General features: G+C 29.7%; 1 protein-coding gene across 3 annotated transcripts; it reads left to right on the top strand.

The window, feature by feature from the left end:
• Positions 1 to 12929: 12929 nt before the first annotated feature.
• LOC122504785 (steroid hormone receptor ERR2) lies at positions 12930 to 196840 on the top strand. Of its 3 annotated transcripts, none has more exons than XM_043616029.1 (8): positions 12930 to 13116; positions 13756 to 13933; positions 63279 to 63392; positions 100931 to 101060; positions 159000 to 159206; positions 160829 to 160969; positions 161045 to 161247; positions 195528 to 196840. In XM_043616029.1, exons 3-8 carry the CDS (start codon positions 63294 to 63296, stop codon positions 195864 to 195866), a joined length of 1119 nt encoding a protein of 372 aa, XP_043471964.1. In that variant the 5' UTR covers positions 12930 to 13116; positions 13756 to 13933; positions 63279 to 63293; the 3' UTR covers positions 195867 to 196840. The 3 variants fall into 3 exon arrangements, with proteins under 3 accessions (XP_043471964.1, XP_043471966.1, XP_043471965.1); XM_043616030.1 differs by lacking the exon at positions 12930 to 13116 and adding an exon at positions 13268 to 13426; XM_043616031.1 differs by lacking the exon at positions 63279 to 63392.
• Positions 196841 to 209224: the final 12384 nt, after the last annotated feature.

Raw genomic sequence — 209224 nt, 5'->3', positions numbered from 1 at the left:
AAATTAATACACTGGGAATAATATTGACACATTCAGAAAAAATAAATTTTAATGGATAATTTTTTTTTTATTATTTATCAACTATAGTTTATTTCTAAAAAAAATTATACATTTCATAATTTTTTATTATTTACTCTTTTTTGTTTAGAAATTTTATTTGTTTAATAATTTTTTCATAAAAAATTTTCCTTTTATTGTTTTAATAATTGTCCATAATAATATTTTTAAAAAGTAAGTATAATAATAAATAATAATAGATATAATAACAATAATAAATAAATAAAAAATAATAAATATAATAGTAAACAATAACAGGGTTCCTACAGAATCTGGAAATCATGGAAATGGTATGGAATTTTTAAAAGGCTTCTGGAAATCAGGGAAATAATGGAAAAGGCCTGGAACTTTTAAAAGTTTCTAAATTTTTTCTGTTTTCTATTTTTTCTCTTGAATAGAAATTCAAATAATAACAAAGCTAAATGGCATAAAAGAGAAGAAAAAATATTGAATTTTAAGAAATTCGATTTTTCGGATTTTTGATAATTTTATATATAATTTTAGATTTTTTACCAAAGAGTCGAGACTATTAAATAAGTAAAGTATTTTCCAAGAGCCCAAAAATAATGAAGCTAAATCCCATAAAAGAGAGGAAAAAATGTTGAATTTTAAGAAATTTGGTTTTTTGATAATTTTAGATTTTTTACCAAAGAGTCGAGACTATTTAATAAGTAAAGTATTTTCCAAGAGCCCAAAAATAATGAAGCTAAATGCCATAAAAGAGGAGAAAAAATGTTAAAATTTAAGAAATTCGGATTTTTGATAATTTTCTATAATTTTAGATTTTTTACCAAAGAGTCGAGACTATTAAAAAAGTAAAGTATTTTCCAAAAGCAAAAAAATAATGAAGCTAAATCCCATAAAAGAGAAGAAAAAATGTTGAATTTTAAGAAATTTGGTTTTTTGATAATTTTAGATTTTTTACCAAAGAGTCGAGACTATTTAACAAGTAAAGTATTTTCCAAAAGCCCAAAAATAATGAAGCTAAATGCCATAAAAGAGAGGAAAAAATGTTGAATTTTAAGAAATTCGGATTTTTGAATTTTTGATAATTTTCGATAATTTTAGATTTTTTACCAAAGAGTCGAGACTATTATATAAGTAAAGTATTTTCCAAGAGCCCAAAAATACACGGAAAAAAAAAGTTCACGAATCTCTCGTGAACTAGTATATCACTTTTAGATGGGACACAAAATTCTTGAAATTCAACAAACACAGTTCGTCAAAATTTCATCAACTCCTTCACTAGAAACATAGTACTGTTTCCGAACTTTTCGTCATCGTTAACGAAAAATTCGTGAACTTTTAAAAAATGCTAAAAACAAGAAAAAATAATTTCCAGACACTACTTTTTTATAGTATTTCACTTTATTTGATAACTTGACGCCTATTACGCATCCAACTACACAGAATACACAATTTTATCGCCATTAAAATTCGTAATTCGCTTCACGGGATTCGAACCTAGTACCTATACCCTATAACATAATATTTCTAACAACTAACCGCCACGGCTAAATCTAGATACACTGTCCTTCGACAAACGAAACGATTAGCTTTGTCTGCTGTAAAACTCAGGACCGTGCAAAGTAGAAAAAGTCCCTTATCGTAACTTTTAATTCATTTTATGAATTATTTGTTTCACAAAGGAAATTAGCAAACAAAAATATTCACTAAGTAATAAAAAACACTGATTCTAAATAATAACTTTCATCAAAGAATTTTCCCGAATGTAAACACCGATGACACCGACTGAATGATGAATGCTTGATCAGCCATATTTGATGCGCATACTACTGACACTCGCGAGTTCACGATTTTTTCGTGAACTTGTACCTCTACTTTTGACGAACTACTCTTCATTAACAGTTCATCAAAAATTCATTAACTTTGTTTCAGTTTTTCGTTGACGTTCGCCATTTCTAATCAAAAGTGAATGAAAATTTTGAAATTTTGTGTCCCATCCAAAAGTGATATAGTTCACGAGAGATTCGTGAACTTTTTTTCCGTGTAATGAAGCTAAATGCCATAAAAGAGAGGAAAAAATGTTGAATTTTAAGAAATTCGGATTTTTGAATTTTTGATAATTTTCGATAATTTTAGATTTTTTACCAAAGAGTCGAGACTATTAAATAAGTAAAGTTTTTTCCAAGAGCCCAAAAATAATGAAGCTAGGCTTCGAAGTGACACACTTTTCCACTTTTTTTGGTCAAGCCTACTTTTTGCTACTTATTTTGTCAAAAAGCTACTAAATGCTACTTTTTCCAAAAAAAATTCTTGAAATTCAACAAACACAGTTCGTCAAAATTTCATCAACTCCTTCACTAGAAACATAGTACTGTTTCCGAACTTTTCGTCATCGTTAACGAAAAATTCGTGAACTTTTAAAAAATGCTAAAAACAAGAGAAAATAATTTCCAGACACTACTTTTTTATAGTATTTCACTTTATTTGATAACTTGACGCCTATTACGCATCCAACTACACAGAATACACAATTTTATCGCCATTAAAATTCGTAATTCGCTTCACGGGATTCGAACCTAGTACCTATACCCTATAACATAATATTTCTAACAACTAACCGCCACGGCTAAATCTAGATACACTGTCCTTCGACAAACGAAACGATTAGCTTTGTCTGCTGTAAAACTCAGGACCGTGCAAAGTAGAAAAAGTCCCTTATCGTAACTTTTAATTCATTTTATGAATTATTTGTTTCACAAAGGAAATTAGCAAACAAAAATATTCACTAAGTAATAAAAAACACTGATTCTAAATAATAACTTTCATCAAAGAATTTTCCCGAATGTAAACACCGATGACACCGACTGAATGATGAATGCTTGATCAGCCATATTTGATGCGCATACTACTGACACTCGCGAGTTCACGATTTTTTCGTGAACTTGTACCTCTACTTTTGACGAACTACTCTTCATTAACAGTTCATCAAAAATTCATTAACTTTGTTTCAGTTTTTCGTTGACGTTCGCCATTTCTAATCAAAAGTGAATGAAAATTTTGAAATTTTGTGTCCCATCCAAAAGTGATATAGTTCACGAGAGATTCGTGAACTTTTTTTCCGTGTAATGAAGCTAAATGCCATAAAAGAGAGGAAAAAATATTGAATTTTAAGAAATTCGGATTTTTGAATTTTTGATAATTTTCGATAATTTTAGATTTTTTACCAAAGAGTCGAGACTATTAAATAAGTAAAGTTTTTTCCAAGAGCCCAAAAATAATGAAGCTAGGCTTCGAAGTGACACACTTTTCCACTTTTTTTGGTCAAGCCTACTTTTTGCTACTTATTTTGTCAAAAAGCTACTAAATGCTACTTTTTCCAAAAAAGGTAAAAAAAATTTACAGAATTCAAGAATTTTAGTTTTTTTGGTGAATTTAGTAGATTTTAAAAAAACCCGCCAAGTGAATTAAATTTATTTTTGGACGCGTGATTATAATATATTATAATAATTACTAATAGTGGATGTTTATTAAATTACAACTTTTTAACGTTTTGAATTTTTCGTATCTAATTTTATTATTCTTTAAGCTTCTTAAAAAAATTAAAAACTAAATTTTTCACTATATAATTTAATAGTAATACCTTTTTTGACTTTATAAAAGTTCCATCAAGTATAGAAAAAATCAATTAAGAATGAAAACTTAATTCTTTTGGTTATATAAATTGTTTGATTAAAAATCCAAAATAATATTTGTTTAACGTGATTATTTATTATATTATGTTTACAAACTTTATGTCAAATTTAAAAATATTAATTGTATTTTCAATAATACAGTGTTTTAAGTCGGTTGTTCAATAATAAAAAAATCATTTATAAAGATTTAAGATCTATCTAGAAAAATAATTATAATTTTTTTTAATGGAATTAAATTGCTCATAATTTATTATTGTACAAAATTATGGCTATGTGGATTCTAAAATTAAAAAAATTTATATGACTAAAAACAATCCATTTTTTCCATTTTGATAGTTGTTATTAGTAAATTACTAAAAATGTTTACGTTTCATTTTTAAAAATTAGATGGCTGATAAAAAGTTATTGATAGTTTTTTAAAAAATAATAAGGAGAAAGAAGGTGTCAATTTAACTTCTCAAAATTATGAGCCTGTTATTAAAAAACAAATTCTTATGAAAGATCTCATTTAAATATTATTAACAATTACATTTCATTATGTAAATAAAACTTTCGAATGTAAAATATCGACAAAAAAGCTATTATATTTTCATGTTTTATGTTTATTTTTGAATTTTTGATAATTTTCGATAATTTTAGATTTTTTACCAAAGAGTCGAGACTATTAAATAAGTAAAGTATTTTCCAAGAGCCCAAAAATAATGAACCTAATGCCATAAAAGAGGAGAAAAAATGTTGAATTTTTTAGAAATTCGGATTTTTGAAATTTGATAATTTTTGATAATTTTAGGGAAGAGTCTCCAGTTGTGAGACACCTCCAGTTGTGAGACAGTCAATTTTTTTTAACATGCAATATTAAAAAGCCGATTGGTTTATATAAAAACATTTCTTTTTATAAAAGCCAACTTTTTCGTGTACACCGAAGCGGATATATAAACTGTTTTTGTTAAATACTAACACTGAGGGTGATAATCGACTAAAAAGCGTTTTTTCAATAAATGCAAAGTTTTTTTTCCGAGTTAATTAATTGGAAAAGGTAAATGTAATGCATTTTCTTTTAGGGTTTTCCTTATATTTTGTGATGCAATATTGCATTGTTCCAATCTGCGGTTGAAAATAATTTAATTTTCCTTTTTCAAAATAGCGCCAATTTCTGAGTGTGAGACACAGCATATCACCAGTTGTGAGACGGTGTCACCCATCTGGGCAGCATAAAAAATACGACTTTGCAGGCATACTATTTAAATGTTGTTTTGATTTTTTTTCTAGTATTTTTGGGCATGTCAAGTGGAAAAAAGTCAATTGATTCAGAGGAAATCAATTTTAATGCTCTTGTTGAAGCTATTAAATTGTGTTTATTTGATAGTCATATTTTGGCGAATAAATATTATTATTTAGTATATAATAATATATATTATTAATATATTTAATTATTTCTACTAAACATAACGTTTTATGTCAAACTTATTAAATTTTAGCAATTTTTAATGAGTGTCTCACAACTGGAGACATTTTTTTTTTGAAAAAAGCGATGTGCTCGGAAAATGTATCGTAAATTTTTTTGAGTTCAACGAAACACTATACTTTCTTTTAATAAAAGTTGCTTATTTCTGTTACCTTTCGAACAGTGTATTTTATTTACAATTTTGTTTACCCGTTTAAAATTTACGGGTCAAAAATAAAACCCGTCTCACAACTGGAGACTCTCCCCTATATTTTTTACCAAAGAGTCGAGACTATTAAATAAGTAAAGTATTTTCCAAGAGCCCAAAAATAATGAAGCTAAATTCCATAAAAGAGAGTAAAAAATGTTGAATTTTAAGAAATTCGGATTTTTGAATTTTTGATAATTTTAGATTTTTTACCAAAGATTCGAGACTATTTAATAAGTAAAGTGTTTTCCAAGAGCTAAAAAATAATGAAGCTAAATATTATCAAAGAGAAGAAATACTGTTGAATTTTAAAAAAATCGGTTTTTCGAATTTATGATAAATTTTGATAATTTTAGAATTTTTACCAAAGGGTGGAGACTATATGGAGACTATGTCAGGTTGCACCGTTTGCGTAGTACAGTAGGAATGAACGTGAGGAACAAAAATATTAAATGTCAATTACTCTTATTCAGGATTCCTACAGAAATCCGAATTTAAAATTCCATACCTTTTCCATGATTTCCAGGTCAAATTTTTACGAAATTCCAATAGAATTTTAAATCTAATTTCAATATTTTTGGGCTCTTTAAAAACACTTTACTTATTTAATGGTCTCCACCCTTTGGTAAAAATTCTAAAATTATCAAAATTTATCAAAAATTCGAAAACCAATTTTTTTAAAATTCAACAGTTTTTTTCTCTTTGATTTTATTTAGCTTCATTATTTTTGGGCTCTTTGAAAACACTTTACTTATTAAATAGTCTTGAATCTTTGGTAAAAAATCTAAAATTATCAAAAATTCAAAAAACCGAATTTTTTAAAATTCAACATTTTTTCCTCTCTTTTATGGGATTCAGCTTCATTATTTTTGGGCTCTTGGAAAATACTTTAGGGAAAAGTGCGGATAGATGCCCCCTTTCTCAGATCTCCAATATGAAAGAAACTATATTTATGGATTATTAGTTTTTTTTAATACCTATTGGCCATAACAATTTTACTGTAAAGTACCAGCTTGCTGGCACCCCGGGGTTATTAGTTATAATAATGTAAAAATTTCAGATTGCTGAAAATGTCCAAAAATTTTCAAACTGCTGGACGAAATTCCTCATTACAAAAATCGAGGATATTTAACATGTAAGAAAATATTTTCAATTATTTAATTGTTTCAATTTAATCAGAGAAACATATTAGATCGACGTTTTCCATTTTTTATAATAATAGTTGTAATAAATGATAATAACTTACCGTGGGGGGCGTCTTACCCACCCAGGTGGGATATATGGCCAAATACAGACCTTTTGAATTTTCGTTCTGATTAATTTATTATTTATTGTAGGTATTTGGTCCTTACATAAGTTAATGATAAATAGTAATAGTGTGTAAAAATCGAATAGTCAATTAAAAATATTAATAATTTAAATAATTTGTAGGCCAGTTTTTCCACAATTGTTTGTTTATTAACTTATGTTATTAAAACAACGTTTCGGTAGTAACCACTACCCTTATCAAGTTTAAATTAAAAGCAATAAAGCATTGTCAAGAAAATAATTAAGTTTTTGTAAAATAAAGTATTTTAAATATTATATCATTTTCGTTCAATTAATAAAATTTTTTTTTTTTTTTTGTGTTATATAATTAAAATTTAAAACTTTTAAATTTTAAATTTTTTTTTTAAAACTTTTAAATTTTAATTATATAACACAAAAAAAAAAAAAAAAATTTTATTAATTGAACGAAAATGATATAATATTTAAAATACTTTATTTTACAAAAACTTAATTATTTTCTTGACAATGCTTTATTGCTTTTAATTTAAACTTGATAAGGGTAGTGGTTACTACCGAAACGTTGTTTTAATAACATAAGTTAATAAACAAACAATTGTGGAAAAACTGGCCTACAAATTATTTAAATTAATATATTAAGAATCCACAAATAAAATTTCATCTAACTAAAAATATTAATATTTGTTGAATTTAGATGTAATTTTCGAATTGGGGGGCATCTATCCGCACTTTACCCTACTTATTACACGGAGAGAGATTTTGTATTAATATTTGTTAAAATTGGCAATAGAATTTAATATATTCTTTTTCAATTTAGGGAAATCGTGTTTTATATTAAAAATTAATATTGTGTATATTAGTAGGCAGCCCTTGATATATTTTACAAAAATTAATAAAATTGTAATACAATTTAATAAAAGAATTATAATTTTTAAAAATGACTATATTAAAATCGCAGTCCGTGAAAGTATCGAAAGAATAAGAAAAATTGAAATAGTTCTTTTAAATTTTAGAATAAAATACATATTTCAATCTTTAATATAGTCAATACTAAAAATTATGAGTGAGTCGAAAAGGACAGGAAATAAAAAGACGTAGGAAGGAGGAGGATAGAATTATCGTTTCGAAAGTATTTCGCACACACACCAATGAGCTAACGCAAGCATCATACTATACATCATACTATATAAACACAAACTATATACAATTTCGGAGATCTATGTTAAAACCTATAAACGCATACATATAAAGTTAACTTAAATACAAATAAACGCAATAACGCACGCACGCTATACATTGGGAGATACAGTTCTCAACTTCCTTATATACTAAACTCGAGAAATTTTCTGAACTTGTGAGAAAGTGATATTTTCTCCATATTTTGTTTAAAAAAGTTCTTAATTTATTTTACATTATAAATACATACTTTTGTGTGCTGGGTCAAAATTTTATTCAGAAATGTTTATCATAATACTGTTTTTAAAATTGTTTGTTTCTGGAAAATGATTTCTATTGAAATTATATCCAATTTTTCGTTATATAAAAAAACCCATCATTTAATTTATTGGCATAAGAAAATGCAGCATATCTTAAATCATTTTTTTTAAATACCTTCCAATGTCCTAATTCATTTTCGTACACGGAAAAAAATTAATATCTAAACTTGAAATAATATTAATTTGAAATCCAATGGAATGTAAGTATGTTAAATTCACATCTCTGATTTAGAGATTTGTTAATTTCACAACTTATCTGATGCGAATTACATTGCGTTTTAAGTTCATCATTGTCAAAGAATATTTAAACCATTTTAATTATTTAAGTATTAATTTTATATTTTAAATGCAGTTTCATTCCCAGTTTTCACTTTCCATATTTTACGAATGTTTTTCGCGTTATCACGGGTGGGACATATTTTTATTTATTAGTATTTTCAGGTTAAACTTTCGTTTGACACTTGAAAACCTAACCTATATTGAAAGTTGTACCAAACCATGTTTTTTTATTAAGAAATAGAAAAAGAATGTTTATATTGTGTGATGTTGAGATAATTTGATTCAAATAAAGAAATGAAATAATAAAAAATTCATATTATCTTCAAAAAATGTCCAATTTTTTATGATTGTCAATGGATTTGTTTATAAGTTCATACTAAAAGAAAAATATACATTCTTTGAATAATTCTCACTCTAAATTGTGATAAATCATAAAATTTGAGATTTCTAATATCATTTTCAGGCATAAAAATACGGATTCTTCACACTGATAATATATGCGGATTAGATATAACTCTAAATTTCAGTTTTAGAGATCTGTTCAAATCACACATCCGATTCCAGTGATAGTTTATGCCTAAATCTCATATTAAATCTCTAATTTAGAGATTAATTTTTTTCCGTGTAAATTTTGAATGCTCTCAAATGCTCATTTAAAAGACAATGGACTATGCCTTTTACTACAATTAGGAAATCTTCATTGTCGATTAAAATTATTGAATGAACAAAATAAAATTGTTCACCCAATTCCGACACATTTTGACACATCAAATTAAAATATTTTGGGGTAAACACAACCTGCACATGTTGCCACGAGGTTTGACTCGGATAATTTCGGAACTGCTCGACTGAAATATTCGGCTAATCTCGGACAGCTTCGTAACCGCTCTACGTCAGCCTGACGTCAGCCCATAGCCTGCTATGGCCTGCTACTAGGCTGGTCATAATTTTTATTATAGTCGATAATACTATTCGTAACTAAATTAACAACTTATGTAATTCTTCGATAGTATTTAGTATAATCATCTGGTAATACTTTTTACTATTGCATACTTTCTTACTTATAATATTACAACTTCTTATTGACTATTTCAATTTCTATTACTTCAGAATAATACAAAGTAATAATTTGATTATAAACTTTCTTAAAAATGGTAATATTAATTCATAAATGTACATGATTTCCCCAAATTGCAATCGGTTTTACTAAATACTAATATAATAATACGAAATATTAAAACAGAATCTCTCTCCGTGTAAATAGTCTCGACCCTTTGGTAAAAAATCGAAAATTATCAAAAATTTAGCTTCATTATTTTTGTGCTCTTGGAAAATACTTTACTTATTTAATAGTCTCGACTCTTTGGTAAAAAATCTAAAATTATCGAAAATTATCAAAAATCCAAAAATCCGAATTTCTTAAACTTTAACATTTTTTCCTCTCTTTTATGGCATTTAGCTTCATTATTTTTGGGCTCTTGGAAAATACTTTACTTATTTAATAGTCTCGACTCTTTGGTAAAAAATCTAAAATTATCAAAAAACCAAATTTCTTAAAATTCAACATTTTTTCCTCTCTTTTATGGGATTTAGCTTCATTATTTTTGGGCTCTTGGAAAATACTTTACTTATTTAATAGTCTCGACTCTTTGGTAAAAAATCTAAAATTATATATAAAATTATCAAAAATCCGAAAAATCGAATTTCTTAAAATTCAATATTTTTTCTTCTCTTTTATGCCATTTAGCTTTGTTATTATTTGAATTTCTATTCAAGAGAAAAAATAGAAAACAGAAAAAATTTAGAAACTTTTAAAAGTTCCAGGCCTTTTCCATTATTTCCCTGATTTCCAGAAGCCTTTTAAAAATTCCATACTATTTCCATGATTTCCAGATTCTGTAGGAACCCTGTTATTGTTTACTATTATATTTATTATTTTTTATTTATTTATTATTGTTATTATATCTATTATTATTTATTATTATACTTACTTTTTAAAAATATTATTATGGACAATTATTAAAACAATAAAAGGAAAATTTTTTATGAAAAAATTATTAAACAAATAAAATTTCTAAACAAAAAAGAGTAAATAATAAAAAATTATGAAATGTATAATTTTTTTTAGAAATAAACTACAGTTGATAAATAATAAAAAAAAAATTATCCATTAAAATTTATTTTTTCTGAATGTGTCAATATTATTCCCAGTGTATTAATTTTCAAATTGTCTATAAAAAAAGTTAATCTTGGTATTTGAAATAATTTTGTTTAAAAAAATTTGTATAACTAATATAATTTAAAAAATTATACATTTCATAATTTTTTATTATTTACTTTTTTTTGTTTAGTAATTTTATTTGTTTAATAATTTTTTCATAAAAAATTTCCCTTTATTGTTTTAATACTTTTCCATAATAATATTTTAAAAAAGTAAGTAAAATAATAAATAATAATAGATATAATAACAATAATAAATAAATAAACAAATAATAAATGTAATAGTAAACAATGAGAGTATAATTGACATTTAATATTTTTGTTCCTCACGTTCATTTCTACTGTACTACGCAAACGGTGCAACCTGATATAGTCGGCCATGGCTAACCTCCCATATTGAGCTGTCAGTTTGCTATGTTTTGGAAAACGCGGATTGATATTCACGCCCATAGAAACATCTAATCGTCATAAGAAAACTTGTTGAATATTCTCTATTAAATATTATTTTTCCCTAAATCGCCCTTTTTTCATTTTCAATCTGGATTTTTTTTAATTAATTATCAAAGTCAAAAAATTTCACCAAGAGGGACGAAAAGAGGGGAAAAGAGTTGAAGTTGAGGAGAAATCGCTCGCTACGCCTATGCGTACTTTTAAATATTTCCCACCGTGCAGCGTCCTTTTAAGGAATGAAAAAAGTGTAACCTTGAGTTGACTAATCCTAAAAAATTGTAAAAGTTATTCCAAACTCTTTAATGTATTTAATATTTCTGATATATTGAAACAAAATTTATGCATATGCAGCTTCAGACCATGTATATGTGTCGCAATGTTTACAAGTGAAACCATTTTTAATAATTTTGTCACATATCACATCAATATCACAAAAAAATTAATAAAGAACATAAATCATAGTTTCAAACTAATTTATTGTCAATTTATATCTAAAGAAATGTTAAACTGACATTAAAAATGGAAAAAACAGGCAGTCCACTCATGGTTATAAACAGTGGTCCACTCATAGTGAAATACAACTTTTTATGGCAGCCACCACAATTTTTTTTGAGTCAAAATCATCACTTAATTAAACTAAGACAATCAATTTCAATGTCCAAAGTAGTAGGAAAAAAATAAGTTACCTTTTAAAACTTAAATTTTACACTACTTTTACACTTCCAAATCACTTTACTCATTGAAAGAGCGACTTCTTTTTTGGTTTGTGTTCTCAAAAATGCGTTACATCAAACGGTAACGTATATGATTATCGCGGAACTTAATTTCTTACGGTTTCTAGGTGCGGTGCTGCTATTCGCACTATTTATTTCACGTTTTCGCTGTCAGATAACTTAAAAGCTCAGGCGGTCCACTCAAGGTGACATTACCCTATGGGAAATTCCACGTGAGATTTAAGTCGACAGTGGGATTTTTTTACAATTAACTTTTTAAAACTGCTACAGCGTAGATCCTTTAACTTAAAACAAAGAACACAAATAGATTAAAATTTATACGCTGCAGACAGTTCTAAAAAGTTAATTGTAAAAATATCCCATGTGATGCTTGCAAGTGATTTTTGAAAATGTTTTAAAACTCATTTAACACATCAGGGCCATTTCGGGACTTTTTGGAAACTTCCTCTATATTATAAGGTATAAATAAATTTAAAAAAAAATTTTTTAAATCCGGCCCAAAGTTAAAAACAATTAATTTGTTTATAAAAAAAAATTTTTGTTTACATTTCTTAAAACTCGAAAGAAAACTAAAACTTTCATTCTTTGACAACTTTTTCCTAAACTCAATATTTTCGGAATTATAAGCTACTGAATATAGGTCTTCAATTACAAGTCAAAAATTTCGAAAATTTATAACTCGAAAATTTGTACAATTAAACAAAAATAAAAAAATACGAATCTAATTTGTTTCGATACAGAATAGAAAAAAAAATTGTTGGCCGATTTTAAGAGGTGGACTTAAATCTCACGTGGAATTGCCCATATATATGTTTTTTTTCGAAAAAAGAATCAGCTACGACTACGATTTTCGGAAATAAAAATTTGGAACCTTGGGATGATTACAGATAAAACTGCGTTAGCACAATTTTGACTCATTTTAGGTAAACCTAAAAGTGCTTGAAGACCACCGTGAGGGGATATGCATGCGTCTCAAAAGCTGTTGTAGAAAGCCCCTGAGAGAAAAGAAGCGGTTCGGAGCTGTGATTGTACCTTAATACGCATCGACTGCAGCGCACCATCAGAAAACGAGAAGAACTAAACTCCAACAAACTGCATTCAATCTATTACTTATATATACACTTGCGAAAACACCTGTCTGTCTTTTTTTAATCAATACAATTAAAAGAGCAAATTTTTTATATAAAAAAAGTGTTTGTTTAATAGGCTCAAAAATATATCACCATAGAATAGAATAAACTGGTGTAGGATAGAAAATAAAGATTGTTATACACATATATAGGTATGTATACATATATACAAGTGTGTGTGTGTGTTTGTAGGATATGTAGTATTTGGCTTATATTTTATACATGTTTTATATGTATATATATATATATATATATATACATATATCAGAGAATAAAAAAGTAAATTTTTCTGGCTGCGAAGAAAGATTTAATATTGTCTATAACGTAGTGAATTAATAATAGGGTTTGTTGAAATATTTTTACAGCAAAAATGTGACCAACAATGTGAAAATATATGATATGTCATGAGATATAATCACAATTAATAATAATACTACGTGTTAAGTGAATTTAATTTTGAAAGTGAGAAACAAGTATTTTAATTTAAAACTTGCAACTTCATTCCGTAGAACCTTTAGTAATTTTTTTTTCTTTTTAATCTTATTGCAAAATAAATTTTCCTCAAGTCTATAGAGAGTTTCAACATTTGTGAATTAAAAGTCGGGCTCATTTTATCTAATCTTAAATTTGTTTTATAAGTCTTTATAATAATATATTGACAACATAGAGTTAATTAAATTTCATATTTTCTGTAAGTTGTCTATAATATCTTGTGATGATATAATGTCTATATTTACGTAAACATTAAAGATGTAAAATATGTTTTTTAACTTACACGGTGTAAATTTCAGGAATATTTTATGCTGGCAATTCGTAATCGAACGGATGACTATTCAATCAATCTTGATATGTGTTTATAGTTATATATTTTGATCGTAATTTTACAAAATATTAACTGCAAGGGAAATATCGAGTTAAATTTGAAAGAACGAGGTGGTCATAACAATAGTGTCAGATGAATGAAATGAGGTAAGTTATCCTGCTTTAAGGTTTGCATTTTAAATAATAATAAAAAGGTACTTATAATTTTCGATACCCGTAATTTTTAATATTAATGAAATAATTATTTTTTAAACAAATGTTAATAAATTATAATTTAGAACTTTGCTTTGTTCATTCAAGTGTGTGCATCTAAAGTTAATAAATAGTTTTAAATGCATTGAGATTAGCTTTTAAAAAATTTACAATCAATAAGAACGTAAGTGTCGGAAAGTGAGAGATATTAGTTTTATGAACACGATAAATGAACATTTAAATTGAGACAAATTTTGAATATTGGACACAGACGATTTATTAGAAGTTTTTTTTTAGTTATACAATGTTCTCTTTGTTCAATTTGATATTATGTCATATTTATTAATTTCCGGTATCAATATTTTTGCATGCTGGCTGTCACTTACATAATAAGTAAAATAATCATGTGCTTCTATCATTTTTGTACAAAATGAATTATGGCATAGTTTTTAGTTAAATTCAAATTCGTAATTTTAAATTAAACACGAAAATTCATTGCAGAATTTTTATATTTCTCAGTTTTTTTCTTAAAACCAAAATTTCTTTTGGTTGAAAAAAAGCAAAACTAAAATTTGTTTTTCAGAAATTTATCTTGTCTCTTGGGTTACATTTATTATTCAACTAAATATTTTTGTGAAAAATGAACGAAGTGATAGTGTCAATAACACTCATTTTTCACCATAGAATTTTTTTGAAAACAACATAACCTCAAAATATTTCACTGTAAAAAGATTTTTCTGTAGATTTATAGTTTTTTACAGAATTTTGTATAAACTTGTTAAATAACGTCTTTAAAAGTAGCGAATTTAAAATCCCTTTTGTAAAATTAATTCAATTAGTTTGACAATTTTTTGTAAATCTACTATACTCTGAAAGTAGGTAATATTTTTGTCTTTTTATTACCTACTTTCAGAGTAGTAAATTTTTCCATAAATTGTAAAATTGACACATTAAAATTAGGGTAAAGTGTGGATAGATGTCCCTCAATTCGAAAATTTCATCTAAATTCAATAAATATTAATATTTTATATAAATTGACTATTCGATTTTTCTCCACTATTACTATTTCTCATGAACATATGTAAAGATCAAATACCTACAATAAATAATAAATTAATCAGAACGAAAATATGAAAGGTCTGCATTTGGCCATATATCCCACCTGGGTGGGTTAGACACCCCCTGCGGTAAGTTATTATCATTTATTACAATAATTATTATAAAAAATGTAAAACGCCGATCTAATATGTTTCTCTGATTTATTTGAGACAATAAAGTAATTGCAAATATTTTCTTACGTGTTAAATATCCTTGATTCTTGTAATGAGGAACTTTATAGCAAAACTAGCTGTCGTACCCGTCTTCGACGGGTTGTAGTTTCTAATAATGCACTTAAAAGTGTATCTACCAACCTAGAAAACCGGAAAATAGCCGGGAATTTGATTTGATAGGGAAAAAATAATAATTAGTTACTATTGTCTATTTCATTAGGAAAATAATACCATTTGAAACAGTAACCGACTTTTTATTATCAAATTAGTTATTTTTAACAAATTCAAATGCAGAAAACAATATTTCTTAATTTGTAGTACTTCAATCAATATAATGTATTAAAATCAATCTAAAACTTCCTCCAGTTTTTTGAGTCATAGTACAGTCTAATTCGAACTAATTGTATAGCAAGTAAATCCAGTTTTTCTCGGTTACATTAAATTCCCAGATATTTTACGTCTTTCCTGGTTGGTAGACACCCTGTTAAATTGTTTTAAACCAAAATAAACACCGTTTTTAACTTTTGTCTTTACATTGATCAAAATATCTCTAAAAGTTAAATCAGAGAGCCCACAAATACTACTGAATTAAGTTTCATAACAATTGGTATAAATTATAATTTTTTCAATTTTTTGATATTCAAAACATTTTTATACTTACATCTTCGTTATAAGAAAGTAATTTTGAAAAATTATGCTAAAATGTGACTAAATAACATGTAATACTCAACTATAGAAAGTTTAGAAGCAATCCATAAAAAAATATAAAATTTAGAAATTTTCAATTTTTTTAATTTTTCGAAAGAATTGAATATCTCCCGTTCTAATTAATATTTTTTTTACTCTCGAGTAACTGTACTAATTATATAGTCAAATTTAATAAAATAATTATTTAGCCTAAATACTTCTTAGGACTCATATGCTTGGAAATATTAACATTAAATTCTTACAATTAAATTAAAATTTGAAACCTACGGGGATCAAAACCCAGTCACACTTATCTAGCCTAAGACCTATAACCGAAGACCCCTAACTCTACCGTACTAACTAAATAGGAAAAACAAACTACATCATCAACGGAACTAACTTATTTTATCTAAATGTTTTTTTATTTGTTTTTATTATCTACTTTATTTGCATTAAATAAATTATTATACTTAAAACATAAAATTAATTGTGCCAAATAATTTTTATTTATACCAAATATTCAATTAATTGGTTAAAATAAATAAATTCCTCCTTTTATATAAATTATTTATTTAAAATAATTTTTATTTATGTCAAATATCGAATTGACTGAGTGAAATAAATAATTTGTTTTAAAATAACTCATTATTTGTGTTAAATAAATTCATTTATTAGAGTCAAGTATTTATTTAATTAATCCAATTAAGATTTATTTGATTCAACTAAATAAAATTAATTAAACGAAATAAATTCTTATTAGATCGAAATAAAAACTTTTTAAATAAGATATTATTTTTCAAATAATTATAATTACTTGAATCATATAACTTTTTTTTAGTGTAGCTATAGTAAACTAAAAGCTATTAATGTGAACGAACATTATCTATATTAATAAAATCAGACTACTATCTGTACATTGCTCCAAACTTGAAAATTTTTATATATTTTTTCGTTTTGAGACATTATAATTCTAAAAATGTAAAAAAATTTCTGTCTGTCTGTCTGTATGCAAAACTTTGTTCGCGCATCAATTGAAAACGGTTTAACCAATTAAAGTGAAATTTGGCAGTCTATTAGGTATTAACTTAACTTACAATAATAGCCTTATCTGATTAAAAAATATTAACTTGAACGAAAGTTATGACATTTTTCCAAAAAGTTCGAAAAATCAGAAAAATGCAAATTTTTTGTCTTTTGTAAAATGAATGCAAAACAATCCTTAGCTAACTTTTTCAGATAAATACAACCCATTTCTACAATAAAATTTTTAAAAAAGACGTATTTTGAAATTTTTTTAGTTTCTTTAGATCAACTTTTTTCTAAGAAAATAGTGATTTTTAATCTTTAAGCAAGCTTTTCAGGAAAAGTTATTAAAGTTTATTATTTAAAGATCAGTATGTAAAGTAAGAAATTTGCCACATTAAACAAAAATAATAAAGCTAAATACCATAAAAAAGAAGGGAAAATGTTGAAATTTAAGAAATTCGGTTTTTTGAATTTTTGCTAATTTTCCATAATTTTAGATTTTTTACCGAAGGGTGGAGACTATTGAATGAGTAAAGTATTTTTGAAGAGCACAAAAATAATAAAGCTAAATGCCATAAAAAGAAGGAAAAATGTTGAATTTTAAGGAATTCAGTTTTTTGAATTTTTTGCTATTTTTCAATAATTTTAGATTTTTTACCAAAGGGTGGATATAACAAATTAGGTAAAGTATTTTTGAAGAGCCCAAAAATAATAAAGCTAAATGTCATAAAAGAGAAGAAGAAATGTTGAATTTTAAGAAATTCAGTTTTTCGAATTTTTACTAATTTTCCATAATTTTAGATTTTTTACCAAAGGGTGGAGATAACAAATTAGATAAAGTATTTTTGAAGAGCCCAAAAATAATGAAGCCAAAAACCATAAAAGAGAAGAAAAAATGTTGAATTTTAAGAAATTCGGTTTTTTGAATTTTTGCTAATTTTCCATAATTTTAGATATTTTACCAAAGGGTGGGGACTATTAAATAAGTAAGGTATTTTTGAAGAGCAAAAAATAATTCATTAAAAATAATGAAGCTTAATGATATAAAAGAGAAGAAAAAAATGTTAAATTTTAAGAAATTCGGTTTCTCGAATTTTTGATAATTTTTTTTTTTTTGCTAAAGGGTCCACCCTTTATAAACAAATAAAAGATGTTAGATTTAAATATTGAAAAATATACCCCTATTATTATTAGTATTATTATTATTATTTATTATTAATATAACCCCTATTCAAATAGTATAATTATACTACCGAAATAGCTAATGGTAACTAATTTTTAATTTTCCGGTGAAATTAAATTCCCGGCTATTTTTGATTTTCCAAATTGGTAGAAACATTGTTAAATGTATTGGAGGAAACTAAAACCCGTCGAAGACGGGTACGACAGCTAGTGCTATATATTTTCGAAATTTTTAAAATTCAAAATTAATGTTTTGAAATAATTATTGTCATCAATTTTACTTAAATTTGATACAGGGTTAATTTTAGTATTTTTTATTACAATTTAGTCATCAGAATGAAATTGAGTTTTTCATTTTTTGGTCATTAATTAATATAATATAATAGCAATTTTGAATTCTGTGCAATATACTGACAAAAGTCTCATATTAAGTATATGGATATTGTTAATATTCTGACCTAATAGAATTCTTTTAAGAGAGTAAACTTATGATTTCAACAACAAATTTTTATTGTTGACCTGAGAAATACAACCGTATAAAAATTAATTACAAAACAATTTCAATTTTTAAACTTTTAATTTTTTAATTTTTCAATATTTAAATCTAACATTTTTTATTTCTTATTCAAAATTTTATTATTCTGACGATTAAATCTTAATAAGAAACACTAAAATTAACCCTGTACCAAGTTTAAGTACAATTTACTAAAGTATATTAAAAAACTAAAAATTTCGAATTTTCGAATTTTTGAAAAAATGGCATAACTTTCGTCCATATTAATATTTTTTAATCTACTATCGCTAGGATTTTAAGTTAGGCTAATGCCTAAAAGACTGCCAAGTTTCACTTCAAACGATCGAACCGTTTTTCCGTGATACGCGGTCGAAAATTTGCGGACATACATACACACATACACACATACACACATATACACATACACACATAATTTTCTTAATAGTATTTTCGCATTCGTTAGAGTGTAAAAAAAAGGAATATAATAGAAATTTTGAATTTTATGCAATGTACAGACAAAAGTCTGATTTTATTAATAAGGATAATTGTTATGGCTAATAGGTATAAAAAGAACCAATAATAGGTACATAAATGTAGATAATGTTAGAATTTTTCGCTGATTGAGAATTTTAATTCGAAATCTTTTTTCGTAATTAAAATACATAAATATAGTTTCTTTCATATTGGAGATCTGAGAAAGGGGTCATCTATCCGCACTTTACCCTATTAATTTTACAAAAGGGATTTCAAATTCGCTACATTTAAGGACGTTATTTTACAAGTTTCTATAAAATTCCATAAAAAACTGTAAATCTACAGAAAATTTTTTTACAGTGCTGTTTAATCAGTAATATTTAAAGTGTATTTTCAACTTCTTTTAAATGCATTTTTCATATTACAACTATTTAAAGTTAATTCCCACGTCGAAAAATTTCATGGAAGTACCCCCTGAAAATTCCATTGAACTTCTCCACGGAATTTCCTTACAGATTCCATGGAAATTCTGCAAGTTTTTTATTTTAACAATATTTTAACATTTCTATTATTATTAGAGTCTAATAATAAGCCGAAAGACGGAGGTACTCAGAACTTTTTTTGGATTTTATTTCCGATTCAGAAAAATATAGTGTCTTGAAAAACGACGCTGGTCTTGATAATTTTTTTTTGAACAACTTCTTTAGAATTTTTTTTCGATTCAGATAAAATTTGTGTCTTGATAAACGACGCTGGTCGCCCAACGTCGAAAAATTCCATGGAAGTACCCCCTGGAAATTCCATGGAAATTCTACAAGTTTTTTATTTTAACAATATTTTAACATTTCTATTATGATAAGAGTATCTAATAATAAGCAGCTTTGTTCCAATTTATTTGCAAAACTTGATTAAAATACGCATTTTGAAAATAAATTTGAATATTATTAGACTCTAATCATAATAAAAATGTTAAAGAGTCATTCCATTATATTTCGACTAAAGTCGTTGCCGACTAATTTTAAAAAATTGTAATATTTTACAGGAATGATTTTAAAGACATTAGAATTACTAAACAAAAAGAATTTTTAAAATATTTTTTATATTTATTTTAAAATAAGCATCTAAAGTATACACGGAAAAAAAAGTTCACGAATCTCTCGTGAACTAGTATATCACTTTTGGATGGGACACAAAATTTCAAAATTTTCATTCATTTTTGATTAGAAATGGCGAACGTCAACGAAAAACTGAAACAAAGTTAATGAATTTTTGATGAACTGTGTTAAGGATGAGTAGTTCGTCAAAAGTAGAGGTACAAGTTCACGAAAAAATCGTGAACTCGCGAGTTTCAGTAGTATGCGCAGTTCGCAATGCGCATCAAATATGGCTGATCAAGCATTCATCATTCAGTCGGTGTCATCGGTGTTTACATTCGGGAAAATTCTTTGATGAAAGTTATTATTTAGAAACAGTGTTTTTTATTATTTAGTGAATATTTTTGTGTGGTTATTTCTTTTGTGAAACAAATAATTCATAAAATAAGTTAAAGGTTACGACAAGGGTCTTTTTCTACTTTGTACACCGAAAAAAATGCCTAGGACCCGTATACCAGGAATTGACTAGGTTTCCTAGTTACGAGAGGAGCCAACTATAGAATCCTGGTCAAAGTAATAAGATTCAAGCATAGTTAAAGTGACCAGGAAAATTAGTCGATGTAATCAGGAAAAAATAGTCAAATTGACTAGGAGAATAATATTAGATTTACACTGTGTATCATAATTATTTGAAATTGCTAATCAAATTCTTATTATCAAATAAAAGAGAAAAACTAATTAAAAGAAAAAAGAAAAAAATTAATTATTGTATTTGAACATATTTATATTTGACTTTGTATTTATATACCTTGGAATTAATTTAAACTTATGAAATAAATATTTGATGCAGGGGGGACGCGAACACCTGAACCTAACGAATACGCACTTTGAAACCCGGAACGATAACCACTACACTAAACACGACTTGGTATTTTAATTTTTTAATAGACACTAGATTTTCGAGTCAAAATACAATACTTAATCAGATAATGTTTTATACATTTCGAGTACACAATTTTATACACTTGTCAAAAACTATTTATTTTTAATTATTTATGACATTCAAATGAAAATAAATTTAAATACACAAATTATTGCAAAGGTAAATTTTCAAACACACTGCGCGATTAAAATAGTAAAAATGTTGTCACCACGTGCGTAAAAATTTCGACGATTTATATTGAAACCTAACCAAAAAAGTCTGAAAGAATTGACTAATATAATTAAATAGTTTACTTTCTAAAACATGGACTATCTATATTTCCAGAGGTTCCGAGAAACCAGCAATTTTGATGTATTTAAGAACTCCATTTTATGTACAAAAAATAGACGCGAGTAATGATAAAAAATCGTTTTACGAAATCACGATAAATGACGCGAAAGATATAGAGGTAAACACTGTCAGAACAGAAGCAGACGCGTGCGCATTATGGAAATAGGCAAAATTACTAAAATCCTAGTCAATTTGACTAGGATTTGCAGGGTTGTTTTTGCCAGGCTTGAATTTGTTGAATCAACCTAGCGATCCTAACCATAATGATTAGGAATCCTTATTACTTTTACTAGATTAAGATTAACTATAGAGTCATAGTTAATAATACCATCGAGATTTTTTTCAGTGTACGGTCCTGAGTTTTACAGCAGACAAAGCTATAATTGTGTCGTTTGCAGAAGTACTGTGTATATAGATTTAGCCGTGGCGGTTAGTTGTTAGAAATATTATGTTATAGGGTACTAGGTTCGAATCCCGTGAAGCGAATTACGAATTTTAATGGCGATAAAATTGTGTATTCTGTGTAGTTGGGTGCGTATAGGCGTCAAGTTATTAAATTAAGTGAAATACTATAAAAAAGTAGTGTCTGGAAATTATTTTTTCTTGTTTTTAGCATTTTTTAAAAGTTTACGAATTTTTCGTAAACTTTGACGAAAAGTTCGGAAACCGTACTATGTTTCTAGTGAAGGAGTTGATGAAATTTTGACGAACTGTGTTTGTTGATTTTCAAGAATTTTGTGTCCCATCCAAAAGTGATATACTAGTTCACGAGAGATTCGTGAACTTTTTTTTCCGTGTATGAAGTCGTAAAAATTGTCACTTTTCCATCTATTAGAAAATATTAAAGAAAACAAATAATTTACTATGAAAACGTAAAAAAATTATTAGAATTTATTAACAATGAATTAGTTTAGTATTATAAATTGATATATATATATATATATATATATATATATATATATATATATATATATATATAATTATTATTATTTGCAAGTAAATTTTTAGTAAATATTTAGGAAATTTTCGATGTTGTGTGGGTAAACTTAGAAAAAATACAAGAAAAAAACCCCCATTTTTTCAAAATTACAACTAGGGTTGCCCTTTTAATTATTGATGATTAATTTTATTCATAAATTTATGATAAAATGTATTTATAAATAGATATTTCCTTGAATTCAGATTTAGACTGTGGAATATTTTTATATTTTTTGCACAAAAAATAAAATTATGCGATGAAAAAAAATTATGCGTTTTGATGCGACGTTAAATTTATTTTATTTTATTCATAAACATGATAAAACGTAAAACTTTAAACTTTCTTTCAATTTTTGAAAATTATGCGATTATGCGCTTCGCACAAAGTGTAGGTCTCTATTCATAAACATGATAAAACGTAAAACTTTAAACTTTCTTTCAATTTTTGAAAATTATGCGATTATGCGCTTCGCTCAAAGTGTAGGTCTCTAGTGATTTGAAACGAAACTTGCGCCGCCATAAGTGAATACATGCACAAGTCCCGGCACGCCGCGCTGGACACTTTATTTTTTTTCTCGTAAAGTTATTGTTGTCCCATAAATAAATTTACAGGAAGTATTCTTTACTTTATTGACAATATTTACCAAAAAAAAATTTTCAAATCAAAGATATATTTTTTTCAAAATTTGAATTCAAAAAATTTAAAAAAATTTTTTTCGGTCAAAAAAAAAAGGTTTTTTTTTAATTTTTATTTTTTTCTTTAAAGTAGGGGAGACTGGGGCGAAAAGTGAAATTTTGCATAAATGATTTTTTTTGGCAATATAAGCCGCTTAGATGCAAATATTTGTATATCAATATTGTAGGGCAACTTGTCCTCTACAACTTTCAATAAAAAAGTTCCTGATATTTTCGCAAAAAATACATGTTTTGTCCTTTTTTGAAAATTTTGTTTTTTTTAACTTTTCGCCCCATGCTGGGGCGAAAAGTTAAATTCTATTTTTAGCCTACTAAAACTATTTTCTGATAGGTGATAAGTAGTAGATAAGTTAAAGTATACGTAAACAAGTAATTTAGTAAATAAAAGATCTTTGTTTATTTGACAAAAGCTTAAGAATAGTTGTAAAGTTAAAAAATTGAAATTTCAAAAAAAAAAATTTTTTTTTGGTTTATTTCACGTGAACGGTCTTATTTTTTGACAGAGTACTTGCCCAATGTCAAATAAATAATGTTTAAACAAATAAACCCAAAAAAACGAAAAATAAAAAAAAATTTTAACATGTAAAAATACATTTAACTTTTCGCCCCACCCATTATTTAACTTTTCGCCCCAGGGTGCGTTTTTGGCTTTAACAACAAATATAAAAAATTGGACTAAATATATTTAGCAAATACCTTTAGGTATCTCTTCAGGGGACCCAAATAAGGATCTAAAAAAATCGCGATGAGAATAAATTCAAAAAATATACTTAAAAGTTGATATTTTCTTTTTCGAAATAATTTTCAAAAGTAGGTTGAAAAAAAACTTTTAATATCGACACCACAAAAATAAGCAGAATTGCACACAACTCCGGACATTTATTTAGGGTGATAACACCCTTCTATAATTAAAATTGCAATGCTCTAACTATTTTCGTTCGAAAGTTAATTAATTTTAACGGTTTTGGCAGTTTAACTTTTCGCCCCAGTCTCCCCTACTTCTTATTATGAGTATTTTTCAAAAATAATTATCTTAATCGGTTAACAAGAAAAAAAGTTATGTCCTTTTTTTGAAAAACCGACCAAAATTTTAAGTAAGAGGTAACTCAAAAAATTTTGAAAATTTTGAATAAACTTTTATACACTTTTATTCCATGTATAGAAAGGAACAAATTCTGAAAGTATTTTTAATATTGCAAAAATCATCGAAAATTCTTATGATCACTTGGCGTGGAATTGCTCACGTAGAGACAATTAAACGGGACCTACGGTTCGAAAAAATCAATTTTTTATTGATTAGTGATTCTGATAGAGACAATTTCTTTCTATCAGAATCACTAAATAATAAAAAATTGATTTTTTCGAACCGTAGGTCCCTTTTAACTCTCCCTGTCACATATAATGGTTATGAATTAATTGTATAGAACAGAATGTGGAACAGATGGATTCTATTATGAAGACATTAAAACTATAAAACAATGTTCTTATCTGGATACATTATATGATTTTTACACATTATTAAAATTTCACTGATTTTTTAACTATTATTTTTTTTTAAACTTTTAAATTTTGTTAGAATTTTTAACACACTAAATGCATTGAGATGTGAGACGTTTGAACGTTTTGTAAATATTGAAGAAATTTTGACATTTCGGTTTTAAGTTAACATGTGTTTTTAATTTTTATGGCTTGTAAATATTGTAAATTGTAAATCTTGTAAAAGATTGTAAAAATTGTATATATTAATATTAATAATAATAATAATACCTAATAATATTGGGTCATTCCAGCGAAAATCGTCTAAAGCTGGTTGCTCGATGATTTTAAAAAATGCTGTAATTAATATATAATATTCTCCAATACAATTAGATTAATTAGATTAATTAGAATAATAAATATATATATTTTTGTTAACTACAGCTAAATAAATGAAAATTATTTAAAAATAACTCACCAGAACATTTAAATCAGTATTTTTTTGTACTTGCACAGTATAATAAACATCATTTTTTTTCTTATATCTTCTGTGGAGAAAAAGGAATCTTCACGAAACCTTTTAAACTGGATTTGTTTTAAAATTATAAATTTATTTTAATTGAAATTTCCTTGGGCACTCTACTCCTTAATTATTTAATAAATATGAAAAATTATATAAATTTAACCTGATTTTCATTGAATTTTAGTTTTAATGACCAGACTGAAGTTTATCACCTTATCGTTCGATTAAAGAAAACAAACTTCAGTCTGGTCATTAAAACTAAAATTCAATGAAAATCAGGTTAAATTTATATAATTTTTCATATTTATTAAATAATTAAGGAGTAGAGTGCCCAAGGAAATTTCAATTAAAATAAATTTATAATTTTAAAACAAATCCAGTTTAAAAGGTTTCGTGAAGATTCCTTTTTCTCCACAGAAGATATAAGAAAAAGAAAATGATGTTTATTATACTGTGCAAGTACAAAAAAATACTGATTTAAATGTTCTGGTGAGTTATTTTTAAATAATTTTCGTTTACTTAGCTGTATTTAACAAAAATATATATATTTAAAATAAAAAGCAGTATTTTTAATCTGTTTTTAGTTATTTATACTGAGTTTTCGAAAAATGGGTTATGTTAGACTTCATATCCAGTTAGAAATTAAAAAAAATTATTTAAAAGAATGTAAAATATATTTGGTGCTATAAACCACTAAAGGATAATCTAATTGTATTGAAGAATATTATATATTAATTACAGCATTTTTTTAAATCATCGAGCAACCAGCTCTAGACGATTTTCGCTGGAATGACCCAATAATAATAATAAAATCAAAACGCCATATTCGCATAAGTGGGAAAAAATTTCTTATTTTTCAAAGATCAAGTTATACTAGAAAAAAATTTTAAATTGAAAGTGTCCCTCTGTGAGAAAAAACAATGTTTAAGTTTAATTTCAATTTTTTAAGTATTTTCATTTTAAACACAACATCAAATTTCAATTACACAGGCCTGCAAATTTTGGCTTAGTTCTGTTACAGAAAAAGTGGTAGGTGATTCTTATAGCTTTTTTGACGTAGAATACGAATCCGATTTCCAAAATGGCCCATCACGTCAGGATTTCTTGTAATATTGCCTTAAATAGCCAAAAAATGGCTATTTTGGACACTTTTCGGAATTTTTTTTGGTTAACCAAAATTTTTTTGTTCAATTTGCACAATTGAATCGTATAGTACTATATCTAAGCTTTAAAACCCATTTTTCAAAATTGCTTTACGATTTTTTAAAAAAAAGTTATGTAGATTTGAAATTTTTTTATTTAGGAAAATGTATGTATAAAGAAGTTCAAAATGGCATTTAATTTCAAATCTACATAACTTTTTTTAAAAAAATCGTAAAGCAATTTTGAAAAATGGGTTTTAAAGCTTAGATATAGTACTATACGTTGCAATTGTGCAAATTGAACAAAAAAATTTTGGTTAACCAAAAAAAATTCCGAAAAGTGTCCAAAATAGCCATTTTTTGGCTATTTAAGGCAATATTACAAGAAATCCTGACGTGATGGGCCATTTTGGAAATCGGATTCGTATTCTACGTCAAAAAAGCTATAAGAATCACCTACCACTTTTTCTGTAACAGAACTAAGCCAAAATTTGCAGGCCTGTGTAATTCATAACTTCCGTTATTTTCATCAAATCTCGAAATAATAGAATACGTAATTGTTTTTCGATACATATTTAAAAAAATTATTTTGACCAAATAGGAAATATTTCTGAATGGAAACATTGTGAATAACGCTCCTTATATTGATTATTTTCGAAATATAGCTACACTAAAATTGTGCGGCGGAAATTGTGCGACCGCTAACATATCGAGCTATTAAAAAACACACCCGCACAAAAACAATGATAATACCGTCAAAAATGAAGCTAGATGCTTTTTCTAAATTGCATTGGAAAGCTTATTAAATTTTCAATGAAATGATACTATTTTCATTTGAATTGCATAAATAGGAAACAAGATAGCATGTTATAAACACAGATAAGTAATTCTATCTTTTTTTTAATTTCTTACCCTGACTTTGACTCCTGGAAAAATTTAGAAAAGTTGATGAAAAAAATTATTACTTTCACAGACTATTCCATGTAATCTATACTTTAAATAGAGACCAAGAACAGCAAAAAATATTAACGGGTTTCCGAGATATTACAATAAAAGTCGGTCCGTGCGAAGCAAAATTTTCAATCATCGATTTCTCTAATTCGCCGTTGAGTCTGTTTCGTGGCTGTGAAAAAATTGTCGAAAATGAATTTTAGCAATTACATTCTTACTGGGATCCACTTTTTAATTTAATTTATTATATAATTATATTTAAAAAGTGGATCCCAGTAAGCATGTACTTGGTAAAATTAATTTTCCTCCCTGTTTTTCACTGCCACGCAACTGACTCAACGGCGAATTAGAGAAATCGATAATTGAAAATTTTGCTTCGCACGGACTTACTTTTATTGTAATATCTCGAGAACCCGTTAATATTTTTTGCTGTTCTTGGTCTCTATTTAAAGTATAGATGACAAGGAATAGTCTGTGAAAGTAATAATTTTTTTCATCAACTTTTCTAAATTTTTCCAGGAGTCAAAGTCACACGGAAAAAAATTTCCTGTGAAAATTACAAGATTTCCTGTGCCATCTATGAACGGCGGTTGTAGTATCCACAAACGGCTGAGTTTGGGAAATACACAAACCAGAATGAGTCTTGTCACAAACTTCAGTTTATGATTCAACAGCTTAAACAGTCACGCAGCAGACGACAAGCAGACGTTCACTTGAATTTTCTTGCGCATGCGTGGATTTCTTGGTGTTATAACAGATTGGTTTGTGGTACACACAAACCAGCTTGTTGGAAACACAAAACTCGCCTGCATAAAGCACAACTTAACCTATTTGTATATTTTACGAAAAAGTTTGTGTTTTCTATAAGAAATTTTTTTCCGTGCAGGGTAAGAAATTAAAAAAAAGATAGAATTACTTTTCTGTGTTTATAACATGCTATCTTGTTTCCTATTTATGCAATTCAAATGAAAATAGTATCATTTCATTGAAAATTTAATAAGCTTTCCAATGCAATTTAGAAAAAGCATCTTGCTTCATTTTTGACGATGTTATCATTGTTTTTGTGCGGGTGTGTTTTTTAATAGCTCGATATGTTAGCGGTCGCATAATTTCCGCCGGTAGTATAGTTCTCTTCGTTGAGAAATTCTTCTTCATTGTGTCAATTTATGATTCTAATTGCTTAAAATTAACTATAATAATCGTGGTGATTTCGGATTTCCAGATCTCTGTCCACACCTGAAGTTAGTCGTAGGTGTATTCTTTTGTTTAATTTCTAGGTTTGACATTTCTTTTGTATACATTTATGCACAATATATTGTCGAGGTTAAAAAAGTAAAAAAATGAGTAGGACCGTTTGAAAACTTGACTTCTTAGCTACAAATTTGCTATGTATTATTTTGCTGTAACTCGATTCTGTTCCGAACTACAGCGATTTTACGAAAAAAAATTTTTTTGATGTCGAAAAAAACGAGGGGCGAAACTATTCTTGCAGCTATTAATGATATAATACTAAAAAAATATAAAAATTAATTTGTTAATTGGAGGAGTTTCTCTTCCAATTTCTTACCATTCTAACCTAAAAATACACTGTTTCGTAATTTTCGCTGTCATCAGTGGGCGAATAGTTTCGCCCTAACTGCACATTTTTTGAAAAAACACTTGTAAAATTTTTGAACAATAGAATATAAAAAATCCATTATGATATTCGTGTACAGCACTAAATTTGACTTTAGAAAACACTTACCCGATAATTTTTCCGACCGTTTATCACTATTTACAGTGGCAGACTAAATGAGTCAAAACCAGTAAGCGAGTATATCAAAATTATAATTATTACCTATCATTATATTAAAATAATAATTATTATTTTAAATAAATTCCTTAAAAGAAATTAATTTTTTTCAAAATAAAATTCTTCGTAAAAATTAAATTTTAAGAAACATTCAATTATTAAACTATTTATTTATTTTTGTAATTAAATAATTAAATTCTTGTAAAATTTTCTAATAAAAATTTATTTAAAAATAAATTTCGTTTAAAATTTTAGATAATAATAATTTAATATTTAAAGCATTATAGCATAAATTTATAGAAAGATTTGAATTTTGGAAATATTAGCAAATTAAAATCTTTGAAAATTGAAATTTTTCGTACTTTTAACTAATAATTATTTTAAAGAAGAACTTTAGTTAAACATTCTTGAAAATAATTCTAGAAAATCATAATTGAATTTAAATGATAAAAATAATTTTAAAAAAATTAGAGTAACAATATTCTTATATAAAATAATAATTTTATCCCTAGGTTATTTTTAAGGGGTTACATGGGTCAAAACGACCTGAAAACGTATGTTTTTTTAATAATTCTTTTTCATAAAATAAATAAATTTTTTTATTTGAACACTTTGGTAAAAGTACACTATTAAATGAGAAAGATATTAAATTTTTGATAAAAAATATTAAAAATCAGGCCCGTAGCAACAGTTCTTCAGGCCCCTTTAAAAAAAATTGCTTTTGCGGTGGTCAAGATATCTTTTGACTGCTTCATCTAAAATCAAAATACAAAAAATTCTCTGTTAGTGGGTGAATATATCTCGTGATTGAACGAAGGGTTTTCAAAGAAATTGAAATTTGGATGTTTGACAGTGTCTTTTATCAAAAGTTAAAATTTTTAGAACCATTAAGACCATGTAAAATCGGCTCTAATCAACAAAAAAAATATTCCTTCGTTCAATTACGAGCTATACTCATCCACTAACAGAAATATTTGGTTTTTTGATTTTCAATGAACCGGTCAGAAGATATCGTGACCACCGCTTTTTTGGAAGGGTTCTCAAAGATCCTGTAGGTACGGCCCTGATTTTAAATATTTTTAACGAAATTTTTACAAGTTACTCTTTTAATAGTGTACTTTAAGATATAAAAACACTCAAATAAAAAATCTATTTATTTTATGAAAAAAAAATAATTAAACAATCATACATTGTCTGGACGTTTTGACCCATGTAACCCCTCAATTATTAAAAAAAATAATAAATCGATCACTCCGAGTCAAAGACTTCTTCATATTTAAAATAATATTCTTATAAGTTTTTAAATTTCAATTTTTTTTTGAAATCATAATTCCTACAGAAAAATAATAATAAGTAAATATTTCTTTAAAAATGAAATTATTTGTATTTTTGAATAATTTTTTAATTAAGAAAATTCGTAAATAAAAGTATAGAAATTTTTTTGTGTGTACCTATCTAATAATTTTTAGAGTGAATCAGAATATTCTTTATGATCAGGAAAAAAGTCAAAATTCTTTCTAGAAATCAGAGAAAAACAAAATTAAATATTTGTGGCAACCCAGTTTTAGCAAGTATTGAAAAATTTAAAATTATTTAAAAATGAAAAATCTTATATTTTTATTCTCAAAAATTTTGAAATTTTATTAGAAATTTGTTTATACAATGCAACCAAAATAATATACCTATTAAGGTAGTATTCTGGTCTGTTTTTCCAAGTAAGATAAAAAAGAAAGTTTAACACTTTTAGTATTTACTTTTGTTACAAATTGTTTATTAATGTTTAAAAAATACAGAAAGAAATTAGGAAAAAAAATTAAATTTTTTTTAAAGTTATAAACTTATTATTACAGGCTTCGCTATGACCGGTATGAGCTTGGAAAAGAAAAAAAAAACATTTTTTTAGCAAAATGGCGTCGATTTAAAAAAAAGTTATGTTTTTTGACACTGTTTTTTGACATTTTTGAATTTTTTAAAAACAAAAAAATATATTTTTCAAAATCCAAGGCAAAAAAATTTCGGAATTCAAGGTTCCGATCATAAAAAGATATACAAAGAACATTTCTGCAAAATTTGAAGTAAATCGGTTAAGTAGATTTTGAGTTATCGTGTCAACCAGAATTTTTTTTAGTTATAAACTTAAACAGTTCATAAATAATAAAAAATAGTTTGTTTTACAAAAACTTAATAACAAGGGTGGACTATATAATCCATTAATATAAAATTGTTATATGTTTAAATTCAAATATCTTTTAAACTGTAGTGTCATTAATTATTAATTTTTACTTTATTAAAAAATACAGAATTTGTTCTTAATAAATAAATAACCATACGATATTTGAAGTTCTACATTTTTAAGAAAAATTTATGAATATTATTAGAAATTTTGTTGTACATGGGTAGAAAAATATCTTAAAGTTTTTAGAAAGATTGTAGTTTGAAACAAAATTAGAAAATTTTCTAAAACATTTTGCAATACTTCATAACTAGTAAAGAAAAAATTCGAAATCAGTAAGAAAAATTTCGAACTTTTTATGAAATTTACTTAATCTTACTCACTTTTCGAAAAATTTCGAAAAAGTTTCGAATTTATTCTATACTTTTGGAAAAATGTCGAACTTTGTATAGCAAAATCATTTTCTCAACGTTTTTCGAAATATTTCTAACTTTTCAGTAAGAAAAATTTCGAAAAATTTTTACAGTGTACTTATTTCAGAAGTATTCTTCACGGGCCATAAATTCAGATTATTGCGGACTAATTACGGACTGAATTCGTAGACATTCAGGATTACTCCGGAGTGTTTTCGGATTCAGGTTTTCGTTTGGATTGATATCAGACTAGCGCGGATCATTTTCGGACCTTATTCGTACAATTTTCGGACTAATCCGTACTAATCTATCTGTATTTAATCCGGAATTAGTCCGAAATTTTTACCAGGGATATTTTTATGACCGTTTCTTAACCCACTGTAGTACATTACGAAAACTTTAAACGAGTTTCCTGCAAAAATAGTATATTACATTATAAGGGCAGAAAGTTCGAAATTCCTGCACTGCGCGAAATGATGCCCTCGGCTTCGCCTTGGGCATCATTTCGCGCAGTTTAGGGCTTTGGAATTTCTGCCCGTGTAATGTATACTATTTTTCTTTATATACGGTCGAAAGTACGCTCGCAAATTTATTTTTTAAGAAAATTGCAATCCTGTTTCATTTGACAGCCGGCCATCTTTATTTACTTTTGCTCCTCGCTTCAACGCCTCTAGCGGACACTCGTGAAGCTCTGGTTTTTTCTCTGTCTCTCTCTTGCAAAAAACATTCGCTGGCCCCGACATTTGATGCACGAGCGAAGCGAGTACTTCTGGTCGGGGGCAGGCACGAAAAAGAATGTGAAAGATAAATTAATATTATATTTTCAAAAGAATTTTTCTGTTGGTAACAAATTAATTTTATGTTTCTAAAATTCTAAACGTTCTAATGAACTAAATTTCATCATTTCTTCAAATTATTAAAATTTTATTATAACATTGTGACACGTATTAAAAAAGAAATTACAAAAGTTTTAATTATTTTATTTTAATTTTTAATGTTTATTAAAATAATTTTTGAAAATATTTATATCAGCAAAAGATTTCGTTCATTTCAATATTCAGAGATTGTAGGTACACTGGAGCTTCACTTATTTTCACTAAGTCCAAACAAACTGAAAGGCAAAGTCGCACTTATTTTCACTCTGAAACGTAACATTCGAGTTGATTTGATTGGTGGATTCTTTAACATCAACCAATGAGAACGCACGGAGAACCATTTAACTGAAAATAAGTGAGACTGGAAATGGTGAAAATAAGTGAGACTGAAAATAAGTGAGACTGAAAATAAGTGAAGCTCCAGTGTAATAAATTTATAAAGTATATAAAGTTTTCTTGATAATTTTTTTTCTCATTTTATATTGCAACTAGCTGTCGGACCCGTCTTCGACGGGTTTTAGTTTCTGCTAATACATTTTATAGGGTGTCTACCAACCGGGAAATAGCCGGGAATTAAATTTTACTGGGAAAAACTAATAATTAGTTATACCATTAACTATTTCGTTAGGAAAATATCACCATTTGAATCAGTGACAGACTTTTTTCTATCAAATTTGTTATTCAGGAACAGAATTTGTCAACTTGTAGTACTTTATGCGTTTGTATAGTACTGTAATTAATGTATTAAAAATTAATCCTAAATTTACACCAGCTTTTGGAGTCAAAGTAGAGTCTAATTATAAATAATTGTGTCACAATTAGACTCTACATTACGATTGCTAAAACCTAAATAAAATCGATATGTTTAAGCTGAAAGTAGGGCTTAAATTTTGACTCGGGTCTGGCTTCGCGCGGCAGCGAATGAGAGAAAACAGGGACGAATTTTTGTTGGAGAATAATAAATAATTATGTTTCACGAGTAATATAAAGAAACTCAAAAGTTCATCGTTCCTCGCATGAATTCGTTCCTGTTTTCTCTCTCATTCGCTGCCGCGCGAAGCCACAATCGAGTCGTCACAGTTGAATTTCAATGCACCAATCGGTCGAAACACGGCTTCACATTTTTAATGATATATCAAAGACGGATTAACCTTTTTTAATTTTCGAAGGCTTATTTTAAAGCTGAAATTCTAACGAAGATTTCTGTGTTTTTAGAAAAATTTTATCTAAATTTTTCTAGATTTTTGAAAAAGTTGAAGTCAAGAGATAAAAATGAGAAAATTTGATAATTTTTTTTATTTCTTTCTCACTCTACAACTTAAAAAATAATTAACGAATGTAATCGTCCTGATACTTTTGGACGGTAGTGTAAGTCAAGTTTTGTAGACATCTGCAGATTTATTTATGGCTAAAACTTAAAATCAAGTAAATTTATATTTGTTTAAAAAAAATAAACAGGGTAAAATTTGGACAACGCTGGGAATTTTTTTAAACAACCATAGAGACCCTGCTTAACTTTTGTCTTTACATTGCTCAAAACATCTTTAGAAGTTTAATCTAAAAGTAAAGTAACGTAATTTTTTACCACCTAAGCATATCTCGCTTCCTATTTATGCAATATAAATGAAAATAGTATTATTTCATTGGAAATTTAATAAGTTTTCCAATTCAATTTAAGAAAAGTATCTAGCTTTATTTTTGACGGAATTATCCATCTTTCTGTGCGGGTGTGTTTTTTAATAGCTCCCCAATGGGAAATGCACCACGGGTGCAGTACTATACCAGCGTTGGCAGTATCGGGGCTATACTGAATTTCAGTACTGGTACAATACAGATATAACGTAGGCATGTAGACAATGTTTTGTACTGACAATCGGTACTAACTCAGTACTGGCTTCAATGCAGAATGTTAGTGTTACGGTAGTACAGGTGAATACATATTTTCAGTAACACGCCGATGTTACTTTTATTTTTATAAAAAAAATTTATAAATTAAAAAAAAAGAATTTCATGCTATTCTCATGTCATGTATGCTTGGAATGTTAATACCTGTCGAAGAAAATTTGTTTTGCTGTTTACAGTAAATATTTATAGTAAATATTATATTTGTATTATATTTGTAGTAAATATTTACCATCATTGAGGTCTCGAACGCAAGACGCTGCTAGGAGCAGATGCTCTACCATCAGGCCCGGTTAACTCTATTGAATGAAAACGTGTGGGATTTTGAATATATAATTAATTGTTGATAAATTAAATAATGATCAGAAGGCATCCCATCTGATTTGGCGTGTTACTAAATAAAATCTCAACTAAAAATGACGATTTTTAGGTTTATAAAAATGAATTTATTAGAGACGTGTAAAGTGCGTACTCTCAAGTAGTGGTCCCGTACATAACTGACAATTAGGCGCGAACACTCATTCTTTCCGCGCATATTCTCTCTCGCTTTACAAAAGAGCGAGAAGCCTTCAGAAACGTATGTCATTCCTTCTTACTTGCTACGATCCCCACAATACTCCCCCCTAAGTGTAAACGGTATCAGAATTCTGAAATTCAACACTCAGTTTGGTAATTTCAATTTGTGCGGTCGTAGATAAATTCATAAAAAGAAAAATTAAGAAAATAAAAAATGAATGATGTATAATGATATATAATGCGCATTATTTAAGATCGAGAATATTCACGTCGATCAATTAATCTACAAAGATAAGTATAAATTATCAAAATTAAAGAATTAGCATGTACATGTGTTAATAAATAAAACTTCGCAAAAACTACGTAAATACTTTAAAAGAGATATCGTAAAGGTATAATTACAGTCATATCAGTCTTTCTAATTATTTATTTTAAATGAGACCTTCTTTTTATTAACAAAGGTTCGTAGAACTGGTCTCACATTTAAATTTGTATCACAATGCGAAGTCGATGGCGCAACAGTATTCTGCATCATCGAATTGTCCTTAGGTAAAATATTTAGTTGATTACTAGAATTATTAACTCGTTTAACGTTAATTTGTACGTTAGTCGTATTTGTAACATCAAATTGTGCATCGCTCGAATTAAAATTATTATTAATTGTATCGTTAATTGTGAAAAAAGCTGGTTTTAAATTTTCTACAGAGATTTGTCTATTGTTACCATTAATCTCTATTTCAAAAACTCTGTCAGAAGTACGTTTAATCACTTTATGAGGGCCTGAATAAGGGCATTCAAGCGCCTTCTTAATAGTTCCAATTTTCACGAAAACATGCGAGCAACTAAACAAATCCTTATGGAAAAATATTTTCTTTTTATGCTTGTGCTCAACTGGCACTGGTTTAATCATCCGCATATGTTCCCTGAATTCCTCGAGAAAAATTTGTCGATCAGCCGAGAAATCCTCCGGCAGTACAAATTCACCAGGTATTCTAATGGTGGTTCCGAACAGATACTCGGCCGGCGATGCCCCCGAATCTAAGACATTGTTACGCAATCCCAACATTACCGTCGACAGCGAGTAAATCCATTTATTATTATTGTGGCACATAATAGCCGCCTTAAGCGTGCGGTGCCAACGTTCGATAAGCCCATTTGCCGCTGGGTGATAAGGAGTTGTCCTTATCCGATTACAACCGGTCAGATTCAGTAACGCTTTAAAAAGTCGCGATTCGAATTGACTGCCCTGATCCGTAGAAAGTGTTTCCGGACACCCAAATCGCGAAATCCAACCATCGAAAAATGCGCGACACACGGTAGAGGCTTCAATATCTTTTAATGGTATCGCCTCGGGCCAACGAGAAAACCTGTCTATCAACGTCAGACAGTATTTAAAACCATCGCAAACTGGCAGGGGACCTATCAAGTCCATATGGACGTGTCGGAACCGACTGTCAGGAGCGACAAAATGTGAGGGTAGCAACGCGGTGTGTCTCGTGACTTTTGCTCGCTGGCATCGAATACAAGACCTACACCAATTTTTAATATCGCGATTCATAAACGGCCAGACGTATTTCCTGCGAATAATCCTATCCGTTAATTTACCCCCAGGGTGTGCAGCATTGTGCGTCAATTCAAAAACTCGCCTACGATAAGAACTGGGAATATAGGGACGAAGGTTATCCCCCGAAATATCACACGTGATAGGTAAGTTATCCCAAACGAATTTCTTTAAATTTAACGACGAATTTGCATCATGCAGTATCGACTTCAGTTCCTCGTCCACAGTTTGAGCTTGAGAGAGCTCTGCTAAATTGATTTCCGATGGGAAGGTTATCGCGTCTACTCGCGATAACGCGTCGGCAACGATGTTATCTATCCCGGGTAGATACTCAATTTCCGATGTAAACTGTGAGAGGTAAGAGATCTGCCTCTGTTGTCTGGGCGATGCCTTTTCACTACTTTTTTGAAATACATATATTAGCGGCTTATGATCTGTAACAATCTTAAATGAATGACCTTCGAGAAAATACCGGAAGTATTTGACTGCTTCGTACATAGCCGTTAATTCGCGATCGTAAGTACTATATTTCGACTGGGCTGAATTAAATTTCTTCGAATAAAAGGCGAGCGGTTTCCATGACTTATTTAAAAATTGTTCTAATGTCGCGCCCATTCCCAAATCGGACGCGTCCGTCACGATTCGTGTAGGTGCGCTTTGAGACGGAAAAGCGAGCAAGGTAGCATTGGCCAACGCTTCTTTCACTGCGATAAAAGCTCGCTCGGCCTCTGCTGTCCAAACGATCTCGCGCTTATCGTTTTTTCGCGTATCGTGCAAATACTCGTTAAGCGGTTTCTGCAGTTGGGCAGCGTGTGGGACGTTTCGACGGTAAAAGTTCACGATTCCCAGGAAACGACGCAATTCCTGGATAGTGCGAGGCTTTCCAAATTCTGTAATGGCGCGAACCTTCTCCCGTGTTGGTCGAAAACCATTTTGGTCCAATAAATGACCCAAAAATTCGATTTCCTTTTTCCCTAAGATGCATTTTTTTACATTTAATTTTAACCCATAATCGTTCAATCTTTTAAAAACAATATTGAGGTGTCCCTCATGCTCCTTTCTGTCCTTGGATGCAATGAGGATATCATCCAGATAAACAAATGTAAAGTCCAGATCGCCTAAAGCCTGAAACATGTACCTCTGGAATGTCTGACCAGCATTTCTAAGTCCAAATGGCATGAATAGAAATTCAAACAGTCCAAAGGGAGTAGTCACGGCTGTCTTCGGCACATCGTCTGGAAATATCGGTATTTGATTATATGCCGCGTGCAAATCGAGTTTAGAAAAAAATTTTTTCCCGTATAAATTAATTGAGAAATCGTGGAGAAAAGGTATAGGAAATTTATCCGGAATTGTTGTTGTATTTACGAGCCTATAATCACCACAAACTCTCCACTGACCATCGCTTTTTAGGACCATGTGGATCGGAGAAGCATAACAGGAGTCAGACGGACGACATTTTCCTGCGTCGACAAGAGCTTTAAAGTGAGTTTTTGCTACTGCTAGTTTCTCTGGCGGAAGTCGACGAGGTCGTTGCGATACCGGCGGGCCTTTAGTAATGATATGATGAAAGACGCCATGTTTGACTTTAGATTCTTGTTTACTTAGGTCAACGATATCCGGATATTTTAAAATAATATCATAAAATGGTACTGAATAATCGATTACACTGATGTCCGTGACCTTGGCTTTTTTTAAAAAACATTTTGCGTATTCGCCCGTATTTAAATCTATTAATTTCCGGTTTTCCATATCCACCGATAAACCAAAATGTGTTAGGAAATCCGCACCGATAATTGGGTACGGCAACGAGGCTATGCAAAAATTCCATTGTAACTTGCGACCAAATCCACAATCAAGGCTCATTTTACTGTAACCATATGTATTTATCTGCGAGCTATTCGCAGCATAAATAACATCATGGGGAGCCTGTGATTCTGGATGGGAACTTACAGGAATAATTGATAGATCCGAACCGGTATCGATTAAAAATGATAAACCTGAATGTCGGTCACGAATGTGTAAACGTTTGGAAATTGGAAAACTCGTTAGGCAATTGATTTGACGCGGCTTTATCAGTTTCCCGAAGCGGTACCGTTTTGCCAACTGCACGGTGGCACACATTTCGCTGCTTTTACTCCAAATCTCGCGTGATAAAAACAAAAATCGCGATTATTTTCAGCGTCGCCATTCGAGTTACGCTAATGATAATTTGTATTTCTGTTCGAATTATTGTTATTATTACCATTATATTTTCTCCTATTTGCAGATTTACTTCTGTATTGTTTTTTGTAGTTCCCGGAACGTTGCGGTGAACGGAACCTATCCGACGTAGAAATCGCGTCAACCTTGGCGGTCAATTGCTCGATTAATTTTAACATTTTTTCCTGAGAATTTTCCGACGATACGGCGGCCACATGCTGTGAATTATTTGAGCCGGATGCTTCTACAAAACGATCGGCCATTTCGGCCAATTTGTCGATCTCAGTAGTTTCACTTAATGCGAGTGCTGCGCGACAATTTGCAGGTAAGTGATCTACAAAAACGGTTTTTAAAATTTCGTCGCTGCATTTACCCTGACTCAAGACTCTAATGCGATTCAAAATTAAGGAAGGTTTTCCTTCTTCGGACATTTCCCCTTTTAACATTTGCCGTAAACGCGTTTCCGGAGATACTGAAAAAGTTGATATTAAACGACGCTTGATTTGACTATAGATATCCTCTGGCTGGTTTTCCAACGTAATTATGTCACTCAACGTCATCACCGTGTCAAAATCCAACGCGGCCAACACTGCCCCAGCCTTGGCTTTTTCCCTTTTGACTCTCGAATAATCGAAAAGGAGTTCTACTTCCGCGAACCACACGCCTGGTTCTTTGTTGTAAAAACCGGGCAATTTTAATAAAGGTCGGAATCGATTGCGTGATCTGCGGGCATTGGCAACACCGGCCTCGTCCCGCTCGGACTCGTCATCAGTCACGAAATTGTCGCTCAGTGGACTCGACATTTCGACCGATTTCTCTCGATATTTAATTCAAAAAAATATTTATTTTGACCCCCCAGAATTTAACGTCACGCAAAAAAAAGAGGAAAAAAAAATAAAGGTATGCACCAAAATTCTAAACTATTTTGTGGTTGTAAAATTTGATAATTATGTGGACCAGTCAGTGTCCAAAGATATACTAAATACTTCTGACAGAAATTATTGTAATCATTTAATGTAAAATTTAAGTGAAACTATTAATTCTGAAAAAGAGCAATGCACATTTCATTTAACCCTGGTTCACTCTACTAAAACGTTCGCTGAATGTCAAATTAAATTAAAATTTCGCAACCTGCGATTTGACGCTGTCGTAAACAAAATAAAATAAACAGTTCCTATTTAAATAAAAATGACATGGGTAGCCGAAAAAAAAAAAAAATATAAAAATCCTTTCCTTTTTTAATTAAAAAGAAGAAAAAAAAATAAAATAAAATAAAAAAATGTATATAAAAAAAAAGAAATATAGAGAGAGTACAAAATTTGAATATTACAGTTAATATATATATAATGAAAATATTATCTGAAATTTTGAAAAAGAAAAATAAATAAAATCAAATATTATTTTCACAAGTCACTCTATCTTTCTCACGGTCGTTCCGAATACGGCCGGGACCACTGTTGTTACTTACAACTTTTCCCGACACAAAACAAATAGCGACGCTGTGTTTACCCTCTGCTCTCAGTGTTGATGAATAAAAATGGCTTCCATAAAACTGTAATTTTCATCCTTCCTTTCGAATTATAAAATTCAGCCTTCCTTTTGACCTAATAACTGCTTGACGTTGGCCTTGAATATAGCCTCTTCTTGGCAGTTGTCGTCAACGACTCAGGAGGCATGAAAAAAAGGTTGAAATCAAACGGAGGAAAACTGTTACTGCAAGGTAATGTAAAAAAAAACGAAACACACCTGTTGCATGGGCAGGAATGTTTTGCCCATGCGCCGTTTTCCAGAGCCTTTGTGTTTAAAGATTGCTGCTACCCTGATGTCAATTTGTTAAAAACCAAAGTCAGGAACTTCCTCTCGTCATCCGCCGGTTCTGGTAGCTTCGATGAAATATGACGAGGAAAAATAATATAAAAAAAAATAATCCTTTGAGGTTTGCTGGGGCGTCTTATGGCCTCCCCAGTGTGTCCTCGTAGGCCGGGACCACTGTTAAATTAATGTTCATGAATATACGCCCTAAATTGGCGATAATATAATAAAGGAAGTGCGAAAAAAAATTTTGCAAAAAAAAAATCAATAGCAAGAGGAATAATGATTATAATTATTTTCTCTTATCATGAAGCAAAAGCGAAGAGTGATGCCGTCTCCACTGTACAGCAATGGCGTGCCTTTCCCACGTGCTCGCACTGCTCCAAAAGTGATAAGTAAATTTCACAGTTCAATTGCACTTTTTTGCACGAAATATTTGCGGCACAATGTCCCGCGATTTTTTCGATTTTTAATAGTCACTTCCTTCATCTAAATAATTCGTGATCACTGAGATAAAACGCGATGATTAACCCCGCGTGCTTGACATCACGTCGGGGTCACCAATGTGGGATTTTGAATATATAATTAATTGTTGATAAATTAAATAATGATCAGAAGGCATCCCATCTGATTTGGCGTGTTACTAAATAAAATCTCAACTAAAAATGACGATTTTTAGGTTTATAAAAATGAATTTATTAGAGACGTGTAAAGTGCGTACTCTCAAGTAGTGGTCCCGTACATAACTGACAATTAGGCGCGAACACTCATTCTTTCCGCGCATATTCTCTCTCGCTTTACAAAAGAGCGAGAAGCCTTCAGAAACGTATGTCATTCCTTCTTACTTGCTACGATCCCCACAAACGGCAATTTTTAGTGCCACCTACCACCAACATAGTAACTAAATTTAACCCAGCTCGTATATATATATATATATATATATATATATATATATATATATATATATATATATATATATATATATAGTATATCTATATCTATTGTATGTATAGATATACAAGCTGGGTAAAATTTAGTTGATATATTGGTGGTAGGTGGCGCCAAAAAATGCCGTTTTCATTCAATAGAGTTAACCGGGCCTGCTCTACCATCAACTGGGCCACGGAGGCTCATGAATGGAAAGTTAGAATATACATACAATATAACAGAAGTATGAAAATATGCTCTGTAACTTGAAAGTGGAATATTATAATTGTAACAATAGTATATTATATACCTGAAGATAGGACTGTACAAAATATTACCAGAAGATAGGACTGTATTACACTGAAGTATCGACATATGACAGAAGTATGAAAATATGCTCTGTAACTTGAAAGTGGGATATTATAATTGTAACAATAGTATATTATAATATACATTATATTTAATATATATTACAGAAGAATATTAAAAACCGCTGCCAAGTTGTATATTTTTATAATTTTGGTGTTCATTTTATGAACACTTTGCTTCCTCATAGAAATAATAAAACCGCTGCCAAGTTGTACATTTTTATAATTTTGGTGTTCATTTCATGAACACTTTGCTTCCTCATAGAAATAATAATAATTGAAATACAAGAATTACTTTTTATAAAAGGGTTAAAAATCATTAAATCTTGGTCAAAAAAATGTGTTTTTATATATTCTATAAGATGGTAATAATAGTTTAATAATTACACATAAGATAATAAACAAGAATGTTGAAAAAATAATATTTTCCACAATTTTTTATTTTTCAAATACCAATAATTTCATAAGTTCTGCCCGAATCAGGTTAAAAAATAGGTCAATCGAAGCGTTTTTTAATGCTCTTCAAGTTGGTAATAATTTTTTGAAGTTACTTTTACATAACTTAAAAAAATTTTCAAAAAAGTCTTATTTTCTAAAATTTTAGATTTTTAAAAGTTTAATATCTCCGGTTAATATGGGCGAAAAATGTTCAATTAGGGCTCAAAAGATGCGTCTGAAAAAACTCTACAAAACTAAATACAAAACTAAACTTCTACATTTTTCAACAAAATTTTCAAAAAAGTCTTATTTTCTAAAATTTTTGATTTTTTAAAGTTTAATATTTCCGGTTAATATGAACGAAAAATATTCAATTAGGGCTCAAAAGATGCGTCTGAAAAAACTCTACAAAACTAAAGAAAAACATTTATTGTCCTAACATTTTTTTTAAGTTATGGCCAAAAAACGTTTTTTTACAAAAAGAAAAATGCAAAAAAAATGTAGTTAAACTTTATGAATCGGGCTGAAAATACTTTCATTTTATGTTCCCCGGGGAGACCTGCAATTTGAAAAAAAATTGAAGCCTTTAGCTCTTTCTCGTTCTGAGATATTGAGACAAATGTAATATTAGTACACACACATCGGGACAAATTTTTAAAATACGTTTTTTGGACATCGGAGGTCAAAATACGTCGAAATTTTTTTCTATTTATTTAGAACATTTATACGGGTAGTGCCCATTCGTACATTCGAATTACTTTTTATAAAAGAGTTAAAAATCATTAAATCTTGATCCAAAAAATGTGTTTTTATATATTCTATAAGATGTTTATAATAGTTTAATAGTTACACATAAGTTAATAAACAAGAATAAAAATGCTTCATGTCAATCATACTCAAAATTGAGATTTGCATATAATCTCAGGGAGAGGTGGGTCTTCGAATAGTGTATGTGAGAGGAGCGCCGTGTGTAGTTGCCCAGAAGAAACAAGTACCCCACTCCTCATAGGTAATACTCACTCACAGGGACACACACTAAACCCCTTAGCTGATTCATTCTGCCATTCTCGAAATGATCATAAGGGAAACAATTCGATCACTAACATTTCAATCTATTATCAAAATGTAAGAGGACTAAGGACTAAGCTTCATCATTTGCGTCAATCTATTCCTCTTTCAAATTATGACATAATTGCATTTAGTGAAACTTGGTTACATGATGGGATTAGTGATGCAGAGCTTGGCTTTATAAATTACGATATATATCGTTTTGACAGAAATACAAGTTCAAGTGTAAGTTTACGGGGCGGTGGTGTTCTAGTTGCTGTAAAACAAAATCTAAAGTGTTCTATCATTAACTCAAATATAACTTCTGTGGAGCACATTCTCATTAAGTTAACTTTAAGATCGAAAGTTTTTATTATTGGTTTATTTTACATTCCCCCACGGTCAGATCATAATTTTTACCTGTCAGTTTGCTCAATACTTGAGAACGTTTCTGTTGCACATCCAACAGCAACGTTGTGTGCTTTGGGAGACTTTAACTTGCCATTTGTCACATGGAGTGACAACGTCGATGATGTACGGTTGTGTGTCCCCTGTCAAGGCTCTTCACGTCAACAAACTCAGATTGCGTGCTCAATTTCAGAAACAATGCAATTTCTCAATTTAACTCAAATAAATTTAAATACTAATTTCAGTGGTTCGTTATTGGATTTATTTTTTTTGAATACAGTGAATTATGTATTGGAAATATCTAATGACCCAATACTTTCAGTTGATAATTATCATCCGCCATTAATTTTGAATATTTCTTTTATAAATAATTGCAACTTGTTTAATGTTTCCCCAGATTGTTTCTTTAAGTATGATTTCATAAATGCAAATGTATCAGGATTGTATAATTTCATATTGAACGTGGACTGGAGATTGCTTTTGGACACACCTGATATAAACGATGCTGTTAATATTTTTTATACACATATTTACACTGCTTTTGATTTTTTCGTTCCAATCAGGGTTGTCCGTAGGTCAGGTTTCCCTTCTTGCTTCAATTATGAACTGAAAAGGAAAACTTTTCTTAAGAAAATTGCTCATCTTCAGTATAAGCGTTCAAATAATTCTCGAGATTATGATAATTTTTCGCGATTAAGAGCAGAATGTAAACGACTTTCAAAATGTTGTTATAAGGATTATATTTCTAAAGTGGAGAATTCAATTGTTAATAATCCTAAGGATTTTTGGAATTATGTAAATTCTCTACGTAATGATAATCGAATTCCAAATACTATGAATTATAATAATCAATCAATGCAAAATGATCACGACATTGCTAACGCATTTGCCACTTTTTTAGAAATGTTTATACTTCTCCTACGGTGAATCCTGATGTTGTTCTAGATAGTAAATATGACTCATTTCATTTGAATACTTTTCACATAGAAAGGCAAAGCATTTTGAGGAAACTTAAGGAATTGAATGTAAGAAAGAGCACGGGACCAGATGACATTCCGCCGTCCCTCATGAAGTCGTGTCGCTTAGCATTCTTGGAGCCATTATACATCTTATTTAATAAATCCTTATCTTCTGGGGTTTTTCCAGATGAATGGAAAAAGGGAATTATTGTACCTATTTATAAGGATCATTCTAAAACTGAAGTAACTAATTATCGTCCAGTGACTATACTTAGCACAATTTCTAAAATTTTTGAAAGTTTAGTTTATGATGTTATTTATTTTCAAATATCAAATTATCTTATAGATGAGCAGCACGGCTTTATGAGAGGAAGATCTGTGGAGACGAATTTATCATTGTTCACCGATTTTATTTATCAAAATTTAGAACAAGGTTTACAAGTGGATGCTGTCTACACTGACTTTTCGAAAGCTTTTGATAGGGTAGACCACGGTATCCTTGTGGCAAAGTTGGAGGGAATGGGATTTGCATCGGATTTAATTTCTTGGTTTAAATCTTACTTAGAAAACCGTAATTTACATATAAGAATAAGACATGAATTTTCTTTTGGTTTCACTCCCACTTCAGGTGTACCCCAGGGTTCGAACTTAGGTCCACTGTTATTTATATTATTTGTCAATGATATAAACTCAGTGTTTCAATACAGTTTTTTTTTATTGTATGCAGATGACATGAAGATTTTTAAAGTAGTGGTATCATTAGAAGACTCTCTCGATCTTCAATCAGACATCGATCGATTAGATAAGTGGTCTGTTTCAAATAACTTATTATTAAATGTTAAAAAATGTTGTATTATTTCTTTTACTAAATCACTATCACCTAAATTTTTTACTTACAAACTTGGAAATGACTTTTTACATCGTGAAACAATGGTTCGTGACCTTGGGGTAACCCTTCAAAATAATTTCTCTTTTCACACACACATAAGTAACATAATAATTGATGCATTAAAGGTGTTAGGTTTAATCACCAGAAATGCTTCAAATTTTACTAATTTACATACATTGAGAACACTCTATTTGTCTCTTGTAAGACCTATTTTATTGTTTGCTTCTATCATCTGGTTCCCTCTAACTTCTGCCGACATCTCAAGATTAGAGAAAGTGAAAAACAGATTTTTGCGTTTTATTGCTTGGAGATCGGGGACACCTCACAATTTCTTCCTCCATGATTATACTGAACTTAGAAAATTGTTTAAAATTAGTGAGTTGTCCCTGTTATTTCTCTATAATGATTTGCTGTTCATATACAAAATAATCAATGGATTTTTTATTTGCTCTAATTTGCTTGCTTCACTCGATTTTTATGCTCCTTGCAGGACATTCAGAGGTGTGGCAATGTTTAAGTTGGGTTTCCACAGAACACAGTACGGGGATAATTCATTAATTAATAGAATTTGTAAGGAAGCTAACAGTTTAGGAAACTCACTAAATTTCTTCGAGAAATCAATTTATAAATTTAAGGCGAATTTGAGAAGGCACATTTTTGACGTTAGCAATGACGAAAATAACAATGAAAATTAAAATATTTGAAGACTAACGCCCTTGATTTGCTTTCTATTGTTAATTTAGTTTTAAGTAGTATTATGTTTTTTGTTAAGTGAAAAATTGTACAAAAGGGTCTAGAGCCCGCTTATGATGAAAATAAATATATAATTAAAAAAAATTGGACAAGTGCGAGTTGAACTCGCACTGCAATGGCGGGTTCCGTACACAAATATTAAAACAATACTTGCAACATTTATCGGTAATTGGTAGAATTAAAATAAACAATTAAAAAAATATATTAATATCATTTGATAAAAAAAATAAATAAAAAAATTAAAGTATTGTATATATCTAATATTGTAAACAATAATAAGTAGAGGAACTAATTTTGAAAATTTTTTTGTTAAAAAATCTAAAAAAAAAATTTTTTTTAATTTTTGTTTTTAGATTTTTAAATATATTTTTTGTGATCAGACTGTAAAAATAGACTAATAAACCCATTTTTAGTTAATTAGATCAAATAATGTAGAAATTAGAAAAAAAAAAAATTTCAAAATTTTTTTTAGTTTTTCCTTGACAACGCTATGGACATTAATACATAGCAAGTTCTCTATATTTTTCCTGTAATATTCGCGATAAAATACACCAGTATGCCAAATTTTAGCCCTCCAAGTTGAATAGTTTAGAAGTTAAGGGGGGGGGAATGGTCACTTTTTATGCATTTTTGGCCAAAAATCTTGTTATTTCCTTGACAACGCTATGACCATCATCTCCAAACGCATTCTCTATATTTTTCCTGTAATCTACGTGTGAAAATACATATCTGTACCAAATTTGAGCTCTCTAGGTCAAATAGTTTAGCCGCTAGGGGGGGGACACGATTTGGCTACGGACAACAGAATCTCACCAATAGGGTTCCGCCGATACACCGTAGGTGTACGGAACCCTAAAAATGACAAAAAAGTGAGGTTACTTTTTGTGAAATGTGAATGAAAACAATAACAACCTAACAAGATGGTTGGTTTTACCAAGAAGCTTGTGTTAATTTTGTTAAATTTGTTTAACTTGTCCAATGTAGTTCGCTTTACCAGCTCTCACTAGTTATCAAAATCAAGTACAAAGTAAATTCAAAAAAAGTCAATGTTAAATTAAATATGTTAACATCTTAAAAAATAAAAAGTATATTCAACTTCACAATTTTAATTCATATTACTAAAAATTTAGTTAATATAAGAATATGAGAACAAATATTTTAACTTTTTAACTAACGATAAATTGTTAATTTCGTATTGAATTCTCTTTCAGTGAATAATTAACAAAAAAATTATTCAATTTTTTAATTTTGAAATTATGTTTTTAAAAACATATTTACAGTACTAAGCCGAAGTTTACTTGCCAAGATTTGGCATTACTATGTCGAAAAAAATTTATTTTGTACTGCGCCAAGATTTTCCTGACAAGGTTTGGCATAACTATGGCGGAATCTATTATTTTAAATAGATTATTTATTGTGATTTTGCATCAAAAAAAGCAGTTTTACTTACCTTAAAAGATAGAGTATAAAACATAAAAGCAAAGGTTATAATGTCAAACGTAGAATCTACTAAAAATAGACTAACTTTATAAAACTCTAAGATGTTATTAATTCAGAATTCAACTAAACATTCAATACTTATACAAATTTCAAAGATTTTCATGGCATATTGATTGCTGTTTATTTTCACTTTAAATCGTTTACGGTTTAATATTATCATTCAATAACTTATTTTGTATTTACAATTATTTTTAACAAGAAATATATGTTTGAGATTGAATAAAAATAATAAAAACATAAAAAGTCAAGCAAAAAAGGCATATGCTTTTGACTAGACTTAGCGGAAAATGATTGAAAAATAAAATGGTCGATATCTCGAAAAAAGGAAATGGTAGGATTTTGGTTCAAACGGGGTTATAAACTAGAATAAGCCCGAACAAAACAAAATTTTAAGGATTTTAATTAACTTATTTATGGTTTTTTGACAAAGAAGTTCTTTTTAATAATTTTATTTATTAAATACCTCGCGTACATAAAATAACCCCAGTTGACGGCAGTATAATTCAATGCATAGAGTGATCAGCTCCGTGGCAGCCAATTTTCGAAAATTTGTTATAATTTTTTTATAATTATAGCTGTAGTAAAACCGTTCAAATTACAACTATATTATGCCCTAATGATGAGGAAAAGTGATGTTTAATATTAAAAAAACAACATTTTTTTTCTTTTAACCCTTAAACCGCACCCTGGGTGTGCGACACCCATATTCTAGCTTTTTACTCTAATATCTCGTTTAAAGTCGTAAAAATTGAACATGTGTCGCTATTGGACGACACATTTTGTACTTAACTTTATGTTCCGTGAGAGACATTAGTCTCCCAAGTGTCTTTGTGTATTTCATAACTTTATGAAGCTAACAGCGAAAAATTTCTGGGTGGCTGATACCCAGTTTTCGGTTTAAGGTGATTTCAGTAGTTTTAAAAAACATTTTTTTAATTATTAAGATTAAATAAATCATTATGAAACTTATTTTCCTTCAAAATAGATGTACTGAGCTACATAAGATAATTTTTCTGAAACATAATATCCTTTTCCAGCTTGGAGAACACACTTTTAAGTCCCTGGGTGTCGCACACCCAGTGTTTGTGGTGTGGATTACACGTATGGTTTGTAAGGATAGGGTTGTATACTTGTGGTAAACTTAAGGTAAACTTTAAATTTCCGCTATTACGGTAAGCTTACAAGTAAAGGTTATCGTAAGCTTACAAGTAAAGGTTATTGTAATCTTACAAGCAAAGTTTACTGTAAGGTTACAAGTAAAGGTTATTGTAAGCTTACAAGCAAAGTTTACTGTAAGGTTACAAGTAAATGTTATTGTAAGTTTACAAATAACGTTTACTGTAAGCTTACAAGTAAAGGTTATTGTAAGTTTACAAGTAAAGGTTTTTGTAAGCTTACAAGTAAAGGTTATTGTAAGCTTAAATGGTAAGGTTGTGGTAAGGTTACTATAAAGTTGTAAGGTTGAGGTAAGGTTGTAGTAAGTTTACTAAATAAGGTAAATCTTTACAAAATAATTTATAATATAATTAAAAAATAAATAAAAATTTTTTTTTTTAAATTTTTTATTTATTTTTTAATTATATTATAAATTATTTTGTAAAGATTGTAACGAAGCATTTCGTTACATAAATCTTGTGTGGTTCCTATCATTGGGAACATCTAAATTTCATTTGGTCAAGGAATTTATTCTCTGTGAAAATCTCTGTGGAAATGAATTGCGCATGCGAGGTTGCGAAAAGTCCCGAATCTCCGCGGTCCCTCCCGAGTTTTCTTTACAGGTTTTCGCTGCCAATTGGAGTGAGTGAGAGGGTCATATGTGGGCCCTTATCAAAATTAGAAAAGGATGAAAAAGAAGGAAGAGGCCGGTCAACGTCACATTCATTCTTCAGTAGCTCGTGGGCCATCATTCAATTAGTAGGGCAGAGTTTTCATCGGGGTTTCCACTTTTGGAAACCTCAGAGTTTTAGTAGAGTCGTTTTGTATTTGAGTTTTGGTTTTAATAAATTAGCAATTGTTTAGTGAATTTCGAGTTTTATTTATTGTTTGTGTCGTCGGATTTGTTTGTAAGAGTCGCCGTTGGTGTCATTGTGTCCAAGTTTCATCGTTCTTGTTTCGCCGTCGTTTGTATCCGTCAGTTTATAAGTCAGAAGCGGTATCTTCTCTCAGATATTTTAAGGTTTTCTGTGTTGTGTATCATTAAACGGTCGGTACAAGTTAATTCGATAATTAATAAAAGATCTGTTATAATTTTGGCGCCCAACGTGGGGCAGGCAAAGCGTTGGACTTTGAGACAGAGGCGATGAGGATTTTTCTTTGGTCACATGGTGATTTTAAATTTGTGAAATTGGTGATAGTTGGGGCTAAATAATTGGTTTCTTGGCTGTGGTCGGACGCAGGAATTTTGGGCTCATATGAAAAATATTGAGGTTTGGCTGTGTGTATTTTTTTCAGTGTTAAGTTCGAAAAAGAAAATTTTTGGGTAAAACATGTGCTTGTTCACAAAGTAATACCGGCATTTTGAATTGGCGCGAAAGTGAAGGCGTGCGGAGAAATCTCGCGTCTATAATAATTTCAATTTTCGAATTGAATTTTGGATTTTATTTGTTGTGAACATTCTGGAAAAAATTTACAGCCAGTGTTATTTTCTTGGGAAATTCGTGTATGATCGGTTAAAAGGAAAAATCGAAATTTTAAATATTAAATCGGCTTTACTACAATTTTTTGGGAATTGCGTTTTGGGCAATGAGTGTACTCATCACAGGACATGGTCAGTGACGCGGGGAAGTATTGTTAGGTCAATACTTTTGCGTCTAGTGGAAACTATAATTTTCTTTACTGTTTCTGGCCATAGTTAATTTCTATTTTGTGGTTTATTTTTTGTGAGTGATTTGAAATATTTTTGTGGTGTTTGTCCTTTTTGAAAACGTCTTTTCAATTTTCTGTTGCAATAAATTTTGGAATTTTAATAAAAGGATGCGGTTGTACAGATAGACGCAGTAATTTTCAGAGCGCAGGAAAAGTTTGCCGCGAGACAATTTTGGATAGCGTCTGCCACGACCATATTGAATTTTACGGTTTACAAAAAATTTTTTAGTTTTGGTAAAAGATTTTTTGTGGTAAAATTTATTTGTAATTTGTGGATTTTAGTGGAAATTTTAGCGGATTAATTTATTGGGAATTCACGTTTTCCATTTCTTTGGGTGGAAAACAGTTTCTATTTTGGGTTCGCTAAATGTGACATTTTTCATTATGCTCAGTGGTCAATGAACCTTTTCTCCTTCTTGGGAAAATTGATTGATATTTTTCAAAGGAGAATTTGACGCGGCATTTTGGGCCGAAGGGGTCAAATTAAGGTTGAGAAGTATTGGTTAATTTTTTAAATCGGTTAAAAATTGACAGCTGGAAAATTTTCTTGAATATTAATTTGTGGAAAATTTATTTATGAAAAATATTTGAGTGTTTTATGAGATTTTGATTTTATTTAAGTGTACAAAATTTTAAAGTAGTTATATTTTGTCTATTTTATTTATTTGGACAAAAGCGCGTTATTAATATATTCGTAACATAAACATTTTGTTAAATTTTTGGTTTATTTTGGGCTGATTGGTTTTGGGTCTTGGCTTGAGATGTGTGAGGCGAGTGACATTCAAGGTGTATTGTTGTGTGAGACAATGAAAGGCCTAACTAAGAAAATTCTAGGGTCATTTGATTGCAAAACAGATCAGGAAGGGGTCACAGAATTTAATTCTTGTGTCGGTAACCTGACAGGGAAAAAAAAGTTTCCAAGTTTTGACAGGAAATGATTTGGATTTTATATAGGACCTTTACAGCGGTCTCAAAATGACAAATTATTATATCAGTCTCCTCTTACACTAGAGCAGTATCGACTTGTAAAACTTGTGTGTCTAATTCGGTAATAACCACCTCGACAAATTCGTGTGGAATGGCCACAATGAACGTAGTGTGGAGTTCGGCATCAGAAAGCGTTATTTCTCCGATGATTTCATCGGGTAGTCGGAGATTTACCTAAGTTGATGCCAGAACGCATTATCTGAATTTAGGGGTTATTTTTGCCCTAAATATAGATAAGAAATTTGACTAATGAATTTTCTAGTAAGTTTGGTTGCCCAACAGTGCGTGAGTCTGTGGTGGAAAGAAAGGCTTTCCCAGTTTGGAGAAATTTCGGGTAAATTATAGGGCCCGGAATTTTCTAAACAAGTGGACGGTTAACCGGCCAATAGTGGGCCAGGTTAAAAACTTTTAACACTAGAGCGGAAATGGTTAGATTAAATTCAGCTGAAAATTTTCGTTAAAGGTTCGAGTTAACGCATGGGTGACGAGGCTGGAACTAGTTTCTGACTAGTGTCATTCTAGGTTATGGTTTATGGGATATTTGGAATCGCGCAAAAGAGGGTGGAGACAATCTCTTTTTCCCAGTCCAAATTGTAGAGATGTTGGAAATTGTCTCTTTTGTATAAATTATTATTGTGTTGTCAATTGTGGTAATTCGTGTTTCTAGGAGTGAGGAGTACTCACTCTCTAAGTAGAAAAATAGTAGTGTTTCGAGTGAGGAGCACTCACTCCCCTATTGAGAGATTTGGGTTTTGAGTGAGGAGAACTCACTCTTAAATTTGAGAGATGTTTGGGATTCGAGTGAGGAGAACTCACTCTGAAATTTGAGAATTAGTTGTGTTGCGAGTAAGGAGAACTCTCTCTTTAATTTGAGAGGTATTTTGTGTGGCGAGTGAGGAGAACTCACTTTCCTAATTTGAGGAGTTGTATGTGTTGTGAGTGAGGAGAACTTACTCTTTAATTCGTGAGTTTTTGTGTTTTGACCCTGGTTTTTAAAATTATTCTTGTAAGTCTGAGAAAATGGTCCGTTCTCTGCGAAGATAATTTGGACTAATGGTGTTGATTTTGGGATCAGCATGTATAGTCCTGGAGAGGGGGAAAAGTGCATGAGATGCAGTTGGTACCCCATAAGCAATTGGTATTGGAGGACAGAGTTTCTTGTTGGTATTTTAAATTTTTAGGATATGTGGTCCTTTGAAATTTAAATTTTAATATCATGGGAATCTCACGTACCTTGTGTTTGGCTCTTGTGAGAAATTTTATTTGTTGACGATTCTAAATCAGGAGATATGTGAAGAGTGGTATTTCAATTTCCAGTTCTTTGCTATGTGATAATGTGATTTTCAATTAGCGGTTCTGAAAGAATTTATAAGAAAGGAAAATTGATACCTCCCCCCTGGAAGTTTAGCTTATCAAGGAATGTTTGTTTTGGTTGAAAGTGGGTGTCCACTATTGGTTGTGTTTGGATAATGGTTTCGAGTAAGGGTTTTAAAATTTTTGGTTTGATTTTTAATGGAGTGTTCCAGTCACCAATGAGGAGAACTCAGCGAGGGTGATAATCAAGTCATACTTATTTGATTTTTGTGGAGGTAATTTCGAGTTGTGGGAACTCACTCTATTATCATCGAGGATGAGAGAAAATTTGAGTGAAGTTACCAACTCAATAAGTTTGGTGTAATTTCCCCTTAGTCAGTTGTCGAATTGACTATTGAGTCATATAAGGACACAAGACAGATGGAATAATTTGTAGAGTCAAATTACAATCTGCCTCCAGTAATCAAGGGTTAAGAGGAAAAATAATTTTGTTTTGGGAAAATTATTTTGAGTGTTAGAAGTTGTTTTGTTGAAATGTGTAAATAAGATGTGTTTCAAGATTTAGTTGTCACGTTTATAAGTGGGAAACGCGAAAATAATTATTTATTATTATAACCGAAGTAAACGAGTAAAAGTAGACATTCTTTTTTATGTATGAGACTAAGTGTTTTGGCACATTCGTTAGTAGGGCAGAGTTTTCATCAAGGTTTCCACTTTTGGAAACCTCAGGGTTTTAGTAGATTCGTTTTGTATTTGAGTTTTGGTTTTAATAAATTAGCAATTGTTTAGTGAATTTCGAGTTTTATTTATTGTTTGTGTCGTCGGATTTGTTTGTAAGAGTCGCCGTTGGTGTCATTGTGTCCAAGTTTCATCGTTCTTGTTTGCTTGTAAGCTTACAATAACCTTTACTTGTAACTTTACAGTAAACTTTGCTTGTAAGCTTACAATAACCTTTACTTGTAAGCTTACAGTAAACTTTACTTGTAACCTTACAATAACCTTTACTTGTAAGCTTACAGTAAACTTTACTTGTAAACTTACAATAACCTTTATTTGCAAGCTTACAGTAAACGTTACTTGTAAACTTACAATAACATTTACTTGTAACCTTACAGTAAACTTTGCTTGTAAGCTTACAATAACCTTTACTTGTAAGCTTACCGTAATGGCGGAAATTTAAAGTTTACCTTAAGTTTACCACTAGTATACAACCCTATCCTTACAAAACATACGTGTAATCCACACCACAAACTTACAGCAAGAAATTGTGATATGTGGGTGTATTTCTGTAAATATAAAACTAATCTTTCTGCAATTTTACAGAAATAGTACATTGTACAACTAGTGGCGAAATTCTTTCACCACGAGTTGTGCACTACGTTTTCTCCAACGCCTTGCGAGGAAAGGTTTCTTCGTGAGTTTCGTATAATTTTAATTTAACGTGTTCTTATGTTTAATACAATAAAAGACGAATGTTTTGAGTGGGGAAGAAGTTAGATACAAAATAAATCTCGGTCAAAGAACAAGAAAAAAGAATAAATTCATGATTTACTTTCGCCACGCCAAATTTACTTTCGCCACGCTAAAAATTACTTTCGCCACGCTGAATTTACTTTCGCCACGCCAAATTTTACTTTCGCCACGCTCTTCAGAGCAGTTGAGAAAAGTTCTACTTTCGCCACACTTTTCTACCAAGAAAAGTACTCCTTTCAGAGCAAGTGTTGGAGAAACTTGTTTACATCGTAATAAACAAATGTCTCACTGGAAGTTGTTTGAATTTTAAAGTTCCCCGCATACTAGGCCAGTCGGTGAGTGCAAAAAGTGCAACTTGAAAAGTCTCAATAGTTTCTTGTAGTTTGGGGGCCCCATATAAGAGCCCCATGGTTTGCTCTCGATTTCCGGTTGCAAAAAATAGTGTAAACAATCGTCAAAGTTCGAGAAACGTAGTTTTTCGATGACCCTTGCTTCCGGTTAAATTTTAGAGGAAAAAGTTGTTATTGAAAGTTGTAGAGCCTAAAAATACCTTTCAAATGATTGGTCATACGTTGAAAAAGGTTAATTAGTTTAGTTGCAAATGAATTTAAACCATTAAAAATAGCACTTTTTTAATTGTTAAATAACTTTGTTAATGATTATTGAATTTGTTTACAACTCACCAGGAATATTCTCCTTGCGAAGCTGAATAAATTAAAAAAAAAGTCAACTCGATCGGACAAATAGTTTATGTTTTATTCCATTTGTTAACTAAAAACATGAAATTTTTCAACAGAATTTCCCCACTTTTGGACCTGCGAATTTCGTTTTTTTTCTTCGTGAGTACAGTTTAGGAGTCAAACTTTGATTCCATTTAAATGGGAAATTGATTTTTCTTATCAAAGTGCATAATAATAGACGTTAAAAAAGGGTATGTTTTTTTGACATAAACAAATGGAATAACTCAGTCAATTTTCACTTTATCGATTTGGTGTAAAGGGAATTAAATTTCATTCGTTTTCACAAAACTTTTCCAAAAAAAAATCCGACCTAGCTTCAAGGAGGGGGGAGTTAGTTTATTTTTTTCAAAAAATTCCTGATTAGTTAATTATCAATATTTTTAATTGCAATTCATACCACTTATAGGTCAATGTATGTATTTTATTAAAAAAAATTGGACATAAGGTTTTGTGCATTTATTTTTAATTTATATCAAGTAAAAGTAAATGTATCCTTTTTTCAACCTCTGAAAGTCGGAGTGGGGGTACTCGAAGGAGCGTGACTCTCGCCGCCACAACTCAATTCAGCCTTTCAAATTTGCAAAAATGGTCATAACTTCGTTAATTATTTACCGATTTTAATGATTCTTTTTTTAATTTGATGTATTGTTTTACGCTGAATCCAAAAATGATTTTATATTTTTTTAAAATACAATATTTTTAATAATAAAAACAAAAATTTTTTTAACAAAAAATTTTTAATTATTATTTATAACTCTTGACAAAAAATTCTTTTCGATCATATAATTCCATTGAATTCAAAATAATATTGTGACATAAAAAAATTCAAATTATTTTTATATAAGTGTGTAGCATCGTTGTATTGATAGTTGAACAGGCGTGCATATGTCAACCTAATGCTACAAGCTTATATATAATTAATTTTAATTTTTTTTTGTTATATTTTTTTGAATTCAATGGAATTATATGTACGAAAAGAATTGTTTGTCAAATGTTATAAATAATAATTAAAAATTTTTCGTTAAAAAATTTTTTGTTTTTATTATTAAAAATATTGTATTTTAAAAAAATATAAAATCATTTTTGGATTCAGCGTAAAACAATACATCAAATTAAAAAAAGAATCATTAAAATCGGTAAATAATTAACGAAGTTATGACCATTTTTGCAAATTTGAAAGGCTGAATTGAGTTGTGGCGGCGAGAATCACGCTCCTACGAGTACCCCCACTCCGACGTTCAGAGGTTGAAAAAAGGATACATTTACTTTTACTTGATATAAATTAAAAATAAATGCACAAAACCTTATGTCCAATTTTTTTTCATAAAATACATACATTGAACTATAAGTGGTATGAATTGCAATTAAAAATATTGATAATTAACTAATCAGGAATTTTTTGAAAAAAATAAACTAACTCCCCCCTCCTTGAAGCTAGGTCGGATTTTTTTTTGGAAAAGTTTTGTGAAAACGAATGAAATTTAATTCCCTTTACACCAAATCGATAAAGTGAAAATTGACTGAGTTATTCCATTTGTTTATGTCAAAAAAACATACCCTTTTTTAACGTCTATTATTATGCACTTTGATAAGAAAAATCAATTTCCCATTTAAATGGAATCAAAGTTTGACTCCTAAACTGTACTCACGAAGAAAAAAAACGAAATTCGCAGGTCCAAAAGTGGGGAAATTCTGTTGAAAAATTTCATGTTTTTAGTTAACAAATGGAATAAAACATAAACTATTTGTCCGATCGAGTTGACTTTTTTTTAATTTATTCAGCTTCGCAAGGAGAATATTCCTGGTGAGTTGTAAACAAATTCAATAATTATTAACAAAGTTATTTAACAATTAAAAAAGTGCTATTTTTAATGGTTTAAATTCATTTGCAACTAAACTAATTAACCTTTTTCAACGTATGACCAATCATTTGAAAGGTATTTTTAGGCTCTACAACTTTCAATAACAACTTTTTCCTCTAAAATTTAACCGGAAGCAAGGGTCATCGAAAAACTACGTTTCTCGAACTTTGACGATTGTTTACACTATTTTTTGCAACCGGAAATCGAGAGCAAACCATGGGGCTCTTATATGGGGCCCCCAAACTACAAGAAACTATTGAGACTTTTCAAGTTGCACTTTTGTGCACTTTTTGCACTCACCGACTGGCCTATACTTTTTGCAGCCAAAGATAAGAAAAAATTATTTTTGACCGGTCAGTATTAACAATTAAAAATCAATAAACAATTAATTGCTTTTAACATGTTCGTGATATTGTCGTCTTCTATAGGTCCAAATGCATTTGTATACCAAAAATCAAAAGAATTCATTTATTTTTGTCGGAGATACGACGATTTATATTTTAAAATTCAATGAAATTTGACAATGAAAATTAATCACATTTTTTCCATTATCATATAAAAATATTAATTATCCAAAGAAATTTCAAGGGAAAAAAAGATGCGCATTTCTATTTCCTATGAGATGGCAGTTTTTAAAATTCAAAATTTTCATTTTTTAGACTTTACGGTACATTTGACTGACTTTAAAGCGGCTCGCTGAGCGTACGTCCCCTTGTTGTATCGAAGCACTCAATTTCATTCAAGGCAACCATTTAAATTTTTATATCTCAATTTTTTTATTGGATTTTTAATTTCTTTGGACTTTTTGATCAGGACAAAAAATAGAATGTGATTATTACTATTTAATTTAATTATTTAAATTAATTTTTTGCATTTAAAAAAAATTTTATTTACTTTATTGTAATTTAATTTTTGCATTAAAAGAATTTTATAATTTTCTTTTGTATCCACATTTAATCAATAATAATAGTTATGTAATTATACAATAAAATAGATAAAAATATAATTGCCGATTACTAATGCTTTTATGTGACGATTACAAAGGCAATCAGTTTTTATCCCTGACGATAACTGACGCATTTGGGTATTACGAACTTTGTTTTTTCTAATGGGAAAATTTCCTGATATTGACTGTACTTCTCTGCAGTAAAATCGACAGGCACGCGAAAAGTAACAGCCTCATGTTCACTGATAGCAGCGCCGCCAAACGGGAGAAATAAGTGCAATTTTACATTTTAAGTATTTTTATCTTTGACAGCTGATTGATATTTAAGGTTATAGAGGATTCTCTGAGTGTTGTATTGTAAAATAGATGAACAGAATTAAATTGTTTTATACGTTATATAAATAGAAAGGACTCCAAATAAACAACCAAAAATTCTTTGCATTAAATTTATAAATATCTGTTGGTAAAAGTATAAAAACTTTTACCCTTACAAAATAGTATATCCCAGATAGCACGCAAGCTTGCTGCAAACTTGCAGCAAACTTGCACTGTAAGTTTTGCAAGATTGCAGTGCAAGCTTTCAGCAAGTTTGCAGCAAGCTTGAAATGTCTGGACTGCTGCAAACTTGCACTGCAAGCTTGCAGAAAGTTTGCACAGCAAGTTTGTAGAACGCTTTCAGCAAACTTGCTGCAACCTTGCTGCAAAGTTGCAAAATTTTTTTGTATGCATAAAAAATTATGTTTTTTTTTACCTTTTTTTGCAAATAATTTTAATTTTATTGAATTTTAAAAAGGTACAAAAAGCAGAATTTTTTATGAATATATAAAAAAAATTTGCAACTTTGCAGCAAGATTGCAGCAAGCTTGCTGTGCAAACTTTCCACAAACTTGCTGTGCAAACTTGCTGCAAGCTTGCAGTGCAAGTTTGCAGCAGTCCAGACATTTCAAGCTTGCTGCAAACTTGCAGAAAGCTTGCACTGAAATCTTGCAAAACTTGCAGTGCAAGTTTGCTGCAAGTTTGCAGCAAGCTTGCGTGCTATCTGGGATTAAATAAACTTATCATTCTCGGTGCTTTAAAAAAACACTTTTTTCAGAAGCATTTTTATTTGATTTATAACTAGACATGCAATTTTTTATAAAACAATTCAAATTACTATTATTTTGTTGTTATTATCAACTTGGTACATAACCAAAAAACTATACATAAACAAAACTTATTATGGACAGCATGGAGGGTATATATTTTCTCCTGTAGGGGCGCTAATATCAGTGAACAAATTTCCGGTATGCCAATTTGCGTGCATGGCGGTTTTACGCAGTCAAGTACAGTCAAAAGGGATACATATACATACTTCTCCTTATACTCCTTCATGGTTTATAAATAACTATTAAAAATAATAGAATTCATAATAAAACACAAGATGTAATTATACTTCTTTAAAGTCTACTTTCTTCGTAAAAATTAATTCACTGAGAAAAATGGAGTTTGAAAAACTGGGAGTCAATATTGAAAAAATAGGACTTAGTCCAGTAAAAGTACATTAATTCATTTCCATCAAGCATCTTAGGGTGATGCGTATAGTGTATAGAGGGCCTTAGTTCCAAATTTCACATTAAAGAGCATTGAAACACAGGCGAAGATTATAAGGCGCGCTGCAGTGTGCATAGTAGAGCAACTGGACTCAGTCTTCTACTTTGAAACTTTCACAATAAAGGAACGCAGGCGCGTAACCTGTCAAAATAAATGGCCGACGCGACGCGAAACGAGTGTTTCCTTTTATTCACTTCGTCAATTTTATATAAAAAAAACAATAACCAATCATTAAAAAAAAGAAAAATATGTTAAATGCACTCTTTATATATTCATATTCATCAATTCACAAGTTTTATTCTTCCCACATCTTAATACTTACAATTAACAACTAAATGCATCGGAAAATCTTAACTCGAATTTTTCTCCACTGACATTAATTATTTACTTTTGTCACGTATTTCCTTTTTTTAAAGCTTAAAACTTGCACCGCATTGGGACACCTTCTGTATTCACCACGACACCCAATGCGGTATTTCGCGAATTCCGTATTGGCAGGTTGGCACTCGCAATACAGAATCCCGTACCCGGTACCTCCCAATACTTTTTTACAGGGAAGTGCACGTCAAATTTCTAATAAAAATGCATATTCACATAAGAACACTTGTTAACTTTAAACATTTTTTTTATTTATAAACAATCGTATAAAGCCTTTTGAAACTTCGGGAGGTTATTCATATTCACATCATTTTCTGTTGATTCTCTAGTTTTTTTAATGTATTGTAAAAAATATAAATAAGCGATTTTTGTCTAAACTTTTATTTGTACACGGAGAGAGATTTTGTATTAATATTTGTTAAAATTGGCAATAGAATTTAATATATTCTTTTTCAATTTAGGGAAATCGTGTTTTATATTAAAAATTAATATTGTGCATATTAGTAGGCAGCCCTTGATATATTTTACAAAAATTAATAAAATTGTAATACAATTTAATAAAAGAATTATAATTTTTAAAAATGACTATATTAAAATCGCAGTCCGTGAAAGTATCGAAAGAATAAGAAAAATTGAAATAGTTCTTTTAAATTTTAGAATAAAATACATATTTCAATCTTTAATATAGTCAATACTAAAAATTATGAGTGAGTCGAAAAGGACAGGAAATAAAAAGACGTAGGAAGGAGGAGGATAGAATTATCGTTTCGAAAGTATTTCGCACACACACCAATGAGCTAACGCAAGCATCATACTATACATCATACTATATAAACACAAACTATATACAATTTCGGAGATCTATGTTAAAACCTATAAACGCATACATATAAAGTTAACTTAAATACAAATAAACGCAATAACGCACGCACGCTGTACATTGGGAGATACAGTTCTCAACTTCCTTATATACTAAACTCGAGAAATTTTCTGAACTTGTGAGAAAGTGATATTTTCTCCATATTTTGTTTAAAAAAGTTCTTAATTTATTTTACATTATAAATACATACTTTTGTGTGCTGGGTCAAAATTTTATTCAGAAATGTTTATCATAATACTGTTTTTAAAATTGTTTGTTTCTGGAAAATGATTTCTATTGAAATTATATCCAATTTTTCGTTATATAAAAAAACCCATCATTTAATTTATTGGCATAAGAAAATGCAGCATATCTTAAATCATTTTTTTTAAATACCTTCCAATGTCCTAATTCATTTTCGTACACGGAAAAAAATTAATATCTAAACTTGAAATAATATTAATTTGAAATCCAATGGAATGTAAGTATGTTAAATTCACATCTCTGATTTAGAGATTTGTTAATTTCACAACTTATCTGATGCGAATTACATTGCGTTTTAAGTTCATCATTGTCAAAGAATATTTAAACCATTTTAATTATTTAAGTATTAATTTTATATTTTAAATGCAGTTTCATTCCCAGTTTTCACTTTCCATATTTTACGAATGTTTTTCGCGTTATCACGGGTGGGACATATTTTTATTTATTAGTATTTTCAGGTTAAACTTTCGTTTGACACTTGAAAACCTAACCTATATTGAAAGTTGTACCAAACCATGTTTTTTTATTAAGAAATAGAAAAAGAATGTTTATATTGTGTGATGTTGAGATAATTTGATTCAAATAAAGAAATGAAATAATAAAAAATTCATATTATCTTCAAAAAATGTCCAATTTTTTATGATTGTCAATGGATTTGTTTATAAGTTCATACTAAAAGAAAAATATACATTCTTTGAATAATTCTCACTCTAAATTGTGATAAATCATAAAATTTGAGATTTCTAATATCATTTTCAGGCATAAAAATACGGATTCTTCACACTGATAATATATGCGGATTAGATATAACTCTAAATTTCAGTTTTAGAGATCTGTTCAAATCACACATCCGATTCCAGTGATAGTTTATGCCTAAATCTCATATTAAATCTCTAATTTAGAGATTAATTTTTTTCCGTGTAAATTTTGAATGCTCTCAAATGCTCATTTAAAAGACAATGGACTATGCCTTTTACTACAATTAGGAAATCTTCATTGTCGATTAAAATTATTGAATGAACAAAATAAAATTGTTCACCCAATTCCGACACATTTTGACACATCAAATTAAAATATTTTGGGGTAAACACAACCTGCACATGTTGCCACGAGGTTTGACTCGGATAATTTCGGAACTGCTCGACTGAAATATTCGGCTAATCTCGGACAGCTTCGTAACCGCTCTACGTCAGCCTGACGTCAGCCCATAGCCTGCTATGGCCTGCTACTAGGCTGGTCATAATTTTTATTATAGTCGATAATACTATTCGTAACTAAATTAACAACTTATGTAATTCTTCGATAGTATTTAGTATAATCATCTGGTAATACTTTTTACTATTGCATACTTTCTTACTTATAATATTACAACTTCTTATTGACTATTTCAATTTCTATTACTTCAGAATAATACAAAGTAATAATTTGATTATAAACTTTCTTAAAAATGGTAATATTAATTCATAAATGTACATGATTTCCCCAAATTGCAATCGGTTTTACTAAATACTAATATAATAATACGAAATATTAAAACAGAATCTCTCTCCGTGTAATTAAACATTGAACACTTAACTTAAAAATGATAAAAAATAAAATATTTTCATAGAAACATTCTTAAAATTTACAATTTTTAAAAACAGAGTGTGCGGAGAGATGGCCAATATGCTTATCATTTTTTAGGTATAGCTTTGACTTAGTTTTTAATCGCTCAAATTATTTTTCTCTTCTTTTGGTCGCATTTTGTTCATCCATTATGGAATTCAGAGTAATTTTAATGTAACCAATAATATTAAATACTGCACAGATTCCACTCTTTAATAAATGTCTTTTGATTCACCATCTCTGGTGTCAATTGGATCAATTATTTTGTTATCAGAGACTTGTTAATTTGTTTTTCCTTTATATTTCTTGAACATCTAAAATTAACATAAAACTTTAAAACAAAAGTCATGAATTATTCTTTTGCTTTAACTTTAAAAAGGTTAGACTTTTATAGAATCTTACATAAATAAGTAAATAAATGTTATTAATTTATAAAAATTAATTCTCCTCTGATTTATAAAAATTCTACATGTAATTAAATAAAATTTTTGAATTGTTTCATAAAATCCTAGCTTTAAAATGACAAAATTAAATTAATATTGCAAATAATTACTGAAAACTTTATGAACAAATGTTTTTGCTTTATTTGATATAGACATTTTGAAAGAAAATGGATTTACCAGATTATGGAGGTGGTTGTGGTAGAAGCCCCGATAGTCCAGAAGTGCACCACTGCTCTTCAACTACACAACAGTTGGGGATATCAGAGGTATTATGTTTTTAATTTTTTAAAGAAATTATTGGAAAAAATTGTTAAAAATTTATCTATCTTCAAAATTAGTCTAATTTTAAGAAATTATTCTACATTGTAATATGTTATTAAGTCGGGAAGATTAGAAAATATATTTTTTCAATGTTAACTATTAATAATTATTGACTTGGAAGCCTAGAATTGTGTAAACATTTATTTTTAGTGCAGATAAAAAAATATTATTAATAACAAATTTATTCCACATTTTAGCAGTTTTAAAGCCGAAAGACAACTCAGTCCAGCGGGACCGGCGTTGTACCGGCATTCGTCCGCCTAGCAAGCGGCGTAGACCAAATTATATTCTCTATTATAAAATAAAAAAAAATGTTTAATTAACTATGCAAGGTGCATGTTAATTAATATTTATTTATAGATTATTTGAAGCATTTTTTACACATTTAACACTTTTTTTACACATTAAAATTCTAAACGTTCGCAGGAGGATACGAAACCCAAGTCTATCCTAATCTATGCACCGAAGTCTAATACGCTAACCACTACGCTATTCGCTCGCTTGCGGATGGGAGCATAACAACGCCAATATACAATACCGCTAGGAAACAACAACTTATATATAAAGTGAATAATAATTTTTATTATTATAACATTTTATTTATATTATACAAATAAATTTAAAGTTTTATTATATTCTTATTTAATCTTCAATGTTTTTAATATTTATCTTTATTTTAATATTATTTATTGTAATATATTAAAATTATGAATAATAATTTAATTAATTATTAATAAAATTAAAGGTAAAATATTACACAAGAAAACTTATAACCTTTAAAGTTTGGTAGTGGATCCCCTCCTTCCTACTTATTGTTTAAGTAGTGAGGTGAGAATCTCTACTTTTATTATTAGTGGAATTCATGAAATTTGAATGACGTGTTAAATGAAGTTAACATAATAAGAAATAATTATAATATATTGTTCTTTTCCTTAAATCCCCAATACATATGTGACTGTCTACGAGAAAACAAGGCTTAGCTCCCAAACGTGAATTTCACAGGGCGAGCGATTGAAGTACTACGATTGAAGTTAACTACGCTTGACATACCCATCTTTAAAACGATATATTGTCGAAAGTAATTGATATTTTTAACTTCTGACTTTTGCATTTGAAAAAGCAACATAAAATCTGTTGATTACCATAAAAAACTCAAATTGATTTTTTCGACCTAAGCCGTGTTTTGTCGTGGACAGTCGACGATTGAAGTTAACTACGCTTGACATACCCATCTTTAAAACGATATATTGTCGAAAGTAATTGATATTTTTAACTTCTGACTTTTGCATTTGAAAAAGCAACATAAAATCTGTCGATTACCATAAAAAACTCAAATTGATTTTTTCGACCTAAGCCAGTTTGTTAAATTTATTATAACATTTATTTATTTTTCTTTTTTTATATTTCTTTTTGTTTTTTTTTATCATACCAACCCCACATAACCTTGGAGTGCGGAATCCAAGGTATCTGTAGGCAGATTTCCCAAAAGTCCTTAAGCAAAAAAAAAAAAAAAATCTTTTCAAATGTATAATTTTTGTGTGTGTGTGTGAAATATTATTTGAGTGTATGTAAACAATTAACTCACCTATTCGTTATTTGACATTATTCCTTTAAACTTCTTAGAATTCGTTCTCGTCAATGTATCATTTTTCATTAATCGATTTATTCGTACTTCACTAATATTTATTTTAAATCAACTTATCCTAATACGATTTCTCACTTAGCGCTTTTTTTATTCTTCACTTTAAACTTCATTAACAATTTTCAATAATAATTGTTGAGAACTTCTTGATACTCAGAATTACGGCAAAGCTGCCCCACGACTTACTATCGCGAAGACCCACGGGCAAATGCCCAGATTACCCTGTGTCAATCTATTTTATTAATCGACATTACAGTGTTGAAATCATTCTTTAGTTTATTGCACCTTGGTCGTTGACAGTGGTGTGATCCTGGTTCATCAACCTGGACACACCACTCCTTAAGTTTCACAATACATTAGTATCTGAAGTCTCATTCTTTTAATTAAGGTTCATTACCTTTTTCTATATAAATTTATAAATGTGTGAAATATAATAAACTGCAATAACTAAGAAATATATTGTATTTTACTTCATTTCAACTCTTTTAAACCGAGATTATAACGAATAGATAAACTATGTTTGTTTTATTATTACTTTTAACATAGGTATTTGTGTTTTGTTGATATTTTATTATAAACATTACACGGAGAGAAATCTGCTGCTAATATTACTCGAAAGAGCACATTACTTAAATTGCTTAACGTTTCTCTTATATTTTTAGCATCGATTCATATACTTATTGTAAAAATACTTTCAATGCAATAAGCATAAGAGACAGTAGCTAATTTTGCACGAAATCTTTATTATAAATACAAAGAGAACGTGCTATAAAAGTATTAGATTCTTCTTATAAGAATCGCTCGAACTCCGACTGATTTTCAGGCGGACTTTATACAACACAATCTTACCTGCGTATACGCACATATAACTCACACACACATATATTTCTCTCTCTCTCTCTCTCTCTATATATATATTTGATATTTCTTTGTCCTGTAAAACATTATTATATATTATATGTAGTATTTAATACTTGTTGCTGTTATAAAAATATTATATTTATTTAATAGTAAGTATATTATTTAAAAATTATTGCATTTTTATTCGTGTTTGAATATATAAGCAACATGTGAAAATTGTTAGGTTATGTTATTGCAAACGTCACCGCTTTGTACGCGTTCCGTTCCTCGAAACCATCCAGAGAAATATATGTGTGTGTGAGTTATATGTGCGTATACGCAGGTAGGATTGTGTTGTATAAAGTCCGCCTGAAAATCAGTCGGAGTTCGAGCGATTCTTATAAGAAGAATCTAATACTTTTATAGCACGTTCTCTTTATATTTATAATAAAGATTTCGTGCAAAATTAGCAGCTGCTTTTTGTGTATATTGCATCGAACTCTCTATTACATTAAATAGATGATTTCGTATATAAATTATTATAACCTCAAGCTAAAATTCTATTCAGCAGTGACTAATAAAATTTGTAAAGATTCTGCAAGCAATAATAGCAACAGATTTCTCTCCGTGTATATTTGTATTTAATTATCACGAAGTGATACTTAGTTACCAAGTCGATCGTATTTTATATTTACACTGTAAAAAATCCTTTCTGAATTTTCATGTGAATGTGTAAAATTTTCATTCGAATGTCGTATGAATATCACTAGATTAAAAGAATTTTAATTAGATAGTCCATTTAAATTTACCAACTTTCATTAATTTTACCAGAAATGTTTAATTTTCACAGGAGCAACGCTGTACATAAAGTTACAATCGAGCAACGTGTGAATTTTCAATAAAAACCTGGTTAAATTTCACATGGTAGGATGTGTAAATTTACCGGGAGTATTGAAAGTTCTACATATTTGTTTAATTTTATTACGCTTAAAAATTTTATTTCGGAAAAATATATTATTCTATTTTAAACGTATATATCATTAATTATATTATAAAAAAAGTATTCATTTTTATAACTTAAACACATTCTAATAATTATTTAAAAAAATATTTATATAAATATTATAAACGTGCAAGAAAAAAAAGTGAATAAAATATATTTTAAGGTTATGTTCAGTATATGGTTTTCTGTTGAAATTTCATGGCAGACGGTAATTTTATAATCAAAATGTAAAATTCATACGATGGTCTGTTGTAACTTTATGTACATCGTGGGTCGTATGAAATTTCAATAAGAATTTCTTACAGTGTAGGAATAATTAGTTGAATACTTTACTTTATAACTATACGAAATAAATACAAAATTAAGCAAAATAAACATTTATAACTTATTGCATATAATTTATACTTTATAACTTTTTTAAACAAGAAAAAAAGATGAATTTAATTAATTTGTAGTAAATAATAAATATTAATTAACATGCACCTTGCACAGTTAATTAAACATTTCTTTTATTTTAGTTTTCAATAGAGAATATAATTTGGTCCGCACTGGTTGCTAGACGGACGAATGTCAGTAAAACGCCGGGTGCTTGACGCTTTGAAACTTGTACCGAGCCGGACCCGCAGTAGTCTGTACAAATCCAAATCCGTTCCCGGTACTTTTGACTCTTTAAAAATTATTAACACAAAAATGGTTTAAAGCATGATGGATTTCGATATTTCTTTTGTTATAAATTTATTTATATCACATTTATTATTATTAATTTTTATTAGAAAAAATAAAATAGGAAAACTTATCAGATTTTAAAAAATATTTGTGGAAAGATTTTTAAAATCGAAATTATAAAAAAAATTATCCTATATAAAAATAAAAGTAATTTAAGAAACAGTAACAATTACCATATTTTAAGCTTATTCTTATTAATTAATTAATTTTTAATTTACTTACTTATTTAGTTATTGATTTATTATAAATAAATAAACAAGTAAGTAAAATAAATACATACCTAATTAAGGAAGTAAATTAAATTAATTAATATCTTAATAATAATATAAATTACACTGGAAACTCCGAAGAGCGAAATAAATAGGGGTGAGGCACGGTAATCAGACGGAGGGAGAAAAATGGGCGGATTCAGAAACTAAAATCTACAAGCAGGAGCGTATAGTTAAAGTGGTCCGTGATGTTCGCGCCATGTGTGCGTCACGCTTTGAAAAAATTGAAAAGGACAAAAATACGCATACGACCCTACGTGTTTATAGATTCTAACCTCTCCCGGCCGTTCAAGGACTAACTCCCAAGAGCGGTGTAAGACTCTACACGGAGAGAAGTTTGAACCTGAAATCACGGTGTGATTAGAGTCGAAATAATTAATTCTAAACTTATCACTATTTTTATCAGGTTAATACATAAAAACAAAAAACAAAAAAACAAACAAACAACAAGACAACAATAAGACCTAACTTCGTCCTTTAAAAAACACATGTATTAACCTGATAAAAATAGTAAAAAGTTTAAAGTTCATTAATTCGGAAAATAGCTTTGGGACCAAAGAAAATCTTTTTCCAGTGTGTATATTTAGTGATCAATTAATTATTGTCTAATTTTCGTAATTTTTGATTTTTCTGGAAAACATGAAAATCGTGAAAATAAGCCAAGTGCCAATTTTAATTGCTTGTTCTTTCACATTTATGAAGAAAAAAGGAAGAAAGTTATAAGTAAAACTAAAAGTTAATAAAAGTTAATTAACTTAAAGTTTATTTAGTACTTTAATATTTGATAAGGTTTTATTCAATGTAATGATTTCTCTTTCTTACAATTAGTGAATGAAATTTGCAAAATTAGATTATTTGCCAGGTGAACTTTAAAATCATTTTTCATTTAATATTTCTTATTAATAATTGTTTCTATCAATTTATAATAATAAACTAAGTCATTCTTAGTAAATTATATTTTTTTAAGTTTTCATAGTAAAATTATGTGTTTTTTATAATAATTTCTAATAGATGATAAAGGGACAGTTTTTACGACTTCCTATACTTTAGATGCTTATTTTACAATAAATATGAAAAATATTTTAAAAATTCTTTTTGTTCAGTGATCCTAATACCTTTAAAATCATTTCTGCAAAATATTATAATTTTTAAAAATTAGTAGGCAACGATTTTAGTCGAAATATAATGGAATGACTCTATTAATTACTTGTTCTTTCATACCTAGGTATAAGAAAAAAGTGCTAATAAAAACTAAAAGTTAATCACAGGTATTTAATATTTGCTAAGATTCCATTCAATTTAATAATTTCTCTTTTTCACATTTAGTGGATGAAATTTGCAAAATAAAGATATTTGACAGGTGAACTTTAAAATCATTTTTTATTTAATATTTCTTATTGTTAATTGTTTCTATCAATTTATAATAATAAATTAAATCAATCTTAATATATTCCAATAATTTTCTTACATTTTGATAGTGAATAATGTGTTATCTTTAATATTTTCTCATAGATGAAAAAGAGACAGTTTTTAAGGGCTCATATAATTTTCAATAAATATTAAAAATATTTAAAAAATTCTTTTTGTTTAGTGATCCTTTAAAATACCTTTAAAATCATTCCTGCAAAATACTATAATTGTTAGGGTTCCGTACACCGTAGGTGTGCCGACGGTAAGACTCTTGCGTGCGTAGCCAAATTCGTGCTTTCCCATAACGGCTAAACTATTTGACCTAAAGAGCTTAAATTTGGTCCAGATTTGTATTTTCATTCGTAGATTACAGGAAAAATATAGCGAATGTGATTGGAGGTGATGGTCATAGCGTTGTCAAGGAAATAAGACGAATTTTTGGCCAAAAATGCAAAAAAAGTGACCATTCCTTCCCCTTAACTTCTATCCCAGCAAACAAAAACTAATTGAAATAAATTAAAAAGAATTCACAAAGAGTTTCAGTGAATCCCGCTTTGTGACAAATACGAATTGGAGCTATGTTGCAATTTTCCTGAATTCGTCAAACTGTATTGAACTTCCAAACCTTCTATTCTTACTAATTCAATGGACAAGTTTTGGGGCCTTTAATTTTTTTCAATTCGTCAGCACGAATTCAATGCATGCCTTGGTCATTTCTTACGAATGCGAATTCGTTTGCACAACTTCAGGCAAATTGAATCGAATTTAATCGAATATACAAAAAGCTTGAATGAATCCCGCTTTCTACCAAAAATCTTAATTCATTTCAATCCGTTTGAATTAGTGAATGCCAGTGCAGGCAGTCTGTACCGATTCGGATGTTAAATGTCTGCTTGCACGGTACAAAGACGGATCCGACTTTCGGTACAGTTTTTCTACTGTCGTCGGTACAGGCACGGTACATGATTTAGTCCGATCGCCGGATCAGAATTTATACCACCTCGCAACCGGCGTTGTACTGGCATTCGTCCGTCTAACAACCGAAGCGGTACAGGCTTTCTACCGACTGAGTTTTTCCATTCACGAATCGCAAGTGGCGGTGACAGTCACCGTCAGAGAGCGCTACATCTTGTCGAAAACTATGATGAGTTTCCAATCATCGTCTAAGACTCTAATCACACCGTGATTTCAGGTTCAAACTTCTCTCCGTGTAGAGTCTTACACCGCTCTTGGGAGTTAGTCCTTGAACGGCCGGGAGAGGTTAGAATCTATAAACACGTAGGGTCGTATGCGTATTTTTGTCCTTTTCAATTTTTTCAAAGCGTGACGCACACATGGCGCGAACATCACGGACCACTTTAACTATACGCTCCTGCTTGTGGATTTCAGTTTCTGAATCCGCCCATTTTTCTCCCTCCGTCTGATTACCGTGCCTCACCCCTATTTATTTCGCTCTTCGGAGTTTCCAGTGTAATTTATATTATTATTAAGATATTAATTAATTTAATTTACTTTCTTATTTAGTTATGTATTTATTTTACTTACTTGTTTATTTATTTATAATAAATCAATAACTACATAAGTGAGTAAATTAAAAATTAATTAATTAATAAGAATAAGCTTAAAATATGGTAATTGTTACTGTTTCTTAAATTACTTTTATTTTTATATAGGATAATTTTTTTTATGATTTCGCTTTTAAAAATCTTTCCACAAATATTTTTTAAAATCTGATAAGTTTTGCTATTTTACTTTTTCTAATAAAAATTAATAATAATAAATGTGATATAAATAAATTTATAACAATACAAATATCGAAATCCATCATGCTTTAAACACTCGTGTGTCCGTCCCAGACACTCAGAATAGGCTGCCCCCCCCCTTAACTTCCACATATCTCAACCTGGTGAGCTGAAATTCGGTACAGATATGTATTTTCACGTCTAGATTACAGGAAAAATATAGCGAACCCGATTGAAAGTCATGGTTAATACAATTTCATTTAGTGCTAGTTAGCACTAAATGAAATTGTATTTTTTAGAAAAATTTACGACAAACGACCCTGTCTCCCCACCTTAACTTCTACATATCATGACCTAGTGAGCTAAAATTGGGTACACATACTCAATTGTAAGTGTAGATTACAGGAAAAATATAGCAAACCCGATTGGCTGTCATATTTGCGAAAAAAAAGGAAATAAATCAAATTTTTTCAAAAAAATTTCAAAAATTGACCCTTTTCCCCCTTAACTTCTGGATATAAGGACTTGGAAAGTTGAAATTCAATACACATACAAGTTTTTCGAAAAAATGTCAAAAAGTGACCCTGTCCCCATACTGAACTTCTACATATCGTCATCCATTGGGCTAAAATTTGGTACACATTTTCATTTTTAATTGTAGATTTTGGGAAAATTTTAGCGAACTTGATTGGAGATCATATTTGCGAACAAGGAGAGAAAGAAATTTAATGTTTTCGAAAAAATGGCAAAAAGTGTCCCTGTTGCCATACTGAACTTGTACATATCGTCACCTTTTGGGCTAAAATTCGGTACACATTTTCATTTTCAATTCTAGATTTGTGGAAAATTTTAGCGAACCTGATTGGTAGTCATATTTACGAATTAGAAAGGAATGAAATTTAATTTTTTCGAAAAATTGTCAAAAAGTGACCCTGTTCCCATACTGAACTTTTACTTATCGTCACCCATTGGGCTAAAATTTGGTACACATTTTCATTTTTAAGCATAGATTTTATGGGGAAATATAGCGAATGTATATGAATTTCATCTCAATAGGTTTATACATATATGTAGTATTTAAAAGGAGGGATATTGTTATTTAATCGATTTCTTTCTTTCCTAATTTGTATTTATTTCTTTTAATCAATCATATTTCTTCCCCATATATTTTTTTTATAAAAAAGGAGTTTAATTTTGGTGTACGGAACCCTTGATTTTAGTGCGAGTATGACTCGCACTTGTCAGATTTTTTTCTTCATAAATGTGAAAAAATAAGCAATTAAAATTGGCACTTTGCTTATTTTCACTTTTTTGAAATGTAAATAACTTCCTTCCAGAAAAATGAAAAATTACGAAAATTGTGCAATAATTAATTGAGCACTAGTTACACACACTGGAAAATGATTTTTTTTGGTCAACTTTTCAATATTTTTATTCGGTTAATACATGTAATATTTTTAAAACTGAAGTTGGTTCAAAATGATTAACCAAGAAAACCTAACTTCGTCCTTTCAAAATCTCATGTATTAACCTAATATGAAAAAATCGGACAAGTGCGAGTTACACTCGCACTAAAATCGAGGGTTCCGTACACCAAAATTAAACTCCTATTTTATAACAAAATATATGGGGAAGAAATATGATTGATTAAAAGAAATAAATACAAATTAGGAAAGAAAGAAATCGATTAAATAACAATATCCCTCCTTTTAAATACTACATATATGTATAAACCTATTGAGATGAAATTCATATACATATTCTCACAATAAGATTACAAGAAAAATATAGATATTATTCTATAATGTAAGTTATATGAATATTCTGTAATCTAAATGTAATACAACATATGTATGTTCCAAAATTCAGCCCAATAGGTCCCGACATGTAGAAGTTAAAGGGGGACAGGGTGATTTTTGGGAATTTTCTTTTTAAAATATAAGTTTCATTCATTTCTAGTCCGCCAGCATGACCTCCAATCCGATCCGCTATATTTTTCTGTACTCTACAGGTAAAAATACAAATGTGTACTAAATTTTAGCTCACCATATCCCAAAATGTAGAAGTTAAGGGTAGAAAATATTCATTTTAAAAATTTTTTTAGAAAAAAAATTAATTTCATTTCTTTCTACTTCGCAAATATGACATCCAATTAGGTTCGATAAAATTTTCCCCTAATCTACAATTGAAAATGAAAATTTATACTGAATTTTAGCCCAATAGGTGACGATATGTAGAAGTTCAGTATGGGAACAGGGTCATTTTTTGACATTTTTTCGAAAAAATTAAATTTCTTTCTCTCCTAGTTCGCAAATATGACCTTTTATTTTTTCAGTAGAAATCATAAGCTTTCAAATGATATAAATTAACTTGGATTTAGAGAATAATTTCTTAGATTTTTACCGATCTGAAAAAAAGTGAGCGGGTTTACCCTAGTCTCCCCTACTATTTCTGGTAGTAAAAATTGCTAATAGTAATTATTACATTAGTCACTTTTAAAAATTGCTTTAAGAATTTTAGGCTGGAGTCCCATGGTAGCGTTTTGCGTTGCGTTTTGTAACTAGGCAATGAGTGCAAATAGAGCAAACATATGAGGCATTATTCCTGAACTGCCCCAAAAATAAAAAAAAGTTCTTGGATTTCCTTTATACTTTGGAAATATGTTACTCTAGTAGGTACAAGTTACTACACCAATTTACAGGTCCAACCCCCCACCCCAATCAAAAGGGTGGGGGGTTGAAATTTCAGCTTCAACTCGAACATGCATTCTTTAAACATTTGTAGTTTCTACTTAAATTATTCAATTAAAAAAAGTAAGTAGTGTTTTAGAAAGGTTTTTTTGTGTACTTTTAAAATATTTTATTTATATAATAAAAAAAAAATTTTTTTTGCAAAAATTTTTTAAAATAAATAGTTATTTGCAATTTTGTGCAAGTTCGGTAGTTTTTATTTTCTTTTTAATAATCTCAAATGAAAGCTTGGGAATTCCCCTAAAAGAAGATATAAGTCTGAAAATGGGCCGAAACAATTTGCCAAAGATATAGTGTAATAAGTAAAATTTGTCCGTCCGCTCGCGCACTCCAGCGCGATGAACAGTGGGATTTTTTTTCAACTTACTATTGAAAATTGTCTAGAAACTACAAATTTTATCGGATGTTGATGTTCTTGATTTAAAATTACTAAAAGATCCATCAAAGTCGATTTTTGAATTTTTAATTGTTTATTTTTTTCTTGTTATTCAAAAATTTGACAAATTACAATATTTTTAGAAAAAATCATGTTAGTTTTTTTATTTTTCCATTTCACATGATCGAAATCAATTTAAATTAGTCTAGTATGACCACCGGACAATTAATAAAGCATAATACAATTTATTTAAATTGTTGCAAACAATGTTAATTAACAAATAGATTACTTCGGACCTTCTTCATAGAAAAAATTGGTTTTTTTGCAGACAAGTTTAAATTTATGTCTAATTTAGTAAAAAACTATTTTACAGTTAGAAATTATCATTAATATTAACAATTATATAAACAATAATCAACTTCCTTTTGTATTTGTAAACATTTTCGTCATTTCTCAAACTTTAAATATTTATATCATATGTACATTCTTTCAAAAACATAAAAACTTTATTAGCTTAAGCAATTACATTTGTTATAAACAAACTTTTCATTTTTAAACAAATAAGTACCTTTTTGCATCAAACAAAATTTTTTCCTTTTTTTTATATTTACTATCATAAAAAAGAACTCCTTAATGAAATGGGAATACTATAAATTATTCATTTAATTCTAACGAACATTATAAGTTAAGAAATATTTATATTTTTAATGAAGTAAACCATTATTCAGTTAAAACAGTTTACATTTAAATGCATATAAATAAATATATTTTTTCTGTGAAAAAAGAACGAAGTTAAATATTTGTTAACTTATAATGTTTATTAAAATTAAATGAATAATTTATAGTATTCCCATTTCATTAAGGAGTTCTTTTTTATGATAGTAAATATAAAAAAGGGAAAAATTTTGTTTGATAAAAAAAGCTAATTATTTGTTTAAAAATGAAAAATTTGTTTATAACAAATGTAATTGTTTAAGCAAATAAATTTTTTAAGTTTTTGAAAGAATGTACATATGATATAAATATTTAAAGTTTGAAAAATGACGAAAATGTTTACAAATACAAAAGGAAGTTGATTATTGTTTATATAATTGTTAATATTAATGATAATTTTTAACTGTAAAATAGTTTTTTACTAAATTAGACATAAATTTAAACTTGTCTGCAAAAAAACCAATTTTTTTTATGAAGAAGGTCCGAAGTAATCTATTTGTTAATTAACATTGTTTGCAACAATTTAAATAAATTGTATTATGCTTTATTAATTGTCCGGTGGTCATACTAGACTAATTTAAATTGATTTCGATGATGTGTAATGGAAAAATAAAAAAACTAACATGATTTTTTCTAAAAATATTGTAATTTGTCAAATTTTTGAGTAACAAGAAAAAAATAAACAATTAAAAATTCAAAAATCGACTTTGATGGATCTCTTAGTAATTTTAAATCAAGAACATCAACATCCGATAAAATTTGTAGTTTCTAGACAATTTTCAATAGTAAGTTGAAAAAAAATCCCACTGTTCATCGCGCTGGAGTGCGCGAGCGGACGGACAAATTTTACTTATTACACTATATCTTTGGCAAATTGTTTCGGCCCATTTTCAGACTTATATCTTCTTTTAGGGGAATTCCCAAGCTTTCATTTGAGATTATTAAAAAGAAAATAAAAACTACCAAACTTGCACAAAATTGCAAATAACTATTTATTTTAAAAAATTTTTGCAAAAAAAATTTTTTTTTTATTATATAAATAAAATATTTTAAAAGTACACAAAAAAACCTTTCTAAAACACTACTTACTTTTTTTAATTGAATAATTTAACTAGAAACTACAAATGTTTAAAGAATGCATGTTCGAGTTGAAGCTGAAATTTCAACCCCCCACCCTTTTGATTGGGGTGGGGGGTTGGACCTGTAAATTGGTGTAGTAACTTGTACCTACTAGGGTAACATATTTCCAAAGTATAAAGGAAATCCAAGAACTTTTTTTTATTTTTGGGGCAGTTCAGGAATAATGCCTCATATATCTGTATATCTCTCACACTCATGGCCTAGTTACAAAACGCAACGCAAAACGCTACCATGGGACTCCAGCCTTAATTTTTACATCGTCATTGTAAATTTTATTAAATTTTGTATTACTTTTTACATTCCATATGTTGTAAATATTACTCGTAGAAATTTTAATAATTAGTACTCGGAAAATAAAGATTACTTCTGCAAGAAACAACTTTTACTATTGCAGAGCGAACTTTTTACTCGGAAAAGTAGTAATCCGTACCATTACTACTATAGACCTGTGTGTGTGATGACCTCACTACTGTCATGCGCAGCGATCGTAGTCATTAAGATTATAATACTATACTCCAAAGTTTTATATATTAAAATGTGCAATTCTAGCTTTGTATAAAATTATTTATAACATTTATTGAAATAATTACTTCCTCATAAAGGAAGTATTGTAATACCAAAATTTTTCGAGTTCTTTATGTTATTTGACCTCAGGAGTTCAAAAATGACATTTTTTAAAAATGTCAATCCGATGTGTGTGTGTGTGTAAACATCACATTTTCATAAATATCTCGAAATCAGGAAGAGCTTTCGGGTTGAATTTTTTTTTAAATTGTAAATCTCACCTGTGGACATAAAATGAGAATACATTGAGATAGATTAATAAAGTTTAACTAATTTTTTTTTGGATTTTTAATTTTACAAAAAAAAAACGGTTTTTTCCCCATAACTTTAAAAAAATGTTTGGACACCTATAAATGTTTTTCCATAATTTTGTAGTTTTTTTAGACGCATCCTTTGAACATTCTTCGTCCATATTAACCGGAGATATTAAACTTTTAAAAATCAAAAATTTTGGAAAATAAGATTTTTTTGAAAATTTTGTTGAAAAATGTAAAAGCAACTTTAAAATTATCATTAGCAACTTGTAGAGCATTAAAAAATGCTTCGATTGACCTATTTTTAAACCTACTTCAATAATAAATTTCGAAATTATTGGTATTTTAAAAACCAAAAATTGTGGGAAATGATATTTTCTCAACTTTTTGTTTGAAAATTTTTGTTTAACTATTAAAATATTATAACTATCTTGTAGGGTATTTAAAATACATTGATTGACCCAAGATTCAATCACTTTTACCATATTTATGAAAAGGTTTTTTTATTTGAGAGCTCCTGCTTGTGCGAAAGTTTTGTTTTTCAATGGAAATTGTTTTGATAAGTGACTTTTCTACCATCGCTCGATTTAAACATTTTGAAGCCTTGTTCAGTGTCACTGTGACTGCATTTTTGTTGGTTATGCAGTTTTGTTCTTGGTTAGATCCTTTAATCAGTTTTTAGTGGGATTTTGCAGTGAAATTCTGAATGAAATTTTGACATGAAAACCATTTAAGTGTTCTTTCTTTTGTCTTGCTTGTATTTGTTTCTTGGTGACTCAGTGAATCGTGAAGTTTAGTTTTCGTCAGTTATAAACAAAAATGCCTTTGTCAACTGCTGCTTCTCTTTCTGAGGAACAGAGATGGGACAATCTACTTTCTTCGATTGAGAAATTAACACTTTCAAATATTAAAATGCGCGCAGAAATTCGTTCCAATACCAACAGTGTCGATTCCTTGAGTCGCTAACTGAGTGGACTGGAAAATAGGGCAAGTGAGGCTGATAGAAGATTACTAGATGCGGATAAAGTCAACCGTGAAAAAAATTGATTTTGTTTAATTTGGAGGATACGGAGGAAATAAACGAGAACTTGTTTGGCAGAATTTCGAGAATTTTTTCAAATGTTGGTCTACAAATCCCTGATGTAGCTTATGGTGATGCTTTTTGGTTGGAAAAAAATAAGGGGAAGACGACCAATAATGATTAAGTTCATCGCCGCCAGATGGGTCAGGATGGTTTTCTTGAAGGTTAAGGACCTTAAAAATCTAAATTTAACCATAGCTAATGACCTCTCGATTGAAGATCGAGAAGCCCGTCGAGTTTTACTGTCTAAAGTTTACGAACTCAGAGACTCTGGATACCAGGCCAAGATGAAAGGTTCTAGGATTTTCGCCAATGATAGTCTGGTATCCTTGAATGAAATCGACACCTTGTTAAAAAAGAAATTACCACCCCCAGATAAGATGGATGATGGAGGACCTGATTCTCCTTTCCAAATCCCAGCATCACATAAAACAAGCAAGAAGAATGCTCGGCTTGGCCGTAAGAAAATAAATTCTAATTTGGAGCCTAAATCTATGGTAAATAATAATCTGCTTGACAAGTACTTTAAATCTGATGATACCTCGTTTCATGAGTCAGCTAGTACGAGAGAGCAGAGACTTAGGAAGAGATTGGAGATCCAAGGTAAAGAATAGCAGAGAAGAGGTATTCGTTCGGGGATAAATTGTTTGAATTCGAGTGAGCAGTCATCCTCTCACAATAAGTTGCAACCTAGGATTATTTTTTGGAACATTCATGGATTTCATAATATTGCGGATATTGTGAGGGAAATGAAGGAAGAGTATATTTTTGCTGTTAGCGAAACATGGTCGACTAATCAAGGTTTGAAATTTCAATTTTTACCAAACTTCGTTTCTATCGTGGCGCCGGCTCGGAAGAGTAATCATCTGGGCAGACCAAAGGGTGGTCTCTTGCTTGCATATAATGCTGATTTATATAAAGCGCAAATTTTATCAATCTCTCACTTTTTTATATTTGTTAATTTTAAATCTGTTAATTATAATTTTATTTGTGGTTTGACTTACTTTTCGCCGAGTATGAATTTTTATACTTATATGGATGAAATAGTCAGATCTGTCAATTCCATCTCAGAACGCTATCCAAATCTTTTATTCATAATGGGGGGAGATTTTAATTGTAGGGTTGGCGATCATTGATAGAGAACATGGAGGCGAGTAACTTTTTTACTTTTAAACGGTCGTTCTCTAGGAGATAAACCGGCGAAATTTACCTTTGTAGGCCCACAGGGTTATAGTGTAATTGATCTGATGTGGTGCTCATTACCCGGCCTGTCACTGTTGTAACCTTGAGGTTCTCCATCTCCCCACTCTCTCCGACCATCTCCCGATTGTTGTATCTCTTTATAGTTATTGGAAAAAAGAGGGGGTTACTCTTGTACAATCCCGACGTTGTCAGAAATTGAGGTTTGATAAGAATAAGAGGGACCTTTTCATGAATCATATAACTTGGAGGGGGGAGGTGGCGAACTTGGAGGGAAACGTGAATGCTTTGAATACGACGTTGATTACTACTGTGCGTTACGTAGCAAGAGATCTGGGAATGGAGAGGGAAAATTCGTGTTCTACTGGGGGTAAACGAAAACCATGGTTCAATTGGTCTTGAAAGAAAGCCAAACGTCATCTTTCCAATGCTCTTGATTTAGCAAGAAAGAATAACTTTGCGCAAAATTTTAAGAATAATTTTCTGGAAAATAAACGTGTTCTTCGTGATCTATTAATATCGAAGAAAAAGAATTATAACAATAAGTTAATTAACAACTTTAATAATTGTAGAAACTCTTTTCTGGCAAACTGTAAGGACAGTGAGAGGCGGATCTCCATCAAATGGTTCGAATATCAGTTTAAATGCTTGGCATGATTTTCTAGTTGCGAGTTTCCCCCCACCGATTGTTAATCCCACTGTGGGACCCCCTCTCAGGGTGACTCACTCGACTTTAGATAGCGATATAACTACCGACGAAATTATAATATCTTTGTCTCGATGGAAAAGTGGGAAGGCACCCGGAATCGACGAATTGGGCTACGAGTTTTATGAGTTTGTTGAGTTGAGTGGGATATGCAGACGATCTTGTGTTTCTATCTGATACCCCAACGGAGGTCTCAAGGAAACTTGAAGCGTTGTACGATTATTGTGAAGTGAATAAGCTGACTGTAAACACACAGAAGACGAAAATTGTTGTTTTTGCGAGAAGTGGTAACCACAAAGCGAACAGAATCACCTCTTTTAAATTTGGTTTGAGTCTTATTGAAGTTGTTAAAAGCTATAAATATTTAGGGATACTTTTCGTTGGTTCAGGCTCTTTTTCCCAGGCTGCTGCTAGGGCAATCAGTGCGGCAAATACAGCCATAGGTAGTATCCTGCGCATTGCGTTCTCTATGAGGAGGGTATCCTGGAAATCATACACCAAGCTTTTCGAGGGATTGGCGGTGAGTGTTCTTTTTTATGGGGTCCAGGTTTGGGGAATTTGCCATATCGATTTAATAGAAAAAGTTCAAACTTCTTTTTTAAAGAGACTTCTATATTTGGCAATGAACACACCTGGTTGGTCGGTTAGACTTGAGACAGGAGCGCTTCGACTTGAGCTCAAGGTATTGAAATACATTCTGAACTGGATCTCAAGGATCTCTCACATGGACAGTTCAAGATACCCCAGAATGTGTTTCGAAAGACTGAGAGCTCTGTCGATGTCGTCTCCGGAGTATCGCCTTAATGTTCACTCAGTTGAGAACCTCTTTTTTTGAGCCACAAGGCATGATCGATTTTTGGCGGGACCTAACCCTGGACTCAATTGAAAGTCTTAGAGATCCTATCTTGAAGAGTTTCAAGATTAGCAGCATCTCTTCTGATAAAAACCGCCAATCACTTTCGACTAGTTTGTTGATTTTTCCGGATTTGACTCTTCATGAGGGCCCTCAGCCGTACTTACTCTTTAGCCTCTCATTATTTTACAAAAGAATATTTGCACAATCGCGTCTTTTAAATAAATATATTGTCAGAATAAATTGTGGTTCTTTTTCTTATACTTTTCGAAATGGCATTGATTACTGTCGTTTATTATTATTATTATTATTATTATTATTTTTTTTTTTTGCTTAGGGACTTTTGGGAAATCTGCCTACAGATACCTTGGATTCCGCACTTCAAGGTTATGTGGGGTTGGTAAAATGAAACAAAAGGAAATATTAAAAAAAAAGATAAATAAATAAATGTTATAATAAATTTAATAAACTGGCGACCTACTACCAGCCCGACCCACTAAAACCCGTAACCCTTCGTCTGGAGCCCTTTACCCTCCCTCGGAACTGTCGTAAGACTTTAGCCTTCGAGGGTGGCGCTCCAACTCTGTCGCTAATGCGACCTTCTTCTTCTCTCTGCGGTTTTCCTGCGTCCGTAGTTAAAAAAATGATTAAAACTATTTCATAGTCTAAGCGAAATTTACAGCACAACAATAATAAAAAAACAAAATTATTTAAGAAGTGTTAAAAGTCGAAGATAAAATCGCAAACGGATATAAAAAAGAAAAGAACAGAAATGTAAACAGGTATATAACGTTGAAAAGACAAAACTGTACAAAAAAGGATAAAACAAAACAAATTAAAAAATGTAGAATGACAAATAAATCACAAAATAAATTAATAAAAAACGAACAAACAAATTTAAAAGCTGTTTAAATTACGCTTTTTTGCGGCCGTCGAGATCTTTCCTCGACATAACCGAGATTATGAAGTTCTCGATTTGCCGCCAATTCTCTTCTGACTGGGTCATCAGCGATACCATGTTCTCCGGTGTAACTTGACTGTTTACACCTTCGAACATGGCCCGCCTCTCCAAGTCCCATTTCTTGCATGAGAAGAGGGTGTGCTCCGCGTTGTCCTCAGGGAACTGGCAATATGTACACACCTCGTCAAGAAGGCTAGAGACAGGAGGTGAAACTTCGGTAGTGGGGATGAGTCAAAAGCCTTTCATTAACCAGGCGTTTTTTGTTTCGAAAAGTCGCCGGCGCGGTGCTTCTGCACATCACTCACACATTCAAATTCTTGTATACCATATGTTTAACATATGTGTATGATATGATTTTAATTTGAGGTTAACTTTAAAGTGCAATCAGTGCAATCGAGACACAATTGACAATGTGTGTCATAACGGATATATAGAAATAATGTGAGTGATTATTAAATTAAGTGTTATTCAAATAGTTAAAAATTCCGAAAACGTGCTGTGTGAAAAGTTGTAACAAGAAGAAAGATAAACCTACACAACACTATGACTATTACTTTTTGTTAACTTTTAATACACTTCATGCTACAGTTTACACATTTTTTGTTTTTAAAACGTTTTTTTAATAACTAAAAGATGTTTGAAAATATAAACACTTATATTTCATATTGTATTTGTATAGAATATATTTTCCCGTGTTTACGTGTGTTAGATTGCGCAGAAGTCCGTCTGGTCTACTGCGGCGAAAACTTTTTTTGAAAGTAAACGCCTGACCATACATCAGCTGAGCGACTCAGCATTGCCATACCCCCACTACCGAAGTTTTACCTCCTGTCTCTAGTCTTCTTGCACCTCGTCCTCGCGTAATTTAAAGCGACACAGGTACGAGTTAAAACACCTGTGACCTGTGAGCGCCTGAGTCAAATAATAGGAAACCTGACCGTGTTTCCTATTTATCCAGGTGGCGAGTGCCGGGATAAGGCGATAAGTCCATCGACCTTTTTCCTCACCATCCCATCTTTCTTGCCATCTTTCTATGAGCCTGTGCCTCGCTTCTTTGCGTATCAGGCCCTTGCTTGGTCCTAATTCTTCATCCGAGGAACTGCTTTCTTTAGAAAAGAGAAACATTTCTTCCCTTTCCCTCGCCAAAAGATCTGCTGGCGGGACACTTGCAAGGACCTGCACAGCACTCGTAGATACCGTCTTATATGCAGAGATGATACGCGTTGTTATCGATCTCTGCGCCGACAGTATTTTTTCACAGATGGTCACACATCTTTTACTCCTTAGGGATGGGGCCCACGCTGGTGCTGCATAGAGCATTTTAGCGTGGGCGACACTCGCCACCAGTCTTCTTTTTTGTTCACGGGGTCCGCCTACATTTGGCATTAACCGTGAAAGATTAGCCGCACATTCGATCGCCTTATTTGACGCCGTAGCCATGTGGTGGTGGAAGTTTAACCTTCCATCTAACTCCACACCAAGATATTTAATTTGCTTACTCCACTTGACCTCGAATCCGTCTATCACGATTCGTGGGAGCTCATAACCACGTCTGTCTGTGGCCAGCAGAGCCTCGGTCTTTTCCAGGGTCATTTCAAGACCTCTGGTATCCAGCCAGCTTTTTGCTAGTCGCAGACATTCGTTCACCAATGTCCCAAGAGCCTCCTCACTTTCGGCAGTGCACACGAACAACGCGTCGTCCGCAAAGCCGACGATCACCGCACCTTTGGGCAGATCCATTCGCAGAAAATCATCATAAGATACATTCCATACAAATGGACCCACCCTCGAGCCTTGAGGAGCCCCACGCTGCATCTCTTCCCTGAGAGTGCAGGTGTCTCCCTCATATATAACCCACCTGTCGCTAAGATAATTATCCATTATCCGCAACAAGTAGGGCGGCATGTTTTTCTTTTTCATCGACTCGATGAGGTCTTTCCATCTTGCGGAATTAAACGCGTTGCGTATGTCAATTGCTACCATCGTGCAGAAGCTCTTCTTTTTTCCAGGTCCCAATTTGTTTTTTCCTGCTTTGGCTATGTCCACAACTGCCTGGATGGCATCAACTGTGGACTTGCCTTTACGGAAACCAAATTGGTGATCGGATAGACGATTCTCTTCGGTCAAGTGGCTTTGCATTCTCTGCAGAACCATATCCTCTAGAAGTTTACCCATCGTATCTAGCAGGCATATAGGCCTGTATGATGAGACTTTATCTAGAGGTTTTTTACCTTTCCTCAGGAGGACCAACCTCTGTCGCTTCCAGTCGCGGAAGAACTCTCCTCTCTCAAGGCAAAGATTGAAGCATCGAAGCAAAATCTGGGGTGAAGTGTCGATCACCAACTTTAGGATCTCGTTACTTATGTTTATATTTGAATTCAGTAACTTATCTAAATAAATAAAATCTGTAATTCGCTTTATCAAAACTCATGTAGCACGTAATATTACAGTATAACATTATAGTAGGGGAGGATGGGGCAAGGATAGTTTGTGGCTGTATTGCTTAAACGGTTTGTTCAAATTAGCGCGTCATTCATGATAGTTTTGCGTCTTAACACCAAAAAATGATAGTAAAAATTGGAAGTCAATCTGACACCATTTACGAAGTTAGGAGTTTATTTTTAAAAAACACCTGTTTTTGAAAAATGTCAACGGAATCTTTGGCACGTTTTATCATATTGTTTTCTTTATTAGTGCTTCCGAACATTTATTTACGTAAGTGTTTTCCGGAGTGGAATTTCCTGCTGAACACGAATATCGTATTTATTTTCAATTAAATTTACGTCGTGTCACAAAAAATTAGAAAAAATTGAAATATGGGCTCCTTTTTCTCCCACGGGTCAAGGATAGTTAGAGCTTGGCCCGGTGCTGGGGCAAGGATAGTTTAAAATTTTTGTTTACTTTTTCATTCGCATCTTGTGGGGATTTAAGTCTACAGTAAAATAATATATAGCAAAATTATAGCTAAATAACCAGGCTTTCCAAAAATACTTTTCGTTTGCAGATACATATTCAAGTTTGGCCGCTAGATCCTAAAAGGTCTTACCTAACTATCCTTGTCCCATCCTCCCCTAATATTATCCGTCAATATTACACGGAGAAAAATAAATAGTAATGATTATACTATTTTCGATGAAAAATTACTACTTTCAAGTAGTAATTTTGAAACTGTTCAAGAAATTGTAACTTTTGCTTCGTTTTCAAACAATTTTTACTTTTTAAAAAAAATGCTGGTGTAGAGAGCTATATTGTCTCTTATTTTATATTTAGAAAAACTAACATTGTAGAATAAAAATGGTTGCACAATAACGGAACTTTGTAATATATCAAATGAATGTGATTTAAGAAGTGTTTGTTATTATATTATAAATAGTTTACTGCTGCGTTCTTTTGTTTTAAATGAGTAAGAACTGTCTATAAGTTAATAGTCTCTCTGCAACAAAATTGTATATTTTATAAGCAGAATAAATATTATTATTATTATTATTATTCTTATTATATTGTCTCGTTTTATTTTAATAAATTAAAATAAAATAACACAGGTCAACAAAAAAAGACTTACTTTTTTTATGAGATATCAGAATGGTTTCCGATGTATTTTTGGACGCTGAACATGATCCCGAATTCCAAAATTGCCCATCACGTCAGGATTTTGAGATAAGTGGGGGTAAAGACCCCAAAAACGCTTGAGGATTTTCAACATTTTTTTTCTCTTTAACCTGACGTGCTAAAGACTTCCACAAGGTCTTAAATTAAAGCTTGTAATGTGCACTACAAGATCCATATCCATAAAATAAAAAAAAATTTAAAGCTTTTTCAAAAAATGGGGTTGAAGACACCAAAAAGGTGTGTTTTTGGATTGCTTTAATAGACTTCATGCAATTGCTTGGATTCGCTTCAAAATTGTTACTCGGGGTTTTTGGAGTCGTTGATTACGAATCCGAAATTAGTTTTCAAGAATTTAAAATGGCGAAACCAAGATGGCAGATGTAAAAATTAAGAATTGCTTGGATTCGCTTGAAAGTTTGTTACTCCAGGGTTTTTGGGGTCGCCGATTACGAATTCGCCATTTTGAATTTTTGAAAACTAATATCGGATTCGTAATCAGTGACCCCAAAAACCCTAAGTAACCATTTTCAATCGAATCCAAGCAATTGCAAGAAGTCTATTAAAGCAATCCAAAAACACACATTTTTTTAGTGTCTTCAACCCCATTTTTTGAAAGAAATCTTAATTTTTTTTTATTTTATGGATATGGGTCTTGTAGTGCACATTACAAGCTTTAATTTAAGATCTTGTGGAAGTCTCTAGCACGTCAGGTTGATGAGAAAAAAAATGTTGAAAATTCTCAAAAAAGCGTTTTTGGGTTCTTTACCCCCACTTTTCTCAAAATCCTGACGTGATGGGCAATTTTGGAATTCGGGATCGTGTTCAGCGTCCAAAAATACATCGGAAACCATTCCGATATCTCATAAAAAAAGTAAGTCTTTTTTTGTTGACCTGTGTAATCAGTACGTTCAAAAAATATTTTTTCAAGTAATTAACACTCTACATGTATATTATTATTCATAAGCTTCACTCTTTTATCATATTCATACTTACAGTTATCAACTTAACAATATCGGAAAATCTTAACATCTATACAGATTCGAAAACTTTGCCTAAAAGCCATTGAACTTAAACAATTAAACTTAAACAATAAAGCTGACTCAGCTCTGTTCAAAGTTGCAAACAAGTCGTTGCAACTTAATTTAAAGTGTAAAATATACAATATTAATTTAATCTTATATCGACAAACTCTATTTCTGGTCAATTGACGCAACATGAGTTTTCGATTTCTTTTGATTTGGGCTCGGCGAAAGAATTCAATTATTTTAGCAACTTGAGTGAGACGATTTTGTCAATAGGGTGAAAAATGAAGGATTAGTAAGAAACAAATGATCTCCCTATAGAATTGCTTGCAATTTTCGTCATAGGTAATTGGCCTTTTAAAATGTTTGATTCTTAAAAATTTGCAATTAATTAAGAGTTTATATTTTATGATGAGTCAATTTTACTGTTAACCTCACTCGTTTCATTTTATGTATTTTGAAATAAAAATTGTATTTGCAAGAAAAATATAATTGTATATGATTTTCGCTCTTCTAACCTAGGATTCTAAAAGAAAATTAACGGTACCACTTTGGTTCGTTACACTGACAGTTGGCCTAGCCTCAAGTCATTTAAGAAGAAGAAAAAAAAAGAAAGAATTCGAAGATTTTATTATAATCTTAATGACTTTGACGTCAGGCTGCGATCGTTGCGCATGACAGTAGTGACGTCATCACAAACACAGGTCTATAGTAGTAATGGTACGGATTACTACTTTTTCGAGTAAAAAGTTCGCTCTGCAATAGTAAAAGTTGTTTCTTGCAGAAGTAATCTTTATTTTCCGAGTACTAATTATTAGAATTTCTACGAGTAATATTTACAACATATCAAATGTAAAAAGTAATACAAAATTTAATAAAATTTGCAATGACGATGTAAAAATCAAATTCTTAAAGCAATTTTTAAAAGTGACTAATGTAATAATTACTATTAGTAATTTTTACTACCAGAAATAGTAATATTTACTTCATGCGAAGTACATTTTACAATAAATAGTAATTTTTAATATAAAAGTAGAGTTCTTACTATTCCATAGAAACTTTTACTAGAAACTCAGCAACATTTTTCTCCGTGCATTTATGAAGGAAATGGTAAGAAAATGATAAGAAAAACTGAAAGTTAATCACAGGTACTTTATGTTTGATAAGGTTTTACTCAATTTAATGGATTTTCTTTCTCACATTTAGTGAATAAAATTTGCAAAATTATAATAGGTTATTTGCCAGGTAAACTTTAAAATTATGTTTAATTTAATATTTCTTATTATTAATTGTTTCTATTAATTTATAATAATAAACTAAGTCATTTTTAATAAATTCTAATAATTATTTTACGTTTTCATGGTAAATTATGTGTTTTCTTTAACATTTTCTAATAGATGAAAAAGTGACAGTTTTTAAGACCTCATATACTTTAGATGCTTATTTTACAATAAGTATTAAAAATACTTTAAAAATTCTTTTTGTTCAGTGATCCTAATACCTTTAAGGGGCACACCTAGTGTGAGTGACTGAAAAAAACGGTGATTTTTAGGAATTTTTTTCAGGGAAATTATTGCATCTATTTTTTTTTAAAGTTTTGTACATGTATATTTGTATAAATAGTGAACATTTTGTAATTTTTTTAAAGAAAAATATCTTTTTTTTAAAAAGTTATTCGCTATCTCCTGAGTATCCGAAAAAAAAGTTCTCCCACTGCTGCAGTGATTGCGGCCTTCTCAGTGACCTAAATCAAAAAATCTGTCCGCGCAAGCGCGGACACATTCTCATCCGCGCTTCGCGCGAGGGCTCGCAAGTTTCAGCGCGTCTCGGGGCGCGCGAATATTGATCGTCGCGCTTCGCGCTCCGGCGATTATTTCACACGTCGCGCTTCGCGCTCCGTGTGTTGTTGCGCGCTTCGCGCGCAAATGGCACGCTTCGCTTGCGGCGGTCTGCAATTGTTGTGCATTATTTGTGTTCTTGTTCTTGTTTCCTATTATATGTTTCGTAAAACATTTTTTTTTCTTAAAGTTACTACGACTTTAAGGATTACATTCTCATCACATGTTTTTGTTTGCTGATGATTGCGAGATAAAGTGGATTTAAATGTATATTTTTGGTCTTGATGATTTAAATTGTGAAGTTATTTTTAATTACACTAACTCTTAGTAGAAATATTATTTGCAGAAGCAGATAAAATATTCTTAAAGTATTAGTATCAAGGTTTTTGTGTAGTGTAGACCGGAGCGTAATGGCTAACTTTTCACTCTTTGTTGATTTACACGGACATTTTTGTTTTAATTAAGTGTTTATCTCCTAGAAAAGTTACTCTAGTACCTCAGCTTTCTTTTAAAAAGTCGAACGTCCCTATATTACGCTTACTTTTTTTTCTACAATGAACGTACACTTCGTCGGTATCGTAGGTATTGCTCTTTCCCGTGTAGAAATTTGTCGTGGCCTTCCTAGAAATAGACTACAGCTAGATAGCATTTGTCGTGGAAAATTATTCTGAATAAACTGTCCTGCCCCCGAAATGTTAATGTACAGTTTTCCCCTTTATTCTCTTCGCTATGAAGACAGTCTAGAATCTGGCTAAAATTTGTCTAGGATACTGAATTGAAAATTCAGTACAAGTTCGTATAGCAGGTTGTCCAAGAATTAGCTGGGCACTGTCTAGGACGCTGACTTAAGAATTTAGTACAAGTTCGTGGAGAAGGTGGCTCTGAGAGTCTACTAAGCTAGCAGACGAAATCAGTTCTTGACGTAGTGCTTAATGAAAAGAAACCAAGAGTCTACAATTGTAACTTATCTTGTTGTGAAGATAAAATCAAATTTATAAATCTAGTGAAAAGTTTTCAGTTTTCCATTTTTGAACAGGGACAGTGTACAAGTTTAAATATATTACAGCGAAAAAAAGATTTTTTAGAAAAAGGACATGTGATGTCATCATTAATAGTCTAGATTGTTTTTCATATTATAATGTTCATAATAAGTAATAAAACTTTGGTAATTTTAAGTAAATTTTTTGTGATTGCAACAATATAATATACAATTAATTTTATTATCGGTATACAAGTACGAATCTTTATAGTGAATGTGTTTGTGTTTTAAAGAAAAAATCCAATGTAGCAAAATATGTTACAATTAATTTCAAAAATAATTGTAAGAGGAATTGTGATAATAACAAATACTTTTGTATTACTGTTTTGTTTGTTTAAAAGTTAAACAAACAAAAGAGTAAAGTTGAAAAATATTGTTCTATTATTTATAAACCTAACAATTATTCCCAGTATGTAGAAACTGCTTATTTTAATATCCAGGAACTGGCTAAGAATGATTTATTTTACTAGACAAGGACTAGACAAAATAACTGTACAAAATCTTGACGTTGCTAGCGTTACATCCCTCGTTCAAGCCTGTCCATTTTTCCCATCTAGTTGCTAGATTGAATCTAGCGCAACTGGACAGTTTCTCATACACTTCCACGGTAAATTTCTACACGGGTTATACATAGCGTGTTGCATTAGCCAACACGCCCTAGGGGTACTTAGGAAATATTTTGTAATTTTCATCAATACAGTAAGTGTGAATCAAAAATCTAAAATTGACCCTCAAAAAATGTTTCAAGCTTAAAACGCGATTTTAGTTTCTTTTTTAAAGTTATTTTAAAAAAATTAGAACGAAAAAATGAAAATTTTGAAAAGTTACTTTCATATATACACTTTACAAAAAATAAAGTTTTTATTTATTCCTGAATGGCAAATGAGTCTCATCCTCCGTATTTTCCTACAAAATTAAATTTCCTAAATGAAAAAATTATTTTGTTTCGTTGTTTTCGAGAAATGGTCGTTGCAGTTTGAGCTAGTAGTCAAAGATGTGTTACAGGGAAACTGCCCATATTTAACTTTCTAACAATAATTTTTTTCAAATAATTACAACAAATAAAATACTCATCCTGTGTATTCATGATAAAAAATGAGTTTTCCAAATTTATAGGTAATAATATTTTATATTTTCCAAGAAACGGTCGTTGCAGATTTTTAATCATTTTAGATCTGCAATGTCGATAAGTGGGATCCCCTTAAAATCACAAAAAATTAATAAAGAACATAAAACATAGTTTCAAACCAATTTATTGTCAATTAATTTCCATAAAAATGGTAAACTGACATTAAAAATATAAAAAACAGGCAGTCCACTCGTGGTTATAAACAGTGGTCCACTCATGGTAACATGCAACTGTTTATGGCAGACACCACAATTTTTTTTGAGTCAAAATTATCACTTAATTAAACTAAGACAATCAATTTCAATGTCCAAAGTAGTAGAAAAAAAATAAGTTACCTTTTAAAACTTAAATTTTACACTACTTTTACACTTCCGAATCACTTTACTCATTGTAAGAGCGACTTCTTTTTTGGTTTGTGTTCTTAAAAATGAGGTGCATCAAACAATAACGTATATATGATTATCGCGGAACATCATTTCTTACGGTTTCTAAGTGCGGTACTGCTATTCGTTTTATTTATTTCACGTTTCCGCTGTCGGATAACTTAAAAGCTCAAGTGGCCCACTCAAAGTGGCGGTCCACTCAATGTGACATTACCCTACAATTTAATATACAAAGTATTCAAATCTTTTATCAGAGTGGCAAGTTCCGAAGCATCTGATCGTAATATTCGCGGAGAAGTAACGATGTCAATAATTTGACGTAAATTTTGGTATAATTTCCAAGATTCGTTGCATTTATCCACAATAAAGTCTCCAACAATGAGGCCGAAGTAACGCACGAGGCACAACATTTCCGATGCCGATATTTTCAAGTTTAGTTTATTTTTTATTCTGTTTAGTTGAATTACGGGAGGCTTGTTGCCACTTTTAGTAAATCCGAAGTCAAAGTTTTGAATCCTATTATTGAGGGACTCCATAGTAAAATACTTGTATTTGAAGATAAAGGAATATATTATGGATCTCATAACGTACACGCATACACCTTCCAAAATATCGTGCATCATATCGACACTTAAATTCTGTGTAAGGTGAAAATTTTTCACCTTATGAAATACGCACGGTTCTTTTATCCCAGTCTCTGACAGATTATTCTTTTTCAGATCTTGATCATAGTTTTCTTCGGTTCTCAATTTAGACTTGTTCTCTTCAGTCATAACAGCAGCTTCTTCCGCATTGGCTTTGCAAAATCGACAAAAATTCCCTGATCTCGTAGAAAATTGAGCTCTTCTATAAGCTTTGCAAAGACTTTTTCATTACTGCTTTTTTTATCGGAAACATGTACAAGAGTGCTGAAAAGAATACTTTTGACTTCGAGATCATCATAAAAAATAAATAACGGGAGTAGAATTGTTTCAGGAGTAATGTTGCTATAAACTGTTGACCACAAGTTGCTTTGTATAATGTTCGAAATAATATATGATTCTTTAGACAAGTTCCTCATATAACTTAAAATTTGACCAAATAATCCTGGAATCTCCAAAAATAATTTCAGTGAATTACGTAGTGGAACATATATACCTTTCATAGTTTTTGGTACCAGCAAAATATCATTTCCAACAAGTTTTTCTGTAAACTTGAATCCCAAATCAAATTCTTGAGGGTCCACAAATCCTTTCCTTCTTAACAGATTAAATCGTTTTGGTTCCATTGAAACAGCGTCAAAAATTTTACTGTGCCTTTCAAAACATTGATTTAGTTTAAATAAAGAAAAATAATAAAATATTATTATTATATCTATATATATTAAGTTAGTCTTTCCTTATATGAGGCATTATTCCTGAACTGCCCCAAAAATAAAAAAAAGTTCTTGGATTTCCTTTATACTTTGGAAATATGTTACCCTAGTAGGTACAAGTTACTACACCAATTTACAGGTCCAACCCCCCACCCCAATCAAAAGGGTGGGGGGTTGAAATTTCAGCTTCAACTCGAACATGCATTCTTTAAACATTTGTAGTTTCTAGTTAAATTATTCAATTAAAAAAAGTAAGTAGTGTTTTAGAAAGGTTTTTTTGTGTACTTTTAAAATATTTTATTTATATAATAAAAAAAAAATTTTTTTTGCAAAAATTTTTTAAAATAAATAGTTATTTGCAATTTTGTGCAAGTTCGGTAGTTTTTATTTTCTTTTTAATAATCTCAAATGAAAGCTTGGGAATTCCCCTAAAAGAAGATATAAGTCTGAAAATGGGCCGAAACAATTTGCCAAAGATATAGTGTAATAAGTAAAATTTGTCCGTCCGCTCGCGCACTCCAGCGCGATGAACAGTGGGATTTTTTTTCAACTTACTATTGAAAATTGTCTAGAAACTACAAATTTTATCGGATGTTGATGTTCTTGATTTAAAATTACTAAGAGATCCATCAAAGTCGATTTTTGAATTTTTAATTGTTTATTTTTTTCTTGTTACTCAAAAATTTGACAAATTACAATATTTTTAGAAAAAATCATGTTAGTTTTTTTATTTTTCCATTACACATCATCGAAATCAATTTAAATTAGTCTAGTATGACCACCGGACAATTAATAAAGCATAATACAATTTATTTAAATTGTTGCAAACAATGTTAATTAACAAATAGATTACTTCGGACCTTCTTCATAAAAAAAATTGGTTTTTTTGCAGACAAGTTTAAATTTATGTCTAATTTAGTAAAAAACTATTTTACAGTTAAAAATTATCATTAATATTAACAATTATATAAACAATAATCAACTTCCTTTTGTATTTGTAAACATTTTCGTCATTTTTCAAACTTTAAATATTTATATCATATGTACATTCTTTCAAAAACTTAAAAAATTTATTTGCTTAAACAATTACATTTGTTATAAACAAATTTTTCATTTTTAAACAAATAATTAGCTTTTTTTATCAAACAAAATTTTTCCCTTTTTTATATTTACTATCATAAAAAAGAACTCCTTAATGGAATGGGAATACTATAAATTATTCATTTAATTTTAATAAACATTATAAGTTAATAAATATTTAACTTCGTTCTTTTTTCACAGAAAAAATATATTTATTTATATGCATTTAAATGTAAACTGTTTTAACTGAATAATGGTTTACTTCATTAAAAATATAAATATTTCTTAACTTATAATGTTCGTTAGAATTAAATGAATAATTTATAGTATTCCCATTTCATTAAGGAGTTCTTTTTTATGATAGTAAATATAAAAAAAAGGAAAAAATTTTGTTTGATGAAAAAAGCTACTTATTTGTTTAAAAATGAAAAGTTTGTTTATAACAAATGTAATTGTTTAAGCTAATAAAGTTTTTATGTTTTTGAAAGAATGTACATATGATATAAATATTTAAAGTTTGAAAAATGACGAAAATGTTTACAAATACAAAAGGAAGTTGATTATTGTTTATATAATTGTTAATATTAATGATAATTTCTAACTGTAAAATAGTTTTTTACTAAATTAGACATAAATTTAAACTTGTCTGCAAAAAAACCAATTTTTTCTATGAAGAAGGTCCGAAGTAATCTATTTGTTAATTAACATTGTTTGCAACAATTAAAATAAATTGTATTATGCTTTATTAATTGTCCGGTGGTCATACTAGACTAATTTAAATTGATTTCGATCATGTGTAATGGAAAAATAAAAAAACTAACATGATTTTTTCTAAAAATATTGTAATTTGTCAAATTTTTGAGTAACAAGAAAAAAATAAACAATTAAAAATTCAAAAATCGACTTTGATGGATCTCTTAGTAATTTTAAATCAAGAACATCAACATCCGATAAAATTTGTAGTTTCTAGACAATTTTCAATAGTAAGTTGAAAAAAAATCCCACTGTTAATCGCGCTGGAGTACGCGAGCGGACGAACAAATTTTACTTATTACACTATATCTTTGGCAAATTGTTTCGGCCCATTTTCAGACTTATATCTTCTTTTAGGGGAATTCCCAAGCTTTCATTTGAGATTATTAAAAAGAAAATAAAAACTACCGAACTTGCACAAAATTGCAAAAAACTATTTATTTTAAAAAATTTTTGCAAAAAAATTTTTTTTTTATTATATAAATAAAATATTTTAAAAGTACACAAAAAAACCTTTCTAAAACACTACTTACTTTTTTTAATTGAATAATTTAAGTAGAAACTACAAATGTTTAAAGAATGCATGTTCGACTTGAAGCTGAAATTTCAACCCCCCACCCTTTTGATTGGGGTGGGGGGTTGGACCTGTAAATTGGTGTAGTAACTTGTACCTACTAGGGTAACATATTTCCAAAGTATAAAGGAAATCCAAGAACTTTTTTTTATTTTTGGGGCAGTTCAGGAATAATGCCTCATATGTGAAATACAGTTTTTCTACTATATTTCTTACAATAGTGATTGAATAATAAATAATCAAACTTTGTAGAAACTTGCAGTACATCAAATTGTCTTTGGAGTGAAATCATTTCGATTTACGATTTTTAAATAAATTACAATTATTCATTACGCCCCTTAGCCATTATGTCCCGTTTCCCCTATATACGTGATTTGTAGGGTAATGTCACATTGAGTGGACCGCCACTTTGAGTGGACCACCTGAGTTTATAAGTTATCTGACAGCGGAAACATGAAATAAATAAAACGAATAGCAGCACCGCACCTAGAAACCGTAAGAAATTAAGTTCCGCGATAAACATGTACGTTATTGTTTGATGTAACGCATTTTTAAGAATACAAACCAAAAAAGAAGTCGCTCTTACAATGAGTAAAGTGATTTAGAAGTGTAAAAGTAGTGTAAAATTTAAGTTTTAAAAGGTAACTTATTTTTTTCCTACTACTTTGGACATTGCAATTGATTGTCTTAGTTTAATTAAGTAATAATTTTGACTCAAAAAAAATTGTGGTTGCTGCCATAAAAAGTTGTATTTCACTATGAGTGGACCACTGTTTATAACCATGAGAGGACTGCCTGTTTTTTTATATTTTTAATGTCAGTTTACCATTTTTAAGGAAATAAATTGACAATAAATTGATTTGAAACTATGTTTTATGTTCTTTATTAATTTTTTTGTGATATTGATGTGATATGTGCCAAAATTATTAAAAGTGGTTTCACTTGTAAACATTGCAACACAATCATGGTCTGAAGCTGCATAAGCATAAATTTTGTTTTAATATATCAGAAATATTAAATAAATTAAAGAAAATAGAATAACTTTTACAATTTTTTAGGAGTGGTCCACTCAAGGTTACACTTTTTTCATTCCTTAAAAATTAGCTATTTTTTTAAAGTCAATTGTTTTTTCCAAATAAAAATAAAACAAAGCTATTATGGTGTAAACACTTACCTAGGGATCTAAACTAATGCATGGAATAGAAACCTCCGATTAATTTGCTTTCATAAAGAATTTTTTCGAAAAAAAGCTTAGGCGGTCCACTTAAGGTGACATTACCCTAAATATATATCAAGTGTATGATTAAAAACATGTAAATCCGGATACAGTGAATGTGATATTTACCCATCGTTTTAACAAGCAAAAGTAAAACACCTCCACTAAGCTGAGACAAAAAGTCAAAAATTCGAAAAAAGTTTTTAAAAAAATTAAGTTTTTCAAAAGTTATCGTCGGACAGACAGACAGACAGACAGACCTACAGAAAGACGTAATCGACAGACCATGTTTCTTGGATTCAGAGCAACTCAAAACGCAAAGATTTCATAAAATTAGCAAATAGTATTTTAAGCAACAATGTACCGTAAAGGCAGCCATTAAGTCCCGTGTAACTTACGATATTTTTTATTCCAAAGGCACAAAAGTGGCGATTTAAGATAGCAGACGACAGGGAGTAAAACTCATTCACTTGTTCGACTTCTATGAAAATGGCGGCATTTTTTTTCCATGAGCAAAAATAACGCATGGGACTAGCTGTTTTTTTGCCCATGAGAAAAAAAGGTCGCCATTTTCATTCAACCTGAGGTATAAAAAGTCAATTTTTCATCAAATCTAATACCTCCTCATGTGATTAGAATGTAAAAAACCATTTCCAACAAGATAGGACCAAAAATTAAAATGTAAAAAAGGGTCAGACCAGACAAACTGCATTAAAAAAATTTCATTGATTTTCTAAAATGTTAAAATTTTTATGAATATATTTTAGTTATAACATTTTAGAAAATCAATAAAAATTTTTTAACCCAGTTAAGCTAGCCTGACCCAAAAACTTAAAAAAAAAAATTAATTTTCTATGAAAAAATGTTGTAGAGAAAAGTTGTTTGTATTTGTCTAATCTAAAGTAATATAAAGTTAAAAATAATGAAATTTGAAAAAATTGAATTTTTAAAATTTTGAAACTACTGTAGTTTGCGTAGTTTTCGACGAAAATGGCTGGCTAACGAACTCGACCTGTATTTTAACACTAACTTTGTGCATGCAAAGTTGCAAGTTGATGCAATAAGTTTTTCAAGAGTTATCGTAGGGACACCATTGTGTCTACAGATAAACACGAAGACAGACATACGGACAGACACTTTTTTTAGACCATGTTTTTCGGACTCAGGGGACCCCAAAACGTCGAGATTTCATGAAATTAGCGAAAGTCAATTTTCGACCAAAACTAATACTTTCTCATATGATGAGAATGTAAAAAACCAAAAAGATTATTAAACTAGAAGATATTTGCCGTACAATGACCCGCGGAAGAAAAAAAATATTGAATTGCAACAAAATGGCGGAGTTTTGAAAAAAGCTTATAAATTTTGCCTAAAAAATCCGATAGTTTTTGGCATCCCAAAATTTTATTTTTCATCCAAAAAAAAAAAAAAACTGGAGCCTCATAGTATGGCAAATATCTTCTAGTTTAATAATCTTTTTGGATTTTTTGATTTCAGTCACTCAGATGGCCGCAATAACTGCAGCAGTGGAGAAACTGTTTTTTTTGGATATAGCGAATAACTCTTTAAAAAAAGATATTTTTCTTTGCAAAAATTACAAAATGTTCACTATTTATACAAATATACATGTACAAAACTTTAAAAAAAATTAGATGCAATAATTTCCCTGAAAAAAATTTCTAAAAATCGACGTTTTTTCAGTCACTCACACTAGGTGTGCCCCTTAAAATAATTCCTGCAAAATATTATAATTTTTTAAAGTTAGTCGGCAACGACTTTAGTCGAAATATGTGGACGTCATCATGAAAAGGGTCCATTTTGGCACTATTGGAGTTATCTATATGGGTGTATTTCTGGAAAAATTTGGAAAATTTTGAGTGGTCTTAGAACTTTTTTGGTTAAAAATTCGCTGAGTTACGGAATTTAAAAGTTTAGAACGCCAAAAACCTCATTTCGAAAAAAACGGAATTGAAGATTGCAATACCAACTAATTGTTGTATCTCTGGTTCTTCTTGGAAGTTATTCAGATAAGAATTGTTTCTAGTTCAGGGCACCTTGAAGATAAAAAACCAATAGGTTTAAAATTTTTAAAACCACCCCCCCACCCCTCTTAATTTTGAAAATTCGAAAAATCGACAATATGGGCCCTTTTCTAAAAAGGACAGTTTTTCTATTAAAAAACCATTTTTTTACAAGATTAATGATTAGGTACAATTTTATTGTGTCATTTGAAGAAAAAGAAGAGATATTAAACATATTTAAAATTTTTTGATAGTCTCTATTATGAAAAAATTGACGCAATATCTAAATTTCACTGGTTTACAGTGAAATTGTCAATCGAACAAAACATTTTTTTTCGAATAGTAGGTATTTTTTGAGTAAGAAAATCATAGTTTTAATTTTTTTCTCTCGTGCAGTTTTTCTGTAGCTTCAAATTTTCCATTTTTGAGGTGCGACGCCACTTAAACTTACCTATAGGAAAATTAGCTTGTCAAAATATAATAAATGAGGTATCATTGGAAAGGTTATTAAATCACCTTTCGATCCATAGATTATAGAATAAAATTCAACAAAAATTGAGAGAGTTACAGTCGATTAAAGTTGAAATTTCATGACAATTTTGATGATTTTTAGACATTTGAGTAACTTCTACTATTTTTTTCTACATCAAACAGGAGAGAATGTTTAGGTTTTAATTTTTTTATTGATAGACTATATCATTACACAAATTTTGAGCCCTTGTGGGCCTCGATTGGATTAAAAATGACAATTCTACACTAAATTTAGTGAACGAAACTACATTCTTCATTTTTAGTATCCCTTAAACATTTGCAGCAAAAATTCAAGTAATAAAATTTAGTTAAGCGCTAAAGTTACTAAAATCACTAATCAAGAGTTTCTGAAGTCGTAGATTTTGAATGCAATGTTAGTTTTGCAAATTTCAAAATGGCCGATCCAATATGGCGGACAAGTTTTTAAAAATCGATAATATTTGTCTTAAATTCGTTACTCGGGGGTTTTCGGGGTTGCTGATTACGAATCCGATATCAGATTTCAAAAATTCAAAATGGTTTTTGGGTCCACAAGTGCTCATAATTTGTGTAATGATATAGTCTATCAATAAAAAAATTAAAACCTAAACATTCTTTCCTGTTTGATGAAGAAAAAAATAGTAGAAGTTACTCAAATGTCTAAAACATCAAAATTGTCATGAAATTTGATCTTAAATCGACTGTAACTCTCTCAATTTTTATTGAATTTTATTCTATAATCTATGGATCGAAAGGTGATTTAATAACCTTTCCAATGATACCTCACTTATTATATTTTGGCAAGCTAATTTTCCTACAGGTAAGTTTAAGTGGCGTCGCACCTCGAAAATGCTAAATTTGAAGCTACAGAAAAACTGCACGAGGGAAAAAAAATTTAAACTATGATTTTCTTACTCAAAAAATACCTACTATTCGAAAAAAAAATGTTTCGTTCGATTGGCAAAAAAAGTTTTTAATTTGTAAACCTGTGTTTTCATTTCGACAATTACGAAAAAAAAGACTTTAACATCAATATCTTTGGTTCTTCTGGGAAGTTATTCAGATAAGAAGTTTTTACAGTCCAGGACACCCTAAAGATGAAAAATCAAGAGGTTTTAAATTTTTCCACACCTCCATTTTTAAAATACGGATTACTTTTGCAAATGACCGACAAAATGGTCCCTTTTCATTTTTCTAAAGAACCAATAAAATCAAACAGTTAAATTTTATCTATAAATTAATGAAAACCGCATGATTCGACTTGTCAAAACATAACATGTAGATTGGTAATAAAAATTTTTAAAAAAACTTATGATTTTGCTCCAAAATGACTAAATTGTGGACGTCCACATATAATGAAATGACTCCAAAACATTAAAAAATTAGTTTTTGAGATATGTTGTCTAGAAAAAATCCTTATGAAGAGAATCTCGTTTGAAATTTTAATTAATATAAAAGAGGTTGCCCGGAAAATATTTCTCTGAAAAAAAGTTACCTTTTGGAAGTTGCTACCTACAGTTGCAAAAATGAACTAAAATAATTCAAAGTACAGTGAGTTCTCGCGAGTCGTTCAACTCACGAGTCGTTCAAACTCGCCAGTCGTTCAACAGCTGATCAGTGACCGATTCACGAGTCGTTCAATTTCTAGCATGCGCGCGCCGGTGCTCAGTGCTGTGTAATTTAAACGGACCAAAGTCATTGAATATTGTGTCTTTCGGGGCGATAAATATGTTTCACACATCCCTGAAATCGCCTTGGAGGCGTGGCTTATGCGTTGAACGACTCGTGAGTTTTATGATCTTGAAAATTTTCGAGAATTGAACGACTCGCGAGAACTCACTGTATCCGTTTAAATTTTCTTCCGGGAATGGTGACTTTTGTGGTTTGCGCGTTCTGATTGGTTTCGAGATTGGTTACGCCTGGCAGGATTTTCAACTTTCTGTCCTTGAATCGTAATATATTATTTAATTCTCTTCTTGTAATATGTACACTAACGGCGGAAATTGTGCGAACGTAAACATCTCGAACTACTAAAAAACACACTCACACAGAAAGTGTGATAACTCCGTTAAAAATTAAACTAGATGCTTTTTTAAATTGCATTGGAATTACATAAATAGGATATTTTTTATTTTTTTTTATGTTCTTGGTCTCTATTTAAGGCTTAGGTTACAAGGAATAGTCTGTAAAAGTAACAATTAAATTTTTCATTAACTTTTCTAAATTTTGCCAGGAGTCAAAGTCAGGGTAAGAAATTCCGAAAAAAAATAGAATTATTTTTTGTCTTCATAACATGATATCTCACTTCCTATTTATGTAATTCCAATGCCATTCAAAAAAGCATCTAGTTTCATTGGAAATTTAATAAGCTTTCCAATGCAATTTGAAAAAAGCATTTAGCTTCATTTTTAACGGAGTTATCACTCTTTCTGGGCGGGTGTGTTTTTTAATAGCTCGAGATGTTAGCGTTCGCACAATTTCCGCCAATAGTGTAACAATATCCGAAACGAGTTTTTGCAATAACTGTAATACTTTTTTTTACAATAATAGATTTTAAAAAAGTTTGTTTTTTACCAATCTTATACCAGAAAGTCCTTTAAAAACAAAGTAACTATAGTCATGGCGATAATTGAGAACGACAGGATACGTTATACAATTAAAAGAATTACATTTATATTCACTTTCTATTTTATTGTAGACATAAATTAAAGACACTTATTTCAGAATGGAGTTAAAGAGGAAGATATGATGCCAAGGAGAATTTGCCTTGTTTGTGGGGATGTTGCAAGTGGCTTTCATTATGGCGTTGCATCTTGTGAAGCATGTAAAGCATTCTTCAAAAGAACGATACAAGGTAGACAAAATTAATTAATTTTTATAAAAAAAATATACTCTACAATACACAAATATTCTTTTATAAAGTACACTCGACTCTCGGATCTTTTACACTTATGGGACCAAATCCTCTCATACCTTTTACCAAAACAAATATGCCATGGTAACGCAATACAATACGTATAACCAAATATAAATTAATGACAGTATTTATGTTTTAGTTTTAAATTATTAGTCGCGCAGCTGGCTCTGGCTAAAAGTTTACCGGGCCGCTTACAAGAGTGGGGCAGTGAGAGTGAGAGAGACAGTTTAACTCCCCACTCTATTCGTTCGTATAAAAGTTCATGTAATTTAACTATTTTTTTACCTTTTTGTCAATATATTTATAGTTTGGTGCGGTCAAAAAATGTCATGTTTTTTTTATTCATTTCTTTCATCTAATTGAATACTTTGGTAGTTTTGTTTTAAAATCTGACGATTAGTTATCATATAAATAATTATTAAACAAATTCAATACATGCATTGGGTGCTCCCTCCATGCAAAACGTATGAACTTTGAATTCATTTTTTGAAGCTTTGAAACGGTCAAAAATTAATGAAATTGGTCTCATTCTGTAGATAAATACTTCAGGAATGAGTATGCAAAATTTGAAAAAAATCTGACGAAAACCATTTTACGCGACTAATACCTTAATACTTACATTTATAATAATTAAAATTTTAATGTAATTTTAATCACATAATGGAGGAGCTGTTATAATTCACTTTAGATAACCTAAGTTATCGTGAAATAAATGTTTTGACATTCTAATATTCATTTATTTATTTAATGTAATGCAAAAGATCCGAGAGTCCAGTGTAATTTTAAACGTAATAGCAGTTCATGCATAAACATATGGGAAACTCTATGGAACAAGTTAATTCTCACTTATAAAGATAAAAAATTGTAAATTGTAAAAACAGCTTCTATTTATGGTTCATTTTCTTCTAAATTTATTTATGAACAATTATCTTCTTGCCTAGTTCCATTTGCAGATAAAATATATCTATAAGGAGATACGCTGCATTTATTTGACATGGCGCGTATTTCCTTATAGCATATAAAGCTCCTCAATCTTCCTAGGTGATACAGTCGATATTTTGTGATGTACGCAGCATTTCGACGATAACAGTGATCACAAAGTCGTCTAAGCCGCAGAATATATGTTCTAATACTCTAACAAATGCGCTTGTACTCGTTTTTAAACGAAATGGTACTACATTAACTACATAACATTTTCCTTCGAAAATAAATCCCGCATATTTTTCTAATTCATCTTTTAATGGAATCTGACAAAAACTACTAACTAAATGTAACGAAGACATAATTTTCACTCCCATACAACGTTGAAACTTAGACTGATATAAAGCGTATTCATTCTTTTCAATACTTCTTCTTTATCTTAACTACATAAAAAAAGTTTCACGTCAAGACTTCTTCCTGACCTTAACTAACTTGTTGAATTTTTGGCGTTGTACAAATTTTTTCAAAAATTAATCGATTTACATAAATTTTCACTGAAAAAAAATTCCTAGTACCCGTGTACCAGGAATTGACTAGGTTGCCTGGTTACGAGAGGCATCCACTAGGGCAACCTAGTCAAACACTAAGGTCTAAGCATAGTCAAAGTGACTACACGGAAAAAAATTTCTTATAGAAAACACAAACTTTTTTGTAAATTATACAAATAGGTTAAGTTGTGCTTTATGCAGTCGAGTTTTGTGTTTCCAACAAGCTGGTTTGGGTGTACCACAAACCAATCTGTAATAACACCAAGAAATCCACGCATGCGCAAAAAAATTCAAGTGAACGTCTGCTTGTCGTCTGCTGCGTGACTGTATAAGCTGTTGAATCATAAACTGAAGTTTGTGACAAGACTCATTCTGGTTTGTGTATTTCCCAAACTCAGCCGTTTGTGGATACTACAACCGCCGTTCATAGATGGCACAGGAAATCTTGTAATTTTCACAGGAAATTTTTTTCCGTGTAGAAAATTAGTTAATATGGCTATGAAAAATAGTCAGGATAATAATATTAGATTTACACTATCGTAGTTATTTGAAATTCTTAATCGAATTTCCATTATCCGATGACAAATAAAAAGTAAACATTAAATGAAAAAATAATTATTATTTAGAACACATCCATAATTCACCTTATATGTATACATCTTAAAATTAACGCAAACTTATGAATTAAATATTTAAATAAATATTTTTAACACTGAGGGGACACGAACACGTAACCCTAACGCATACGCACATACATCTAAAGCTAAACCCGGAACGATACTACTACACTATACACGCACGTGTTATTCTAAATTTTTTAACAGATATTAGAATTTCCCGTCAAAATGTAGTACTTAATCAGATATTTTATTTATTTGAAAATACACAATTTTACTTGCTTGTCAAGAACTATTTATTTTTATTTATTTATCACATTTATATGTAAATAATAATTAATAAAAAATTAACAAACAATACACTACCGTCCACAAGTATCAGGACGATTACACGCGACTCTATGAAAAACATGCTATCACTTTTTCAATCATATTTCAGAAATAAAATCAGATACAAAAAAACTTAAATACGGTTAGAAAGCTGAATACATTTTGCTTAAAATAAACTGTCTTTGAAGTCAATTTTGTTAACTTTTTTTTGAGTTGTAGAATGAGAAAGAAATAAAAAAATTATCAAATTTTATCATTTTTGTCTCTTGACTTCAACTTTTTCAAAAATCTAGAAAAATTTAGATACAATTTTTTTTAAAACACAGCAATCTTCGTTAGAATTTTAGCTTTAAAATAAGTCTTCGAAAATTAAAGAAGGTTAATCCGTCTTTGATATATCATGAAAAATATGAAGCCGTGTTGCGACCGATTGGTGCATTGAAATTCAACTGTGACGACTCGATTCTAGCTTCGCGCGGCTGCGAATGAGAAAAAAAGGAGTGACGAATTTATGCGGGGAAAGGATTTTTGGGATTTTGTTGTGGGATAAAAATGCTTTCTCTAAATACTTTGTATAAATAATTAATAAACTTTTAATGGACACAAATCATCAAAAAGTGTAAAAATTGATAGTTTGAAAATGACCCATCACGTCGGGATTTCTTGTAATATTGACATAAATTTCCAAAAAGTGTCTAATTTAGCCATTTCACGAAATTTTTTCTTGGTAACCAAATTTTTTTTTCCATTTTGAAAAATTTTATCGTATAATACCATGTCTAAGCTTTCAAACCCATTTTTAAAAATCGCTTCACGATTTTTTCTAAAAAAGTTACGTAGATTTGAAATTGTTTTTATTTAGGCTACATTTAAATAAATGTAGTTATATCAAACTTTTGAAGTTTAAGGTAAGTATATGAAACGGAGTAGAGGTAAAATAATACAATTTTTAACAAAAATATATAATCAATTTTTATATTGGTAATTCATTTTAAAAAATTGTTTAAACAAGTTTTTATTCACAAATTGGAAAATATAACTTTACTTTTTAAAATCATTCATTACATTATTCTATACATTTTGTTGTTCAAGGAAAACATTCATTACGTTTAAATTCAGGTAATCCTTTTTTTATTAAAAAAACTAATTTCAAAATTCAAAATACTTACCTCATCCTTTATTGTTTTATATACCTAAGGCAAATTTCTCAACTGCCCAGGTCAAAAAAAATTTATGTTGTTGAATTTTCTCGAAACTTTGCCAAAATGTTACTATTATAAGTGGAAGTGTAAATATAAATATTATTGAATTTAATAAAATGTTTTTTGACTTACGTAGTTTCAAAATTTTGACCCTTATCAAAATATATATTTTTTGATTGAATATATTGATAAGTCAAATTGAATGAAAACATTTTTTTTTCATTGCCAGCTTGTAGTTCGTAAAAAACACTTTAAAAATCACTATTCACACTTATAATTTGATTAATTTTGCCTATCAATATATTAAATCAAAAAAAATATATTTTGAAAAAAGTCAACATTTTGAAACTCCGTAAATCAAAAAATTTTCTATCAAATTAAAAAAAAAATTATATTTACACTTCTACTAATAATAGTGACATTTTAGCAAAGTTTCGAGAAAATTCATTTTTTGACAAAAACAGTTGAGGAATTCTGACCCACCTCAAATTTGCTTAAATAAAAACAATTTTTTTTTTTTTTTTTTTTTTTTATTGTTTATACTCCTGCCCTATTGGCCTTACGCACTTCGACAAGAGTCCCCGAGAAATACTTTTTTTTTTTTTTTTTGGATTAAGCATAACCATTCTACTTTAGAAATTTTCTATATATTAACCTAATTTGCGTCTACAGCCGACTTTTATTAGGAGTACTCGCATTACGCCTGGACCACCCGTCAATGGGTTTTCTCGCCAGAGAAGAGGGAAACTGTAGAAAACCTCTCTGAGTACAACCGGTTTATCGACAGTCGAGTTCTAATGGTGTGTACCGGACAATAATCGACGGTGCACATCATTATACCTCGACGTCAAACCTCCCGCTCAGATTGTCTCACGTGCCGGAAAAATACCAAGCCAAGTGGGCGCGAACCAAGGGTACTTATACCCTTGGTCCTTAAACGACCACCAACGCCAGGCATCTATCCGACTGAGCCAATCTGTCGGTTAAATAAAAACAATTTCAAGTCTACGTAACTTTTTTTGAAAAAATCGTAAAACGATTTTAAAAAATGGGTTTTAAAGCTGAGACATAGTATTATACGATGCAATTTTTTAAAATGAAAAAAAATTGGTTAACCAAAAAAAATTTCGTGAAATGGCAAGTTAGCCATTTTTTAGAAATTTAGGCCAATATTACAAGAAAACCTGACGTGATGGGTCATTTTGAAGGTCGGATTCGTCTTCTACATCGAAAATGCGTAAATTTAATCTAGATGTAATCTTTTATGTAACAGAATTAAGTCAAAATTTGCAGGCCAGTGTTATTTGTATTTCATTTTCAAACTATCCATTTTTACACTTTTTGATGATTTATGTCCATTGAAAGTTTATTAATTATTTATCCAAAGTATTTAGAGAAAGCATTTTTATCCCACCACAAAATCCCACCAATGTTTGTCATTTAAAAAATTTATTTGTGGGTATTTTGGAAATACTTTTACGGAAAAACTAAAATATGGCCAACTCTAAGATCCTTTATGCCTTGTAAGTAATTTATTCCTTTGCTGGAAACATTGTAAACTTAAGGTAGAAGTATGAAAATAATTTTACGTGCATAGTAACTTTTTTTACATTGTTTTTTACTATTCCAGAACTTAAAGCTGGAAAAATCAATTTTTTTATGAAAAATGGACTAGCGCAGCGCGACCTTTAAAAATGATTTTATTTAAAAAAGAAAAAATACATGTTCAATATTTTTCATTGAAAAACAATATTTTGAGGTAGCATTAAAAAAAATTAAAAGTGGGATATTTTTTTGGGCACGCTAATGCATATAAGCGGGACGCTTTTTCGTGACGCTCTTATGTATATATGTTACGGTTAAAATGCGAAGTCCGGTGAATGTGCACATTTACCGGGCTTTTTGGTAAATGTGAATAACACAGGTCAACAAAAAAAGACTTACTTTTTTTTATGATATAGCGGAATGGTTTCCTATGTATTTTTGGACGCTGAACACGATCCCGACTTCCAAAATTGCCCATCACGTCAGGATTTTGAGAAAAGTGGGGGTAAAGACCCCAAAAACGCTTTTTGGGGAATTTCAACATTTATTTTCTCTTTAACCTGACGTGCTAAAGACTTCCACAAGGTCTTAAATTAAAGCTTTTAATGTGCACTAAAAGACCAATATCCATAAAATAAAAAAAAATTAAAATTTTTTTCAAAAAATGGGATTGAAGACACCAAAAATTTGTGTTTTTGGATTGCTTTAATAGACGTTTTGCAATTGCTTGGATTCGCTTGAAAATGGTTACTTGGGGTTTTTGGGGTCGCTGATTACGAATCCGATATTAGTTTGCAAAAATTAAAAATGGCGGATTCGTAATCAGCGACCCCAAAAACCCTGAAATAAACAAAATAACAATAACAAAAGAACAATTTTCAAGCGAATCCAAGCAATTCTTAATTTTTACATCTGCCATCTTGGTTTCGCCGTTTTAAATTTTTGCAAACAAATATCGGATTCGTAATCAGCGACCCCAAAAACCCCAAGTACCCATTTTCAAGCGAATCCAAGCGATTGCAAGAAGTCTATTAAAGCAATCCAAAAACACAAATTTTTGGTGTCTTCAACCCCATTTTTTGAAAAAAATTTTAATTTTTTTTTATTTTATGGATATTGGTCTTGTAGTGCACATTACAAGCTTTAATTTAAGACCTTGTGGAAGTCTCTAGCACGTCAGGTTAAAGAGAAAAGAAATGTTGAAAATCCTCAAAAAAGCGTTTTTGGGGTCTTTACCCCCACTTTTTTCAAAATCCTGACGTGATGGGCAAATTTGGAAGTCGGGATCGTGTTCAGCGTCCAAAAATACATAGGAAACCATTCCGCTATCTCATAAAAAAAAGTAAGTCTTTTTTTGTTGACCTGTGTAATCTATCATTCTCAGAAGAAATTATGTACATTTCCCAAGTAAATTGGTGATTGTACACATTGACCAACGTTAGTTTGTAAATGTAGAAATTGAAAGCAAGTAATTTGTTCAGTAATTATAATTATTATAAAATATGATAATGTAAGGAATTATTATAAATAAATTAATTCTTAATATAAGTCCTTTCTTAAAAAAGACATGGAGTGGAAAGGTCGAATGTATCGAAAAGTATCGAAATAAAGAATGGGCAATGAGAATGTAAAATCTTAATAGAAGGGTGTTTTCAAAATTGTTTGGACATGTAAACGTGGCGCTGCAGTCGTATGTTATTTAAAAAGAGCGCGAATATATAAATTTTATTTTTGTTAAGAGAAAGTACTCATAATAAATCTTATTTTGCATTGTCAAAAAAAAAAAAAAAAAACGTCAACATTTCAAATATAAATAAGCAAATTGTTAACTGAAAAAATTTGAATATTATAATTAATATTATTAAATGGAACGAATAATATATATAGAAATACAAATGTAACAAATGGAAATTGAAATGTCAATTGTTTAAGAATAAAACTTTTACAAATACAATAAAGTAACAGTTGAATGTTTTTTTTCTAAACGTCAGTTATTATTCTAGTTTGCATTCTGCAGTGACATCTGTCAGATATTTTGGATTTATACAGTAAAAAAATAATTTTGTAATAGCTTCCTACTGGAAAATTGAATTAGAGCTTATTAGAAGTTAATAATATAATATTTGAATCCTATAATTTTTAATATTTACGATTAATTATCAACAAAACTTTGTGCTACTCATTGCGCTACTTGAAAATGGTTGCAGCTACATTCGGACAGCATGATTTTTAAAATAATGAATAAAATATTTCTTGTTTAATTATTTTGTAAAATAACACTATTTTCATAAAATACATACTTCATATATTCGGCCAGTATATAACTTTAAAGTAATTATTGCAATGCATTATTATTTATTTGACAAAAAACATGAAAGTGTCCGACCACCGGTACTGTCCGACTATACCTGCACTACCCTGCCATTTGTTCGGGGTATACTAATTTTTCACTTTGGCCAAAACGATTTGGTGAATGTGTACATTCACCGGTTAAAGTGCGTCGAAACACAAAATTCGTATGCTATTCTCACATTCATTATTATCCAACTAACGCCCAATTCGGGTAATGTGCACATTCACCAACTTTGCACATTAACCGTAACATATAGATATTATAGTAAAATATAGGAAGCAACACGAAAAAACGTCCTGCTTAGCTTCTTAGATCGAAGTGTGGATTCCCCATTAGTGAAACATTATTATTTATTCAAGGAAATAAATTTATCATTCGGTGATTAAATATTAAATTTGAAGAAGTTAACAATGCAAACAAAGTCTCGGGGTGCATGTAGCTCAGTGGTCAGAGCAGTCTACCGGTAATAGAAAGGTCGTGGGCTCGTGACCCACCATGCTACCGTTTTTTTCTGAGTTCTTTGATAATTTTGAAATTATTAATTAATTTCGAAAATATTTTTCAAATTAAGCAGGTTTCTGTATTAGGGCAGCTGTGCTGTCGATACATATGAAGCCTATGAGCTTATCGAGATTTATTTAAGACATTTAATTTATTTGTGTAGATTTATTCGGGAAAATTGTTAACTTTTTCAGATTTAATTATTATTTATTATTTTCCAGCATAAATCCGTCCCTGCTTTCACTCCCACTCGCAGCCGCGCGAAGCCAGAATCGAGTCGTCACAGTTGAATTTCAATGCACCGATCGGTCGCAACACGGCTTCACATTTTTAACGATAAATCGATGACGGATAAACATTTTTTAATTTTCGAAGCCTTATTTTAAAGCTAAAATTCAAACGAAGATTTCTGTGTATTTAAAAAAATTTTATCTAATTTTTTCTAGATTTTTACATTTTTGAAAAAGTTGAAGTCAAGAGACAAAAATGAGAAAATTTGATAATTTCTTTTATTTCTTTCTCACTCTACAACTCAAAAAGTAGTTATTTCCGAGATATGATTGAAAAAGTGATGGCATGTTTTTTCATAGAGTCGCGTGTAATCGTCCTGATACTAGTGGACGGTAGTGTAAATCATAACATTAAAATGCACGCATTATTATAACGGTAAAACATTTAAGCTTAGTGATTGAAATACTAAAAAAATTCAGAAATTTCAGACTTTTTAGGTTAGCTTTTTGTAACTGGTGATAAATGGCGTCAACTGCGACTGTCCACGTGCATATAATCGGGTGCAAATTACCAAAGTGCAAATAAAATGTTCAGGCAATATTGTATCAATGTTGCATGCAATATTCGCCCAATTATTAAATTTTCGTCTGCTAATATAAACTGAGCGATTTCCTGTCAAGTTTCAAGAAATGTTTGGTGCTGTGTGATTTTTATATAAATCACGTATAATGTAAAACTTTATTTAATTTTAATTATTACTTTCATTAGTGCACGTCAAAGACGACGGACTTATTTTTAAAGAAAGATTCTTTTGTTTTCGTTCTGTTTTAATTTGAGGCATTGGACGGAAAGTAAAAGGAAAAATTATTAAGGAGGAATATTTGAATATTTAGTTATGGCGGTAAGTCAGAGCCTTGATTGTTAAAAACTAAAAATTAAAAAGAAATTCATTTGTTTTTATGCTCTCGCATCCATGAGGGAATTTCGAGATTTTGTTTCTTTTATGTAATTTCTAAACTTTTTCTAAATGATAATAAATGTGATTCTGTGTTAATTTAAAAATATATATGTTTGTATTTATTTATTAATGGTCACCACTCGAATTCACGTCCAGCCGGAATATAAATTATATTTTCTGATTTCACTAATCACGTCATTTGACGTGCACGTGACTTTTCATTTAATTATTACTATAGCTTGTCAATTCTTATATTTAATTAGAAATGAAAATAACTCCTATTTGGAAATCGAAATCTCGGGTTAACCTCAAACAAATTGACAAATTATAAAGGCTGCTCGCGATTTATGAGCGCCTGGCAATTTAATAATTATTTGTATAACAAATATATATATATACAAATAATTAAAGGCCATATTTATCAAATTTATGCGATTTAAATCTTGATTAGTGAAATCAGAAAATATAATTTATATTCCGGCTGGACGTGAATTCGAGTGGTGACCATTAATAAATAAATACAAACATATATATTTTTAAATTAACACAGAATCACATTTATTATCATTTAGAAAAAGTTTAGAAATTACATAAAAGAAACAAAATCTCGAAATTCCCTCATGGATGCGAGAGCATAAAAACAAATGAATTTCTTTTTAATTTTTAGTTTTTAACAATCGAGGCTCTGACTTACCGCCATAACTAAATATTTAAATATTCCTCCTTAATAATTTTTCCTTTTACTTACCGGCCAATGCCTCAAATTAAAACAGAACGAAAACAAAAGAATCTTTCTTTAAAAATAAGTCCGTCGTCTTTGACGTGCAAAACGTGAAGAACGAGCGCCCCTCGGCTGCTCGCTCTTTTCGGCTCTTACTCAACAGCCACCCTGTCGATAAATGTAGATTAATACATCTACGAGTAACGACTAATGGGTTGCAGCCTTGCAGGCGCGACTTAATATTAGTCTTAATATTAATTTAAGGAAAACAGCTAATCTTGGACTAGTGACACTAAATTATCACGTAATGAGCCTGGAGCATTGCAATAACACAATAAAATTAATTTTATAAACATAAACAATAAAACAAATTTTTGTTTAATAATAATAGTTCTTGTGATAGAACTTTTGGCTGGATTATTTAATATTCGTCCTCAAGACTGCTTCCTGAACCCTGCTCGCTCCTTCTGAGAGTCCTTATTGGTTTCGTTGCGCTACTTTCGTCGAATCTAATAGGCTTAAACAAAAAATAAAAACAATACGGCAGTAATCAGTTCTTTCTTATTTTCGGAAATACTCTCGGATCTTTTTGAGATAGATTTTTTTTATCAAAATAATAATAATTTTAACAGTAAGTGTTTATCAAAATTACATAGATTGATTTTAACCCTTCTAAAAAATAACATTTTATCCAAAGGAAAATATATATAAAAAGGGGGCTTCACGTCCACGTCAAGGTCGAGGACTTAAAAAGTGTCTTCAATTTTGACACTGTTACAATTTCACTTACTTATAAAAAATTGACTTCCTGCATAAGTCAAGCACATTACAACTGTCAATGAAGAGAGCCATTTTCTTTTCTTTTTTCATCCTTTTCTCAAGTAACTTGGATTTTGATTGGTCAATTTTTGTTTTGTCACCAGCAAGCATTTGATTTACAAGGAATGAAAAGGCATTAGATAGATCACAAATTTATTCCACTTTAATGGTGTTCGATGGTGTTTGAAATTTCTAGATTATATTGGACAAACTGCTATCACCTAACAAATACGACATTGCCTAGTTTAAATGACGTGAAATTGGTAAACAATCATTTTCGAACGAATTTTTCTTTGCACACAAGCACTTTCTGCAAAATCTGAATGCGAACCATTGACACAAATCTTCTTAATTACCTAAATCCAAAATATTTTTTTTAATTCTTGAAGAAACGCGGTTGCAAAATGAGAAAGGCCAGAGTAATGTAATGCGAATCATTTTGACAGCTGAGTCTTTACGCTCCCTGCATGCTTCTGCCCTCTAATGGCAAATGGTTGTAACAAACGTCTTGCCGCCTGTCATTACATTACTTTTGTTCCTTTTGCATTTCCCGTTTTGCAAACGCGTTTCTGCATGGATTAAAAAAATATTTTGGATTTAGGTAATTAAGAAGATTTGTGTCAATGCTTCGCATTCAGATTTTGCAAAAAGTGCTTGTGTGCAGAGAAAATCTCGTTCGAAAATGATTGTTTACCAATTTTACGTCATTTAAACCAGGCAGTACCGTTTTTGTAGGGCGACAAGTGTAGGTCGCACATAACCTACAAATTTCAGAGACCATCGAACGCTCTTAAGTGATTAAAAAGTATATTCATTCTAATATTGTAAACTTTGGGCATTAAAAAGGATTCGTTTTATAGTAGAATTTGACTTAATAGAAGTATTAAATTTAGCGGACAAAAAAGGAATTCAGAAGTATTTAAAATTTTCGTCTTTTTATTGATGATGAAATAATTTTTAATACCTTTTTATTCAAGCCTTCTTACCGGGGGGTGAGTGCCGAAAATAGCCAACGAATACTGTGAAAAAATAGATAGACGCATGAGCAGTTCAGAAAATTTTCGAAATAACTAATTATCCTAATTGATTTGACCAGCTTGAATTTGTGGAATTGACCAGGGAAACATGTTGAATTTACTACACTGAGAAAATAATTTGTATAAACTTTAGTCAGAAGTTGAGCAAATGGCTATACACATCCGCTTTTGAATGAAGTTTAACCAACTGTAATTCAAATTAAATTTCTAGTAGATGAAAATAAAATTGTTCAGTTTTTAAAATAGGTTAGGTTATATGTATGAGTGTTATATATATATAATACTTATACATATAACCTAACCTAACGTACACATATAATGCGCAATACTTAGTGCAATACTTAGTTACACTTAGTACAGGCAACGAAAACATTTTCGTTGCCTACACTAAGTGTAACCTTTACACCACCTCAAGGGGGCGCATGATTATTCCCCAAATTTCAATTTCCTAATTTTCAAAACATCAAAATTCTTATCATCAAAACTTCATTTCGCATAATTTTCAGATTTCGAAATTTCATTCAACATAATTTTTAATTTATCGAATTACTCTTTATCATAATATTTAAATAGTCGAATTGTTTTTTAATATAATTTTTATTATGTCGAAAAAATTTTTGACATAAATTTTGTTTTTCTGAATGACTACACGGAAAAGTTTGCAGGTGATGTAATCTATCAGCCCTGTTAGCGCTACGCTACTCAATGTTTAGATACAGGGACTGCGCCATTTTAGGCGAACTATTGGCATTTTCTGGAACTTGATTTCTCTCACATGTGGGAGATCAGATCTCCCACAACAGAAAAAAAGAGAAATCTTTCTTTATTGTAAAATTATCATTTTTAAACATTCTATATATCTTTGGCAATAATATTTAAATTTATCAATTTATTAACTAATCAATTTACGAATAAAATTATTTAATTTTGTGTTTACAAAAATATTAAATTAAAAATTGTCATAGCAAATTAAGATATATATACCCAGATAGCACGCAAGCTTGCTGCAAACTTGCAAAATTGCAGTGCAAGCTTTCTGCAAGTTTGCAGCAAGCTTGAAATTTCTGGACTGCTGCAAACTTGCACTGCAAGCTTGCAGCAAGTTTGCACAGCAAGTTTATGGAAAGTTTGCACAGCAAACTTGCTGCAATCTTGCTGCAAAGTTGCAAATTTTTTTTATATATTCAAAAAAAATTCTGCTTTTTGTACCTTTTTTAAATTCAATAAAATTAAAAATATTTGCAAAAAAGGGTAAAAAAACATAATTTTTTATGCATACAAAAAAATTTTGCAACTTTGCATCAAGCTTGCAGCAAGTTTGCTGAAAGCTTTCTACAAACTTGCTGTGCAAACTTGCTGCACGCTTGCAGTACAAGTTTGCAGCAGTCCAGACATTTCAAGCTTGCTGCAAACTTGCAGAAAGGTTTCCAATGCAATCTTGCAAAACTTGCAGTGCAAGTTTGCTGCAAATTTGCAGCAAGCTTGCGTGCTATCTGGGTATATATATATATATATATTTGATAACAGCAAAAGATAAAGATTATTAATTTTTAAGGTTGCGTCTGTTGTTTTTTTAGTTAACATTATTTATTTTTGTAATAAATAAATGAAAATTATTTATGTATACACATTTATATTCAATTTATAAATCTAATAATGCATATATTGAAATAAAAATATTGAATTTTAAATATCAATGTCAACTTAATATATATTTAATAACAATTAGTAAAAGCTAAAAATCATTAAATCTTAACAATCTTTGTTGTATTTTCAGTTAACATATGATATTACATAAGAAAATATTTAAAAATATATAATAATTTCTGTTGAACATTTTTCAAAACTGGATTGATTTTTGTACTCTAATAGTATAATTGTAAAATTGAGGCATTTTTACGTCAGAAATATCACGATTTGCAAAGGGTATGCCGATTTCCGCAAAACTTCGTGGGATTATAGTTCTATATAAGAGACTTCTTTCCCCCAAATTTTTTCAAAAAAAATTCAAAATTGTTGAAGATACGCCATTTTGAATTTTAATATTAATTTTATAAAATTTTGAATTTCTCGAAGTATTGTTTATGGATTTTTATGAAATTTACACATTTTTCAGGTAAAAGTATGTACTTTAAAATGCAAATAAAGTTAATAAAAAAAAATTAATTTTTAATTAAAAAAATTTAAAAAAATTTGTTTAAACAATTTTTTGTTTATTTACTCCTCTCTGAGAAAAATGTTATTAACATATTTGGATTCCTTATGAATTCACCTTTAATTTCATAAAAAAAATTGATGGAGACTCAACGGGTTCCGGAGATATTGAATTTTTTGTAAAAAATAGTCATAGTTACAGCAGCAATGCACTACTGCGGTAACGTACTACGCGACTTGTGCAGTATGGTGCTATGGCGCGGCGACGCTTTTTTTTACAAAAAATTCAATATCTCCGGAACCAGTTGAGTCTCCATCAATTTTTTTTTATGATATTAAAGGTGAATTCACAAGGAATCCAAATGTGTTAATAAAATTTTTCTCAGAGAGGAGTAAATAAACAAAAAATTGTTTAAAAAAATTTTTTTTAATTTTTTTATTTAAAAATTAATTTTTTTTATTAAATTTATTTGCATTCTAAAGTACATACTTTTACCTAAAAAATGTGTAAATTTCATAAAAATCCATAAACAATATTTCGAGATATTTAAAATTTTATAAAATTAATATTAAAATTCAAAATGGCGTATCTTCAACAATTTTGAATTTTTTTTTTAAATTTGGGGGAAAGAAGTCTCTTATATAGAACTATAATCCCACGAAGTTTTGCGAAAATCGGCAGACCCTTTACAAATCGTGATATTTCTGACGTGAAATGCCTCAATTTCTGACATTTTTTAATTTAAATATAAATTATTCATTTAACAGGAAAATCATAAAGAAGAATATTATCTTAAAGGTTTTATATATTTAGATTGTAATTTTCAAATTAGGTAAATAATAATTTGTTTTATCAATAACGAAAATACTTTATTTATATTACAATACTTATTTTATTATACTAATGAATGAACGAAGTAAGATTTATAACATTGCTTTGTAATGTTTTAGTTAAACATTTTTATAAGCGATATCGTGTAGCAATAAATTGTGTTCTATCCTTTTGTACAAATAGGACTGGAGAAATAAGTGGTAAATCAGCGGGTTTAAATAATTAGGTTTCTATTCCAAGCTTTAGTTTAGATCCCTAGATAAGTGTTTATACCATAATAGCTTTGTTTTTTTTTATTGGAAAAAACAATTGACTTCAAAAAAATAGCAAATTTTTAAGAAATTAAAAAAGTGTAGTGGAAAACTCACTTTTTATCATGAATACACAGGATGAGTATTTTATTTGTTGTAATTATTAAAAAAAATATATTGTTAGAAAATTAAATATGGTCAGTTTCCAAGAGCCCAAACTGCAACGACCTTTTCTTGAAAACAACAAAACAAAATAATTTTCCCATTTAGCAAACTTAATTTTAATAAAAAATACACATAATAAGATTCATTACATATGAAAACAACAATAAAAAACTTTAATTTATGTAAACTGTTTTGTATAGCAATTTACAACAAGAAGAACACATGTGACAGCTTTTAGTAGTTCATAGAACCAAGAGATGGCGCCAAAGGTTCCAAAACTGACAAATTTTGATTATTTTTAGCTTTAAATTAACAACAATAAAATATAATGTTTTCTTTTTGAGTAAAAATTCATTAGTGATGAAAGACACACAATGAGAGAGATTTATTTTGTTCAAATTGTTAAAGAAAAGTTAATGCTAGTAAATTAAATATCAAGTGCTACCGAACAGCTGTCACATATGAGGCATTATTCCTGAACTGCCCCAAAAATAAAAAAAAGTTCTTGGATTTCCTTTATACTTTGGAAATATGTTACCCTAGTAGGTACAAGTTACTACACCAATTTACAGGTCCAACCCCCCACCCCAATCAAAAGGGTGGGGGGTTGAAATTTCAGCTTCAACTCGAACATGCATTCTTTAAACATTTGTAGTTTCTAGTTAAATTATTCAATTAAAAAAAGTAAGTAGTGTTTTAGAAAGGTTTTTTTGTGTACTTTTAAAATATTTTATTTATATAATAAAAAAAAAAATTTTTTTGCAAAAATTTTTTAAAATAAATAGTTATTTGCAATTTTGTGCAAGTTCGGTAGTTTTTATTTTCTTTTTAATAATCTCAAATGAAAGCTTGGGAATTCCCCTAAAAGAAGATATAAGTCTGAAAATGGGCCGAAACAATTTGCCAAAGATATAGTGTAATAAGTAAAATTTGTCCGTCCGCTCGCGCACTCCAGCGCGATGAACAGTGGGATTTTTTTTCAACTTACTATTGAAAATTGTCTAGAAACTACAAATTTTATCGGATGTTGATGTTCTTGATTTAAAATTACTAAGAGATCCATCAAAGTCGATTTTTGAATTTTTAATTGTTTATTTTTTTCTTGTTACTCAAAAATTTGACAAATTACAATATTTTTAGAAAAAATCATGTTAGTTTTTTTATTTTTCCATTACACATCATCGAAATCAATTTAAATTAGTCTAGTATGACCACCGGACAATTAATAAAGCATAATACAATTTATTTAAATTGTTGCAAACAATGTTAATTAACAAATAGATTACTTCGGACCTTCTTCATAAAAAAAATTGGTTTTTTTGCAGACAAGTTTAAATTTATGTCTAATTTAGTAAAAAACTATTTTACAGTTAAAAATTATCATTAATATTAACAATTATATAAACAAGAATCAACTTCCTTTTGTATTTGTAAACATTTTCGTCATTTTTCAAACTTTAAATATTTATATCATATGTACATTCTTTCAAAAACTTAAAAAATTTATTTGCTTAAACAATTACATTTGTTATAAACAAATTTTTCATTTTTAAACAAATAATTAGCTTTTTTTATCAAACAAAATTTTTCCCTTTTTTATATTTACTATCATAAAAAAGAACTCCTTAATGGAATGGGAATACTATAAATTATTCATTTAATTTTAATAAACATTATAAGTTAATAAATATTTAACTTCGTTCTTTTTTCACAGAAAAAATATATTTATTTATATGCATTTAAATGTAAACTGTTTTAACTGAATAATGGTTTACTTCATTAAAAATATAAATATTTCTTAACTTATAATGTTCGTTAGAATTAAATGAATAATTTATAGTATTCCCATTTCATTAAGGAGTTCTTTTTTATGATAGTAAATATAAAAAAAAGGAAAAAATTTTGTTTGATGAAAAAAGCTACTTATTTGTTTAAAAATGAAAAGTTTGTTTATAACAAATGTAATTGTTTAAGCTAATAAAGTTTTTATGTTTTTGAAAGAATGTACATATGATATAAATATTTAAAGTTTGAAAAATGACGAAAATGTTTACAAATACAAAAGGAAGTTGATTATTGTTTATATAATTGTTAATATTAATGATAATTTCTAACTGTAAAATAGTTTTTTACTAAATTAGACATAAATTTAAACTTGTCTGCAAAAAAACCAATTTTTTCTATGAAGAAGGTCCGAAGTAATCTATTTGTTAATTAACATTGTTTGCAACAATTAAAATAAATTGTATTATGCTTTATTAATTGTCCGGTGGTCATACTAGACTAATTTAAATTGATTTCGATCATGTGTAATGGAAAAATAAAAAAACTAACATGATTTTTTCTAAAAATATTGTAATTTGTCAAATTTTTGAGTAACAAGAAAAAAATAAACAATTAAAAATTCAAAAATCGACTTTGATGGATCTCTTAGTAATTTTAAATCAAGAACATCAACATCCGATAAAATTTGTAGTTTCTAGACAATTTTCAATAGTAAGTTGAAAAAAAATCCCACTGTTAATCGCGCTGGAGTGCGCGAGCGGACGAACAAATTTTACTTATTACACTATATCTTTGGCAAATTGTTTCGGCCCATTTTCAGACTTATATCTTCTTTTAGGGGAATTCCCAAGCTTTCATTTGAGATTATTAAAAAGAAAATAAAAACTACCGAACTTGCACAAAATTGCAAAAAACTATTTATTTTAAAAAATTTTTGCAAAAAATTTTTTTTTTATTATATAAATAAAATATTTTAAAAGTACACAAAAAAACCTTTCTAAAACACTACTTACTTTTTTTAATTGAATAATTTAAGTAGAAACTACAAATGTTTAAAGAATGCATGTTCGAGTTGAAGCTGAAATTTCAACCCCCCACCCTTTTGATTGGGGTGGGGGGTTGGACCTGTAAATTGGTGTAGTAACTTGTACCTACTAGGGTAACATATTTCCAAAGTATAAAGGAAATCCAAGAACTTTTTTTTATTTTTGGGGCAGTTCAGGAATAATGCCTCATATATTCTGTTCACAGTGAGACAGAAAGAGAGGGAGGGAGGTATTGTCTCTTCTTTTAGTTTAGAGTAGGAGCGAAAGAGAGACGAATAGTTAAGAAAGTAATGCCCACTTTTTGGGTTTAGAAGGGGGTATCATGTTTTCTCCATTTTCTGTGTCAGGTAGAAAGAGAGGAACAGAATTTGATAAGGGAAGGAAAAGTGGGGAATTTTACTTTCAAGCCAAAATACGAAATGGGCGTCTTATTTTCTTATAGTAAAAGAAAGGGAGATCGAGAACGAGGTATGAGTGAGAGGTATAAATTTTATCGTTGTTCCATAAACCAAATGGACAATTTTTCATCAATTTTTGACTCCCACCCCGCCTCCAGTTGTGAACAATCGCAAATATTTTAAAAATCTAATTCGTATAATTATTTAAGATTTAATTATCTTCGAACAATGGGTAAGGCTTTCTGAAGTGTACTGATGGTTCTTTAAGCCTGTTACACGCTGTAAAAAAGACATGGAGCGTGCAGTTTCGCGGGCGGTTGCACTGCCGCGTTAAATGCGTTGAATTGGTTTCAATTTGTTAGTTAATGCTTTATTTATTAAGCATTTGATACATAATTTCGAAAATTTTAATTACAATTAAATTCAAAATGGCGGATGCAATATGGCGAATAATATGGCGCTTAACAAAAATATAGCTTTATTTTGTAAATAAAATGCGGGCCCAGAAACGCTGTAAAGAAAATTTAATTAATTTATCATTTACTTTTAAAATATAGTGTTTCAATGAAATTAAAATACCCTTCGCAAATCATGAGTACACTTCAGAAAGCCTTACCCCAATGTAAATAAAAACAAGTTGTTCATTTCATGATCATTAAGCTTCCTCAATATAATATATACCAATTGTTTAATTTTTTATTTTAGAATAATTATTTTAAAGTGTTAAGATAAAATGTCAAAAAATACAAAATTTCAATTTTTTGTGAAAATTTAAAATATTTATTAATTCTATAAATTTTGATAAAATATATACTTTATATACATGATTCGATTCGTTTTTATGTCAGGAATGCAATTTTGACAAGAATTAATAAAAATTTTAATATAGAAAAAAGTTACTTTAAAAAATCCAAAAATTATTTTTTCAAAAATTAAAAAATTGTTGAAGAAAAATTTTTTTTTTAGATATTTTTGAAAATCCTTTTGTCTAATTTTTGGTATTCGTGACCGTAATACACCCACAAAATTTTATCAAAATCCGTCAAGACGTGTAAGAGAAAATTTGTCCACAAGAATCGGTGACATACACACACACACATACATACACACATACATCCGGACATTTGTTCCTCTCGACGAATTATATATACTACACTTGAAAATTTGTAAAAATAATTGGTTCTAAAAAATTCGGAAATCGACATCACTATAAGGCTTCCTTTATGAGGAAGCAATAAATTTATGAATATTTACTTTTTGGACTCATTGAATTTTTTGAGAAATTATGGTCCTGTTCATAATTAAAATTCTACAAAAATTTGATCATTTTTATTAATATTTTTTAATAAAAATTCTATTATTTGTAAAAGATTTTACTAAATTTTAAATGTTTTCTTTAAAAGAGTTTTTGTATAATTAAAAAAAATTATTAATTTTTTGATGAATGTCAATTAAAATTTTAAATATAAATTTTTATTCCAAACTTTTAAAAATAATTCTAAAATATTATTTTTGTATGTATTCTACAAAAATTTGATCATTTTTATTAATATTTTTTAATAAAAATTCTATTATTTGTAAAAGATTTTACCAAATTTTAAATGTTTTCTTTAAAAGAGTTTTTGTATAATTAAAAAAAATTATTAATTTTTTGATGAATGTCAATTAAAATTTTAAATATAAATTTTATTCCAAACTTTTAAAAATAATTCTAAAATATTATTTTTGTATGTATTTAGATTTTTGGAAATATCAATTAAAAATAATGAAAATATTGAATTTTTAAAAATTAGAAGCTAATTTTCATGTTTAAATTTTCCTTTAAAGACTTTTTATTCTTTAAGGGGACATTCCAGTTCAAAATGTCAAAAAAATCGATTTTTTTTTGTTTTTATTTTCAGATTTCTTATAGTGTCAAGAATACTCTCCTAAAATATTATTGCAAAATTCGAAGTAAAACAAAAATTATACATCCTTATTCTTCGCCATGTCAAAGATATTTTTGTATGCGGATAAGCAATTGAATGATTTAAATGTTTTCTCATTTGCATTTTTTAAAAAAGACAAACAAAAATGTATTTGGTGTTGCTGATCACAAATTAGATATCAAATTTTCAAAATTCAAAATGGCGGATCCAACATGGCGGAAAAGAAAATTTTTTTATTTTAATTTTTTTTTTCGTTTAATTTTTTTTTCGTCTACCATATTGTATCCGCCATTTTTAATTTTAAAAAAATTATGTTATATTCGTAATCAACGACCCTAAAACCCCCCGTAACGATTTTCAAGCAAATCCAATGATTTTAAAAAAAGAATGTCCGCCATATTGGATCCGCCATTTTGAATTTTAAAAATCTGATTCATTCGTAATTAGCGACCTCGAAAACCCCCGAGTAACGATTTTCAAGCAAATCCGATAATTTTTTTTTTAAAATTTCAAAACTTATGAACAAAAACTTAAAATGCGTTTTTCTCAAAATGTCTTTTTTTGATCTGGTAAGAGTGATATCTCGAGTTCTTCTGGAGCGATTTTAAAAAATCAAACGGCTTTTGATTCAGCGTCATCATGCCTATAAGTGGAACCTCAAAAACTGGAAAATTCCCAACGCTCTTTATTTTATAAGAGAAATTCTGAATAAAAACAAATTTTTTGCATATTTTAGAGAAAAAGTACTCTAAAAAAAGGGGGGAAGAAAATTCCACTTTTTTCAGGTTCCACACCTAAAGAAATATCTAACGATGAGAATGTCACTTCGTTTTTGGTTTTATGTGTTATAGAAAGTTTGGAATCGATCTTACCACCGAGAATGGGCATTTTCGAAAATGGCGTATATCGCCGCCATTTTTAAATAAAAATAAAAAAATTTTTTTTTACAAATTCTTAGTTAAATTATTTTTTACATGTAAAAGAACTTTTTTAAATAAATGTCACAGTTATTTTAATAATATATACTAAAGAAGCCTTCTTTTTGCCTGTTTTGAACAGTCATTTATTTGTTCGACCGTATGAAAATGGCGATTTTTTTCTAAGGGCAAAAAAACAGTTGGTCTCATGCTTTTTTTGCCCAAGGTAAAAAAGGCCGCCATTTTCATACAAGTCGAACAAGTGAATGACTTTTATTCCCTGTCGTCTGCTATCTGAAATCGACACTTTTGTGCATTAGAAATAAAAAATATCATATGTAATACGGGAATAAAGGCAGCCAATTTCTTCACGATGATTTTTGTGACACGAGTGGAGGTCTAGATCTTTACAAGATTAAAGATTAGGTAAATTTTATTGTGTCATTTAAAGAAAAAGAATAGATATTAATCTTATTTAAAATTTTTTGACAGTCTTTATTATGAAAAAATTGATGCAATATCCAAATTTTCATTTCGACAATTACACAATTACACCTACATTTTTAAAATAAGGATTTTTTTTGGAAATGACCGACAAAATGGTCCCTTTTTATTTTTTTAAAGAACCAATGAAATCTATCAGTTTAATTATCGATAAATTAATGAAAACCGCAAATTCCTGGTAATGAGAAAATTATAAAAAAACATGTTTCCCGACATGAATTTTTAGGGAAATAAGAATTTAATATAAGTGAAAAAAATTTTAATTTACTTAAAGAAAATCATTTCGCGAACCGATTCTTGGGAATAATATACAATTTTTATTGTTAAAAAATCAATGTTATATTTTTGGTTGTTCAGTATGATTAATAAAATTATTCCTCTAAATGTTTTTTATATTTAACTTAATTTTGTATTGCTATTGTACGATATAAATACTAAAAATAGCAGTAATAAACAAATTTGTTTCGAAAAACGTTAGTAAAAAAATATTTTTAAAAATTACGTAACATTGATAAGGAGGGGGGGGTGTAAAACGATTTTGTTACAACTTGTTACATAGGGGGAGGGGGGGTTCAAAATTTCACTAAAAAAGTGTTACGTAATTTATGGACGGTCCCTTATAAGATTGCAAACTTTTTTTTTATATAAAGATACTAGTGCACCAATAGAACCTTTTGCGACAACGACATCGAATTACGAAAAAAGTATCCATGGTTCCTCGAAACGTCCAGAAAAGAAGAAAGAAAGTGCAAGAAAATTTGATATCTGCATTGCAAGTCTTAAATACCAAGACAGAAAATCTGGTTCCAATCACAGGCACACAAAAAAATAAAAAAGTCAAAACCCAGAGGTTACACCCCCCTTTCCCCATGTTTTTGGGGTCGCTGAAACCGAATATGACCATGAAAATTTTTTTTCATCGGCCATTTTCCCGCTACCACCCCCTTACACCTGCTCCCGGGGGTTGGAATTTCAGTTTTAAAAAAAGTGGAGTAGGGTGTCTATTCCTATTTTTTTTGGGTCGCTAAAACCAAAAAAGACTACCAAAAACAAATTCTTTCCTCCATTAACCCCCTACAACCCCCTTAACACCCGAAAGGAGGGTGGTCGAAATTCGAATTTTCACGAAAAGTCGATTACGATGTCTAAACCTACGTTTTTTGGGTCGCTGAAACCAAAAAAGATTCCCTAAATCAAATCCTTTCCACCCCGATCCCCTACAACCCCCTGTAATAATTTTTTTCAAATAAAACGAACCGATTTTTGGGAGATTGAAAATTAAATATTAATTATCAAAAATTATTGCAGGGGGTTGTAGGATGTTGAGGGTGGAAAGGATTTGATTTTGGTAGTCTTTTTTGGTTTCGGCGACCCAAAAAACGTAGGTTTAGACACCGTAATCGACTTTTCGTGAAAATTCGAATTTCGACCCCCCACCTTTCGGGTGTTAAGGGGGTTGTAGGGGATTAAGGGAGGGAAGAATTTTTTTTTGGTTTTTTTTTTGGTTTTAGCGACCCAAAAAACATAGGAATAGACACCCTACTCCACTTTTTTTAAACTGAAATTCCAACCCCCGGGAGCAGGTGTAAGGGGGTGGTAGCGGGAAAATGGCCGATGAAAAAAAATTTTCATGGTCTTATTCGGTTTCAGCGACCCCAAAAACATGGGGATAGGGGGGTGTGACCTCTGGGTTTTGACTTTTTTATTTTTTTGTGTGCCTGTGTAATTATAGAAAAAATTACTATCTACATGAAGAGAATAATTTAAGAAGGGAACCAGTCAAATTTTAACTTATTGAAATTATTACTGTTTGCCCCATACGCTCATTTTGAGTATAAATGTTAGTTTAAAAACAAGGTATACTACACATGGTTGTTTTGAAATTCTAAACAACAGTTTTGACAATGTCGCCATTTCAGAGATATTGACATCTGGACGGTTTGTCCCACTCTCCCAAAATATTATAATATTATTTTAATGATTAACCCATTAACGCCTGAAATAAGAAAATTCTTTGCGCAAATTATACTTTTAATAATAATAATATAATAATAATAATAATAATAATTTTTATAATTTTTATACTTTTAATTTTTTTATACTTTTTTACAAAGTATACTTTTATGAATAAAACGGATTATATTTTATACCGCAAGTATGTTTCTTATAGGTATTGTTCGTGCTCTTTTCGATTCCGGTGTGAAAAAAAGAATTTCGTTTAAAACAAAAATTAAATACAGCGGTTTTAATTTTAAAAACAGAAAAGAAATTTCATTTTTTCAAGTTTGGTTATTTTTTTACCCATTTACCCATCCAAATATTTGGATTCAGTAACCCCAAAAACATAAAAGATAATGATATCTGGCATTAAAAGATATAAAAAAATTAAGCACAGTTGTGACACGAAAACTTTATTTTGACTACACTGCTAAGGAGTTAAACGTGCGTGAATAATATTTAATTCTCATCCATAGAGGCACAAAAATTGTATACTTTTAAAAAAAGTAAATTAGAATGTAAAATTTCAAGATGGCGAACCAAATATGGCCTAAAATATGAAGGGAACTTTGAAAGGGGTGGTCACTATTTTTCAAAATACCAAAATGTAATTAAATTCGCCTAAGTTTTCCTACTCGAAGGCTTTTGAAGTCGCTGATTACTAATTTAATGTTATTTTTAAGAAATTCAAGATAGGGGATTTAATATATAGAACAAAATTTTTTAAAATTTATGCAATAAACCTTAATTTTGTCACTCGGGAATTTTTGTGGTTGCTGATTACGAATTCAATTTTAGTTTCCCATGAATCAAATTGGCGGATCTAATATGGAACAAAATGTTTACTTTATGCAATTAATCTTAATTTTGTCACTCGGTGGTTTTTAGGGTCGCTGATTACGAATGCGATGTTTGTTTTCAAGATTTCAAATGACTAATATAATATGGGAAAGAGAAATTAAAAAAAATTTTCTATACAAGCTCGCTGGTCGTGAATCGACGCAAGTGCTTAAATAATTGTCAGTGAGCGCTCCTATGACATTTACAGCTAACTGACTGGTATTAGAACTCTCGAGTAACAAAATTAAGGTCAATTGCATAAATCTAAAAGAAAATTCTGGCATATTGAATACACCATTTTAAATTTATGAAAACTTACATCAAATTCGTAATCAGCGTCCCTAAAAACCACCGAGTGACAAAATTAAGGTCAATTGCATAAAGTCAAAATTTGTGTTCCATATTGGACGGAGAGAGGGTCAAAAATTAATAAAAAATTGTCCTCGTGGTTTATGGACGGCTTATACCTCGACTTATATCATGACTATTAATAAATCTCGGTGTCAATGTTTTGACAAAGAAGGAAGGATACTTCAATAAAATAATTCTTCTGATGTATAATTAATTTATATAAAGTTTTTCTATCGCTTGACTGAACTAATCAAAACAAAAACCATTATTTTGTAATTTGACTTGCTTGGTACTTTGAAACGTCTGGCAACACAGCATTTCTTTAGTCGTGTTGCAAATGCTTGGTATGTCTTGTTTACATTTAGTTTTGAGTAGAAAATTGTGTGCAATGTTTCCAGATGTTTAAACAGCTGTTCAATATGCTGTATAAAACATGAAATTTTTTTACAAATTAATTTATTGCAACTCTCACAGGTACCTAATGACACTTTTTAAACAGATATTTAACTATTATATATCTGTCTCGTATTAAAAAATGTTTTATTAATTTCTTAATTTTAAGTACTTTGTAGTGAGTAAATATGTTTGAAAATGTACTCAATTCCCACAAAACTCCATGTTAAAAGTTAAAAACAAAGACGCTTATAACTTTTTTCACAAGTACCCACAGAGACGCATGCTTATTCCCGAAATCTTTTTTGACCAAATAGGTATTTGATATAAAACTACTTAATTTGAAGTTCACATAGTATGCACATTATTTGACATAAATTTCATTGTACACAAAAACCATTTAACATAAATATCATTTGTCATAGAATTCATTAAACAGAAATATTATGTTACATAAAACTCAGATAACTTAATTTCCATTTGACATAAAAATTATGTTACATAAATTTCTATTGACATAAAAATCATTCAACATAAATTTCTTTTGGCATAAAATTCATTTAACGTAAATTTTATTTGTTATAAAATTTATTTGACATCAATTTTATTTGGCATAAATGTCATTTAACGTAATTCTCATTTGACATAAATATCATTAGACATAAAATTAGCTTGACATAAATTTCATTTGACGTGAATATCATTTGACATAATTATTATTTAACGTAAAATTAAATTTATATAAATTTTATTTAGCATAAATTCCATTTAACATAATTCTCATTTGGCATAAAATTTACTTGACATAAATTTCAATTGGTATAAATCCCAATTAACATAATTTACATTTGACATAAAGTTCACTTGATATAAATTTCATTTGACGGATAACTCATTACACATAATTCTCATTTGACATCAAATTGAGTTGTCATAGATTTTATTTTACATAAAGATCATTTGACATGGAAATATAGGCGCGAATTTTAAAATTGGCGAATCACAATGTTGTTGATAATATCTAATTGGTTACTTTTAAAATTTGCGCCGATATTGTTATGTAAAATGTAATTTGTGTAAAATGATTTTTATGTCAAATGAGAATTTTGTTGAATGTCTTTTATGACAAATGAGAAATGTGTTAAATGTCTTTTATATTAAATGAACTTTATGTCAAATGAAAATTATGTTAAATGGGATTTATACCAAATGAAATTTATGTCAAGTAAATTTTATGCCAAATGAGAATTATGTTAAATGGAATTTATGCTAAATGAAATTTATATAAATTTAATTTTACGTTAAATAATAATTATGTTAAATGATATTCACGCCAAATAAAATTTATGTGAAGCTAATTTTATGTCTAATGATATTTATGTCAAATGAGAATTACGTTAAATGACATTTATGCCAAATGAAATTAATGTCAAATGAATTTTATAACAAATAAAATTTACGTTAAATGAATTTTATGTCAAAAGAAATTTATGATAAATGATTTTTATGTCAATAGAAATTTATGTTACATAATTTTTATGTCAAATGGGAATTAAGTTATCTAAGTTTTATGTAACATAATATTTCTGTTTAATGAATTCTATGACAAATGATATTTATGTTAAATGGTTTTTGTGTACAATAAAATTTATGTCAAATAATGCGCATATTAGGCAAAGATCGTAACAGGGCTATTAACTGGCCATGGTGATCTGCGCTATCATAGGCACAAAATGGGGATCCTAGACGACCCGAAGTGCCGTAGGTGTGGAGAGGAATATGAAACCCCGATACACATCTTGTGTCACTGCCCTGCACTTGTGAAGGAGCGGGAACACATTACGGGCTTTTTCTTTCTGGGGGAGACCGTTATTGCTACCAGAAACCTGGCTGAAGTCCTCCTGTTGTGGAAAGGACTTCGGATATAGGGGTGGTTATGGGGAACGTAAAGGGATTACCCAAGCGTTAGTGGCGTTGACCTGCAAGGTCCTAAGTCCACAACCCTCTTCTTAATAATAATAATAATGCGCATATTATGTGAATTTTAAGTTAAGTAGTTTTATATTAAACTAGCTGTCGGACCCGTCTTCGACAGGTTTTAGTTTCGGCTAATACATTTGATAGGGTTTCTACCAACCGGGAAATAGCCGGGAATTAAATTTTACTGGGAAAAACTAATAATTAGTTACCATTAACTATTTCGTGAGGAAAATATTACTATTTCAATCAGTGACAGATTTTTTTCTATCAAATTTGATATTCAGGAACAGTATTTGGCAACTTGTAGTACTTTGTGCGTTTGTAGTACTGCAATTAATGTATTAAAAATTAATCCTAAATTTACACCAGCTTTTGGAGTCAAAGAAGAGTCTAATTATAAATAATTGTGTCCCAATTAGACAATTAGACAATAAAAATTAAAGTAAACAGCAGTTTTTAAAATCAAATTAATATAATAAAACTTTTTTAATTTGATAAGAAAATTCCCGGTTTTTCCTGGTCAAATTTAACTCCCTGCTATTTATCGGTTTCCCCGCGCAATTGGTAGACACTCTGTCAATTCTATTATGGAAAACTAAATCCCGTCAAAGACTGGTACTGGTATATAACATATTTTCTTAAAAAAGAGTATTTTCATAAAATAAAAATAACCCCAAAAATACTACTGAATTAAACTTGATAGTAATTAATAACAATTATAATTTTTTCGATTTTTTGATATGGAAAATATTTTTATACTTACATCTTAGTCATATCATTTTTTGTGCAAAATTATGCTAAAATATGACTAAATAATATGTAACACTCAATTATACAGAGTTTAAAAGCAAATCATCAAAACATGTAAAATTTGTGATTTTTAAAATTTTTTGAAAACATTTTTATACTTTAATCTTAGTTATAAGATATTATTTTTTGAAAAATTATGCTAAAATGTGACTTAATAACATGTAATGATTAATTATAGATAGTTTAAAAGCAGTCCATTAAAAATATAAAATTTGGAAATTTGCGATTTTTTGAATTTTTCGAAATCATTTTTATACTTACATCTTAGTTATAGGACAGTATTATTGGAAAAATTATGCTAAAATTTGACTTGATAACATGTAATACTCAATTATAGAGAGTTTAAAAGCAATTCATTAAAAAACATAAAATTTGAAAAATTTCGATTTTTTGAATTTTTTAAAAAAAATTTTATACTTACATCTTAGTTATAGGACATTATTTTTGGAAAACTATTCTAAAATGTGACTAAATAACATGTTATACTCAATTATAGAAAGTTTGAAAGCATTTTTTAAATAAATGTAAAATTTGAAAATTTTTGGTTTTTGAATTTTTCGAAAAAATTGAATATCTCCCGTTCTAATTAATATTTTTCAAATCTGTAAATTTATAAACCTTCCTTGGCCCAAGGTCTAACATTCTGCCAAATTTGGTTTCAAATGGTTCAGCCGTTTTTAAGTGATTCGCGGACAAAGATTCTGTGACATACGGACATACATACATACATACACACACGAAATTTTTTATTGGTATATTTGGAATCCTTGATGCCTAAAACGAATAATTATGTGCGAAATTTAAAGTTCTGAGCAATGTACAGACAAAAGTCTGATTTTATATATATAGATACATAACTATTTGGTCAAAAAAGATTTCGGGAATAAGCATGCGTCTCTACTCACAGGTCTAAAAAATTTAACTACATTTTTTAAAAACTTTTATCTAACAGTGGTACAAATTTCAACAAATTGGTAATGTTAATTTTATTTGCGAAAAAACCTTTCTATTATCTTGAGAAAATCTGTAATTACCTTAACGTTTTATAAAAATTTTACAACATAGCTCAATGTGTTAAATTTAATTTTTGGTTTTCGTGTTTTATGTTTTTTTAATTCTTCAAAAAAAAAATTGTAATCTTTTTCCAATATTTTAGAAAAAGAAAAAAACAGATCATAAGGTCTTACATTTTTATATACACACAATAAAATAAGGTCTTGAGTATCAAAAGACAGAAACAGAAATATCGCGCGCGCGTAGCTCTGCTAGTAAATGAAATAATTCGAATTAATAAATATTGCTTCAAATCAATTATGAAAATTGCTTGATTCAGTAATTCATGTTCTTTTAACTCAAATATTTATTTGAATCAAGAAAATAATTTTTTTGGATAGAACTACAGATTTATTTGTATCAAATATTTATAATAAATCATTATTTTATTTGAGACTAATATACCATTAATTGGGTAAAATAATAATTAATTATTTATCCCAAATGCTTCTAAGGACTCATATGCTTGGAAATATTAACATTAACTCTTAAACCGCACCCTGGGTGTGCGACACCCATATTCTAGCTTTTTACTCTTATATCTCAATTAAATTCGTAAAAATTGAACATGTGTTGATATTCGACAGTATATTTCACAGGTTTACAAATTAAAAACTTTTTTTTGCCAATCGAACAAAACAATTTTTTTTCGAATAGTAGGTGTTTTTTAAGTAAGAAAATCATAGTTTTAATTTTTTTCCCTCGTGCAGTTTTTCTGTAGCTTCAAATTTTGCATTTTCGAGGTGCGACGCCACTTAAACTTACCTGTAGGAAAATTAGCTTGTCAAAGTATAAAAAATGAGGTATCATTGGAAAGGTTATTAAATTACCTTTCGATCCATAGGTCACAGAATAAAATTCAACAAAAATTGAGAGAGTTACAGTCGACTAAAGATGAAATTTTATGACAATTTTGATGATTTTTAGACATTTGAGTAACTTCTACTATTTTTTTCTACATCAAACAGGAAAGAATGTTTAGGTTTTAATTTTTTTATTGATAGACTATATCATTACACAAATTTTGAGCCCTTGTGGACCTCGATTGGATTAAAAATGACAATTCTACACTAAATTTAGTGAACGAAACTACATTCTTCATTTTTAGTATCCCTTAAACATTTGCAGCAAAAATTGAAGTAATAAAATTTAGTTAAGCTCTGAAGTTAATAAAATCACTAATAAAGGATTTCTGAAATCGTAGATTTCGAATCCAATGTTAGTTTTCTAAATTTCAAAATGGCGGATCCAATATGGCGTCACGTTTTTAAAAATCGATTAAATTCGTCTTAAATTCGTTACTCGGGGGTTTTCGGGGTCGCTGATTACGAATCTGATGTCAGATTTTAAAAATTAAAAATGGCGGATCCAATAGGTGCAAATTCGATGGATTTTAAAAAACTCGTTCACCATTATGAATCCATCCTTTTCAATTTTCGAAATCCGACATCAGATTCGTAATCAGCGACCCCGAAAACCCCCGAGTAACGAATTTAAGACGAATTTAATCGATTTTTAAAAACTTGTCCGCCATATTGGATCCGCCATTTTGAAATTTAGAAAACTAACATTGGATTCGAAATCTACGATTTCAGAAATCCTTTCTTAGTGATTTTAGTAACTTTAGCACTTAACCAAATTTTATTACTTCAATTTTTGCTGCAAATGTTTAAGGGATACTAAAAATGAAGAATGTAGTTTCGTTCACTAAATTTAGTGTAGAATTGTCATTTTTAATCCAATCGAGGTCCACAAGGGCTCAAAATTTGTGTAATGATATAGTCCATCAATAAAAAAATTAAAACCTAAACATTCTTTCCTGTTTGATGTAGAAAAAAATAGTAGAAGTTACTCAAATGTCTAAAAATCATCAAAATTGTCATGAAATTTCATCTTTAATCGACTGTAACTCTCTCGTTTTTTGTTGAATTTTATTCTGTGACCTATGGATCGAAAGGTAATTTAATAACCTTTCCAATGATACCTCATTTATTATATTTTGACAAGCTAATTTTCCTACAGGTAAGTTTAAGTGGCGTCGCACCTCGAAAATGCAAAATTTGAAGCTACAGAAAAACTGCACGAGGGAAAAAAATTAAAACTATGATTTTCTTACTCAAAAAACACCTACTATTCGAAAAAAAATTGTTTTGTTCGATTGACAATTTCACTGTAAACCAGTGTTTTGTACTTTACTTTATGTTTCGTGAGTGATATTAGTCTGACAAGTGTCTTTGTGTATTTGATAACTTGATGGAGTTGACGGCGAAAAATTGAACGCCTTGATGCAAGAACCAGACGCAGTCCATTTAATTTCAATGGCCTATGTCTGGTTCTTGCATCAAGGGGTTCAATTTCTGCTTGTCTGACATCCAGTTTTTGGTTTAAGGTAATTTCAGTAGTTTTAAAAAACTTTTTTTTAATTATTAAAATTAAATAAATCATTATGAAACCTATTTTCCTTCAAAATAGATGTACTGAGCTATATAAGATAATAATTTTTCCAAAAGATAATATCCTATTCCAGCTTAAAGAACACACTTAAAAGTCCCCGGGAGTCGCACACCCAGTGTGCGGTTTAGAGATGGATTCGTAAGGATTGGGCTACAAAAGTTCCAAAACAAAAGTTCCAATCGAAAAGTTCCAAGAAAAAATTCCCAAAATGAAAAGATCAAAAATTTATTTTTCCACTGTACAAAAGTTCCAAAGCCCAAAATGTCCAAAATATAAATTTTCCAAAGTATGAAATTTCCTAAATAAAAAGTGTTGAATTGTTAAATAAGTGAAAAGTATTGGAGTTGTTTGAAAAAATAAGGCATCTCCAATATTTCACATTATTTTTCCCATCTGAATGATTGTAATACAGAAATCCTTCGATATGTAAATAATTTTTTTCCGACTTGTATTAATTCTGCCATAATTAAAATTTACAATTTAATATAATTTCACTGTTCACTATTTTATAATTTAAATAAATTTTTTAATTTCCCTAATTTACAATTGAATATAATTTCACTGTTTACTATTTTTTAATTTGAATAAAATTTTGAATTTTACAACATAATTTTGAAATGAGCACACGTCGAATGACAATTTATGAAAATAACAACGAGAATAACTGAAAGTTTCCTAACTTGAAGTTGCACTTTGAAATTTGAAAAATAAAAAAAAATGTTTGGAAAAACGACTAATATTAGAAAAATAATACTTTGGTAAAAATGGCCTTTGGAAAAATAATAATTTGGATCCTTCGGAATTGGAACTTTTGTTTTGGAACTTTTGACTCCATACCTTCGTAAGTGTGCGCTTTAAGGGTTAATGCAATAAAATTAATATTTGAAATCTACGGGGATTGATACCTAGGCGTACTTATTTAGCCTAAGACTCCTAACTCTGCCGTACTAAAGAAATAGGAAAAACAAACTACATCGTCAACGGAACCGACTTATTTTATCTAAATATTTTTTTATTTGTTTTCGTTAACTACTTTATTTGCATTAAATAATCCAGTATTTGCATTAGATAATTTAATTAAATAGGGGAGACTGGGGTAAACCCGCTCATTTTTTTCAAATCGGTAAAAATCTAGGAAATTATTCTCTGAATCCAAGTTAATTTATATCATTTGATAGCTAATGATTTCTATAAAAAAAAATGTTTTTGATTTATCTTTTTTAGTTTCATGAATTACAACTATGGATTTAAATAATGTTGTATTTTATAAAGAGAAAGTGAAATGTAGTTATAATTTTGGTTTTAAAAAGTTATAAATTTTAAATTTAAAACTAAGTGAGCGGCTTTACCCCGAATGTAAATGGATCCAATATGGCGGACATATTTTTTAAGAAATGATTGGATTTGCATAAAAATAGTTACTCAGGGGTTTTTGGAATCGCCGATTACAAATCTGATATCACTTTTTAAAAATTCAAAATGCCGGATCGAATATGGCGGACAATTTTTTAAAAAGTGATTAAATTTGCTTGAAAATGGTTACTCGGGGGTTTTTGGGGTCGCTGATTACGAATCTGATATCACTTTTTCAAAATTAAAAATGGCGAATCCAATATGGCGGACAATTTTTCAATAAGTGATTAAATTTGCTTGAAAATGGTTACTCGGGGGTTTGTGGGGTCGATGATTACGAATCTGACATCAGAACAAAATTATGTTTATCCTACACGCCCGTTAACCGTTAACAAAATTTTATTGACGTTGCCCAGCTCTTACCACAAAGAGATCGACGTGCAAAAAAACCAGTTTTTTATTTTATTTAAAATATTTTTTTTATTTTAATTTTTTTTTTTATGTTGCCTCGAAAAATATTGCCACTATCATGCAAAGTGCAACAAAAGGACACAAAAATTGTGCTTTCAATGTGGCATATATATATGTGCGTCACTTGTTTTCAATCAAACCACATGTACTGTTAGTCTCTTTTTTATCATTGTATAAAAAATGTCATAATTATATAAGTGTCATAATTATCGTTGATTTAGATTTAGAGAGCAGAATTAAAATTTTATATTATTTACTTAAAAAAATATTCAAATATCCAAAAAAAAATTTTTTAAATAAAAAAAACAAACAAAATTTTTAAAATAAAATATACAAAAGTAGCTTTTTTGCACGTCGACCTCCTTGTGGTAAGAGCTTGGAAACGTCAATAAAATTTTGTTGACGGCTAACGGACGTGGAGAATAAACATAATACTGTTCTGAAGTCAGATTCGTAATTAGCATCCTCAAAAACCGCAGAATGACCATTTTGAAGCAAATACAATCACTTTTTAAAAAATTGTCCGCCATATTGGATCCGCCATTTTGAATTTTAAAAAATTAACATCAGATTCGTAATCAGCGACTGCAAAAACCCCCGAGTAAACATTTTCAAGCAAATTTAATCACTTTTTAAAAAATTGTCCGGCACAAAATACGGCACACCAAGTCGAAACTGAGTCCTGAGCAACCCTCACAGCGGGGATCGCTCGGACCCTTAAACCCTCATTAAGGAAAACTGTTAAAGAATTTTTCTATAAAATATACATTTTTTAAATAGTAACAATTTTTATTTTTCATTAACATATTTAAACTCCTTACTTTCTCACGATTCTATACATATGTTGTTTACCAAAAAAAAGTTAAAATTAAAAAAATGTATTATTTTTTCCTGATACATAGAATAAAGTTAACTCTACCAAAAACCATACCTATTATTAAATAAATATTTACTGTATCACATAGGTTTTATCTAAATCACTTTAATGCTATTTGACCCAATATTTGCAGTATTTAAAGCAAATACCATTTAACTTAATTTTTAAATTTTAACATTTTTTTGGTAGACAACATTTGTATAAAATCGTGAAAAAGTAAGGAATTTAAATATGTTAATTTAAAAATTAAAAATGTTACTATTTAAAAATTTATATTTTTCATTATTAATAGCGGGGGGCGCTATGTCCCTTCTAACGGCGAACAGACAAACTAAATGCGAACAGACAAAATATATATATGCAAACGGAATACGGACTTTAATATTGTTAATTAAGAATTTTTCACTCATGATACAAGAGATTAAATGATTCTAATTTAAAAATTAAATAAATAGAGAAATGCTTTAGCAAAATATTACATAGAATTAAAAAATTTGTTTCAAATAATAATAATAGTTTATTATTATAAATAAGAGTATTAAGAATAATTATTAATTTTAAAACTGAATGTCAATGTCATTAATTTTTTATACACAAGTAAATGCAAAATAAATTTAGTAGTTAAATAACTAGATAGTTAAATAACTATCATTAAAAATGTTTTTAAATATCTTATAAAAAACAAGTTCATCTGTTTATTTGTTTAATTTACATTTAAAAAGTTGCATATTTTAATCCTAAACTGTTATTGGTATTAATTTAGTTTTTAAAATATAATTATTTAAGAAAAATTAAAATTCTATTCAAATATAACAAATTTGGTATTTATAAATGTTTTTGTATTAATTGAATAGTTAATAATATTGAATTACAAAATTTAGATTATTATTTATCTTTGTAAGTCCATTGATACTTAAATAAATAAATAAAATAAAGTATTTTACTATTAAATTTTTTTTGTAAACTATAAATAATTTAACTTATAATATATAATAATTATAATAAAAATCATTGTAGTTCACTATATTGTATATTATGTATTTTTATTTGCAGATTAAATTAAGAACATTTTATTTTCTTATTTTGTTAGTATTAATTTATACGTAATAAATCATTTAAATAAATTTCAATATATAAACCACTTGGAAAATTAAAAATTTCTTTTCTCGATCAGTGTTATAGAAATTTTTTTCTAAAACAAAATTTTTTTCTAACGATAAACAAAATTACAAAATTAGTGAATGGATAAAAAAAAAGTAAATGTGAAAACAAATTAGCGTACTGAACAATTTATACAATTAAAAATTGAATAATTTTTTTTAGTCCAATCATGAATGCAGAGTAATTCACGAGTAATATCAGCTTTCAATCTATTTCTGTGCTTTCGCAAAGTCAAAGCGGATCTAGAGAACAGTCTTTCGACTGGAACAGATGTAGCCTGGATGCTTAAATAATCTCTTGACATTCGCGCTAAGTTAGGGAAATTCTTTTCATGCATTTTCCACCAAAGGAGAATATCCGTTGTCTCATCAGCTCGATCAGTTTTGAGATAATCGACAATTTCCTGCGTCCACTCTTCTGTCCGTCTTTTTCGTCCAATGTGCTTCTGGTTTTTTTACAGTCTTTTTTAAAAAACTTGAACAAATCAAGGTCATCATCACTCTCATCGTTGGATTCGTTTTCTGGAACTTGCTGATTCGCACTCCCTGAATTTTCGATTATGATTTCGTCTTGTGGAGGTGGAGTATAATAATCTTTTTTGTAAATATCTTGGAATTTTTTGAAAGATTCTGCTTTCATAGCTCGTCCCCACTCGGTTTTATCGAATACCTCAAGCATATGTCTTGGATCAAGAACAAGTATAGCACAATTAACCCAATTGTACTTGTTATAGTGCGTTAATAACTTCTCCTTTGCTGCATAGAGTGCATTTTTCAATTTCAAATCATTCAAGTGTACTCCTACTTATTCTTCTAATTCCTTTACAGATTCATCAATCTTGTCCAGCAACAAATTAAACGCCACTATAACCAATGGGAGTGTTACATACTTTTCTCCTGACAGAGCTTTAGTAACGTATTTGAAATATCGCAGATGTTTGTGGGATGCAGATAACAGTGACCAATCATCCTCTTCTAAAGAATATTTCTGTAAATCTGAATTGGGAAGACACAACAGTTCCAGCGCTTTTCTCATTTTCAAACCCTTGTAAATTAAATCGTTAGTTGAGTTCCATCTTGTTTTACAATCAGTACATGGAGCTTGCATTCCCAGTGTGCAAAGTTACAGAATAATTCTATAACTATTCTAGAACAAACAGAACAAGTTCTGTAACTGGTGAGGAACAGGCAGGTCAAAATGTCGTCCCCCTGGAGGCACAAAATAGGAACCAAAGTCTGTAACAATTCTAAAACAAAACTAGAACATTGTTTTGGAACAAATATATAACAATTCTATAACAAAAACGATTAATCATAAATAATACCCAAGCAGAAATTTAATAGTTGCATAGAACAAATAAATGTTTATGAGTATAAATAAAAATATGAATAATTAATAGAATATCTTTTTTTGCAATACGTTTTTAAAAAATTTCCGTTATGTACAGTGCTAAAATTATAAATTGAAATGTAACATACTTAATAAAAAAATAACTATATATGGGGCATTCCAGGCCAAATCGGAAATTATTTTGCTTTTGCATCTCAAAATTTTTTTTAACATTTTTTTTCTTTTAGTACTCTTTGAAATGAGCTACCTTGAATTTTTTTAAATTTTTTCATAAAGCGGTTCAGGAGATACAGATTTATGAAACATGACGTTTTTTAGGTAAATTTTTTTTTTAAATGCTTATAACTCGGTCAAAAATTGATCAAATTGGACATTTTTATAATGAAAAGTTTTGTTTTCACACGTAGTTTTAAATAAAAATATTTTTGAGATGCAAAAGCAAAATAATTTCCGATTTAGCCTGGAATGCCCCATATATATATATATATATATAAATTTTTTTATTACAAATAATAATATATAATTAGGCTACAAATAATAACAAATTTTAATTAATTAGTTAATAGTAATAATTTATTATTGTATTTTTATGATATACCTATTAATTAATAATTGATAATAAGATAATTAAATATTTGATGTTATTGTTGGTGAATAATGTTTTTAAAAATCTTGAAAATTTATGCAAGCTGACAGTGAAAAATTATTTAATTTTTCACGTCTTTCTAAGTATCTAAATTCAAAAGATTTTTTGTAATTCATGCAAAAACGCGGCTGCACTCTACACTTGTAAAATACTTTTATAAAATTTAATAATAACATCTTTCCGTGTAGTGAAAATAAACACGAGTTTATAGTGATAAAACAGTTATATTAAACTTTTGTAACAGTGTTCTAGAACACTGTAGGAACAATGTTACTTCAAAATTCTATAACTAATTTAGAACAAATGTTACATGTCTGTTATAGAACAGATACAGAACAACTGTTCCAGAACAAATTTAGAACAAAGCTCTAGAACTGTTCTATAATAAAATTGTAACACTTATTCTAGAACACTGTTCTTTTTTTGGTCTAGAACAGTTATAGTACGTGCACACTGGGTTTTAATTCCAACAGTCACACAGCAACATTCCAATTTGTGACGTAATTGTTCACTATATTTCAATTTTTTAAATAGCTTCTTCAGTTTACCGATAGGTGACATATGCTGGAAATTTTCAGGTTGCTCGAATTCAATTTCTTCCTCTTCTTCATCAATTTTATAGTCTGCTTCAGCCTCATCTTCTAATTGCAAATCTAATGTTTTTAGGAAATCCTGAACCGCTAAATTTTCAACATGAGCTGTGCACTTGAAATGTTGATCTTTTGAACTGAATGGAATGCCATTTTGATCCATGAGCACCTTGAATTCACTGATGCAGTTAGTGTTACTTGCCGCATTATCCAGTGTAATTCTCTGCACTTTGTTAAGCAAGTCATACTCTTTCAAGAGTTCAAAAATATTTCGGCGATATCTTTTCCGGCATGAGCTTTTTTAGCAGGCATAAAATCCAAAGTTAGGGCTTGCAAGTTCCAATTCTCCTCTATGTTATGATCTAAATATAAGAAAAATCCTTGGTATAAAATCAATTTAAAAAATATTTTGATTTAAAAGTATAATTTGACTATAGGATTGTTAATCATTAGGCTGTCTAGAAAACTTGAAATCTGAAAAACACCTCAAAACTTTAGGAACTTAGTTTAATCGTGAAAAACAAGAAAAACCCTAAGAAATTACTTTTTTATTTATTTTAAATTTAAATTATCCCAGAAAAATATTTAAAAAGTGTTTAAAAAACGAACTTACTCCTGAATTTTGAATTTCTGAGATGCTAGACACCCTAACTTATATTTTTTTGTTAACAGTTTTGTTTTATATTTTGTTAGAAATATTAGATAAAATAATATTTCTCAGGATAAAGGAAAATAGGTTTCACTGTTAACACAAATAAAACACACACTTCATATTCCTTTATAAAACGTATAATATGCACATAAACACAATTTATACACGTGAGGTAATGAATAGATAATATGTAAGTCTTTTTGTTTATTCTTGTTACTTTAAAACTGTCAATTTATATTTTGGAAAAACGACAATCAACTACACTCGACTGTAATTATTATTTTTGAACTAACCATTTTTGGTCCTTTATGTATGAACCGTAGTAATAAACTTAAACTTGTTTGTGTAGGTACAATTCTGTGTGAGTATCTGTGTAAGTGTTTGTGAGAGTATCGTTGCAATTTGTAAATATCCAACATATTTTTTCTACTTTTTTTACTATTTCATTAAGTTTGTTTAATTATTTTATATAAAAGTAAAATGTTTTAATTTTGTAATTCCTTTTATTATTTTATTTATTCTTTTATTATTTGTTTTAATTATTATTAAAAATATTAAAATTATTAATTTTTAATTAATTAATAAATTAAAAACTATTTGTTTAATTATTATTTACTTCTTTTAAATCACAAATTTCGTGTAACATTTTCTGTATGAAGTTTTATATTTTTAATTGATTATTTATTATTTTTCCGGCACGTGAGACAATCTGAGCGGGAGGTTTGACGTCGAGGTATAATGATGTGCACCGTCGATTATTGTCCGGTACACACCATTAGAACTCGACTGTCGATAAACCGGTTGTACTCAGAGAGGTTTTCTACAGTTTCCCTCTTCTCTGGCGAGAAAACCCATTGACGGGTGGTCCAGGCGTAATGCGAGTACTCCTAATAAAGTCGGCTGTAGACGCAAATTAGGTTAATATATAGAAAATTTATGTAGAATGGTTATGCTTAATCCAAAAAAAAAGTATTTCTCGGGGACTCTTGTCGAAGTGCGTAAGGCCAATAGGGCAGGAGTATAAACAATAAAAAAAAAAAAAAAAAAAAAAAAAAATTGATTATTTATTTATTTATATTTTATACTTATTTTTATTTATTTATATTTATATTATAGGCGGCGGGAGACTGGGGCTAAACCGGACAAATAAAATATTTCCTAAACTTATAAGAATTTCAAATAATGTAAATAACTTGTCAATGCACTATTTCTTGATGCATATGCTGGATGAGGTTTTAGGGACATATCATTTTTCTTGTAATAATAGTTGCCGTTAATTAATGAAAAACGTTAAGAAGAAAAAATTTATTGCAGGTTAATTATTAGATGACGATGGCTGTTTTCGGCATTCACCCAGTGTTAACCCCGAGTTAACAATTATCCAATCATCAACAACATTCTGTTGGATCTAACCAATCACCGTTAACCGGGAGTTAACCCGGGGCGAGTGCCGAAAACGGCCGATGTGGGGGCTAAATCAGACGTCGTGATAAAAAACAATCAAATTTGCGAATAACTATAATTTAAATTATATTAATGAACTATTCTATATTATATTCTTTGCATAGATCCACTTTATCAATAAATAAATAAAGAATTTGTTTTTAAACACGAATTAGCAAGCGAGCTGCTGAAAACAAACAAGTCTGAAAACTATAATTCATTTTATATTGTATTAATTACCTATTTTACATTTTATAATAGTTTAAAATTGGCATTTGTATAGGACATGAAATGTATATTTGTATATATTATATTATATATTATATTATTATAATATTTGTATATTTACGTTTCGAAACCGGTACCGGTCTCCTCATCAGAATTTATTTAAAATCTTTAAAAAATACAAATTCTTAATATTACTTATATACTCTAATTTTTTAATTTTTAACATATCGTCAACCGGGGCTATTTTGTGCACCAAATAGCTTTTTTTTACTAAAAGATTTATTAAAATTTAGAATTAAAAGATAAAAGAAAATCAACTTTTGATATATGTTGTGGACATGCTTCTGAAGGTTTCCTATAAATTTGTCAAACAAAAAAAATTTTTTTTTTTTGCACACAATAGCTCCCGGGATGGGGCTATTTTGTGCATCGAACTTTGTTTTTCTATAATGTTGCGTAAACATTTTTTTTAATCGTCTCTGCTTCATTAAATCTTTTGTGTATATATTTGAGAGTAAATTAAAAAAAGAATGACCTAGTAAAATTTTTTTGTAGATATAATACAAAAAATTTAAAATGAAGCACTAAAATTTTGCTAAAATCTGGATTTACTAAAAATTAACAATCTTTCTTTAAATTGTATATTACGCAGATAGTAAATAACATTGTTTTCTTTTTTAATATATATTTTATAATAATATACTAATACAGTAGATCCTCGATTATCCGAGGTAATGTGGGGAAAAAGGTGCCTCGGATAACACGGAAAAAATGAAAATTTCATAATTTTAAATTATTTTTCATGTGTTTAAAGTGTTAGAATAATATTAAACGACAAAAATGGACGAAATTTTAAATGCAATGATCACAAATAGTCGTTTTGTAAAATTTTTTTTTCCAAATTTAGTTGCTCGATCCGTTTTATCCGAGTTATTCCGCATTATCCGAGCATGTTTAGTGCCTCGGATAATCCGGAATCTCAGATAACCGAGGTTCTACTGTATAATTATAAAACGATCGTTTAAACACTTATAAATACACTCGAATCTTGATATAACGAGAAGTGAGGGATCCGAAAATCTCGATATAACAACTGCGTGAGGGGGTCCCATTCTTAAACAATTTATTTGTGTGAAGTTAAGTAACTGTAATTAATGTCATGTGAAAAAAACGATGCTCAAATGTTTTCAAATAGTGGGGATAAAAGAGGAGAAATATTTCTCGTTGTAACGAGAGTTGACAGTTCGTTGTATCAAGAGCTCGTTATATCGAGACTCGTTATATCAAGATTCGAGTGTAACTTTAAAACATCATTTTAATAGGAGCTTTTTTAATGGATTTGAATTGAGGGGCTGGATGCTATAATGTGTTACGCGTGAACACACGGCCAGTCAGTTGGGTTATGGAGAGAAAATTTTGAAGTTGTTCAAAATGAATTTAAAATTATTGTTTCTTGTTTAGAATTTCAAGGCGAAACTTTTTTTCTAATAAAATTTTTTTATATAATTGTTTGTTTTTAAGTAAATTGAGAAAAGCGTGATTTTCTAACCTAAGAAATTTTAATGAATTTTTGACTTCAACTCGTGATTACTTCGTTAAATATTAATATTTTTCCACGAAATTTACACACAATATTCTTCAAACTAGTTCAAAAGTGAAACAATATTTAGTAATTTTTCAAAAAATTCTATGTCTAAGTAAATAATTATTTAAATAAATGTGCCGGAAAAATGATGCAGCTATTTTCAATTGAAAAAGTTGAGTGACGAATTTTCGTTTTCGGAAAACTTCCAGTGACAAAAATATTCATCAATATGTTAGGAAGTTTTTTTGAAAATTTTTCGTCATTTGATAGTAAATTAAAGAAAATAGAGCAATTTTAACAGCGTCGTGCTCTGCTGTAAACATAAACATTGACTCACTGTATACATTGGTCTTGTAATGGCGGCCATTCCACACGTGCGCGGCCACGCCGTAATTTTACAGCAGAGCGCGACACTGTTAAAATTGCTCTATTTTCTTTAATTTATTATCAAATGACGAAAAATTTTCCAAAAAACTTCCTAACATATTGATGAACATTTTAGTCACTGGAAGTTTTCCGAAAACGAAAATTCGTCACTCAACTTTTCCAATTGAAAATAGGATAATCATTTTTCCGGCAAAATTATTTAAATAATTATTTACTTAGACATAGAATTTTTTGAAAAATTATTAAATATTGTTTCACTTTTGAACTAGTTTGAAGAATATTGTGTGTAAATTTCGTGGAAAAATATTAATATTTAACGAAGTAATCACGAGTTGAAGTCAAAAATTCATTAAAATTTTTTAGGTTAAAAAATCACGCTTTTCTCAATTTACTTAAAAACAAAAAATTATATAAAAAAATTTTATTAGAAAAAAAGTTTCGCCTTGACATTCTGAACAAGAAACAATAATTTTAAATTTATTTTGAACAACTTCAAAATTTTCTCTCCATGACCCAACTGACTGGCCGTGTGTTCACGCGTAACACATTATAGCATCCAGCCCCTCAATTATATTTTTAAAAAACTTGAAATAAATATTTTTAAGGTTAAATAGATAACAATTTAATATTTAATATACTTTTTAAGTTATTTTGAGAGAAACGAGAAAATTGTTTTAAAACTAATTTGAAAAACTTATAAATATTAATTAATATTCATTTTTTTAGGTTACGTTGCGCAGCGGTTGAGGTTTTAATCGTTTTAAAGATTTTAATTAACGTATTTACAGCTTTTTGACAGAAAAGTAAGACAAAAATGTATAAAAATGATATACAGAATCTTCTTTACTTACTAAATAAAACATTTCTGAAAAATATTTGATTTTGTTAAGTGCACAAAATAGCCCCATGGAATCCTGGTTTTTCAGTTTTTTCCACTTTTCTCTTAAAATAATGAATAAAAAGTTAGCGCATTACGTATGTATCATCACAACACAATTGACAACAAATAACTAACTCAGTTTATGAGACACATTAAAACTCTAGAAGATCTGGTATAATTTTTCCGAACTTTCCAAATTTTTTAAACTAATTTTCCGTTTTTAGGAATTTTTTTCTCTTAATTGACAAAGAATTAAATAATAACATTTAGTGCTCTCTATTGTCATGTAATCAAACTTTCATTTAACAAAATAGCAGATTAAAATAATTCATTTTAATAATTTTGTTATCCCACATGCACAAAAATGGCGCTTTTAGATAGTTGACGACAGGGAGTAAAGTCCAACGCACAATAGCTTCGCGAAAGTCGTTCGCGAACGAGACGCATGAGATAGACAAGGACACAAATATATCTCTGTCATTTGCTAACTCATGCTTTGCGTTCGCGAACGACTTTCGCGAACCTATTGTGCTTAGGCCTTTAAGTCACTCATTTGTTCGTCCATATGAAAATGGCGTCCATTTTCTCCCATGTGCAAACATAACCGCTGATCCCATGCGTTATTTTTGCCCGAGGGAGAAAATAGCCGACATTTTCATATAAGTCGAACAAGTGACTGACTATTATTCCCTGTCGTCTGCTATCTGAAATCGGCACTTTTGTGCATTAGGAATAAAAAATATCGTAAGTAACATGGGAATAAAGGCAGCCAATTTGTTTACAGTGATTTTTGTGACACTCGTGTCACAAAAATCACCGTAAACAAATGGCTGCCTTTATACCCTTGTTGCTTAATATACTATTTTTATTCAAAAACTCGCGTGACAAAGAAAATAGCGTGCACAAAATAGCCCCAATTGACGGTAACTATTTTAATTTTTAGTTTTTTTTAAAGAATCCAATATTATTACATACCATAAAATATGCTATAATTTTAATTTCGGGTATAGATGTGAATAAATCCAAATGCAAAAAAGCAACCTAATTGTTGTTTTATATATTGGTCATAACTATAACCAGATATTTTTTGGTTAATTTAAAAAATTGCTAATATTTTTGCAAATATTTTTTCAATAATGACCAGCATGGCAACATTTTTGCATCGGATTACAATACATACTGATCTTACTATATATAAGTTACGTAACACTAGAAACAGTTTGAGTCGAAAATCATACATTATATATAAGAAACGTAATAGACGCATAGAGCGCAAGACCATGACCGTACATACTAAAATTTTTCATTTTTAATACTTAATTTTTAATCAAATTTAAAAAAATTTAATTAGTTTATTTTTAATACTTAATTTTTTGATATATAATTTTTAAAAAAATATTTTTACAAAAACTATTATAGCAATTTTAAAAGTCTTTTATAAGAAGAATCGAAATTTTCTAAATCAGTAATTTTATTTAAGCTATTTTTTCCTTCTTTTTTTATATAAAACATTTCTGAGATTTTCGTTTTTGTTAAATTTGTTTCTCTATGCAAAATCTTAATATTTTCCCAATCAAAATCATGATCAGGGGAATTGTCAAATTTTTGCAATCTGTGATTTGTAACCACAGAATGATATTTTTTATTTAAACGGTAATTTGTCTTGTGCTCCTTACACACTGCAAAAATAAGGGTCTTTTTTGATATCTTAAAATAAGATGTAAGATGGAAAAATGGTATCTTACATCTTAAAATAAGATGTTTTCTAAAGCATCTTACTGATATTTAAGATGCTTTATACGTTTTAGCAGTGATGAAGATATTTCTTCCATCTTAGAAAAGTAAGATACTTTTGTAAGTTCTTTAAAGTATCTTAAATTAAGATGTTTCTGTTGCAATAAGATGTTTAGCGATAAGTTACTTGAGAATCGTAAGATGCGCCATAAGTGTAAGTTACTACCCCGCCGATGGTTGTCCACTACCGAACATCATCGATGTCTTTGACGTGCTGGGAGAAGCGGATCCACTGCCAAATATCATTGATTTCTTTGATGTACTGGGAGAAGTGGATCCACTGCCTAACATCATTGATTTCTTTGATGGGCTGGGAGAAGTGGGTCCGCTGCCAGACATGATTGATTCTTTGATGAGTTGGGAGAAGTGGGTTCGCTGCCAGACACGACTGGCATCATGGATATGTTCGGTAGACCTTGTCGTGGTGGCGGGGCTTTTCACTAAAGGGCAACTAAACAGCAAGAAAAAATGGATTCAGAAAATTCAGAGAAGGTACCCCATGTGAGCAGGCCGGAAACGGGAAATCTCACCATCGGTCCCAGGACTGATGCTCAAGTGCGCGCGGATTGTGGGGGCGCACAATTTCTTGCAGTACCACGTGTGATCGTGGAAAGGTTAGAACCACAGAACATCGTGAAAAAAGAAAGAAGGAGAAAAGGAAGCGCGTCGAGCCTTCTGAGTGTGTCAAGTTGCAGTAGCGGAAAGACCGTACGCAGCGCTATCCACTCGGAAGTGGACGACGAGGCAAAAGAAGAGAGTCGCGAGATATGCTTGTGGCTCAGAAAGGAGGAGGCGACTTGTCTCGACAAATTGGAGTTGGAGGTCGCAAAGATGATGGAGTCTTGCGACATTCAGAGGGGCGTCAAGAAGACGGTAAAAGATGGACTTAAAGTCATCGAAGTCCTGCTGAAAGAAGCAAAAGCAAAGCATGTCGCGGCCGATGAGTCGGACGTCGATTTGGCATGCGTTCTGAGCGGTGCCGAGTGCAACCACAAGGACCGTAAGGAAGAGAGAGAGCGTTCATATAGGCGTAATCTCAAAAGCATCATAAGAGATGCTCAGAAACGGAAGAGAGAGGGTGACAGTCCAGAAGAGACTCGAACCAAAACCGATAAGAGGAAGAAGGAGAAAGCTCCTCCAATGGAAATGGAAGTACCAGACGAGAATGGTAGCAGCAAAAGCTACAAACAAGGGGGACCTTCTGATTAAGTTCAGAGGAGACTCCGACAAGGACGCTTTCGCCGCCGAGGTCACCAAAGCGGTTGGAAGCATGGGTAAGGTGCAGTCATTGGATTGAAGAGTTACACTCGAGATCCGTGATTTGGATTGCCTTACCCAAGAAGCTGAGGTGCAACAAGTGTTGTCTGAAGCAATGGGTAAGCCAGGAAACAGGAGAGTGACGGTCTTAGGACCCAACCGCCGAGGGATGAAGCTCGGTTGTAGTCACCAATCTGGAAGAGGCGAACAGGCTGGAGAAATTGGGACACGTAAAAATTGGTTTTATGTGTTGCCCAATCAAAAGAAGAGTAATGGTCGTCCGGTGTCATCGATGCCTGGGATACGGCCATATTGGAGCCAAATGCCAGAAGGAGGACAGATCGGCTGCGTTCTTTAAGAGCGGTGAGGCCGGTCACAGGTTCTCCAACTGCAAAAAGAACGCAAGCTGCTTTTTGTGCACTGAAAAGTTTGGCAATAAGGTGTCAACCACCCATATTGCAGGCAGCGGAGGATGCGGAGTCTTCAGGTCGGCCCTTGAGGAGGCGAAGAAGACTCTTGTAAGGACTAAAAGTAAATGAGAAGTGTTAAAAGGAGCGAATAGCTTTTAATTGTTTATTTTATTTACTTTGATTATTTTTTGTAGTTTTTATACTGTCCTTTTTACATTTTATTTTTAATAGATTAATTTTTGTTTTTATGTCCGTTTACAATTTTATCTTTTAACCTTTTAATCTTTTTAATACTTTTTAACATTTGTTCCTTTATTCTTTGACATTGGAATGGTTTTTAATTTTAACTATTGACGCAGAAGAACCGCAGAGAGAGAACAAAGTCGCATGAGCGACAGAGTCGGAGCGCCACCCTCGAAGGCTAAAGTCTTGCGACAGTTCCGAGGGTGGATAAAGGGCTACAAAAGAAGGGTTACGGGTTTTAGTGGGTCGGGGCTGGCAGTAGGTCGCCAGTTTATTAAATTTTACTTATTTTATCTTTCCTTTTCTGTTTTTTTATTATACCATCCCCACATAACCTTGGAATGCGGAGTCCAAGGTATCTGTATGCAGATTTCCCAAAAGTCCCTAAGCGAAAAAAAAGTGTAAGTTACTAAAAACTAAGATACATAAAGTGTTTTCCATAAGAGCCCATAGTTAACCTCAAAACTTTTTGCCCCAAAAATACCACAGAAAATGTGTACGAAGATACTTTTAACATCTTAAATTAAGATGTTTCAAGTAACTAAGAAGTGTCTACCAAAACATCTTAGAAATGACTACCAAAACATCTTAAATTAAGATACTTCTTTTTGCAGTGCACCTGGTCTGTAGGAGTCTACCCGTTTGGCCGACATAAGTACTGTCACAATTTTTACATTCAAGTTTATATATAACATTTTTATTATCCATAATATTTAGTTTATATTTACCTAAAGTTATAAATCTATCGAATGATGACATATTTCTAAATAATGTAGTAAAATTATATTCATTTAATACTGTTTTAAATTTGTAGGAAACGTCACTATGGAACGGTATTGATAATGTTCGAAAATGATCAATTTGAAAATCCTTTTGAATAGCAATATTATTTTTATTATTAAGTTGAAAAATACGAATTTTAATTTCTTTATTGATAAAACAAAGTGGATAATTATTTAATTGTAAAATTTCTCTCATAAAATTTAAATTCTCAAAATGAAATCTTTTATCCGATAATAATATTGCCGAATCAACAAGATTTTTTACAATACCAATTTTTGCTTTTGAGGATGGTTCGATAGGTAATTAAGAAATCTTCCAGAGAATGTATTTTTTCTATACCAATTAGTAATAATGGTGTTGTTTGGTAATCTTATAATATTAATATTTAGAAAAGAAGTGGAATTATTTTCCTCAGTTTCATATGTAAACTGTAATCTAGGATGATATTCATTAAACTTTATAATAATAGAATCGATTTTATTTCTAGGAATAATCAAAAAAGTATCATCAACATATCTTCTATAGTAAAGAACAGGAAAATCCAATTCATTAAGAATTTTCGATTCCAAATCCTGTAATACTATGTCAGATATGGTTGCTGATATGGGAGAACCCATTGGTGTCCCAAATGTTTGTTTATAATAATTATTTTCAAAAGAAAAATAAGTTGAATTCAAAAGAAATTTTATTCCGTTTTGAAATTCATCTTTTGTTAGCTTAGTAAAATTTTTAATTGAAGTCCAACGTTTTTCAACACCATTGAACACCAACTCAGGTGGAACATTTGTGAATAAAGCTACAACATCCAGAAAAATCAATACAAAATCATCTGGAATTTTTACGTTAACAACTTCATCTTTAAATTGCTTTGAATTCTTTACATTTGTTTTTGGAATTATTAAGGACTTTTTGAAAATATCATCAGGGTACGGTCTCATGTTGAGCAGAAAACACAATGCAAAGCAGAATTTTGTGAAAGTGGAAAGGATAGTGATATCTGACTATTTCTCTTGCACTCACGAAATTCTGCTTTGCATTCTGTTTTCTGCTCAGCATGGGACTGCACCCTTATTTAGAAATTTAGCCATAAAATAAGTTGGTGAGTTAGAAAGTGATACTACCGGCCGCATAGGGCAATTAATTTTATGAATCTTTGGTAAACCATAGAAACGTGCTATATTCGTATTATCCACCGAAACATCCTTCTTTTTTACATCTTCACCAAAGTAGCCACATTTCCTCAAATTTTCTAGAATTTTATTTGTTTGTTTTTTTTAATTCATTTTCCGGATTATAATTCAATCTTGTGTATGATGTAGTATCATTCAAAAGATCATAAACTTTAGTTTTATAATCATCTTTTTTTAATATTACTGTGACACTACTTTTGTCTGCATGTGTTACAAATATATGTTTATTATCGCGAAGAAATTGTTTTGTTTCATTAAACTTTTTTGAAATATCTCTATCAAACTGTGAAATTTCGTTTGATTTTTTTAAATAATCTGTTGATATGTTTATTATTTTATTTCTAAATTCATCCCTAGACTCCTCTGGAACGAATTCAATCTTTGATTCGATATCTTTAATAAATTCAAAAATTATCTCACTTTTTTTAGGAAGAAAAGAAGAACTAAAACCTTCACCTAACCTCAAAATGTCAATTACATTGTCACTTATATTTTGACCAGATAAATTCATAATCCAATTATCATTTTTATTAAGGGAAGTGTTCCGGTTGTGGGCACCCTTTTGATTTTGCCTCATAACATTTGTCCATGTGCATATTATACAAATATATGTGTACGAATTTAAAGCTAGAGGTCTAAGGTGACTGTCAGTGAAGGAATTAAATTAACTCCTTTAAATAAAAAAGTTTTATTAGAAATTTAGTGAAATGGGAATTTTTTGACAAAAAAAATTTTGTACCCGGTTGTGGGCACCCTTGAAAAATCCGCTAAAAATGGAAAAATATTAAAGGAAACCAACACAAATAAAGAAGAAATGAAAGTTTCTTTATTTTAAGAAAATTTGCCGGGATAAAGAACAAAAATGATGACACGTTTTCACACTATGCTCATCGCTAACAAAAGCATAATGCTTCATGTGAAGTAGCTAGTACGCATACCATACCGCACTTCTAATGCACTGAACGACTATATTCATCGCATTTAATGGAGTTTGCGGCTGTCACTTTCCTTGGCAGAAAGTTTAGATAGATGAGACAGTAGTCCTCATCATTGTCAGATGGTAGAGCCTCCTTAACATAAAGGTGCCCACAACCGGGAATGACAGTCATTTTTTAAAAAGACCAACACATTTTGTGATGCAGGATTTTGGTTAAACACGAAGGTAAATCACAAAATATAATGACAACACTGCAAAAAAAAAATTAAACCCTTCTTTTCTGAACGAATCTACACCCATATGTTGCTCTTCGAAAACAATACAAAATTACTTTTTTATTTATTTAATGCAAATTTTCTTTATTATGCTCACAGCTATTACACAAATGCATATATTTGTTTCGTTATCAATACGAAAAGTCCGTATTGTCAACGAACACGACTTGCAATACTTAGATCAGTAAAGTCTGCTTGCCGTCGAAGTTTACGTAGGGGTGCCCACAACCGGAGGGTGCCCACAACCGGAGGGTGCCCACAACCGGCGCACTTCCCCTATATTCATATTATATTCGAGCAATTCCACGGGAAGTGATCTGAAGAATTTTCGATGATTTTAGCAATATTAATAATACTTACTGAATTCGTTCCCTCATATACATGGAATAAAAATGTATAAAAGTTTTTTCAAAATTTTTTGAGTTACCGCTTACTCAAAATTTTGGTCGGTTTTTAAAAAAATGCACATAACTTTTTTCTTTGTTAACCGATTAAGATAATTTTTTTTGGAAAATACTCATAATAAGAAGCACTTTAAAGAAAAAAATAAAAAGAAAAAAAAATTTTTTTGCCCGAAAAAAATTAAAAAAAATTTTTTGAATCAAAGTTTTGAAAAAAATACCTCTTCGATTTGAAAATTTTTTTTGTAGTTATTGTCTATAAAGTCAAGAATACTTCCTATAAATTTAATTATGGGACAACAGTAACTTTACCAGAAAAAAAAATAAAATGTCCAGCGCGGCATGCCGGGACTCGTTATTAATTGTTATTTCTTTCCTAAACTGTACTTAGTGTTAGAAACTTCTACTTTTTTTCTAGTTTTTTTTGTAAAGTTTTTAATTTACTGAACTTAAAACTAGAAACTTATTATTTAATTTATAGTTTTTTATTTTTTAATGAATTGTACTTTGAAAAATCTAGAAACTTTAGCCCTAAGTGCAATTTATGAAAAAATGGCAACAATACATTGGCTAAACAGTTTTATAATAAATAATTTTTTATTATTTCTTATCATGAGTAGATGTTTTACTCATGAAAAATTGTAACAATTGAGAAAAAACTAGAATTTTTAAACCCTAAGTATATTTTATGAAAAAGTAACAACAATTAATTGTTCAAACAATTTAATTAATAAATAATTTGGTTTTTTTCAAATATAGATGTTTTACTCCTGAAAAATTGAACAATTGAGAAAAAACTAGAAATTTCTAACCTTAAGTACAGTTTAGGAAAGAAATAACAATTAATTGTTTAAACAATTTAATAAATTGGTATACTTTTGTTATACATAAGAAACACTCAAACATTCTTTTAATAGGTTTTTTGATTAATTTTCTGAATGATTGAAGCTGAAAAAAATATATTTTACGATTTTATTAAAACTTATTGTTATTAAAAAAATGTTTAAAAAAAAAATTTCAAAACCGGGCTCGAGAGATCGATAGAAAACTTAATTACGAAGATTTAGAAAAAAAGAAAAATCGTTTTGGCAAAAAATTGTGACTTGTAGAGTGATTTGGAACGAAACTTGCGCCGCCATAAGCGAATACATGCACGAGTCCCGGCATGTCGCGCTGGACATTTTATTTTTTTTCTCGTAAAGTTACTGTTGTCCCATAATTAAATTTATAGGAAGTATTCTTGACTTTATAGACAATAACTACAAAAAAAATTTTTCAAATCGAAGAGGTTTTTTTTTCAAAATTTTGATTCAAAAAATGTTTTAAATTTTTTTTTGGGCAAAAAAAATTTTTTTTTTCTTTTTATTTTTTTCTTTAAAGTGCTTCTTATTATGAGTATTTTCCAAAAAAATTATCTTAATCGGTTAACAAAGAAAAAAGTTATGTGCCTTTTTTGAAAAACCGACCAAAATTTTGAGTAAGCGGTAACTCAAAAAATTTTGAAAATTTTGAAAAAACTTTTATACATTTTTATTCCATGTATATGAGGGAACAAATTCGGTAAGTATTATTAATATTGCTAAAATCATCGAAAATTTTTCAGATCACTTCCCGTGGAATTGCTCATTCATCATTATATTTATCATATATTATATTCATTGTATAGAACTACCTACAAATAAATAAACAAAGAATTGATTTGAATTTTCTACAAAAAAAAACTAAAATTTGTGTCTCTCTCTTTAATTAATTAGCCGTGTCCGATTTAGCCCCATGGGGTGTCCGGTTTAGTCCCACCAATTTTGGGATTTTCGTTTTTGAGGTAGTCACCTTTGAAGCTATATATCTCTAAAGCTACTGTAGTTTTTTAAAAACGACTATTACTCTTTAGCAAAAAATGTTTTTTATGAGTTTTTTGGTCAAAGACCAAATCCGTCCGGTTTAGCCCCAGTCTTCCCTATATTTATTTTTAATTTATTATTTTATTGTATTATTATTTTAACATATTGAACCTGTTATTCCGTAAAAGCAATTCGCTGCGATAGAGGTCCAGCTGTCGATGGTAAATGAAATTTTCGTTAAATTTGCTTGTAATTTCATTATGGCGTTGTTTTTCATGTCGATGAAAGTCGAAGATACCATTGAACGCAATGCACCTTTTTGTATACATGGCTCATAAACATCCGTTACTCTTTCCATTGGTTGAGACATTTTAAATAACGTTAAAATAGAATTTTACGGTTATATGTCAGTTCTCGAATTAACAGAGAAATTTGCTCGATGACATTAGAAAATGTTTACGACACGATTTGACATTTAACAAAAGAATACACGATATGTTCGTTCGATTGTGTTAATCAAAAACGAACAAAATCGATCGGAAAATCAGTTTTTCTCGGATCGAGAAGAAACACTACGATTCTCCGAATAGCTCCAAAAGCAAAAAACAAAATTTGTCGTTAATCTACAATACTTTTGCTAGGGAAGTACCCACGATTATATAGTTTTATGAAAAATTCGTAAATTGGCATCAGTTTTAACATTTTTTTCATTTTTTAACTAAAAATCGACTTTAAATTATTAATGACAATCTTAATTATATATGAATCTTAAAAAGCGTGTGTACTTCCCTAGATAAGCGAGTTACAGTGTACGCAGTTTTGAAAAATGTAGTTTTAAGAAAAACGCATTTAAAATTTCAGGACGCATTTACTATATGACATATTTAAAATAGCGACTTGAAATTGTTTTCACTTTTACTTGATATCCCAGCATCATATAACCACTGCTTTATATTTATGCTTCATACTTTATATTATAATTAAACTGATTTGTACCCCCAAAAATTATCAGCAAACTATAATATGTTTAAAATTTTAAATTACCATGTAAAAAGTAGTTTAATGCATTTTTGTCGAAAAAATAGTACACTGGAACGTCAATCGAGAACAGAGCTTTGTGTAGTGCTGTTCTCGATCGACGCGATCTTAATCCCTCGAAAATGTAAACATTCAGTGCCGTAAGTATTTGTTTTTGTACAGGTATCCTGTTCGAGAGTGATTTTTTTTAGTTTTGAAAAGTAAATCATTTTTTTATTATAATATAATATTAAAAGTATGATAATATCAATAAAATTTTTAAAAAACTAACATATGAGTATGCAAATAAATTGTATTAATTTTAAGATATAGGAAAGAAATATAATTTTATGAAAGCAAAGGGTTGGAAATTTAACAGAAGGGTAATTTGTAAAAACGAAAATTTTAAAAAGTGGAACTTTTTATTACAAAATTTTAAACAAACAGAATTATTGCTAATGATGTAAATTAAAAATGTTTTTTGTTAACTAGCAGTCTCTAGTAGTCATACATAAATTAGAACAATTAACACAAATAATTTTTTGTTTTTTTGTAATTAAAGTATCTAAATATGTAAAAATTACGTACTATGCTTTAAAAATGTTAAATATTTTTTGAACTTAGTTCGAATTAAATATTACATAGTTATAAAATATTGAAGTATATGAACATGAATAATTCTTTCGTCTTTTTAGAAATAAATAATAAACTTCCTTAACGATTGTATAAATTATTTTCACAACAGTTTAACATTTTTAAAGATTAATTTTGATTAACTATACGTAATGAAATAATTAGATATATTTGTATAAAGTACTTAATACAATACAAAACGATATTGATGAAATCCATTCTAGTTTGTCACTGAATCGAACTTTGCAGATTTAAATTATCCTTTTCGGCAAGAGAACTCTCTGTTTGTTGTTTAATTATATTTCTCACTTCTTCAAGTACCTCGTGATGGTGCAATAAAAAATCAGAAGAATGTGAAGCATAATGTTGTAATTTTTCGATCATTTTAAATGCTTCTGATGCGAAGATTTGATTAGATTGATCAACTTCCATATTATTTTCATTTTCTTCATTAGAACTTAAATTCACTTCTTCAATTTCCCCATTAGTAATTAAATTGACAATTTCATCGTCTGTCAATCGTCCCCAACCGATATCGGAATCGTCGTTATTGTACCACTCAGTTATAAGTTTTTCCGTTTCTTGAGCAGAATGTTCCGATTCAGATAATTTTTGACAGAATTGATTAAAAATTTCTGAAAAAGGGCTTCCGACTCATCAAAAACATTATTAGAAGATTTTTCATTGCTGTTACCACTTGAAAGATTATTATTTAATGAATGATCTTGATGATTGATGACACATGATTCGCCCAAGTGTGGTTTTCAAATTTTATTTAGGGTTGACTCCTGTAAGCTTTCCCAAGCTTTTTTCAGATTGATGAGACAATCACTGATGTTAATTTCTTTCAGGTAACTTACAGTGCCGCCATGATGAAATAATGCACTTCTTAGCAAGCTCTTTTTATAGTGTTTTTTGGTGATTTTTTTATAGTGTTCCTTGGTCCATTGGCTGGATTAATGCCGTTACATTTGGTGGTAAATACACGACTTCAAAGTTGGTGTTAATCGCGTTTAGTTCCTCTTTGTCCGGATGAGATGGAGCGTTATCTAGCAACAAAATTACTTTTCCCGACTTTCCCGAATTTTTTTTTATATTCCACAACTGACGGAATAAATACTTCCGTGTACCTGCAAAAATTATATAAATATGTTATTTTAAAAAAATTTAATTGGAAAAATGTGAACGTATAAAATTTAATTGATACCATAGCCTAAATATCTTTGAATTCATCCACGCGCTGGTTTGATGAGTATATATTATACCATAAATTGGTATATGTTTTAAGCGCTGCGTTCTTAAATTCGGCGTTATAATTCTGCACAAACATCTAGGTGTTGCTGATTTTCCTATTATTAAAAGTGGTATTTGATGATTGCCACTGGCATTGGCACAAAACAAAGAGGTTACCCTCTCCTTATTTTGTTTGCGACCTGCGACGTCGTCTGTCTGTTGGGAAAGCGAACATGAGACGAGAGATTTCCAATAAATGCCGGACTCATCGGCGTTGTAAATGTTGTCCAAACTTAAGTTCTCTTGCTCAATTTTAATTTTTAAAGAATCGGAAAAATTATTTGCGTTCTGCGAATCACAGGAAAGTTTTTCTCCTCTTAAAGTGTAATTTTTAATGCCGTACCGTTTTTTAAAATTTTTCAGCCACCCCGAGCTTGCATGTAAAATAATTATTTTGGTAAAATTATGAACTTCAAATTCCATTTACTGTTAATTTACAACGATAATAAATTATAAATTATTACAACATATGTATAAATACTTAAATGTCAATATTTTCATAAGAGAATATAACTTAAAAAAAACTAACAGGATATATGATATGTTTAAGTTTTCCTTAGATCTAAAATATTCAATAAAAATTATTTTTCATTTTACAAAATTAAAAAAGAATCTATTAATCAAAGCAAAACAATCATAAACATAACCTACAATTTTTTGCTTGTTGGGTACTTTCCTTTGCGACGCGTCAAATATATTAAAAAAATAATAATATGTTTTGCTAACATAACCTATAACATTATTGCAAAAGCATGCACATACATACCTCTCTAACCTACAAAAGTAAAGTTTCTACTTATTTATTTCATCAAAGTCGAAGTGAATTCACTTTTTTTACTTACTTTAAATGACGGGGAAAAATTTAGTTTTTCATTAAAAATTAGTGCTTTTTCCTGTAAAAGAGGCCCGGAAACGGGATCTCCTTTATCTCTCACTTGTTGAAACCATTTGATGATTGCCTGGTCCAAAATCGGGTTTTCAGATGATTTCGATGTTTTTCGATTTCTTGTTTCACTTGTATTAATTTTACCCGAAACAGTTTCTTGGCGATAATGCAATTTGTAGCACACTGACTCACTAATATTATACTCTCGCATTATATTTTCGTGACATTCACCCGCTTTTAATTTTTTAATGACCTCGGACTGTTCGAGGTAAGTTAAAAATTTTTTCTTTTTTTTGCACTTTAACGCGGCTGCCGGTTCAGACATTTTGATTGTACAAACAGAATACTCAAACAGTAGGGCACCGAATGCACACTAAACTCATAGGCCAAAAGTACGACACTGGCGCTAAGCATAACCCTCCCCTGTGCCCGCACCACCCCTACCTATCAAGCTCTGTCTTCGATTGACGTGTTCTCGATTGACGTTCCAGTGTATTTACATATCATTCTTGGATAGTTTATGCACCATTTAATCCAATAAAAAAAATTGAAAAAAAATTTTTTTTGAGTAGTATAACCTCTTAAATGTTGACATACCCACTTACAATGTGTGTTCTTACATTGTGAAAATAGTGTTTAAGAATTGTCGGAAAAGTGTTTTAAAACTATTATTTTGTATTGTTTTAATGTTTATAAAAAGTTGTTCTAACAAAACTAACGTGTAATTATGTGCGTTATTCAAAACCCAGTAAAAAAAATTCGATACACGGACCGCGGAGTTCGTATACGAGCTCGGTAGCTCGTATGAGAAATATGAGAAATCTCTCATACGAGCCTTTTCCGTAATGAGAAGTGTATAGATGCTTGTATACGAGGTGACTTTTAAAGCATTTTTCTTAATATAACACTATTTTAAAGTAAATGTAGATAATAGAAATGAATTTTCAAAGTAAAACAAAGCTAAATTTATAAGGGAAATGAAGTTTTAAGAAAAAAAGGATAATTTTGTTCAAAAAATTTATTCACATGAAAAAAGGTTAGAATTTGATAATTCCTTGTTACTCTTATTTACCGACATTAGATATTTCTCGGATGCAGTAAGCACGATTTTGTATTAGCGGTAGAATAAAGAAGTTATTCTTCATTACTAATTAATAATATATTATTATTTATTTATTATATAAATGTTCTTATATAAAATAATTAAATTTAATACAAAATCGTGCTTACCGCATCCGAGAAATATCTAATGTCGGTAAGTAAGAGAAACAAGGAATTTTCAAATTCTAACCTTTTTTCAGTGTGAATACATTTTTTGAACAAAATTATTCTTTTTTTCTTAAAACTTCATTTCCCTTATCAATTTAGCTTTGTTTTACTTTGAAAATTCACTTCTATTATCTACATTTACTTTAAAATAGTGTTATATTAAGAAGAATGCTTTAAAAGTCACCTCGTATACAAGCATCTATACACTTCTCATTACGGAAAAGGCTCGTATGAGAGATTTCTCATATTTCTCATACAAGCTACCGAGCTCGTATACGAACTCCGCGGTCCGTGTATCGAATTTTTTTTACTGGGAAGCAATTTATGTATTTTAGAAAATGGGACCATAAGTCTAAAGATAAAATTACTACCAATTTTACAGGAAACATTGAATACACTTGTCCAGCTAATAGTGAATGTGAAATCAACAAACGAAGAAGAAAAGCATGTCAAGCTTGCAGGTTTCAAAAGTGCTTAAGACAGGGAATGCTAAAAGAAGGTGTCAGACTGGACAGAGTAAGAGGAGGTAGACAAAAATACAGACGATCTACAGATCCATATATACCTGGTAAATCAACAAATCTTGAAGGTAATTTATTAAAACCTTTATTTGCTATTTACTTTTATAAAAGAAAACAAATTTTATTACAAAATTATACGAAATTGATAATAATCCACGGATAATGATCAGAGAAATTTTAGATGATTCAGGCTTTAATTAAATTTTTTGAATATGTTCTTTTATATACGTGTTAAATAAACTTTAAAAATTTGTTTATCAAAATTTTGGCACTTTTTAAAAGCAGCCTAGAACTTTTTTCTTACTTTAACAAGACAACTTAACAAATTATAAATAAAACTTTGAAGTTGACGATCACTACGAGTCAAAATGGATATAATAAAAACAAAAGATGTTTTTTTGACGTTTCGAAAGCAGGTTGTCCTCTTCAGAAATTACAATTTATTAAACAATAAAAATTAGCAAAATACCTATTCATAATTAAATAATACTTAAATTTTAACAATTGATAATTATTTATCGAAAAAAGATATTGAAATTAAGATAGTTAGATTAGAATTTAGATTAGAATTTAGATAGTTCAGTGAGTTTTTCCGTTTCTTAAAAAACTAGAACTTTATTAAAAAATCTTTACTTAAAGAAACTACACTCGATTCTCGTTATAACGACGATCTCGGGACTTCAAAATCTCGATATTACGACGAAAGGAGAGGATCCTACTTCACGTTCTATTCAAACGTCAAATACGTGCTAAATTTTTCGTAAAGTATGTTTATTTATATTAAAAGTTTTTGAATTATGAAATCAGTTTAAAGAAAAAGTAAGTATTTTTAATAATAATCGGATCACTAGATTCTTTAGGTTAAATAAATTTAAGAGTCGATTAAATTTGTCGTTTTTTTTGAGTTAACCAAAATTTTGGTTAAATTAAATTCTTAAATTCGTTCGTGTTTTTTTTGTCGTTGTATCGAGAGTTTTAATGTTCGTTATAACGAGAGAACGTTGTAACGAGATTCGTTATAACAAGAATCGAGTGTATTTTTTAAAAGTTTTTTTTTATAAAAAACAAAAGTAAAATGTAAACGTTAGTCTTGCCATCTTTTGTTTATAATATGAGGCAATAGTTTCATAGTTTATTATACTTACCACAAAAATACATCGCACTGCGAAAAGTTAATTATTATAGACATTTCAAATCTTTTTAATTTGACTAGTTTTCTGAGTAAATCAGAAAAAATGTTAAAATTTTGGTTTCTAGTCCACCAGTTTGAAATATTGAATTTTTTAATTATTTTTATATTCAGTGACCTTAGATGCATATACAAAAAAGTTGTTTTATTAAGTCTTGTTATGGTTAGCTTGTTCATATACAACAGGTTAAAATTTTCTTTTAAATTACTAACATAGTTGACTAAATGCAATAAGATAAATTAAAAATTCGTCATACTTTTCCATTATTCTGCAATTATTTAGCTTAATTTCTTTACAAGAATCATTAAGTTTTGTGTGTTTCTTTAATGGGTATTAGGTTTTAAGAACAAGAAAAACACTATATGCTGGTTATAATTTAATTTTGAATTTATTGTATAATATTTTCTTTAAGATTACTTTTAAAAAATTTTTGAAAATACGAATTAATTTTTGATTAAGAAAAGCTAAATTAATTTCATGTAATATTATTTTTACTTCAGACAATAAAATGATAGAAGCATTAATTGCCTGTGAACCAGATTTGCTTCAAGTATCAAATCTTTCTCACAATATGGACACTGACCAACGAATTCTGGGACAATTGTCTGATCTTTATGATCGTGAATTAGTAGGCATAATTGGTATGTTTTTTTAATTCATTGTTAAATGAAAATTATTGTAGCATTGTGAATTTTTATTTTACTTTTCCATTACAGGTTGGGCAAAACAGATACCAGGATTCAGTAGCTTAGCTTTAAATGACCAAATGCACCTTTTACAAAGTACTTGGGCGGAAATCCTAACATTTAGTCTAGCTTGGAGAAGTATTCCAAATACAGGGAAACTAAAATTCGCTCAAGACTTTATATTAGATGAAAATCTTTCACGAGAATGCCATTGTGTGGATCTTTATATGCACGTAAGTTAATAATTACACACAAGTTACATTTTATTCATCCAGAAAATTATAAAATGACATAAGTAAGAGGCCTAGAGGCGCTCACTATTGTCTGACTGGTATAGTCCCTTTCGACCATGCGTTGCAGGCAGTTATCCGTTCCACACCCTCAATTTTATTTATTTGAAAGCATGTGAACACATTGGATAATTTAAGAAGAGCTATAACGTATCCAGTAGAACATTTTTTCGTCTACTGAAAATTATTTAATTACTAACGAGTAAATACTCAAAATTATCCTGTAATTTTTAAGAAAAACGCGTTTTATGATTTGCCAAAGAAACGCTTACCCGAATATACTCTTTATTAAATTTTGAAAAGTTAAAAGTGATAACGTTTTATGAATTTTTATTAAGTTTTGCCTCAACATTTCTGAATTGTGCCTGTAATTTTTCGATGCAGAGATTTTTATATGTCATATCAATAATTTTATAGTATTTTCATATCAAAATATAACCCCAAAGTTGTTTTTACAAAATTTCAATTTTTTAAGAGTTATTGTTTAAACAATTTTTAAGCATCAAATTATTAAAAAAAATGTCTACCGTTTTATTAGATAGATTTTGATACAATCAAGCATTGAAGTAGTATTATGTAATTCAAATGAAAACTTAAATGGATACTGCTTCGACTAACCATGGAAAGAGAGAATCTCTTCTTCTTCTTCTTTCTTTCCTTGTTAGTGGCCTATTGCAGAGCATACAGCCATATCTGTGTGTGATCACATAAATAAATGTGTGTGTTAAACATTAAGCAACGTTCACATGTGATGAACAAATGCATTAATAAATTCGTACGAAGTGCCATTGCATAAATAAAAGAAAGAACAATAGCAAAAACCAAACCGAAATAAAAAAGAGAAAAAAACAACAAAAACCAAAAAAAGACGATGAGAACAAAATAAATATGCATAGCAAAGTCAATTTCGCAATAAACGCTACCGTAGGCCCAGACTACTCAGTTCACCCGGGGTGAAGGTTGGCAAATGCAAAAAAAAAACCATGCATGCATAAAAAGAAAAAAACGAAAAAGAAACCAAAAATCAGCCAAAAAAAACTCAAAAAAGAAGGGAAAAAAACAACCAAAAAAAACAAAGAAAATCAAATTCAAATTAAAAGAAAATTAAAAGCAATGTTAATAATAATTAAATAGAACCCAGAGCATTTTAACCAAAATGAAAAACAAAAAACTTCAAATTCTTTGAACAAAGTGTCAAATTATAATGCGGGTCGTACTCCCGCCAATGAATCGGCCAAAAGCCTCAACCATCTCATCCGTAGGGGACAGCACCACATCAAGAGGATCAAAGTTTTCCGGATCCTCTATCCCCATCCTATGTACTACACTGAGAGAAGAAAAGCACAGAATCCGTACTGTGACAAACACCGGCCGTGTAAAATGCGTGTCAGTGCCCGTTCTTAATTTTATTCAGTTGGTGTCATTCATAGTTCAGATACTATGCTCAAGCAGCGCGGCGGCGGTACGAACTAATTAGTACAGGATCTGTTTCATAGCGACCGACAGATACTGTACTTCTAAACAGTAGCATTTGAAGTACAACATCTGTACCTCAAGCCAAAGCCAAAATCCGTTTCACATTTTAGCACGACACCTATCACACAGTGGCACTGCTGCTGCGTTCAATTGGAGTACAGATGCTGAACTTTTCCATTTCAGAATCTGTGCTTTTCTTCTCTCAGTGTAAGAAACCAAAAAATTCCGGTCTGTTTGGAGACAGGACAGGACATTCATTGAAGAGATATTTTAAAGTTCTGTCCTCTGCCCCACAGGGGCAGGTAAGATCAACTCTCCAACCCAGACGGCCGAAGTGATCAAGACAAACGACATGTCCCGTCCTAAGACGGGTGATGAAATTAATAGCTGTGCGAGAAGCTCTCGATCCAACAAACCAGGGTCTCCTCGTCTCGAAATTAACTCTAGAGAAATATCTCAATCCCTTCGGATGCTTGCCAAAAAATGGCCATAAGTCCCTAGTCCCAACTCGACTGAGAGAATCAAAATGCCTCAAAAGATCCGGACGAGGGAGACCAAACCTCTTCTTGAGAGCGGTTCTAGCAGCCATTTTTGCTGTGCGGTCCGCAATGTCATTACCCATTAACCCTTTATGGGATGGGATCCACATCAGGGAAATCCTTTGACCCCTCAAACTGGCAGTATAAATGGCAGAGAGAATTCTGTAGACAAGTTGGGAAAATGGCTCGTTACCAAAAACATTTTTGACATCATGAAGAACCTGTTTAGCATCCGAGAGGATGAGAACATTTGGAATATTCATTCTCTTGGAGTGAAGAATAGCCGATAGTATGGCATACGCTTCCGCAGTATAAGCTGAAGAAAAGTCCTGCAAAGCTACACCAAATCGAAAATTCGACTCAGGGATGTAAAATGATCTACCGACAAATGATGTCTCCGTAACAGAAGCCGAGCCATCAGTATACACAGCAACAAAATCCGAATAATCGTCTCGCAGAATAAGACCAAGAACCTCCGAAGGACAATCATCCTCCCCACATCTCTTTTGAAACAAATCCAACTGGACATCAGTTGTCATTGTGATCGTTTCCCAACTGAAATCAAAATCAGCAGGTCTATCAGTTCTAAACGACAAATCCAAAATTCCCCGCATTGAACTATAAGCACTCAACAAAGGAGCCCTAGCAATTGTCACAGGCATGCGGCACGTGGAAGATCCAAGTCTCTCAGAAAGTAGCTGTAACTTTGGAATCAAGGGATTAAAACGCCAAGAAAAATTTCGAATGATGAAACTTCTAGTAAGCAATCGCCGTCTATAAATGAGGGGGAACTCATTGGACTCGGACAAAAGAATTGCAACCGGCGTTGTGCTCATAACCCCCAGAGCAACCCTCAGAGCAGAGTTCTGGACCCTGTCCAGCATACAGAGCGCAGCCGAGTTAGCAGATCCATACAACTGACAACCCCACTCCAGGTACGAGCGAATCAAACCCCTGTAAACCATAAGTGCCAGTGCCGGAGCAACCCCCCAACTGACCTTTGAAATGACCTTAAGAACGTTGATGGCCTTGTTAGCCCGAGAAACATTTTCCTTTATATGTGGAATCCAAGTGAGTCTGGAATCCAAAAGAATTCCCAGATATTTAAGTTCAAGAGAGCCAACAATACGAGAACCATCCACCTCAATAAACCAACCACCTCAATAAATCCACCTCTGTTCAATCTTACTAGACGAGAACGGACAGAGCACACACTTAGTGGACGAAATACCAAGACCCATTCGCAATAGCCGATCTGACAACGGAGCAATAGCTTCATCAAGGAGAGCCATTGCCTCAGGAACATAACCACCCCTGGAGTATACAAGAAGATCGTCAGCATACTGCGCGGCCCTCACATGAGATGGAAGGGAAGAACCTATATCCGCCATATAGATGTTGAACAATAAGGGGGACAGAACACCACCTTGAGGAACGCCCACGCCACAGGTCCTGCTTTGTTCAGCATTCGAAAAATACAGCTCTCTTCTCTCAGTAAGAGAAGCAACAAAATTAACAATGCGTTCCGGAACTCCAAGAGTGCGCAGCTTTTCGTTCAAGATCATAGGGCGTACATTATTAAAAGCGCCCTTGATGTCAATTGCCAGAGCAAGAGTGACGCAGCCCCTACTGAATCCCTGTAAAATATCCGTGACGACAGTCGAAACACAGTCAACAGACGATCGCTTCCGTCGAAATCCAAATTGGAAACTAGGGATGATATTTCTCTGCTCCACAAAATGCTCCAATCTACGATGGACTATCCTCTCCATAAGCTTGGAAAGAACCGAAGTAAGGGAAATAGGACGAAAGCCCTTTTCTCCCGGGTTAGGAATAAAGATGACCCTGGTATTCCTCCAAGCCTCAGGAAACAATGAGTTCATAAAAAAAACATTGAACAATCTCAAACAGAAATGCTGAGCCCTCAGCGAGAGAGCCCTCAACCATTCCCATGTAACATAGTCCGTTCCCGGGGCAGATTTAATATTTCCCCTCATGAGTGCGGACCTTAATTCATGCCAAGAGAAAGGAGAGTTGAAGATGCTTCTCTCATCAACTTCAGCATAACGAGGAACAGAGACCGGTAGAATCTCCTCACAAACTAGATCATTCTGAAGCCTTTTAATCTCTGGAGACTCCGATGAATCCTGATTAAATCTTGGACCTCGAGGTGGTCCTCGAGGTAGTAAGGTCTCTCTTCAGAGACCTTACTACCGACCAAGTCTTAGCGAGACCAACATCCGGGGACAACTCATTACACATGGTCCTGAACGAGTCACGCTTCTTGTTGCGCAAAAACCACTTTACCTCCAAATCCACTCTCTTAGCTTCCAACTCATTCTCTCTCGTCTGATTCCTCCAATAGGCTCTGTTAGATTCTCTTCTTCTCTCGATAGCGTCATCGCATTCAGAACTCCACCATAGTGGACGAGACTTGCATTTCCGAGAACTCAAAGAAGGCAAAAAACCACCACTAGCCTCCACCGAGTTAACCATTCCAGAGACAAAAGCGTCATAAATTCCAAGCGGAGAATCTCCTGAGTCCAGGGCTTCGGATAAGCCAGTAACACACTCATCAGCTCGTTCCCGAAATAAGGACCAATCAACACTCCGGACATTGTATCTAATCGAAGAAGCCTTACAAAAGCTAGGTTCACATGAGAATGAGGATGTGATCAGAACATGATCAGATCCAAAATGATCACCGGTAACCTCCCATGTGAATAAATGATGGATCTCAGGTAAGATAAAAATTAAATCCAGATTTGACTGATTACGATGATCAAGAGGAGAGAATGTTGGAAGAGAGTCATTAAGAACAATGAAACCCTGATCCGCAGCAACAGAAGACAAGTGTCTGCCTCTGGACTCAGATCGCGCTGACCCCCAGGACTCGTGATGAGCATTGAAATCGCCACAAATAATTGGATTCGAAAACGAGTTGACAAGGTCAAAAATGGCAAGCCAGTCATCATAATCGGTATGAACGTTTGGTGGACAGTAAACCAGAAGAAAGGAAACCATTCCCAAGTCAGAACTGACATTAACCAATAAGAGGTCAACCTCCCCTCCACAGAGAATCGGAACCTGAGCGCGCTCCACCTTCGAATCGATTCAACTTCAATCTTCTTCTGTACCACACTATGAGCATTCCATAGAGCCCAGTTGAGACTCCGTTGAACCATATTAACACAGTTGAACAAAAGATAAAATAACAGAATTGTAATAAAAGACGATAAACGTCAACAAAAAGGAAAAAAAGAAAAAGAGAAAAAATAGAGATAATTTCTTCTCTATTTTAATCAACAAAAACAAAAGTTTCGAAAAGAATAATAATTATAAGGAGAGACCAAGTATTGGTCGGGGACAAAAAGTCCCAAAAAAGAAAAAATGGAACCAAGCAAATTAAAGTTACAACTCCATTTCAATCAGTGAGGAATTCTTAGAAGATTCAGCTGATTTCGAGAGTGCAGAAAGAAATTTCTCAGATGAATCAGACGTAGTGTTAGCATTAACCATTGTTTCAGGGTTCGCCATTACATTTTCGGAAGAAGAAGGAGGAGGAGTTTCCCCCGCATCAGCATCCTCCAACCCTGAAAATTCCACTTGAGGTCTGCGCAGCGAGATCTGCTGAAGGTTGCGAATAATCGCCGCTGGAAACCTAGGCTTAAAAATCCCTTGCGCTTCCAAGATGGAATCAGCCTCATCGTATCCACAAAAATTCTCGAACCTGACTCTCATCACCTCAAACTCATAAGCAAAGACCGGACAATCCTTAGAAGAGGCAACATGATTACCCCCACAATTAGAGCAAAGAGGAGACCTTAATTTGTTGTGGCAATTTTCCTCCTCATGAAAATCCGCACAAAACTCACATATAGGCCTAGAGCTTCTGCATTGCCTCGTAATGTGTCTAAACCTATGACACCTATAGCATTTCTTAGGAGGTAAAATAATGGGGACTGCAGAGCAAGCAATATTGGCAATATAGATAGTTTTAGGAACATTTGTTGAGGAAATAGTCAATTCAACAATATCCAAAGGTTCAAGCGGAACCGCAAGAGCCGCCGCAGCACCATCTTTATCCTTTGGACGAGACCTGGTCCTCCTGCGAATCTCCAACACCCGAGGACGAAACGAACGATCCAGAAGGTCATAGATTTCTCCCGCACCAAAGTCTACATCAACCTCCCTGACAAGAATTCTACGGTTAAAAAGAGATGTTGGAATAAAAGCTCCAAGTCCCTTTTCCAAAAGAATTGGAGAGTCGACTAAGGTATTCGCATCCTGCCATCTACTGCAGAAGACCTTTAGCTGATTCTGACCATTCGGAGTAATTCTCTTCTGACCGGGAATAATGCCGCCAATTAAAACACCCACAGCAATCTTCTTCATCTTACCAATGTTCCTATTTGGAATCGAGGACTCAATCAAAACAATGAACGGGGGAGAGGATTCCTCAGAGAATCTTTCCAAAATCTCAGGGGATGATCTCTTCCAAAACAAGTATTCTGGAGTACTTGTCAAAGGAAGATTAGACTCATCATTGTTATCGGCTTGGTCTACATCATCAACCTCCGAAGTCAGACTAGCCGTTAGTTCAGCTTGCGAAGGATCGATATGAGATAAATGAGGGGATTGTTCCAATTGAGTAGATAGAGAAGAACAAGAAGGCTTGTCAGAAATACTATCAGCAGCAGTACTCGGTGCAACAACAGGCAAAACAAGCGTTGGTTGCTTGATTTTAACCTTTTTTTTAGAATGATCATCCTGCTTAATAATAGAACCGGAAGATAACTGACTCTTTTTTGGGTCGATAACGTAAGTATGGTTCGCTATAATGTTAGAGGTCTGGTTGCCGGAAGTGGAAGGGTTCACTTGACTCAAACGAGGAGGGGCACCTGCAGGTCTAACCGGTCGATGACCCCCTGCACCTCCAAAATACGACATGATAAAAGAAAGAAAAAGAACGGCAACCTGCCTCGTCCAAAATTAATTAATTAAATAATTAGAATAATCAATTAATACTCGATATCAGAAAACCTTATTTATCAATTAATAACACACAAATAGTTAAAGGGAAAGAGATAATATTCGTTTCCTCCTATTCTCAATTTTGTTAATTATATTGATACTATAATAATATAATAATCTTAATGTGTAATAAATCAAATGAAAGAAGAACAAATTGGACAATGTTTCTGGGAAACTAAATGTCCCCGACCAAAATTTAAAACAAATTTACCAGCACATTTGATTGCCGATAGGAATCAATAATTTCATGTACAAACACAAAGATAACTAATATCCAGCTTACCCAAAATGTCTTGAATAAATCCAACAAATTAAACAAAACTCCAAAGATAAACTCAGCAGAGGACCTACGAACACTGCAACTATCCCTCACAGATTACCAAACTTATATCTCGCATCAAATTGCACTTCTCAGGTTATCAGAGAGGTTAAGCACGTGCTAGAAACCAAATCAAACTTCAGCAAAAATTGAAACCAGTAACATAAAATAAAAAATGAAAAACAAACGAAAACCAAATAGTTTATACTCTAAAGAAGGCAAAATAAATATTTTTTTTATAAGGTGAAATGCAGAAAATCCATTTTAACCAAAAGAACGAAACATGTGCTTTGATATACAAAAAAATTCAGCCATCTTGGCTGTATTCAAGTGTAAAGCTGAGATCAAATTCACAAAAGTACCGAGAACAAAATTGAAAAATTTAAATTGTTAACCACAAATATCCAGATACTTCACAAGGATATATTTTAATAAATTCGCTCTGGGTTCAAGAAAGAAAACTATTTTAAAACACACATATAGAAATTGGCGCACAAAAACTACGCCTAAAACAAAAAAAACAACTTATGTGTCCATACAGTTAGGTGGTTCAAACAGAACTCCAAGAGAGAATCTCCAAATGTAAATGATCATAAAACGAAGGTTCATTAAAAACTCACTGCTGACTTGTGTGGCGTGACGTAAGGTAAGCCTGAGAGCTAGAGTAGGGAGTTAAACTGTCTCTCTCACTCTCACTGCCCCACTCTAGTCAGAAGCTTAATTTACGTCACACCACACAAGTAAGCGGCCTGGTGAAAACTCCTGAGCCTCAAACAAAAAAGCTTATTATTTTTCAAGAAAAATATGCCACTTTTGGAAGTTGATTAAAGAAATTTGACAGATTCTTATGATTACAAATGTCTACAAAATTTTGGGCTATCTCAGAAACAAGAATTAGGTTTTCGAGATATTCTAATCTAAAAGTGCAAACATCGCGTTTTTTTGACCATATTTGAGGTCATGCAACATCAAGGGATAATAATTTTTTTTCAAAAAGGTCGATACGCCATTTGAAAGCTAGTACTATTCCTCCGCTTCAAAATTTATTTTGAAATTTAAAAAAAATCTGCATCCTGCTCTGAGTTATAGTCATTTGAAGTTTTGAATTTGGTAAATTTGTCGCTTTTTGTGTCGCTATGATTACGAATTTTTGTGTTAGTTTTTGGAAATTCAAAATAACGGATTTAATATGAATTAATCTTAGCCAGTTTTCTTTAATTCACTAATTGTGTTTATAAGTAGCTGCTACTAAAAAGATGTTATAGCCCAGTGGGCACAAAGACAAAAAACGTTCTTTAAACGTCTGTAGAACGTTTAATGTCTGACAATTTACGTTCAAAGAACATCCGAATGTTCCGAAACATTTTTGGAACAGTCGGGCGTTCTTAAAACATAAATTGGCAGACATTAAACGTTCTACAGACGTTTAAAGAACGTTTTTCGTCTTTGTGCCCACTGGGAGGGCTCTCAGCGAAAGTTCACTGTAAAATAGTGATTCATGTCGAAACAATATGGTTACATTTTTCGTTCATTTGACAATTGGTAGTGTCTTTGTTTGACAACGAACAGTTCGCACAATCTTTTGTTTAATTTCGAATTGTATCGAATCGATTTTCAAAAGAATTCGACCGAAATATAATGAAAATGTCTTTGACTTTTTAAAAGTAATATTGAATACAACTTATAAATAGATATTAAAATTGAAGAAAAGTCTAAAATATGGATATCAATCTTAATAAAATACAGTTATCAGAGTTAGAAATAGAAAATATAATAATGTTAAAAATATATAAATGTATTTTTGGTTTACGAAAAAATTGTTATTGAAAACTATTACTTTCACGCATTACAGATGAAAATACAAAATTTTCTACTTTAATTTTTAATTAAATTTTTTTTTGTATAAAAAAGCAAAACCCGAAATTGCCTAGGCAATTCGGGTTTTGCCTATGATTTTAGGAAATACCCGAATTTCCTAGAGATTCATAGGCCAAACCCGAATTGCCTAGGCAAATTGAAAATCAAACTAAATTGAATTAAATTAAATTACATTTATTGCAAAAAATATTACTATGACGCAATTGATCATAAGAAAATAGTCTTAGTTGAAAGAATTTCTTTTTCAATTTACCAAATGGCTTGTATTGAGTCATGCATTGATGTAAACAAATAGTAAACGAACTGTTCTTCATAGCTCACTATTAATAAGTGTCTCTTCTGACTTTAAATTGTACATACCATTCGAAATGAGTAACGAAAATTTTATTCAAAAATGGAAAAGCGATTTTTATGCGGCAGTTAATTTTTTTTAAAATCAATTTTGTAACTCCCGCAACTTCTAAAATGTCATATCTTTTCAACCTTCTGTACTGAAGGCTACTTTTTACTCCATTTAATTTTCCACTTTTCACATCCTTTAAAATCTCATCATATTTCTCTTGCACAATTATTTTATAATTTGCAGATTTATAAACCGCCGCATAAAAATCGCTTTTCCATTTTTGAATGAAATTTTCGTTACTGATTTCGAATGGTATGTACAATTTAAAGTCAAAAGAGACACTAATTAATAGTGAGCTATGAAGAACAGTTCGTTTACTATTTGTTTACATCAATGCATGACTCAATACAAGCCATTTGGTAAATTGAAAAAGAGATTTTTTCAACTAAGACTATTTTCTTATGATCAATTGCATCATAGTAATATTTTTTACAATAAATTCTTCGGGTTTTGCCGGTAACATATAACGGTAACTTGTAACTCAGGGGTTTTTGGGGTTGCTGATTACGAATCCGATATCAGATTTAAAAAATTCAAAATGGCGAATCCAATATGGCAGGCGCCATTTTAAAAAATTTATCAGATTTACTTAAAACTTGTTACTTGGGGTTCATTGATGTCGTAGATTAAAAATGTAATATCGGTTGGGTAATACTCCGTCAGAAAAATTACAATTTGCATGCGGTCTTCGGATTATTCTGCGATTTGGTGAAGTTGTTATATTTGATGACAAAAAAAAGTGTACCAAAGATTTTTAAAAAATTTTCAAAATTGTAAAAATTACGCCTTTTTGAATTTTTTTTATAAGATTTTTTTTTAAATGCGAATATTTCCGAAACAATTTAACGGATTTTAATGAAATTTAAATATGTTGTACTTAAAATCATCTCCTTTCAGAATTTTTCAAAAAAAAAAATTTTTGTTTTTTTCAAAAAAAAGTAAAAAAAAATTTTTTTGAATCAATTTATTAAGCACGGGACTGATTTTTTAGTATTTTTCGATATATAATAAAATATTTCTTATAATTTCACCTTTCATTTAAAAAAAAAAAGGTTGGAGACTTTAATAGTTTTCGAGATATTGCAATTTTTGTGGAAGCGCGACCACGTTTCAGTGCCAGCGCATTTTTTTTACCCAGGACGCCTCATAGTGGGATTTTTTATACTTTACTCTTCAAAATTATCTAGAGCCTACAAATTTTATTGGATTTTGACGTTCTTGGTCTTAAATCAAAGGGGATAAAATTTCTAAGAGATCCCTTGAAACCAATTTTTGAATTTTTAATTGTTTATTTATTTTTCTGTTACTCAAAGTTAACAATTTACAATATTTTTGTAAAAAATACTGTTTATTTTTTATTTTTCTATTGCACAAGATCGAAATCAATTTAAATTAGTCTAGTATGACCACTCGACAAATAATAATGCATAATACAGTTTATTTAAATTGTTAAAAAAGCAATTTTAATTAACAAATACATAACTTTGGTCTTTTTTTTTTAAATTGTTTTTTTTGTAGACAAATTTATGTTTATTTAAGTAATGTATGTCTATTTTGTAAAAAAATGATTTTAAAGTTAATAATTCTCATTGTTATTAATAATTATATAACCAATAATCTATTTTCTTTTGCATTTATAAACATTTTTAGCATTTTTTAAACTTAAAATGTTTATATCATTTGTACATTCTTTTAAAAACTTAAAAAATTTATTGGCTTAAACAATTGCACTTGTTATAAACAAATTATTGACTTTAAAATAATTTTTTTTACAAAATGTAAACAAGATATAAACATTTTAAGTTTAAAAAATGCTGAAAATGTTTATAAATGCAAAAGAATAGTATATTGTGCAACAAGTACAGAAAGAAGCTGTTTTCCGACGAGTGCAAAGTTTGCTGTCCCGAGCGAAGCGAGGGCAGCAATTTGCACGAAGTCGGAAAATCTTCTTTCGTACGTGTTGCACACAGTACTTTGTGTAACACCTTTTGGTTTTGATAAAAAAAGCTGTTTGGAAACGCTAGTTGACGCCAACATACGTACTGTTTAGCAGGGTTTGGAACGTATGTTACCGCACGTAATATACGTGGTTTTCTACGCTTATATTACTGTAAAAAACAGGTATTCTACAAATAGAAAACTAATACCTATGTATATCACCAAAAAAACCCAAAAGTTTAAGAACTTTGCCGCACTAGTGCAGCAAAGTACTGTTTTGCGCCTACTTTACAAGCATGCAAAGTATTACTTTCCTTACAGGTGTTGCACAAAATAGATTATTGGTTGTATAATTATTAATAACAATAAGAATTATTAACTTTAAAATCATTTTTTTACAAAATAGACATACATTACTTAAATAAACATAAATTTGTCTACAAAAAACAATTTAAAAAAAAAGACTAAAGTTATCTATTTGTTAATTAAAATTGTTTTTTTAACAATTAAAATAAACTGTATTATGCATTATTATTTGTCGTTTGGTCATACTAGACTAATTTAAATTGATTTCGATCTTGTGCAATCACATTTAAAAAAAATCTTATAAAAAAATTCAAAAAGGCGTAACTTTTACAATTTTGAAAAAATCTTTGGTACACTTATTTTTGTCATCAAATATAACAACTTCACCAAATTGCAGAATAATCCGAAGACCCCATGCAAATTGTAATTTTTCTGACGGAGTCTTACACGGTTCTAAAAATGGCGGATCCAATATAAGAACTAGTCATTTTTTTATGTCATTATTGATGTCGTAGATTAGAAATGTAATATCGGTTTTGAAATAGCGAATCCAATATAAGAACAAACAAAAAAAATATAAAAAACAAAAAAAATAAAGGAGTGTAAAATCCGACCGCATTCCTCCCCGTGGTACACTCTGGGGTCGTAAGTAACGTAGTATACTTACCAGCTGACTGCGGGGGGAAAATTTGGTATTTTTTATCGTTTAAAAAGTATCTAGTCTCAAGTCATCAAAAGTCTCTAGTATAAAGTTTCAAATAATTCCGGTGACTTTTAGAAAATGTCGTTTGCCATATTGGATGCGACATTTTGAATTTTTAAAAACTAATATCGGATTTGTAATCAGCGACCCCGAAAACCCCCGAGTAAAAAGTTTCAAGTGAATCCGATCATTTAAAAAGTATCTACACGGGGAAAAGAGAAACGTTGATCTAACAAACTGGGCCTACTTCACGGCAATGACATTGAATTAACACAGGTCCACCTGTTAAATCAACATACCACGATAATTTTCCTTGACCAGAAATATGTCTGCTTGCGCATGCGCAGCGCGTGTGTAATTATGACTGATCAGCTAGGTTATGGCCGTATATGAAAATTGACTGATCAGCTGCGTATATTTTTATATAGTCGTAAATGTTTTTAATGATTGCGGAAATTATCTTTCATAATGGATTTGCCAAGTGATTCATGTTTTAAATAATTATTTCTTAAATATTATTTATTTTAATGTATAAAATGATATAGTACATTAATTCAACGGCTAATGGTAAAATGAATCAACACACCATCGCCTGACAGTTACTTTCGGAATCAAACTCACTTACGAGGTGACATTAATACAACATACATTATACCACAGATGTCGCCTATGTTAAAACAGCACCGAAAAACTGTTCATCCAATCCGAAATCGGTATTAACCTAACGTTTCTCTTTTCCCCGTGTAGTCTCAAGTCATCAAAAGTCTCTAGTATAAAGTTTGAAATGATTCCGGTGAATTTTAGAAAATGTCGTCCGCCATATTGGATCCGCCATTTTGAATTTTTAAAATCTGATATCGGATTCGTAATCAGCGAGTTCAAATACAATAGTATGCTCGTTTGCGCAAATTTTGGTTTTCTAAAAAGTTGTCGACATTTTGAGCCCACTTATGAGATTTTGGTCTTGACTGCGAAGGGGTTAAAAGCTGGAGCCATTGAGAAAATCCAAAATTTTCCACTTTAATTTTTAATTAAATTTTTTTTTTTAATGTAAAAGCTCGAATCAAATTGAGTACTCGATACATCGAGCCCGGCTCGGGCTCGGCTATTCGAGCTTTTTGCACACTTCTATTATTTATTTAAACTGCAGGTATGTTTATTATTTATTTTTGTCGTTTTTTAAATTCTTTATTAATTAGGGGAGATTGGGGAATTGTGGGCCACCTCCATTATCTAATTATATCTAAAAGTTTGATCATCCAAATTTTTTATTTTCTTTTTTTCGTCTAAAAGAAATTTTTCATAATCATGTCATGACTTTACAACGCTTTACGGCTTATAAGCCGTAAACAAGAACCACCTGAAAATTCGCGTTCAAATGGCTAGTTGAAATCCTGCGCATAATTTGCGCCAATGTTGCGATTATCAGGTTCCGGAACCAGAAAATTTTTTTTACTTATACACTGAAAAAAAAAAGTATTGAACCAAGAAAATTTTTCTTGGTTGAAGCAAATCGTGGGATTGAATACGGCCAAGACTATTAAAGTATTGATTCAAGAAAACGATTTTCTTGACATAGGATATTTGGGAGAAGAACATATATTCTTGATCCAAGAAAATATGGAATTCGACCAAGAAGTTAGTCTTCTTATACGAAGTATGAAATGTATTAAATGACTAAAATATTTTCTTGTTCTAAGAATATATATAGTTAATTGAATTATTTTATTTGATTCATTCAATTTTTTGTAACGTTCGTTCAAGTAATTCAAGATTTAAATGAAGAAAACATTTATTTTGTGAGAAGAACAGATATTCTTGATCCAAGAAAATATGGAATTCGACCAAGAAGTTAATCGACTTGTACGAAATATAAAATGTATTAAATGAATAAAATATTTTCTTGTTCTAAGAATATATATAGATAATTGAATTATTTTATTTGATTCATTCAATTTTTTGTAACATTCGTTCAAGTAATTCAAGATTTAAATGAAGAAAAAATTTATTTTGTGAGAGAACGCAGATATTCTTGATCCAAGAAAATATGGAATTCGATCAAGAAGTTAAGTAGCATGTAAGAAATGCAGAATATATTAATTCAAAATCATTTATGTATCAAATCAAGAAAGTATGTTCTCTGTCCAAGAAAATATTTTCTTGATTTGAGAAAATTTATAGATTTCAATTAAAAAAAATACTTTCTCAATACAAGTAAATTATTTACTTAAATTACCCCCCCCCCTTACCCCATCCCATCTTTTCTAATACTTAGGTCAAACATTTTTATTATTTAATTAATTAACATTTATATTTTTTATTTAAATAATTAAATAATTGTTATTTTACATATATATTTACATTTAATTATTACTTAACACAAATACAACAAATATACCTTGAAAGAAAATTTTCCACGGTCGGAGGAATTGAACTCGGGTTGCACGCACCAGAAGCCGTCACGCTACCACTATGCCATCCTAGCCTCAATGGACAGTTTTCAAAAACTGATATTTAAGTTGCATATACATTTAAAGAAAAATATTTTCTTGGATCAAGAACACTGGCATTGTGTTAAGTAAAAAAAAGTTTCAAAGCAAATAAATAAAATGATTCGATTCAAGAAACATGAATTCTCCACACAATACTTTATTATTTCGCTTAAGAACATGATATTCTAGATTCAATACTTTTTGGTACTTCGGAAAAGTAAAATATTTGGTTGAAATAATTACATATTGAGTTCTGACAAATACTAAATTGTTAATTCAAGAATTCTGTTCAATGCTAATAATTACTTGACACAAGAAAATGAATTTCTTTCTTCAAATAAATATGGGATTAATTGAATATAATTTTTAATCAACTTGAAACAAATATTTACTTATATTAACCTTCGTATTTTCTTGAATCAGGATTATATGAGCGTTGAATTAAGTAAAAACTTTTTTAAAGGAAACAAAAGAATGATTTAATTCAAGATCTTACACTTAATTGAATTGAATAAATAAAATATTTCATTCCAGAAAATATAATATTCTCGCAAGAAATTAATGATTTTGAAACATGAGAATATAGAAATGCTTCAAGTAAAAGAAATGCTTAGATTAATTAATATTTCTTTGAAACAAAATAATTTTTAATTGAGTTGAAACAATTATTAACTTGTATTAATCTTCCCATTTTCTTGGCTCAAGACTATGGGTGTTGGATGAAATAAATAGTTGCTTTAAAGGAAATAAAAAAATTATTTGACTCAAGATACCAAATGACTCAAGGTAAATTACTTGACGTGAGAACATGATATTCTTGATTCAATACTTTTTCGAGACTTGGCGCATGTAAAACAGTTCGTTTGAAACAGTAAGATATTTACTTATGTCAAACCCATATTTTCTTATTTCAATAACTTTGATCAATGCTCAAAATTACTTGACACAAGAAAATAAATTTCTTCCAATAAGAAAATATGGGTTTGTTTCAAATAAATCAGGTCAAGAAAATGCATTTACTTGATTCAATGAACTTTTTTTTCAGTGTACATGTTACTTCAAACGACAAATGAAGAAGTTTCCAACAGTTTTTGGGTGGGACAACATAACAGGGCGCTAGATAGGCAAATTCAAAGACTGTTATTTTAAACAAAACTAACTCCGGAACATGAAAAATGTTAAAACTCCAGTATGTTAATTAAAATAAAAACTAATTCTTATTCCAAAAGTTTTTAGACGGGACAACATAATAGGGCGCTAGATAGGCAAACTCAAAGATTGTTATTTTAAACAAAACTAACTCCGGAACATAAAAAAATTTAATACTCCAGTATGTGAATTAAATTAAAAATTAATTCAAATTACAATAGTTTTTAGACGGAACAACATAACAGGGCGGTAGATAGGCAAACTCGAAGACTGTTATTTTGAATAAAACAAACTCCGGAACATGAAAAATGTTAAAACTCCAGTATGTTAATTAAAATAAAAACTAATTCTTATTGCAATAGTTTTTAGACGGGACTACATAACAGGGCGCTATATAGGCAAACTCGAAGACTGTTATTTTGAATAAAACAAACTCCGGAACATGAAAAATGTTAAAACTCCAGTATGTTTATTAAAATAAAAACTAATTCTGATTCCAATAGTTTTTAGACGGGACAACATAACAGGGCGCTAGATAGGTAAATTAAAAGACTGCTATTTTGAATAAAACAAACTCCGGAACATGAAAAATGTTACAACTCCAGTATGTTGATTAAAATAAAAACTAATTCTGATTCCAATAGTTTTTAGACGTTACAACATAACAGGGCGCTAGATAGGCAAACTCAAAGATTGTTATTTTGAATAAAACAAACTCCGGAACATGAAAAATGTTAAAACTCCAGTATGTTAATTAAAATAAAAACTAATTCTTATTCCAATAGTTTTTAGACGGGACAACATAACAGGGCGCTAGATAGGCATTTTGAACATTTATTATGATGTATAAAACTAACTCCGGAACATGAAAAATGTTAAAACTCCAATATGTTGATTAAAATAAAAACTAATTCTTATTCCAATAGTTTTTAGACGGGACTACATAACAGGGCGCTAGATAGGTAAATTAAAAGACTGCTATTTTGAATAAAACAAACTCTGGAACATGAAAAATGTTACAACTCCAGTATGTTGATTAAAATAAAAACTAATTCTAATTGAAATAATGTTTATTCGGTACAACATAACCGGGCGCTAGATAGTCATTTTGAACATTTATTATGATGTATAAAACTAACTCCGGAACATGAAAAATGTTAAAACTCCAATATGTTAATTAAAATAAAAACTAATTCTTATTCCAATAGTTTTTAGACGAGACAATATAACAGTGCGCTAGATAGGCAAATTGAAAATCTATTATGTTGAATAAAACAAACTCCGGCAAATGAAAAATGTTAATTTTCCTGTATGTTAATTCAAATAAAACTCATTCTTATTCCAATAGTTTTTAGATGTTTCGGTGTTTGTTTTACTTAAAATAACAGTTTTGACTTCGCCTGTCTAGCACCCTGTTATGTTGTCCTGTCTAAAAACTATTGTAATAAGAATTAGTTTTTATTTTAATTAACATACTGGAGTTTTAACATTTTTCATGTTCCGGAGTTAGATTTATTCAAAGTAACAGTCTTTTAATTTTCCTATCAAGCGCCCTGTTATGTTGTCTCGTCTAAAAACTATCGTAACAAGAATTACTTGCTATTTTAATTCACATACTAGAGTTTTGCCATTTTGTATGTTTCGGAGTTTCTTTTATTTAAAATAACAGTGTTTGAATTTGCCTATCTAGCGCCCGGTTATGTTTTTCCGTCTAAAAACTATTGGAATAAGAATTAATTTTTATTTTAATTAGCATAATGGAGTTTTAACATTTTTCATGTTCCGGAGTTTGTTTTATTCAAAATAACAATCTTTGAGTTTGCCTATCTAGCGCCCTGTTATGTCGTCCCGTCTAAAAACTATTGGAATAAGAATTAATTTTTATTTTAATTAACATACTGGAGTATTAAAGTTTTTTATGTTCCGTAGTTAGTTTTATTCAAAATAGCAGTCTTTGAATTTGCCTACCTAGCGCCCTGTTATGTTGTCCCACCCAAAAACTGTTGGAAACTTCTTCATTTGTCGTTTGAAGTAACATGTATAAGTAAAAAAAATTTTCTGGTTCCAGAACCTTATAATCGCAACATTTACAAAGGATTTACATTTACAAGGATTTTCAAGAATTTGTTATGGAAAATATTTTTTTAATTATTGTGCGGCATTGGTACTTTGACTCTAAAAGGAAATTAAGCATCAAATTAAAATGAATAAATAATACAAAGGTTTTTGTAAAATGAAGCATTTGGGGAATTGTGGGCCACGTGTTTTGGGGAAGTATTTGTTGCTTGTTTTTTGGCGATTTAATTGCACAATGCAGGTACACATTATTAAAATCACTCATAGTTATAGTTATTTAACAAAAACAAGTCTATTCATTGTGATTCATGCGATGAAGCTATTCACTTAAAATGTGTAATTGAGGCTCCGGATCTTAAAAGGGCACACGCGCGAACACACGGCAAATAATTTGGCCCCTGGAGATAAAATTTTGAAGTTGTTCAAAATGAATTTTAAATTATTGTTCCTTATACAGAATTTCAAGGCGAAACTTTTTTTTTAATAAAAATTTTTTATATAATTTCTCGTTTTCACGTAAATTGAAAAAAACGTGATTTTTTAAGTTAAGAAATTTTAATGAATTTTTGACTTCAACTCGTGACTACTTCGTTAAATATTAATATTTTTCCACAAAATTTACACACAATATTCTTCAAACTATTCCAAGAGTGAAACAATATTTGGAAATTTAAAAAAAAATTGTATGTCAAAGTAAATAATTATTTAAATAATTTTGTCGGAAAAATGATTCTCCTATTTTCAATTGAAAAAGTTGAGTGACGAATTTTCGTTTTCGGAAAACTTTCAGCGACAAAAATGTTCATTAATATGTTAGGAAGTTTTTTGGAAAATATCTTGCCATTTGATAATAAATTAAAGACAATAGAGCAATTTTAACATCGTCGCGCTCTGCTGTAAAATTGCGGCGTGGCGGCACACGTGTAGCATGGCCGCCATTACAAGACCAATGTATATATAGTTAGACATTGTTTACGTTTACAGCAGAGCGCGACGATGTTAAAATTGCTCTATTGTCTATAATTTATTATCAAATAGCGAGATATTTTCCAAAAAACTTCCTAACATATTAATGAACATTTTTGTCGCTGAAAGTTTTCCGAAAACGAAAATTCGTCACTCAACTTTTTCAATTGAAAATAGGAGAATCATTTTTCCGACAAAATTATTTAAATAATTATTTACTTTGACATACAATTTTTTTTTTAAATTTCCAAATATTGTTTCACTCTTGGAATAGTTTGAAGAATATTGTGTGTAAATTTCGTGGAAAAATATTAATATTTAACGAAGTAGTCACGAGTTGAAGTCAAAAATTCATTAAAATTTCTTAACTCAAAAAATCACGTTTTTTTCAATTTACGTGAAAACGAGAAATTATATAAAAAATTTTTATTAAAAAAAAAGTTTCGCCTTGAAATTCTGTACAAGAAACAATAATTTAAAATTCATTTTGAACAACTTCAAAATTTTATCTCCAGGGGCCAACTTATTTGCCGTGTGTTCGCGCGTGTGCCCTTTTAAGATCCGGAGCCTCAATTAATGAAGCCTATTTTACTTGTGGGTCAGTCCATTATATTTCACCTGAAGCCGTTGCGGCCTATTTTTAAAAAAATCTCATAATTTGTAAAAATGATGTTTAATATCTATAGAATTCATTTTTGAGAATTATTTTATAAAATTTTTTTAATTTAACTTAGAATTTTAATTTTTAAATTGAGTTGGACTGAAAAAAGGTTAGATTGACAGTTATGTAAATTTAATAAAAAAGCATGGAAATAATTTAGATAATAGAAATTTCTTGAATGATATTTGTTAAAAATGAGCTAATTTACTTGTATAAATAGATTATTATGTAAACATACTCAAAATAATAGATAAAAATTGATTTTAAAACTTAACTATGAAATGTCAAAAGTCACTACATTTTAATTACATTTTTCTAAAAAGATTATAAATATAAAAAAATTTATTTCTATTTAAGGACGCTGCACGGTGGGAAATATTTAAAAGTACGCATAGGCGTAGCAAGCGATTTCTCCCCATGTTCCACTCTTTTCCCCTCTTTTCAGCACTCTTGATGCAATTTTTTGACTTTGATAATTAATTAAAATAAATCCAGATTGAAAATGAAAAAAAGGGCGATTTAAGGAAAAAAAATATTTAACAGAGAATATTCAACAAGTTTTCTTATGACGATTAGATGTTTCTGTGGTCGTGAATATCAATCCGCGTTTTTCAAAACATAGCAAACTGACAGCTCCATATGGGAGGTTAGTCATGGCCGACTATATCAGGTTGCACCGTTTGCGTAGTACAGTAGAAATGAACGTGAGGAACAAAAATATTAAATGTCAATTATACTCTCATTGTTTACTATTACATTTATTATTTGTTTATTTATTTATTTATTATTGTTATTATATCTATTATTATTTATTATTTTACTTACTTTTTAAAAATATTATTATGGAGAAGTATTAAAACAATAAAGGAAAATTTTTTATGAAAAAATTATTAAACAAATAAAATTTCTAAACAAAAAAAAGTAAATAATAAAAAATTATGAAATGTATAATTTGTTAAATTATATTAGTTATAAAAATTTTTTTAAACAGAATTATTTCAAATACCAAGATTAATTTTTTTATAGACAATTTGAAAATTATTACACTGGGAATAATATTGACACATTTAGAAAAATTAAATTTTAATGGATATTTTTAAGTATATGAAAAATATAATTTAAATATTTCACAAAATTAGTTTTAATGTAATTTTTTATAAGGAATTCAACGGTCATAAAATAAAAGCGGACAGAAAATATTTTGACCTTTTTCAATTTTCATTTTTCTTAAAAATTGGTGGATTTCGAAACACACGCGTAATTTGGTAGAAAATAGGTTTTTAAATCCATGAAAAAAATTCCAAATGAAATCGATGATTTTCATAATTACCTATAGAAGTATTGTTTTGAAAAAAATCTTTGTTTTTAAACTGAAAATTTTAAAAATAACATTGTTATTCAATTTTTCTATATGGAAAATAATTTTTTTATTTATTTAATTTCTGATCATTAAAAATTTACATTACTTTTTTTTATACTTTTCCATTATAATATTTCTAAAAAGTAAGAATAATAATAAATAATAATAGATAAATAAACAAATAGGGGAGACTGGGGCGAAAAGTTAAACTGCCAAAACCGTTAAAATTCATTATCTTTCGAACGAAAATAGTTAGAGCATTGTAATTTTAATTATAGAAGGGTGTTATCACCCTAAATAAATGTCCGGAGTTGTGTGCAATTCTGTTTATTTTTGTGGTGTCGATATTGAAAGTTTTTTTCAACCTACTTTTGAAAATTTTTTCGAAAAAGAAAATATCAACTTTTAAGTATATTTTTTGAATTTATTCTCATCGCGATTTTTTTACTTCATTATTTGGGTCCCCTGAAAAGATACCTGAAGGTATTTACTAAATATCTTCAGTCAGATTTTTTATATTTGTTGTTAAAGCCAAAAACGCACCCTGGGGCGAAAAGTTAAATGTATTTTTACATGTTATTAAAAATTTTTTTTTATTTTTCGTTTTTTTGGGTTTATTTGTTTAAAAATGATTTATTTAACATTGGGCAAGTAATCTGTCAAAAAATAAGACCGTTCACGTAAAATAAACCAAAAAAATTTTTTTTTTTGAAATTTCAATTTTTTAACTTTACAACTATTCTAAAGCTTTTGTCAAATAAACAAAGATCTTTTATTTACTAAATTACTTGTTTACGTATACTTTAACTTATCTACTACTTATCACCTATCAGAAAATAGTTTTAGTAGGCTAAAAATAGAATTTAACTTTTCGCCCCAGGGTGGGGCGAAAAGTTTAAAAAAACAAAATTTTCAAAAAAGGACAAAACATGTATTTTTTGTGAAAATACCAGGAAATTTTTTATTGAAAGTTGTAGAGGACAAGTACAATATTGATATACAAATATTTGCATCTAAGCGGCTTATATTGCCAAAAAAAAATCATTTATGCAAAATTTAACTTTTCGCCCCAGTCTCCCCTAAATATAATTATTTATATAACATTAAATAATAAAAGTAATGACTTATTATTTTTGTTGATCATCTACATCCCTACATTACCATAGTGTAAATACTTTCAACACGAAAACGGTGCAACCTGTTATGGTCGGCCATTTCCTACATCGAGCTGTTGCTTTGTTTTGTAAAACGCGGATTCATATTTACGCTCATAAAAACATCTAATCGTCATAAGGAAGTTTGAATTATATTCTCCATTAAATATTATTTTTCCCTAAATCGCGCTTTTTTTCATTTCCTGTCTGAATTTTTCAAAATTAATTATCAAAGTCGAAAACTTCCCCTCTTTTGGTGTAATTTTTGACTTTGATAATTAATTTTTAAAAATCCAGACAGAAAATGAAAAAAAGGGCGATTTAGGGAAAAATAATATTTAATAGAGAATACAAAACAATCTTTCTTATGACGATTAGATGTTTCTATGGGCGTCAATATCAATCCGCGTTTTACGAAACATTTCAAACTGATAGCTCAATATGAGAAGTTGGGACATGGCCGACCATAACAGGTTGCTCCGTTTGCGTGGTACAGTAGGAATATGCGTGAGGAACAAAAATATTAAATGTCAATTACTCTTATTGTTTACTATTATATTTATTATTGTTATTATATCTATTATTATTTATTATTATACTTACTTTTTAAAATATTATTATGGAAAAGTATTAAAACAATAAAGGAAAATTTTTTATGAAAAAATTATTAAACAAATAAAATTTCTAAACAAAAAAAAGTAAATAATAAAAAATTATGAAATGTATAATTTGTTAAATTATATTAGTTATAAAAATTTTTTTAAACAGAATTATTTCAAATACCAAGATTAATTTTTTTATAGACAATTTGAAAATTATTACACTGGGAATAATATTGACACATTTAGAAAAATTAAATTTTAATGGATAATTTTTTTCTTTATTATTTATCAACTATAGTTTATTCCTAAAAAGACTATTTTTAGAAAAAATATTTGGTTTTTTTATTTCTAATGATTTAAAATTTTATGCTTTTTTCCCCAAATTTTTCACTTTGATAATTTATTTTAAAAAACCTGAAACTTTTTTTAAAAAATTGGCTTTTAGAAATAAACTACAGTCAATAAACATTCTAAGAAAATGTTTTTTTAATTATTTAATGTTTCTATGACCGTCAATATGAATCCGGCTTTTACAAAGCAATACAAATAAATTGCTGTCTCTATATAGAAAACGTCCTTATATATTTAATTATCACTTCAATGTAAACGATAGTAAACAGACATAGGATAAGTGCGCTAATTATTGCTGCGGATGCTTAAATTTCTGCGCGTTTGTTAAATAAGTCATTATTTATCACTTAAGAAAATATTAATGTTTTAAAAATGTTGAAAAAATTATTTTGAACAATTCTTAATACAATTTTCTTTAAAGATACATATTTAAAATAAAAGTACTTTATTTTAAGTTGCTGCGGACAAAATGATATCTAAATGCATATTATTTTGGCCTCAGAAACTGAAGGCGCTCGCACAGCTCTACCGCCTGCCTGCGTGCCTGATGGTCGTCATGGTAACACATAAGAGTAAGAGAGTCAGAAAATTCAAATTATAATTTGAATTTTCTGACTCTCTTTGAAAATTCAAATTATAATTTGAATTTTCTGACTCTCTTACTCTTATGTGTTACCATGACGACCATCAGGCACGCAGGCAGGCAGGCGGTAGAGCTGTGCGAGCGCCTTCAGTTTCTGAGGCCAAAATAATATGCATTTAGATATCATTTTGTCCGCAGCAACTTAAAATAAAGTACTTTTATTTTAAATATGTATCTTTAAAGAAAATTGTATTAAGAATTGTTCAAAATAATTTTTTCAACATTTTTAAAACATTAATATTTTCTTAAGTGATAAATAATGACTTATTTAACAAACGCGCAGAAATTTAAGCATCCGCAGCAATAATTAGCGCACTTATCCTATGTCTGTTTACTATCGTTTACATTGAAGTGATAATTAAATATATAAGGACGTTTTCTATATAGAGACAGCAATTTATTTGTATTGCTTTGTATAATTCTGTTTAAAAAAATTTTCATAACTAATATAATTTAACAAATTATACATTTCATAATTTTTTATTATTTACTTTTTTTTGTTTAGAAATTTTATTTGTTTAATAATTTTTTCATAAAAAATTTTCCTTTATTGTTTTAATACTTTTCCATAATAATATTTTTAAAAAGTAAGTATAATAATAAATAATAATAGATATAATAACAATAATAAATATAATAGTAAACAATAAGAGTAATTGACATTTAATATTTTTGTTCCTCACGCATATTCCTACTGTACCACGCAAACGGAGCAACCTGTTATGGTCGGCCATGTCCCAACTTCTCATATTGAGCTATCAGTTTGAAATGTTTCGTAAAACGCGGATTGATATTGACGCCCATAGAAACATCTAATCGTCATAAGAAAGATTGTTTTGTATTCTCTATTAAATATTATTTTTCCCTAAATCGCCCTTTTTTTCATTTTCTGTCTGGATTTTTAAAAATTAATTATCAAAGTCAAAAATTACACCAAAAGAGGGGAAGTTTTCGACTTTGATAATTAATTTTGAAAAATTCAGACAGGAAATGAAAAAAAGGGCGATTTAGGGAAAAATAATATTTAATGGAGAATATAATTCAAACTTCCTTATGACGATTAGATGTTTTTATGAGCGTAAATATGAATCCGCGTTTTACAAAACAAAGCAACAGCTCGATGTAGGAAATGGCCGACCATAACAGGTTGCACCGTTTTCGTGTTGAAAGTATTTACACTATGGTAATGTAGGGATGTAGATGATCAACAAAAATAATAAGTCATTACTTTTATTATTTAATGTTATATAAATAATTATATTTAGGGGAGACTGGGGCGAAAAGTTAAATTTTGCATAAATGATTTTTTTTTGGCAATATAAGCCGCTTAGATGCAAATATTTGTATATCAATATTGTACTTGTCCTCTACAACTTTCAATAAAAAAGTTCCTGGTATTTTCACAAAAAATACATGTTTTGTCCTTTTTTGAAAATTTTGTTTTTTTTAACTTTTCGCCCCACCCTGGGGCGAAAAGTTAAATTCTATTTTTAGCCTACTAAAACTATTTTCTGATAGGTGATAAGTAGTAGATAAGTTAAAGTATACGTAAACGGGTGACTTCAAATAAAAGGGAATATTGCTGTCCCCCGCTCCATAAATTGACTTATAAGTTGGTTTTTTGTCAATGTGAAGCTTTTTTCTGTAGTTAGTGATGAAATAAATTTACCCTCCAAGTTTAATACCAATTGGCAGAATAGAAAACGAGATAACCCATTAGAAACAAACAAAAATAGGCAGAAATGTCATTGCTGTCCCTGTCCCCGGGCTACTTCTGTAAGTTTCAAACGTTCATAATGTTCCCAAATGTCTTTTGAAACTTTAAAAAAAATTTCCACTGCTTTATCTACCCTTATAGTCTGATAACTCGACACATTTTGATAAAATTTTTTAATTTTTGTACGCAAAAAAAATCATGAACAGATGTCTCTCACTTTTTAAATTTTACCTTGGAAAAAACCTACTTACTTCTCAAGTTTCCTTAAAATTTTTTACTCTCAGTTATAGGTTTTAGAGTTAAATTTTCTATAATATTGATTCATAATCTCGAAAATAAAAAAAAAATTTGCTACCTTCGGTTTATCGTTATTACTTGACAGGCAGGCAGAAAATACGGCAGAATATTTCGATCTTATTTAGTCATTACTGTCCCGTTCCCCAAAATCCAGGAAATGGTAGAAATTAATTAGGAATAACGAATTTCTAGGTGGATTTGCAAGTATTTTCGAATGCCATTGCACAGAATATTTTAAAACACTTATGTAATGACTGAAATTCAATTTTCGCCAGAATGTCATTACTGTCCCTGTCATTACTGTCCCCCATTTTCAGTATTTTGACGGTATTCTGCAACAAAATAATTTTTTTCATAAAAATTTTGGCATGTAATGCTCGGTGAATTTTATTTCTGTAATTTTGAGAATATAAATCATCCGAAAATAATATTGATAACCCCTTAATTGAAAATTATTTTTTTACATGCACCGAAGGCAGAATTCCCTTTTATTTGAAGTCACCCAAACAAGTAATTTAGTAAATAAAAGATCTTTGTTTATTTGACAAAAGCTTTAGAATAGTTGTAAAGTTAAAAAATTGAAATTTCAAAAAAAAAAATTTTTTTGGTTTATTTTACGTGAACGGTCTTATTTTTTGACAGAGTACTTGCCCAATGTTAAATAAATCATTTTTAAACAAATAAACCCAAAAAAACGAAAAATAAAAAAAAAATTTTTAATAACATGTAGAAATACATTTAACTTTTCGCCCCAGGGTGCGTTTTTGGCTTTAACAACAAATATAAAAAATCTGACTGAAGATATTTAGCAAATACCTTCAGGTATCTTTTCAGGGGACCCAAATAATGAAGTAAAAAAATCGCGATGAGAATAAATTCAAAAAATATACTTAAAAGTTGATATTTTCTTTTTCGAAAAAATTTTCAAAAGTAGGTTGAAAAAAAACTTTCAATATCGACACCACAAAAATAAACAGAATTGCACACAACTCCGGACATTTATTTAGGGTGATAACACCCTTCTATAATTAAAATTACAATGCTCTAACTATTTTCGTCCGAAAGATAATGAATTTTAACGGTTTTGGCAGTTTAACTTTTCGCCCCAGTCTCCCCTATTTGTTTATTTATCTATTATTATTTATTATTATTCTTACTTTTTAGAAATATTATAATGGAAAAGTATAAAAAAAAGTAATGTAAATTTTTAATGATCAGAAATTAAATAAATAAAAAATTATTTTCCATATAGAAAAATTGAATAACAATGTTATTTTTAAAATTTTCAGTTTAAAAACAAAGATTTTTTTCAAAACAATACTTCTATAGGTAATTATGAAAATCATCGATTTCATTTGGAATTTTTTTCATGGATTTAAAAACCTATTTTCTACCAAATTACGCGTGTGTTTCGAAATCCACCAATTTTTAAGAAAAATGAAAATTGAAAAAGGTCAAAATATTTTCTGTCCGCTTTTATTTTATGACCGTTGAATTCCTTATAAAAAATTACTTTAAAACTAATTTTGTGAAATATTTAAATTATATTTTTCATATACTTAAAAATATCAATAATAAAAATAACAATAAAAAATTTTTAAAATTATAAATTTCATAATTTTTTATTATTTACTTCTTTTTGTTTAGAAATTTTATTTGTTTAATAATTTTTTCATAAAAAATTTTCCTTTATTGTTTTAATACTTCTCCATAATAATATTTTTAAAAAGTAAGTAAAATAATAAATAATAATAGATATAATAACAATAATAAATAAATAAACAAATAATAAATGTAATAGTAAACAATGAGAGTATAATTGACATTTAATATTTTTGTTCCTCACGTTCATTTCTACTGTACTACGCAAACGGTGCAACCTGATATAGTCGGCCATGACTAACCTCCCATATGGAGCTGTCAGTTTGCTATGTTTTGAAAAACGCGGATTGATATTCACGCCCACAGAAACATCTAATCGTCATAAGAAAACTTGTTGAATATTCTCTGTTAAATATTTTTTTTCCTTAAATCGCCCTTTTTTTCATTTTCAATCTGGATTTATTTTAATTAATTATCAAAGTCAAAAAATTGCATCAAGAGTGCTGAAAAGAGGGGAAAAGAGTGGAACATGGGGAGAAATCGCTTGCTACGCCTATGCGTACTTTTAAATATTTCCCACCGTGCAGCGTCCTTAATGTAAAGTATTTTCAATGTTCTTTCATAATATGTGCTAACTTTTTAATGTTATAATATAGAAATATGAAAAATTTTACCTTTAATATTGAGTGTTTCATGATTTTCAGTGATTTTAATCACTTATTTCTTCTCAGGTGCAAGACTAAAAAATCCAATTTTTGTCTTAATATTTAAGTTTGACCTTCTTTTCCATTCTATTAAATTTTGGTGATGGAGAACGAGCTACTTTGTAGTTTTATTCATGTTTAAAAAATCTGCTTCCAAAAGCGAGTTTGTTGGTTAAAATGCAGGTAATTTTATAACACTGAAGTTGGCTATCTCAATAGTCATGCAAAAATCTACTTGCATTTTAACCAACAAATTAGTTTTTTCAGTAGATTTTTTCAACTAAATTTAAACTGAAAAGTAGCTCGTTCTCCATCACCAAAATTTAATAGAATGGAAAAGAAGTTCAAACTTAAATATTAAGACAAAAATTGGATTTTTTAGTCTTGCACCTGAGAAGAAATAAGTAATTAAAATCACGGAATATCATGAAACACTTAATATTAAAGGTAAAATTTTTTCTATTTCTATATTATAAAATTAAAATGTTAGCACATATTATGAAAGTACATTGAAAATACTTTACATGAAATAGTAATACATTTTTTAATATTTATAAACTTTTTAGAAAAATCTAATTAAAATGTAGGGACTTTTGACATTTCATAGGTAAATTTTAAAATCAATTTTTATCTATTATTTTGGGTATGTTTACATAATAATCTATTTATACAAGTAAATTAGCTCATTTTTAACAAATATCAATCAAGAAATTTGTATTATCTAAATTATTCCCATGCTTTTTTATTTTTCATAACTGTCAATATAACCTTTTTTCTGTCCAACTCAATTTAAAAATTAAAATTCTAAGTTAAATTCAAAAAATTTTATAAAATAATTCTCAAAAATGAATTCTATGGATATTCAACATCATTTTTACAAATTATGAGATTTTTTAAAAAATAGGCCGCAACGGCTTCAGGTGAAATATAATGGACTGACCCTTGTCCAAATTTTGATTCCGATTAATTTCATTTTCTTACTTTTTCTTTTCTAATTTTAAACTAACAATTAAACATTTTTAATATTTCTAACCATTTAATAAATATATTTCATTGTTATTTTTTATTTTGAACTTAATTTAGGCAGTTGCCCACAATTATCCCACATTTTTAAATATCATGAAAGTGCACTATTTGGTAAAACTGGAATTTCTTTTAAGTAAGTGATAATTTTAGGAAACTGACTATGACATATGTTAGTTTATACCTCTTACTGATACAAAAAATTTAAATATTAGAAAAAAACAATTTTTTGTGTAAGATGTTGAGCTAAGAAAAAGTTTGTCCCACAATACCCCAATCTCCCTTAAATATTTAAATATATTTATTTTAAAAACATATCACTTTAATTAAATTTAAATAGTGTAGGGTGGGGCATTACTATTCGCGGGCGAAACTATTCCACAGTCCTGGGGAGAAAACTATTCATCCGATTGAAGTCCCTTTTACACTGTATACTTGTCATGTGAAATGAATATTGTACGCCACATTTGAGCTTTTGGCGCCATCCATCTACGGCGCCCTCGACCTCCACTCGTGTCACGAAAACCACCGTAAATAAATGGCTGCCTTTACGTACCTTGTTGCTAAATATACTATTAAAGCTAAAATTCTAACAAAAATTTCAGTGTTTTAAAAAAAATTTTATCTAAATTTTTCTAGATTTTTGAAAAAGTTGAAGTCAAGAGACTAAAATGAGAAAATTTGATAATTTTTTTTATTTCTTTCTCACTCCACAACTCAAAAAATAGTTAACGAAATGACTTTAAAGACAGTTTATTTTACGCAAAATTTAATCAGCTTTCTAACCGTATTTAAGTTTTTTTTTGTATCTGCTTTTATTTCCGAAATATGATTGAAAAAGTGATAGCATGTTTTTTCATAGAGTCGCGTGTAATCGTCCTGATACTCGTGGACTGTAGTGTCAGTAATTAAAATTTTTTGTTTATCCACATGCATGGGCCATAAATATACCAATAAACATACAAATCCTTCAAGTTTCAACTTTAATTTAATACTAAAAAAGTTATAAAAACTTATTCGGTTCGCGAGATATCATTATAAATGTCAGAGCATGTTTTTGGACAAATGCATTGAATTAGTTAATTTTGTACGGTTTTTGACTGAAAATGCTCTGACGTTTATAACTTTTCAAGGTCTCACTCTGATTTTTTCATCCCAATGGAAAGCTTACCATTTCTCCTATGAGCCATGTAAAATTCAGAGTTGGACCTTGAAAAGTTATAAACGTCAGAGGTCAAATTGAAAGAAAACAATTTTTTTTCATCACCAGCTTGTAGCTCGTGAAATACCCTTCAAAAATCACTATTCTACTAATAATAGTAACATTTTGGCAAAGTTTCGAGAAAATTCAATTTTGACCTGGACAGTTGAGGAATTTTGCCCCCTATATAAGTTTTAAATTTTGTCCACAATTTTTAAAAAATATGCAGGAGTTTAAAAAATTGTAAAAAGTGTACATACCCAATGGGAAATCTCTGTACAATGTCAACAATGACAAATGGCGCAGGACAGAACCATTTGTTCTTCCAGCATTTTGCCAAGTCTTGGCAGGGTAATCTTGACGCAGGACAGAATAAATGGTTCTGCCATAGTTATGCCAAACCTTGTCAGGAAAATCTTGGCGCAGAATAGAATAAATGTTTTCGCCATTGTAATGCCATATATTGGCAAGTAAACTTCGGCTTAGTACTGTAAATATGTTTTTAACAACTTAATTTCAAAATTCATAAATTGAATAATTTTTTTGTTAATTATTCACTGAAAAAAAATTCAATACGAAATTAACAATTTATCGTTAGTTAAAATATTTGTAGTCATATTCATATATAAATTTTTAGTAATATGAATTAAAATTATGAAGTTGAATATACTTTTTATTTTTTAAAGGGTTAAAATGACTTTTTTGAATTTTCTTTGTACTTGATTTTGATAACTAGTGAGAGCTGGTAAAGCGAACTACATTGGACAAGTTAAACAAATTTAAAGAAATTAACACAAGCTTCTTGGTAAAACCAACCATCTTGTTAGGTTGTTATTGTTTTCATTCACATTTCACAAAAAGTAACCTCACTTTTTTGTTATTTTTTAATTATATGCAAATGATTGACATGAAGCATTTTTTACTGTATCTTGAAATATTCTTTATTGTTTTATTATTCTTCTGGTAAATATTTAAACAATGTTCTTATGTATAAAAGTCTCGTATTTGTTTTAATGGTGTAATGTAATTATTCGGTACTTATTTGCATTTGGCATTATTGTTATTCATAGTGGCAAATTCTTTCAATAAATTAAATTGGCAAATAATTTTGTAAAATCTGTTTATTTAAATGAAAAGTTAGAATATAAATTTATTTTATATAAAAATTTAGGAATTTTATTCATTAAGCTTAAATTTATTGCACTAATCTTTCATTTAAAAATTAATTTTTAAATGATTCCTTATATTTTAATATTCTTCTGTAATATATATTAAATATAATGTATATTATAATATACCATTGTTGCAATTACAATATCCCACTTTCAAGTTACACTGTATAAAGAAAGGTACTAATTTAGTACCAATTTTGGTACTAAATCGTCATTTGCTTCTATTTGAAATCCCTTTAGTAAAATTACTACTTTCAGCGCGTCAATTTTACAATTTTCTGTAAATTTACTACTATGAAAGTAGGCAATAAAAGGACAAAATTATTACTGATTATTACCTACTTTCATAGTAGTAAATTTACAGAAAATTGTAAAATTGACACGCTGAAAGTAGTAATTTTATTAAAGGGATTGTAAATTCGCTACTTTCAAAGGTGGTATTTTACAAATTCCTGTAAAAAACTGTAAATCTACAGAAAAATTTTTTTACAGTGCACATGTGAAACACGGTATACAAGAATTTGAATGTGTGAGTGATGTGCAGAAGCACCGCGCCGGCGACTTTTCGAAACGAAAAACGCCTGGTTAAAGGAAGACTCTTGACTCATCCCCACTACCGAAGTTTCACCTCCTGTCTCTAGCCTTCTTGATTCTACCAGTACTGAAATTCAGTGTAGCCCCGATACTGCCAACGCTGGTATAGTAGTGCATTTCCCATTGGGTATGTACATGACATTTTTTCTGGACTTCTTTGAATTTCTTGATGTTTGAAACAACTTTTTATAATAAAATGTTCAAGATTTAAGTAATGTTCAGACATAAGTATGATTTTATTTAAATATATTACATATGGGGCATTCCATTTCAAAACGAACCACCTTATAAACAATTGACATTGTAAGGCAATTTTTAAATAATTAGTTCTCCTATTTATTGAAGCGAAACTTTATTTACTATTAGTGATTTTAAAAGAAAAATTTCGCAACTTTATGATGGTAAGATTTTTTTTTTTAAATAATAAAATTTATGAAAAAAATTAAGTTTGAAAGTTAACCTTTTAAATATCTCAAAACATGTCGCGCCCGATTTTCTTGAAACTTATGTCAAAATGAATGGAATTTATATATTTTATAAATATAGATAAGAAAATTTTTAAAAAAATGTAAAGAAATTAATTTTGAAATTTTCAAAAAAAATTTTTTGTTTTTTTTTTGTTACACCTTTAATTTTTCTTTTAAAAAATACCTTAGAGTTTCCTCTTTGATATATTTAATATTTTTTCCAGGTTTTTAAAAAATGTAGTTTTTTCAAAAAACGACTTTTTTGAAAAATAACTTTAAAAACTCTTTTTTTTTGGAAACTACTTAAAAAATTTTTCTTGAAAATTTTAAAATAATTAATTTAGAATTATTTTTTTAAATTTTGAAATATTTTTTTAAACTGTCTTATTTATGTTTCTAACGCAAATTTAAATTTCATTTAAATCGGTTAAGTAGTTTCCGAAAAAATGAGTCTTTTAGGTTGTTTTTCAAAAATCTGCAAAATATATATATTTAAGAGGAAACTCTAAGGAATTTTTAAAAATAAAAATTGTAGGTGTAACTTTAATACAAAGTAAAAAAAAAATTTCAAATTAATTTTTTTGGAAATTTTTTTTAAATTTTGAAATATTTTTTCTAAATTGTTTTATTTATACGACAAGAGATGATTCTATCACTCAGAGTGATCGTTAAATTACACTATTTATTGTGTTATTTATGTTTACAACATATATAAATTTCATTTAGATCGTTTAAGTAGTTTCCGAAAAAATGAATTTTTGGGTTTTTTTCAAAAAAATCGTTTTTTGAAAAAACTATATTTGTCAAAAATTGAGAAAAAATATATATTAAAGAGGAAACTCTAAGGTATTTTTTAAAAAAAAATTGATGATGTGTTATTAAAAAAAATCAAAAAAAAATTTTTGAAAATTTTAAAATCAATTTCTTTAAATTTTTTTTTGGAAAAAAATTATGAAAAATTTTTTTTAAATTGTCGTATCTATATTTAAATTCCATTCAAATCGGTTAAGTACTTTCCGAAAAAATGAGTTTTTTTATTTTTCTTCCCTCCTCCATAACTCCTAAAGGAAGTTTAAAAAAAATCGACCCAATACACGATTTTTGATTTAAGTTAAAATCAATTCTGTAGGTGGTGTGGAAAGGTTTTATGTACAAATTGGAAAGGGCATGTGTCAAAAGTATTTAAAATGTTTCAAGACCACCGTGTGACAGAATTTCTAGCAAACAGAGAAAACATTAACTTTGAAACGAACTTTAGTTTATAATGTTAAAAGATGTATTTTAGTTGTTGACCAGAATTATTTGTAGTGAAAATGATATAAAGAAAGTGTTTGTTTTTGCTGGTCTTTATTTACATTTGCTGGTATTTAATTAATTTCTAATGTTTTATTTTCAGTGTGTACAAATTGTTGAAAGAATACAAAGATTGGGCTTGACACGTGAAGAATATTACATACTAAAAGCACTAATCCTAGCAAACAGTGATGTAAGATTGGATGAACCGCAAGCTCTTTATCGTTTTCGAGACAGCATCTTATATTCTTTGTCGGATTGTGTAGCTTCCGTACGACCTGGTCAAGCTCTGCGAGCTATACAAAATATGTTCCTAATTATGCCTGGTCTTAGACAAGCAGATGGTATAGTGAGAAGATTTTGGTCAAATGTTTATCGAACTGGCAAAGTACCGATGAATAAGCTATTTGTGGAAATGCTTGAAGCTGCGGGATATCGATGAGTGAAAATTCACAGTAAGAAAATATTAAAATTACTAAGACACGACTCAATGATAAAAAAACAATTCTCTCCAGAGAAATGCTGAAATATTACTCGACATTTTGATTAAATCTTTTACAATGAAATTTTTTGTACAAAATGTTCACCTGTAAAGAAAAGGAACACTATATTTCTGTTAGAATGACATTACGAATATTTCTGTATTTCTCTTATTAATGAGTAAAACAAAACAATTGAATTATTTTAATTTAGTGTTATTTTTACTTCTTTGAAAGTATCAGGAGTATAAAAATGCCAAAGAGTAATTAGATGTTTAGTTTATATACAAACATATTATATATATATATATATATATATATATATATATATATATATATATGTATAAAGGCAGCTATATTCAAAACAAGTTAATTTTTATACTGTAAAAATCATTGAATCGTGACTTCAATTTATAGAAATGATAAAATTGTGTGAATAGAGAAAGAAAGTATTAGGAAAATTATATATATTATTGTATAAGATCCACGCTTGAAAAATTTTAATAGATGCATAGAATTGCTGTGTAGATAAAAAAGTAAAGTTGTTCACATGTGCCGCAAGTAATAAAACTGTATGAAGGAAATATATTCAGGGATATTTTGTATATAATTATTGCTGTTATAAAAAAACCGCTTTAAATTCAATAGCGAATAAAATTTTTGACTTTCACAAATTAATAGAAAAAAATAGACATGATTTCTATTAATAACAAAAGAGAAGTCTTGTGATGAGTAATAAAAATTGCTTTTTCTTAGTTTATGAAAAATTAACTGAGTTATAAGTTTCTTCTTTTTTTTTTGTTTTTTGCTTTAAGAAACTTTATTTTAAGTCATGTTTTGATTTCTTGGTAATAACATTAAACTTTTATACTTATCAAACAATGTAAAATTATCAAAATTTCTGTATATTGTAATAAATCATAAATTTATTTAATTATTTCAAACATTTTTTAATTTTCATCCTAAACATTTGAAATAATAGAAATAAAATTTATAGCAGAAATTTCACATCTATGCTATTATTGAAATGGAAAATATATCAACGGATTCTGTTAGTTTACGTTGAACGTGAATTAAGTTATTTAAGATTTTGTGTTGTTATAACTATCATATTCTTAAAAAACATTTAATTATTTAAACAAAAACCTTGAGGCAAATTTTGTAATACGTACTTTTTCCCAAAAATTTAAAAATAATTTTTCGTTGATTAGTATCTATAAATCATTGACTGACAAGTAAAACTGATTACGACTCTAATGTCAATTTTTAAAGATTCAAAATAGCAAATCCTATATGGCGGTAGAAAATTTTTAAAAAAATTAAATTTCTGTCTTAAAGATTATTTGGTATGTTTTATGGTTTGCTGAATACGAATATGATGCCAGTTTTTAAGGGGCTCATCCCGTGTGACGGCTGTTTTTTAAGTGTTTTTTTGAATTTTCTTTTTAAGAACCATGAAAACTGATTCAAGTCTAGGTCAATCGAAGCGTTTTTTAATATTCTACAAGTTGGTTATGCGACTTTTGAAGTTAGTTGTACATTTTTTAACAAAATTTTCAAAAAAGTATCGTTTTTAAAAATTTTTAAAAAGTCAATATCTTAAGCTAGCATTGATAAAAAATGTTTAATAAGCGATTAAAAGAGAAGCGTCTGAGAAAACTATAAAATCAAAGAAAAAAAATGTATAGGTGTACTAAGATTTTTTAAAAGTTATGGACAAAAAATGGTTAACACCAGTACTTTTATAAACTATAAACAATTTTTGGACTTTACGTTGAGGAATAAAGATATACACTACCGTCCGTGAGTATCAGGACGCCCCTTTTTTCATAAGTGGAAAAATGCTTAAAACGTAGAAAATAAGAATGACAAAAATTTTTCGTATTTTTTTCCTGAAAGCTATAAATGAAATTATGAAAAGACTGACACCTGATCGAAGAATTTTCGTTGACTATTCTGTCGGATACAGAAAAAATACTGGATTTTGCATGCTTTTCGTAATTTTTTAATTTCTCGAAAACTAATTAACTTTTATTAGCGCTCTTGGTCTTGTTTTAATCTCTATTTAATGTAGAATCTAAATTATTAACTGGTATTGTGAAATAAATTTTTGCAAAAAAATTTGAAACCGTAAAAGTAGGATTAAAAAAATTCAAAAAATTATCATGAATATTAAAGTGTCAAACAGGTCAATGTAAAATATGTTCATTTAATAGATATACGAAAATTCAAAAAAGCTTTTTAATTACTAAATTATTTAATGAAAAAAAATTTTTTTTTTTGAAAAAGTGTCAATCTGTTTTTTAAAATTTTTTTATCCGACTTTCAGTTTCAAATTTTTTTGGAAAAATTTATATCACAATACCATTAATTAATTTAGATTCTACATTGAATAGAGATTGAAACAAGACCAAGAACGCTAAAAAAAAGTTAATTAGTTTTCGAGAAATTAAAAAATTACTAAAAGCATGCAAAATCCAGTATTTTTTCTGTATCTGACAGAATAGTCAACGAAAATTCTTCGATCAGGTGTCAGTCTTTTCATAATTTCATTTATAGCTTTCAGGAAAAATATACGAAAAATTTTTGTCATTCTTATTTTCTACGTTTTAAGCATTTTTCCACTCATGAAAAAAGGGGCGTCCTGATACTCACGGACGGTAGTGTAACATTTTGAAATTAAAAATATACAAACACCCATGAAAAGTCATTTTTGAGAGAGCAATACAATATATTCCTACATTATTTCTAAAGAACATTCGAAAGATCATAATACGGGTCATTTCATTTAAATTGTCATAATCGTGTCTTTTGACAATAAAAACTTTTTGTTACAGTTTTTGGTAAAATTTATTTTTCAATGTCGTGAAATGCAATCTCCTTTAACATTTTTTCAACTTGCAAGCATGTAAAAATGCTATGTATAATAATGGCAGATCGAAATGCAGGCAAAATGTCATGAGTGTCCCATGTCCAGGAGTGAATTATTAGATTTCAAGTGAACGTATTTTCGTAATATTAATTTTTCACAAGTAAACCAAAACTTTGCAGTGAACTATAACTTACATATTTAAGGATAATTAACTGCTGATAACTTTATTTAATTGTTTAACCTTTTTAAAAAAAATAAAAATGACGTGTCCCTCACTTTTACCTTATTTTACTCTGAATGCAAAATTTTGTATTTATGCGTGTCTAAAGATTTATCCAGTGAGCAACAAAGCTGCTTTACTGACGAATCCGCAGCAGAAGATAACGATGAATCAACTTAAAAAGAATGGAATGTCGTGTTTACAAATGTGACAGAAAAAAAAGATTTTAATGTAATTAGATAACTGTCATGAGTGTCCCGTCTTAAAATTGGTAAATTAATATTTTATATTCAATATCAGAATGAAATTAATAATAGTTTTGGATTATCTTTCGAATGAGACCAGAATTTTCGATATAAATATAACCAGTTCATAGATATAAGCAAGAACGAGCAAAATGTCATGATAGTGTCCCACAAAGGAGGAGGTCCCCTAAGGCTTATATTTGGGCCATTTAGAATTTTGATGTAAATAATTAAAATGTACATTTTTATAAATAAGAATTATATTTTTGTCGATCTTAGGCGAAACGGAGGTGTTTTGGACAGATTAGCCTTTTGATACTAAGTGTATTTTTTTCAAAAAACGGTGTGGAAAAGGCACACAAAAGTTTCTAAATTATAATGCAATTGACTTAAAACTTTGTATTCGGGAGTTTTGGATTCGCTGATTTCGAATTTGAAGTCGGATGTTAAAAATTTAAAATGGCGGATCCAATATGTCGAAAGAATTTTGTAGAACTCATGGAATTTAATTTAAACTCGTTACTCGGGGGTTTTCGGGCTTTCGGATTACGAATCTCAAGTCGGACTTCGAAAATTCAAAATGTCGGATTCAATATGGCTGACGAGTTTTGTAAAAACTCATAGAATTCAGTTCAAACTCGTTAGTCGGATTCCGACATTTTGAAATTCAACTTCATATTCGTAATTAGGGATCCCGATAACCCCCGAGTAACGAGTTTCAACTGAATTCCATGAGTTTTAAAAAATTCGTTCGCCATATTGGATTCGACATTTTGAATTTTTAAAATCCAACTTCAGTTTCGTAATTATCTACCGTAAACACAAACACGTATAAAAAATTTTTACCACATAAAATTTGTTGAAGAATCAATGTAACAATTTAATTGAAATGGGGTGAGTATTTTTTCCCAACATTTGTTGGGAATGTAATGAGTGCTGTACAATGTCATGAGTGTCCCAAACCTTTAGCCCAAGTTTTACCTTCAAACAATTCTGAAATGGTAAATAAATAGACATAAAACTATTTTCCTCAACTTTACCAATGCATTAACTGTTAGAACAGAGTTATAAAATAATATATTAATATCAAATTATTATTTTCTTGGCGAAATGAAAATGTCATTTTTTCATTTTAACTCACTTTTCTCTGTATTTTGCTTAACCCCTTGGCAGTCGATGACGTGTATACGTCATGGTGCAGGTGGGCTCAAACTGTCGATGACGTGTATAGACGCAAGCAGATTTTTGGCTACAAAAACAAACAGATTCGTCCACAAATTAATACTCGGGGGCTTTCGGGGTCGCTGATTACGAATCTGATATCAGATAAAAAATAAAAAAATAAAAATAAAGGAGTGTAAAATCCGACAGCATTCCTCCCCCTGGTACACTCTCGGGTCGTAAGTAACCTAGTATACTCACCAGCTGTCTGCGGGGGGAAAATTTGGTATTTTTTTATCGTTTAAAAAGTTTTTCGTAATCAGCGGAAACCCTCTAGTAACAAGTTTCAAATGAATCTAATGAATTTTTAAAAATGTCGTCCGCCATATTGGATCTGACATTTCGAATTTTCAAAATCTGATATCGGATTCGTAATCAGCGACCCCGAAAACCCCCGAGTAAAAAGTTTCAACTGAATCCGATGAATTTTTGAAAATGTCCGCCATATTGGATCCGCCATTTTGAATTTTTAAAATCTGATATTCAATTCGTAATCAGCGACCACGAAAACCCCCGAGTAAAAAGTTTCAAGTAAATCCGATGAATTTTTTAAAATGTCCGCCATATTGAGTCCACCATTTTGAATTTTCAAAATCTGATATCGAATTTGTAATCAGCGACCCCGAAAACTCCTGAGTAAAAAGTTTCAAGTGAATCCGATGAATTTTTAAAAATGTCATCCGCCATATTGGATCCGCCATTTTGAATTTTCAAAATCTGATATCGGATTTGTAATCAGCGAGTTCAAATACAATAGTATGCTCGTTTGCGCAAATTTTAGTTTTCTAAAAAGTTGTCGACATTTTGAGCCCACTTAAGAGATTTTGGTCTTGACTGCGAAGGGGTTAATTAAAAAAACTTTTTTTTATCAAACGTGACCTTATAGTAAAATTTATGGTTTGTTTGAGTTTCATATTTGTAAGAGTAACGAAACAGTACTTGTCTCTAACAAATTAATCATCATTTAATGAAAAATTTGCAGAAAATTTTTTTTAAAAAAATTTTACTATTTCTGACGAAAAGCGTCTCTTATGTGAAAAATATATCACTATAATTGCGCGACCACTATGAATTTCGTTAATGTAATATATATAACTGTTTAAAAAATTTGGTTTAAATTACAGAATCGGAACTTGCTACTTCAACTTTTGTTGAGGCTGAAAATGACAATTTAAATGAAATTACCCATACACTGGAGTCTTGATTATACGGACAGCTTGGGTGTGTGTCCGTATAAGGCTCAAAATTTCTGAAGCGTATACCACTAATTTTTCGATAGACATATTTTTATATTGCATATAAATAATTTTATAGTATTTTCGTACCAAAATATGACCCCAAAGTTGATTTTGTAAAAATTAAATTTTTTGAAGAGTTATTGTTTAAACAATTTCTATGCATCACATTATTGAAAAATTGTTTCCTAGCGTTTAATTTAATGAATTTTAATAAAATTTGGTATGAGTAATATACAACAATCATACTTTCGAACAAAAAATATTTGTTAGATATTGTTCATAATTTGTTTAAAATGGCAACAATTATTATAAACAAATAGAAATAAAATAAACTTTTCCGCCTAATTTCGTATTTTTTCTTTTTAATTATGATTCCCTGTTTTATCACGAGTATTTACAAAAAAAGAAAAGTCAGTATATTGCATTAGGTCAAAAGTTATTAACATTTTTGTGACCGCGTTTGCTGCGCTCACAGTGGGATAAAAAGATAAAATTTGGTTCAAATTACCTTTTAGACCACAATTTTTAACCACATTAAAAAATTTTTTCCACTCTAACTCAGAACTAAATTCTAATATGATCTGTGAAAGTCGATTTTTAAAATTTTGTTTTATAAATTTTTAATGTTAATAAAAAGTGTATTATAGGGGAGAGTTGTTAGAGTTGGGCATAGTTTTAACTTTTCTTTATAACTTCCCCTGTAGAACGAATTTCGCGATTTCGCGCATATTGTTGGAAAAATCAACTCAAATGCAATGTTTTTGCTAAACATTGTAAAAAAATCTGACCAAAAGATTCAGAGTTATAAGCAATTAAAAAAAAAGATGTTGTCAGAGTTGATCATGGTCGCCAGAGTTGGACCACTGTAGAAAATCAATGAAATATTTAGGTAAATGATTAAAAATGACCTTCAAATGATAGAATGACACTTGGGAATGAGGAAGGGAACCATGAAATTAAAATAAAATCCCATATTATGCATTTTCATATAAAGCTTTAGATAATTTATTCCTTATGAACGAAATCCAAAATTGAAAAAATGAAAAAAAGGTTATCAAAAAAATGTTTTTCCTTTCCTTCCAATGGAAATAAAGTTTTTAACACCTCTTTCAGTGAAAAATGAATTTCTGTTGCAAGTACGCTTTGTAATTGCAAAATTTCCCTCATGGCCCAACTCTGACTCACGCGTCGTTTTGCGTCATAGGGGCACAGAACACAAACGCGTGACACAAACACCAAATTACTTTACACATTTTCACATATCATCTTAATGAACAATTTCTGTAAACTTATTTTGTCTTTGGCACATTTCTTCTACATTTAGTTCTCTTTTTTTGACACCACAAAAAAGTTTTTGCTGAGCCTATATCACAAATTGGTACGATAATCAAGTAAAGGTTTGTATACTTAACTGCGACTCATATGAAAAGATGGTTGACATTAGTAGCAAGAATTTTCGTAAAAAGATAGATGGCGCTAGTGCAATAAAACGAAATAAACGCGGTGGCTCAACCCTAAACCGTGTCCAACTCTGACAACTCTCCCCTATATAAACAATTACACTTTACACGGAAAGAAATAGTTCCTGAAAAACTACGGAATAATTTCAGTAACCCAGGAGACGAGAACCAGTTTTTGAGGCTGTACAGAATTTTTATTGTAAAGCACAAAATGTTTTGTTAAAAGTACGAAACTCTTCAGGAGAACCTAAAAATAATTCAGTACTTTTTTCCGTACTTTTTCAAAAAAAGTTTAATAGTATTTTCTGATATGTTCCCAACATCTTACAAAATTTCGAATGATTATTTCCATTTGCTTTCCTAACTTTTGCTTTTACACGCCATAGAAGACTTCAGGACTTAAACCTGAAAAATTCCGGATCTCGGAATTGACTTCGGTGCGCAGTTGACCGTTGCGCACCGATCGACTACCGTTCCTTATAGATTTCTGTTAAGAAACAGTAGTTGTTTACCTGTTTTAGATTCGAGGAAACACACCGGAATTCTGCACCTGGAGACGAGAGTTCTAATCCACCCGCTGTAAAATTTTCTCTAAAATTGATTTTCTGTTTCAGATTCTGAATAAAATAAAATGTGTGTGTGTATATTATGATAACAAAGAGACATATGTGTACATATATAAAATATATAACCTGTGTTGGCATGCAAAGATGATAGTGTGAGTAATGGAAAAAGAAAAAAAATTAATTTTTTTTCGTTTTTCTTAGCTCAGGATTTTTTAGAAACTGTTCCATAATTCTTCAGATAAGACTTTATGAGAATGTCACAGGGTAACTCAACAATAAGTTAGGAAGTTTCTTTAACATTTCTAAGATAAACTAAGCAAATTCTCGATTGATTTCCTCTTGAATTTTTATTATTCATTCCAACTGAAAGTGTTGAAATACTTTGGATTATTTCTAAAATAGTTTATTACTTATTGAAAAAGACAAGTTTGAATTAATGCTGAAATGGTCGCGATATCCTGGGTTACTAAACTAAGTTTCGTAGTTTTGCAGGAACTATTTCTTTCCGTGCACGTTTATGCTTCAGTGATAGTCTCTCCGTCAGATAGGGTTGAGGTCCCTGGGATAAGGGTAGATGGGGCCAGACCTGCAAGCTTTTTGAACGCGCTCTAGACTCTCTGTCTTTATTTATTTCGATCGATCTAAACGTAGACAGAAGTTGAGTCGAATAAGAAACCAATTCTGTTAATGGAGCCTTTTCTCACATATTTAGCATGTTACTAGCCTTATAATAGTACCTCAGTTCCATGTACCAATTACCGCACAAGCCCACCGACCCCGAACGCGCCAATTCCATGAGTCTCTCGAGACACTGTCTTGGTTAATGTGAAGGATCCATTAACCCCTAGACTGTGGATGACGTGTATACACGTCATGAAAAAAACTGGCCCGAACAGTGGATGACGAGTATACACGTCATGGCCCAAACAAGAAAACATCTTAACGTATATTCGCAAAAATTCTTACTCGGGGGTTTTTGGGGTCGCATAACACGATTCTGAAGTCATATTTTCAAAATACATAATTTTTCATCCAAAATGGCCGCAAAAATTTTTGAAAAATTTTAAAAGTGGATAAATTCTTTTAGAAATTCTTACTCGGGGGTTTTTGGGGTCGCTGATCTGTTACATCCCGAGATATAACTTTCCCAAAATTATTTTTATGTAATTAAATTACAAATGATTATAATCTAATTATTATATAGCAAAGTATGTAGATACGTGTATATGTATGGATATTTTATTAATATAAATGTAATAAAATTCTAAAAATCATAAGTACTGCGAATATGCATATATGTATATATATATGTATATGTATATATAATATATATGTATATATGTATATGCATAACAATTGTAGAAACCCTGCATGATAAAATAGTAAGTCGCGCAAGCGGGTTACCATATGTAATTATTGATTATCGACCGTGATCTAGACTTGTATGATAAGTGGGCGGCGGTCGGTTGTTTACCTGCACTCTTCGTGACTAATCGGTTGTCGCCTGCTTATCATAAACGATGATAAGTAGTGCGAATATAAGAAAGTTCTTAATTCAGACACTAGAGTCTTAGATTTAAAATTATAAGAATGAAGGTATGAAAAGATGACTAATTATATAAAAGTTATAGTAAATTGTTACGAAAGCGAGTGTCACATTACCTAAGATCGAACAATTGACATGTAAGAAAAATGATCCGACTCGTACGTGCTTTATACATTTTAGCACGGGTACGTGCTTTATACATTTTAGCAAGGGTACGTGCTTTATACATTTTAGCACGGGTACGTGCCTTTTGACCGTCTCATCCCCAGTCAAGTTGACTATTAGCTAGTATATAAACCCCTGTTGTCCACAGTCAATTGTCAAATACTCCGGTGAGTTTCTGCCCGAATAGTGTCGTGAGTCGGCCCTTCGATCGTGAAATTGATTTATTAAATGCAGTGTTAAAAAGAAGACTAGTTTTCTGGTAGGGAAACAAATTGCACTAATTAAAATATAATTTCAATAACACTTTCGTCGTATAACAGTATAATTTACAAACTCTTTTCAATTTTAATAAAAGATTGGTGCAAGTTCTTTCCAACTGCTAAGAAAACAAGTTTTCTTTAGTATCGAGATACAGTGTTAGAAAGAACACTTAGAAATTGTAAATTAACTGTTAAAATAGTTGTTCTTAGTGCCAAAGTGCCAAAAAGACGAACTGAAAATAAAAATTCATAACAAGATCCATCAAACCTATCGACTTGTGTGTAAGACGGGTTGCGGTCTCATTATCTCACAAAACAATCAACAAATTCGACATTGTAAGTACTTCTAATTGTTAAAAATTAATATTGTTAATAAATTAACACTCATAAAAAGAAATATGCTTATGATTCATTAACGGAAACCCATAGTTTTTTCAAAGTCAAACGAATCCACACTATAAAATAAATGTCAAGACTTACCAACTTGACAAATCAGCCAATTACCTCCCTTTTATTAATTATTTAGTAAAACTACCCTTGCCTTAGCTCGGGACGTGACATGATCACGATTCAGAATTCATATTTTTAAAATACATAATTTTTCATCCAAAGTGTCCGCCAACATTTTTGAAAAATTTCAAGTGGATAAATTCTTCTAAAAATTTTTACCATTTAAACTTTGAAAAACTAGTAACAGATTCGTAATCAGCGACCCCAAAAACCCCCGAATAACGAATTTCAAGCGTATCCAATGAATTTTTCAAAATCGTGACCGCTATTTTGGATCCGCCATTTTGAATTTTAAAAAACTAATGTCATATTCGTAATCAGCGACCACATAAATCCCCGAATAACGAATTTTAAGCGAATCCAATGAATTTTTCAAAATCGTGTCCGCCATTTTGGATCCGCGATTTTGAATTTTAAAAAACTAATGTCATATTCGTAATCAGCGACCACGAAAATCCCCGAATAACGAATTTTAAGCGAATCCAATGAATTTTTCAATATCGTGTCCGCCATATTGGTTTCGCCATTTTGAATTTTTGAAAACTAACACCGGAATCGTAATCAGCGACCGCGAAAACCCCTCAGTACCTAGTGTCATAAAAATTTATTCACAAGAAGGTCTTACACATTTTGGGACCATTTTGTTATATTTTAGCTACACACTGAAGGGGTTAAAGAATTTTTTTTTTCCATCCATGACATTGTTCTCGCGAGAAATGCACAGGAAAGTGGAAGTCTGCCTGTTTCCAGGCGGACCGCATAATTCGGAGTACAGCGTGGCAAATGCAATAATCCCTTCCAAAAACCCAACTAAACTTTTTCTATATCCTCCTGCAAGGTCTGTCCCTATACCTGGATCCCATAGAACAGCAAACACTTTACCAAACTCTCAAACAACCTATCATATGCTCGCCAATAATCAAGCTTTAAACTATTTATAATCTCCAATGTAGAGCTCGCCGCCGCCTTTGCAGAACACACAAACTTTTTCGAAGCCTCCTCAAAATTACATTTTTATCCCACATGCACAAAAATGGCGCTTTTTGATAGCTGACGACAGGGAGTAAAGTCACTCATTTGTTCGACCATTTGAAAATGGCGTCCATTTTCTCCCATGTGCAAACATAACCGCTGATCCCATGCGTTATTTTTGCCCAAGGGAGAAAACGGCCGCCATTTTCATATAAGTCGAACAAGTGACTGACTTTTATTCCCTGTCGTCTGCTATCTGAAATCGCCACTTTTGTGCATTAGGAATAAAAAATATCGTAAGTAACATGGGAATAAAGGCAGCCAATTTGTTTACGGTGATTTTTGTGACACTCGTGTCACAAAAATCATCGTAAACAAATGGCTGCCTTTATACCCTTGTTGCTTAATATACTATTATTATCAAAAATTACTCCAAGATACTCATAGCAATCCGCAACTTCAATCTTTGTCTCCCTTAGGTTAAAACTATTTATTGAATCGAATTTTGTGTTCCTCCCATTTCTGAAGATAACAATTTTTGTTTTGCTAGGATTAATTATCATGCTGTTTTGCGAACAATATTCATTCAAGGCTTTAAGTTTTTTCTTCAATCTCAGAGGTGTATTTTCTAATAAAACTAAATCGTCAGCGTAGGCTTGTAACAAAATCTCTTCTTTACTGTTGACTGAGATGCCACTACAATCAAAACTCTTCCACGTAGAATAAGTGAATATTCACACATGAAATAAGTGAATTATATTCACTTATGAATAAGTGAATATTCAATTATGAGATAAGTGAATACTCAGACATTAAGAAGTGAATGTAAATAAATAATCAGGATTAATATTATATAAAAAAAATATTTATTTACTATCAACTATTTAACACTCTCTTCTCTTCTCATTGTCAGTCTAAAACTTATAAACATATCAATTTTTCAACTTTTTTAAGCTAAATTCCCAAACGGTCACCCATCCTAATATTAACCGCAAGCAATGTCGCTTAACTTTGATGATCAACGAGAAACACTACAATGCCACTTAATAAGTTGCCTTATACTCATAGAAAATTATTGGGTGATACTTATAAAGAGTTAGTTTATAGTGTTCTACTTTAACGTTTTGTTTAAGATTGCTCTTATTATATATGTATATAAATACTTAGTAAATAAAAAGTTAGTTATTAGATTACTGTTAATATAATATTTAACTGAATATTTTTTAAAAATTTTATTAAATTTTAAATGACAATTTTTATAATTAAATAAAATAAAAAATTTCTAATATATTAACTGAAATGATAAAAACATTGTTTTTAAACATTTGAAAGTAGGTATAAATAATAAATTGTAATATAATGCGCAGATGAATTTCTTTTTAACTAAATATTTCACTTATACATAAGTGCGGATTTCACTTATTGATAAGTGAAAACAAGTTCACACATAAAAAAGTGAATATTTCACTTATGTATAAGTATAGATTCTACTTATTAATAAGTGAGAAAAAGGTTCACACATGAAAAAAGTGAAAATTTCACTTATTCAGATTTAGAGAGTAGGGCTGAGAACTTCTCCTTGTAATAAACCTTGCGTTACTTTGACATAGCCAGTACAACCCTGTTCAGTACTAATGCATGTATAAGCCTGTTCGTAAAAATTTTTTTATTATTAAAAATTTATTAGTTAATCTCAGAATTTCTTAAATTATTAAGATTATTAATTATTATTATTATATTATTAATTCTTGAATTATTTTTAATACAATTTTAATCGAATTTTTCGAAATTCGTCAAAAGAATTCAATTATTTAAAAAAGTACCGGGCCGGATATGAAATAACGACTGGCCCAGTACCGGCCCGGTGGTAAATGTTGATTTGTACCGGTACTGGTAATATGTACCGGGCCGGTTGTTTAAAAATATCTGGGTCAGCACCGGCCCGGTACTATAATTTACTTCTATTTTTATACCGCCGAAGAAGATTTGCCGGTGATAATATTTGTACCGGCCCGGTACTATAATTTAGTTCTGTTTTTATACCGC

The sequence above is a fragment of the Leptopilina heterotoma genome, unplaced genomic scaffold (assembly GCF_015476425.1).
Source record: "Leptopilina heterotoma isolate Lh14 unplaced genomic scaffold, ASM1547642v1 Lhet_316, whole genome shotgun sequence".
NCBI classification, from domain to species: Eukaryota; Metazoa; Arthropoda; class Insecta; order Hymenoptera; family Figitidae; genus Leptopilina; species Leptopilina heterotoma.
This window is presented reverse-complemented; position numbering and strand designations above follow the sequence as displayed.

Bases quoted from the DNA above. Each gene is read 5' to 3' on its own strand.
- LOC122504785 (XM_043616029.1), top strand. From the start codon at position 63,294: ATGGATTTACCAGATTATGGAGGTGGTTGTGGTAGAAGCCCCGATAGT. The intron at 159,207-160,828 runs GTAATTTATTAA...TTTTTACTTCAG, and splicing joins TAAATCAACAAATCTTGAAG to ACAATAAAATGATAGAAGCA. The intron at 160,970-161,044 runs GTATGTTTTTTT...TTTCCATTACAG, and splicing joins TGAATTAGTAGGCATAATTG to GTTGGGCAAAACAGATACCA.